The 261,895-nt window shown below is 38.2% G+C and overlaps 6 protein-coding genes across 9 annotated transcripts; 3 read left to right on the top strand and 3 right to left on the bottom strand.

The window, feature by feature from the left end:
* The first annotated feature begins 23,883 nt into the window (after positions 1-23,883).
* LOC127410375 (desmoglein-2-like) lies at positions 23,884-40,404 on the top strand. The gene is made up of 14 exons (XM_051645607.1): positions 23,884-24,124; positions 27,828-27,956; positions 28,403-28,564; positions 29,195-29,336; positions 29,737-29,900; positions 30,706-30,837; positions 30,938-31,123; positions 32,856-33,232; positions 33,340-33,482; positions 34,166-34,384; positions 34,797-35,036; positions 35,876-36,003; positions 36,196-36,489; positions 38,222-40,404. Exons 1-14 carry the CDS (start codon positions 24,071-24,073, stop codon positions 39,218-39,220), a joined length of 3,369 nt encoding a protein of 1,122 aa, XP_051501567.1. The 5' UTR covers positions 23,884-24,070; the 3' UTR covers positions 39,221-40,404.
* A 19,630-nt stretch (positions 40,405-60,034) lies between these two features.
* On the top strand, positions 60,035-81,113 carry si:ch73-74h11.1 (desmoglein-2). Its single transcript, XM_051645606.1, has 14 exons — positions 60,035-60,159; positions 61,709-61,816; positions 62,942-63,100; positions 63,668-63,806; positions 69,104-69,273; positions 69,803-69,937; positions 70,047-70,232; positions 70,348-71,027; positions 72,437-72,579; positions 73,854-74,075; positions 74,682-74,921; positions 75,068-75,186; positions 76,283-76,594; positions 77,280-81,113. Exons 1-14 carry the CDS (start codon positions 60,103-60,105, stop codon positions 78,180-78,182), a joined length of 3,573 nt encoding a protein of 1,190 aa, XP_051501566.1. The 5' UTR covers positions 60,035-60,102; the 3' UTR covers positions 78,183-81,113.
* A 4,995-nt stretch (positions 81,114-86,108) lies between these two features.
* On the top strand, positions 86,109-91,822 carry LOC127410418 (transthyretin-like). The gene is made up of 4 exons (XM_051645676.1): positions 86,109-86,214; positions 88,311-88,450; positions 88,938-89,073; positions 91,085-91,822. Exons 1-4 carry the CDS (start codon positions 86,152-86,154, stop codon positions 91,190-91,192), a joined length of 447 nt encoding a protein of 148 aa, XP_051501636.1. The 5' UTR covers positions 86,109-86,151; the 3' UTR covers positions 91,193-91,822.
* Positions 91,318-126,964, bottom strand: LOC127410394 (beta-1,4-galactosyltransferase 6-like). The gene is made up of 9 exons (XM_051645639.1): positions 126,254-126,964; positions 115,371-115,487; positions 115,115-115,228; positions 109,956-110,077; positions 107,722-107,838; positions 106,813-107,000; positions 101,146-101,268; positions 100,789-100,890; positions 91,318-96,106 (listed from the first exon to the last, which is right to left on the bottom strand). Exons 1-9 carry the CDS (start codon positions 126,402-126,404, stop codon positions 95,959-95,961), a joined length of 1,182 nt encoding a protein of 393 aa, XP_051501599.1. The 5' UTR covers positions 126,405-126,964; the 3' UTR covers positions 91,318-95,958.
* Positions 126,965-150,338: 23,374 nt separating this feature from the next.
* Positions 150,339-174,667, bottom strand: opn7a (opsin 7, group member a). The gene is made up of 6 exons (XM_051645636.1): positions 174,473-174,667; positions 163,750-163,834; positions 157,169-157,331; positions 155,102-155,229; positions 153,924-154,258; positions 150,339-151,214 (listed from the first exon to the last, which is right to left on the bottom strand). The coding sequence occupies exons 1-6, from the start codon at positions 174,473-174,475 to the stop codon at positions 150,576-150,578; spliced, it is 1,353 nt and encodes a 450-aa protein (XP_051501596.1). The 5' UTR covers positions 174,476-174,667; the 3' UTR covers positions 150,339-150,575.
* Positions 174,668-177,376: 2,709 nt separating this feature from the next.
* LOC127410371 (trafficking protein particle complex subunit 8-like) lies at positions 177,377-261,320 on the bottom strand. Of its 4 annotated transcripts, none has more exons than XM_051645591.1 (30): positions 261,028-261,320; positions 257,447-257,641; positions 250,821-250,904; positions 246,424-246,513; positions 245,542-245,716; positions 240,289-240,442; positions 236,303-236,384; positions 235,928-236,193; positions 235,136-235,251; positions 231,087-231,237; positions 230,151-230,251; positions 229,237-229,342; positions 226,630-226,761; positions 225,200-225,424; positions 219,786-219,894; positions 217,073-217,267; positions 213,397-213,563; positions 213,221-213,295; positions 204,361-204,454; positions 204,093-204,250; positions 199,744-200,177; positions 198,414-198,567; positions 193,626-193,722; positions 188,459-188,527; positions 188,256-188,314; positions 187,908-188,111; positions 186,198-186,299; positions 181,160-181,302; positions 178,845-178,934; positions 177,377-178,703 (listed from the first exon to the last, which is right to left on the bottom strand). In XM_051645591.1, exons 1-30 carry the CDS (start codon positions 261,182-261,184, stop codon positions 178,469-178,471), a joined length of 4,419 nt encoding a protein of 1,472 aa, XP_051501551.1. In that variant the 5' UTR covers positions 261,185-261,320; the 3' UTR covers positions 177,377-178,468. The 4 variants fall into 4 exon arrangements, with proteins under 4 accessions (XP_051501551.1, XP_051501552.1, XP_051501554.1 ...); XM_051645592.1 differs by having other exon boundaries at positions 235,928-236,181; XM_051645594.1 differs by lacking the exon at positions 226,630-226,761.
* Positions 261,321-261,895: the final 575 nt, after the last annotated feature.

The raw sequence follows: 261,895 nt of genomic DNA, 5'->3' as shown, positions 1-261,895 counted from the left end.
GTTTTACAAAAACTGTAGCATTTGACAGAAAATATGGGCACTATGGGACATTTTTGTAAAGGGAAGTTTAAACAACGTGATGACAAAAAATAGGATGAAAAAAGCAACAACAACAACAACAAAAAGACAAAAACGTAACTAGCTTTTATTTTTATTGTTTGAGGTGATTGTTTCTGTAATTTTATTTGCTTTATTATTTATTTGCAAGAGAGAGTGAGAAATGAGATGGTCAAAAACAAACAATGGACAAAGACAGGTAATGTTTTTCATAGAAAAGTTGTTTTTCTGGTTTCTAGAGGTCACTTGTCAGGTTTTGAGACTAATTTACTGAAATGTGTTACAGTGTGAAATTTTGGAACATAACAGCCTGGAGATGAACATGTTGCAATATGGTGGTGGTGTGTGTGTGTGTGTGCATGTGTGCGTGTGTGCGTGTGTGTGTGTGTGTGTGTGTGTGTGTGTGAGGGGGGGTGGAGAAAGGGTTAGGTGGAATGGAATTTGTCTGTATAATTCTGCATGCAACCAGAAGAACAGAGAGCTATTGGGTCGTAATTTATTACCTTCATTTTACTTCAGGGTATAGGACACACTGATACATGGATTTTTTTAGAAGTGCACTGAAATACTTGGATAAAGAGACAAAGAGTTTGTTGTCTAGATATAATATAATCAACAGCATTCATTCAACAGCATTTGTGGCATAATTTTGATAACTACAAAAAATGTATTCGACACTTCCCCTCAAAAAAAAAAACTCGAGCTTGCACTGATGCACTTACAATAGAAGTGAATGGGGCACATTTTTGAAGGGTTTAAAGACAAAAATGTGAAACTTACAGTGGTCATAATCATCCCTGACAACCATTATCAGCACTTTAAATTACTGTATATATACAGTATATCTTATACTCTTTAATGCAATTTGTTTTCTTCTTTTTTTTTCTTCTATTTTATATTGTTTAATTTCTGTAATTGGGCATAATCTCTTTTTTGCTTTTTGTTTAATGACTTTATCATTAAAATGCTTAATTTGTTCTTGATAGAAAATAATAATCCTGAATGAAACTGATGTTCTTGATATGGTCATAAACACTGTGTGCCTAGTGATGTTGAAAGCCCTGGTGCTACTCTTCATTCTGGGCATGTGTGTGTACCTGCCACACCTGGTGATGCCTCAACACCTTAGTGATAAATTAAAATGACATAGTTCTGCTTTTGTGGTTGAATAAGAAAATCTGTGTGAAACAAGATTGGGCAAAAAACAAAAATAAATCAGAATTTAGAATCCTTTTTATTACTTGGAATTTGTATTTAATTGGCCACACACCACAGGACGCTCAGTTGGAAATTGATCACAGGAAGAAGAACTTACTGAACTGTAATTCAAAGGAAATCAACTCAGATTTCAAAGCAGATATTAATTTCAAAACATATTTATGAGCTTTTGGTCCCCTTTCAGTGTTTCACGCCTCTGAAAACCTCTTTTTGACTAATTTTGAATAGTTTATATCAACAACTTTTCCTAAAATAAAGGAAGAAAACAAGTATTTTTAAAAACAATATAATAATGTGTTTATAAATTTTTCTTACAACCATGAATCAAAAGGCATTGGTTTCAGTTGCAATAAACATACATTTACAAATGGTCTGTACATTGTAAACTTGGGACTATTCTGAATTTGTGTTTGGCATGCACCACACTATCAGTAGTGCCACAGAAAAAGGTATACACATTTGAATTGTTGCTAAGATGTCTGATGGGCAGGGTTGTGAGGGTTACTTTTGAAATGTTTTCCACTACAGATTACAGAATACATGCTGTAAAATGTCATTTGTGACATATTTCATTAGATTACTCAAGGTCAGTAACGTATTCTAAATACTTTGGATTACTTCTTCAGCACTGGTAGATTTTTTAACTTGTTTTGACTATAAAAACTCTTCCAGTACAGTAAGACAAAATACACATGTTAAAAATACATTCTCTGAAAAACCTAAATATCTTATGCAGTGTTGTTTCTAAAACAAGATCAATCAAATTGATCATGTTTTAAAGAATCAGAATCAGAATCAGCTTTACTGCCAAGTATGCTTACACATACAAGGAATTTGTCTTGGTGACAGGAGCTTCCAGTGTACAACAATACAAAAACAGCAGCAAGACGTAGACAATAATAAAAAAATAAAACTGATTATACACATACGTACAGACACACACATACATTCATACACACATACACATGGGTAGTGCAAATCTAATATAATCTGTTGTGTACTGTGCAAATACAAATCTGTTATGTACAGTGCAAATGTTTTTTTTTTTTGTGTTTTTTTTTTCAGAGGAATGAAATGGCAGAAGAGGTTGGATGTGTTGGATAAATATAAAAAAGACTAAACTGTGTATTGCACATAGTTATTGCTCAATGGGGCAATTTAACTGTTCATGAGATGGATAGCCTGAGGGAAAAAACTGTTCCTGTGCCTGACGGTTCTGGTGCTCAGAGCTCTGAAGCGTCGGCCAGAAGGCAACAGTTCGAAAAGGTAGTGGGGTCCAGAGTGATCTTTCCAGCCTTTTTCCTCACTCTGGAAGTGTACAGTCCTTGAAGGGGGGCAGGGGGCAACCAGTAATCCTCTCAGCAGTCCGAACTGTCCTTTGTAGTCGTCTGAAGTCTGATTTCGTAGCTGAACCAAACCAGACAGTTACTGAAGTGCAGAGGACAGACTCAATGACTGCTGAGTAAAACTGTATCAGCAGCGCCTGTGGCAGGTTTAATTTCTCAGCTGGTGAAGGAAGTACAACCTCTGCTGCGCCTTTTTCACAATGGAGTCAATGTGGGTCTCCCACTTCAGGTCCTGTGAGATAGTAGAGCCCAGGAACCTGAATGACTCCACTGCTGCCACAGTGCTGTTTAGAATGGTGAGGGGGGTCAGTGTTGGGGTGTTTCTCCTAAAGTCCACAATGATCGCCACTGTTTTGAGTGTGTTCAGCTCAAGGTTGTTTTGACTGCACCAGACAGCCAGCTGTTCAACCTCCCTTATGTATGCAGACTCATCGTCATCTCAGATGAGGCCGATGGTGTCGTCTGCAAACTTCAGGAGCTTGACAGATGGGTCCTTGGCAATGCAGTCGTTGGTGTAGAGGGAGAAGAGTAGTGGGGAGAGCACACATCCCTGGGGGGCACCAGTACTGATTGTACAGGTGCTAGAAGTGAGTTTCCCCTGTCTCACAAGCTGCTGCCTGTCCGTCAGAAAGCTGATAATCCACTGACAGATAGACATGGGAACAGAGAGTTGGTGTAATTTATTCTGGAGTATAGCTGGGATGATGGTGTTGAAAGCTGAACTGAAGTCCACAAAAAGGATCCTGGCATATGTCCCTGGTCTGTCCAGATGTTGCAGGATATGATGCAATCCTATGTTGACTGCATCATCCACAGACCTGTTTGCTCAATAAGCAAATTGAAGGGGGTCTAGAAAGAGTCCAGTGTTGTTCTTCAGGTGGGCCAACACCAGTCTCTCAAATGATTTCATGACCACAGACGTCAGGGCGACAGGTCTGTAGTCATTAAGTCCTGTGATTTTTGGTTTCTTTGGGACAGGAATAATGATTGAGCATTTGAAGCAGCATGGGACTTGCTCCAGTGATCTATTGAAGATCTGTGTGAAGATGGGGGCCAGCTGGTTAGCACAGGATCAAAGACACGTAGGTGAGACGCAATCTGGGCCCGAAGCCTTCCTCGTCTTTTGTTTCCGAAAGACGTGGCTCACATCATCTTCACAGATCTTAAGTGCAGGTTGAGTAGCAGGAGGAGGGAGGAGGGTGGTTGCAGGAGGTGTTGGTGATTGTGTTAAGTGAAGGTCAGAGTGGGTGTGGGGTGTGAGATTGGGCCTTTCAAATCTGCAGTAGAACACATTCAGGTCATCAGCTAGTTGTTGGTTCCCTACAGGATTGGGGGCAGGAGTGCTGTAATTCGTAAATTGTTTCATGCCACTCCACACTGATGCAGGGTCGTTAGCTTAAAAACTTGTTTTTCAGCTTCTCAGAGTACCTCCTTTTAGCCACTCTGATTTCCCTGTTCAGTGTTTTCCTGGCCTGATTGTACAAGACTTTATCCCCACCCCTGTAAGCATCCTCTTTGGCCTGACGAAGCTGCCTGAGCTCTGCTGTAAACCACGGTTTGTTGTTGTTGAACTTTAAATAAGTCCTAGTAGGAATGCACATATCCTCGCAGAAACTGATATATGATGTAACAGTATCTGTGAGCTCCTAAAGAGCACCTATTATGGTTTTTCAAATATTATCTTTCATGTAGTGGGCTATATAGCTGTTTGTGAATGTTAAAAAAAAGTCTGCAAAGTTTCAAAAATCAAAGTGCACGACAAATGGAGATATTGACTCCCAAAAGAAAGAACCGATTCTGAACACTTGAAACGAGTCGTTAGTAATTCCACACTTACTTCCTGTTCTAATCTACAATCTGGTAACTAAAAACTCACCCCTGGTCTTCAATGGCTGCTTGCGAACAGCTTTGTCCCGCTCTCAAACACTACACTATGCGGTAGACCAATCACAACAGACTGGGACATCTGACCAATCAGAGCATAGTAGGCTCTCTTAAAGGAGGAGTTTAGAATGAATCCTTTAGAACGAAAAAAAAAAAGTAATGCTGCAATTTAAATTATGAGCAAATTAAAGTGTTTTTTGACCTTGGATGCATGTAAATCTATTGTATGAGACCTTTAAAACAAAATTAGGCACGTTTAAAAACCATAATAGGTGCTCTTTAAGGATTTTTAGATATTTTTAAAGGAAAACAATAAAAAATAATTATCAAGAATACGATTTTTGCCCTAATATCAATGGTCTTACTAGAAAAAAAGAAATTATGATCCAACTTGAATTTTCTTGATTAAAAAATATGACCGTGCCTGGTAACGTGCATGTAAAATGGCTAGAAATAGCATTTTAGCTTAACGTAAAGCTGACAGTTTACACAAGGTTTATTTCTATTTCTTCTGCTCCAAACTTACTTCAAACTTACTTCTCTGTCTGCTCGTATGAATGTTACACATCATAAGAAAGTGTTTCACCGCTGTTCAAATGCACTTTGGATCGCATCATTTATATTTATAAATGTTTTCCATCTGAAAGGACTAAATATTAAATGAAACAAATGACAATAAAATGCAAAGTAATCTGTTCAGTAATCAAAATACTTTTTAAATGTAACTGTATTCTAATTACCAATTATTTAAATTGTAACTGTAGTGGAATACAGTTACATTCCATTACTCCCCAACCCTGCTGATGGGGTATGGCACTTGACAGTAAATCGGCAGAATGGGGGCGATATCAGGGTGCTGGAGGGATCAACATGTTGACTTCCCATATGATCATGTTGATTGGAAAGGGAGAGGTTTTCAATTGAATTTATCAGTAAATAAATTCAATGAATGTAAAATTTCAAAAAGTAACTCGGTTATTATAGCTTTTTATTATTATTATTATTATTATTATTATTATAGCTTTTTATTATAATTTTTCCTAATATGATGGAAGGTAACTGGTTATGTGAAAACAACATAATAATGTGTTTACAAATACAGTAGGCCTACACTATTAAAAATAAATTGTACACCCATGAATCAAAAGGCATTGCTTTTAGATGCAATAAACACACATTTACAAATGATATGTACATTATGTGCACATGTAGCACATTGGAGGACTGAACATTGGGAACATTAGTATCACTGGTTTATTGTTGAATGTTTTTTTTTTTGTTTTTGTTTTTGCAAATACTGGGGGGATTGGGGTGGGGTGGAATAATAGGGTTCAAAACTGTGTTACTATGAATGCAAACTTTAATACAGTGAAAAAGACACTCTATTAGCATAACATAAATATATATAAATAAATAAAAATTTCCAACATTCTTTTGAATGTTCATGTACTAAAATAAAATATTTGATGCCATGAGTGTACCTTCATTTACTATTATTTTACATTAGGCAGACGCTTTTATCCAAAGCGACTTACAGTGCCCTTAATACAGGGACAATCCCCCTGGAGCAACCTGGAGTTAAGTGCCTTGCTCAAGGACACTGTGCACCACTGTGTGGTGGCTGTGGGGATTGAACCAACAACCTTCTGCTTATCAGTTCAGTGCTTTAGTCCACTACACCACCATCACTCCATCTTGAATGGCCATGGAAAATGAAGCAATGTGATAACAATTTTACCTGGTCGCAAAAAGTAGTCCGTTAATTTACCTGATGAACTTTCACCTTTTACTGACCCTTTATGCTTCGCAGAGCTAATGTGTGCTTCTAAATCACTTGCACCTTTATTAGCAACTGACCCATAAGTGCCAGCTTTTCATGTCATACATATGCTTTTTTAAGGTCTGAAAAAGAGGACATGTCCGGGAAAAAGAGGACGTATGGTCACACTAGCAAACCAAACTGTTACTGTCGTTCCCTTGGCAATGCGTGTGCATGAATTTGGGTGGCAGAGCTTCCAAAGGAGCACTGAAGGGAGGGGTGTGTTTGTTTTGGCAGTTGAGTTCGAATATCAGTAGTGTTTCTAAGGAATCACTGAGTGCACCTCTAATTTGCCCTTTCTTACAAGACTAAAAATATATTACTTAATGCCACTAACTTAATGCCACTAACACTAATGCGGCCACGTGCGTCTCTCTCTCTCTCTCTCTGTCTCTCTCGAACTGGTGTCTCCAGCTCCCATTTATCTCGCTCTTCCACTGATCATATGATTCAGTGATGGCCATGCACCCTCACGGCTCAGCCACGCCCTCCTCATCACACTCATTCCCCGCCTGATTCAGGCAGGGGTGCCACCGGTCTGACTTACTCCCTCCCGGTCCTCAACCGCTCCTCCGCCCTCTGGTGGACGACAGCTCACTCCTCCCCCGGCAGATGGCAGTGAGCCCTCCAACCCCTGGCAGACTGAACCGCTCCTCCCCTTCTCGACGGACGGCAGTGGTTCCTCCAGCTCTCGGCGGCTGGCAGCGACCCCTCCATCCCCAGGCATATGGCCATGACTGCTCCCCTGGTGGATGGCAGCGGCTCCGCAACAGCGCATCCCTCCTCCCTCCCTGGTTTCGGCACCACTGTAACAGTTGAAACGATGGGCAAGGAGTAGGTGGGAACCAGCTGAACAGTCAACATCAAGTTTAATATCAAACTCAACATAAAACAAAGATAAACAACACACATGACGCACTGCGTGTGTCTCTCTCTCTCGAACTGCCATCTCCGGCTCCCCTTTATCTCACTCTCCTGCTGATCATCTGATTCAGCACCAGCCGTGCACCCTCACGGCCTGGCCACGCCCTCCTCCTCATCACATAAATATAAAAAAATCATATAAATATCAAATGTCATGTTTTCTCCTAATACTTTGAATAAAAAGATTGGTCAGAAGGGACACAGTCAGTAGGCATGACATAAAGGTGCACAACCCAGCTGTGAAAGAGAGGGATGCATAAAAAGAGAGAGTGAGAGAAAGAGATACCAGTCACTAAACCAAATGTGAGATGGAATGCGATAACTACTGACAGTGACTGTACGGCTGCTATTGATATACATGACACCAAACATTCCAGCTGCCTTCAAACCTCAAGAATGTACCACAAACCACAAGTCACTTTTACTCCCAAACAGATTTATTTTAAACTCTCTAATGTTGTTTCATAAAGCCTTCAGTATTGTGTGACACACCTTTATTTGGGGTAATGTGTTCTGCCTGCACAAGCACTGATGCATGCAGGTAATTCTACACTTGTGAGGTACATGAGCTCACTTTGCTCTTTATTCAGTTCCTAAGCCCTGGTATGTGACTCTCTCTCTCTCTCTCTCTCTCTCTCTCTCTCTCTCATTTCCTCTTGCTCATCTTTGCTATTTTGTCTGGCTTCCATGATAATCCCTCTGTTCATGCAGAAATTAAACATAGGAGTATACTATCTAGGATGAGGAAAGCATTATCTTTGTTCTCACAACCAGTGTGTAATGGATTAAAAAGGCTGTTATTCAATTAACAATTTGAATCTAATTAATTACATCAGTGGTTCTCAACCCTATTCCTAGAGCCACCCCCCCCCAACACTACACATTTTGGATATCTCCCTAATCAAACACACCTGATTCAATTCATCAGCTCATTAGTGGAGACTCCAAGACCTGAAATAGGGCTCCAGGAACAGGGTTGAGAACCACTGAATTACCTGATATGCCAGTTAATTAATTGTATTAATCACATATCAGTATTTACTGAGAAAGACCCAAATAAAGATAATTTAGTATAAAGTAAATACAATTACTATAAATTTTAGTATATGATAAATATAATAATTCAGATTATTCAAATACATTAGCATTCATCATATTAATATATTGTGGCAGCAGACAAGTAAAGCATTTAAACAATACAAAAAGTGGCTTAAAAGTCAAAATATTTTTTGTTTTATTTCCATATCATTGAACATAAACCTATTATTGCCCTACTTTAATCTGTGCTATTTTTAATTGTTTGTCAATGTACTCGTGCATCAGATGGACAATTTTGGAGGGTCTTACTTCGGTTGCGTTGCATCTCACTAGTTTTCAGCATCTCTAGTCACACAAGCTGTGTTTTAAGCATGCTGAGTGAAGTTTGTCAAGCCTGCCATGTATGTGTCAGCACCGCCTATAGCAACGAGCACAAACGAGGAAGTGGAGTGTGTGGATCGGCTTAACCAGGCACACTTGCAGCAAATCAAGCCCATCAGCAAACATGTATTTAAACAGCATCTCACCAAGAGGTGGTTAAGCTGTAACTCCTCTAAGCAACTAACTTGATCTCTTCTCTCCTCATACAGAGTGCGAGTAAAGCCTGGAAAAGTCGTCCGCCATGCCATTCTGAATCACTCTCACACTTGTCATCACCTCCAGCCACCAGCTCTACCTTCCCCACAAAGGAGGCAACAAACTTAGATCTTCACGACTTCCACCATCACCAATTCACCATTTACACATCACTCTGTTCAATAAATGGGCCTCTTCAGGGTAAATTGTTGCGCTTACCTCTTTCTGTCTACATGCCTCACTCCTCGTGCCACAGTGGGGGAGAATGCGGGTAACAAATGGTTGAGCACAAGGGTAACATTAACATGTTTTTTTCTTTTCTAACCTCGACAGAAAGCCCTCTCCCCAAGATGGAAGACATGATACGCAACTAGGCCAAGCTGGTGACCCGGCAACAGCAGATTACAGAACAGCTCACTGTAGGCCAAGAACAGCTGGCTGGCAGTTAGGAACATACCATGTGTGAGTTTATTTAACTACGAGCCCACCAGCTACTGACAAAGCTCACTGAGTCGGATGATGTGGAGGCTTTTCTGCACACCTTTGAGGTGGTTGCTACTTGTGAGGGGTGGGACAGGGAAGACTGGGCTCACACAATCGCTCCCTTTCTCACTGGTGAAGCGCAGCGAGTATGTTATGCTCTCCCTGCTGCCTCAGTGAACAATTATGAGGCGTTAAAGAAGGAATCCTAGCATGGGTGGATTTGTCATCCGTGAGTGTTGCAAAGAGATTCCGTGAGTGGGGACATGACCCTATGGGGAAGCGTCTGAGCCAGCAGATGCTATACACACTGGGGTGAGGGTTACAATGTTTCCTCGAAGGGGCCCAACAGCACTATGACTGCCAGAGAGCACCCAGCGGGCGGAACGCCGTGCAGCGCTTACGGCTCCCAATGAAGAAATAATACAGAGGATCCAAATCTTCCAAAAGTCCGTGAGTGGGGGCATGATCCTCATGCCACGGACCAAGCCCAAGCCACCCAATTATTGCATTTGGCACAACTGTGGCTGCTACTTAAAGCTACGCTTTAAGTGGCTGAAAGATTTGTGATACATAAATTGGTTTATGCTCTACACCAGCACCAACGGAAAGCAGTGGGAATGACCAATCCCAACTCCCTGACCGATATGGGGGAAGTGGCTGAGCTGGCAGATGCTATACATGCTGGGGTGAGAAACATGCTCAATGTTTCGAAAGGGCCCAACAGAGTGAACGACTGGCGGAGAGCACCCAGCAGGTGGAACACAGTGCAGCGCTTACGGCTCCCCATGATGAAATTATGCCAACCAACCCAAATCTGTTGTTTCTGGTTCGGGGTATGTGTTTTACATCAAATAAAACTGACAAATGCTCCAGTAAGGGAGGTTCACATTATTGGAAGGCATACGCTAGCAATGATGGATGGTAGTGCAATCAGTCTGGCCCAGCCCAGTCTACTTGCATGGAAAAGTCCTGGGAAGTCAGTTATTCCGGTAACATGTATTCATGGTGACACAAGATATGTTTCTTCAGCTGTGATGACTATTTTTGCAGTCATCTGCAGGTAATGGGGCTACTCAAAGATCTCCCTGTCCGCTGCTGCTGGGCCAAGACTGGCTAAGACTGCCAGGGGTTTGACAGTCTAATAGCCTCCACAGCGCCATGAATATCATAGGGCCATTACCGAAGTCTGCCTAGGGTCATGAATACATTTCAGTTATAGTGGACAATGTCACCCACTTAAAGCTACACTTTAAGTGGGTAAAAGAGTTGTGATACATAAATTGGTCTATGCTCTACACCAGCCCCAATGGAAAGCAGTGGGAATGACCAATCCCAACTCCCTGACCGATAAAGTAAGATTGAAGAACATTGATGAGGAGCTGTTCACACTGGTCAGCCAGATGGGGATCCCAAAGGAGATACTTACTAACCAGGGCACCCCATTCATTTCTAAGCTGATGGCAGACCTGTGTAGACTCCTGCAAGTACACCACCTTCGAACCTTAGTTTATCAGATGGATAGGTCTAGTTGAGCACTTCAATCAACCCTTAAAATAATGCTCCACTGGGTGGTAGCTGAAGACAGACGTGACTGGGACCTCATGCTCCTGTATGTTCTGTTTGGCATCTGAGAAGTACCCCAGGCCTCTACAGGATTCACACATTGAACTGCTGGTCAGGCAACGGCTGCAAAATTCCCCTCAATGCTCCCTTATCAAACATGTACAGGACATGCGGGAGCGCATTGTCCGGGTCATGCCAATGGTGAAAGAACATCTGCAGGAGGCCAATGCGCCAACATGACGTTAACCTGGCAGATGCAGGACAGAACAAATATATCATATAAACCTCCTAAAGCAGTGCGTGGAGCCGAATCCTCAGTTGGTAGCCCTGGTCCAAGGACAGCCTCAAGTAGTGGGTATTGAAGAGCACTTTACTCCCTCCCAGAAAACAGATCTCAGGGCAGTGGCAAGAGATTTCTAAGATGTGTTATCTGAGACTAGGTAAGACACACATGGCCACCCATGACATTCGAACCTCATCTTGAATAGTCATCCAGCAATCGCCTTATTGAGTTCAAGATGCTCGCCGACAAGCTACTGAGGAAGAGGAATCCTGCAGCCTATGGTCCAGTCCAATAGTACCGGTTTCCTAACCTGATGGCACCTTCAATTTCTGTAATGACTTTCGGAAGCTCAAAGAGGTGTCCACCTTCGATGGGTACCCCATGCCCCAAGTGCTTTGACCATTGTGTGTGGATTTGTACTGTACCTGGCATTTGTAATTTTTTTCAGAACCTGTACAGTTGTGCACTGGACAAACAACCTGGCAAGTTTGGCAAATCTCTGCCTTTGACATTGACCCCGCATCACTACAAAGTTGGCCTTGTTTGGCCCAAGGGTAATCAGCAGGCTAAAGGCCATTGGCCGTTGGCCCCGAGAAAGACCTGAGGAGGCATGATGAAACCCCAGAAGTGACACTGGGAATGCAACTGGCCCTGGCCAGCACAAGCACGCCCTCATTTGACCCGATAATGGAAACGCGGCTAGTTATAGTGTGTTAGCAATTGATAAAAAGTGTAATAGCACTAAATTCGACAGCCCTAATTAAAAATGAATTGTGTACTCAGCCATGCCTGTATGACTTTTTCTATGGAACACAATCGGAGATGTAAAGCACAATGTTAGCCTCAGTCATGATTTACTTTCATTGTATGATAAAAAGATGCATTGAAAGTGAATGGTGACTAAGGCTAACATTCTGCTTAACCTCCTCTTGTGTTCCACAGAAGGAAGAAAAAAAGCCATTCGGGGTTTAAACAACATGAGGATGATAAAATTATGAAATACCATTGCTTTCTGCTTCAGGTGAACTATAACTTTAATGCAAAATATTGACCTTAACCAGAGACTATTTAACCCAAATCAGACCACTTGCAATATAATTAATTGGAGACATTGGAATGCCCATTATGGTGAATGTATAGAAATGGAAATCCAGCCTTACAGGTAAAAGAGTCAATCAACTTTTAGATACAGATTAGTGGACCAGACTGAAAAATATCGTTTTTTGTTTCATCCATGATCTGAGCTGCAAATTAGGAAACCACTGTTGTCAGATTTAACTGCTGATTTGAAACATGTTATTTGATTGTAATATTGACCAATTGTTTTGGAGATTTCAGTGTTTCCCCATTCAAGTAGATAGGAGCTGTACATGTTTGCTGACTGTATCCATAGAAAATAGCTTCAAGGCAGGGCATGGCTTGGGGGCTTTCAAAGTCATCATCAAATACTGTACGTCACTTGCACTCTGGGTGTGGCAGGTGCAGATATGTGATATGTCTTTGTCTTTAGGCATGTATGAGAAAACAATGCACTCAGTCACTGTTACATCACAAACACTCTCACTTGGATTCTTTTTTTATATTAACATTTTATTGATTCAAAAACAGGAGTTTTTTAGAATCCTATCTCACACTCCCTCCTCCAATACTAAGTTTAAATCTTTCTCCCATAATCTCTTGAGAGAAGTTGAAGCTCCGTCCCCCAGACTCTGAATTAGCAGGGAGTAATACACTGATGCCTCATGACCTTTTCCAAAAGAGTAATCACCACTCCCAAAGTATCTGCTGCTTTAGGGGGGTGTATGCTTCTCCCAAAAATAGTACAGAGCAGGTGGCACAGCTGTAAATACCTAAAGAATTGAGACCTGGGAATCCCAAAATGTTGAACCATATTTTCAAAGGACCTCAACATTCCACTCTCATACAGGTCACAGAGCGTATTAACCTCCCTCACAATCCACTCTGTCAAGCAGAAAGGGGACTTATTAATACATAATTTTGGGTTCAGCCATATGCTCGAAGCAACATTTAAATAAATGTCCGAATTAAACACTCTGGACACTTTTGTCCATACCGAGTGCAAATGCGAGATAACAGGGTGTAAATTAACTTCTCCGGTTAGTTTGATAGAAAGGCTTTGCGATGTTAATGCAATGTTGCAAGATTAACCTTCCCAGTCATAAATAAATGTAATGATGCCCATCTACCCACATTGCTCGAAAACCTTTTTATTAAATGGTCAAAATTAACTCTAACTAAATCACCCAAATTTGTTGGGAATAAAATACCCAAATACTTAATGCCCTGTTTGGGCCACTGGAAAAGCGCTGACAGCGTACTGCTGAAAAGCCGATACCGGGCAGTACGCTGTCAGAGGCAAAGTTTCAGATTTAGACCAATTAACTCTGTATCCTGAGAATTTAGAAAAGGAATTAATAATTCTGTGGAGGCAAGGCATAGATCTAGTAGGGTCGGAGACAAATAATAAAATATCATCTGCCTAAAGCAAAAGCTTATGTGCCACACTTCCCGCCACCACCCCTGGAAAATCATCCTCTTTCTTATTGTGGCTGCTAATGGTTCCAGGGCAATAATAAGGGGGAAGGAGGGCAACCCTCCCGGGTGCCCCTATCCAGAGTAAAATAATCTGAAATAAATCCATTCGTTTGAACCGCCGCTACCAGGTGTCTATAAAGTATCTTAATCCACCCAATAAAAGTATTACCTAACCTGTACATTTCCAAAATCTTAAAAAGATAATCCCATTCTACCATATCAAACTCATTTTCAGCGTCAAGTGAGATGGCAGCGACCAGAGTCTGATCGTTCACCACTGCCCACATTACATTAATGAAACGCCTAATGTTATCAGAAGAGTTACGGTCCGAATAAACCCCACCTGATCTATCTGTTTAAGAGATGTCATAACTTTACTTAATCGGTTAGCCAACATTTTTGACAATAATTTAACTTCCAGCTGGATCAGGGAAATTGGATGGTAACACTTATGCTCACTTGGATCTTTGTTCTTTTTAAGAATCAGACTGATCCGGGCTTGCATAATGGTTGGCGGAAGCTTTCCATTCTTTAATGATTCCATATAAACTTCTAGCAAAAGTGGAGTCAGTTCTGTAGCATAAGGTCTAAAAAATTCAGCGACAAAGCCATCTGGCCCCGGAGACTTGCCTGTAGACAAAGCCTTAATTACCTCGCCAAGCTTATTTCAGAATCAAGAGAATGTTTTTGCTCAGTCTTCAGTTTAAGAAGTTCTTATGGTTCCAAAACGTTTCTAATATCCTCATCAGTAGACGAAAACGTGGAGCTATAGAGATCAAGATAGAATTCTTTAAAAGCATTATTAATATCAGTGGCCGAGGTAAATATTTGTCCTGAAGGTGTGACACTCTACAAAATAAACTCCAGCCAATAGGCGGAATATGCACAAAGATCGTGTAGATTCATCCAGAAAACTGTCCTGAAGGTGTGTTACTCCACAAAATTAACTCTAACTGATAGGTGGACCAAGAACAAAGAGCATGTCTGAAAACTGTCCTGAAGGTGTGTTACTCTACAAAATAAACTCCAGCCGCTAGGCGAAACCAGCACAAAAAAAGCATGCAGACTCCTCAAACAGTCAAGCGAATGTTCAGTGAGCCGGTCCACTCGGCTACAATGTGAGTACAACAAGATGACTCACTCACTCCATTGACTTTATGAAGGACATTGCTTGCTGTGGGCATGTGAATGTTTTACAGCCATCCTTAGCCTCTATCTCAGTTTGGCCGGGAATATCAGTGCAAAAGCGACCTTCCATTGATGTAAAACTTTCTTGCATTCCTTGAATCGATCACGTACCTCTTGTCGAGTTTGCAAAGTCTGGAAACAAGAAAATGCTGTGGTTCTTCCAAGAAAGCCTTTCTTTACTCCTCGCCTTACGTAACACAAGATCTTTATTGGATGATCTCAGAAATTTGGCCAGAATTGATCGGGGCCTGTCTCCCTCCGTGGATCGCTGAGCAGGATCCCTGTGAGTTCGCTCGATTTCCAGTTTATGGCCTGCTATGTTGAGCAGATTCAGAAAGAGCCCATCCATGAATTTCACCATATCCTGTCCCTCTACTCCCTCCGGTACTCCTATGATATGGACGTTATTCCGCCGGCTATGGTTTTCCATGTCCTCCAACTTCTCCCAGACATGCTCCAAATCCACCTTGCTTGCTTGCGAATTAGCAGATAATTCCCTCTCCGATAACTCCAGGTAATTGATCCATTTCTCGACATCCCCCTATCTTGTAACCACATCACTGAACTTCGCCTCCATGGCGGTGATCGATCGACGTATCACAGCAAGATCCTCCAAGTCAGCAACAACCTTCGTCAGCATTGCCGACATGTTCAGCATCTCCCGCCGCATTTCCCACACCTCTCCGTCCAGCTTGAGCACATAAGTGTCTTTTAATGTCTCCAGAGACTGAGGATTTTGAATTCTTTGACATATTGTCCTCCTAGAACAGTTATGGAACAGAGTGTATCGAATCTCACTTATTTAGGTTTATGTCATAAAAAGTATTAAAACTAGCAAAGTGCGCAGAGCTCACCATTCACATGTCCGATCCTCGCATGGCGTCACGTGACTCTCTCACTTGGATTTTTTAATTCTATCTTTCTTTCTCTCTACACATAAATACACATGAACATTTTATCTATAGGACAAAGTTTTCTATCACTGAGTAAAATAATTTGTATGTATTACTGTAATGTAATGTTTCTGGCGATCTACAGCATCTCCCTAACACACTAACACCTCATTCAGAAATCAAAGTTCTGAGTTTTTCATTGAATCAGGTGTGTCGGACAGAGTTGGGAAGGTTACTTTTGAAATGTATTCCACTACAGATTACAGAATACATGCTGTAAAATGTCATTTGTAATGTATTTCATTAAATTACTCAAGGTCAGTAACATATTCTAAATATTTTGGATTACTTCTTCAGCACTGGTAGATTTTTTCACTTGTTTTGACTATAAAAACTCTGCCAGTACAGTAAGACAAAATACACATTAAAAATATATTCTCTGAAAAACCTAAATATCTTATGAAGAGTTATTTCTAAAACAAGATAAATCAAATCGATCTTGTTTTAAGGATTTTTAAATATTTTTAATCAAGAATACTATTTTTGCCCTTATATCAAAGGTCTTACTAGAAAAAAATTAATTGTGATCCAACGTGAATATTCTTGATAAAAAAAAATATGATCGTGCCTGATAATGTGCGTGTAAAATGGCTAGAAATAGCATTTTAGCTTAGCGTAAAGCTGACAATTTACACAAGGTTTATTTCTATTTCTTCTGCTCCAAACTTACTTCAAACTTACATCTCTGTCTGCTCGTATGAATGTAACACATCATAAGAAAGTGTTTCACCGCTGTTCAAATGCACTTTGGATCGCATCATTTATATGTATAATGTTTTCCATCTGAAAGGACTAAATACTAAATGAAACAAATGACAATAATATGCAAAGTAATCTGTTCAATAATCAAAATACTTTTGAATGTAACTGTATTCTAATTACCAATTATTTAAATTGCAACTGTAGTGGAATACAGTTACTTATATTTTGTATTTTATATACGTAATCCTGTTACATGTATTCCGTTACTCCCCAACCCTGGTGTCAGATTAGTGAGACACCTAAAATGTGCAATGCTGGGGGCCTCCAGGAGCAGGAATGAAACACACTGTACTGTTTTCACTGTTCGACTCCACCTAGATTTGTACAGTACAATAAAACTGAAACCATGTTCTGAAAAGGCATAAAAGAGGGCTTAAGATTTACATGTTATAGTCTTAAAATGATTGAATGGGATATGTAGTATGAATAATAGACAGTGGAGATTATAAAAATGGCAGGGGTGGGGGGGGGGGGGTAATAGGGTTCAAAACAGTGTTACTATGAATGCAAACTTTAATACAGTGAAAAAGACACTCTATTAGCATAACATAAATATATATAAATAAATAAAAATTTCCAACATTCTTTTGAATGTTCATGTACTAAAATAAAATATTTGATGCCATGAGTGTACCTTCATTTACTATTATTTTACATTCATGCAGACACTTTTATCCAAAGCAACTTGCCCTTAATACAGGGACAATCCCCCTGGAGCAACCTGGAGTTAAGTGCCTTGCTCAAGGACACTGTGCACCACTGTGTGGTGGCTGTGGGGATTGAACCAACAACCTTCTGCTTATCAGTTCAGTGCTTTAGTCCACTACACCACCACCACTCCATTTTGAATGGCCATGGAAAATGAAGCAATGTGATAACAATTTTACCTGGTCGCAAAAAGTAGTCCGTTAATTTACCTGATGAACTTTCACCTTTTACTGACCCTTTATGCTTCGCAGAGCTAATGTGTGCTTCTAAATCACTTGCACCTTTATTAGCAACTGACACATAAGTGCCAGCTTTTCATGTCATACATTCTGCTTCCCACAGATCTCGACCTGGACGAAAGAATGGGAATTTTTTGTGCAAATCTTCTGTAAATTTGCACTTTCGTTTGGGCATTGTTTCCACTCAGCTGTCATTTGCTGCTACTGTCAAGCAACTATTTGATGCCGAACACAACAGCGCTTCACACATTCGCAGAGAGATTGACAAGCAGGAATTTGGCCAATAGTTGCTGCAAGCCTCTTATAATCGACCAATTGGTGTGCGAGAAGGCGGGACTTACAAAGAGGAGTTAAAGCAGTGCAAATATGCGCGCACACACAGTGAAGTATTAGACCAGATGCACATCATAATGCAACTAAAGCTGAATCCCGGACATTTTCGCAAATTTAGAAATCCCAGCCGGACGCTTTTTTAAGGTCCGAAAAAGAGGACATGTCCGGGAAAAAGAGGATGTATGGTCACCCTACATTTTTTCTCCATTCTGATGGTTGATGGGAAAATTAACAGAAGCTCCTGGACCGTATCTGCATGATTTTATGCATTGCACTGCTGCCACATGATTGGCTGATTATATTATTGCATGAATAAGTAGGTGTAAAGGTGTTCTTAATAAAGTGATCATTGAGTGTAAATTTCAAGCACTTAAGCATAAGATTTTACATCAAAAGCTAATGAGAAACATAAATTTGTTCAAGTGTGGCTAAACTTTCACTGGTATTGAAGCATAACACAGCATAACTCCCCAGTAAATAGAAACAGTGGCTAAAGGTTGACAAAAAGTTTAAACATGCATGACTGTGTGCTGGGAAACTGTCTGCTTGCAACTAACTAGCCACGCCTCCTGACCCTGCCTTATATCAAGCTCAAGTTTCAGACCCAGCCGTTGCTATGGAGCTGTTTTCATTTGGATAGTGCTCTTAAAGAGACACAAAGACAGAAAATAAAGGAAAGAGTGCTCTCATACAAAGAGAAAGAGAAAGAGGTAGTCATGGAGGAATAGAAAGGGAGATTGTGGTACACTAAGAAAAAGAAGGAATACAACTGCAACATTATAAATATTTGTCAATGAACTGAATGTTATAATGAGACTACCTAAAGAGAGAGCTGGAGAGTGGAAGTGATAGAGTGAGAGAAGAAAAAGAGACAAATTACAGGGGTGAGATGAGAGAATGACAAAAAGTAAGACATAGGAATGCTAGTGAAACAGCACTCTGTCAGCAAGGGTGTATCAAAGGCCAAGTGTTCACATAAACACACAGACAAACATTCACAGCCAACACTCTATAGAAATATAGAAATGTCCCAGCACTCAAGACCTAACCCTTTTACACATCTTTACTACATGCTAATCTTTGTTTTAGGGGCCAGTATAGGGGATATCTGTTTAAAATTGAACAGAAACATTTTAAATACCAGGAAACATTACCAGGAACAGGATGTTTCGTGGATGTGAAGTGCTAAGTGCTGAGTGCAATGTATTTATGTCAACTGCAGGTATTATATTTGTTAAGTCATTTTTACCTCTGAAAGGAGGCACTAATATGCTCAGAATTCCATGCTGCTTGATTAAAGGGATAGTTCACCCAAAACTGAAATTGACTCTCATTCCATTCCAGATGTGGATGACTTTCTTTTTTCTGCTGAACAAAAATACAAATAGAAACGTTTTGAATATTTCAGTTCTATAGGTCCTTACAGTGCAAGTGAGTCTTGACCAGACATTTCAAGCTCCAAAAATCACATAAAGGGAGTATAAAACTGTTTTACTGTAAATCTACACTTTCACTTTCACATTATTTCCACATTCTGAAAGTGAAAGTGAAAGAGGAGATTTATAGTAAAAAGGATTGAAATATTGATCTGTTTCTCACACAAAGTGATTGCATCACTTCGGAAGACATATATTAAACGACTGGAGTCATATGGATTAAATTTATGCTGCCTTTATGTGATTTTCGGAGCTTGAAAGGTCTGGTCACCATTTACTTGCACTGTATAGACCTACAGAGCTGAAATATTCTTCTAAAAATCTTTGTCATACACATCTGGGATGGCATGAAAGTGAGAAAATGGTAAGAAAATTTTCCTTTTGGGGTGAACTATCACTTTAACTCATTTCCCCACAAACTAGTAATGTGTCCATAAATGTCAAGTTTTTATTTGTATAGCACTTTTCACAACACATATCGTTTCAAAGCAGCTTAACAGAAAATCATGCATTAACAGAAAATGAAAATGTAATATCTATAATGTCTTTAGAGTCATCATTGTGTAGTTTGATAAAATACGATTGTGAATTGTGTTCAAAAATAATTAAATAATAATTGTATATATAACCCCAGTGAGCAAGCCGAAGGCGACTGTGGCAAGGAACACAAAACTCCATAATATGTTGGTTAATGGAGAAAAATAAACTTGGGATAAACTAGGCTCACTGTGGGGGCCAGTTCCCCTCTGGCTAACGTCATGAATATAATGCCAATGTTACTTAATTATGTATAGTGCAAGTCATGGTTTAAAATGATTAAACTAAGTAAGTGTTAAGGGTCAGTGTTTATACAAAGATTTTGTAAGAACTGTAAGATTAATGACTAATGTCTTTGAAGTTCATCCTGGATTAACTGCAGAAGTTCAAATAGATGCATTGTCCTTTGTTAGTTGCCTGATGAAGGGTTTTGTTGGCAATTAATTGATAGACTATGTATTCTATTATAAGAGTGTAGTGCATCATTAGACAAAGGTGATGCAGGCAGAGATTAATGAGGTGCATCGCAGTTCAACCGGCAGGTCATTTCAGTGAGGTCTATCCTAAGTTCAAGGTTCAGGCAATGGCATATGATGTATCCCATGTCTTATGGTTGGAGTTGGCATCAGTTCATCCTCTGAAGTCCATAAACTTAATCATAACCCTAAATTTAAATCTAACCAGAGCCCTAGTCAACCCTACCCTAATGCCATGTCTAACCTGAAACTAACCCTAGCCTACCTTAAACAACGCTATTATCAGCTGAACCTCAATCGACACCAAACCCAATCTTTCTAGTTCCTTTGATGCACCATTTACTAAATAGAACCACTTAAATATTTTGGTCACATATCTGATTGGGTGTGAAACATTTCTTCCTCCACAGCCCCAAGATTTAAAAATGAGTGCCCTGTTATAAACTCTCTTCACTGTACATTGCACACGATTGTAATAGAGGATCCAATAGGAGAGCCATGTGAGCACTGAAGTATAGGGCGTTGTCTTCTGAATGATCACAACCCTACCCTCAGACACACCCTGTCTAAGCCAGCATGACACTCCCAAATGTCTCTCACTGTTCTTTCAGGCACTGATCTAACGATGAGTCATAAGCATATTGTGCACAGGTGACAAGTGTGTACATGTCTTTTTACCATCTAAACTCAGGGGAGTTTCCTGCACAACTGGTTTTCTTCTCACTATCCATCCAAAAACACTCTCAAACACTACAGACTTCAACTTTGTAAAGATCATTACAAACTTAACCAATAGGTCAAAATAGCTTTACATTTCCACAATTTTTTTTTTGTAGCTCTTATTTGGTGTGCACATATATTTAACATTTATTGTGTATATCTATCTATCTATCTATCTATCTGTATATATATATATATATATATATATATATATATATATATATATATATATATATATATATATATATATATTTTATCTAGCACACAGCAAATTTACATCTGCAATTCCACATACAATATTTATCTTGTTGCTGAATTGTTTGTATACAGTGCAGCATTCTTTTAGTTTCTTTTATTCAATTAGCTGGCAAAAAGCTGTTTTTTTGGAACATGGTTGCTGGTTATTAGTTATAGTTCAAGATTGACATTGGCTGGTCGTCCAACTATCATATTCCAAAAACCAGCTTGACCACTTTAAGCTTGTATGACCAGCTTGTAGCTAGTTTGTTGCTGGTCCAAGATGGTATACAGCTAATCACCAGCTTAGATTAACATATGATCAGCTTGAACCAATTAATGATCAGCTTTGACTAGCTAGAAAACCAGCAACCATGTTCCAAAAATCAGTTTTAAGGAATAGTTCACCCCCAAAAAATTACATTCTGTCATAGTTTACCCACCCTCATGTCATTCCATACCCATGTGACCCACTCTGTCTTCATCCAAATCTTCTGAAGGCATTCAAAGCCATACGTTTTGGTATAACACAACTTTGCAAAAACACAACTTTTTGTTGATATTTGTCTTAATTTTTTCCGATAGAAATGAAATGGTAAATATGGCAACAGGGATTTGTCTTCCCCAATGCTGGACCACAGGCAAGGGCAGACTGGGAAAGGGGGTTCTTGTGGCAATGTGTTTTGCTGTCCCCTTCTGCATATCGTGTCCCTTTTGGCATATTGCGGCACCGGTTAGCTTATCGCGGCCCCCTTCATCACACCGCGGCCTACTTTGGCATATCGTGGCCATGTTTCACGGACAGCCCACTGGGAAAAGTCCCGGTTCTCCCAGTGGCCAATCCGCCTCTGACAACAGGGACAGAGCTGCAGCTACTTTGTTGATAAATATAGTTTCCTCTTTGTCATTGTTATTTCTTTTCAGCTCTCTTTAAATAAAATTTCAAATGTCATTTACTATATTTTTTGTTTTTACTTCATCATCGTTCTCCACTTTGTAAAATGATGATATAGGGCATCTGATCTAGAGTGACCTGCAATTAATATAACAGAATATTTATTTTTCTTTCAATCTTTTTTCTCTAGTCACTTTCTCCCTTCCAAAAAAAATAAACATGCATGGCCAAATCTCTTATTTTCAGAACTAATCCTGTGTATATTCGCACGTCAATAATAATAATAATAATAATAAAAACAATAGAATACTATTTGCTAATTACTCTAGTTTTTTTTTTTTTTTTTTTTTGGGCAAGCCTCAGACACGTTTCAGCTGCCTTTATGACAAACATGGCATAACCTCATGCTAAGGTGTGTGTTACAGAGAAATCAATAGGCTTTCTAGGAGTGATCAATGAAGTCTAAACGCCTCCAAGAGTGTTGCCTCTGATCTTTCCTGCAAGATTAATGCAGCAGTTACTGGATCAGCTAAATAGATTTTCAACAAAACTATCAACTATCATACATGAACAGTACCAGCTCTATCCAAGTAGAGTTTATAGATATATACACATATATACACTACCGTTCAAAAGTTTGGGTTCACTTGCCTGAAATGTTTCTCATGATCTTAAAAATCTTTTGATCTGAAGGCATATGCTTAAATGTTTGAAATTAGTTTTGTAGACAAAAATATAATTGTGCCACCATTTTAATTGATTTAATTACAAAACTAAAATTTTATAGAAAAAAAAAAGTTTTTGAAATGGATGAATTAGACCGAATAATTAAGAAAAGCAGCCACGAAGTGCCCAACATAGATGGGAACTCCTTCAATACTGTTTAAAAAGCATCCCAGGGTGATACCTCAAGAAGTTGGTTGAGAAAATGTCAAGAGTACATGTCTGCAAATTCTAGGCAAAGTGTGGCCACTTTGAAGATGCTAAAATATGACACAGTTTTGATTTATTTTTAATTTTTTTAGTCACAACATAATTCCCATAGTTCCATTTCTATTATTCCATAGTTGTGATGACTTTATTATTATTCAAAAATGTGAAGAAAAAAAAGAAAGAAAGAATGAGTAAGTGACCCTAAATTTTTGAATGGTAGTTTATATATATATATATATATAAATAAATAACCAACAATCATCTCAGAGTGATCTCAGAATGAGTTTTATGTTAAGCACTGATGTGTATACACCAGTGTAATAACAATGCTAACAGTCACCAATGTAATTATTAAAGAATGTTGATACTACTACGAGCATGATGAGACATTGTGATTAATTTCCATCAAACAAAACAAAGTTGGTGTCAATAAGGTTAACGTGAGATGAAACAAAATCACATTAAAAAGGACTGTCAGTGAGAATGAGCAATAAAATGTGCATAATTATAGGTGCTGTTACTCATAAGGACTTGTTTGTTTACTTGGAAATGTATTAATATTTGTATGGGTGAGAACATCCACTCTTTTTGATACATGGAAAATTCCCCCCCCCCCCCCCCCCGTCACATACACACACCCATATCCCCCCCCCCCCCTCCCCCCCTCTCACACACCCATCTGTGTGACGTTAAATTCCTCTTTTAAACCCGCAAGGTAAGGGTGTGGGAGAAACATGATGAAGAAGTTTCTCTAAATTGTTCCGCATCGATCTAATGCTCCTTGTCTTCCACCATAAAGCATCGATAACACTCATCTTGCCCCATCTGGATATTAAAATTTTTATAAGCAGGGGGTGACAGAAGCAGATCTCAGGTGACCAGGAAATAAAGTGTGTTTCTCCGGCCATGGCCCGGCGTATATCGCCTGCTGTCGCTTTTCTGTTTTGTTTTGGATTATCGGTAAGTATTTGCATGTTTTAATATGTATCTGTAGACATGTGTTCGTAATATATGCCACTCCGTTTTTGTCTTTCGGCCTTTAATGTATTTGAAAGCATGATTTCGGGAACCGAAACTATTGTTATGCGTCCAGCGCAATATTGATACTGCTTGCTGTTGTATATGTTTCGCGGTTTGTTTTCTTTGTTTATTCTATTACATGGATAAGCGTAATAATAATCATGTTCGTAAAGATATTGTGAAAGTGAGTTGGGGAAGCGGAGGTCTGTCTGCCTGTAACCATTGAAATGCCGGAGGGGAAATCACCTCTATTGTCCAACCCCATATAAAATTTTACCATGGGAAGCATTAGTCACCACGTTATGCAATCTATAAGTTACTATAAATTCAATACCACTGTGGCTGCGTGGCCAACACTGTCAAAAAAATAATAATTAAAATGGTATTCTGAAAGTTTGTATACTGTTGAGATATACAATATTACAGTAATTTATGATGGATTTACACTTACAGTAGTAACTATGGTATATTTCTTGGCGAAACTATGATTACCATGGTAAGTTTGTTTAAAGTAATTTCAGAACAAGCTCTGTCTGGTGTAAACTACAGCAGTCAAGCTGGATCTGCAAGACTTAGCTTAGTAGTCTATTCATTTTTAGGTATGTTGAAATCCCCACCCTTTGTCACATCAATCAAAAGTTAATGGTTGTCATTTCTCTTGGCCACAATACTTAAAATCTTTCAATTCAGAGTTTTATTAACTGCAAAGGAAGTGTATTCTCTGAAAATCTCTTTACTTTGGATGCTGTATATTGGCAATAAGAATTAACAAAGAATTGAATCTCAGTAAAGGATTTCAATGTTTACTGCCTTATCACTATATATAGTGGGTAGAGATGTACTTAAAGAGCACTTCAAGCAGAGCACAGCAGTCTCTGTGAGTGCAGGCAATGTCTACACACTGTGTTCTTGTTCTAGACTAGAGGGCTTAGTTTTGCCTGTTTCTCAGTTGTGCCCTGTAGCAACACGCTTGTTCTTTTTTTATTATTATTATTAGTTTGATTGTTTTCACATTTGTTTTTGATATTTTGCAAACACGATGTTTGTGTAAACACTCCATACACATTGTGCGAGTATTAGAGAGTGTTTAAAGTATTATTCTGTATTCAATACAAGTTAAGGTCAATCAACAAGCATGTGTGTCATAATATTAATGACCACAAAACATTTATTTTGACTTGCCCCACCTTTTCTTTAGAAATCTGGGTTCCAGTGAGTCACTTACAAGTGAATGGGGCCAATCCATACATGTTAAAATGTTCACTGTCTCAAATGTGTAGCCACAGGACGTAAACAATATGTGTTAACATGATTGTAGTGTGATAAAAAAGGCTTACTAGTAAAGTTTTACTGTGTAAAGTTAAATCCATTTTTCCATGACGTCATAACACAGCAACCCTAAAAATGCAGATTTAAACTACTTTACAGCTCACATAATACACAAGTTTTAACAGAAGAATGAATGTGCTTTTTTAAAATGATAAGCTTCACATTTCTGGCTTTAAACCCCTTCAAAAATTGGCCCCTTTCACTTCCATTGTAAGTGCCTCACCCAGATTTGTGCTGTTTTTAAAGAAAAGGAGGGACAAGTCGAAGTAAATTTTTGTAGTAATCAATATTATGCCACAAATGCTGTCGATTGAGCTGAACTTGTGTTGAACCTGGAAAATTACTTGAAAGTATGGTGTAAAATAGGCAATTAGATGATAAAAAAGGCTAGTAGAATCTTCCACTTGGATTAAAATGTACAGAATTCAAAACTTGCCAATGAAAAAATACTCATTTACAATTACTGGAATATGCAACATTTTTTGCAGATATTTTTCTTATAAAGTATATAAAATGAAACTATTGATTTCTTTCTTACTGTTCACTGCCTAGTTTTAAGCACTTTGCATTTCTGCAGTACAGTATGTTACAAATTCAAAGGTTTGTTTTTCCTTTTAAAATTCTTCTATATGATATGTGGTGAATGGGCCTTTAGTCTTTTATTTGCCATCTTTTTGCAAACCAACTCAAGAGCACTGAAAAACAATTTTTTGTTGGTTTTACGCTAATCAATTATGGACATCATAATGAAATGAGTTTCCTTATTGTGAAATGAAAATGTAGGCTCTACTTAAATGTTTTGTGTTGCATAAACCCAAAGGAATTAAGTTAATCTCTCTTGTTCTCTTTTGTTCAGTATGACAAGGATTGTGCTGTTGTGGGTCTACTGATCCTCAATAAGTCTATATGCTGATCATTCTTCAGTCTTTGCTTCATGACTAAAATAATTTACACATATTGTTCAGCAAAGTGCAGTGTTGTAAATCACCCATCCTCGAACTAACCATTAGCTTCACTCTTCTCCACAATGGTAACCTCTGAAAAATAGCCACCATGACAGATACTTCTTTAAATTCCAACATAACAGAACATTAAACTCTAACAAGTATCCTACTTCTTTAATTTTGTGTAGAAATACATTAACATAACACTTAATTTCAAAATTTATTCTCCCAATCCAGTCTCATGCAAAGCATGCTGGGAAATGTAAATCCTCTGTCCCGTTTCAGAAATACTTTGATGCAATAAATCTTTTTCACATAGTCCCAACACAATTGGATTAAGTAAACATAGTTGGATTGTACAATTAAATTAAGTTGAGAACAAATGCTATAGAATTGTGTTGGATTAGCTCAGTTTAATTAAATAAATTGAGAAGGCAGTAAAAAAATTATGTCGAGTGAACACAGTATCCATTGGAAGTCTGAATCAATTTGATCATTTCATATTAATGTAATGATATCACTTTTTTATGACTATGTTGAATTTTACTTGGACTTTACAAAATATAATTATGTTCTCATCTCAAACATAAATGTATTAGGTTGATTTTAAGTGTATTGTTGTAGTATATTCAATAGCACTGCTTTCCATTTTTTTCAGTGAGGTATGCATGTACCAAACCTTATTTAATAACCCTTAATGTGATGTCTCCATAAATCACCATAAACACTTGTAGCAGATCTGTCAAACTACAGAAGCTCCACACATTAAAATGCATAAAATGCGTTTTTGAGATTGAAAACATTCAAATTACATACACATTATTAAAAATAGCATTCAAGAAAGGTATTTACTTAAATTTCCACAACTGTGTGTCTGCACATGCTTTATCTTAATTGTTTGTGTGGTCTGGTTAAGGTGATCTTAAGTTGAATGGAATGCATGATAGCTTGGGCTAAATATTTATTCATCTTTTTAGATTTTTGAAGTAGAAGTTTAACACAACATAACACATATTCTGACACCATGTTTAAAGTGAATTAAAGTGACGATTTCTTTACAGTTCTTTTTCTGCAGTTGCTAATCTTTTTAGGTTTATATAAATAACTTTTAACACACCGGATCGCTGTTTCACTGGCCACCTTAATTTAAAAAATGTTATGTGTCATTCTCTGTATCTGTTGATATGAAGCATTTTCACTAGGCAAACCAACAAATATAATGCAAGAGCAATGCTCTCTCTCTCTCTCTCTCTCTCTCTCTCTCTCTCTCTCTCTCTCTCTCTCTTCTCCCATTATGAAGGATAAAGCTGAGAAAACATAATATGTTGTATTTCTGTCTTCACAAAAGCTGCATTTCTGTTTCCCTGCAGCATGTGTTTGAGGTGGAAGGAAGATTTCAACCCTCTGTGGCCCTCCACAGGCAAAAGAGAGAATGGATCATCCCTCCCCAAATCCTAGAGGAGAATGTAGATTACACCAAGAAAGAATTCATTGCAAAAGTAAGCCTTTCTCAGCATTAAACATGTGTAGTTAAGAGATAGTTCACCCAACATAAAAATTCTGTCATAATTTTCTCACCCCCATGCTGTTCTAAACCCTTATGACTTTCTCAATTCTACTTAATCAACTATGGTAGATGTTAGGCAGAATGTTAGCCTCAGTCACAGTTGACTTTATTATACAAAAAAAAAAAAAAACGCCATGAAAGTAAATGGTGATTCAGGCTAACATTCTGCCTTTTTTGTTCCACAGAGGAAAGAAGGTCATGCAAGTCTGAATCGAGTAAATGATGACAGAATTTTTATTTTTGGATATATTAACCCTTTAATACTCTTAACATTGAACAATATATCATGAATGTAAAAAAATGACAAGAAATGAATCGCAGAGATACTTGCTGTGTTTGAATACATTATGTTAAGACATGCATTTCTAATTTATTTAGATTCGCTCAGATAAGGATGACTTCCAAGGGAAGAATGTGAGGTACTCACTAAAGGGCGTTGGAGCAGACCGGGAGCCATTCAATTTATTTGTGGTGAATCCTGAAACTGGATATGTGAGAATAACAGGGATCCTTGACAGAGAGCACATCCAACAATACAATGTAAGTAAAATGGGCACGATGATTATAATAATGATGTTGATGATGATCAGTGTTGGGTAAATTACTCAAAAAAAGTAATCCAGTCTCAATAAAGCTCATTTGTTATCTTTGGAGTGAGGGGTTTTGGAAAGAGGGGACATGGCTAATCCAACGGATTATTTTCATGTTTTCTACATAAATAATACATTATACATTAATAAGCATAAACCTTAATGTACTTAAAAGTAATTAAATTATTTGAAAGTCAGTAATTGTAATCGGATTACAAGAATACAATTTTTTATGAATTACGCTACTTTTTAAATTAAAAAAGTAACTAGATTACAGTAACAAATTATCACCCAACACTGGTTTTAAATTTATTTTACATAAATAATATTTTTTGAGAAATATGTGCAACCCTAGTAATGTACTTAAAAGTAATTTAATTGACTTCAAGTAACTGTAATCTGATTACAAGAATTTAAAATGTCACACTACTTTTTGACATAAAAAGTTGTTAGATTACAGTAATTAATTTCTTTGTAATCAGATTATACCCAATACTGATGATGATAAAGGTGGCTTTTACACTAATGCTTACTGATAATGGTAATTGATCATACAATTAACCTTTTTTAACTTTCATAGCTTTCAGGAATAGCCACTTTTTCAGATGGTACAGTTGCAGAGAATGAAATTGGTCTAAGGATAAAGGTGAAGGATCAGAATGATAGTCCTCCAGTTTTTGGTCCAGTGGTCATTGGTTCTGTAGATGAGCTTAGCCCTCAAGGTAACTGATTTGACACCATCCCTGAAACATAGCAACAGGCTCCATGAAGCATGAAAATACTCTCATCATTTACTTGCACTCATGTTGTTTCAAACCTGTATGACTTTCTTTCTTCAGTTGAGATGTTAGGTAAAATGTTATCCTAAGTCACCATTCACTGTCAATGAATGGAAAAAAGATGCAATGAAAATGAATAGTGGCATTCTGCCTAACATCTCCTTATGCATTTTACAGAAGAAATAAAGTCATTCAGGTTTAAAACAACATGAGGGTGAGTAGATGATGACAGAATTTTCATTTTATGGTGAGCTATACCTTTAAGAGAAATGTGACTTGAAGATTGAACAATACACATAATGGTAGGAGCAGCAGAAAATGCCTAAAATTGTTGAACTTACAGGTACACAAGTGATGACGATTGATTGCTCTGATGCTGATGAGCCAGGAAACCCCAACTCTCAAATCAAGTATGAGATTCTTGGCCAGCAACCAGAAGGGCAACAAATGTTTACAGTTGACAGTAAAGGGATAGTCCGTGTTAACAGTGCTAACCTGGATAGAGAGGTGAGAGGTCACAATCAGGTTTAGTTTATGCAAAAATGGAAATTCTGTCATCAACGTCAAATTGGTTTGGAACAACATAAGAGTGGGTAAATGATGACAGAATTTTCATTTTTGGGTCAACTTTAATGTAATTAAAATGTAATGTAAATGTAAATATAACTACATGTTAGCCAGTGTGTGTTTCTATTATGCAATGTGTAACATGATATTCCATAGTATATAGGGGTAGCTGACATGAAATACTTTTGGAAAGTTGACATATCCTGCAGTGTGACATGCTAAACTTTAAACAGCAGTTTGCTAATTTTTCTATAGGTACCAATGTATGCATGCATATTTTATGCACTCAAATTTAATGAAAGACTACAATGAATATTTGTATTTTTAAAATGAAAAAGTTATGGCAAAACAGCTATTCAAAATGTTGAAAAACATAAAAGAAATGGTGACAAGTTTCAGGACATAAGAGATACACTTTCCCTTATACATTCATATTAATTTTAACCTAAAATCTTGATGTTAATTAAAAGAAAGTCCTTTGACAAGTTATGCATTATTTACCCAGAGACACCACATGTCAGTGCTTTTAAATAGCTAACACTTCTTTATTTACAGCTGTTATCATGTACCAGTTTTTTATGTAGAGTCCAAATGTTCCACCCCATGTGGGTCTTTATTTTTTCAATGTTTACATGAACAATGCAGGGATGTGTACAGACACAATGACTGTTTTGTTGAGCAAATAGAGCAAATGGATTGCACAAATTATTCCACCTTTTTGTTTACACAATATCTCTCCCTGCAGAAAGTTGATCAGTATATTGTGATAGTCAAAGCCTCTGACCTAAATGGAGCTCCAGGTGGCAATGTTGCCACAGGGACAGTCACAATCAAGATCAATGACGTCAACGATAACGTGCCTACATTGGAAGGCCCTGTAAGTTAATATCTACAGAGTTTTAGTATGTTGTTGTTGCAGTAAAGTGAATGCTTGGAATCTGATGGTTTAAAATTATTCACTTTCCCCTTCTCCTTAGTTTGATGGCAGTATTGAAGAGAACACACAGAATGTGGAGGTGATGAGATTTAAAGCAACTGATTTTGATCTTCAGGACACAGACAACTGGGTGTCAAAGTGCAATATTGTTTCAGGCAATGAGGCAGGATACTTCAGCATTCACACTGACCCCAAGACCAATGAGGTCATCCTGATGCTTGACAAGGTTTGCAGTGTTTTTTTACTTTTGGATTTTTATTTTTCATTTCAAATTTTTTTTTGTATGGCACTTTTTACAATACGCACTGTTATATCATTTAAAAGAAATAGTTAACCCAAAAATTATAATTCTGTCATAATTTTCTCACCTTCATGTCGTTCCAAACCTGTATGACTTTCTTTCTTATGCAGATCACTGAAGGAGATGTCGTATGAATATCAAAGGCATTTTTTTTTGTTTTGTTTGTTTTTTGTTTTTTAAAACAATGGCAGCGAATGGTTAAAAAAGCGTAAAAAAGGACCCAAAAACCAAATCATAAAAGTTGTCCATGCATTGTGTCATATTACAAGTTTTTGGAAGACAGATGTAGTCAAGTCTTTATACAGTTTTGGTGAGAAACAACCAGAAATTTAAAGGGATAGTTCACCCAAAAATAAAAATTATCTCATCATTTTCTCACCCTCATGCCATCCCAGATGTGTATGACTTTCTTTCTTCTGCTAAACACTAACAAAGATTTTTAGAAGAATATCTCAGCTCAGTAGGCCCATACAATGCAAGTGAATGGTGATCAGGCCTGTGAAGCTCCAAAAAGGAGATAAAGTCAGCATAAAAGTAATCCATGACTCCTATTGTGAAGCGATCCAGTTGGTTTTGGGTGAGAATAGACCAAAATATAACTCCTATTTTCACTGTACATCTTCCCATTGCAGTCTCTTGGTTTCATGCTCGATTACACTTCCCAGTGATTGACACATGCACAGAGCACTAGATGGCACTGTAGGAAGTGTAATCGAGCTTGAAATCATGATTGCCAAGAAGACTGCTGTCAAGATGTACAATGAAAAAGTAGTTACATTTTCTTCTGTTCTCACTTAAAACAAACTGGATTGCATCAGAAGATATGGATCAAACTACTGGAGTCTGATGGATTATGTTTATGCTGACTTTATCTGCATTTTGGAGCTTCAGAGGCCTGATCACCATTCACTTGCATTGTATGGACCTACAGAGCAGAGATATTATTCTAAAAATATTCATTTGGGTTCTGCAGAAGAAAGAAAGTCATACACATTTTAAATGGCATGAGGAGTAAATGATGAGAGAATTTTCATTTTTGGGTGAACTATCCCTTTAAGTCATATGCAGGTTCACGCGAGAACTTTAGTTGTTTAACAACAAAACTTCTTGCAAGAACATGCGTGCCACTTTGAACGAGCTCCTCTAACAAATTCAAGATTTTCACTGAAAAATTTCTTAAATGTCGGATTGTTTATTTTATTTTATTTTGTTTTACCAAAACTTATCGTATGCCTTCAGAAGACTTTTAATTTGAACATTGTATTGTGTTCTGCATAAGAGAGAAAGTAATATGGGTTTAAAACAACATAAGGGTGAGGAAATTATGACAGAATTGATTATTTTTAAGGTGAACTATTTCTGCACCACTGGTGTCACCAAACAGAATAGCAAAAGTCATGATTTCAAACAGATTTCCCTATCACTCCCCCCATCTGCCATTGGTTACACATACAGATACAGACATACAGATACAAATAGTCCTGCCCCGAACTCATTATTTAGATTACAGGAAAAGGTTACTCATTATTTACAGGAAAAAGTACAGTATTTTAACATGGAAAAAAATTGCACACTTCAGCATTTTGAACATTTTGAATGAGAGTACACTCTCAGCCATTTACCTGAAGAAAGTGTCTAATGTCCATTCTTCTTGCAGCCTGTAGACTATGAGGATATAAAAGACTTAAACCTTGGCATCAGTGTAGAAAACAAAGCACCATTTCACTCATCTGTGACTGGAGGACAACAAGGAATAAACGTGAACCTTGGGGGCGGTGGTGGTGGAGGAGGAGGAGGAGGAGGAGGAGGAGGAGGAGGAGGAGGAGGTGGTGGTGGATCATTTACATGGTTGTCAGGCATTCCGATCTACAGTGTGAACGTAAAGGTGAAAAACCAGCCAGAGGGACCCAAGTTCATTCCCCAAACAAAGGCCATCCCCATCTCAGAGGATGGTAAGACATTTAACAAGAAAAATATCATCGCAACGTACCCGGCCACTGATACAGACACTGGAAAGGAAGCTACGAATGTACGGTGAGTTTACACAGAAACAGTTCTGTCCAAAAAAAGTAATTAAATGCAGATTTATTTTAATATCAGTGAGAGATAGTCTGAACCAGCTATGTTCTCTTTTCATTCAGGTATGCTAAAGGATATGACCCAGATAACTGGCTGACCATTGATGATAAGACTGGTGCCATTAGACTGAACAAAGTTCCTGACCGCGAGTCTAAGTATCTAGTCAACGGAACTTACATTGCCAAGATTTTCGGCATAACTAATGGCAAGTTTCATTCATGAAACAAGTAATGAGAGAAAAGTCATTGATTTAAAAAAAAAAAAAAAAAAAATAAAAAATGTAGGGCAGCATTTCTAAATGAACAAAAAAAAAAATCTGCTAGATCTGTAGTGACTTAGTAGTAGTTATTTTCACCACCTAAATGTGCGATTATTGATTGGATCGACTCTAAATTCTGATTTTAGGAGCCATAAAATGTTGATAAACACATACCTGGGCTACTTTACTTTGCAATTCTAAATAGCCTACAGGCTGAACTATATTACTTGGTGAAATAATTATTTATTCTGATTATTAATATTAATACATTTTTTTATTTATTGATCATTGATGTCTTTTATCATATTGCTGTAGCCGCCATTTAATGAAAGTGATTAGCCACTCAAGGCCATGCATGTTGACCATTGATTTATTTTCAAATTATCCTTTCAATGTGTGGCATTGTTCAATATTTGGTTTCAGAGTTAAATAATGTGACAACAGGCCATAGTAGGTACATAACCTGTCCTGAAGGTGGCGCCACCTTCACATTCAACAGTAGTTACTGAATAACACTAGGCCGATTGTGTATAAGCATTTGACCATCTGCTTATAATTTATTTTATATTATGTGGCGATATATATATTTCTCTTAAAGATATATTTTATTTTGTCATTTTTTTGTATAGATATGCCTTCTAAGACGGCAACAGGCACTATTGCCATCCAAGTAGAGGATTTTAATGACCACTGCCCCACTTTGTCAAGCGAAGTCCAGACTCTGTGCACTGACAAGGACGCTGTCTTTGTAACTGCAGTGGATGAAGATGCCCCACCCAATGGAGCTCCATTCACATTCAGTGTCCCAGAAGATACTAAGGGAAAGTGGACAGTTGAGCATTTCAATGGTATGTGTGTCCAGTTACTGTGTGATGACCCACACAACCAACCACCAAAGCTTTTTTGGTCCACAATAGACTTCACTGATCTGATCATTTAAGCAGGTTTTTGTTACAGGGTTGACTAAAATAAAATATCATTGATGAAGAAACAAAGTTTTAATTTATGCCCCCACAGCTATACCAGCACTATAAAAGCCTAAACCTGTTTGAACCAGCATGGATATTTTTGCTGGTCTAAGCAGGTCTTTTTAGCCATGTTGACTAAATAAAACATAACTTTTAAGTTTCGAAACTACTGTAGGCATTTTCCCATTTATCAAAATATGGTCAAAATATGAATAGTTACTAGTCAGAGATCTTTTAAACAGGATGTTACCACTGACTTTGTAGTTAAACTCTCTGTTCTTGTTCTCATCAGATACCACTGCTATCTTTAGGGCCCACGAAAAGCTGTGGCCTGGACAATACGAGCTTACAGTGGAGGTGAAGGACCAGCAAGGGCTTGCATGTCCAGAAAAACAGAAGCTGCCAGTGGAAGTGTGTACCTGTACAGGCCAGGGTGCTTGTTCCAGAACAGGAACAAATGGAGCTAGGAAGAGCTCCAGGTTTGGACCTGCTGGAATTGGCCTGCTCTTTCTGGGACTTCTTGCGCTGTTGCGTAAGTTATATGAAATTCATTAAGTATTCTCCAGTACCTTAAAGGGGTGATATCATTGTATTTATTATCAGATTGTTCCATGAGGTCCACCTATAATATTAGTATTAGTATAATGTTTTTTCTTGCACCAAAAACGGTCATCATTTAGTTTTCTATGGCCATTTTCCACCATCTTTCTGGCCCTTAGAATTCAATGGAGCTTTTTTTTTACTGCTGTACCTTTAAGAAACAACCCTTCACATGTGAAATGAGCAACAGTGCTGCTAAGACATGAGCTGTGGCTTTGCTGTCAAAAACGGTTAAAAGTCAGTCTGAGAAGTTCAGGGATCTTGTTAAAAATAAACTTCAGCCACACTTTCTTAACATTTGGAAAATAAGAGCATAAAGACTGATAAACTTTCTATCATTTTACTCTTATATCATAGGTTCTTCTGGTGTTTAGGAATAATAGTATCTATACTGCTTCCTCCGTATTACCTCACTGTGACTGGGTGGGCCAAGTTGTGGACACGTAAATGCGGGTGGTAGTTTGCATGAGTTCATAAAATTGTGGAAGTTCAGAATGAGTCATTTTTTCAGCTTAGTTTTAATAAGTGCACTTTTTGTGCTGGGGAGGATGTTTTGAGTTAATGTTAAAGTAAGTTTTCATGGTACATCTCTTTTATTTCAAAAGATCAAGATGATGTGGCCCCTCAGATATTTACTCATTACAAACCTCAGTAACAGTGTTGTTAATGTTTGCTTCTTAATAATCATTCATCAATCAAGCAATTATCAGACATATTATGTTGATTATTATAGTTTGGTGTTAAAATAAATGAATTTCTCCACTGTTACAGTCATCCCGCTTCTTCTGCTGCTCTGTCAGTGTGGAGCAGCTGGAATGGTAGGAGCATTCACAGAGATGCCCTTTGACACTAAAGAGCATCTCATCTCTTACCATACCGAGGGCCAGGGAGAGGACAGGGTAAGAACTTTAACTGTTTTACATAACATAATTCATCTTGTTTTTAAGATATTTAGACTTTTTCTGAAAAACAAGACAAACATACACAAAAATTATTGTTTTGTAGAACAGGCACAAAATATGATTAAGATGTTAGTATTGCCATTAGACTTTTAACTCATTATGAATAAATAAAACCCTTCTCTCTTACAGGACGTTCCATTGCTTGCCCCTGCAGCTGAGGTTGATGGACGGAATGGCTATAAGATAAAAGAGGGTGCAAGTGCTGTGCCGGGTGGTGGATCCATGAATGGTGGTGGTTTTATGTTTGGTGGAGCATCGGGCTTCCGGGAGTCCTCTTACACAATGGCTGGCCATAGCTACAATGAAATGGAAATGAACAATATGGAATTGATCAGGAATGGTACCCTTGTGTCAAGAGAAATGGGTGGCGATTTTGATGGGATGGCCATAGCTGATGTGTTCTTGGATGAATACTATTCACAGGTTTGTATATATCTATACATTGAAGTTATTTACATAAATATGTGTGTGTGTGTGTGTATATATACACAGTACTGTGCAAAAGTCTTAGGCACTTGTGAAAAATGTTGCATAGTGAGGGTGTCTTAAAAATATCATACAAATTCCAGTAAAGATAAAAAAGCTAAATCAATATTTGGTGTGGCCACCTTTGCCTTTAAAACAGCACCAATTCTCCTAGGTACACCTGGACACAGTTTTTCTTGGTTGTTGACAGATAGGATGTTCCAAGCTTCTTGGAGAATTCACCACAGTTTTTCTATCTATTTAGGCTGTCTCAGTTGCTTCTGTCTCTTCATGTAATCCCAGACTGACTCGATGTTCAGTGGGGGGCTCTGTGGGGCAATTCCATCTCTTGCAGAGTGCCTTGTTCTTCTATTCTAATCTTTTCTATTTGCAAAAGTAATGTTTGGGAGTCTAAAATGTATTTTTCCTATTGACACACTAAAGCTAAAGATATAAATAACCATCTTAAGACAAATGGTTTTGTGAAACATCTTAAGTGCCTAAAACTTTTGCACAGTACTGTGTGTGTGTATATATATATATATATATATATATATATATATATATATATATATATATATAATCACTGAGAACTTTATAAGGAGCACTATGGTCCTTATAAAGTGCCCGACATGGTCTTCTGCTGTTGTAGCCCATCCACCTCAAGGTTCAACATGTGCATTCTGAGATGCTATTCTGCTTACTACAATTGTACAATTGAGTCAGAGGTGATAAAAATGAGAAATCTTTAAAAAATCAAGTTTTAAACACGTCAAGTTCGTAGAAATGTAATCTTTGAGTCCATGTTGGTTTCACATTTTTTTTCAAAATCTTCATAGCTTTTTAAAAAAAAAAGCTTTAAGTGTCATGTGATGTAACCATCAAGTAAAGGGTATTAAAATACTTTCCTTGCTCCTTGAATACACGCAACATAATCATTCATTTCAAAAAAGTTTTCAAACCTATTTTTCGAGGTGATTTTGACAAATATTATATTTTTAACAAATATTATGAATTTTTAAATCACGAAAATCAAGAGGTTTTCTCAAGTTTACACCAAATGACCTGAACAACATGTGCCTTTTCATAAAATGAAAAAAAAAAAAATCATTTTTTAATAATATCTAAATCGAACAGTCTGGGTGGTCTAAAGGGGTGTACTCTGTTTTATTTTTTATTTGATTTTTTTGTCACATAACAACAAAATGGCTACCTACATGCTGGTTACACCACATGACATATTTGAAGTTTTTCAAATAAACATATTATAAAATAATAATAGGTTTCAATGCTTATTTTTTAAGAAATATTTATTTATTTATTTATTTTATTTTTATTTTTTGTCAAAAAAGAGCCACTCAGTGTGCTATTGATTTTCTTTTTTTTTTAATGATTTTTTTAAAATTTATATTGCAATATTATTATTTACATTTCAATTTTTGATGTGGAAATAAGCGAATATTCGAATACAGACCAATCTCTGGATATAGAATAATACATAACATAGACTATGTGTCCAGTCATTTCCTATTATTTGTGCATAATCTGATTAATCACCAGCACCTAAATAAAAACCACCACCACTTTATAAAACTAAATACACCCATATGAGTGTATATAGTCAACAATGCATACATGAAATTTATATTTGTTATATATGCTCATATGTATTGCTCAATGTGTGTTACAGAAAAGCCGGGGAATGGATGATGGATTTGCTAAGAATGATGCTCTGGTCTATGATTATGAGGGAAAGGGCTCTCCTGTTGGCTCTGTTGGCTGCTGCAGCTTGCTCGAAGATAACAATGACTTAGAGTTTCTCAATGACCTTGGGCCAAAGTTCAACACTCTTGCTAAAATATGTGGAGGTAAAAAGGTGACAACTGTGGAATCTGCTCCTCTTCCTCCCCCTCCAAAACCTGTTGTGGAGGTGATGACTACATCGACCAGTGGGAATTTCTCCACTAACAGAGTTGTTTCTTCAAACACAGTGAATATGGCTGCAAATGTTGCTTCATCATCATCTACTCATGTAGAGAACGTGCTTATCACAGAAAGCCGCCCTGCAATGACTGCCAGTGTGCAGCCAGCTCAAACACTCCTTGTTCAACAGCAGCCAATGTACTACATGATTGAGCCACAGCACAGCACTGTAGTCCTAGCTGAAGGGCCAACCATGGGACTCGGACAGAGCATGTATGTGCTAAACAATGGCAACATAGCAGCGAATACCCTGAATCGGGGTGAGAGAATGGTGGTTCTAGACAGGGTTGGATCTACTCAAGCTCTCAACCCTGGGGTGGTGCATACAAGTAATTTGTCTGGATCTCAAGTGGTGATGGTGGATGGGGGTTCACAGAGCAGTCAAGTCCTTCAAGGGACATTTCAGAGAGGGATCGTGGGATCTCAGGGCCTCATGGTCATGGAAGGACAAGGGGGCCAGGTGATTCAGGGGTCCCTTAGAAGAGGTGTATCCACTCATGGAGGATCTCAAGGTGTCCTTTATGTAGAGAATAAAGGAGGATCTGGAGTTGTCCAGGTATCTCCTCAGAAGGGTCTGGCCTCTACTGCAGGGTTAATTCATGGTAACATTGGGTCAAGTGGAGCATCTGTCCAACTTAACCAAAATGCATCACAAAAAGTTGTTGTCCAAGAGAGAAAAGTTGTAACATCGCAAAGTATCAAGTAACAACACAACACTAGTACAGTTGTAAAAGTGTTACAGAGATTTGAAAATTATAAATCAAGTCTTTTGAAAAACAATTATCTTCAAAATGTTAATTGTATTACTAATATTTGAGCTCATGCATGCAAATAGTTAGAGCATTTTCTTGTCAACACATGTTAGGTTATGGTGAATACGCAAATCGATGCTTGCAAAACTGGATTCCGATGCCCTTGAGCATTCCTCACTGTATGAGTAGTTCATATGTCCTATATATGATATCCATATATATATGGGGATGTTGTTTTTTGCATATAGGTTGTATGTGAGTGTGTGCGTTCAGTACTGTTATTTACAGGCAATATCTCCAACAGTTACAGTAGCCCTAAGGCTGTTCCAGTGAAGTTTATGCAAACTCAGTAATCTCAAAATCTATTTTAGTAATAAGCATACATGAGGATAGCTTATTAAGTGCATTAATATAAGCAGAAATCAAGTCAGATGCTTTATAGTATCCAGAAAATGTGTGATAAATGAAGATTCATAAATCTTTTTTTTGGTAAAAAAAAAATTACAATGTAGGTTTCGGCAAGGCATTATACTTTCTAAAAAGCATATGGCTTACATTTTTATATTGTAAGACTTAATTTGTTTCCTTTTGTTTTGTTCCACTGTGCGCAACACTTGTAAGACATTTTAAGAATAGGTCTGTTTGGAAGCTTGTGGTATTCTTTTGCACTGCTGTTGCCTTTAATTAAATACACAGACCAAACTCACATTCTAAGCAATAATGCTGATAAGTATGAAATAAGTTCTAAATTCTTTAGAGATGTGGTGTTGGGCTGAAAGATAACTTTTGTATTGACAGCTGTTCTTGTTTGATAATAATGGTTATTTTTCATTTATTTGTTTGTTAAAGGGGGTGGCGGGGTTCCAGCTTTAACAGAAATGGACTCATTAGCTGCAAGTACGGCATCACTTTTGAATGTGAAATATAAGAAGCTTTTTCAGGAGTCTTACTTTTTGTAACCACTTCATTTAATTTGTTGTGCACATTCACAAAAATAAACATATATTTTCTACTAAAATTATTGAAATATATTGTAAGGCAGCATAAGACTGTTCAATGTTCATTTTTGTAAATGTTTCATATGCTTCACTTGTGGGAAAAAAAATCTAATAGACAATAAAGTTTTTTTTTTAAATCATCTGTTTTAAATGATACATAATTTTAGCATATATGTCTGTGGATAAGTATCAACAAATACTGGAATCTGTGAGATTCACAAAGCAGTAATTGAAGGAAAGCCAGCTATTCCTGAAACTATTTACTGAATGCTAGCACACAGGTTTAGTTTCAGAGAAAGCCAATAGATGGTGAATATTTGGAAAAAAACATTTTTTTTGGTTTGTTTTTAACAACAACAAAAAGCTATATGAACATTATGAACATTATCAGTATTGCCCAGGAAAAAAGATACAGTTCATTGAACCCCCGTTGACCATTTGTGATAACATTCCCCAATAGCAGGGTACTTTGTCACATTAACTTGGTTAAGCTGACCATGGAACCTGCCATTAAACAGCTTATTATTGACATTTGAGCTAAATTTTAAATGTAAACAATTCCGGGAAAAAAAATCATAGAACATATATTTTTTTTTTTACAGCTGATATACAAAAATATCAAACTATATGTTTTGGCCAACAAATATTGTAATTCCTAAATTAAAATATTGAAAATGTATATTAATTGTGTTATGATTGTGTTCACATTCATATTTACCTAACAGCTATATAATTACAAAAATATTATATTGACTATCCTCCAAATTATTTAAGTTTGGAGGATTGAACTCACACAAAAAAAATTAACCCAACCCTAATATTTTAAATATTAGACTTAATATTATCTAAATATTACATTTTGAATAAGAAATTTAAAACCAACATGCAAAACCACTGCTAGAGAAATTTTTTTCTCATTTGACTTTTCATCAACTTTACAGTTAACCTTACAGTTACTGGTTCCCTGTTTGAAAACTAGCAGTATCCCCTACAATGTTATGAGCCTCCGTGTCAATTTCTAAAGCACAAAATGCCAAGTGGCTCTTCAGGTGGCTTATAGCTACTTTGTATTATGTTATCAGTTGCTTGCATCATTTGATCCAGTTCATTTTATAGATCTAAACATTTATGCATGACCAAAATAGTTACAGGTATATCATATACCACAAACAGTGGGGTTCAAAGTCTCAGTCCACTGGTAAAAGTGCAATACATACAGTACATTTCTTTCATTACAAATTATTTTATCAGCATAACAATTTGAGTGAAATGTTTTTTCCTTATATATGTTGCATGACCAACACCTCAAAATGTACGTTTAATTAAGGGTGTTTACTACAACTAATTTTCTAATTTATTTATTAACAGAAATTTCAGGATTTCTTAGTTTTTGGTATGCCCTCCATTTACTTTAATGACAGCAAATAGTGCAGAATCTTAAAAAAAAAAGTCCTAAAACCTTCTTAGGTTAAACATTTGATTTTGAATCACAAATAATTTGTAAACCCATTTGTGACGAGAGCAAAATGCTGCATATGTCGTCATTTTATTTGTATAGCGGTTTTCACAACACACATACACCATATGGCCAAAAGTTTGTGGACACCCCCTTCTAATTAATTAATTTGGTTACTCCATTCAATCCAGTAAAAAAAAAATCTTAATGTTTCTTTATGTAATGGCTTGGGCTTTATGTGCTTCTAAATTTGTGGCAACTGTTTGGGGATAGCTCTTTTCTGTTCCAGCATGACAATGCCCCTGTGAACAAAGTGAGGTCCGTAAAGAAATGGTTTACTGTGTCTGACGTGGAAGAAATTGACTGGCCTGCACAAAGCCCAGACCTGAACCCCACTGATCACTTTTGGGGTGAACTGGAACAGCAACTGTAAGTCAGGCCCCATCGACCAACATCAGTTCCTGACCTCACTGATAGCCTTGTGTCTGAATGAGAGCAAATTCCGGCAGCCATGTTACTACATACAGTATAGTGGAAAGCCTTCCCAAAAGAGTGGAAGTTGTTATTACAGCAAAGGGGGAAATTGATGCCTAAGGTTTTGAAATGAAATGTTCATCAAGCACATATGGTGTCCACAAACTTTTGGCCATATAGTGTAGTTTCAAAGTAACTTTACAGAAAATCATGCATAAAAAAAATGAAACTATAATATCTATAAAGTCTTACAGTGATCATTGTGTAGTTTGATAAAATACGATTGTGAATTGTGTATAAAAATAAATAATTAAATAATAATTGTATTTAGAAACCCAGTGAGCAAGCTGAAGGTGACTGTGGCAAGGAACACAAAACTCCATACGATGTTGGTTAATGGAGAAAAATAACCTTGGGGGAAACCAGGCTCACTGTGGAGGCCAGTTCCCCTCTAGCTAAACAGCATGAATTTAATGCCAATATTACTTAATTATGTATAGTGCAAGTCGTGGTTTAAAATGAGTAAACTAAGTAAGTGTTGAGGTCCAGTGTTTAAAAAAAAATAAATAAATATGAACTGTAAGATTAATGACTAATGTCTTTGAAGTCCATCCTGCATTAACTGCAGAAGTTCACATTGATGCATTGTCCTTTGTTATTTGGCTGATGAAGGCTTTTGTTGGCAGTTAAATGATAGTCTATGTATTCCATTTCAAGAGTGTAGTCCATCACTAGACAAAGGTGATGCAGGCAGAGATTAATGAGGTGCATCGCAGTTCAACCGGCAGGTCATTTCAGTGAGGTCTATCCTAAGTCCAAGGTTCAGGCAGTGGCATATGATGTATCCCATGTCTTACGGTTGGAGTTTGCATCAGTTCATCCTCAGAAGTCCATCGTAAAAGACTGCAGTGATGTCTGGCTAGCACCAGCTGCATTTTGTCGTTATCACTCAGAGACAAGTAGCAGTGGAGTCCAACACCAAGCAGGAACGGAGCTGGATCTGGCCGGCTCTGGTAACCTCAGGATATGAGACATGGAAACAAATAGAATAATATTAGCGTAGATGTCATTACATTTTATACAGAGTTATAGATCATGATAGATGTTTCTGGTTCCGGCAGACCTAACTAAAGCAGCCTAATTGTGAGTTGATGGATAAATTAGGTGTATGCCTGGCTAAATAGATGAGTCTTTAGTCTAGACTTAAACTGAGTGCATATAGCCAAGAACAAGAACTGGAACAAATTAGAAACCATTAACTTGTTACTCATTTATTAATAACAAAAAATTAAATCTAGAGAGCAAAATGCAAAAGGTTACCTGTTATTATCAAATAGCTTATTTAAATGCTCCCCTTTTTTGTCATCAAGTACAAGGTAATTCTAACCACTTAGAACTATATAGTCATGTTGCTCAACTTGCAGGGTGATGTTTCAAACAAACCTTTCTTTCATTTTCAATTAATTTTAATCTCCATCAAACTTTTTCAAATGAACAATGTTAAATTGTCAGGTAACATTTTACAAAAAAGTTCCATTTGTTAACATTAGTTAACATGAACAATATTTTTACAGCATTTACTAATCTTAGTTAATGTTAATTTCAACATATAGTACAATCAAAAGTTGTATTAGTTAACATTAGTTAATGCACTATGAACTAACATAAACTAACAATAAATAATTGTATTTTTAACTACTATTAACAAAGATTAATAAATGCTGTAAAAAATATATTGTTCATTTGTGTATGATACCTAAATAATTAACTAATGTTAACCAATGGAACCTTATTGTAAAGTGTTACCAAATCAGGGAAATCTTCCCAAAAATCTTTCTGCTCTCCTTTGTTTCACTTGAAGCAGGAATAGATTTACCCTATCAAAGACCTAAGTATTGTATGTCACTCCTCATATTACAGACATAAAAAAAGAGTAAGAGAGTCACATGATAAAACGTTTCATCTTGGGCGGACCAAAAGTTGATTAGCTTCTTATATTTATGGTGCAAAAACCGATGCACACACAGTTTGTTAATATCTGCAAATGAGAACACTCACTGAAAGGGCTTGTTTCAACACTCCTGGAAGATGCTTTGTCAATATTTGCTGGTTCTAGCCTTGTTTCTATTCTTCACTGCTCAGGTATGTAGAAGGGATAAGAATGCAGCCAAAAACTGCATCAAGCATTTAAAGATGGTACAGTTCATGAGTTGATAGTAGAAGTTTTGTGGATTGTGTTTGTGGTACTAATAATGCTAGGAGTGACTTGGGGAGTTTTCTCCAAATCTGACAATTCTGACCAATACAGTACATTGTGAAAGGTTGCCATATGCAATGTTTGTTAATTACATAGATATGAACAGTTAAAGCAAATTCTCTCTTAAACTTATATTTTTTAGAAATCTATTTTGGTCTCTGTTTGAGAGACACCAAGCCTGTTAAAATAGCTTAAAAAAATAATTAACACCAGGTTGATATTTGGTGTGTAGTTTAACTGAACTGATTAATTTTCTGTGGGGTCTTGGAGACTGGTGTATAAAACAGAAATCAAGCAATAAATATTCACAGTAAAACTCTCTGTTTAGATATGCTATAGCAGTACACTGCTGCCAGCTGTGTATTTGGATTTGTTTCATTCTATTTTTCAGTAATGCACTCTTTCTAGGGCCAAACTGACCCCAAACACAAATTGTGTAACTATTATGTATCACAGTCACCTTTCTGAAAAGTGTATACCAACTTTGTGGTTAAAACTTAATAAAGTTAAATAAATACTAATGGGTTTTAATTATATCAAAGGAAAATAATAGTGATTTGTTCTTTTTGCATATGCAACACTGAGGGATCTGGCACCCCAAACATAATAAAAAAGTAAGGAGTTTGGGGCTAGAGAGACTGAGATAAAGACAGAAAATGTCTATAGCCATAGTTTTATTATCACTTTTTATAAGATTAGAAAAAGTTGTTGAAGGAATATTCCGGGTTTAATAAAAGTTAAGCTTAATTGTTAGCATTTGTGGCATGATACCACAAAAATGTATTTTATTAATTACAAAAGCAAAAATCTAGGTTCCAGTGAGGCACTTACAATGGAAGTTAAAGGTGCCAATCTGTAAACTTTAAAATACTCACTGTTTCAAAAGAATAGCCACAAGACATATGCGTGTTAACATTTTTGTGATAAAATCACTTACTAAACTTTTCTGTGTAAAGATTTTTCCAATTTTACTTCGTTGCCATGATGACGTAACGGCGTAAACCCTGTAATCACGCAAAAACGATGATTTAAATAACTTTGCAGCTCAAATAAAACACAAGTTTTAACAGAAGAACTAAACGAATTGCTTTTATAAAAAAAATAAATAAACTTCACATTTTTGCCTTTAAACCCTCCAAAAATGGGCCCCATTCACTTTCATTGTAAGTGCACTTCCATTGTAAGAGGGACTAGTCAAAACTGTTTTTGTGTTAATCAACATTATGTCACAAATGCTGTCGATTGAGGCTGAGCTTAACTTGTATTGAACCCGCAATATTACTTGGCACACCTTTCAGACAAAGCTTTGTATAATTTAGTTAGAACTTTCTTGTTAGAACATGTGCATTCCTGCGATATACAACGGCGTGGCTCACTGCGACATTTTTTGAAAGTTATAAATGACTTAAGTGGGCTATTAATAAACATTTGACACTTAAAAACAAGCAAGAATTTTTTTTTTAGAAAGTCATGTCAAGATATATATTCCAAATGCTTACCTTCTGATTATTTCTGGAAATAAAGGTTGTCACAAAGTGTAGAATGATTAGGTATAATTATAAGCAAGTATGCAGGTATGAGGCACAACTGCAAAATCTGAAAACGTTTAAAAACTAAAATACATTGATTGGACTTTGACACAGAATGTTTGATAATTATTCAAATCTGGTATTTACTGAAGTGAGAATAACAAATTAAACATTTTATATAAAATGTTAACATTAGGTTTTAATACTATATATTTAAAAATAAAATGCATAAAAAGTTACATTTACTAGCAATGAAGTTGAAACAAAAACATGGTGTTATTACATGTATTACTATACTGGATATACAGTAACAAATTGAATTGAGCTGAAACCGAGCCCTAAATATACAATGAATGCATCTCAACTGCAAACTGCAAGTGCCAAAGCCTTTTAAGAAATAACATTGTGGGATATGTTAGAAAGCACTGTGGATTAAACAAAGTGGTGACTTATTCATGTGTTCCTGCCAATGCAAATTATGTCAGTGACTTTGCTTTTATAAGAAAGAAGAAATATATGTAAGCTATGTGCAAAATAAATAAGACTTACAACCAATAAACAACCATTGGCAATTCTTTATACTGTACACCAATTCAAATCTCAATTATTTACTATCACTGGCTGGTTGCCTACTCAAAATGATGTCAGACTCTGTGCCTACCAGTGCTGGGTAACGTTACATTTAAAAGTAACTCGTTAGAATATTGCGTTACTCCTTAAAAAAGTAACTTAATTAAATTCAATTATTAATATTATTAATTATTAATTGTTTTTGTGTTACTTTTTTCTCACAGCCACTTTCTCTTCTGCATTGCTATGCATTCCATTCAAATAAGCCATGCATTGCATACAAAAGACAGTACAGGTCATGCTAGCTACTGTACAACACTCATGTCAAAACAACATTGTAAACAAACAGATACAGTATTTAGAAAATAGGTCTTCACGTCATATTTATAATAAAGAATCAACAGCATGAATATGCATGATTTGTTTTTCCATCAACATGGCAGCCATATCATGAATAATGAAGAATAACACTGTCTTACCTAAAGCAGAAAAGTCCAACACTTGAACCTGCATATGTCATCATGTGCTGTCCCCATCGACAATGTCAGAGTCAACTTAAGATGTTTTTCAGAAGTCAGGATAAAATTCAGTGGGGAATACCAGCCTAACATGTTCAAGGAATGTGTCTGATAATAAAATAATATTTTCACTTAAGTCATCTCAGTGCACGCTTTTTTTTTATTTGATCCACGGTGCGTACAGACGCCACTGGTTGATCTCATACAACTTCAGAGGCGCATGTTGATACAACTTGAATGGAATAATTTTTAATGCTACCAAAATGTCATAAAAACTTGTTCTTTTTTTTTTCATAAATCAAACTACTTGTTTATTATAAAACAAAAATGTAGAATCTTTTTAGAAACTAAAATATTTTCTATGCGTACACAATCGATGGAGAACGTTGCTTGGAGCCACTGATCCAGAGTCAGCTTTTCTCATCCCATTCTCCCAGTTACAGGGAGCTGTAACACAGAGCAGTTAGGTTGCATAAGTGAGTATTTCACCCTGTGTATCATGTCGTGGCCAGTGGAAGACCATTCTTATAATCCCTCTGCCTAAACATGTTGTGGCAGACAAGCCTCTTGTTCATCGGGAAAGGAGGAACCAGGAACCGGATTAGCACTTAACAAGACTTTAATAATAACTTAAAACACTGAACTGCAACATAACAACAGGACGACACACACACACACACACACACACACACACACAATTGAATTTTACTTCTCTCTGAATTTTTTTTCTCTAAGCATTTTTTCCCTCTGAATAAATCAGTGATTTATGTTGAAAGTCTTTTTGATTTTTAGTATGATTCTTGCTGAACGAGAGGCTTGTCTGCCACACTGGTGCCAATACCCGGGACTGGAGGAAGACGTGCCATCAGAGAGCCCTCACCGCTGATGGAGGGTCACGACGCCAAGGAGAGGAGTGGTTCAATGGTACTGGAGCGGTCCGCCAGGAGACGGAGGAGACACTGCCATCCGCCAGGTGACGGAGGAACTGCTGCCGGCCGCCAGGAGGAGGCGGAATCCAGTACCATCGCCTGGTGTCATGGAGGATCGCTGGACAGCTGGCTGAGGACCAAATGGCGGCGTGGTCAGGAACCAGAGTTTTTTTATTTTCTTTTTTCTCTCTCTCTCCCTCTCTCTGTCTCTCCGGCTATCTTTCTCTCTCCCCTCATCCTACCCAGGTACCCAGGAGGCGGGGAAGACCAGCCGGTGACAGAATGGCCGAAGCGGAGTAAGTCAGACCCCAAAACCGATTCCTCGGTCCTGTGGACCTTTCAACCCACCGGTTTCTCCTAACTCTCTCTGCTCTCCCCCCAGGCTGGTGAATCCGTTGCCGCAGGTGTGGGCATGAAGTCTGGGCTGGTCTGCTGACGCTGGGGAGAACCTGGGCACTTCCAGGACCGATGCCCCACGATGGAGGTGGAGACATTGGTCCAGATTCCCCAATCGAGCAGGAGCCTACCAGATACCTGTGAGTATTTAGTGGGGTACATACCACGTATTGGTGGATTCAGGTTGTAACCAAACCTCCATTCACTAAAGCTTGGTTCAATCTGAGGCTTTGGATTCATGCTGGCGGGTGAAGGTAAGGTGTGTGCTCGGGGATGTCCAAAATTACCCTTTAGTGATGGTCATTATTTAATTTCAGGGACAAAATCATAGTGTCGAGGATGCGGTTAGTCCACGCCTCTCCCATCCACTAATCTTGGGTACAAATTGGCTGGAATTTACAACTTTATTGAGGGTAATATGTGTGGATGGGTCCTACAACAAAGTGTATCGGTGTGTAGTGTGCGATTCGCAGGCTGGGGGGGCGGCTTTCCCAGCCCTTAGAGGATTCCCTGTAGGGAATTCCCTCTGGAGCAGACGTTAGTCAAGACCCTTAGACATGCCTTCGACCAATTGAGAGTGATAGATGGTCAACGCCTCCAGCCAGACATTGCACTCTCATACCCGTATTTTTAGATTATCTTGTTATTAACATATTTATTGATTCATTCATAAAAAACCAATAGACACAACATAAAATACGGAATCAGATATATAAATTAAACTCTTCCCCCCGAACATCACCCCACCTGACACAAACACACATTACAGTGGTCTCTTACAATTATAGCAAAAAATTAGAAACAAACAACAACAAAAAAATATTTCAAAAAGCAAGAGTGCACATACACATCAAACTAAAAATTAAAAATCAAAAATCCCTCTCCACTGCCCCTCCCCGAGAACCCTCCAAAAAATCCAAATATCCACCCCACTTCCTATTAAACAAATCCCACTTTCCTAACCTTCTGAAGATTGCCTCCTCAAATGCCGCAACCTCGCTCATCTCCCCTCACCACTCCTGAAACGAGGGTGCCCAAGCCGTCTTCCACCCCTTGAGTATTATTCGCCTGGCCACCATAACTCAGGCCAGGACCCAACCTCTCAAGTGGCTATCCCCAAAATGTATGACTTCCCCATCACCCAAAATGCAGAGTCTGGGCCAAAATGAAAACCTTGTGTCCAACACATCACACATAAATCCCTGAATCTTTAATCAAAATTCCTGTATTTTAACACATACCCAAAAAACATGGGTTGTGACCCTGTCTTCTGATTGGCATCACCAGCAGGTGGGTGTGTCTTTAAGACCAAGTCTATACAATCTAGAGGGGGTCCAATATAATCGATTCAAAATCTTAAATTGCATCAGACGCACCCTTGCATCTCTAGATGTAGACTTGACATTTTTTAGAATCTTAGCCCACACTCCCTCCTCCAATACCAAATTTAAATCTCTCTCCCATAACATCTTGAGAGAAGTTGAAGCTCCATCCCCCAGACTATGAATTAACAGGGAGTAATACACTGATGCCTCATGACCTTTTCCAAAAGCAGTAATCACCACTTCTAGAGTATCTGCCCTTTTAGGGGGGTGTATGCTACTCCCAAAAATAGTACAAAGCAGGTGGCGCAGCTGTAAGTACCTGAAGAACTGAGATCTAGGAATCCTGAAATGTTGGACCAAATTTTAAAATGATCTCAACCCACCATTCTCATATAGGTAACCGAGTGTATTAACACCCCTCTCAATCCACTCCGACCAACAGAAAGGGGACTCACCAATATGCAACTTTGGGTTTAGCCATATGCTTGAGACAACATTTAAATAAATGTCTGAATTAAACACTCTGGACACTTTTGTCCATAGCGCGTGCAGATGCGAGATCATATTTTTAGATTATCAAGGATCGTTGTATCGAGGGATGCAGGACTCTCAGACAAAGGAGGATACAACCCAATTGTTTGTACCAAAGAGCTGTCCAGAAATGTTATTCCAGACTGCTCATTATAATCTGATAGAGGGTCACTTAGGGCAGGAAAAAACACTGAACCGTCTAATGGCCCATTTCTATTGGCCAGGCATTCACATGAATTGTGCAGGTGTTGTGCAGCATGCCGTGAATGTCAGCTGGTGAATCCACCGGCCACTCCAACAGTGGCATTGTGACCCCTTCCACTGATCGAGGTCCCCTTCAAAAGAATTGGTATGGGCCTCGCGGGGCCATTAGAGTGGATGGCATGCGGGCATCGCTTTGTGTTGGTTCTGGTGGACTACGCAATGTGATATCCAGAAGCAGTGCCTCTGCTCAACATTTCAGTGTGAAGTGTTGCGGAGGCACTCTTCAGTCGAACTCTTCGGTCGAACGAATCAGACCCTAGAGAATATGATTTGTAAGTTCGTGCACAAAGACGCTTGAAATTGGGACAAGTGGCTCGAGCCCCTGTTAATTGCAGTGCGAGAGGTCCCACAAGCCTCCATGGGGTTCTCCTCATTTGAATTATTGTATGGGCATTGGCCGCACAGTGTGCTCAACGTACTACGGGAAAATTAGGAATATTCAAACAGCAAAAATGAAATTTAATACGTTCTTGACCTGAGAGCAAAACTCCACGCACTGGGGCAATTAACACAGGAGAATTTGCTCCAAGCTCAAGAATGTCAAAGCCGGCTGTATAATAGGGGTACTCGACTACAGGAATTTACAACGGGAGATAAAGTCCTTGTATTGCTCCCCACAACGAGCTCTAAATTACTCGCCAAGTGGCAAGGCCCTTTGAGGTCACACGGTGAGCTTGGAAAATCGATTATGAGGTGAGAGGAATGGATAGAGGCGGAGCATGTCAGATTTACCACCTCAACCTCCTAAAACCATGGAGAGAGGCGGTTCCCATGACTCTGGCGAAGACTTTGGAGAGAGAGGCGCTCGGGCCGTAGGTGAGCTTAAAAGCCACCGATCGGGTCACCCCGGTCACTTGTGTAAACCACCTCTCACCATCCTAAGTCACGGAGGTTGCCAAGTTGCAAGGAGAGTTCTCCGACGTGTTCTCGCCTCTCCCCAGTCATACGAATCTCACAGAGCACCATATCGAAACGACCCCAGGGGTAGTGGTACACAGTCATCCCTACCATTTACCTGAACACAAAAAAGAAGTGGTACGGGAATTTGACGAAGGGATATTGGCAGAAACCCTTAGCTCCCATGTCCTGTGAAAAGATGGCATTTTCCACACTGTTCAGATTACACCATTTTGTGACGCTTCCATTCGGTTTGTTCAGGGCCCTGGCTATGTTCAGCGACTCATAGACAGAATCCTCAGAACGCATGCTGCTTACACCTGCTTACATCTGAAGGCTGTCCTGAGGTTGTTGAGATAGGCAGGACTCACGGCAAACCCAAAGAAGTGCACAACTGGGGGGGTGGAAGTATTGGATCTGGGCTTCCATTTGGGTCATGTGTAGGCGCGGCCACAAATTGATAAAACCGCAGTGATTGCAGCCTGCCCAAGACCTAAGACCAAAAAGGAGGTGAGACAGTTCCTGGGGCTTGCTGGCTATTATCGTAGGTTTGTGACTAACGTTATTGCATTCTCCTGACTTCACTCTCCCTTTTATCTTGCAGATGGACACATCGGACATGGGGGTGGGAGCGGTACTGTCCCAGATGGTGAAGGGGGAGGACCCCATGCTGTACATTAGTCACAAGCTCTCGCTGAGAGAGACAAAGTACAGCACAATTAAGGAGGAGTGTTTGGCCATCAAGTGGGCAGTCCTCAACCTCTGGTACTATCTGTCGGGGTGTGCTTTCACGCTCTGTTTGGACCACGCCCTGCTCCAATGGCTCCATCCGTTGCTATCTTTCTCTCCAGCCTTTTAAGTTTTAGGTGGTCCACAGGCCGGGGGCACAGATGGCTGTTGCAGATTTCCTCTCCAGAAATGAGGGGGGAGTAAGTGACAGATCGGATGGCTCCCCAGCCTGAGTTGGGCGAAAGGGGTATGTGGAGATGATGGTGTGGACGAGCGACATCTGTTTAGAGTGAGGCTGGGAGAGGAAGAGTGGGAAGGATTGACACCTGTGTTGCAGTGAGAGCTGGAGAGAGATAAAAGGGCAATCCAGACCCCCAGAGGAGAGAGAGAATGAATCACGAAGCAGTTTTGTGTGTGTTCAGTTGTTATGCTGAAAAGCAAACCGTGTGTGTTTACACTGAAAAGTGTTGGTAATAAAGTATTACATGGACTGTTCACCTGGCCCCAGCTTCCTCATTCACAAGAGAGCAAGGGATCTTTCACAATGGCATTAAAAATGATCAGATCAGATGTAGACTGTTACGAGAACCCGACCTAATGCTAAAAAAAGCTGTGGACATTTGCCACACCAGTGAGGTGAGCTAATGCCAACTGAAAACACTGCACAGTAAGAAGTGCCCGTGCATAAAATTCACAAGCAAAAATCTGTGGAAAAAAAGAAAAAGAAAGTATACAGTCAAAGAAAGACAAGTCACCAGCAGAATGCATGAGATGTGGGTATAAACACGAACCAAAAAGTGCCCTGCATACAGTCAAGTACACCAAACCTGTTACAAAAAGAACCATTATGCAAAGTAACGTATGAGTTGCACAGAAACAGAGAACCAACACAAAATACACGGAAACGAGTGTGCAACAGCAAGCGATGAGGAATTGTTCCTTGAAACAACAGATGAGAAAGAGACTGAACTGTACCAAGTTGATAAAAAGGCTGGAGTAAAAAAGAAAGAACTTCAAACTGGAAAAAACAATGAACTGGAACTCTCAAGGTAAACAAAAAACACAGAATGTAAAGTTAGACACAGGTGCAAAATGTAATGAAATTTCACTGGGAGATCTAGATGCTTTGAAACATGAAAGAAAAAAACTAGTTATGTATTATGGCCACAAGGTGTCCCCATTGGGTCAGCAATACCTTGAATGCCAATACAAACAAGCTTTACACTCTGGAATTTCAAGTCATAGAGCAAAATGCTTGTACAATACTGGGCAGAGCTTCATACATCGAGTTGGGTTTGGTGAAGAGGATTTTGTTAAATAAAAGAAAACACCACAACAGACATTCTGAGTGAATATGAAGATTTATTCACAGGACTGGGTTGTTTCTAGAGTTTATCACATTCAGACAAATCCTGAGGTTACACCAGGTGTTCATCCGCCCAGGAAAGTGCCAGTGGCCCTGAAAAAAGATGCTCTCTAAGTGCATGGAGGAGTTGGGTGTCATTAAAAAAAAAAAAACTTAGGGACTGGATTACAATATGGTGACAACAGTCAAGCCCAACAAGAGATGTCCTGTTCTGGCCTGTGATGGCAAAATAAATTGAGGACGTTGTCAGTAAATGTGACATCTGTAATAAGCACAAAAACAACAATCCCAGAGAACCCCTTGTTTCACTGACCCAGAAAGAGCCTGGTCAAAGGTAGGAGTGGATTTATTTCCCTACAGTGATGCAGAATATCTTGTGTGTGTGGACTACTATTCCAAGTACCCTGAAATTGCTAAGTGGTACTAAAAGCAAGCATGTAATCGCATTCTAAAATCAATGTTTGCCAGACATGGAGTACCTAAGTAACTCTTTTCAGATAACGTCAGACAGCTGGTGAGTGCTGAAATGCAAGAATTTGCAGCTAACTGGGAGTTCAAACATACAACCTCAAGCCATGGGTTTCCACGGTCAAATGGTCAAGCAAAGAGAGCAGTTCAAATGATAAAGAATCTGCTGAAAAAAAGCACAGGACAATTACAGAGACCCATATGTAGCTCTTTTATAGTACAGAAACACACCTGTGTATGAAGTAGGCCTTTTCCATGCACAATAACTTATGGGAAGGAGACTGAAATCAAAGATGCCAGTGTCAAAAAAACTATTATTGCCAAAAGTGTTCAAACAAGTGCGAAGTAGACTCCAAAATAGACAAACAAAACCAAAGCACTATTTTGACCATGTTACAAAGAAACTACCTGAATAAGCAAAGGAGAAAGAGTATTAATAAAACAAGACAACAAATGGCAACCTGCAGTGGTACTCAACAAACACAAACAACCAAGGTCTTACGCACATTGTTCAAACACCAGACAGTCACATCTTCAGAAAGAATAGGAGAGACTTGCTGAAAACAAAGGATATGTTGCTTCCTTCAACTCCAACAGAAACTGTTGAGGACTTACCTGTTGTTTCTTCACCTGTACCAGAGAGAGCTCTCACGGCCATCTCTGTAGCGGATGTAACACAATCCTTCCGACGGGTGAATATCCGTAATTCCACGGGTCCGGACGCCATTCCGGGCTGCGTCATAAGAGCATGCGCGAACCAACTGGCTGGTGTTTTTACGGACATTTTCAACCTTTCCCTTTCCTTGTCTGTGGTCTCCACATGCTTCAAAACGTCCACCATTGTGCCTGTACCAAAGCAATCCAAAATCACTTGCTTAAATGACTGGCATCCTGTTGCTCTGATCCCCATCATTAGCAAATGCTTTGAGAGACTAATCAGAGATTACATCTGCTCTGTGCTGCCTCCCTCACTGGACCCATTGCAGTTTGCTTATCACAACAACCGCTCCACTGATGATGCCATTGCATCTACACTACACACTGCTCTCTCCCACCTGGAAAAAAGGAACACTTATGTGAGAATGCTGTTTGTAGACTACAGCTCAGCATTCAACACCATAGTGCCCTCCAAGCTTGGTGTGAAACTCCGGGCTCTGGGCTTAAACAGCTCGCTGTGCAGCTGGATCCTGGACTTCCTGTCAAGCAGACGGCAGGTGGTTAGAATAGGCAGCAACATCTCCTCATCACTGATCCTCAACACTGGAGCCCCACAGGGCTGTGTTCTCAGCCCACTCCTGTATTCCCTGTACACACTTGACTGTGTGGCAACACATAGCTCCAGTGCCATCATTAAGTTTGCTGATGATACGACGGTGGTAGGTCTGATCACTGACAATGATGAAACAGCCTACAGAGAGGAGGTGCACACTCTGACATGCTGGTGTCAGGAGGACAACCTCTCCCTCAATGTCAGCAAGACCAAGGAGCTTGTGGTGGACTTCAGGAGAAAAGACAGAGAACACAGCCCCATCACCATCAATGGAATACCAGTGGAGAGAGTCAGCAGCTTCAAGTTCCTCTGTGTCCACATCACTGAGGAACTCACATGGTCTGTCCACACTGAGGCCATTGTGAATAAGGCTCATCAGCGCCTCTTCTTCCTGAGACAGCTGAGGAAGTTTGGAATGAACCGCCACATCCTCACACAGTTCTACACCAGCACTGTAGAGAGCATCCTGACTGGCTGCATCACCGCCTGGTACGGCAATATCACCGCCCACAACTGCAAAGCCCTGCAAATTGTGGTGCGAACTGCCAGACACATCATCGGAGGTGAGTTTCCCTCCCTCCAGGACATATATACCAGGTGGTGTGTGAAAAAAGCTCAGAGGATCATCAGACTCCAGCCACCTGAGCCACGGGCTGCTCTCACTGCTACCATCAGGCAGGTGTTATCGCAGCATCAGGACCCGCACCAGCCGACTTCATGACAGCTTCTTCCCCCAAGCAATCAGACTTTTGAACTCTTGATCTCTCACGATCAATATACATCAGCACTGCACTTTATTAATCTTATTATCTCACATTGGACTGTCATAAATTATATTCTCTCTTAACAACACACTGGCAACTGACTATCAACCGACAGCTTGAATGTCAATACAGTACAATACAACCTACTGTATATTTTATATATACTCTATATACTATTTTTATTGTATAATGTGTATTCTATATTGTGTGTAGGTGTATTCTATATTGTGTGTATTGTATACTGTACATTGTATATTATTATTTGTATATTGTGTAATTATGTGTATATTAGATATGTAAATTGTGTTGTGTAAATCTGATGTTTATTGTAAATTGGTATATGTCTCATCACTGTCATGACTGCTATGTTGCTCGGAACTGCACCCAAGACTTTCACCCATTATTGCACTTGTGCATATGGTTGTATGACAATAAAAGTGATTTTATTTTATTTTATTTTTCTCCGGTGTCCTAAATTCTGACTTTAGTGGTTATGACACCAAGATCCAGTTGACTTGTAACAAAACAGACAGTTGCACTTTTTCCTTTGTCTGATATATCAGTTGTCTTGGATAACTGACACTTTGTGGTATCCATGTATAGGAACTCCTCCTAGGAGTAACGATCTCTGAAGCCTGTATGGAATCACGCCAATCTATTGGCAGATGGCGGTTGATCATATTTTTGCGTGCATCTTAGCTGGCAAATAAACAGAAGCACAGCGTCATTTTGTCTGAATATTTTGACTGAAAGGAGAAGCCATCTCTCAGTCCCTAGACAGTGAAAAATCAGCAGCATGGCAAATCTATGCAGAATCTCGTTCCTAGGATATATGCAAAACTGAGACTTCCACTTTCAAGTTGGTCTCTTAACATTGTCAGTAGCTGATGCTATGGGAATCATATACCATAAGGCAGTGCTACTGATTCACACACACTAGAACAATACTCACTAGCCAAAAGGGCAATGAAAAATAATGAAAACGAACTCCCCTTCACTTTGAAAAATTGAAAGAGGAAGAAACGCTTAGGTTGTAAAACCTGGCAAAAACATTAACAGCAATGCCACTAGCCAGCCAGGGTAGTGAAACATTAAAAAACCAACCCTCCCTTGCAGTCAAAACTTGGGGAAAAAAGGGAGGAAACATAGGGGAAGGGGAAGCCCAGCCTGGGGCTAGACAGATGTTCTCAAAGGACACCCCTTTCGCCAAATTCCAGGAGGAAGCTATGCTCCTTGTAGAATGAGCTCTATCACCAACATTGGACACTGCTTGTCTTGTGAATCATAAGCGAACACAATGGCCTTAACCAACCAGTGTGAAATTCTGTGCGTGGAGACAGCCAAAACCTTTTGCATGGCTCCAAAGCAAACAAAGAGCTGCTCGGACAGCCTAAATTGACGCATGCGGTCAATATACATATGCAATGCCCTCACCGGACTAAGCATGTGCAGCCTTTTAGCCTAGTCCGACCTAAGTGCTTTAATCACCAGCACTAAGTACCAGACTAGGACAGTAATGGGGCAAGAGGACCTCAGCCGTCTAGCTCCACTTAAACATTTACTGACCAAAGGGTGTTTGCCTAGTAACAACCCACCCAAAAGGTCATGTCCTGCAGCAGGTTCTGCTGCTATGACTTTGAGCATGAAAGAAGAAAGCCCTGCATTCAGACACTCTTGTAAGAAGCAGAGCACACCTGCACAGGGCAACACACTGAGTCCTCGCCTTTGTAGGAACAACAGGTAGTGAAAAGGCACCATTTCAAAGCATAGAGCCACCTCGTAGAGGGATTGTGCCTTGAGCCTGCAAGAGCAGCTCTCTCCAAAAATGGAATCTTTCACAGAAGATCATCCAGCAGCTCTACCAGCTCTGGAAACCAAGGGTGGTTGGGACACTCCAGCGCAACCAACAACACAGTTTCCCTGTCTTCCTGAACCTTTCACAACACTTGGTGTAGACTAGTTCATCAAAGTACAGTATGTAGGTGAACAATTAGGTGAACTGGACAGGTGAAGTTGCTTCAGGAGAAGAGGAGAGACGCAAGGCCTGAGCTGGTGACAAATCATCTTCAACCTCTCTGAACTCTGTATCCCATCCTTGCTTCCCCTCCTTGTGTGGTCCCTCGGGAGCCGCAGAGGTTGGATATCGGGAGGAGAGGGTATCGACCTCAGCTTTCTGAAAGAAAGCAAGCCTATAGCAAAGCATTCTGAGATTAATTTGCTCGCAATGAACACAATCAGTCTCAAGGAGCGCAGTTTCTGCATCGGCTCGGCCCAGGCAAAGCAAACAGCACTTGTGCCCATCAGACAGAGGGATAAATTACTGGCATGGAGGAAAATGGCATCTTGAAAAAGATGTGCTAAGCAAATGGCTCTTTTAGTTTTTTAGCTAGAAGAAACACACAAAATAACAACACAATACACCACAGTGCAAAGGATACACTTATCATCATAGCACAACAGGGAGAAAATATTCCAACTCGCTGTCTAGATGTGAAGGTGAGTACGATGAAGTGATGAGTCATGTTTGCAGAGCACAAAAGATGTAATGGCGACCCTAAAGAGAAAAATTCTGATGAAACAGCACTGTGTAGACCATGTAAATAAAAGCACATTTTATTGGGCTGATATGGGTCATTTTAAACATAAGTTTTCCCCAGATCTTTACATAAGTTTGTTTTGTTTTGTTTTTTTGGCAGTAAATACCTTAATGATAGATAATTCAACAACTTATTTTACTCATTTGTATGATGCAGCATACTCTGATGTAGCATTTAAATTAATTTTATTTAACCCAGACAATTCATTCTTGTGTTTTAAAGTGTTGGGATTTGGGTTGGAGAACACTTTTATATTATTATTTTTATATATATATATATATATATATATATATATATATATATATATATATAAATGGTGTAAATACGGTGATTGTAAGTTGGTATTTTTGTGGTTTTCTATACACTGGTACATGTAGCTGTGCGTTGTGCAAATGAATTACCTTTTTTCAACTAAAAAACCAAAAACAAAAGATGCATGAAAACAGTTAATAATTGGATATTATTTCATTTATACTGTTAAATGTCAAAATCATTGTCAATGTTGAATAATTAACACAGCTTTACTGCACACTAAATATGTGTGATTGCATTGCTAATCTATGCATTTGGAAGCAGTCAACAGAGTTGTTACCACTGCACCATGAAAGTAATAAAGAACTGTGTTTCCTAGAGTGATATTTTGTGATTTGCACCATCTAGTGGTATGGAATAGCAGGTCTACTGAGATATTTATGTTTGTTTTGTTTTTTGTTGTTTTGTTTGTTACCAACGTTAATATATTGCTTTGGGCAAGCAGCATTTGGGTGAGAGCAGGTCCATAGCTAGTGGGGTGAAAAGTGGTAACGATTCTAGGGGCCCACTGGTCCAGGGAGGCCCCACAACAAATTCTAAACTGTATTGTTTTTTTTAATAGGAAAGGGGCCCAGAGCAATATACACTCAGGGGTCCCAAAAGACCTTGCTAAGGTGCTGGGTGAGAGTTAATGAAAAGTGTAACATAGTAACCACTGGGGTTCGATATGTTCATGGCCCGCTTGTGCCTCTTATAATTTTTTTCTGTGATACATGTCCATGCACAAAATTAAAAAGCACAATACATTTAACACGGTCGCAATGCTTTGAGTTTTTTCAGGTCAACTCTGGTTAACTCAGGTTTGCATTAGCTTCCTTTTTATAAATTGAAATGGTTATATTGATGGGATGAATTTAGTGCACACACTTTAAACAGAGGTGAAAAGAGAGAGAGAGAAAGTGAGTGAGTGAGTGAGTGAGTGAGTGAGTGAGTGAGTGATAGAAATGAGTAGTAGGGGGCTCCTCTACTGTGGCAAAAATTCTCAATACTGGGTGTGTTCAAGAGAAAGTGCAGGTTCAGATGCCCCACCCAAAAAAGTCATCAGGAACCTAGCCCCCTCCACCCACCCTCTTCTCAAACCCTCTACACAAGCACAAGTCTGATCAACAGGTCAGGACTGAGAGACGAAGAAGAAGGACAGGAGAATATAGAGAGTCAATGACTGGCCGCTTACTTCAGAAAACTCATGTCTCCCATTTGGTTTGGAAGAATATGTGTGGTCCTGCTGCTGTGCAGGATTGTGGTAAGTGACACTGAACCATCAAGTGTTTTTGACCGAAAACTGATTAAAGTTTCAGTTTAGTTTAGTTTAGTTCACAAATGCAGTGTCTCTTATATCTTTAAGAGTATAGCAATAAAATGACAACAGGTAATGATAAAGTACATTTATTTTTTTACACATTATACATCCTTTACATGCTTGCTGCTCTTGATGTAAAAATTGTATTCTTCACCAAAACCACTTTGACCTTTTTCAAAACTTTTATACATCAGATTATGCAGTGTTCAATTGATAAATTGGGTCTGATCATTTCTACAAAGATGCCATAGTATGTTTATATTGGTAAATCCTTAGCTTATTAATCAAGCAATTACCCCAAAACATAGTAAAGTGAGTGTCATAATAATCAAAGACAAATTGATGTGGCCTCTTGTTATCTAAAGCTTTGGCAGTGAGAAGTATCTGCCACTTATCACTATTAATACTGAAAAATGCCTGTGGGTAGCATGGTTTCAAGTTTAAACCTGTGCTCTGTGCTATAGTAGCAGGTTCTCACAGAAGAAAGATGTTTGAACACTTTACTCTAACCGTAGCACATACTTGGAACAATGTGTACTAGTACAGCTCATGATTATGAGACAAATTTAGACAATTTGCATTAGCTCTCTAGGCAAAATGAATTTAAAATAATACTAAGCAATGAACCAGTATGCATAATACTGTGCACTGAATAATCTCTAATATACACATAAATCTAACTGAATCAGTCAAAACAAATACATGTATTTGAAATGGCAAATTTAACATATTATTTTAAAGATTATTTTAATGAGGTGCATTATAAAAAAAAGAATTACAATTTTGGACCTTCATTAATAAGACTGATAGGTTTGGTTAATCGAAAGGGCAATTTTGATTTAGACACATACTGTAAATGTTTTACGAAGAAATTACTTTTAACTGTCTTCAATTCTGTTCATTCCTATGAACAAATACTGTGTACACACCTGGTGTAGTTTCACACAGATCATAAAGACTTCACAAAAGCATTTAAAGGCACAGAGAGCAAGTATGTACAAGAATAAGAAAAACTGCTTTCAAAGGACGCAACACTGACATAAGAATCTCTGTAAATTGTTGTTAGCTTTAGCACTCCGCACACTTGAAAAATGGCATGTGGAACTGTTCTCAGCAAACCATAAACAGTTATCAACCGTAAACAGTTGACATTGTACATAACATTGATGTGACAAGAGAAAATCTTAAAATGTATATTATAAATAATCAATATAAATATACATTTTAAAACTTTACATCTATTGTACAGTATGTTTTAAGTAGTTACTCTTTATTTATTTAATACATTTTCTCAGCTGTTTCATTTTGATTTTTGTTCACTACAGATTATTTAAATACAGATTAATTTTAAACAAAGGTCAAAATGTAAATGGGAAAAGAAGTATACTAATGTAATAAGATAAACATATATAATTATAAGTAATGTCATGGTCAAAGCATTACACATGTACTACTGTAATGTTGTAAATGTAAAGAAAATGTAATTGTTTAGGCATCGAGAACCCGTAGCAGATCTAGTCGAAGGAAACGTGAGTGGATTCTTCCACCAACAAGACTGTTTGAGAATGTTGACTACAGAAAAGAGGAGTATGTGGCAAAAGTAAGCATTTTAAGTCTCCATTGTCTCTCTTTTTTTTAAATTTTTTTTTTTTAATTGTGTGATACTATAATTATTTATATTAATTTTTATTAAATGTATTTATTTATTTTATTATTATTTATTCATTGGCTAAAAACTATACACAGTCCAAAAACATGTTTTGCTGATGCTTGCACTGGGTGGTCAAAACTTTTGCTGTTACTGTTGTCATCTCATAAATTTGAGATGACAACTGGATCTACTGGTTCTTAAAGATCTACTGTTTCCTGAAGTTCCTCACATTTTCACCTGTTTCATAAGCTGTCCTACAAACTGCACAATAAATCCTCCTGAGACCCTGCTGAAAAAGGCATTTACATTTGTTTATGTTTTTTAGTTTTATGATTAATTTAATTCTCTTGTAAGAATGGCATATATTATGTTTAGTCTTTTCCTCATCAGAGCTGTTTAGAATATCATGGCTGTCTGGCCTTATGAGATGTTTGACATTATCCATTGTGCATCAAATTAGCAGTTTAATTCAGCTTTTGTGGTCTGCGCAGCGCTGTTTAGTGTAATCTGCTCTGCACGCTCAAGTCAAGCCTAGTTTATGACGCATTATTATTAAGTCACCATGAGGCCACTTGAAGTTACTATGGTTATTAACAATTCATTTTAAAGTGAAAAGCAGACTTTATATTTCCAGAAGGTTAGTATATCAAGTTAATATTATTTAATAATATAAACGGCACTAAACCATAAAATAAACAGGCATCAAAATGACATCCCATAAAGCCTGAAACATGGTAACTGTATTGTTTTATGGTAAATTTCTGGCAACCACAGCTGCAGGTAGTTTATCATAAATTAAACAGATATTTCCTTTTTTTTATAGTGTAGTCAAAGAGTCAGAGATGCATGCCAAGCAATAAAGAGATACACAGCGATTCTGTGGACAGTTCTGGCTACTGATTCTTCCCTGGCTCTTTTGCCAGCCTTCTTTAAATGGACAAAAGTGGGACAAAAGTGAATGGCTGGGTCACAGGAGGATAAACTTATATGGGGAATTTAGCATGTTGCCTTACTCAAATTGAAATATATAAAGATATTCACAAGTATTCTTAACATTGTTTTGCTATTTTCTAGATCCGATCTGATAAAGATCTTCACGGCCAGATGGTGGAATATGGACTGTCGGGTCATGGTGCTGACAAGGCACCCTATAATTTGTTTGTTATCAATCCTGAGACTGGCTTTGTTAAAATCACTGGCTTGCTAGACAGAGAGAAAACAGCCTTATACAATGTGAGTTACACTACCCCGATCTCGTGAGACTTGTCACAATAGTTCAAGGTGGTGAATTTGTACCAATTTGTACCAGTTAATTTGTATGAAATCATATGAGTTACATACCCACCAATGAGAGATGCTACCCTCATGTCCTTGTAGTTCCCGATGTGGCGTTTGTTATGTGTTAACTGTTCTAACTGCTAACCAAAACCCCATCCCTAAACCTAACCATAGAGTGTAACACCTTACCCTACCCAGAGCATAAACATATTAATGTTAAAAGGCCTGATGTGTTATATGGAAGAAAGCACCACTCCCAGTTTCCAAACGTGGGTTCGTGAAGCATATGTGACTGGTTGATATATAAGTCGTATGTTTCACCTCATAGTATTGTAACAAATTCTCATGATGGATACACCTTCATTGCCCCCTAGAAATGTTTGAATGCCTATGTGACTTCAATTTCCAGTCCCAAAGAAGATACCACACTCATCATTTTAGACAAGGAATTAAATTATGTTTGATACAATGACTGAATTATGAGAATGTGATACAAACAGCTTTTATCGTTCTCTTTTTTAGCTGACTGGAATAGCAAGATTCCGTAATGGATCAATCGCAGAGGAAAAAATTGAGCTGAAGATTAAAGTTGATGATCAGAATGATAACCCACCAAAATTCAGATTACAAAAGGGAGCTGTGAAGGAAAGCAGCAAGACTGGTGTGTAAAATAGACCATTCACTTTAAAGAATTATTGAAGCATTTCAACAGACACTGTCTAGATACAAGATATCACAAAATTTAAAGACATTGGCAATATTTCTGGTTTTGAAATTGCCTATCCCAACTTTTTCCAAACATTTTGTCAATTTTTTTTCACCCTCATCATGTCGTTCCAAACTCATTTGTCTTTCTTTCTTATGTGGAACACAAAAGTTAATAATTGATAGAGATAGTGACTCATAGCTTAAAAAAAGCACCCAGAAGTATCATAAAAGAGGTTCATGCAGCTCGTGTGTCACATTCCATTGTTTTCTGAAGGCATACGATTGGTCTGATATAACCTGAAAAGTAAGTAATTTTTCAGAGAAAATCCTGATGTCTGTTGCATGTTAATGAAATCTATGAGAAAAGCTTAACTTACAGTAGCTCACGTGTTAAAGTGAGAACTTGTGCTGTTTTTAGCGCTAAACAATACAAGTGCTCACAATCCATTGTAAACAAACTTCTCTCTTAGCAATCATGAATGCGCATCAAATATTTTTCACAAAAAAAAAACACTAAAATTTCGGGTTGTTTCTCACCAAAACCTATAATTTTTTAGCTGGGACTTTTCGTTTTTCCGATCAATAGAAGATGGGGGACTGTTTGAGTAACCTATATGAAAACTAGTTGCGCTGAAATGCCACTAGTAATTCCAAAACCCAGTGCATCTGTTTTCATTTTAACCATCTTTCTGTGAATTAACTCTCTCTCTCTCATTCTCATGCTGTCTGTGTGTGTGCACTTTTTACAGTATTAACATGCATTATGGGCAATCCAATCACAAGTCGACAGGTGAGACACATGCCCCCCTCCCCCCGGAGTCATCTCAATGTGGTGTTCTATGAGGTTCGTACGACCGAGTAGAGACAAAAACACATCAGAAAAACGTTTGCAACCTGGCAACCTCATTGACTTGGGACGGTGAGAGGTGGTCTCCACAGGGAACTGGGGTGGTTTGATGGGCGGTTTTTGATTCCACTTCCGCCTTCTCTGGGATGACCTTCACCAAAGCCATGGGTACCACTTCTCTCCGTGGTTTTAGGAGATTCAGGTGGTAAATTTGCCGTGCTCTGCCTCTATCTGTTCATTTACCTCATGTGGGTAATAACACGAGGACCTTATCTCCCTGTGAGAATTCCCATAGCTGAGTGCCCCTGTTATACAGCCGGGACTGCTGTTCCTGGGTCTGGAGCAAATTCTCCTGTGTTAGTTGCCCCAATGTGTGGAGTTTTGCTCTCAGGTCCAGAACATACTGAATTTCATTCTTACTCTCTGAAAGTCCCTCCTCCCAATTTTCCCTCAGAACATCTAGGATGCCCCGTGGCTTGCGGCCGTAAAGTAATTCAAAGGGGGAAAATCCCGTGGAGGCTTGTGGGACCTCTCGTACTCAAAAAACAGGGGTTCTAGCCACTAATCCCAATTTTGCACGTCTTCATGTACAAACTTCCGAACCATATTTTTAAGGGTCCGATTAAATCGCTCGACCAGGCCATCTGTCTGAGGATGGTAAACACTGATGCAGATCGACTGAATCCCCAAAAGTTCATAAAGTCTGCGGAGTGTACATGACATAAACGAGGTGCCCTGACCAGTTAGGATTACCCTATTGCAGGACACATCCACACACATTCCCCTTAATAATGTCTGATATGCTGGCAAATTTGTACCCAAAATCAGTGGATGGGTGAGGCATGGACTAACTGCTGCCTCTATTCTATGTTTTTGTCCCTTGAATTGAACAGTAACAGGCACTAAAGGGTATCCGTTTATATCCCCATGCACACACCTCACCTTCACCTGGCGTGGTATACCCAAATCCTCACCTTGAACCAAGCTTTGGTGAATCGAAGTCTGATTACAACCTGAATAAACCAAGGCTTGATATGTACCCCCTTGGATACTTACTGGTATATGGTACTTCCCTGCTCAATCGGGGACGGCTTGTGACACGTCAGGAACCTGGGCCCAAGGCACCACATCCATCACCGGGCATTGAACTTGGATGTGTCCCGGTTCCCTGCAGTTCCAGCACACCATCCCAGACCTTACCTCCACACCTGTGGCCCCGGATTTACCAACCTGGCGGGGAGGGGAAACAGAAACAAAGGGGTTCAGAGCAATAGAAACCCCTCGGGTCCAGGAAGCCAGATCGTCACCAGGGTGTGAGGACAGGAACAGTATGGGATGGGGAAGGGGAAGAGAGAGAGGGAGAGGGAGAGAAAGAGAGTTGGAGAGAGAGAAAAAGATTCACCGTCTCCCAGATACGCCACAAAGTGGTCCTCTGCCAGCTTGACGGCCACTTCCAGCAATGCCGGACGGTGGCACTGGACTCACTCTGCCGTTCCCTTCAGCAGACGTTCGACGAACTGCTCCAGCACCCCCAGGTTGACGATTCTATCAGCGGCACGGTCCTCAGCCAGCAACCACCTCCGACAGACATCACGGAGCTGTTGGGCAAAGGCAAACAGGTGGCCGAACTCACCGAATGATAGCACTCGGAAGTGCTGATGGTGCTGTTCGGGGTTATGGCCAACCCCTTGCAGGATGGCTAGTTTCGGGTCCGAGTACTCCAGCAGACTTGAGACAGGTAGCTGTTGTGCCACAAACTGAGCCTCCCCCGACAACAGCGGCAACAGACGGACCGCCCACTGTGCACGGGACCACCCCAATCCCTCTGCAGCATGCTCTAAATGTTCTATGAAGGCTTCGGGGTCGTCCTGTGGTCCCATTTTCACCAGCGTGATCTGCGGCACAGCAGGCATGGTCGAGGTCACTGCTGGAGTACCCCCTGTGGCAGCAAGCTCCGGATCACCTGTCGGTCCTCCGCCTGAACTTGCATCAGGGTATGGAACCATTGTTCCTGTTCCGACAGCAGCTCCAAGAGGGCCTGATGTTCATCTGGTGGATGCCAGCAAGGGTTTTGACAATCTCGGCAAGCGGCGAGGACTCCTTGATGCCGATCTTCCTTGTTCCTGTGTTTCAGCACCACTTTAGCAAATCTCTTAGTTCCAAGGAATGAGGAACCAGGAGACGACGTACTCCGTTCAAAATAACACAGTCTTTATTAACACAGATCCTCAATTTTCAGCGGAACACTCCAAAATCACACACACACACACACACACACACAGTTTGAAGCTCGGCTCTCTCTTTCCTCTGGCACTGTCTCCTCCCCTTTATCCCCATGTCACAGCTCACTGGGAATACAAACAGGTGTTAGCACAGGTGTAAATCCTTAACCACTCAGCTTTCCCGGACCTTACTCTTCACAGATCGGTGCTCGATCACACCCCTGCCTTCACATTAAGTATATTTTATTTGTACTTTTTGCAGCTGTAAACTATTTACTGTCATGCAGATATAGAACAGTTTGTGGCTACAAACTCTTATAATGTACAGGAAACTCAACAGTTGTATTGGATGTTACGGCCCTGACTGTAGCCTTAGTAGGCCTACTTATGAAATTAAAATGAATATGAAGGATAAAAATAGACCATAACGGAAATTTTACAACTCAGTCCGACAGTGACAGATGAAAAAAAAATTCTATAAATATTTTTTCATTAAATACGTTTTAAACTAACAGTAATATTTTTATATTTTGAATATCAGTCAAAGCTCTATTAGCTGTACACATGCAAATGAACTGAACTGATGCATATGCTAGTGAGATAGTCTTATTGGCAAACAACAAGATACCTTTGTATAACAAAATACGTAAAGCTGACTTTTAACATTAATATTTCTATTTTTGAAAATTATATTACTATGTCAAAATATAAAATCATGTATTAAATAAAATAAATTAAAACTAAAATATATAAAATAATATTTTAGCATAATATTCAGTCAAATATTGTTTTAAATGATCAGATCCCCTGCAAATACACCACGGACCGCTAGGAGTTTGCAGACCCCCGGTTGAGAAACACTAGGCAACACCATAGAGCAATAGTCCTCAACTGGTTTTGCTTCAGAACCTAGATTTAACATTGGACATCTAGTGGTGACCCACCATAGTAAAAAACGTAACGTATCCTGTATTTAATGTAGCCTGGGACGCACTTTCTTTTATCTTGCATAGTTTTGTTCATGGTTTTCAAGTATAAGGGTATGCATCAAGTGACAATTTGTTTGTTGATGATGTCTTGGAGGTCCAGACTTTAAAGCCCTTTATGTACTTGCCCTTATATTTACAGAGCAATGCCATATAAGCACAAGTAAGACCAATGGATGGCTCCTCATTACCGTGGTTAGGTCAGTGTAGCCAGTTTTTCTAACAACTATAATAATTCATTATATTCCTTGTTATGAATAAATAGTAAACACATTAAAAAACTTAAACTACAACTACCACAGTTGGAAAAAAGTACAGTCTAAGAGATTCTACCTAATAGATTAGTAAAGATGATAATGTGTAATTTGTATAAACCTTTGTTTTGGTGCATGGCATAATTTTGTATCTTTTCCTCTTCAGTGCTGTCTAGAATGTTGGGGCTGGCTACTCTTTGAGAGGTTTGACTTCCTCTATAGCCATTTAAATTAGAAATTCTCACTAGAATTCAAATGAGTCACGTCGGTTTTGTGATCTGCGCTGTGACACTGAGGGAAGCCGTTGATTTGCGCATGCTCCAGAAATACAGTAGGTTTAGAGCAGAGCAGATTATCAGCGCGGGTGGTTCTGTACTGAAACCAGGCTTCAATCACACCACGAAAATATTGCATTGCATATGAGAAGCATACTAAGCATATATAAAGCCCCAGTAAAATTTCAGATGGAGTCATAACCCTGGCACTGTTCTTTCCCTGCTGTCCGTGACCCTATCCGAACAGCCCTGTGACCCACCAGTTGAGAAACACTGCCAAAGAGAACCTTAGTGGGCCCCCCTCATCCCCAAAGACAGCCCTGGCTCGGGGCTTACTCACTCTTCATTCATTCATTTTCAACGTAAAAGCCTAATGTGCATTGATGTGAGAAAATAGCCACAAGAGGAGATCAACTTCTGCAGTGACAAACATTCCAAAATGGAAACATAGCTGACACATACAAAAATGTGAAAACATATTTATTTACATAAATAAATGTGAATTCCTGTTCACAACCCCCCTAGTGATTAAGCCCCGAGGATGTAGCCCATTTTGCCATTGGGTTAACATGGACCTGTGTTATTGCCAATGTCATACTCTTTATACTTGATAAAAATTACAAATTTTTCTATCTACATTCAAAAAAATTTCTTATGAATCAATAGGAACACCTGTCATACAGATAACAGCTACTGATGCAGACGAGGAAGGCACTATCAATTCCAAAATAGCATACAGTATAGTAAAACAAACACCCATGGAATCTGGGCATAGTTTCTCCATCGATAAAGATACTGGGAAGGTCTATGTAAAGGAAAAAACCCTGGATCGAGAGGTAACTGAAATTAAATCTGACACTACACAACATTAACAATATCAAGTATCACAACCACGGTTACTGAAGTTCTGAGGTTTTATTTAATTTAATTTGTCCTTTAAATTCATTTTCTTTAGTTCCTACTCCACGATGGTTAATTTTAGTTTTCTAGTGTCAGTTTAGTCTACGTTTTTCAATACATTTACTTTTTAGTTTTAATTTTTAAAGTTTTTGGGCTGTCAAAGTTAATGTGTTAAATGATATCAGTTAGGTATTCATGCTTGATAAAGGCAAACTGTAAAGGCTTAAAATTGTATGTATCAAAAACTAAAATTTATTTGTGGTGTGTTTATTTTAGTTAGTTTTGGAGTCATGAAAATGTAATTTAATTTGGTTTGCCATTTTTCCAATCATCTTAGTATATCTATTTTATTTCTGTTATTGAAATTAATTAATTTTCATTTTAGTTTTAGTTAACAATGATAACACAACTGTAAAATGTAACTGAGCATTTAAATTCAGATTTTGGTAATATTTTCTTTCACAGAGACATGACACATATACTTTAATAGTTCAGGGGGTTGATATGAATGGGGCCCCATCTGGCAACACAGGGACAGGCACAGTTCAAATTCACATTTTGGACATAAATGACAATGTCCCCACTCTTGAGAAGGAGGAGGTAAGATGAAATGTTGAAATGTTGATCAGATCAACAAATAGTTTTTATATTTTAATTTTTTTATAACACATCACATGCTTATTATAGGCTGTTGTCTTTCTTCTGTCAGTATTTAGGCAGTGTTGATGAAGGTGTGGTTGATGTGGTCGTGATGAGAATAAAAGCGCAAGATAAGGACCTGGAATTCACTGATAACTGGCTGGCAGTTTTTGATATTCAAAAAGGAAATGAAGATGGTCTCTTCACCATTGAAACTGACCCTAAAACGAATGAAGGAATTCTAAAACTTGTCAAGGTAAATGCATTTGAATTTACTTACACTTATTGTGCATCTCCTGTTAAAATAAGCTACATTATGTAATCCTTTTGTCTTTTTTCCTTAACCATGCCTATTTGCTTACTGTCCGAAGCCTGTTGATTTTGAAAAGGTAACAGCATTGGACCTCAGCTTGGTTATAGCAAATGTAGCTCCTTTTATAAATGGAAGTGCTTTGGAGCTAGACGTTGGTCTAGACAGGGATGGACTAGGGGCTGGAGCAGGTATAGGGGCAGGGGCAGGGGCTGGGCTTGGGGCAGGGGCAGGAGTGGGGGTTGGGGTAGGGTTAGGGGTGGGAGTAGGTTTAGGAGTTGGAGTGGATCTTGGGATGGATGCTGGATTGGATTTGGATGCTGGAGTGGATCAGGGTGCTGGAGTGGATTTGGATGCTGGAGTGGATCCGGGTACTGGAGTGAATGTTGGAGTAGATGCAGGTGGTGGGGCTAAACCTGATATTGGGCTTAAACCCATCCCTGAAACTAAACCTGGAACCAAGCCTGGCCCCTCACCTGGTGTCAAACCTGGGACAAAACCAGGAACAAAACCTGGCTCCAAACCTTCTGGAAAACCTGGATCTGACCCAGATAAAAAACCAAGTGGGAAAGGTTACCCAGTAAGAATCAGTGTCAACAACTTACCTGATGGTCCTATCTTCTCACCTTCTGTGAAAGACTTCCCTGTGTCAGAGGATCCTGATAATGCAAAAATTCCAAAAGTGCTGGGCACATTTGCTGCTTTGGATGGTGATACTGGAGAACCAGCTGAAAATGTAAGGTGAGCTTTAATACCCAATACCCATACCAAGGGTATCACAAAGTATACAGCTAATCTTATTTAAAGGAGTCATGTCATGAGGAATCAAATTTTCCTTTATATTTTGACATATAAGACGTCATTCTACTATAAACATAGACTGTATTTTAGAACTCAAAACTTAATCACCAGTGCTATAAAAGCATTTGTTGAAACCAAGCTGCTAAAATACCTTGTTCCCTACTTATGCGACTTCTCTACGTCATTTGAGGGCCCTTTAATTCATGACCACCTCTACAGCGAAAGAACATCTACGCCTACTTTACGTCATTACATCCTTGGCCCCGCCCACTGGTGCTTCAGTTCATAAACTACGAGAGAGCAAGGCAGGCAGGCCTAGTGTGGCCTAACTATTCCTGAACACAATTAGTCCAGTTACATCTGGACTAATTGTGGTGGACATAAAGACTTTAATTGTGGTGTCAAGTTACAATTCTGAAGGGGAGATGCTTTTTTCTGTCATTCAGCTGCTGCCTCTTGCTGTTTTGAGCACACACTGCTCAACAACCTGTTCTTCTGCCCATCTGCACAATTTTTAGATGGACATCTTTGACCATTTTGATGCATTTCCAGTTATGTGATACTGTGCGTGCGTGTGTGTGCCTATTCACCATGCTTTGGACTATGTATGTACGTTTTTTTCGACTTATATCAGCGTGGATTGTTTGTGAACCAGTCATAATACGATTCAGACTTTGCAAAGGAACCATTATTGAAGGATAAGGTAGTTAAAAACACTTGGACCCGATCAAAAACACAAGTAAACCATTTAATTCATGAATATTTCAAATGTCATGACTGTTTGATCATTTATGGTCCTGAGATTTAATTAACAGTTGTGCTTGAGATGAACAGTGTAATATATTCGGATGCAATGTGTTGGATGTGCGTTATGTGTAAACCCTGAAATTTAGTTTTACAATGTTGAGGGGCTTGTTCATTCTCTTCCATTTGAGTTTCAAATGTGGCTGTATTGGCTGCAAGATGTCAGCCAATCATAACAGTGGCTACTTGCGTTGAATTTTAATGAGGTGCTTAGGCCAAAGCTAAGCATTTCAGACAGAGGGCCAGAGGCAGGGTGGAAAATTATCATATATTACTAAATTATGTTTTAATGAAAAATAAAAAAAAATAAAAAAAAAAATAAAACTTTACTTACATTATCAGTGGACCTCAGGGAAGATAATAAAACTATAAAAAAGAGCATTTCATGACCCCTTTAAATTAATATTCATGTCAGTTATTTATGCACATATAAAGACAATTTGATCATTGCCTAAAACTGTTTCTATAGGGACATAATATTAATAAATTCTGGTCATTTGGTCATCATTTATTGTTATTGTTTAAATCATGTATGGAACACCCAGGTATGCTAAAGGTCATGACCCTGATAACTGGATAACCATCGATGAGGAGAAAGCTGAGATTAAACTGGCAAAGGTTCCTGATCGGGAATCGAAGTTTCTGGTCAATGGAACTTACATTGCAAAGATTATCTGCATTACTCAAGGCAAGACTTTTGTTCATCAGTTATTAAATGACACCTTCCTAAGTAATTCACTGCATGCTAGTATTTGGACTTTTGAGGTGCAGAAAGTGTTTAGCACCTTAAAGGAATATTCTGGTTTAAATTAAGCTCAATCCACAGCATTTGTGGCATAAGGTTGAAAGTTCATTTCAACTTGTCCCTTTTTTTCTGGCAAAAACTTTAGGTATTTACTGCAGGCTATCTTTTTTGTTTTGTTTATGGTAATCAACATATTGCCACAAAAGCAGTTGATTGAGCTTAACTGGTATTGAACCTGGAGTATTCATTTAAAACTGACACCATTGCGGGGGGCCTGGGTAACTCAGTGTGTATTGACACTGTCTACCACACCTGGAGTCGCAAGTTCGAATCCAGGGTGTGCTGAGTGACTCCAGCAAGGTCTCCTAAGCAACCAAATTGGCCCAGTTGCTAGGGAAGGTAGAGTCACATGGAGTAACCTCCTCGTGGTCGCGATTAGTGTTTCTCACTCTCAGTGGGGCGTGTGGTAAGTTGTGCGTGGATCGCGGAGAGTAGCATGAGCCTCTACATGCTGGGAGTCTCTGCGGTGTCATGCACAATGAGCCATGTGATAAAATGAGCAGACTGACAGTCTCAGAAGCGGAGGCAACTGAGACTTGTCCTCCATCAACCAGATTGAGGTGATTAACCGCACCACCATGAGGACCTACTAAGCAGTGGGAATTGGGCATTCCAAATTGGGGAGAAAAGGGGATAAAAAAAACTAAAAAAAAACTGACAACATTGCATAGAATATGAAGTCTAACATTGTCAGAAGGCCAAATATTTACATTCAAAGAAAGCCGAGAGAACCTGTTGAACTACTTTCTAAAACATTATTTTTTGGAATGTGCAGGCTCGATGGTGTGGGGGTATATTTTCTGTAAATAATTTTCTGAAAATAACCCTAAAGTATATAATTCTAAATATTCTCTTTTTAATTTCTAATAAAATATTCAGATATTTAAACAATTAATTTTAGATTGGCTTAAATTCTCAGAATTCACCATCTTTAGCATTGTTTCATTTAAATAATCAAAATTTTGAAATGGTCTGGTCACTTAGCTAATTCTTCTTGTAAGTCACAAAAGCTTTTGTAAATTGTGTGTCACAGGTTCAACATTCTGACATAAAAAATGTCTTATATTCTTTTGACTGAGTTATTATTTAAGCAACATGGAATATAGGTCAATTTTCCCTTTTCATAATATCTGCTTAATTTCTCTCTACATTTTTAGATGTGCCAGCTAAGACTGCTACTGGGACAATAGTATTGAAGGTGGAGGATTCCAATGACCACTGCCCCACATTGACCAGCACCTATCAACAAGTCTGTGATGATACTAAAGTGATGAATGTCACAGCTTTCGATGAGGATGTTCATCCTAATGGCGCCCCTTTCCAGTTTGTTTTGATAGAGGAGGAAACTATGGGAAAATGGGAGATGGAACCTATAAATGGTAAAATAAAGCTGGGTTGTTTACTTTAAACACACAAATAAACACTCTAATTCATTAAATGAGAATCACCGGAGCGTAAGGGATGTAGTGTACATGGGTGGTGAACTTTGTGGAATAGTTCACCTAAAAATGAAAATTCATAATTTACTCGTTCCAAACATGTATTGCTTTCTTTCTTCAGTGGAGCGCAAAATATTTATGGGTCACTCTTTCCCATGCAATTACAATGAATGGGGAATTTGGGTGAATATTGACCACTATTATGATTCACTTTATGGTGCTTTTGCAGCTTGAAAGCTTGAAAGCTCTAGTCCCCATTTATTGTAATTGTGTGGAAATGAGCAACTAAGTATACATTCCTTAAAATGTCTCCTTTCGTGTTCCACTGGAAAAAAAGAAAGTAATTCAGGTTTGAAACAACATAAGGCTGGGTGAATGATGGCAGAATTATTATTTTGGGTGAACTAATACAACTAACTTCACTTTCCTTACAAAACGTGTGTCACACCCTTTTAATGTTACTGGGCATGCAAAGATATGGTAAACTGCACAAATTAGTGTAAGTAAACTACTCTAAACCTCTAAGTGTTCCTCTCTTATTTGTAGGAACATCAATGAGTTTTCATACACAGGAGTCTCTGTGGCCAGGCATCTATGAGCTGGCAGTGAAAATTTCTGATGTTCAGGGTCTGACCTGTACAGATATCCAAAAGCTGGAAGTAGAAGTTTGCAGCTGTAGGAATCATGGCTCCTGTGGGCCAAGGCTAGCTGCTCAGCATGGCTCTCCATTCAAAATCAGAGCACCAGCTCTTGGATTATTCCTCATCAGCCCATGTTTACTCCTGAGTGAGTTACATTATACACACAGTTACATTCAGATGAATGAATAACAAGAAATTGATATGGCTTGAAATCCATATATAAAGCCATTACAACTGTACAACTTTGATAGAGCTCTATTTACTTGTAACACAAATTCACTCAATGTGCAGTGATACCCTTCCTCCTGATCTTCTGCCGGTGTGGGACAGTGGTCGAGTTCACAGATTTGCCCTTTGACACTAAAGAACATCTCATCCCATATCACACTGAAGGAAAGGGGGAGGACAAGGTAAAAACATCTGTGTAAACAAACAGATAATGTCTCTAACAAAAAAGTGATTGGCTCTTTTAACTGTAAGATGGGACTTCCATACCTGTAGCTGCCATATTGACCGTTGCAATCAACATGATCACACTGAAAATTGATATGCTGCTTCCAAATGTACATGTACCCAGATATAGACCCCATTCTGGTGAATTACTATTACTAAATCAAATGTGTTCACTTTTTCCTGTGGCACTAATGATAGCCTGTTGCGCACACAGGGATTTCCTTTTCCAACAGAAAACAGGAAGTAATTGCATTCATTCTGAGACACGGGTTTTGGTCCCGTAGGAATCAGGAAGTATTTGCATTCACTCTGAGACACGGGTTCTGTGGAAACCAGGAAGTAATCTTTTTCACATAAACAATGCTGTGGGCATTTAAATGTTTTTAATTTTACTCCATTGATGGTTAGGTTTAGGGTTTGGGTTAAGGGAGCAGAGTTAATGAAATATGAATTCCTGTTGACTGTATTACATTATTTACAACTAAAACTACAAGTCGATTTTGGCACCATTCTGTGGACATTTTTACCTGAAACTGATCAACAACACTGGGGGCAGTGTTTTCAAATTTTGATTAGCACAGACAAATTTCAGCAGCAAAAACTTCGATTGCCTATCGCCAAATTCACAGTGAGATCACTCTGTTGCAGTGCCTCTATCAAAAGGCGATTGACTCCTGTAACTACAAAGCAGTGACTGCAGCCACCATATTTAACAGTATGATTTCGTCTGTTCATATGTATACAAGGGGCCATCTCATCCCTTATAATAGCTCTGGCCCAGCCAATCATGAGCTTGGCACAACCACCCCCTTACCCACACTCATACTGGTATGGCATATCCTGAGAATACAATGGCCCACCTTACATATTAGAGCTTGAACCGAGCCAGTCAGTCAAACTACTGTACATGCTATGAAGATATGCAAGGAGTCAGCATGAATGCAATTTATAGAACTCATACAGATCTGAATAAATCGAGCATCACAAAAATACTTTGTCTTCACAACGTGTAGCTATAATATGAACTTGATTTTGTATGTACTCTCACTGCAGGAGGTTCCTCTTCTCAGCAGTACTCTTCCTACAACAGACCAAAACAACAGACTGCTGTTGCAGAATGGCAAGGATTCCAACAAAGTATGCTCGATGCCTGTTTGTGCAATTGTTGCAAATGGCAGTAGAACATTGAACCAGGAAATAAATGGAGGGTTTTCAGAAACTGACAACAGGCTTTGGTACTGGCAAAACACCCTTGTAGCCAACCAGCACAGCAATTACTACTCTTCATCCCTAAGGAATGAAAAGAATGACATTTATGAGGAAATGGCACTGGCTGATGAGTTTCTGAATGAATACTACACTCAGGTTTGAAATATACCATGTTGCAAAGCATTTCATACACTATAAGGCCAAAGGTATGTGCACACCAATATACCCCAAATAACCCATAGTGCTTGTTGTGCATTTAATTTCAAACCCATTAACATTAGTAGGAAGTTGGTCCTCTGTTACAGCTTCCACTCTTCTGGAAAGGCTTTCTACTGTTATTTTAAACATGGCTACAGGGATTTGCTTTCATCGAGACACAAGCATTAGGGTGGCCAGTCACGGATGTTGGGCAATGGGGCCTGACTTGCAGTCAGTGTTCCAATGAATCCAAAAGTTGTTCAGTGGAGTTCAGGTCTGGGCTTTGTGCAGGCCAGTCACGTTTTTTATGGACCTTGCTTTGTGCACAGGGTCATTGTCATGCTGGAACAGAAAACTCCCCAAACTGTTGCTATGAAGTTGGAAGCACATTCTCTAGCATGTCATTGTATGCCATGACATTAAGATTTGTCTTCACTGGAATTAAATGGCCTAGCCAGATCCATTAATTAGAAGTGGGTGTACACATACTATTAGCCATGTGGTGTAAATTCATTTAATAATAATTGTGAAAGAAATATAAACTACTATGAAGATTTCTCTACATGTCTCAGAGTAGAATTTGTGAATAGTGGGGCACCCATATGATATTAAGGAACTAACAATTTAATATTCGTGATTGCAGAAAGCGAGTTGTGCTGCAGACAACCCTCCTCTGAAAGATGGTCCTCTGGTTTATGAGTATGAGGGTCGAGGAACCCCTGCTGGCTCTGTTGGCTGCTGCAGCCTCCTTGAGTCAGATGAAGACCTGGAGTTCCTGAACAACTTGGGTGCAAAGTTCCTTCCATTAGCAGACATATGCCATCCTCCAGAACCTTGCTCACCACCTCCCAAAATTGAGCAAAAAGTCAAATCAGTTGAAACCAGCTTGAAAAGCAAGAGCCCTGTCACAGCTAGTACTCCCCAGGTTACCAAAACCCCTCCACCTCCACAACAGGTACAGCAAAGCTCCATTACCAAAGTTAAGGAGACAGTCCACAAATCAGCCACCCTTCCAAGTGCCAAAGCAAGTCAGACCGTTATTATGCATCATCAGCCTGTATTCTATCTGATGGAGCAGCAAATACCAAGCACGGTTCTTCTAGCTGAAAGTCCCACACAGGGTTTGTACGTAATAAATGGAAACCCAGGAACGGAAGGTTTGGTACTCCAAAGCAAAAACATTTCACAGGCAACTCTGAGCAGAGGACAGCAGGCAATGTATGTGATCGATGGAGCCCCTGTATCTCCTAAGCAGCTAGTACAGGTAAAAACAGCAGTGCAGGGACAGGAATCTGAGCTAGGATTTAGCCCTGTCTCATCTCCCATTGGAGTGACTGGGGGTGTAGTGTTAATGCAGACCCAGATGAGCACAGAGAAGGTAATGCAGGGGGAGGTCAGCGGACCAAAAATGGTGCTTCATGATCCAACAGCACTGGGAAAAATATATAAAAAGAAGACACCATCTGAGTCACTGGTTACTAAGATAGAAAAGGCTGATCTAAAAGAAAAAAAACTGGTATCATATAAACAAGTATCAGAAGATTAAGTTAGACAAGCTTCTATACAGAGGGCCCAAAATGAACCTTTTGCCTCATCTGCCAATGAATGGTGAATTATTAGCTTTAAATATTCCTTACCAGCCATGAAACAGTGACTATGATTAAATGGACACCAGAAAGCAACTTTATTGCGAGAAAGTAGCATTCTCATTTACATGCACTGTATGTAACATCTGTAGGAACAAGGCGTGAGGAGGAACTAAGTGCAGGCTTTTATTTATAAAACTCAGAAAACTAAACACACATAACTCAACACATAACAGAGGCACAAACCAAACATCCATAAAAGTTTAACAACTGACAAAGACAGAGAGAATACGAGGGCAATATATACACAGACAAGCAAAACATATGACAAAGACAACCAATAACAAGACTAAACTAATAACAAGATAACAAGACTACTAAACAGAAACCAATAACAGAACAGAACTGATAACAACTTAACAAGACAATAAACCAAAGAGAACAAGACACATGAACATGAGGGAAACAGGATATCACAAGACTAGACAAGGAAAACACAGAACTATACACTAAAAGTCTTAAATCCACCTAGCGACCACTAGTGGCTGCTAGCACAAATGTCCAAAATGTAACAATGTATAAGCACCATACTCTTTACTCCTGTATACATGCAGCTCAGTCAGCAATCAGCTTTCTCCACAGTACTGTAATTTCCCCATGATGCTAGTGTAAATAACAAACATGTTATCCAAGGAAGACTTTTTATCACCCGTTGCTTCACTTTATTTCCAGAGAGTTGTTGCTGTGTTTGTTTCCTTAAATTTCTATTGCGACCTGCACTGGAATTGCGCTGCAATAGTGGGGTTTCCCTCTTACGTAAAATCTCCGGGATTCCCCCAATGTAAGAGCGCATTTACGCTAACGTGAGGGACAGTTTATATTTTACAGTGGTGTGCATATATGGGTGTAGTTTATAGTGTATTTTCTTTTCCCACTGTACTCCCAGAAATTTTACATTTTTTCCACTTTGTTGAATTGTTGTTTGGCTCCATTCTATGACGTTTGATATTCGGCCTGTTCACACACATGCGCACTCCTCAAAAACCTGTTAGAACGCAGCTTACTGTATGTGTTTACATGACCACATAAGCCGCATTTTCTGGGAGAAACCTGGGTGTGTTAAACTGCTTTCTCTTAATTCCTTAAATAGCTAAAGAAATCGGCGTTCTCTTTTACATGCTCTTTCAGAACACCGCTTACTGTAAAAACCCTTTAATAAACCGTTTTCTTAAGTGCATGTAAATGTGGTCAGTTTTTAACCTTATTTCACTAAAACTGTATATTGTTTGTTCCTTTGACAAAGGAAAAAGTGCAGAAAGTCCCGCACAGTATCATAGTTTAGCAACTCTGTGAAAATCCTGTCGCAAAAAGAGAACCATTGTGACCATAATTTAGTTTTGGTGGCTTATCACTAGGAATCTGTCACCACATGGAGATCTGGAGTTAGGACAATACAAGAAAATTTGTGTCCTAGCTAAACCTTTGATGATACATTTTCTGCTAAGGTAAAAGTTGTTAGAAAATGTGCAACAGTTACTGACATTAACTTGTTTATATCTCTTTGATTTGATCACGTTGCTAATGTCAGAGAGTTTGAGAGGCCGTTCACACTGAATGTGTCCTTGAGCTAAATAAGCTATATTATGTTGCAATTCCTAAAAAGGCATGTTTTATTTACTCACCAAAGCCAATTTATTCTTATTTGATGCTTGGCAAGTTAATTTTGGACCCTGTCTATACAGCTTGTTAAAACTGATAGATCTAAAACAACTACATACATTTTAGCAAAGTAAATGGCCGTGTCTCAAAAAGTAGTTAGCTGTCTACATAGGCAGCTTTTTATGGCGTCTTAGGTGTGCTCTTGATATTTCAGTTTAAAAAAGGTAACCTTCTAGCTATGATGGATTGCGACAAGCTTAGTGAAAAAAAAAATCCATTCAAGTTGTTGGATGGAGCTGAGGGAAATATTGACTATAAATTACTTAAAAGTATATTTTTGCTCATTACAGAAAAGCATCATTAAGAAATATTTCCATCAAATAAAAAAATTATTATTTCATCTAATATTTGAATGTATTGCATTTGCGATTATTACTTTGTGCTCATTTGCTTTTTTACATGCTAACGACAGAATGAACATTTAGTTCACGAGGAGCACAATTTGCTTTTGCTATCTATGAAAAGTACTTCAAATTAGTCACTTATAAGGTTCCATTTCAGCCCATGTAAGCATTAGACAGCAAGCCAGCTCACTAGGTTTTGAAAAAACAGCCAATATCTGTCGTTTTCAAGTAGTCAGTGCAACACAAAAAGAGAATTGACTTAAAAGTGATGGAATGTTTTTAATTTCTAAACAGACAGATACGATCATAGAGTTAGATCAAAGGCAATCAACTCTGAACCAAATGGGTGTCTGCTTCTTTCTCAGAGGGCATAAAGACAGAATCAGGAGGTGTCACATAATCACAGAAATACACTTTCAAATGCAGAGCAAACGCTTGAATCAAAACAGCAAAACTAAACCCAGGTGCTTTATCTATTGAAGCCACTGCTTGTTTGAATCCAACTAATGTTGTGACCCAATTCTGTCCACCTCTCCTTCTCACCATTGTTTTTTGTCATCTTTACACTTTTGCTGGCCAAGCAAAGGACCACACAAGCTATATTAAAAACAATACAAAATAAAAATGTAATCTAAATTCTTTAAATATTAATCAAATTGTTTCTCAATTTCTATTTTTATTTTTTATTAATAACTTTCAATTTTTTTACACACTGACATTTGCAAGCACTTTTACTGATACTGACAATTTTGACAATTATCTAGTGATTTCTTTTGCCTGTATTTATGGGATTTCTGATGACAACACTCTTTAATAAATTACTTTAACACTCCAGTTCTCCAGCATCTCTGTGAGTCATATACTGTCAGCTTGACAGCTTTCTCGTTAACCCTCAGGAACTTTTTCCAAAAATCACATTTTCTCTTTTCACCCTACCTGCTAAAACCTGCCTTACCAGCAGTTTTTTAATGCAGTCATATATTACAACTAGCTTTTAACTTGAGTGGACACCTTACTGCCACAGGGTATGAGCAAAAGAATGAAAAGTAGAACACACCTGAATTTTTCACAAAAAGACAGTATGACACTACTTATTTATAAACTGTCACATGGAGTCCAGTTTCCACACTTTTCCCAATTCAAATAGGATGATGTGAATCAGGATGATCATGGTGGCTTGATCAGCATGTTTCACAGCGGCACTTTTAGAAGTCATGTTCAAACATGATCTTGATGACTTGTTGTGACTGTATTGAGTGTAATTTAAATGAAATTCTTATATAAAAATGTATCTTCCTAAATAAGAACAACCAACATGATCACACGGGAAACCAACATGTTGTTTCCAATAGTTCATGTACGCAGAAAACTCCATACAGCCGAATTACTGACAAGCACCATCCCCCATCAGATATTTTTGCATCAATTCAGACATGTATCACGTTGCGTGAGCAACCTCTGAGAGAAAGGTTCTGATTGAGACAAATATGCCCCCTAAATTTAAAATGTGGGGGTAAAAATTGCCTTCGTAATTAATTCTGCTTTGTTTGTATCATCTGATATATTTTAATCTAGCCCTGGTTAAATGTATCACAAAAAGTTTATTGCTGATTTAATTTTATAAGTATTTTGCATAAAAAGATGACATAGAAAATCAATTCAAGGGGACAAATATTGCCCCTTAATAATAATAATAATAATAAAAAGTAAATTTCTGACCCTCATTGGTGTTTAGATTAGAATTTGCATTTCTGTTAAAGGGATTATTCGCCCAAAAATGACAGTTCTCTCATAATGTACTCACCCTCATGATAGGTGTGGGTGAGAAACAGATACATTTTTACATTTTTTTTTTTTTTTTTTACTATAAATCTCAACTTTCAAACAGCCATCCTAAGCACTCTTCTCTCCTAAGATTTCTTCTTCTTTTGCTTTTGGCAATTTGCATTCTTTGTGCATATCGCCACCTACAGGGCAGGGAGGAGAATTTATAGTAAAAATTTACTTAAAGGTTTAGCATGTAATTTCTGCACTACTAGTGGGGAAGGTAAACCCATGAATGGCGTACTTATAGTTGTCAATGAACAATAAACAGGGATAGTAGAAAATGTTTTGACAAAAAAGGTTACATAATTCACCATAAAATATTGACCTGTTTCTCACCCACACCTATTATATCACTTCTGAAGACATGTATTGAACCACTGGAGTCATATGGGTTGCTTTTATGCTGCCTTTATGTGCATTTTGGAGCTTCAAAGTTCTGGACGCTGTTGACTTGCATTGTGTGGACCTACAGAGCTGAGATATTCTTCTAAAAACCTTTGTTTGAGTTCAGCAGAAGAAAGAAAGTCAAATACATCTGGGATGGCATGAGGGTGAGTAAATGATGAGAGAACTTTCATTTTTGGGTGAACTATTCCTTTAACTGCACTCCAACATCATGTGCCAGCAGCATATGATCCTGCAGCTCTCACCTGGTTACCTACTGAAGATAAGCAGGGTTGAGCCTGAATAAAGGAGACCTCCTGGGGAAAACTATGGTTGCTGCTGGAAGAGTTGTTAATGAGGCCAGCAGGGGGTGCTCACCGTGCAGTCTATTTGGGTTCTAATGCACCCCTATAGTGACGGGGACACTATAATGTAAAAAGACACCATCTTTCGAATGAGACTTTAAAGGTAATTTGTGTCATCTTGGACCCACAATGACACCTAGTGGCGCGGATGCAGCATCATTCAAAATCAATAGTTTTATTTTCCGATGCCATAGTAGAAATTCACTATTCACTGTCAGCCATGATAATTTAATTCAAAAGGGAAAGTGTCCAGTATCAAGGCAGTTATTAAGCTCTTAAACTCTGTGGACCCACCGGCGGGTTTAAAAGGGGGCGCTAGATCGAGAAAAAAATGTACGCTTAAAATGCTCAAGTCCCCGTATAAATAAGGCAGGCATATGTGGTATCGTTTGAAAGCTTAGAATCTGAACTTTTCAAAGATAACCACCAATTCTGCATTTATGTTCCTTAAAATAACAGTATAAGGCCTTAAATCATCTGCGTCGCAAATAAGCACCACCAAGTGGTTATGTGGTAGAAATATTAATATGAATATAAAAGTCTTTAAAATAGCACTTCAATAGACAAATCATACATCAAGTGAAAGCACTCATTCTCAGGAACGGGATTGTACAGTTATTCTGTTGCAGTAATACCACAGTTTAAAAGATTTCCAAAAGAATCATAGAGTGAAATATGACATTTGTAAGCAATATACAAATGTCTCCGATAACTGCTGCTGTAAGCCCCAAATAGCTACAAACTTTATATCTGCTTTTACAATAGGAAGGACTCTAAAAATTAGCCATTAATTACTTGTCTGTGAGCTTGCTTGTGTGAATAATCCAATGTTATATCTTAGATGTCCAGAACAAAATGTGCAGTGCCATAGGAAAAGCATCTCAAATTATGAGAAATATATGTTATTGACTATTATAAAAAGTTATTTGTACATTATTGCAAAGAGGAGGGTCTTAACTTTCTAATGACACAAAGATTGAGCTTCAAGTCCACTCAGAGGCCGAGATATTCGATGAAAAAAGGGGGTGGTGCAAAAACTGAAAATTAGACTGAATGTCTATGGACGAGCACATCTGTGAGGGCTAAAATGCATTAGAGCGGCACCTAAATTTCTGGTGATAGAGGAAAAAATATTTTTTCTAGTACTTCCTGCCATCTAGTGGAATAAAATAAGACTATTTGAAGGGAGATGGGGTGAACAGAACCAAAATTACCTGCTTAAAATTATTATAATGGCTTCTGTTCATCATAAGACTGTAAAAATGTACAATATTAATTATGAATATTATGGTCTTATTTCTATTTTATTTGGAGAAAAAAAATTGACCAATTTTTGGCAGTTAGTCCACAGTATGTGTAAATGGTGTGCTTTTAAATTTGAATGTGAAACATTTTTAATAAAAAAAATTTAAATTAAAAGTTTTTAAAATTTGGCTGGTCATGGCAGCCCCCATGAGGAGACCCTGTCCATGTAGAATAAAACAGCTTTTATAAGGTTACTGATATGACTGGAGTCTTCAACTCATGTGATTGCTCATGATTTTATACCTATGTTTCAAAATTACTATTAGGAGTAAAACTTTTTTAATGAGGAAAAAATTACTTAGTGCACCTTTAAACTGAGTTCCTGACTCTCTTTGGTCATTATAAAAATCCCAGGGTAATTTTCGTTAAATAGTAGGGGTGTCCTGGCCAAATCTGTCCATTTGCCTCTATCCATTATGGCTTCCAAATAGTTCCCTATAAATGTGAATTGGCTACATCACTTTACTCTCCACCAATATACCAAATACTATGTAAAGTGCTTTGAGTGCCTAGAAAAGCTCTATATAAATGTAAGGAATTAATATTATTGTTATTATTATTACTAAAATACAGCTCGCTTTTGACCTGGACATTTCACCTGAAACTGAAGCTCACATATGGAGATGGAATTGTTTCATATTAACATACAGATGGAAAGAGATTCACAAATAGAAAGTTGGTTCACAAATAAATTGAATGAGATCCACAAATAAATGTAAGGAGTTTCACAAAAATGAAATCAATTTACAAATTAAAAGAATGAGATTTGATTCCATGCTCATGAGAGCTCTGTGACTCTGGTCCTGCCCTGATTGTACAACGAAGCATGATTGGTTGAAGATAGAATGTGCTGCGATTGGTCCGAGTAATGATCTGATTGGCTTGAGAAGACGATGGGTGGAGTCCACCTATTTGTAGATTTGTTTCAAAATCGACAAATGCGTGTAGCGATCCACAAATGCACATGAAGTGATCCACACATAAATGTGCTTGATTCACAAATGAATGCTGGACAGAGTTGTGTTTGTGAGTTAAAAATATATATTTGTAAATAATTTTTTTATTTGCAAATATCATTTTATTTATTTGTGAATTCACTTTATTTTTGTGAAACTCTTAACATATATTTATAAATCTCATTCCATTTATTTGTGAACCAACTTTCTAGTTGTGAATCTCTTTCCATTTGTATGTTAATATGAAACAATTCCATCGCCATACTCACATGTGCCTATATGTTAGGCAACACTTCCAGCTTCAGCCACTGGAGGGCAGTGATTAAAATTTGGTCAGACCGATTTCAGCAGCAAAACTTTCGATCTACTGTTGCCGAATTTACAACATGCAATTTAACAGAATATACGAAAATATCTGTATAGTTGGAATGTTTTTAATATGTCCCTACTAATGTTAAGACAAGACCTACATCCTTGCTATAAAGTCAGTACTGCACACAAGCAAAAAATACTGATGCTCTCCACTTAGTAATTCAATGCCTTTGGCGATACAGCTAGAACATAGAAATATGTGGAAAAAATAGTGTGTGCCCGCCTCTCAACAGTTAACCGTACACTTTTCTTTGAACTGTCAATAAGAGCTCAGGCCCTAAAATTTGTGCTGTCCAGAAATATTTCACTAGTGCGCCTGTCGATTAGGTTCTCCAGAAAGCAAACAGACAAGCAAAACAATCAATCAGATCTTACTACTGAGTGGGGGATCATTGGAAATTAACGTGTAGGAAGTACACAAATTTGGGTTGTGTTTAATAAAATAAAAAACAAAACAAAGAGATAAGGTATGTCCTTGATTGGTTAAACTGGATTAACAAAATCCATTCAGTCAAATTTGTATGGAGTTACTCATTCCCCTCTTTATTTACAATGTCAACAGGGAGCTGTAGATACCCCCCTTGAGTCACCTGACTGCAGGGTCAACAGCTGTATAAAGGGCATTATGAATGCTATCTCTTGCAGTCTTGCTCTAACATGGCTAAAGCAGTGATTTTTGTGCTTACATCTCTGTTCACCTTCTGTACTTCTGCTCCAGTGGTAAGTTAAATCACTCAGTGGTGTAGAATAGACCAATACCTTTGGATGTTAATCTATTTATATTGAGGTGTGAAATTAAAAGTTTGAATAACAAGTGAAGTAACTAGTTCAATGCTAAGTGAAATTTTAATTCTCTGCTTGCCTTCTCTCGTTGTATGTTGTTTACCAAACCTTACAAAGAGTTCTAATTAGATAGATTTTGTATGTTTAAAGTAAAAATAAATATACACTGTGCATATTTTTTCAGGACAACATTTTCATGATTAGAGTGATTAATTAAAAAAAAGACGTCTAAAAGATAAACTTTCTACCCTCTGTAGTGGTTTACAATTAAGGGTTATAAACCTCCTAGAATGAAGAACTTTGAAAATTTTAACCAATTACATGTACTATAACTGACTTTAATCTGACAGGTCTATCTATCTATATCTATATATTTATACTATCATATATACATATATATATATATATATATATATATATATATATATATATATATATATGAAATAGTTGTCCTAAAAAATCACATCTGTCAAAATAGAATAAGGGCTGGCCCACGCTTTTTTGTTTTGTTTTTTTAGCTGATGAGAAAACGAACCAATCAGAAATGCGTCATTTGTCATTTTGCACGTTTGGGATTGCTGACAAAAGGGCAGTGTTTAGGATAGAGGGTGTGTGGTTGAAGTCAGCAAAATGGCTGCATTCGCTTACAGCACCTTTAAGTAATATTTAACTTGGCAGAGACACAAAATCTATGAAATGTATATGATAGATAGATAAACTATCCACTTAGCTGGCACTTTCTGGGTGAAACAAGGTACTTTCAGTTGTTGGACAGGCTAACATATAGGTCACAAGGTTATGTACCCTCTGCCATACTACAAAGTGCTGCAGTAAACTCTATCTGTACCTGGAAAAAAACACTTATACACACTGTATGTCCAAGCGGTCACTTACCCCACAAACTGTCAGAGCTGATATACAGCTACTGCAATCCATTAAAAAGAAAAGTAATTTGACTTTACAGACCTAAACAAGCAAGACTCATCTGCCAAATGACACGATTGTGCTTAATCAACTGCATACTACAGCTGACAATTCACCACAGTGCTTAGAATGATCAAAGAACACTTAAAGGGGTAGTTTACACAAAAATCTCATCATTTACTCACCCTCATGCCATTTCTTCTGCTGAACACAAAGATTTTTAGAAGAATATCTTAGCTCTGTAGTGCCATACAAACAGGGTCCAAAACTTTGAAGCTCATATAAGCACAAAAAAGCAGCATAAAAGTAATCTTTATGACTTCAGTGGTTAAATCCATGTCTTCAGAAGTGATATGATAGGTGTGGGTGAGAAACATATCAATATTTAAGTCCTTTTTTACTATAAATAGAAATAGAAATAATTTTTACTATAAATTCTACTCTCTGCCTAGGTGGTGATATGCACAAAGAATGTGAATAGCCAAAAACAAAAGAAGAACTCTTAGGAGGGCTGTTTGAAAGTGGAGATTTAAAGTGGATTTAAAGACTTAAAAATGTGTCTGTTTCTCACCCACATCTATCATATCGCGTCTGAAGATATACAGTAGATTTAACCTGGAGTCGTATGGATTACCTTTATGCTGCCTTTATTTGCTTTTCGAGCTTCAACGTTTTATATCCTGTTGACTTGCATTGTTTGGACCAACAGAGCTGAGATATTCTTCTTAAAATCCTTGTTTGTGTTGAGCAGAAGAAAGAAAGTCATACACATCTGGGAGTAAATGATGAGAGAAGTTTCATTTTTGGGCTAACTACAACTCAAGCTGGGGGGAGCCCATCCAACTCCGACAGACACATAAATGCTCATTAAAGGGATAATGAACATTTATGTGCCTGCCGGTGTTGGATGGGCTCCCCCCAGCTTGAGTTTTGTTCCAACATTTTTGTAGGGAATTTTTACTTTCCACAGTCGCCTTTGGCGGATATTTGTTAGGCACTATTTTCAGTGATGCTGCTCTAAAAAAAATATGTATTCTGAAAAGCACTATACAAATAAGACTGACATTTGTATGCACACTGATTCCGAATGGCTTTGACTTGTGTCCCAGGGCTTTCATGGCGGTTCAGATGCTCACTGTCCTCTGACCGTAAAGATTCTGGATGCTGTGAAAGGCATTCCAGCTGGAAATGTGGCTCTTGATGTTTACCGCCAGGGTCAGGGTGAAACATGGGAAAAGATTGCCAGTGGGTAGGATCACATTAACCCACATGCTCTGACTAACATTTTCTTTGAGGTCACAGAGACCTTGTATTAGTAAACATAATTTTGAATTGTAACTTTCCTCTGACCTAAAGAAGGAAAGAAAATGCTTTGGGTTTATAGATGTTTATATTTTTATGGAGGATATTTATTAAGTTATCATGTTGAAATTGTGTTAATAAAAAAAACAACAATTGTCATTATTAACTTGATACTGTTTTTATGACCTATTAAAAAGGCGTATGGTTTCCTTGCAAAGAAATGATTTTAAACTTCAAAATATGACACAGGAATGATTTACTTAATAATGATAACTTGGTAAACTGTAAATAAAGAAATTTAAAGGAATTGTGCAATTGTCAGACATTCTGCATGTTTTCATTCCCTCACATATCAATCTTCCTTGTGGTTTCTTTTCCCTGTCCCTGTTATTATTATCTTATTACAATCAAGTATCTTTCTTGCTCTCACACAGGAAAGTAGATATGGCTGGTGAGGTGCACAACTTGATCACCGAGCAGGAATTCACTCCTGGTGTGTATCGGGTGGAGTTTGACACTAAAACCTACTGGAAGGCTGAGGGTCGTACTCCTTTCCACCAGATGGCTGATGTAAGTAGCACTGTGACAGCACTCTTATATTCATGAGCAATTGTTGGTTGCTAAGTGATGGATTATTCTTGTAATGAAACACCTGAAGAATTAATATTTAAGATAACTGATCTCTTGTGATCCTTTAGGTATAAATGCATAAAATACAAATGTTACTAAAAAATAATAATAATAATATCAAAAGAATCTGTTTGTTTAACTTATATAGCTCACAGAAACAGTCAGATTTTCTAATTATTATTATTTAAATGGACCTCACCTTTAAAGTGTTAGTTCACCCAAAACTTAAAATTATGTCATTTAAAGGGACAGTTCACCCAAAAATTAAAATTCTCTCATTATTACTCACCCTCATGCCACCCCATGTGTATGACTTTCTTCTCAACACAAAGATTTTTAGAAAAATATTTCAGCTCTGTAGGTCCTTCCAATGCAAGTGAATGGTGGCCAGAACTTTGAAGCTCCAAAAAGCATATAAAGGCAGCATAAAAGTAATCCATGAAGTGGTTTAATGTTTTCTGAAGTGATATAAGTGGTGGTGGGAAGCAGTTCAATCTCTTCTCAGTTCAAAGTCTTTTTTAAACAGTTTGAAGTAACATGAGGTTGAGTAAATGACTTTTTTTATGGGTTAACCATCACTTGTTATATAGATTAATACCCCATATTTGAAAGATCTTCCCGAATTTGCAGTGCTGTGTAAACTTGACTCCAGATACTTATTGAGGAACAACATCGGTAGATTAATAATACCCTGAATGATTGTCTTGGATGAGAACCAAGAGCTATATTAACTGTGGGGAGGTAAATATTTAAGAACCTACATCTTGTTTTCTATAGACACACAGTACATTTTAGATAAGAGAATGGCAGATCAATCAAGGACAACCCATACGTACAGACATGCATAGTACATAGGCTTTGTTCATGTAACGAGGTACTGACATCTACTATAAAAGGGAGTATTTTCACTTGGTCAATTCATACGTTTTACTGGTCGGATCCGCAATCCGTTCGAGGTGGTTAATGCCACATATTCTTACCAAGCAGGACCATGTCAGCATATATAAGTTTGGGAGCCTCACAATCAACATGCGAGGAAACAATCATGGAGACATACACTACCGGTCAAAAGTTTTGAAACACTTGACCGAAATGTTTCTCGTGATCTTAAAAATCTTTTGATCTGAAGGCGTATGCTTAAATGTTTGAAATTAGTTTTGTAGACAAAAATATAATTGTGCCACCATATTAATTTATTTCATTACAAAAATGAAATGTAATAAAAAAAAAATGTTTTTGAAATTGATTATTTGGACCAAATAATAAAGAAAAGCAGCCAATAAGTGCCCAACATAGATGGGAACTCCTTCAATACTGTTTAAAAAGCATCCCAGGGTGATACCTCAAGAAGTTGGTTGAGATAATGTCAAGAGTACATATCTGCAAATTCTAGGCAAAGGTTTGAAGATGCTAAAATATAACACAGTTTTGATTTATTTTGGATTTTGTTTAGTCACAACATAATTCCCATAGTTCCAATTATGTTATTCCATAGTTTTGATGACTTTACTATTATTCTAAAATGTGAAGAAAAAAAAAATTAACAAAGAATGAGTAAGTGTTTCAAAACTTTTGACTGGTAGTGTGTGTAAAAAAATTGCCACAGGAACTCTCTTAAACTTAGATACAAAACGATCTATGAAATCATAGCATAATTTTGCTGCCCAGCGTTAGCAGAATTGTCATCATGGAAGTGCACTCTTGTAATATTTGCATACAACTCTGGAATGGTAGACTGGATTTATATCTATTTATGTGGCCGTGAGTAAATGGAATGTGCGTACCCAATCAGATCCGATCAATTAAAACACATGAAAAGATCAAGATTAAATAGGCCCAAAGAGCCTGTGAGGTGACAAATGTACACATATATATGAAGACACCAATGTTTACCAGATGTGTTTGTGTTGAGATGGTTGGCAGGTGTTTTCAGTGTTTATTGTGTTTGCAGGTGGTGTTTGAGGCTCATGCCGAGGGCCATCGCCATTACACTCTGGCACTTCTACTGAGCCCCTTCTCATACACTACAACAGCTGTGGTCATCAAAGCACATGAGTGACAACACACATCCAACAGAACCACTGTAAGAGGGTCCATATCAACACCCCGTACATACAGAAATTACATGACACCCAACGACCCCACTCTCTCCAGCCACACCAATTAAAGAGATTAGACTCAGTGTAAGTTTTCAACTATAAAGTCTTTTAATGATCATTACAGAGCGTAACGTAGTGAACAGACCAGTCCAACAAAAGAAAAGTGAATCTGGAACCAGGATTGTACATATCAAAGCAGACATCATCAAGAGATTCTGCTTCTCACACTGGTTACAGTTAAAGTGGACCCTCAACAACAGAGAAACGCAAACACAGGGAAGGTCTTCATGTTTTTCAGTTCCGAATCAATGACAAGCAAACATTTCAGGTTTATCGACATAGCTCCAGATTCAAATAAAAACTCTGAATAAAATGTAAAAGAAAATGTAAATGCGCACCCAATTCTATTTTGAAACATCATCCACACGCACCCCACTGCACATCTCAACAAACAATGCGAAAATGAAAATGTAATTAAAAATAAATAAATAAAAAAAGACAATTCAAGGCACAAATATGAATACTGCAAAAATGTAACACTCTACATTACAGATTTGTAATGATGAATAATAAATCCTCTTTTAAAATTCTCTATTGTTTCTGGATATTTTCAAAAGACAGCTGGACAGGATGGGGCAGATATGAGAGGGAAGTTTGGGGTGGGAACTGAAATGAGATGAATCTAAACCAGACCAGAATTGAACAAATATTTTTCAAAAGCTACAACTAACCACCAGATCAAAACATAAACAATCACTCCAGAGCAGTCTCACTGATGCATTTAAACAGGAAACACGACTGGCATCAGCCAATTCTTCAAATCAGGGAAATATGGGCATGACACCACCAGAAGAATTAATGTGACATTCAATATTCATATATTGCAACTCACCTCAGTTTAAGAACAATTTGTGCAACTATCAGTCCCATTCTGTGTAACCCAAATAAAAGCGCAAAAATGTGCGCAAAAAGCTAATGATTAAAGTGACGGTTCACCCAAAAATTGCTCACTCATATGTCATTCAAAACCCCCTATGACTTTCTTCCATGGAATGCAAGAGAAAAAATTATGAAAAATGTTGATATAGCTCTTTTTTTCCATTCAATGAAAGTAAACGGGGACTGACTGTCTCAATCTTCTGCCTAATTTCTCCTTTTGTGTTCCACAGAGGAAAGTTCTGGTTTGGAACAACATGAGGGTTAGTAAATGACATAATTTTCATTTTTGTGTGAACTACCCCTTTAAAACAAGTCGCTAAAGGTCAATTAGTTCATTGGGGCGTAAGAAAAACTATTTTGTTACTATGTAAGTGCACAGTGCAATAATACTCGTTTACTTGAGCATACTGGAAACTAATGAGCTTAGATCAGATTGTGTAAAGTAAAAAACTAAATTTCCCCCCTTTGAAAGTCTGTATTGTTCCAAGACGCCTCTATTTCTACATTAAACAGTAAGTATAAGTGGTTATAAATGGATCTCACCCATTGCGTAATTCAATAGCTCACTGTGTCAACATCCCATCTTCGGCACCAAACTAGAAGCTATAAGATCTTGCACCTATATAATTTGCTTATGTAAATTTGTGGGCCATGTGCAGGGGAAAAGCGAGGGTTTCTCCTGCTGTGTTCCTGCAATCCTTTCACATAAGACTGCATACGAATGTGACCAATTTACTTTCAACATAAATGTAAACTCATATTAAACAGAAGCTAGACTGGACAGAACATTTAAGATTCCAGCTGATGTCCTAAAGAGCTAAGTTTCACCCTACAAAGCTTATGAAGAATGGTCAAAGCTTTTATGCAGAACGAGAGGAAAATCAGACTTTGGCAACAGTAACCTCAGTCTAAGTCCATTATATTTTGTTTCCACTCAGACAGGATTTTTCCATTCCATGTCACGGTTGGTCAAGTGGATTTCTGTAACCCGTAAACACAGTAACCGGGCCCAATTAGGCCCAGCCTTTAGGTCTGCCGGTTTAAGAAGTGACGTAAACAACAGACTGGGCACTGGAGGAAACGATCACATAAGGAAAAGTACATAAGGGACTGGAGTACAAAAGTTCTCAGAGTGTGCACTAGGGCCTAAGAGAGCATCCACACACAGAAAAAGACAAAGCAGATGTCCTCAGAGAAGCCATGGCTCAACTATGCCTCAAGGACATGCAGAGAGAAAGATTATACCCTATAACAGCTTTTGAAGCAGGTGAAATAAAGCGCTTTTCACAGATCTTGCTAGCTAGGATCTGAAGCTGTGAGTGTGTCTCAACTTCAAGTGTCAAGAGTTCAGTTAGTGTCACAAACCATGCTGCTGACATAATCTCGCTCATGGGGAACTGGTGTGTTATTCTCCGAGTAGACTGAAACAAACGCACACATTCACATACACTCTATATGAAAAAGGCTATGAAACAGCAGTTTTTAGGACATATATATAACTTAACAGACAAAATTAAAGCAACATATGGTACATCAACAACTCCAAAACAATAAAATGATAAACAAAGGCAAACATGTACCAACAAAAAGACTAGTCTAGGTGTCGTTTTCCTATGCTCAGTGATGCTCAAAACTTTAACAGAATAAAGTCATCATGGCCCAAGTGTACTTCAAATGCCATTCAAGAGCAACGCAGACGTCACTCTCTCATCTTGGCTCAACTCGCGGTCAGATCAGAGCACAATACCGCCCAGTACTTCACACTGAGAGCTACACACACAGACAGACAAAAAACACACAGGTTGAGAAGCACGCCAAACCCTGCAGAGGGCGTTTTGGCTTTAGCAGCTGTAAACCTGACCAGTCATCAGATCAGGACTTACTGCGAACGACCTGAGAGATGAACTCTCTCTCGTAAACAGCTTGTTATCGTTTCAGTCGAATCTTTACTTCATCTACTACATTGGAGTGCACTCCAAAACAGAGACAGGAGAATGACTGCTATTAAAAAAATAGTTCACCCTAAAAAATGAAAAAGAAAAAAAAAAATGGTCATAATTTACTCACTTCCATGTTGTTCCAAAAACCGTGCAACTTTCTTCTGAGGAACACAAAAGGAGATATTTTAAAGATGTTCCATTTGCTGAATTCAATGTAGTCACAGTTGATAGTGACTCAATTTAAAGCATACAAAAGTACCCAAAACTGTCATAAAAGTAGTCCATGTGACTCGTGCATCATAATCCAAGTCTACTGAAGGCATACACTTACTTTGTATAATGAACAGACTTGCTAATCAATATCAAATCACTGTAAACTGAGCTAAAATCCAATATAGCGACACGTCAATAGCATCAAATCTTTTTAGGTCTTGCTCTTCTAGTGACCAACATCATAATGTCATCATACAAGAACCAATGAGGTCTGATGTTATTAAAGTGTCGCTATATGTGATTTACACAGTTTATCAATGTCAAAACAAATGTGGTCTATTCATTGTACAAAGTGATCATATGTATTCAGAAGGCTTGAAATATGATACAGGCCACATCAACTACACTTTTAGGTGCTTTAAGTTTTAAAGTGAGTCACTTTCAACTGCTATTGTACTGAAATCAGCAAATGAAATCAGCAAATTGGAAATCTTTCAATATATATCATTTGTGTTCCACATAAGAAAGTCATATGAGTTTTGGAACTATATTAGAGTGAGTAAATAATGACTACATTTTCTTTTTTGGGTTGAACTATTCCTGTATCAAAAGCAAAGACAAAAATAAACATTCAATATCACAAAAAAAATAAAAATAAAAAATAATAATAAAAAAAAGTTATTTTTAAAGACAAAATAATCATGTAACAAAAAATAAAGGCATGCAGCTGGTACTGATATATGTTCTATGTTTTTGATTCATTTTCCTGCATTCTAATGGTCATCACTGATATTTTTTTGAGTCTATCAGTCAAAATAAATCCCACACCCATAAACATAAACAAAAAAAATAAAATAATAAAATAAAATTCATTATTAAATTAACAGAGGTCAAAACAACATTAGCTGCCAAAAGGAAGAGTGCTTCCAATGGAATTGCATGTGTTTTTAGGGGACAAAGCTAAAGCATTGTTTAAAAAGCCAGTTATTTACAGGGGAGTCTGGGTCATGCATGCACGTGTCACAGCTTTCTGTATAGCCATGGGATTGAAATAAAAAACCCTATAACACACCACTGGAGTGAAATGTATCTCTCAATAAAAGAAAATGTGTAACTAAAGCTGAATTTAAGATTTAAAATACATCCATTTAAACTGCATTGACTTCTAAACAAATTTTGTCTTTAAAAAAAGATATGTATAAAAAATTATACTAACAGAACAAGAAAAAATGTCTATTGGCATCAAGAGTGCTGTTGTAATGTAAAACAAAGCTTTCGACAATGTAAGCACAGATGACTGGATTTACAGAGTCTGATAGCCTATAAAATTCAATTAAGGCTTTGCAGTAAACATCTGATTTGTTGACGCTGGCACTCCCCACCTTTTTTTGAATGTGTTGTGATCTGATTCACTTAAGCCTGCATGGACACAGGAACGTGCAATTAAACGTACGCAGTCACGCTACACACCTTCACAGATATGATCCAGTGATCTAACATATACACACACACATAAACACATCACGCAATTAACTGTGCATTAGACCGGCCATTGCCCTCCTCACTCCTGTTTTTAAGGACATTTGGCATCGATACATCACGCTTTCCTCCACCCTGACCCCAGTGTCACAGTGTTAGTACTCTGTTATGGGGGCGAGCTCAGGACTCAGATTCACTGTGATGTTTTTATACAAGCTGCTCAGAGAGATTTCTGGAGAGTATTGAAGATTTTTCAAGCCGTCCAGATGCTGCCTCTCTTTTGAGTACCTTAGCAACTTGTACCTGAGAGAGAGAGAGAGAGAGAGAGAGATTGAACTCAGGCTATCATGTTTCCAGCATGTCATTGGGATAATCTACAATATGCAAAGATCGATAAAGTTATTACTGTAAATATGCTTTTGTCAAGCGTAGGTCAATCCACTCTGGGTTACATACCAACAGGCACATATGCATACAACCTTGGTTTGAGGTCAGGCCAAGTGTAAATAGGTCAGCGGTAAAGATCGAACAATGCAGTGGAAAGAAAACAAAATGTCACCCTCCAAATCTTAAAGGAATAATTCACCCAAAAATTGTAATTCTGTAATTATTTACTTTCTCTTCACTCTCAAGATTTTTAAATTCTTGCAATATTCAAATTTCTGAACAACATACTTTACCACAATAATAAAAAAATAAATAATAAAAATATTCCAAATGACTTCTAAAAGCATAAGATAACTTTTTTGTGAGGTACAGACCGAAATTTAAGTCGGTAATCTTCAACTCTGCAGAAGCCTGCATCCAGATTCCAAAACAGTGCGTCACTGACACCAAAACAGCATTGGTTGTCACTTGTGTAATAACCGAACTGGAGTCCATTTTTGAATTCTGGACATAAACGTGGCCTAGACGCGAGCTTTGGTGAAGGGGGAAGATTATCAGTGAATAACGATTTAAATTTTTATTTTCTTAAATTTTGTTGCTCACACAAACCTATTGTTTTGTTACTGAAGACTTGGATTACAGTGCTTGTATGTGTCAAATGGACTACTTTTAAAGACACTTTTACGATGCCCCCCCCCCCCCGCCATCATCAGACTGAATGGTTCAGAGTGCGGTGAGGAACGCTTCCAGTAGCATTTCTACTTTAGCACAGTTCAACACGGCACGATTACAAACCGTTCTCGGCCTGGATTTCTTGGGTGGAACGGGCTTTAGTATGTGCCGATTCATGATTGTCAATTTGCCAACACCAAGGTAACTCATTTGTTTTTAGGTAGCTGGCAAAATTCGCTATGGTGAGGTTAATAACATTTTATAAAAAAAAAAGTGTATGTTTGGTGCATCTTCATGATGGTTTAACTAGTATAGTACATTATTTTTGTACAAGGCTTTTTCGTCAGTGAGGTAGATTTCACTAACTCATTAAAAGTCATATAGTATATCATTATATCACTCGTATAATATTTAGTAAATACATTTCTTTTTTAGGAAGTCTAGGAACTGTGTGTGTTCCTGTCCAGTGGCATGTACAATCGCTCAGCAAATGATGGTAAAACTCTTGCCATTTTACGACATATGACATTTCTTTCCTGTGCTTTAAGCCAAAAGTATACTTCGCTCAGACGCCAAGCATCCATGTACAGTGCGCGAGCACTGAATGCGCGCAACCCGAATTTTCTATCCGTGCGTCTTTGAACATGCAGAATGCACATGGAGTTATTTGCACTAATTATTGGGTCCACAAGGTGGCAACACTTACATTTTGAGCCGTTGCTATCACAAAGAAGCGCTTGAAGATGTAATCGCTGCTAAACATCAGGAGATGAAGGTAAAGACAACAACAGTGGATGTGCAAGTCAAGAGAGCGTGTGTGAGGAGGTCAGGAGATACCTGCATTTGTATAACTCTAGTCTGAAGGAATATACTGTAGACATCTTTATGTGTCTAAACTCCTGAGGAGAAAGTCCTCTGTGTATGCGTGCGCAGTTATATTGAGTATACTTTGACAGGTTTGCATTTGACTGTACACAGACGCTGAGCGTTCACATCAAATTGGAAGTATACCCAGGGCTTAAGCAGAGTCAAAACCAGGGGAAAAAGCAGTCCAAAAAACTGGAATATGTGATCCTTCTTTATAATTCACTAAGTGTAAAAAGCAACAAAAAGCATCTTCTTTGCACTAAGTGCAAATAGCATTATATGCTATTTGCTCTCTAGTGCAAATAGTGGCAGATACTCTTACACCCGTTTAAATACTAGCATACAGTATAGTGGCATCACTGCAGCATTTTTATTGTGTTTCTTTGGAGTCCCACTGACACTCTACACCAACCCCTAAACCTAACCCCAACCTTCCCTTACAAAAATTAACCATGGTTTTACTACAGTAACCATACTATCACCATGTATTTTTCTAGTAAAATCATAGTAACCACAAAACTAAACATGGTTACTATTAACAACATGTACATCAGAACTATATACAGTTTAAGTCAGAAGTTTAGATGCACCTTAGCCAATTACATTTAAACTCAGTTTTTCACAATTCCTGACATTTAATCGTAGAAAACATTCCCTGTCTTAGGTCAGTTAGGATCACTTTTTTAAGAATGTGAAATGTAGAGAGAGAATGATTTATTTCAGCTGTTATTTCTTCCATCACATTCCAAGTGGGTCAGAATTTACATACTTTGTTAGCATTTGGTAGCATTGCCTTTAAACTGTTTAACTTGGGTAAAACGTTTTGGGTAGCCTTCCACAAGCTTCTCACAATAAGTTGCTGGAATTTTGGCCATTGCTCCAGACAGAACTGGTGTAACTGAGTAAGGTTTGTAGGCCTCCTTGCTGGTACACGCTTTTTCAGTTCTGCCCACAAATTGGACTGAGGTCAGGGCTTTGTGATGGCCACTCCAATACCTTGACTTTGTTGTCCTTAAGCCATTTTGCCACAACTCTGGGGGTATGCTTGGGGTCATTTTCCATTTGGAAGACCCATTTGCGACGAGCTTTAACTTTCTGGCTGATGATTGAGATGATGCTTCAATATATCCACATAATTTTCCTTCCTCATGATGCCATCTGTTTTGTAAAGATCACCAGTTCCTGCTGCAACAAAGCACCCCCACAACTTGATGCTGCCACCCCCATGCTTCACAGTTGGGATGGTGTTCTTTGGCTTGCAAGCCTCACCCTTTTTTCTCCAAACATAACATGTTTCATCAGACCAGAGGACATTTCTCCAAAAAGTACGATCTTTGTCCCCATGTGCACTTGCAAATTGTAGTGGCTTTATTATGGTGGTTTTGGAGCAGTGGCTTCTTCCTTGCTGAGCAGCCTTTCAGGTTATGTCGATACAGGAATCATTTTTACTGTGGATATAGATACTTGTCTACCCGTTTCCTCCAGCATCTTCACAAGGTCCTTTGCTGTTGTTCTGGGATTGATTTGCACTTTTCGCACCAAACTACGTTCATCTCTAGGAGACAGAATGCGTCTCCTTCCTGAGCGGTATGATGGCTGCATGGTCCCATGGTGTTTATACTTACATACTATTGTTTGTACAGATGAACGTTGTACCTTCAGGCGTTTGGAAATTGCCCCCAAGGATGAACCAGACTTGTGGAGGTCCACACATTTTTTTTTGCTTTTTTTTTTTTAGGTCTTGGCTGATTTCTTTTGATTTTCCCATGATGTCAAGCAAAGAGGCACTGAGTTTGAAGGTAGGCCTTAAAATACATCCACAGGTACACCTCCAATTGACTCAAATGAGCCAATTAACCTATCAGAAGCTAATTGGCTAATAACCTAAAGGCTTGACATGATTTTCTGGAATTTTCCAAGCTGCTTAAAGGCACAGTTAGCTTAGTGTATGTAAACTTCTGACCCACTGGAATTGTGATATAGTCAATTAAATGTGAAAATCTGTCTGTAAACAATTGTTGGAAATATTACTCGTGTCATGCACAAAGTAGATGTTCTAAACAACTTGCCAAAATTATAGTGTGCTAATATGAAATCTGAGGAGTGATTAAAAAATTAGGTTTAAATGACTAACCTAAGTGTATGTAAAATTATGACTTCAACTGTAGTTTCCACAAAAAGACATGGTTACTACAATATTAATACAGTAAAATCATGGTTAATTTTATCCGGATCAAATCCTTCTTTCAACTCCCCGACCTTCACAGTGACCAAATCACTGTGAGAAATCTCTTTTATTTATTACTATACTATAAGTAGTATTATAGGAAATATTAGGAGTAGAGACATGGGAAAAAGTATGTAAAGGGCTGGAATTCGAACCCGGATCTCCAGCGTGACAACACATACTGTCGTTACACCCAGAGCTACTACAGCTGCACATGGGGGCGCAGTTTGTCGTAAAATCCTGTGTTTCCTCCAGACAACTGGAGCGCAAACAGTCACTTAGTTATCCAGTCTCTTAATCCACTAAATGTCTAACCCGTTAACCAGTTTGATGTCTCTGCCCCATCGTGAAAAATTCAAATATTCCCGCCTTCATTTGATCAGCAGTTGACCCCAAATAAATCTGTCGTGGGTGTCTTGAGTTTGGTCTGAGCTGCTGATAATATTTATTATGAAAAAATAAAGTTATTAATTTGTTTTATTGCTATCTGAAAAATGTTTAATTGCTTAATGACTGTTTAAAATATTTTCAAATGTGCAATAGGTCTAACTTTACTTTTGGTTTTTAATCACTTTTCTATAAAAAGCATATTTAATGTGTAAAAAGTCTATCTAATTTAAATACATATTTTTATAAATACATAAATATTTCGATAGATTAAAAAGGCTAGTTGTAAACAGCAGAGTCTAGGTCAAGCCTGCACTTGTCAGTCTTCAGTATATATTAAAAAAAAAAACACACACACTGGAGTGAAAAGTAAATCCCAATAAAATAATTTGGAAGGACATTTAAATTTTTTTTTAAGTATGTGTATGTGTGTTTATGTACTAACCTCCCCAGGAACTGGACCTCTCCTCTGTGGTGATGGGGGATAGATTTGTATTTGCCAATATCTCCCTCTGGCCTGGTCACATTGAAACCTGCGTAATGAACCCTGAGAACAAGAAACACAAACACACAACATACGTTTCTGTGACATGTAAATCTAATTGTTTATGGTAACATGATACATACATCAGTTACAAACAGCATTATGATGCAATAACTGTTTGCTGGATATACTGGGCTGTTTATACACACTGGCCGTTACAACTAAACAGTGTGATATAAAACTAACTATACAGTTATAAAATCGCTTGTTATGCTGCTCTTATGATTATGCACATGCAACTGATTAAACAAAACTGACCTGTTCCAGAGGTCATCGTCCTCTCCACCCCAGCCCCAGAACGCATTGGGAAAGCCATTGATCTTACGGAATTGTTCGACAGTAAGTCCACTTACTCCACCGAAGAACTCATTGTAGGGAAGTCTGAAATAAATACATTTACACTTGGTAAACTAAAATACCTCTACTCCACCATCACTTGTAAAACATAAAAACAAGATGAGAAGGGAAAAATAAAAAAGAATGAAACAGAAACCTTACCATCAGGAATCACTTGAAAGCAATAGGTAACAAAGAACAAGCCTGTTTAAGAGTATAGATTGTGATGCCACTTCACAAGGAGATACAGTACACATTTACTTCTTTGCACCCCTTTGGTTTTACCCAGAATATGTCCAGAGGACAAAAAATAGCCTCATGCAGACAAATCTTCAACACAAGGTCTAAAAATCAGTCCATGGTGATGCTCAAAATACAGGTAAATTATTTAACTACACTAATCCAAACACTTCTGAGAGACAACTAGGGCTGCAATTACACCACAATGCACAAATTATACAATATGCATTACACAAATTACCCTAAAATCACCATGTCCCAGAAGCATTTTAGTTGTAACTTGCTTACAAACTAGGGATGTGCATGGTAACCGTTTGCAACGCTCTGTTACCCGCGAGGGTTCATGAATGGTTATTCGCCAGGAGTCGTGAATAAAGAACATTCCACCATGTGCCTGTGTGTCAAACATTATTTAAAATATCAGGGAATAAAGTGCACAGGATGCTATAAGCTTAAATAGCCAAATACATAGACGTTGCCATGACGATGTAGTCAAAAAACCCTAAAATGACTGTTAAAATTATGATTTTAACAACTTTACAGATCAAATAATACATGAGTTTTAACAGCAGAATTAATATAAGTGCTTTTATAAAATTAAAAGCTTCACATTTCTGCCTTTAACCCTCCAAAAATGGACCCCATTCACTTCCATTGTAAGTGCCTCACTGTAACTTAAATTATTTACTTTTTTATTTATTTATTTTTTTAAGGAAATAATTATTTGTGGTAATCAACATTATGCCACAAATGCTGTCAACTGAGCTTAACAAGTATTGAACCCAGAATTGTCCTTTAACTAATGGAAAATTAATAATTTAATTGCCAAAACTGATATGTGCACAGCCTGCTCAAGTTCACATTTCCATGAGGTAGCAAATTCTATTATTGTTATGTGCATGGAGTTGCATTGCTGAGGTTTAGTAGCCTCTTGATTTTTGCTTGCTTTGATTTTTAAATGGTTAAGCATTGAACTTGTCAAGTTATTGTAAGTACTGTAAGTATGCAAACCAGAGCAAAAGTTTAAAAACATTGGCTTACTGTTTATCATGTGCTGAAACATTGCTGGGTAAAAATCAATCTGAAATCATGTGTAACAATGTAACAGTCACATGAAATCCTCTCTGCAACCTGAACTATTCAGAACGTAGAATCTTTGCGACATCTGCGCAAAAAAGCTAGATGCAGCGCAACAAATGAAACAAAACACAGGTGTCTAGAGATGCGTTTATAAATATTAAAGTTCTTTTTAACTTGACACTGTGCCTAAAAATGCATGCGCTAGATGCTGAAAAAAAAAAAAAAAAAAAAAACATCAGCGAGATCCATGGCAATGGTCCTTCCAGTGAGTTTTCCCATAGAAAAACAATTGAAAACAGTGCAGACGCATGCAAAAACACGTGTGGACAGCCCCTAACTCGCCCAATATATAAAGAAACTGACCGGAATCTGCCCTGAAAACCCGGCGGTTTGTCTGTTCACATCGGGCATCGGGTTGCAGACCTCTACTGCATGTGTAGAATAACCGAACAGTGATTATGGTATTCGAATAGAGGTGCATCATCGAACAGTTAACCGTATGTCAACTATCTGTGCACTTCCCAACTACAAATCATTGTGAAAATGCTGAAAATTTAAGAAAAACCCTAAAGAAGAAGAATTAACTTTAGCCGTGCAAAAGGACCTTATCTCAACCATGGAATAGGTGCATGGAGGTGGCAGTGTCATCATTTGGGCAAATTCTGAGTTTGTGGTTATTAAGGGCACAAAAACTCCTAGACTGCAGGGTGTTCACCCGTGACCACAAGGGTCCTGACTCCTGGAGAATGCCAAGCTGCCAACAAAATTAAATGGCAGTACATTTAGGACAACTGCAACTTTAGGGCTGTGTTGTGGAAGGCCAATTGAAATTCTTTAGCATAATCCCTAACCCAACTGAAATCAAACTATTCCAGTAACTGAAGCAAAACAGCCCATAAATGACTTTACAAAAAGAAGCAGTCCCAAGATTATCAAATTAAAGTTGGACTACAGTTTATTAGAAACAAGTTAAACTTTCTCTCCACCTAGTCTCCCCCACAAGCTCGTCTTTTGAAGATGGAAGCGACAGCAACGTCTAAACACACACAAAAAGAAGCAGCTGTGGTTCAAAATGCTACACTATTGTTTTAGCACAACATTAGGTGGTATGCGGTTAAAAATATTTTGAAACTTGCCAGACTGGCTCTTCGACAATTTTGATTGTGAAGCAGTTTTTCCACATTTTATGAAGTTTTTGGTGAAGTGAATTTCAAAACTGTAGATTTTTCATTTCTGGTTCAGTGAAAAGAGCCCTGCAATCACCATTTCATCCTCAACTGGACAAAATCTCAAACACTAACAAACACTCCAACCAACTAACTAAACACTCACAAACACGCTGGGTATATCCCTTAAGATCTGCAAGGTTCTACAGGCGGTGGATGACAACACAACAGCCTGTACACTCACACACCCTTAAAGGGATAGTTCACCTAAAAATGAAAATTCTCTCATTTTCTCACCCTCATGCCATCCCAGATGTGTATGACTTTCTTTCTTCTGCTGAACGCAAACAAAGATTTTTTTGAACAATATTTCAGCTCTGTAGGTGCTATTAACGCAAGTGAATGGTGACCAGAACTTTGAAGGTCCAAAAAGCACATAAAGGCATCGTAAAAGTAATCCATATGACTCCAGTGGTTAAATCCATATCTTCAGAAGTGATATGATTCATGCATATTGCCACCTACTGGGCATGGTGGAGAATTTATAGTAAAAAAGGACTTAAATATTGTTCTGTTTCTCACTCACACCTATAATATAACTTCTGAAGATATGAATTTAACCACCGGAGTAGTGTTGATTACTTTTATTCTGGCTTTATGTGCTTTTTGATAATTCACAGCTCATTGTGGCCAATACCAATACCTATATTTAAAAAAAAAAAAAAATTTACATTTTTAATCCTTTAACCTGGAACTGCTAGCTAATTCAAAAGCTTCTCATTTGAAAAATATGTGTCATTTCAAAGTTTGTAAATTGGACTTGCTGCTATTTAAGGTTTGGCAGATGTAACATGAACCAGAAAATGACAATACACTTGCATAAATTGTAGGGTGACCATTTATATGAGTGTTTGCGGTAAACAAACAGCTGTGATAATGCATTAAACCAAAATGAGGCGATAAACAGCATGTGACGAACATTAAACAACAAAACACACAATGCAAACCCTAATCTCTGCATACATGATGTAATATTTACGATAGTAGCCAGACTGCGTGTGCAGTGGTTGTGTGTGTGATTGTTATGCATGTGTGCTTATGCGAGTCTCATTCGCAGATGCTTGTTTCAGCACTAACCTGTAACAGTTCCACTGCATAACTTATGAAATATGAACAACAATCATAATGGGAATAGGTAACATCATACAGATCGAATGGTCATGAGTAGACTTGCCACGATATCATAATTTTCACACAGGTGCAGTGTTCACGTTCAAACCAACTAACACCGTATTACCACTGGTTGGATGCTAAGTGGTACTATGGGGTAATTTTCGTTAAGCAATAGCCAACACAATAACGCAAGGCAGCTTGATTTCAAACTTTGAACTTCATTTTTTTATTTATTTTAACTAAAAATTCAAATGAAACTGAAAAAATTAAGTGCAATTAAAATGTGTGTTGTTCAATTTTTTGAAAGATGGCTTTTTAACATTTGTGAAGGGCAACATCTCTTTGGCAACTAAACTACTTCATCTGTGCATTCTCTCCATCATGGGCTACCGGTTGGGTATTTCATTGTACAGGCAAATCCATCACTTATTGTGGGTTGCTGCAGGTTTAATGTTGGTGTTTTATTACCTTTCAACCCAGGTCCCAGATTAGCTGCTTCAGAAGTGTAATGACTTTGAGCCTGTGTGAATAAATTTGTTTTGTTCCCTCCTAGGGCTGGGCGATATGCAAGAAATATGTTCATGATATTTTTATTATATACTATACTCTCATGCAAAAAAATTTCAGAAGGCTGAAACAAAACAAAAAAAAGAACCATTTACACACGACTGACACAGTGCGTCAGACATGCACATAGACGGCTTTTCTGTCATCTGTTCTTAAAAAAAATATTAATAAAGTGTGTTTCTTCAAGCACGTGTCTGTGTGTCTAACAGCATTTCTTGTGTCATTCCGAATCCGAGACGTCTGACAGTTACTCACCATGCACATTATATTCGCTACCTGCAGTTAAACATCGTCTGTCAATGCGCATACTTTGCTGCCTGTGTAATTTGATACGTTGGTAAAGAACATCTGGCTTTCAATGCATTATTTAGGTTCATTTGTCATGGGTCGCAAACTCTTCATTAGGCAACTATTCTTTATTTAAGGCTATTGTATTGATATTGGAATTTCCATTCATAATGTTTCCTCATTTTACCCGGTATAACATTTCACACCGGTGTTGTCCCTTGTGCCGAGTAAAACCGGTAACACCGTGGCAACCCTAGTCATGAGTCATAATGTTAGAAACTTCTCAACTCTTAAAATGCAACAAGCACATCTTTTCACTTGCAAACTAATGTTTTTAGCCATCTCAAGTCACTATGTAAAAATTTTGTCAAGATCTATGAACCGTATTAGGTTGTTTTGGGGCTTGTTTTAAAATCGCAGTACTGTGCTGCAAGTACCGATGTGCAATGTCCCACATTCTGTTTATGTTTCATTAAGTAATACGCGAAAATGTTCGCTCCCAAGTAACATAACATACATGTTTTTGTCACGTTTTCATTCATTGCCTAATGAAACAAACACAATATGGGAAATGGCATGTCGTTACTTACAGCAGATGATCCCGAATTAAAACCGCACCCAACACAACGTAACAAGGTGCAGAGATGTTGATATAATCCACACAGAGCAAGTTCTCATCTGCTCTCACTCACACAGACACGCTGTGCACACGTGCACTGTCGTTTGCAGCTGCCCGAGTCCCTGCCAGAAGGAAAGACGCCGCAGGCAGTCAGAGATTCTCAGCCTCATGCAAATAAACATACAAATTATCACCGAAAATATCGCAGTTAATTCCATTATCGGAGCAATAATAATATTTAGATTTTCCCAGTTATCGGCCAATAATATATCGGCCGCCAATATATTGTGCATCCCTAATCTAGAGCCAGGCTATAAAAAAAAAAAGGTTAAACAATAAGAAAAATATGATTATGCCATATATATAAAAGGAGAGAGGGGGGAACACAAAAGGAAGTAGTGAAAAAAATGAATAACTTTGGAAATCTAAATCAGTGCTTGCGGATGGCTCACTTACATGTACATGTACTTGTCGAGCTTCGCGGCAAAGTGTCGAGGCATCTGACCACAGCCGTAGTAATTACGGTCATTTTCCGGGATGTGATCGACATCATGAAACACCACACAGTCCCAGTCCAGGTCTTTCATTGCCTCTTTAAAGCCCACGTTAAACAGCATGGCACGGTTGAACGGCTGAGTACCCATCTAAAAGCATAATCACTAATTATTTAAAATGCATAGGAAATACAATCCTAAAGACAACATGCAATCACTATTCCTCACAATAACTTTAATAAATGTCACTGGTCTTGATTGATCGGTGCTTGTTATTAATAATCATGTTTTAACAATCCACCAAAATCCAAATTTCTCTGCTATACAAAACTAGGAACTGACACAAATAGAAGTATGGAAATTATGTAGTTAGCTGTGACAAAAAAAAAAAAAATCTTGACACGCTCTGCATTTTCTCAACCAATTAAACAAGGTGCCAACTTGGATGGTTTTTAAAACAGTATTAAGAGTTCCAATGTATGCTAACCACTGGTGGGCTGTTTTACCTTCACTATCCATTCCAATATCTGGTTTCAACCATTTCATTTGTTATAACATTTTTAGTTTTGAAAAGAAATTTCCACATATATAATATAAATATGTATACAAATTTAATTCCAATTTCTTGAAAAAAATCAGTAAAGTGTGTGCAATGTTTTGACTGGTAGTGTCATCACATGCTTTTCAAGTTGTCTTTAAACTATTAAAATACAGAGTCATTCAAAATGTATCATTTCATTATGAAAAAGAAACACAACATAAAAGAAATGCAAATACTACATTCAGGTTTTAAGCTGTGAGGGAGACACCTCTAATGTATACACCAGTGGATGGCAGTACAACGTTACAGTACAGAACTGCATATGCGCACCTGTTCAATGACATAGAAGGCGAACTGCAAGCGTTGGCGTTGAAGCATAGAAGCGAGGTGCTGAAAGAGAATGGGAAGATGCTCATGGCGATTCCTAAAAGGGATTAATATGGCCACCTGAGAAAGACACAAAACCAGTTATTATGATGGCCTGAATGAACATACAAATTATATAAATTGACAAATCTCGTTTGAAAAACAGTTTAAAAAAAACAAAAAAAAAAACAGTCTGTACATGTGGGAATATATCTACTAGTGATGATTTAATGAGCGTCGCAAGGCATGATCTTTATTGCACCAACTGTAATTCATTACTATCCATTGTTACTGAGTATTTGCACTTTTAAACGTGCACTCAGTAAAGACTCCTAAAGACATGGATTATAATTTTGCAATATATGTAGGAAATCATGACCACTCACATTAAAATGAAGACTCCAGTCATATCAGTAACCTTATAAAAGCTGATTTATTCTACATGGAGAGGGTCCACACATGGGGGCTGCCATGTTAAAATCAAACGACCAGCTGAATACTACTTGCTTAATCTCAGTAACCATCCTGTGATTTGACACTTTCACTCATGGATTAAAGTAATCATAGCTGACCGTGAATACTAAATTTCTACTAACTGAAAACTATTGATTTTAAATGATGCTGCATCCAAGCCGCTAGGTGTCAGTGTAAGTCCAGGATGAAACGATGAAAAAAAGTTACAGAGTGTACCTTTAAACATATCATTTTAAAATTGCATGTTCAATTTTGTATGTTCATTATCTTCATATCTTCGCTTCATTTTCTCAACTGCACGTGCTAAATTTCATTTACAGGCGGGTGAGAAAATAAAGTGACTAAGAGAGGAGATGGCCTTAACACTTTCTGGTGATGGCAACTGGTTGATTATAACCAGGGATCGAATTTTATTTTCAATTACGATTTCGGCTTCCAACGATAATGAAAACAAGATAATCGAGATAAAACGATTACTGTGCCGCATTTCGTTTCGCAATGAAACACTCCGGCGTTATATCTTTAAAGCATCATTTATTAAAGTTCAAATAATAAGGAATGCACACCATGGCGCAGGGACATTCGTCACTCGCGCGCATTTGCTACAGCTAGATTATAACGAGAAGGCTCGCGACGTAGTGAATCATGTGTGTCACGTTCATTGTGTGTATCTTATCATGAAGAAAATCTGCGACATTTTCATATTTGAGTACTACTCACGAACAACATCTCAGATGTAGATGCTAAATAGTTCGTTTCACTTCTCATATGCAGTTAGAACGGCACCGGAGGAGCATTTTACCAGAATTTGAATAAGAAGCAAATTAAACTACTGTGAATTAGCCTACATACAGACACTTACAGGACTTCCTGGAGTGTCCCGACTGTCAAAATAAAAGCCAGAGGGTATTAAAGTTAAAGGTGCACAACTGAAATATATTAATGTTGTATTTTAAAATTCTAAAAGTCAATAATATTAATAATAATTATTATTATTAAACTTTATTATTATTATCATTATTATTTGTTTACAAATAACAACATTTATGTTGAATGGGTTCCAAAAAATAACTGTGCGAATGAAAAGTGGACTGATATCCTATAACTAAATTGAAGAAAAAAATAAAAGAAATAAAAGAAACGAAAAAGTCCAGATACAAGTTGAAAAAATTGAAAACTGGCTTTTCTACTGAAGACTTAGGCTGGAATTACTGTTAATTTTGCTGCTACATTATCCAGTAGACTAGTTAACAATTCAGCTTTTCTTCATAGGCTATACGTTTATATTGAAATAATGTGTAGTTAGAGGTTTGTGTTTCTTTACATATTAAAGAGTACCATTAGTTCCACATAATGAGGTATTGATATTCTAAACTGAATAGGAAAAAACAACAACACTGGTATCGGATCGGAATTGGTATTGGCCGATACTGAGATTTCAGATATCGGATCCGAAGTGAGCTTGCTCGCTACATTTGCTGTGAGGACAGTGACCCCTCAGTGTGAGAGACAACGTTGATTCTGAAAACCAGACTAGGTGTGCACAGTAGAGATGAGACTTGATGATGGCAATGGTAAAGTTGTGCTGAAATTATGTGTAAAAGATGCAGAGCAATGTGTCATTTCTCAAAGTATCTCCATAAAGAAAAACATCTCTTGAAAAAAATGACAGCACCCAGGGTAAGACACAACATCTAAAATATTTAACTGCCACAGTGACGCACCTTCCAGCGTGGTTTGCAATCTTTGGGCTTCCAGTGGCCTCCGAATTGAACGCCCAGATGTTTAAGCCTTAGTTCAATCTCCTCCATAGGTACCTCAGTCATGTTAACTTCCATCTGACCCTCTGCAAAGGAAACACAGCAGCATTTCTCAACCAACCAGCTAAGCAAAGAAAAAACCCAATCTTATCTGCAATGCATCTAAAGTGCCCACATTTTTTGAGCATAAAACAGATCTGTTCCACATAACCACATTGAGAGGCAGCAAGAATTCTAAGCAAATTTGCATGAGAAATGTGTGATAGGTGTCCTGAGTGAGAGACGGAGTATGCGAAAATTGGACGTTGCGAAGAAGTTTTGAATCTTCAGCTAAGTCACTAGATCAAGGAGCTCTCTGGCTCTGTTTTAAACCCCTTCCTATTAAGGCAGTATTTTAAGGCATCATAGGCGCTCCAAACACTAAACGCTGTTCCAAAAGTTAGGAAGCATAATTATGCTGCCTTCCAAGAGAACAATCTTCTGCCTAAATTCTAGGGCAGCATTGCATGTATCCTTTGTGGAGAAGGCAATGCCATAATTCACTGCGACAAACTCAGTGTGGGAAAAAAAATCCATCTAAGATGATGGATAAAGCGAGAGAAATGTCAATTATAAATATAATTAATTTAATTATTACAAGTAAATATTCAATTAAAAATGCATTATTTTACCCAATATTTATGCAATATGTATTTTTATGCTTCAAATGCCACATCCACGCTAATAGGTTTACATTTGAAAATGCATCGATTTTGCTACATTTTCGTATCATTCACACTGGAACGGCATCTTCCTCTGCCAAAAAAAAAAAATGCTCTTCATTACCACATAGTTTGGAAAACGATGACGTTTGGAAACGAGTTTTAAAACGAAAACATATTAGTGTGGTTGTGGCATTAGAGTATTATATTGTTAGCTTATCAACATGCTAACACCTCTATACACAACTCTACTGAAATCAGTTATAAAATAAAATGTCAGGTTTTGTTGAGAAACAACCAAAACTAATTAATTTGCATGAGTGAAGCTCACTCGCAGTGGCACGCATTTTTTTTGAGCTAAACACAAGAGTGAAATTTTGGTTGTTTCCCACCAAAACTTATCGTATGCCTCCAGAAGACTTTAAATATGATGCACAAAATGCATGGACTACTTTTATTTTGTGTTCCACATAAGAAAGTATTTTCATTTTTGGATAAACTATTCCATTCAGCTCTCAACATCATTGAATTCAGTCTAGGAGGGTTACCACACACCTATACAACATGGAGCCATGGTGACTGCTGTAGCCAATAGTGATGCCAAATTAAATACCGGTACTTCGGTACTACGTCAATACTAAAATAAAAAATGATGTAACAATACCAGTGTTTCTACAGAAGCAGAAGTACCAAGCACCGACTCACTGACACACGACTGCTTTCAAATGCTCACATGCTCATTTGACACAGAAATGGATAATTAATCAAACTAAAATTGTGATATGTCCTAGTGTGATTATTAAACCGCAAATGTTAATAACATTTAATAACATTATTATTATGATTAAAAATGATTAGTGTGATTATTAAACTTCTGTCAACTAAAATTCTCTCATGCAGTCAGAGCAGATCAGTCTTGCGCTTCAAACAGACATTCGATCCCTAGCGCTGAAAAGGCGCGTCTCTCTCCCGCTCCTGGTTTCACTTTCAGTTTCCACAGTTTCAGCCATAAACTCATCTTACAACACCTGTGGCTGCTAGTCTGCAATCGTATTTTAGAGCTCCTTGTGTCCAATGAAGCAAATTCCATTTGTATGCCCGCGTTACGTTGGCTCAGGACGTTGCGCATATTGGATAGAACAGATGCTAAAATTATTGTACAAAATGTAAAAAACCGTCACATCTCGATGTGCATAGTTACATTTTTTAACCGCGATGAATCGTGCCACGATAAACCGTACACCCCTATTGCTAATGTTTATGCCCTTTCCCGCTCCGCACACGCTGCCTCTTTACCCTGCATGTTAGTAGGGATGAGCATTTTGGTCATTTTGTCTACTCGAGTACTCGGACTAATTACTCGAATACTCGTCGAGTACTTGAGGGGCAATGACATGTTCATAACTTTATATATAATAACATGTCTGACAAACGTCTATAGCTGCTGCATCGTATCTTGTTGTTCCAGTGTATCCTCTATTCATCATTATAGGCTGTTATAAAATAATCTGTTACAAAATGTACAAAAGATTGCATAATCAAAATATAATGCATCATATTTTGTCATTATGTGAAGATTCACTGCCCAGCTCGGAAAGAATGTGCACAAAGCGTGTCTGTCTGTTCTTCCTTCAGGTTACTGTAGTAATCTTTGTACGTGCGCACCAGTTTTTTTAGTGACTGTCTGAACCGTCTATTTTCAAATCGCATTTGGCTTATCAGGAGACACCATAACCATCGTGTTTTTAATATGCGTGTTAAGTTGAAGTTCAGTTTTGAAGACACTGCATTCTGTTCCATTTAGCTGCACTCTGTCAAAGTGTTTGAAACACTCGCCTGCTGTATATGCATTGCTTCAGCGCGTTGAGTCCACTGCCATACTGCCTGGTGTGTGTGTGTGCGTGCGTGTGCGTCCAAGTGTTCGCTCTTGTGGGGAAAGCCTCGATGCTCCGTATTGTGTTTGCTGTGATTCAAGAAGCATTCCATTCAACTCGGAGAGTCAGAATTTCCACCTTTCAACTGGGGAAAGTGCAATGGAATGACACATTATATCGGACATCTAACTTAGAAACTCGTGCGGAAATCTTCATTCATTTCGTCGAGATGCAGGTGTGTGTTACATCACGCAAACATGACGCCAACCAGGGCAGGGAGGTTTACAGTCAGTGACAAACATTCACTTTTATTAAATAATGTCAATTAACGATTTTCGTAACAATAGCATTGCAGCATCGTATATCAGTTTGGTTGCTATGAGACGTCTCTGATAATCAATGTACCCCTCATAATCACAATGTAATCAATCTCAAAATTAAAAATAAGCTTCCTCTTTGACACGTTTGTGTTTAGTTGTCAGGTAATTGTCACTGGATTTCGATTTAAGTGAAAAGTCACATCATGCATGATCACTATCGATCATCGTTTCATGATCGATCATTGCTGCCATGTCCGAGTACTCGTGCCCATCCCTAATGAGTAGACATGAAACGACGCATAAGTTAACGCGGTTCTAGAGCGCCTTTAGACCATAAAGTTTTTCCTTCTAAATGTAGCTTTTTTAATCAGCATGTTACAAGTCTTTAATAATAAACAAATAGATTTATGTTCTAATTTTGTGAAATTATTCAGATGTCATCACCTCAGGCATGGATGACAAGACAATAGTTTGTAGCCTAGTCTTTCTCACTTGAATGAAATTATAAAAATGGTCAATTCAGACTTACATTTTCAAAATTTTCTCTAAGGGGATACCCCTGAACCCCCATACAGTATCATTTCCCAGTCTCAAGGGCTTCTATGCCCCAATACTTGGGTTTCTCAATGTAACGAAATATACAAATATGCTGTCATTATGCTTCAAAACAAACAGATGATCTTTTAACATTCATATCCAACTGCACTCGGTTGATAAACTCTATAAAATATTTTAATATTTTGGTAGAAGATCCCACAGACACCACTGCTTTGGCTGTCTCTGGGCCCCCAATGCAGTTTTGTAGACTATTTTGCCTGTTTAGGTATTTTTTTCTTCTTTTCTTCTGCCAATTTCAAAAGTCAATTTGCAATGTGAAACTGTGGATGTATATCGTGATAAATATCGATATCAAACTATATGAAAAAGAATATCGTGATAATATTTTTGGCCATATCGCCCAGCCCTAATGATAGTCATGCTGTAAGATTGCTTCAAACAGAATTTCCAATAAAAATGCCTTAAAAGTTCCGAATAAACTTTACATTTGAGCCCCACACCTTTTAGCCATCCAAAGCTCTCACAGTTGATGGTAAAGTCTTTGAAAGGTAATAGGGCATAGGGATGATCACTCAAAGAAATGCACCCCTGGTCATATAACCAACATCTTATCTGGAAGTTTGAAACTACGGTCTAAATAACAGAACCAGAAACAACTTCACGTCAAAATAAAAGTTTGATTCAAATAAAAGCTTGACGAGTGAAATTTAAGAAATTGCGAAAAAAATATTACTATATTACAGTATTTTATTATTATTATTATTATTATTATTATGATGTTGAACTTATCTCTCAAGCAAGAGTGCTGTTGTACTGAATAGAGGTTTTCATTCATGTTTTCAATTATAATGTGATGCTCTGTGGTTCAGCACTATTGCTGACAAAAATATGACCAATGTTGTGTTTTAGATTATGTTGTTAGGATCTTTACTAAAGCACTTTACTTTTAAAAAATTATTTTTGTTTTTTTATTTTTTTAGTAATTGTTCTATTTTTATTTGATTAAAGTTTGGATTCATTTTATTAAACAATTTGGATGAAGAAATGTAATTAAACTTTAAAACATGGAATTCAGGAAAAAATTAGACAACTTGGAATTTGGGGGGAAACATTTATAGAATTTAGAGAAAAATAAAACTGATTTCATAGGGCCCTACTTAAACTTGTTTACTTAATTGAGAAACAACTGAAGGAAACATGCTATTGTTTTGTTTCTTATTGAAATGTAACATTTTAATAGGCTAAAAGAGTGTGTTCAATAGCATATTACCTATTTTTCTGTGGTATCAAAATTGGTATTGAGAATCGTGAAATTTTACTGGTATCGGTACATACTACTGAAATTTTGATATCATGACAACACTAGTAGCCAATAGCTGTGATTCACTTTTTAATAAGGGGAACATAGGGAAAACAGGCTTGTTTAACATAGATGCTCATTGACCCCACCCATGGGTCGGACTTTACTTTGCTTAAATGAGTTCACATTTACTATATTGTGTGCAGTTCAAAATTGTTCATAATGTTGACAAATTATACATCTTTATAATTTGTCAACATTATTAACTCTTTTTTGACTAGACTATATAGTAAATGTGAACTAATTTAAGCAAAGTGACATCAGTTCTTTGGGGGGGGGGGGATGCACATCAACAGGTTAAGGCACTTACTCATAGAAGGTAACCGCTCGGGGCAGGGCAGGTTCTGGGAATAGGTGAAGTTCTCAGGGAGGTATGTGGTTGGCTGAGCGATATACTCACTCGAATTATTCCCATCTGGATAATCTATCATAACAAACAAACAAACAGACTGATTAAATCAGAGAAACAGGATCTTTACCAGTAAGGTTGAGTTTAAATAGTAGTCTGGTTATTGTAGAGAGTTAATTTACTGTATGTATGCAGGCATGTGTGCTCTCTCTCTTACCTGTGCCGTTCAGAGTACTATTCTTATTGGTGTACAGCCTGATCATGTGACCAATGGTCCGCACATTGTCTCGTAACATGATACCCTGAGCCTGTACCATGAAGAAATATGTGTTGACTGCAAAAGAAAGAGATTTAATGATGTTAAGAGGACACAATAGTTGTGAATCATAACAACAGTAAAATGACCTCGTGAGTCATAACGTAGTCACTGAGTTGCCCGAAAAAAAAAAAAGAAAAAAAAGTCAAAATGTAAAGTTGCAAATGTGCAAATGTAAAACTAATCAGAGTAAAACTGAACACCTTGTTTTTTTGTTGTTCATTTTAATAAGTTATAAAAATGTCAAAATTTAAACATTTTTCTTCCTTTTACTAAGAACCTTTCAAAATCAGCATTATGAGAGAAGCATTCCAAGACATGTATTTGTAGGGACAATTGTATCATTAAGCCTTTAGTTTAGTAAAAATAACTCTGTTTGGTCAGAAAAAAAGGAATATACCCAACTTGCTATACTCAGAATCATACTATCATTAAGATACAATCTATTGAATAATAATAAAAATTGTCTAGACCTGTGTATCATCTACAGATAATACAGAACAAAGATAAAGGCTAAAGGAAACAGTCCTGTTTAAAGGTATAGTTCATCCAACAATGAAAATTCTGTCATCATGACTTTCTTTCATGAGATGTTAGGCAGTATGTTAATCTCAGTCACCATTCACTTTCATTGCATATATTTTTTAGATAATGAAAGTGAATGGTCATTCTGTCTAACATCTCTATTTGTGTACCACAGAAGAAAGTCACAGAAGTTTGGAATGACAATTGTAATCACTACAGTTTCTAAACAAATGTCCTTCAAATTCTGCATTGAATTTATGGGTTGCAATCATTTCAAGGATCGTTGGCTTCCCTAAACTGGTTACCCAATTTTTCTCAGTTTAATGTGGTTTTAACTTAACCACATCTCTCAGGGCGAGTCAGCATTCCCGAGTCCAACATTTTACTATTGACTGAAACCAGATATGCAAGAATTGAGATCAGCAGAATTTCAACTGTGGATTTTCTGCTGCAGGTCTGGACTGTTTAAGGGAAGCAGTTGGTTTCTAGTTTCACATCCTCAGGTAGGACAAACAATACAAGCATTGTATGAACCCACAATAAACCAATTCAAAGGAGTACATTTTTTTTTTCAGGGTTGCAAACACATGCATTTTTCCATTTTCCACACCACAACTGGGATGTTTGTTTAATAAGGCAACTGTCTGTAGTGATCAGTTAGCAGATATTTGTAACAGAGGTATTTTGGAACAATATATAAAAAAGATTAAATAAAAAAATAAAAAAAAAGGAATAAACATAAGGGCCAAAGATTGACTTTTACAACAATATACTGTCATCCTAGCCAGTGAATTCTAGTGATAGACTGATATATTTGGTTATTTTGGTTTAATCTGCATTAACCAGTAGCTGAGCCTGCTCGACCAACACCACCCATATATGCTTGCTAAACATTTACATTTCAAAACCATGCATATTAACAAGTTATTAGGTCCTTCATTTACTGATATAACAGCTTTCACTCTTCTGGGAGGGTTTTCCAATAGATGTTGGAAGATGGGTTGTGGGGTTTTGCTTTCATTCGAACAAAAGAGCACTGATGTTGGCCGATGGTACAGAAGATGGATCCAATTCATCCCAAAAGTGTTCATTGAGGTCTGGGTATTGTGCAGGCCAGTCAACGTTCTTTTACACAAGACTCAATAAACCATTTGTTATGCTGGAACAGAAAAAGGCCTCATTCTACTGTAAATGTTTGTCTAAGGACATTGCATTACTGTATGCTTGATTTAAATGCAACTTTTAAAAATGGGTGTAGACGAACTAGCCAGACTTTTTAATTTAAAGGGGTTTTCCACATAGTATTTACCATGTAATGGATATCTATCTGTTTTAAATCTGTTCTATGATATAGACATGGAATACAGTCATTATATCAGCTATAGTTGAATAGTTGGTGCTGAGGACAATAATATGTAATTAGGCTCCGTTTTGTACACGTGACCCAGATCAGGATATACAGAAGCTAAGAGCAGCACTTTAACATGGTAAAAAAAAAAAAAAAATGCATATTCAACAAATAAATAGGCTAAATAACTATAACATCTTATTGCACAAAACTGTCAAAGAAAGAAAAGTAAGAAACAAAACCTCACAAACAGAGTGGCACAAAGCCACTTTTGCCCATCCTGAATGCAGAATGACACGCTTCAACGTAACCGGAGAGCTAAACACCAATAGGGATGAACACATATTGGTTCTTCCTAACCGCCCAGGGCTGCGTTACCCAAAAGCATCATAAGCCTAAGTATATCGTAGAAACCATTGGCGCCAATGGTCTCTATGATCAACTCAAGCATGGAATGCTTTTGGGAAACCCAGCCTAGAGATCTTCATATAGTCCAGTGAACACCAGTCAAAAACAGTGAGAAAAAAACAAACATTCTTGGGCACTCATTATATAAACACAGCAAGAGACTTTGCTATTTGTTTCCTAGTGGCATGTGTTGGAGGGTTTCCTGGATTTGTACAAAATGGTTTTACCACAGGCACTGAAAGCAGGGACAGAAGCCTGATCTGTTTAATGTCATCCAGCTTTTTGAGTAGCACCATGGTCTATCAACACAAAACCTGATTCCCAAGAAGGCAGTGAAATACCTTCTTTATTCTAACTGCTATCAGGACAACAATGTTCAGTGAGCACTTAAACATTAGCAGTGGCTAACAGCACCATAAAAGTTTTGTAAACACACAGTAAAACAATTAAAGACAACAGTCGTGCACTGATCAGGAAATTCGAGGCCGATACCGATCACCGTTGTGCCCTTAGCCACACTTTTGCAAGTTATATTCATGCCCCACACAATAAATTTACATTCATTGTAAATTGCTAACATCTATTTGTATTGAAAACCGTTATTAATAGTTCTGTTGTCAATATCAAAGGTCACTGTGACATACTGGCAACCAGTAAAAACCATGAGGGCATCACACACAGCAGAAATATGTTCAAAAATAAGAAAGTTGTCTATTACTAGCTCCAAAACTGCTCCTGTGAGGAATCATTTGGCGTTTTGTTGTAAAACAAATCACGAATTATTAAGCTAATGCGTGAAGATGCAGTGCCATTATTTAAGGTTAAACAGTAATATTTGTTATTAGTGGTATTGTGACCAACATCAGTCTGATTTAAATTGGGATCCTCAATTAAATTGGGAATAGTGCTGATGGGTACAAAGATCTTACTATTTGGAGAATTGCCCTCTGGTCTGATGAAACAAAAATTGAACTGTTTGGCCATAATGACCATCGTTATGTTTGGAGGAAAAAGGGTGAGGCTTGCAAGCTGAAGAACACCATCCCAACCATGACGCATGGGGGTGGCAGCATCATGTTGTGGGGGTGCTTTGCTGCAGGAGGGACTGGGGCACTTTACAAAACAGATGGCATCATGAGGAGGGAAAATTATGTGGATATATTGAAGCAACATCTCAAGACATCAGCCAAGAAGTTAAAGCTTGGTCGCAAATGGGTCTTCCAAATGGACAATAACCCCAAGCATACCTCCAAAGTTGTGGCAAAATGGCTTAAGGACAACAAAGTCAAGGTATTGGAGTGGCCATCACAAAGCCCTGACCTCAATCCAATAGAAAATTTGTGGGCAGAACTGAAAAAGCATGTGTGAGCAAGGAAGTCTACAAACCTGACTCAGTTACACCAGTTCTGTCTGAAGGAATGGGCCAAAATTCCAGAAACTTATTGTGAGAAGCTTGTGGAAGGCTACCCAAAATGTTTGACCCAAGTTAAACTATTTAAATGGCAATGCTACCAAATACTAACAAAGGGTATGTAAACATCTTACCCACTGGGAATGTGATGAAAGAAATAAAAGCTGAAATAAGTCATTCTCTCTCTACATTTCACATTCTTCAAATAAAGTAGTGGTCCTAACTGACCTAAGACAGGGAATGTTTTCTACGATTAAATGTCAGGAATTATGAAAAATTGAGTTTAAATGTATTTGGTTAAGGTGTATGTAAACTTCTGACTTCAACTGTATATATATGTGTGTGTGTATATATATATATATATATATTACACACAGTACATAAATTGTTTTACAATATTGCCTTAGTCTTTTACTGTTACCAGATGGCCCAGACACAGAGACTACAAGAGTGCAAATTGAATGAAATCCCAGATGCAGTTTATTGTGCTACTCCAATCCCAATCAATAATTACCAGGAGGAAAAAAAATAGTGGTACACAATACGGGACTTTTAATTGTAAAGAAGCCCAAATATACATGGGAATCTTATTCAAAATATACATGGGCCTGCATTCCCAGTTGTGAGTTCACTGATGGCTAATTCGCTGAGAAAGTGAATCTGATTCAAACTGCTAACCTAAGCTCCTGAGTTCAAATCCTCAGTTCTTTTCGGGTGATTCATGAAAAATATCCGGTTCAAAAGAATCATTTGGTCAGACTCTCTCACGCTGGGTTTGTTGTTGTTGCGTGCGGGGCAGCGAGCTCGTCACCACAACAGACCAGGTCAAAAGCAGCGCGAGACACACTGATGGTGCGTGCCATTGGGAAGCGGTTGTGCAAATTATATGGGCTTGAAGTGGGAAAGTCCTTTATTGAAAAAGTTGCATCTCATGCGAGTGCTGTACATTTTACAACCTTTGCATGTTCCCATCGGCTGCCTTCATTTGGGCTTCGTGGAGGGAACAAAACAAATTTATTCACACATGATGTATTTTCCTGGACAACTAAATACCCGACTGGTAGAGAATGCATAGATGAAGTATGTTCTTTGCCAAAGAGATGTTGCCCTTCACAGATGATGAAATAAGAACTTTTGAAATCTTACAATCCTGAAGTACAACATTAGACTACATAACACAACTGTCTCTGGAATAAGGATGTGCGAGACTAGTCGACTAACCTGTTCTGATGCTGCTAGTCGACACTGGTCAATATTTTTCCCCATTAAATGGTTCAACATTTTTACACATTTATGTTTGGCTTTATATTTTTACAAAGGCTGCGCTTAAATTACTGTCATGTTAATGTTACATTTTAAATGTAATTAATACAATTATTAAAAAAAGCATATGGAGCAGGTGTACTGTATACAAAGTTTTATTACACCAAGGGACTGCGCGTGCTTCCTCCCTCTCTCACTCGTGGCACGTGCAGAAAAATTCTCTCACGGAAGACGAGTAAAGAATCTACAGAAATCCCTTTGATCATGGTGATGGTGCAGGAAGCGGATTTCCGAAACGCTGGTTTGCAAGTTGCTCTGGATGTTTTCACATTTAATTCTTCTTTAAATCTGTGCGTGCTTGCAAGTTATTTTCCCGCTGAGTTGGCTTTTTCAAGTGCAGGATAATCGCCTCAGGTGAGTCAGGTCCCATCTTTCACCGGATCATTTTGACATGTTCATTTTGCTAATCAAAATGAATGCTCTTAAGTAGCCTAGAAAATTACTATTTTAGGCTAGGTATGCAAATTATTTTTACCATGTTGATCAAGAAGGCTATTTTCAATTATGTACCATCTGCTTAACTACTATCTTTCATTCTGTGTCCACATTATGTTTAGAACAATACAAAGGGTTTATTGTACATTTTAAGAAGCCCCCTTCTACACTATTTTATTTTACATCATAACTGTTATTGGTTATATTCGATCACAGACTAATGCATGTTGTGAAATGCTCATCATTTATTCCCCTTTATGCCATTCCAGATGTGTGACTTTCTTTCCACAAAAATCCACTTAAGGATAGATCCTTTTCCTATTTGTCTCCTAAACTATGGAATGGTCTTCCGAAGATGATTCAGGACTCGGACACACTCTATCAGTTTAAGTCTAGACTCAGGGTTCTCACTCTTTTCAAGGCTCAATTTTCCAGGACATTTTATGTGCCCAACAAGGGTAATATTTAAGCAAAAACACATGCGTCCATTTAAATGGAGCTTTTATTTTGGCGTTTGTTTGTTTTTGATGGTAGTTTCTCACCTCCAGATAAGCAGTTTGCTCCATGGCCCTGTGTGAATTAATCCCTGTAAAGCTGTGATTCAATTAAATAAATACATAGTCTGTATTTGCTGCACACTTCAGAGTGCTCTCTGTCACTATCATTTCATACACAAGACCTGCACAACTGTGCATAATTAACTACAAAAATAAAGGCTATATTGGTGTGGCTTGCTTCCGTTTCATAAATTTGTTTGGTTTTATTAATTGACTAGTTTCGTGACCATGTCTGGAGATGCCACTAGATCATGACAAATGAGCATCTTATGTGCAATGAGCGGGTCACTGAATCATTTTGAGACAGGTCTCCAGACTGCGACTAAAATGGTTCTACTGTTTAAGCATTATAAGAACAAAGCAGATCTACTGTATCATTTTCCAAAAGCATTTAAACTGCTGAGCATGAATTTTTATCAGAAAAGACAACAATAATAGCCTAATAATACAAATTTTAAGTTTCAATAATATTCTTGCGTCATTTCAAAGCACATTTCACGTGAGTGGAGTCAAGGCGTCAACGCTCTGCTTAATTTATTTATCACACATTATACATTTGCACATATACAGTGAAATTCTTTTTTTCACATATCCCAGCTAAGCTGGGGTCAGAATGCAGGGTCAGCCATGATATGGTGCCCCTGGAGCAGATAGGATCAAGGGCCTTGCTCAAGAGCCCAACAAGGGTAGCCAAGCACCCGACTGGCAGTAGCTAAAACCAATCAAGCGATCTACCTTGGTTGGACCGCAACTGCCAAGCACACGATTGGCCGCTGTTGTAATCAATCACGAGGGTGTAAGCGTCCTTAACCGTTAACATTGTTACACAATGCGCAGACGCCGACAGTGACAAAATTATATGAATTTGTGTATTTGACTCCTATTCCGAGTCCTGATCGTTGCCATGATTTTGTAGATGTAATGAAAACCTTGCTAGCAACACAGTCAAACTATTTTATTATACCAAAATATTTTCCAGGACAAATAATTATTTTCCATGTCATTTACGTATTTTTCTCATTTTCCATGACTTTTCCATGACTGGAAAATTGCATTGCAAAATTCCAGGTTTTCCAGGCTTTCCAGGACACGTGGGAACCTTAAAACTAAAGACTCATCTTTTCACCCAGGCATACAACTAATTTATCCATCAACTCATAGTTATGCTGCATTAGTTAGGTCTGCTGGAACCGGAAACACTTCTCATATTCTATAATCCTGTTTTAAAGTGAATGACATCTACGCTAATATGATTCTATTTGTTTCCCCATCTTAACCTCGGGATACATATTCAGAGGTTACCAGAGCCTGCCAGATCCAGCTCTGGTCCTGCCTGATATCCGACACCCACTACTATGTGTTGCTGAGTAGGGCTGGGCGATACATCGAATATTAACAATATCATTTAGATCATTTTGCTGACGATGTAAAATTGACCAATATTGTCAATATCACGATAATTTTAATGTGCTTTAATTTGGCCATTAAGTTTCAAAAAGATCACATCAGTAGACTAATTTCATGATCCTTCAGGGCTGCACAATGAAACAAAATAACATCAAAATAGCAAGTTGGTCTTATGTGATTATTAATCCACAAAAGGCTGTGATTTAAAGACAGATAAACATGATCTGTGTGTGATTCAGAACAAACCAGCGACGCACTGATCTGTGTGCATCTTCTCCCATCTGACCTGCTTAATCCACCGCTCTCTATTTTTTTCTTTTTTTTTTTCTGGAAAGTCATTCAAATGTAATAGTGGATTTTTTCTTTTGGTCTTGGAGCAAATGGGTAAGTGAAAATAATATTTGCTGTGGTCTCCCATTCACCGTTGTCGAAGTTTACCCTGCAATTGTTTACTTCTGCGTTCCAAAACCCAGAGTGTGAAAAAGGTCTATTGCCTTTTCTGTGTCGAAATAAAAGCTCCTTGTGAAGTTGAAGTAAATACTGCAGCACTTTCAGTGTCAAAATAAAAGCCCCCAGGTGAAGATGTAGTAAACAGGACAGAAATACATTACTGTTGTATAACACAAATCTAATAATCAGAATAATAATAATTCAGCATTATATTATAATAATCAACCTGACATGTCCCACAGTAATTTAGTATTATGCAATATTCAACTGGGGTTTCAAAAATAAGTCAGTTAAGTAGCTATGCACACCTTGTTCATTCACAAAAAAGTATTAGTAAAAACATTAGAAGGTAAATAATGCTTTTTATTAACCTACAATGTATCATTGTGCATGAAATATAAAGTGCATATCAATGAAAATGACTGAATTTCATTCTCCCTTGTGTTATTTAATGAAAAATTAATTATACGATTTTTATTTAATGTCTTTAAAATATTTAATCTACTTGGCTACAATGGCTGTTTGGATGAAATGATGGTTCCTCTGATTAAAAAAAACAAAAAAACTTTTGAGCCATTTTAGAGCAAATACATAATTATCGAGATATATATTGAATATTGTCAGTAGGCTGAAAAATATTGAGACATAATTTTTAAGACATATTGCCCAGCCCTATTTCTTAGTGATGACAACTAACTGCAGCCTGTGCCAGCCAGATATCACTTCAGTCTACTACGATGGACTTCACAGAGGATGAACTGATGCCAGCACCAACTGTCAGACATGGGATACTTCACTGGACACTGCCTGAAACTTGGACTTAAGATGGACTTTGCAGGAAATTAATCTGCCACAAGCTTACAGTCGAACTGCAGTGCACCTCACTGATCTCTGTCTGCATCACCCTGGTCAAAGGATGGACTACACTCTTAAAATGGAATACATAGATAATAAATTAATTGCAGCCTTCGTCAGCCAAATAACAAAGGAAAATGCATCTGTGTGCACTTCCCCAGTTAATTCAGGATGTTAATTCTAAGTAATTAAAATTACAGTTCTTACAGTTAATACAAAATCTTTTTGTTTAAACATTGGCCCCTAACACTTACTTAGTTTACTCATTTTACCCGCAAAGTGAGCCTGGTTTCCCCCAAGATTATTTTTCTACACTAACCAACATCTTATAGAGTTTTGTGTTCCTTGCCCACTGGGTTTCTAAATATAAATATAAATAACTTATTTTTTTATTATTTAAAGACACAATTTACAATCATGTTTTTTTTTTATTATTAAACCGCACAATTATGACTCGAAGATATTACTATATTACAGCTTTTTCTGTTGAAGCATAATTTTCGGTAAAGCTACTTTGAAATGATGCGTGTTGTGAAATGCACTATACAAATAAAAATGACTTTCTTCTGCTGAACACAAAGATTTTTAGAAGAATATTTCAGCTCTGTAGGTCCATACAATGCAAGTGAATGATGACCAGACCTTTCAAGATCCAAAAATCACATAAAGGCAGCATAAAAGTAATCCATACGACTCCAGTGGTTTAATCCATGTCTTCTGAAGCGATGCAATCACTTTCGGTGATAAACAAATCAATATTTCAATCCTTTATTTTTTATTTTTTTTTTTTTTTTACAATAAATCTCCACTTTCACTTTCAGAATGTGAAAGTCAAAGTGAAAGTGGAGATTTATTGTTAAAAAAAAAAGACTTAAATATTAATCTGTTTCTCACCCACACTTATATCACTTCTGAAGATATGGATTTAACAATTAGAGTCATACGGATTACTTTTATATGATTTTTGGAGCTTCAAAGTTTTGGTCACCATTCACTTGCAATGTATGGACCAACACAGCTGAGATATTCTTCCTAAAATCTTTGTGTTCAGCATAAGAAAGAAAGTCAAACATCTGGGATGGCATGAGGGTGAGTAAATGATGAGAGAACTTTTATTTTTGGGTGAACTGTCCCTTTAAGGTCAATTTATTAAAACACAGTCTGAATGTATTAAAAAAATTACCTGAACTGAAAATATATTAAGAGGAAAATACCAATCCTCACATTTCTGCTATTTCTTTAAATTATATTTAAACAGCAGACATCGTTTGTTTTCCCATTCACCAGTAAGGATGACAGAAATTAAACTTTGAATAAACTAAGATCTAATTGAAGAAAACTATGCGCCTTGTATTTTTTGAGTTTCAAGCTGTTCACCACTTATAGTTTATTATTACTGATTTACTGATTTTCATTCACTAACGTTAACTATTGTCAAATAAGAAAGTTTCTTAAAATTGTCATATACAGTACTCAACCACGCTAATGAGAAAATATACATTGTTATATATGTAGTCACTATGGTCTTACAACAAATACCACAGATAAAGTTATTTTGCTAAACTATAATAAATAAGGCGGTTATAAGTCTTAAATAAATAAAAGGGCTTTATGATCTGAGCAGTTACAACAAGAGGCAATTGAGCTAAACATAAACAGATATAAACAGCCCATAATTCAAAACAACTCTTATGTTCAAATTTGTATGGACAGCATTAGCAATTCAAGAATGGAAAATTGTGTAGTGGATAATATTTAATTTACCCATTTAAGGGAATCTAACAAACTCGTTGTGCCTCAAAACCCAGTGAGCTGCCTACCTAGACAGCACATAAGGTCACCATGGAAGCGTGCGTGCAGCATGCCATACATGACAGCATTTCTGAGCATTATTCCGAGCCTGTGATGACCAAAAATGATGCCGATCTATGCAAACAGCCTGCTGATCAGTATCTGTGTTCAGTGATGAATGAAACGCGATTAACACAGAGACGAGTAACTAAACCCGCTGCAGTTTTGATCACATTACTCCCATTCCTCCTCATGATCAATACGGATTATTTACCTATTCCAGGAGCCACATAGATGAAGTAGAGGCAGGTCGTGGACATGGAGAAAAAAAAGACGAAGGCCATTAAGGAGCGGTTGGACAACCGCATCAGCCGTTTCCACTTCAACATTGTATCCTTGCTACGAGCTATCCCCGTCAATCCCATAAAAACACGTAGATCGAAGAAAAGCGACGCTGATCTGATGTGCTGTGGCGGTGAATCAGGGCGCTGGTAAAGTCCGCATCGTTCATTCAGCCGGCTGCACCGAATGCTAGGCCGCACTCTCCCAAAAAGTCAAGAAATGTCCAGATACAAAATAAATATTTATTAAAATGTGCAAGGGCCTACATCAAACGGCATCCGGGCTCGGTGCGCGGTCAATACGATGCATTTTTGTTCGCTTAATTTGGCAGCTGCTGTTGTTGCTGTTTCTTTGGTGTTCCGGTGTGTTTCTATCGCGGACGCCGAGTCGAGTGAGGGCAGACACGCCTCGTCGCGTTGATGAAGATGATGTTTTGGAATGATGAAGGGAGTGAAAGTGATGATGAAGGACTTGCCCTTCCTCCCCCTCTCGAGAGACCTCCGCTCCGGCAGCCAGACCCCCGCCCTAATGAAATCCGTCACAGAAGCGCTTGATCTGCGGGGGGGAAACACCGATAACCGGGATGGGAGTGACGGGGTTCCTTCTACATCGGTTCTGCTGTCGGTGCAGGTGCAGACTCCGTTTCCGGTAGGCGTAACCTACAAAATGTCTGTCGTTGAGTTGCGTCATAATTCACGTTTGAGATGTTTTTCAAAATAAAAGTCGACACGAACATGCAACTGGACGCCAATAAGTATGCAGGAAGATAAAATACAATAATAATAATCGACTTTTATTTTGGCTTTGAAAGTTTTATCATTATTAATTTTAATAATGAAAACCTAGGACAATTCTTTAAAATTGATTGTCATTTTCAGGTCCTTTACTGTGTTAAAAACAATATCTTTGAAAATTAAACTGACTAATTCACAGGCTGTGTCGCATTTGTCGGCCGCATACGTCATCGAGGCTATCTCGTTTCATTTCTATTTTTATTTTTTATTTATTATTATTATTATTATTATTATTTTATTATTGGGAATGCATATACATAAAAGCCATTGACAATAGATAAAAAAATAAGAAAAAGACAACAAAAAAAAAAAAAAAAAAAAGAAATGAAACGAGACAGCCTCTATGACGTATGCGGCCGACAAATGCTACATCCGGAGGACGCAGCCTTCCAAACGAGACAGCCATAGACTGTAAACTTTGACCTAATGCAGGATGACAGCTTAAATTGTTCAGACAAATCAAAATAAAATCCACTTATGTTGCACAAACAAACAACTGGTTTACAATTATCAAATACAAATATTTTCATCTACACTACTTTGGCATTTTTAATGCATTTAAGGAATATTCCAGGTTCAGGACAAGTTAAGCTCAATCGACATCATTTGTGGCATAATGTTGATTGTCGCACCATATTATGTTTATTGTGTGAATTTATAGTGACACACTGCATGACAAAAAGGTGAAAAGTGCTTCTATAAATTTGTTACAAGGTCAAACTTGCCTCTTGACCTCATGATGTGTTTTAGAGATGTTATCTATTCTTCCTGATTTAGCACATATTTCCATCTTTTGTTTTCCCTGTTGAGTTACACTATAGAGTACCTCACCGTATTTACTGTGACAAAATGTATTTGGCCACAGATAATCACTGTATAATGAATGGATTTCAGAATTTACAGTGTAGTTAAAATATGATCATGATTTAAACTTTAAATCTAGGAATTGTTTTCTTTTCATTTTAGGCTGAAACAAAGAAATGTATGTCTTGAACAGAAACACCCCATATAGGCATTGAGCATGATTCATTTAAAATTTTGGATATAAAAGTTTCAGTAATGATCCGCATACTAAACTATGTCTATACAGTATACAGTATATTTACTCCCCCCCCCCCCCCCCCCCGATATGAGGGCAGTTAATCATCTGACAGAAGCCCCAGTTTAAGAGAACTGACACAGAACCCATTTTTATCCAATGTCATTACAAGGTCCTGTGCACAAAAGGCTCTGGATTACCGGTACATATTTTCAGAAAAGAGGCTTTTAGGGTTGTTGAAAGAATGCCAGCCTGCAGAGTGCTTTTAACAGTGCCCGGAACACCAATAGAGATCAACGTGAAAAGGAAAACCAAAGGACACTGGGGAAATACAGTTATCTCCTTTTTTTTTTTTCCAACAAGCCTTTTATTGGGATATGACTTTTAATGTTTGCATTGCAATTGATAGGAAGGAAACACAATTAAATTGTGGCTATAATTTACCATTTGGAATAAGCTTTATTATCTAAGGCAGATTGAAGACCAAGTGAAAAGTCCCTGTAGAGTAATTGAGATTTATGTGTCTGACTGGGGAGAATATGATATAGCAGGGCTGCTATCAACCTCTGAAACGGTCCTGCTGGTTTAATCTTATAGTCACGATAAGAACTTTCAGTGATGTATGATTCTCTCCAGTCTTTACAGGGAAAGATTTTTTTTTTGTTCCAACTTTGCACAGAACTGGACTGCACATTGACCTCATATTGGTTTGCACTGTATGTTGCCAACTGCTACTGAACCTAAATAGACTAAATATGGTTAGTGCCAGGGGCCGGTTTATACTAGGGTACTGCATACCCCTAGGCGAACTTTTGTGTACATTATACAGTGTTGCCAAGGAAAGCTAGTGTTTTGTAGAAGACTTCTATGATGGTAACAAAATTCCTTGTGTTTTTTATTATTTTTAGTATTTGCTTTAAAATCAACATTTTTTGAAGCATTATATTCTTCTAATATGCAAATATTTTCAGCAAAGGAAAACTGTGTTGAGCACCCACCGTCGGCTATTTTGAGTAAAGTCATTCAGTGTCTTACTTTTCCAACAATACAATGCTAATTAGACTTAATTTAAAGTTAGACTTACTAAAGACAGCTGTGAGCTTAGGTGTGTCCCAAACCGCACACTTCTGCACTATTCTACATCATTTTGAGTAGTATATTAACACTGAAAATGCAACAAAAAGAAGTGGACTACGAGTATCAAGATGATGCACTTCTTCAACCATCAAAAGGAGTATGGAATGTAGGGCACTTCCTGCATTCGGCACTTGTGGCTTGCCGTATGTAGCGGAAGTGGCGGAGTTACCTAGCTGTGATGCTAGTCTGTCAAAACAACTGAAATTAATGGAGAATGTAGCAACTAGCCAAACTTCAGTAAAGACAGCACCTTACAAATGTAAGTTAAATGCTTTACTGTCACCCCACACTGTGTAAATATGTACGATGTTTGAGATACATGTGCTGAACTGAGGTTGGCTAATGCATTAGAGCTAGCGGCAACACATCACATGTGTTTGAAACGTCACTTCCGTCAGCAGTTAAAGGACAAATGTTTCTCTGTAGTAAAAACAAAACAAAAAAACATTAAGGGTTCTTTTTGGGATTCATACACTACATGGCTGAGTGCATAGTGTATATTGTAAGTGCATAGTGTAGGCTATAGTGCATCATTTGGGATACAGCTCTTGTTTTATGCAACAGTCTTTCTCTGGTGTCTTTAGTTAGTCAGACTAATTGTCAGACACAGTCTGAAATTAATGGCTATGTTTATGCAACTGGACCCAGATCTGGCCTCATTACTTGTTAATTGATAATTACTAATAAAAAAGATAATAACTCAGATAGCCAAGTTAGACCAAGTACAAGAAAATTAAACTGATTAAAGTTGATCAATGGTTTTGCTGCTATTAATGTAAAATATTAGTCATAAATGTTTTTAGGGTTACTTCAGCCATCTAACTGACTGATCAACGTTGCAACCAGTAAAATAGGTTTGCTGATCTTTTAATAAATGTATCCGCAGTATAGAGAGAGTATATCTAATTTGATTATATTGTAGGTGGAGTCTGGGGATTTCCTTTCTTAGAGAGTCCAAACAAAGGGTTTACAGGTGTGTAGGCCAAAATGATCCAAAAATGGCCTTACGCAAGGTCGTCACTGACCAAAACATTTGCCTGTATGAATACTGCTATTTACAAGTAAAATTCAATATCTCGCAACAAATGGCGTGTGCTTTTTTTTCTGCAACAATAGTGTGAAGGCTGTCTGACTATTTAATTACTAATGTCTAAACATGATTGAAAGAATCAAGAAAATAGAAACAAAACAACAAGTCTTCAATGAGGAAAGAGGAAGTGTTGGTTAAAACATAACACTGCATATTGGGTATGCACACTAATGGCAATATGGCAACTAACCTACAGTATGTTACAGTAATACCTGGTCTCCCCTACTGTTGCCTGTTTGCTCTCAGGAAGCCTGATAAACCACATCTAATAGCAGCCTTATTCACACTGCAGCTTCATTATCATGAAACAGCTACACCAACAGCTTTGTGCTATTAGAAGTGAGATAAGGATGTAGAATTTGACCGCGAGACAAGCATTAAATATGCAGAGTAACATACTGGCATATATACTGTATATGTACAGACTGCTTTAATTTTATATACATATATATATATATATATATATATATATATATATATATATATATATATATATATATATATATATATACATTTCTGTAAAGAAAAAATGTAATATATACAGTTATCTTTATGTTTAGATAAACACATTTATTTTAGAACAGAATGAAGAATAGAAATAAGTGAATAGAATATAAAGTATATAAAAATACACAATAAGACACAACATTTTTTTATTTATATACAAATACAATCTGTTATATACAGAAAGTGCAAGGGAATGTAATGTGCAGAAGAGGTAGGATATGTGAAATAAATATAATTGACTAAGCTTGTTATTGCACATAATTATTGCTCAATGGGGCAGTTTTAACTGTTCATGAGATGGATGGCTTGAGGGAAAAAGCTGTGATCAGTGCTCTGTAGCACCGGCCAGAAGGCAACAGTTCAAAGAGGTAGTGGGTTGGGTGAGTGGGGTCCAGAGTGATTTTTCCAGCCCTTTTCCTCAAACTGGATGTGGGAAGGGGAGAACCATTAATCCGCTCAGCAGTCTGAACTGTCCTTTGTAGTCTTCTGATGTCCGATTTGATAGCTGAATCAAACCAGGCAGTTACTGAAGTGTAGAGGACAGACTCAGTGACTGCTAAGTAGAACTGTATCAGCAGTGCCTGAGGCAGGTTGAACTTCTTAAACTGTCAAAGGAAATACAGCCTCTGCTGGGTCTTACTCACAATGGAGTCAATGTGGGTCTCCCACTTCAGGTCCTGTGAGATGGTAGAACCAGAATGACTCCACTGCTGCCACAGTGCTGTTCAGAATGGTGAGGGGGGTTAATGTTGGGGTGTTTCTCCTAAAGTCCACAATCATCTCCACTGTTTTCAGTGTGTTCAGCTCCAGGTTATTTTGGCTGCACCAGACAGCCAGCTGTTCAACCTCCCTTCGGTATGCAGACTCATCGGCATCTTGGATGAGGCAGATGACAGTAGTGTCGTCTGAAAACTATATCCATCTATATCTTCAGAAGCGATATAATAGGTGTGGGTGAGAATCAGATCAAAATTTAAGTCCTTTTTTTACTCGAAATCTCCACTTTAACTTTCACTTTCAGATGTGAAAATGAAAATAAACAGGCACCATGTGTGACTTTCAGATGTAAAAGTGAAAGTAAAAGTGGAGATCTAGAGAAAAAAATGGGATTTAAATTTTGATCTGTTTCTCACCCACACCTATCATATTGATTCTGAAGACATTGATTTAACCACTAGAGTCATATGGATAACTTTCATGTTTCCTTTATGTGATTTTTGGAGCTACAAGGGTCTGATCACCATTCACTTGCATTGCATGGACCTACAGAGCTCTAATATACTTCTAAAAATCTTTGTGTGTGTTCTGCTGAATAAATAAAGTCATACACATCTGGGATGGCATGAGGGTGAGTAAATGATGAGAGAATTTTTATTTTTGGGTGAACTATCCCTTTCAAGTTTGGCTGATTTGTTACGCAAATAATTAAAAATCTAAGTTTAATTCTTTTTTTATTTTCTTTCGGCTATTGACATGGTTTTCTAATCAAATTTAAAGCACGTGATATTACCAAATATACAAAGTAGCACACAGTGTAACCCTGCCACATCTCCTTACCTTAGCTATGTAATGATCTGAAATGTTTTAATTTTCACACTTTAGATTTTATCATTATGCTATACAGTTTCATGTGGTCAAAAGCTAAAGTCTGACCTTGCCTTTTTGATCGGAAAATCTGTTGGAAAATGTCGGTGCACTATTTAGTAAGCGAAACGTAATGCATTTTCTGACCTGTAGATGGAGACACTGCACACAAGTCATGACTTGTACTCCTCTACGACGTCAACTTTCTGTGCAACGACTTTTGAAACGACTTTTTTTTTTTTAAATAATTAATGCTGTCATCTCCCTTAAAATCTACCAGAAAATAATGGGGAAGCATATTTTTGGGTGAACTATCCCTTTAACAAAACCAGATTCTTCGTCCTCTCAACTGGTCCTCTTAGGAACGTCTCTCTGCTATTGTAATAGGCCTACATGTGCAGAAATGATTCCCCCCTACTAGGAGCACTTAGCAACCACATTGTGGTTGGCTCTTATGAAGAAAGAATTAACTGAATCAAAACTTTCTTACTCTCAGCAACACTGCACTTTGACCTCTAAGCTGAATCAATCAATGGCCTGGGATTGTGATTGAAGATATTGTAGTTGCCACAAAGAATCCACAAGCCGGCCTGACGCAGGATAAAATTTGTGCTTTTTTATTCCATTAGCTGATAAAGTTCTTTAACGGGTCGAAGCAAGGATGCTAGTTAAGTCGTGTGTAAGAGGTAATTCAGCGTATTGGCAGCACTTTACAATAGGTTGGATATGTTTACATTGGTTAATGCATTAGTTAACATGCAATTACAATGAATAATACTTTTGCTGCACTTGTTTATCTCGATTAATGTTAATTTTGACAAATGCTAGTAAATTTTTTATAATCAAAAGTTATATGTTAACACTAGGCATGTGTTATGAGGTTACATTACCTAACAATGAACAAGAGTAACATTAGTTACACGAGCAGTACAAATATTGCTCATGGTTAGCATGCATTAACTAATGTTATGGAACCTTATTGTAAAGTGTTACCACTGTATATTAAAATGTGTATTATTGATAGTAATGAAATTATTATTTATGTATAATTAATGTGAAGTAATTAGTTAGTAAAATTACACTATTTATTTATATGAATTAATGGTTTATTTGTTTATGTATATAGTTCTTAATATTTGTTTACAATTAAGTTGATTTAATATCCTAATGTGTTCTGTTTCTCCATTAGCCACACCTGTCAATTTAAATAAACAGGTATAAGCTGGTAAAGACATGCATAATTTCGAAATTACAACAATTGTGTGTTTTTAAGACGTATGAGAACCAAACAAGAGTAACTGGAGTCATACTTAATCAGCATTTGGAAGAGTATGCAACGAGACTTTCAGTGTATTTTTACATTTTTCTATGTAAATAGAAAGTTTAACTTGTTCACAGACATTTAGCCTTGCACATTGAATGACAGGGACTTCAGCTCTTGCCAAAAATAGTAAAAAGGGTAATTTTTGACCTTGTCACTACACCATGGTTGCAAACAACACTTTTTTATTTTATATTTAATCTTGGAGTCTTTAAAATGCAAGAATTACATTCCTACACCACCCACATCCACTGCCTAATGTTTAGGATGGGGCAGATCACTCTGTATTCATTACCTATTACCTTATTCACAGCAGCGCAATCTTTGACTGGAATGACAATGAGGCTGTGAGGGATAGATTTACTCTTCTGTCTCTTCATTGGGTTGTACAATTGTTTAAAGTGTTTTTGGATCGTTCTGCTGATGAAACATTGAAAAAATATCTTTCCTAGAAATTGAAGTAGACAAAAAACTCCAGACAACATGAGCTTTTTGATAGCTTGTCATTAAAGAGACGTTTATCCCTCACAGCCTCGTTTTCATTCCCGTCAAAAATCAAAGATGGCACTACTGTGAATAAGGTGTATAGCCTCAGGGCTGTATGTCGATTAGAATGGGAGCTGAACCTAATGCTTGAACTGTCAATGATTTCCTCACCCTTTACTGCAACCTGTCCAATTACTAATTTTACTTAAATCACTACCACTAAGAACAGCAGGAAACCATACTCCACATACAGATAGTTTCCACTCTTAATATACACAAACACAGACACTAATGTAAATGTGCTTCCCTATATATTAAAGGATGCATATTTGTCTTTGAACTTCATTGCTTGAAAGAGAATGAGGTAAAACAGCAATGTCTCACATAGGATTGTGCTGGATTACTGATTGAGTCAGAAAGCCCCAGCACAAATTCTGTTTCTGCCAAGGTTAATGTAAGCATCCAATACCAGCCATGGCTCTACTGGAAATTAAACATGTGGGAAACAACAACAGCAGCACTAGAAGACCATTGATCAACAAAGTCTTGGAGTCTAACTATATGATGGTGAAATGTTGGATTTTGAGAGAGTTAATAAAATGATTTCTTTTTAATTTGAGCATTGTACCTTCCCATTTTTGAGAAGTGAAGATATCAGGCAATGGGAAACAGTCACATTAAAATTTACAAGTGGAATTATTTGAAAAAATTTTATGACAATTTTCCTCCCTTATACTCTGACCCTTAGAATTAAACATGACGTTTATGCTGCAGTGCCTTTAAGACTTTCAGAATTGTGACAAAATCACAAAGCGATCTACACGGAAATGTGTCACACACACTGTGAAGTTCAGACTGAAACGGCCAGAGATCTTGTTTAAAGTTCAGCCACTCGTTTCTAACATTAGTATCCTTCAGAAGGATATGCAGAGTGGAAGGTGCTTCACCCAGCCAGGAACAACACAAGTTTTGAAAGAATTTCCGACATTTGTTTCTTCTCATTAGTTTTTCTGAGGTTTCAGAATAACCAGACTGATCTCAATGAAAGCACTGCCCCCAGTCGCCGAAGCGGGAAGTGTTTTTGATCATAAATGCATGTGTGAGCTCCAGTTTCTGGGCGAAATGTTCTCAGAAGGACACCAAAGGCGAGTTGTTGAGCATGATGTAACACAGTGAAGAGGAATGCATATTTTATTAACTCTGCCCCCTAAACCTAACCAACAGTGGAGTAAAAATGTTATATTGGAGGGAAAATGTAGCCTCCAAATTATTCTCATCACTGAATATGCAAATGTGGTTACTTCCTGACACAAGAACACAGGTCTCCCACACTGCAGACACAACACACTACTGGTCATGCCACAGGAGAAGGTAAACATATTTGAAGTTATGCAAAAATATCTTATGGGAGATGATGCTTGTCAGTAACTCAGAATGTGGCCGATGTCAGGGTACTGGAAAATTTGGGAGTAACATGCCAATTTGCTGTGTGATCATGCTGAAATAACAGGATCTGTCCTGCTTTCTTCTTATAACATCAAATACCAAACAGATCAGTTATGGGAAGTACGGAATGAGCTGAATGAGCTTAGTTTCAATAATTAGTTTTTTAATTCTTTGTAGAAAGCAGTATTTATAAAAAAACAAATTTTTGGGGAAAAGAAGAAACATTGTTTTTTTGAGCAATTACTTTTTTATTTGCTGTTGTTACTTCAAATGTTATTATCCTGCAGTAAAAATTTCTATAAACATTTTACAGTTTCTCGAGTGTGTGTTTGAGCTTTGATGGCCTCCACTCTCCTCTAATGACTGATCAAACACTGTTTGAAAGGCATGACAGCAACAGGCTAACTAGATTTGGCTATTTAAAAAAATAAAATAATAAAATAAAACGTACAGCGATTTTATTGCATTCAAAATTATACCAGAAAGTTTAATAAAAAAAAGCTAAAATAAGATTGTTTTGAATACAGGCAATTCAGCATCATAATTATGAGAGACTTATTACAGTTAAAATAAGGTAAAATAAATTATTACATCTAAATTAAGTAGTAAGTAAATACCGTCAGATGGGATTGTACCATCAGAAGTTCATCATCATTGTCGAACTGTTCAAGAAATCTAAAATGTTAGTTTTATGTTGTATTTCAGTGTAACATAGTCACTTTATAAGACTTTGAAAACCCCTGAAAAAAATAAAAAATAAAAAATAAAAAAATAAACTATTGTTAAGAGTTTGCAGGTTAACTGTTGTTGTCCTGTGCATAATATACAAGTGCCTATAGAAAGTCATCATAACTTGTCAAAATCTAATAATTTGTCACATTACACCCTGGAAATTTAAATAAATTAAATATTACCTTTTCCAGCTGTATTTACACATTACAATTACCTTCAACATCAAAGTGAAGATGACATGCAAACTAATTCTGAACAAATATGAAAAAGTAATTAGTAAAATACCTGGTTTAGATTAGCCCTCTAAGAGTAATCATTACTAACTTGCTCAGGTGCAACCAATCACCTTTCAGATTACTTGCTAATTGGAATCCACCTGACATCAATTGTAGTGGTTTTGATTACTTCAGAATAGAACCGGCTGTTCCATGAGGATTTCATTGGTAGTAGTGCATGGTAATGAATTTAACAATTCACCATTGTTGGAAAGGTGCTTTCAAAAGGGCTCTGGGATAAAATTGTGGAAAGTCACATGTTAGGGCAAGGGTGCAAAAAGATTTCAAAGGCTTGAACTATCCACCTGAGTACCGTTTAGAGCATTATTAAGAAGCAGAAAGTGCATGGCACCACCAAAATCTTGCCTAGATCGGGCTATCACTCCATGAGTCCATGATTGATAACAGGTGTGTGTGATTAGTAGTCCGGAGAGAGGGAGCGGAGAATGGAGGGAGGATGAGAGTCTGATGGAGGCATGACAGTACACCCCCCCGCACCCTTCGGGCCGCCACGGAGGCCCGGAGCCCCCGACGCCAAGGTTGACCACGTCTATGGGGCGCAGGACAATCAGGATACTCGCTGTGGAAGACGGTAAGCAGTAATGGGTCCAGTATGTCATCCCGAGGCACCCAAGATCTTTCTTCAGGGCCGTACCCCTCCCAATCGACCAGGTACTCGAGACGACCCCTCAGGCGCCAGGAGTCCAGGATGGCCCGAACAGCATACACCAGACCGTCCTCCAGGATCAACAATGGAGGGGGATCACAACCCTGACCAGACTTTGCAGAGGAAGGGGAGAGAGAAAGTACGTAATGTTTGAGGAGTGATACATGAAATGTAGGAGCAATACGATACTGAGGAGGGAGCTGGAGACAGTACATGACAGGATTTCTCTGCTGTGTAATAGAGAAGGGACCGATGTAGCGTGGACTTAATTTTCTGCATGTAAGGTGGAGCCGGATGTCTCTGGTGGATGTCTCATGGAGTTTCAGAGCGCTGGATATCTGCATGACTCTTCTGATGGCAGATGGCTCTTTGCAGGTGGATGTGAGTGCTGTTTCAAACCCTTTCACTTTCTCAGAACCACTGGTCCACAGCAGGGACATCAGAAGTTTCACCAGACCAGGGGAATAATGGAGGTTGGAAACAAAGAATACACTGGAACGGAGTCAGACCCGTATATGGCTGTGGGAGGGAGTTCTGGGCATATACGGCCCAAGGTAAGTAGTGGCTCCAGTCATGCTGATGGCGGTGGCAGTAGGTTCTCAGAAAGCGGCTGACCTCCTGGATCATTCTGTCTGTTTGTCCATTAGACTGGGGATGGTAGCCAGAGGAGAGGCTGACAAATACGCCTAAGAGCACAAAGAATGCCTTCCATACCTTTGATATGAATTGGGGACCATGGACAGACACTATGTCTTCCAGGAGGCCAAAGTTCCAGAAGACATTATGCAACAGCACCTCTGTGGTCTCTAACGCAGTGGGTAATCCTTTCAAAGAGACCAGGTGACAGGCTTTTGAGAAGCGGTCTACAGTGACTAGAACGCAGGTATGACCATTGGAGGGAGGAAGACCTGTGATGAAATCCACACCTAGGTGTGACCAAGCATGTTGAGGAACAGGCAAAGAAAGGAGTTTGCCAGCTGGGAGGTGGCAAGGAACCTTAGCCATGGCGCAATCTGGGCAGGAGCGCACAAGGCCCTATTGCAGCCATATCACCCTGCAGCTCTTGCCTGGTTGCCCACTATAGCTAAGCAGGGTTGAGCCTGGCCAGTACCTGGATGGGAGACCTCCTGGGTAAAACTAAGGTTGTTGCTGGAAGAGGTATTAGGGAGGCCAGCAGGGGGTGTTCACCCTGTGGTCTATGTGGGTCCTAATGCCCCAGTATAGTGACGGGGACACTTTACTCTAAAAAGGCACCGTCTTTCGGATGAGACGTTAAACTGTGGTCCTGACTCTCTGTGGTCATTAAAAATCCCAGGACACTTCTCGTAAAGAGTAGGGGTGTAACCCCAGTGTCCTGGATAATCCCCATCCATTAATTGACTCTATAACTCTACTCTCTCCTCTCCACCGATAGCTGGTGTGTGGTGAGTGTACTGGCGCAATATGGCTGCCGTCGCATCATCCAGGTGGATGCTGCACACTGGTGGTAGTTGAGGAGATTCCCTTTATACTATGTAAAGCACTTTGAGTGCCTAGAAAAGTGCTATATAAATGTAAGGAATTAAAGCATTGAATGTCTCATGACATGTGAGGCCACCAATACTGGTTGCGAATGAGCAAGAGGGTTTGAGCAGTTCCAGGATGGCCAGATCCTGGGGAAGAGTGAAGAGAATCCAGGAGCTGGCTGTGCAGGGCCGTTGAAAAGAAGGTATGCCCCTGTGGACATTCGGCAGGAGCAGGAGGTGGCTTGGGCTATTTGTTCATCCAGGTTCCACTGGATGGGACTGATGATGGCAGAGGGAGGAAGGATGGACTCTGGAATGAAGACAGAAGGCTCAGGAGCAAAAAGCCGGGAGAGAACATGCGTTTTAGTATTCTTGGATCCTGGACAGTATGTGACGGTGAAGGATAACCGGGTGAAGAACAGAGTCCACCGGGCTTTGCGAGGGTTCAGCCGCTTGGCATAATTCAGTTGGAGACCTGTATGGAGAGCTGGATGAATCATTCGAGTCCCATCACATCATTGTATCCAGCAAGCTGCAGTCTCAGAGCAGGATTGAGATCTTGTCGATACGATGTGAGGAGCGCAGCTTCGTTCCATCCACTGGCAGCAGCAAGGGTATGGAAGTTGAGTACAATCTGTAATGGATCATTTACCCTGTCGGAGTCAATGTAGCTGTTCACCAAAAACAGTGGGAATCGCTGGCAGGGCAGGTGAAGACTTCTCAAAAATGTGCCACAAAGGAATCAATGGATTGGGTTACCGAGCCTCCCTGTTCCCAGATGGTTGTGGCCCACTGTAACGCTCGCCCGGACAAAAAGGAAATGACAAAAGCTACCTTCGATTGCTCAGTAGGGAATTGATGGTGTTGCATCTCGATGGCCAGCGAGTATTGTAACAGGAAGCCGTGGCACTCCTCAGCCTAGCCAGAATAGGTAGCTGGAGTGGCTAGAGGACCGGATAAATGAAGGAATTCACCGAGGTGAAATTGGATGTACGAGATTCAGAATGATCTCCTTGGGCATGGCTTGTGGAGGCTGCAGGTGAAGTAATGAGCGATCGGCGGAGCTGCTGAACCAAGGCTTTGAAGGTATCTGTGGCGCATTGGAGTTCAGATCCCACTAGGTTCATGTTTTTGGGTCTAGTCTTCTGTCAGGAAGTGCACAACACCAATAGATGTTATGAACCCAAGAGCTGGGATCTTTATTGGAGATGGCAGCAGATAACAGGGTGAGTAACAGTAATGGACAATTGCAGGTAGCAGCAGACACACAGAGAATGTAGACACAGCAATGGATGAGCGTTTACACAATGGTATAACAAAGCGCAGCAATGGATGAGCGTCAATACAATGGTATAGTATACCACACAAGATGAAGATCTTGTACAAGAGAATATCCGATGAAGGAGAAACACTGCGGAAGGGCAACGCGGTTGTAACAGTCCTTGTTGAGACTAGACAATGATGGTGAGTATGAGGTGAGTATATATGGAGTCCATGATTGCCTAGATGAATGATAAGAGGTGTGTGTGATTAGTAGTCCGGAGAGAGGGAGCGGAGAGTGGAAGGAGGCTGAGAGTCTGATGGAGGCGTGACAATATGTATATATATATATATATATATATATGAATCAAGCAAGGAAAACAACTAAGGAGATTGCTGAAATCACTGGATTTGGATTAAGAACTGTCCAACGCATTATTAAAACCTGGAAGGATAGTGGTGAACTGTCAGCTTCACGGAAGAAATGTGTCAGAAAAAAATCGGAGATCACTAAAACACTTGGTGAAGTCACATCATAAAAAATGGACAGTGGAACTCACTGCTATGTTTAATAGTGAAAGTAAGAGCATTTCCACACACAATATGATGAAAATTTACAGGATTGGGACTAAACAGCTGTGTGGCCACAAGAAATCCACTTGTTACTGAGGCTAATCGGAAAAAACAACTTCAATTTGCTAGGGAATATAAAGATTGGACTGTGGAGCAATGGAAAAAGGTAATGTGAGTCCAGATTTACCCTATTCCAAAGCAATGGACGTGTCAGGGTAAGCAGGGAAGTGCATGAATCGATGCACCCATCATGCGTAATGCCCACTGTACAAGCCTCTGGAGGCAGTGTTATGATCAGAGGTTGCTTCAGTTGGTCTGGTCTAGGCTCAGCAACGTTATGTGCCAATAAAATGAAGTCAGCTGACTACCTGAATTTACTGAATGACTAGGTTATCCCATCAATGGATTTTTTCTTCCCTGACTGCACAGGCATATTCCAGGATGACAATGCCAAGATACATTGGGCTCAAATTTTGAAAGAGTTGTTCAGGGATCATGAGGAATCATTTTCACACATGAATTGACCACCACAGAGTACGGACCTTAACCCCTTTGAAAGTCTTTGGGATGTGCTGGAGAAGACTTTACTTTAGAAGAGTGCTTGCTATCATTACAAGATCTTGGCCAAAATGTATGTGTGCCATAATCTAAAGGCGGTCCAACGAAAAGTTTTTATTATTTTTTTTATTTTATCTTATTTTTTTTACAGGCAGCGTATTATTCTGATGCAACTGAAACTTTGTAATGCAGCACTTTTCGTACTATTTTCTCCTTAAGATGAATCGTTTATGATGTATTATTCCTCTTTTGTAAGTCGCTTTGGATAAAAGTGTCTGCCAAATAAATAACTTTTAAATGTAAATGTAAATATTCCCCAATCTAGGTGCACGAAGCAGAGACTGATGACTGTCATTTAAGCAAAAGTTAGCTCTACCAAGTATTAAATTCAGGGGTATGATCACTTTTCAAACCCTGTTATTCTATTTCATCTTTTATAAATCTTGAAACTTTTACCTCTTTGTCGTTATTTGAATGTTGTAAGACAAAATTTGTAAATAATATTTTTAATATTTTTAATGGGTTTAGATTTCAGGCTGTAAAACAAAAAGTGACTTCCAAAGGGGTATGGTGATTTTCTATTGGCACTGTATACCTATTATAACAAATGATACAAATCTTAGCTAAATCTTTTTATGCATTTTATACAGTGAAGCAATTTGCTGTGTGACTGTTTTGTGAAAGTCAGTGTGTATGTCTGTATGTGAGAAAGGGAGAGACAGAAAGAGACAGAGTGGTAGACAGTGTCTCTCTTACCACAGGATATAAATGAAGACCTTATTTTACCACTACGGTTAAAGCCAACTCACAATCACTCTGTTAAATGACTTATAAACAGCACAACACATTAAAAAAATCTGTATCTTATGTGACATATCTTGATTTGATGGTGTACTCTTCCATATTTCTAAGCTGTCTGCAGGTTCGCTGCTCAGTTCAACCCTGATGAACTTGTTTTAATGAATGAGTGTTTGCTGGAATGGGTTGGCTCTTGTGTGTGCACTGTTTTGTATTCTGTGCTGGTCTCTGTCACCAACATCCAATCTAAATTTAGCCTCACGTGCGGCAGAAGGAACAGGGGGGTAATGCTGCTCTAAAAATATCCCTCTGTTGTTTGCCATCTCTTCATCCTTCTCTACATCACCCTTTTCTATAGAACTTCTCTCATTTCTTTCATAATTTCTCAATCATTTATTTACTTTCTCCCGTATTCTTAAAATGATCTCTGTCGTTTTCTGTCGACTCATTGTTTGTATGTTTTCACATACAGGAAAACCATGAACATATTGTTTTTCCTTTCTCCAAACTATTCTTTTCCTTTTTTCCCCTCAGTGTATTTAGTCTCATTCTTACATGATTACCAATGCAAAAGTTGATCTGTAGATACACTATATTGCCAAAAGTATTCGCTCACCCATCCAAATAATTGAATTCAGGTGTTCCAATCACTTCCATGGCCACAGGTGTATAAAATGAAGCACCTAGGCATGCAGACTGCTTCTACAAACATTTGTGAAAGAATGGGCCGCTCTCAGGAGCTCAGTGAATTCCAGCGTGGTACTATGATAGGATGCCACCTGTGCAACAAGTCCAGTCGTGAAATTTCCTCGCTACTAAATATTCCACAGTCAACTGTCAGTGGTATTATAACAAAGTGGAAGCGATTGGGAATGACAGCAACTCAGCCACGAAGTGATAGGCCATGTAAAATGACAGAGCGGGGTCAGCGGATGCTGAAGCGCATAGTGCGCAGAGGTCGCCAACTTTCTGCAGAGTCAATCGCTACAGACCTCCAAAGTTCATGTGGCCTTCAGATTAGCTCAAGAACAGTGCGTAGAGAGCTTCATGGAATGGGTTTCCATGGCCGAGCAGCTGCATCCAAGCCATACATCACCAAGTGCAATGCAAAGCGTCGGATGCAGTGGTGTAAAGCACGCTGCCACTGGACTCTAGAGCAGTGGAGACGTGTTCTCTGGAGTGACGAATCACGCCTCTCCATCTGGCAATCTGATGGACAAGTCTGGGTTTGGCAGTTGCCAGGGGAACGGTACTTGTCTGACTGCATTGTGCCAGCTGTGAAGTTTGGTGGAGGGGGGATTATGGTGTGGGGTTGTTTTTCAGGAGCTGGGCTTGGCCCCTTAGTTCCAGTGAAAGGAACTCTGAATGCTTCAGCATACCAAGAGATTTTGGACAATTCCATGCTCTCAACTTTGTGGGAACAGTTTGGGGATGGCCCCTTCCTGTTCCAACATGACTGTGCACCAGTGCACAAAGCAAGGTCCATAAAGACATGGATGAGCGAGTTTGGTGTGGAAGAACTTGACTGGCCTGCACAGAGTCCTGACCTCAACCCGATAGAGCACCTTTGGGATGAATTAGAGCGAAGACTGCGAGCCAGGCCTTCTCGTCCAACATCAGTGTCTGACCTCACAAATGCGCTTCTGGAAGAATGGTCAAAAATTCCCATAAACACACTCCTAAACCTTGTGGAAAGCCTTCCCAGAAGAGTTGAAGCTGTTATAGCTGCAAAGGGTGGGCCGACGTCATATTAAACCCTATGGATTAAGAATGGGATGTCACTTAAGTTCATATGCGTCTAAAGGCAGATGAGCGAATACTTTTGGCAATATAGTGTACATTTAGTGCTGTACATGTGTTTATCTGTGTGGACTGTGTTTATTTCCTTGTTTTTCTCGGAACATTTTATTCTTGAGTTCTGTATATCTGTGCGCGTGTGCGTGCATGTGTATGTGTGGGTTGTTGCAGCACGTGCTGGTTGGTTGGGAGCACTTCCTCAATTGAGCCTATGATGCATATCTGTATTACAGTTGCCAACAAACAGACATTTCATTTATGCACACATCACAAATACACAAAAACTGGACCAGTAAACATTCTGTGCACACACTTCTGCTTTCTCAATCACCCACTCAATCTTTTGAAAGACTGGGTCACGCGTCTATATATATTGTCATTACAGTATAATTACATAGTAAATAATGAGTAATACTAATGAAAAGCTAATGTACTAAAGATGTCAATTTTTGTGGAGCTGCTTGTTATTTTGCTTGATTATGAGTGGTGTAATTTTTGGTATTATTGTTATTGTAATCAATTAACTGATTAATTAATTTATGTATAGAATGTGTAATACAGAAATATGATATATGGCAATATATGCAAGACACATACATGAAAAATATATTCATACAATACATGGTTTTAACTGAAATAAAAAGTCTGATACTTGTACATATATGCAGCATATATTTCATATATATAAAACATATATAAATATATATTTAGATATATTTTCCCAAATGGAATTTGAATATGTACATACCAGTATATGCTCAAATATATTAACTGTAATTATATATAAAGTCTATGTGCATATATATCCATATATTTCTGTACACTCATCATGTAAAGTGTTACTAAATTTTGCTGTGACCATATGTGATGTATTAACAAAGGTAATTGTTTGAAATTCAGATCTTCTCACAGGTACCTGTGACTCTGCTAAATGAAATAAGTCAAATAAGATATTATAGATCAGGATCAGTTTAAATTAGACTTTCTTTGTATTGGGTTTGGATTTAGGACTAAATCTGGATGTACATGGTCCTCCGGAGGTTTTTGTGTTTGTGTGTATGCTTGTCATTTCATCTCCTTACTGTGTTGGAAAGAAATGTCATACGAAGATAAACAGCTTGGTTGTCATGGCAATGATACCGTTAATCCACATGCATCAGTTTCTTTCGATGTTTGCATATTCAGATGTCTGCTTTGCACGCACACACAGAATCTGAATAGAAATGCAATTAAATGTCTTAACAGTTTATGAATTGCTGACTCATTCTAGAAGTTAACTGCTGACAGCTCTCACTCCACATTAAAGTTATGTACTGTCATATACAGGATGAAGTGGGTCAGCCTAAGAAATAAAATGCAGTGTCAGGAACTAACAGAGTATATCTGGGAGGATTAATAAATTACAAATTATAGCACTAGAACTTTACATTATATTGATTTTTTCATGATATTTTGCAGATTTGTAATATTACAAACTGGTTTGATTTGGAAGCTAATTGAAAGTGGTCTCACTTTTTAAACCTTAAACATGCAGGTACATCATGCATAAAACTAGCATATGTGAATTTATTTATCTGTTCATCTATGCATTTTAGGCTTACATAATTGGTGTTTGGTAAGTAATAGGCTAATATTTACAGAATCTAAAGGATTGTGAGTGTCTTTGAAAGCTTTTTATGATGGTGAAAATATATTCATTGCTCAATAAAGCGCTACTGGCCACATAACTTCCCACTCAACTGAAATTCGCTTACAAAAGTACTTCTGTCTGCTATCACAGGAATGTTGTCTGTCATTGCAACAAACATGGTAGATGAAATAAGTTTAAAAAAAGATGCGTTTCTCTTAGTTTCTCGTAAAGTGCACAAACCACATTTAAAACAAAGAAATCCATGTACAATAGAGGATCTGCTGTCAATAATTATTCGGTAACTTTATTGTTTACTGTAAACCCTAATAAGTTAGCAGGACTCAAAATAAAAATTGAGGCAATCTGTTACATCAAATTTGTTTAGTTAATAAACTCCTAGGTTTAAGTTAATAGGTAATTGCTTTTAACTTGAAATATTGAGTAAGCTAACTCAAACATTCTGATGGCACTTAACTTTAAATTTATCTCTGGCTGAACTTAAAATTAACGAGTAATCTCATTTTAAATGCTTCATGTAAAGGAAACCTAGCTAGTACTGGCTAAACTTAGCTGGCATAGTGAATGCTAGCATGCTAAAATCATGCTTATTGGCAGTGTTGGGTGTAATCCAATTACAAAGTAATTAGTTACAGTAATCAAATGAGTGTAATTTTTTAGGCAAAAAAAAAAAAGTAGTGTAATGCATTACATTTAAAATTCTTGTAATCAGATTACAGTTACTACAGTTAGTTTTTTTTTAAAGACCCCAGGAACTGGCTTGACAAGTGCAGTTTTCTTTCCTCTGTTGGCATATTTCTTATTGAAAAAGGAAGTTATGATGGGCCATAATGAAGGGTTTGTAGATAGGCAATTACGTTTAGTTTATATTATAGCCGTGAATCATCATTTACTAGTACTATTTACTAGTAATTGCTATTTTTAGTCATATGGAGGTGGTATTACGGGGAGGGACATTCACATTCTAGAAAGTATTTTATTTGACAGAAATCTGAAAAGATGAGTCATCAATATTTTTGGTCAATTTTCTCGAATATAAAAGATTATAAATTTGAAATGTTTATTTGCTAAAAGTCTGCACTAGCATACATATGGCCTCAATGCCAGCAGACATGGACTAAAAGCCACAAATGTTTTTAAAACTTCACATTTTTGTTTCATGGGGTCATATCAATAAGCAGGGCTCAGTGTGAAAACAGAAAACAGACTGATGCATTTAAGACATTATATAGTACTTATTTTATTTTATAACATTTGATTTTTAGATTAAAAAAACAATCAGAGTCTTCATTTTTTGCAACTGTAGTGAGGCTTTTTTTTTAAATGCCCAGTTTCAAATGTCCATCTTTTCATAAGCAGCACCACAAAAATGTGGTTGGTTAAAAATGAATGCAATGACAAACTCCCTTTTTCCAGTCATGCAATAAACTTCTCCTCTGCTTAAAACTATTTAGAGACAATAGCCACAGGTAAAGGGTTGAACATAAGTAATCTTTAAGACTATGATTGCTTTTTTTTTTTGTTTTTTTTTTTGTTGGAACAAATGTTAACATATAGCTTGGACTCAGTGATTCATCCAAACAGAGAAATAAATAAATAAATAAATAAATAAATAAATAAAAGGAGAAGAAAACTATGTAAAATTATAAAGTTTGTCAATAAATAGCCACCAAGGTTGATCAAAAAATAGCTACCAAAATACTTTTGATTGGAATAATGATAATGCCTTTGATAAATATGCCTTTTGACACAACATGGGTGTGCATTTATACGAACATGGGCATTGGTCTGAATAGACTAGATTCCTGTTCACTTTATAGTGGGTTTAGTAGCTCTGGTTTGGTAGCAGGTAACAGATGCTTGACACGAACCCAGTATATTGAATGCCACAATACATCCATCCATCTATTGGCACCAACATAATCTGAAAGTTTTGTTTATATAAATTGTAATGGAATACAAATTTGAAGCATAACGTTTTGTCACTTGAAGAGATGTGAAAGGATGCTTATCCAACAGACATACACCTTCACAATTACCGAAGTGACTTTCAAGAAAATGCCAACCTGGTGTCATAGAATCACATTACTATACCTACATTTTTGCAAAATGACTTTTGCATACTGTACGTATCGCGACCATGGTGAAATAAACAATATAGGCACTAAAACAATGACTTGTTTTCCCTTTCATACAAATCACAAGTAAAACGGCAGATTAACAGTTCATATACACTTACTTTTCACTCTATTCCTCATCCAGTGCTATTTAATGACATCAAAACACTCATACTATAGTGCATGACTTGCAGGGCGATACATTTTAGCATACATTTTAGCATTACATAACAACATTTACAAGCTTATTCAAGCATGATCATGTTGTGCGGTTGCACATGTGATGCAAAGGACCGGGGCATGAATCCAGAAGAGCATGCAAGTCGACATGTGAGGCAAAAGTGTCATAAGCCCTATTCAGACAGGATTAGTTTTCCGGACATACAGTATGTCTGTAAAGTAATTATTACTGCAGATGTCTGTAATATTTACTGTCAATTCGCACGGGATAAGCGATGTCTGTAAAAATGGGTGTGTCTACAGCATTTACAAATTGCTGTCACACGTAACTGACCTATTAGAAAATGCATACTGTGCTAATTAATTATGCAGGAAATATTAAACATGAGCATATACTGTATCTGTAATTATTAGAAGAATTGATTGGAATATCAGGATAAATACAACAGAACTGGTGACATTAACAAGTCTGAAAACTTATATTACACTCTTGAATTAAAAATATGGACAATCCCTACACATTATGTAATTTTATGTTCCAAAACGTGGGGCTCAACATAATTTCCTGCGCTCACTCTGCTCAAATCATAATAAAAAACTGCTTGTTTCTCTTTTACATGGGTAAAGAAACACTCAAAAGAATAAAAAGCTTGAGAAAAACATGCATCAGTCCAAATGCAACAGCAACTGTTATCTGAAGTTGTGAAACACATCTTAAATGTTCTGGCGTCTTTTCTAAACCCACATCCAGTTCAGACACTCGGAGAACTTAAGAGACAGCGATATTTAAAGGGCTCAAGTGCTGGAAAGTGCAGATTTACTGGCTTTTTATTAACATGTAATTTCGCACTGGATTAATATTACCAGGGGTTATTTTTACAGGCCATTTTATAGTAGGTAAAACACGTTGTAATTTTTACCAGCACGGGAATGCATAGTCCGGAAAAAGTCAGGAAAAATAACTGACATGACCGATTCGCATGGGATTAAAATGACTGATAAGCTCTGGTCATTATTACATTACCCCACGTCCCAATATAAAACTAATCCTGTCCGACTAGGGCTATAGAAGCACCACAAAATGACATGGTTGCTTAAGCTATTATTTTGTTTTTCATCTCACATTTGCTTTTTATGACACTATCGGTTAGGTTTAGGTTTAAGATTTAGGGTAGGGAGGTAGGCTTTGTTGATTTAAAACTTGATAGAGCTTTTACTTTAAAACCCTCACCTGTTGGGAGACCATTTAACTCACTTATGGCACCACACAGTGGACATTTCACCTCAGAACTGCCGTGATACTGTACATGTCATGAACCACATAATGTAATTTGGCAAAAATGCTGGCACAGTCACGTAATTTTCCTGAGATCAGGCTGAAAAATGCATATATTATGTTTGTATAAATTCCATCAGTAGGTAGGAAGTAAGATATTTTCAAGGACATGCATAACACTTTTTGTTTAAAAATTCTTTGTGCTAAAAAAACTAAAATAACCCAAAATATTGTTTCAGTTTTCTGTATGAAACCTCTGTTTTACAAAAACTAAACATTAAACACTATTTACCACATTTTAGAATAGTTAAGTCATCAAAACTATGAAACAACACAAATAGTGTATCTTATATTTTAGCTTATAAGTACCCATCCTTTTGCCTAGATGTCTGTTCTAAACACTCAGGGCATTCTCTCAACCAACTACGTGAGGTGCCACCTGACATGATTTTTAAACAGTAATGAAGCAAGTATGCTGGACACTTGTTGGCTGCTTCTCCTTCAGTATCCAGTCCATATCATCCATTTATAAAGTTTTGTATAGAAATTCAAACGTAGACACTATTTAAGTAAGATATTTTCAAGGACATGCATAACACTTTTTGTTTAAAAATTCTTTGTGCTAAAAAAACTAAAATAACCCAAAATATTGTTTCAGTTTTCTGTATGAAACCTCTGTTTTACAAAAACATAACATTAAAAAACAATCATTGAAATCTTTTACAGACACATCAACACACACACACACAATATTTTCTCTTAGTGGAGGCATATGTGAAAGTCTGTTTACTCCCTTCTCAGCTGGGGAAAGAGATAGAAAAAATGCAAGAAAGAAGTATGAGAAAGAGAGCAGCACTACTTATAGAAACTTTATGTGTACCAGTCAAAAGTTTGGACACATCTACTCATTCTATATTATTACTATTTACCACATTTTAGAATAGTTAAGTCATCAAAACTATGAAACAACACAAATAGTGTATCTTATATTTTAGCTTATAAGTACCCATCCTTTTGCCTAGATGTCTGTTCTAAACACTCAGGGCATTCTCTCAACCAACTACGTGAGGTGCCACCTGACATGATTTTTAAACAGTAATGAAGCAAGTATGCTGGACACTTGTTGGCTGCTTCTCCTTCAGTATCCAGTCCATATCATCCATTTATAAAGTTTTGTATAGAAATTCAAACGTAGACACTATTTAAGTAAGATATTTTCAAGGACATGCATAACACTTTTTGTTTAAAAATTCTTTGTGCTAAAAAAACTAAAATAACCCAAAATATTGTTTCAGTTTTCTGTATGAAACCTCTGTTTTACAAAAACATAACATTAAAAAACAATCATTGAAATCTTTTACAGACACATCAACACACACACACACAATATTTTCTCTTAGTGGAGGCATATGTGAAAGTCTGTTTACTCCCTTCTGAGACATATACCATGCATAGGCCCAGGTCTTAAGGTTTGGCGTTTTTGGCAGCTTTGCTCTGAGCAGGCACCGTTTCCAAGGTGATCTCCAGACTGTCAATCTCTGAGCATTTCCGACCCCTCACGATCACTCGCACAGATTTCTTCACCTCCATTAATTGGCTATTTGGTCTCCGTTCTTTCACCATTCTGCATCCTCGTTCTAGCTCGGGCTCTAATTCCGGCTCGGTGCTGTCCTGCAGAGACAACTGCACAGTGTTAACGTTGACCGGACAGAGGCGTGGGTAGTGTTTAAACTGCTCAAACGGGTCGTTGCACCTCTCACAAGGGCAGTGACATGGGCCTACAGGCCCCCCCATTGATTCGGAGATGGATTGGGCTCGTCGTTGCAGGGGTCGCAGACTGCAACGTGAAAAACATTTGCAAAGGCAGTGGTGCACACAAAACCCACGCAGAGAGCGCATGTCCTTGCAGAGGAGGTGGCGGAAATTGGGTTTTAACAAGAGGTAGATGAGCGGGTTATAAAGGGTGGAGGATTTGGCAAACATGGCAGGTACAGCGAAGGCCAGGGGTGGGATGTCATCGAAATGGCCAAACGCCGCCCACATAGAAACCAGTGCATACGGACTCCATGCAGTGAAGAAGCCTATACACACTGCCACACTCAGCTGGGGAAAGAGATAGAAAAAATGCAAGAAAGAAGTATGAGAAAGAGAGCAGCACTACTTATAGAAACTTTATGTGTACCAGTCAAAAGTTTGGACACATCTACTCATTCTATATTATTACTATTTACCACATTTTAGAATAGTTAAGTCATCAAAACTATGAAACAACACAAATAGTGTATCTTATATTTTAGCTTATAAGTACCCATCCTTTTGCCTAGATGTCTGTTCTAAACACTCAGGGCATTCTCTCAACCAACTACGTGAGGTGCCACCTGACATGATTTTTAAACAGTAATGAAGCAAGTATGCTGGACACTTGTTGGCTGCTTCTCCTTCAGTATCCAGTCCATATCATCCATTTATAAAGTTTTGTATAGAAATTCAAACGTAGACACTATTTATATTTGTCTACTGTGAATTTGCTTGACAAGCACAGTTTTCTAAGCCGCGTTGAAACTTTTACTACTGAAACAGGAAGTTTGAGTAGGATATACACTCACTGAGCATTTTATTAGGAACACTATAGTCCTAATAAAGTGCCCAACGTGGTCTTCTGCTGTTGTAGCCCATCTACATCAAGGTTCGATGTGTTGTGCATTCTGAGATACTATTCTGCTCACTACAATTTTACAGAGTGGTTATTTGAATTACCGTAGCCTTTTTGACCAGCCTGGCAATTCTCTGTTGACCTCTCTCATCAGCAAGGTGTTGCCTCCGCAGAACTGAGTTTTTTGTTTTTGGAACCATTCTGTTGGTAGACTGTTGTGCATGACAATCCCGGGAGATCAGCAGTTACAGAAATACTCAAACCAGCCCATCTGGCACCAACAATCATGCCACGGTTGAAATCAGAGAGATCAAATTTTTTCCCCATTCTGATGGTTGATGTGAACATTAACTGAAGCTCCTGACCCGTATCTGCTTGATTTTATGCATTGCACTGCTGCCACACAATTGGCTGGTTAGATAATCCCATGAATAAATAGGTCTTTAGGTGTTCCTTATATAGTGCTAAGTGAGTGTATATAGAGCTCAACCGATATATCGGTTTTACTGATTAATTGGTGCAGATAGTTTGTTTGTTTGTTTTATTCTTCCGTAGCCAGCACTGGATGCTTATACAGCTAGAACGTCTTGGTTCTACCATATAACAGTGTCATAGTGTGCTGTTAAAAAAATCACTAATGATTCATGCATATCTGATGAGATTTTATTTTCAGGGGTTGAAGGGGGTTGGATTGCCAACTTTCCACCACGTGAATACAGGACACTTCAGCATTTTCGCCATCCAGGGGTGTGTTTTCCAAAAGCATCGTTAGCCAACTATGGTCGCAAGTTCCATCGTTACCAACATAGTTTAACAATTTGGTGTTTCCCGAAACAGTAGTTCCAACTACAGCTCTCCACCTGTGGTTAGAAGCATTGTTTCCTGTTAGTTTGATGTGTGGACATCATTTCACTTCTATATGTTCACTTCATATTCACTTCTATATCTGTCATTCCATATATTTCTTTCATTCTGTCAAGACTTTGACCATGTTTATGTGCATTTAAGAAAAAAGCTTATTTCAAGGTTTTGCAGAAAGTGGCATTCTGAAATGTCACGTAGACATGAATGCAGATGTTTAAGGGATTAAAGGCTGTTAAGAGAAAACGCTTTTGCACACTTGGCTTCTGTCGGAGAACACGGCTTATGTGTCCATGTTAACACATAAAAGAAGTTCTTATATGTTTTTGAAGAGTGCGTATGTGATCTAGTGAGTTGGGGGAATCCCAAAGTCTGAGGTAAAGGGAAACACCACTATTGCAACACAATCATCTGTCGCATTTACATAGTGTACACAGCTTTTGTGTCTTCAGCAGCTTTCGTGCATTAAACAGCTTTCTGGAGTACGTGTAAATAAGCAATTATAATTTGATATCTGCAGAAGTTATTACTCCACCCCCTGCTTAGCATCATTAATGACAGCTTTATATTGTTGAACCAACATGGTTTGAACGATGGATGTGCGACATAGTTACTACGGTGTGGGGAAACATTCATGACTAGCTAGTTAATTTCTCCAACAATGCATCATACTATGGTGGTTAAGCAGTAAGTTACGTAGTTGTATGGGAAACGCACCCCAGGTTGGGTTTAGGATTAGGGGTAGGGTTAAGGTTAGTTTTAGATGTAGGGTTTCTGTGGGACTCTAATTAAACACAATAAGCATGGTGCAGTGATACCCCTATGCTACATGTTAGTATTTAACTTGGTGTGCAAATACTGTAGCATCTACCATTACTGGGACCAGTGTAAAAATAGCATCTGCCTTTTTGAAATAGTCAGTTGTCAGTAACGTCACAACAATGAACCATGATTTGCTACCTGCTAGTGGGTTAAAGGTAAAATTAGGGGGAGAGACATTCTCATTCTAGAGAACATTTGATTGGACAAAACCAATTAGTTTGTACAAGATGAGTCATCAATATTTTCTGTTTTCCCAGAAGAGAAAGACTGATAATTTAAAATGCATGTGTCTATCTGCTGAAAGTGAATTTTGTCAACGTGTAGGGGTACATAAGCATAGAGATATGTACCTCACAGCTTATAGACACTGACTAAAACCGCAAAACTCGAATTTTTGCTTTATGGGTTAAGCAAAACCTTAACATCAAAAGCTTTTTAAGATCATGACTGGTAGTACACATATGAACATTTCTCACCTTCACTATGATAGTCTGGATGTTGCCCATGCGTGTCTGTGCTGAGATGTGTTGCTCTACCGCTCTGCGGGACTCTCGGACCGTGAGCAGTATGCGTGTGTAGGAGACAATGATGATGCTGCAGGGCAGCAGGTAGCAGGCGATGAAGAGCACAGTGATGAAGGAGCGGGCTATGGAGTCGTGATTGGACCAGGCCCAGTCGATACAGCAGGCCGTGCCATAGGGCTCAGGACCGTACTGCCCCCAGTGAGCAAGGGGGGAGCAAGCAAACACGAGCGCATAGGCCCATGCGCATGCTATTAGCACACAACCGTGTTCATAACTGAACCTATTACCTAAAGACACATAAATAAACTTTTAACAAGTTAATTGGTGCAAATATAAGAGGTATCACTAACTAATAACTGAGTACAAGTGCTTTTATTTATATGTGCCAAAAGGTTCTCACACAAAATTTTCTTCAATTTTACATTCGTTCTAATTTCGAGGAATCTGGATTATTAGGGGCCAAGTACTGAAGATGCTGTGGCACCCATTGTTTTCGTTAGTATTATTATTATTAGGGGTTCAAGCCCGAAGGGCTAGAAACCCTATTGTTTTTGTTAGGATTCTTAGGGGGCCAAGCACAGAAGCTACTGGAACCCTATTGTATTTGTACTGATTTTTTTCTTATTCTTTTTTTTCTGCTCTAAAAATGTCTGGGCCTCAGAGATGCCTATTCCTCACTATGCAGAGTTTATTTGCATAGTGAGGATGTTTTTTTTGTTTGTTTTTTTTTAAAGCCATGAATAATTTTAATTTATCAATTAATTTAATATAAAGTGCGGTAACATAAAAAAATAATTAAACTAAATCAATATTTGCCGTGACCACCCAATGGCTTTAAAACAGCATCAATTCTAGGTACACTTGCGCACAGTTTTTCAAGGTTGTTGGCAGATAGGTTGTTCCAAGCATCTTAAAACTGTTGGAGAACAGTTGTATGTATTTATACTGTCTCAATTGTTTCTGTCTTTTCATTGCTCTGTGGGCGCTGTCCCATCAGATTATATGTGAAAACGTTTGCAGACAGATTTTATGCACAAATACATGGGTATGCGTGGATAATGAATGAGACCCAATGTGTGTGTGTATGTGTGTGTGTGTGTGTGTGTGTGTGTGTGTGTTTGTGTGCATACCGTGAAGTGGATAGCAGACTTTTAGACAGCAAACAATGCTGAGTATAGTAAGCGTGGTCAGAGAGCAGATCCCGAATAAAACTCCACAGAAGGCATAGATTACACACACTGTCCTCCCATAAAGCCACCTGCAAACACAAATAGTACTGTTCAAAATAAGTGTAATTGGTTCTTTACTGTATCTTACACAGTGTGTACACAGGAAGCAACAATGCATACAACACAAGCTTATCACTAAGGTTCCCTGGCCCCTCTTTTCCCTGGGTTATGGAGGCCTTCAAAGATATGTCCATTGCAGAACCATAATTCAGCCCTGTTCACGCATATGATACAGTATTTTTTTGTAAAATGAATAAATTAATTTAATTTTAGAAGAAAGGGTAAAATAAAGTGACTAGAAAAGTTGTTCAGTGCATCAAAAATAGGTACAGGTGTCAGTTCACTAAAGGAGCTGCAACAGAGCTTGCAAGCATCAAGATGAGCCGCTAGTGTCCAGTTTAGACCCAGTGTTAGGTTCAGCAAAGAACCCTCTTCTCATCAAGAATCACTTTTCTCTCTGGGTTTCTTAAGGTGGCTATATGGTTCTTGGGAGATTAAAAAAAAAAGGTCTTGATGTTACATATTAGACTCTGATACTCTTCAGATACAAGTATTGATGTCTAGGTTCTTTAAAGATCCACTACATATGATTTTCTAAAGAAATAGAGAAAAAAGTTAATTGTGGAACTTTAAAAGGTTAACTTTTTCTGTAAAGAAAGAAAGAAAGAAAGAAAGAAAGAAGAGAAGTCTGATTTATGGATGCAGTGTGAAGTAGCGCTGAAATGATTAGTCGACGTTATCGACAACATTGAAAATAAAAAAACTGTCAACAAAATTTTCGTTGTCGAATAGTCGTTTGATCTCATTTAACGTAACATGAGATCATATGAAACTAATGATGATGCACGAGAGTAGCACTGCAACTCGCGACTGATTGAGGAGAGGAAGAAAACACAGCTCACAGTCCAGATGCACTCTAAACTTTCACAGCTTCAGATGATGTAGATTGCAAAGTATGAGGGAATTATAATGCAAAAATCGAAATAAACTTATTAACGTACAACAGTTGAAATGTATGATATTACTTTTGTCATTTGGGTTTACTACTGAAATAATGTAAGTTGTATATCAATTTAGACTCAACAAGTGCCTGAGAAAATACACATAATATAATACATAAGCTACACATAAGTTACAAATACATTACACGTGTGTAGATTATGTGTTATGTGTAGCTCAATATGTGTTTGACAGCCAGTTGCATCACATGAAATTTCAGTGTGAAAATAATGAATCCTGTTCTTGATTTGTCCTGATTTGTTGCATTATCTCTTTATTTATGGAAAATAAAACATCAAAATATATCAAAAAACATTTTATTGTTTTCTACTTGTCTTGAAATTATTTTGAAAATTTGACACTATCTGGACATTTTGTACATCCATTTTTGATAGATATAGGTGCCGGGTCTCTAAAGACCCGAATATGTAAGAGTGTTTGGGAAAATGACCATGCATTTAAGGGTTAAACAACTTTAGTCTTATGGGTTACTTTTATGCTGCCTTTATGTGCTTTTCAAAGCTTGGTCCCCATTCACTTGCATTGTGAGAACCTACAGAGCTGAGATAATCTTCTAAAAATCTTTGTTTGTGTTCTGCAGAAGAAAGTAAGTCATACATGAGGGTGGCATGAGGGTGAGTAAATGTAATTGTAATTTTGGGGTAAACTATTCCTTTAAGTTGTACTTTTTTTTTTTTTTTTTGCCATTGTTGTTAGAAAGTCATAGGTCATATGGCAGATGTAGTTTGTCTGGGAATGTATTTATTACTACACACCTGCATACATACAGAACATACTTCATCAACAGTCGAGAAGTTCTTCATCAAATTTAGTACATGCTCTAAAAGCACAATAATTCGGATGCACATGTAACCACTCAGCTGTTCTAAAAAACATATTTACCCCTTTCCTGTCTTTTCAATACCTTATTACTTTACACTTTAATAATTTTTTCTCTCTTTGTAGTACCTGTGGGCGAGGCTAGAGGTGACAGCAAGGGGGAAGAGGCTGAGGGTCATGCCCAGATCACTGATAGCCAGGTTAATAATGAAGAACTCTGCTGGTTTTAAGAGGTGTTTCCTCTTGTAGGACACATACAGCAGCATACTGTTGCCACAGAGCGAACAAACACCTACAACACAGAAATTGTGGTATGAATATAGTCGAGTCCAACAATCTGAGACCACTATGAAAAACTCTCTTTTTTTTTTTTATTATTATAATTTTTTTATTTAAACCTGGAATTGAACACAAAGTTTAAGAATTTTGGACATTTGAAAACAAAGAAACCTTTTGACATAAAAGATTCCGCACAATTTCTCGATCATTAATCGAATGCAAGTTTGTGACACTGGCCATGTTAACTCATTGTGATACAGGTCATATTTCCTTGGTTTTACTGAAACACAAGATGCTCTTCGGGAACATTCTCAAACAAGCTGGGATAACATGGATCATGGTTAGGAAAGCATCCAGAGTGTGGGGAAATAAAGCAATTATGTAAGTCATTAATGTAATTAACAACTCATCATCCATCTATTGTGTACAGAGTGTGCATGCTATATCCCAACAAGTAAGATAATTATAGTGGCAAGAAAAAGTATGTGGAATTACCTGCATTTATGTATAAATTTGTCTTAAAATCTGGTTTGATCTTGATCTGTTACAATAATGAACAACCACAATCTGTTTTCACAAATAACACAAAAAAGTATTGTATTGTTCTTGAACATTTTGAATACATCATTCAAACATTCACAGTGCAGACTGGAAAAAGTATGTGATGGGGGTTATCTGACAATGAGAAAACATAAAACATGGCATGGTGTTCATGGTAGGACTCCATGAAGGAAGCCAGTGCTTTCCAAAAAAAAAAAAACATTGCAGTGCACCTGAAGTTTTCCAAAGACCACACTGACACCACAACACTACTGGGAAAATGTTTTGTGGACTGATGAAAATAAGGTTGAATTGTTTGGGGAAAACGCGCAGCACTACGTATGGCATAAAAAGGGCATCGCATACCAACATGAAAACATCATCCCAACAGTGAAGTACGGTGAAGGGAGCATCATGATTTGGAGCTGCTTTGCTGCTTCAGGGCCTGGACCGCTTGCCATCAGAGGGAAAAATCAGACTTCCCAAGTTTATCAAGATATCCTACAGGATAATATCAGGGTGGCTGTGCGCCAGCTGAAGCTCAGTAGAAGTTGGGTGATGCAGCAGGACAATGACCCTAAACATCAAAGTAAATCCGCAACAGAATAGCTTCAAAAAAAGAAAATCCACCTTTTGGTGTGTCCCAGTCAGAGCCCAGACTTTACCCCAATAGAGATGCAGTGGAGTGACCTCAAGAGAGCCGCTAACACCAGACATCAGTATGACTGAGCTGAAGCAGTTCTTTAAGGAAAATTCCTTCTGAATATTGTGCAGGTCTAATCTGCAGCATCAATCTGAAACACTTGGTTGAGGTTATTGCTGCCAAAGGAGGATCAACCAGTTTTTAAATTCAAGGGTTCACTTACTTTTTCCACAGTACATTTAATGGGATGTGTTCAATAAAGATATTGTGTGTTTTTAGCTAGAGCACATTGTGTTTGTCTATACTTGTGACTCTGATGAAGATGAGATCACATTTTATGACCAAAATTATGCAGAAAACCAGCTAATTCCACAGGGTTCACATACTTTTTCTTGCCACTGTATGTCTGAACCAGTTTGGTAGCATAATCACAGAACATGTTCAAGATATTTTGATAGAAATAATTCTGCAGTTAAAATCACATACAGTATACAAAGACATTCATTGTAAAAACACATGTGGGTAAACCAATAGCTATATATCCTGAGGAATGATGGATAATTGTACATATCATGTCTATAGTAATTATTCAATAATATCATTATCTTAATAATGATGTTATGTTCAACTTTGCTACAAACGTGTTATTACGAAATGCCCAGAAACAAGCAATTATAAATAGCTTAATATTAAAATTCAGACTGTTTTTTGTGTGTAAAATGTATTATACATTTACTAACATTGTTTTATAGATATTGCATCACAGATGTCCATAATTTACACTTGATTCAAGCCTCTAGAGTTGAGACTTTCACTTAGGAAACAATGATTTGGAGGACATTCCTTTCCTGTCAGATTTTATGATTATGGGATAACAACTCACCTGTCTCAACTTGTGAGACTACATCATAAAGGACTATCATAAATGCATTTTAGGTCTTTTAAGCAATCTGACAGAAATTTTACTTGGATCTCCTTCTAGAATGCAAACCATATATATTGCCAAGATGTCTCATCAAACTTACACCCATAGTGCCTAAACCTCAAAATGCTGTCTGATCCATACTTTAAAGGAAGGCACAGTGCACAGACTGCACACAAATTAAGCTTGTGACCTCGGTTTACCTCCCTAAGGTGATAAAATGGGTTAAGCTTTAATGCATGTAACATTGGCAAGAGTACCATCATCACTAAAGTTTCCCATGGCAAAGTTTCTATGAGGTGTTAGTCTCACACATAAAGAATGGTCTGATCATATTACATATTGTGGTATATATATTGTAAAAACGTTAGGAACAATTCTGTTGACTTATACCCACGGTTTTCATACTGGGAGTCACGCCTCCCCAGGGGAGCGCCAAAGCTTGTCAAGGGAGGTGCGGAGATTGATGATAAATTCATCAAGTAAAATCTGTTTAAGACTTTGAAAACCCCTGACTTATACTTAGTTATCAGTTATAATCGCTGCCAAATGTGGCTTCTCTATTTTTTAATTACTGTGATAAGTGTTTGCCTCGGATTTGAATAAGGATTTTTTTTTTAAAGAAAAACGTCAGATAAAACTGCTTAGCAATGTCACACTACATTGCAGCCCACGTAAGAATAACATCCATTCAATTTTAACCACTTCATGAGAACATTTTACTGAAAATTGAGCTTTGTTGAAATATCCAATTCCTTCTGTTCTGTAATCTGCTAGCCAAAATGGTCTTTTACGCGCATCCAGTAATTATGATTCTACAACAACCAATCTCGAAATATTTTAATCAAGCAGCAACGAGCTATGGAAGTAGCTTTCATGTACTGTAAGAAAATAAATAAATTAGACCTTGGAGGGTTGTAAGATGTTCTGTAGTGCTCCACAGACAGTTTGTTTCACATAAATTATCAATGAACTCTGGAGAGATCCACACTGCATTTTAAAGTAAAGACTATAATATTTGTGCTAGAGAAACATCACATCAAAACCAATCTGAGCATGGAATGGGCACGCTTGCACACACACACAAGCTTTGTGTATAGAAATAGGTGTAACCTTCATTTCAAGCACTCAATCATAAAGAAAGGACTTTTGAAAGGATGTGTAAAAAAAAGAGTGCACACCAGGGTAAGATCAAACACAAAAGGCCTCATTCATGAAACCCGAGCAGAACAAATTTTTGTGTAAATCATTCATAAAGCCGTTCTGAAGTAAATTCTCAGATTCATGGAAGTTTTTGTATTTTCTAAACGTTAGTTGGTACGAACAAAATTTACAATCGTGCGTAAGACATCTGAATGTGTTGTGTTCTTTCAGGCAAACTGCCATAACTACATTTTGATGGAATTAAATAAGTAGTATATTGTTTTACTTCTAAATAAATGAGTGAAATTAACCTTAAATGTTTTTTAAAACAAATAATAAGAATAAGAATAATTATTATTACATTTTATTTATTTTTTTATGAGCTCTATAATTTAGGTTTCATAATATACCAGTATAGGCATCAGTAAATCACGTTCAGCTGATGACGTATGGCCAATGCTATTGCTGTTAAACTAATAAATAAACATCGCGGGCTGAAGCGTATAAAAAACAACGGGAAAAATAGGAAAAGTCTGCACACTGTTATAGCTTGCAAATCTTTAGTGTCATACAGCGTTTCATCAAAGATCTTTTTTTAGAAAAGTTGCAAGTATATCACTGTTACCATCATGATTTACCAGAGCTGTTTCACAAATGATGCTGGCGATGCGCGGCAAACTGAACCAGAGAAGGTTAATGGTGGTGGACATCCTCCTCTCGGCATGAACTGAAAATGTTTTACATTCATGTCAAACCATTTGTATTGACTTCTTGCACTGTTTGATTCACAAAAGAGCCTCATATATCAGCAAAAACATGCAGTGACAGTAAGTCCTCACTTTCTTTGAGACGCTATTGTGCTTGCTAAATCAAAATTTTACGATGGGAATGCACTTCATTCATAAAAACGTTTTTATTACTGTTCCGCACAGATGTTAAAAGCATTTACTAGCGAGCGTTTTCATGGCCGTGGATTATGATAATTGTGAATGAACGTGCACACGCCCCCTCTTTACGAATGTTTGGAATTCACTAATACATGCACATTTTACTAACAAATCGTACGTAGTACGTAGAATTTGTGAATCCGGCGGAACGTTTTCGGGAAGATAAATTTTACGCGCAAATTACTCAGAATTTACTAATATATTTACGAGAGTTTCATGAATAAGGCCCAAAATACATAGCTACATTTATGTTACGCAGGGGCAAATTAACTTTAACGCATGTTATTTCAGCTAAAAACTAGGGATGGGCACGAGTACTCGAGTACCCGAGTACTCGGAAGTGACAGCAATGATTACATTGTGATTTTCAGTGGTACCTTGATTGTCAACAGAGACGTCCATAGCAGCCAAACTGATAAACGATGCTGCAATGCTAACGTTTGTTCTACAGGGTTACGATAATCAAAAGAAAGGTTAATCCACCGTGTTTTGAACATCTGTTTCTGCACACGTTTTCTTAACAGGTTTTATTGTCGTATCATGTAGAAATGTTGACTCATTAATGTATATTATTTAATAAAAGTGAAGGTTTATCATTGACTGTAAATCTACTTCGGTGCCGACATATTTGCGTGACACACCAGCATCTCAGCGAAATCAGAGTTGAAGATTTCCACACAAGTTGTAAGTCCAACATAAAGTGGCATTCCATTGCAGTTTTCCCAGTATGAAGTTTAAAATTCCAACTTAAATGGGAAGAAGCATGAATCATCACACCAACAAACTCCAACAGAGCACAGCGTGACTTTCTGTCCGGGGCAGAGATGGCACTCTACACTCTGGAGAAGCGCGCACACACACACAAGGCGAAATCTTACTTTCAAACATCTAGATGGAGCACAGCTGAATGTAACAAAATGCAGTGTCTTCAAAACTATTTTCAACATAACACTGCATTTTAAAAACGCGATGATTATGGCGTCACGTAAACAGCGGTTTGCAGATACACAGTTCAGAAACAGTGGTGCGCACTTACTAAGCTTATTACGGTAACCTAAAGGAAGAACGAAGACACACGTTCTGAGCATATTATGCATTATATTTTGATTATGCCCTCTTTTTTACTTATTGTAACAGACTACATTATAACAGCCTATGTTAACGAATTGACGTTGGAACAACGAGACACAATGCAGCAGCCAAAGATGTATGACATATATGTGCATATTGTATTTGTACATGTCTATGTTTGATGTGATGAGGTAACAAGAAAAATTGGTAAGTACACTGCAGCATTTAAAAATTAGCATTCATATGAACTCACAAGTGCTTGGCAGATATTCAGATGTTTTAAAAATTAAACATAAGATGCCAAATATACTAATTTATTCCATGAAGGTATTAAAGCATAATTTTCAAAAAATGAAATATATTTAATAAATATACACATGAATTAAAGAAATGTTTGCTCAGTGGGAACATTAAAAAAAACAACGGTTTACGAAGTTTAATAATTTTATATGCACTATTTATCAGAAATCTTTAAGGGGGATATTGTCTGTTCATTTTCTGAAATGAATGACCCACTTGAGCCCAATGGAGATTCTTTTTTTTTTTTTTATCACCACATAACAATCTTTCCTTTCTTTCTTCCCCACATGTACAGTACACACATGTGCATGTCTATGTATATGTGGCATTGTGTCCATTTATTCTTTTTTATCGCAAATTGCAATCAGATTGGACAGACAGTTTCAAATTTGAAGGCTTGTGTGGGATATTACCTGATTTGCATTCCTTGAGTGAATCGGGTGCTAAAACAACGCAGACAGCACATGGAAATCAAAATGATGCTATCAGAGTTGTTTTTTTTAGTGAAAACAGTTAGTATTGGCAGGCTCTGATCACAAACCCAATCTGTCTTATATGCATGTGCAAACAATCGCATTCATACTGACACGAAACCATGAAAAATAAAAAATACTCTATTAATTAACTCACTCATGTTAACATCGGAGCACACAGGATGCTAATACTCTCAGCTGTACCACCATAAGCATATAATTGCCTCTGCAATCTAACTCTTGCTCCCAATGGTAGACGTGTATTAGGATTAAATGGAAGCTCTGCACTGAAAAGGAAGACCTTTAATTCTGTTACGGCCTGTAAAACAAGCATGATGAGAATTCACAAAACACCAGATTAATCGGATAAATTAATTAATTTAATCTCTTACCAAACAGGGAGTAAAACACGCTCACTGTGATGTCAGCAGCCACTGGGATGCTGGACTGGAAGGTGCTGTTGTCCAGTCCTCGCATCTGTAACACACACACACACACACACACAAACATAGATCTCAGTGTAATGCCGGACTCATTTTGACAATTAGAGCCTGAATTAAAGAGTGGCACTAAGAGTGAGTTAAATGTTCTTGTGAAACATATGAGGTTAAGGTTAATGCTCTATCAAGTTTTAAATAAACAAAACCTGCTTCCTTACCCTTGTGGATGTAGCCTTCCGTGACATGCTGAAGACCTGTTTGACAACTATATATTATTACTATATAAATCCACCGTTAATCCAGATACTATATATATATATATATATATATATATATATATATATATATACAGTTGAAGTCAGAAGTTTACATACAGCTTAGTAAAAAAAATTTAAACTCAGTTTTTCACAATTCTTGATATTTAATCGTAGAAAACATTCCCTGTCTTAGGTCAGTTATGCTGCCCACACACTATACGACTTTCAAAGTCATTGAATTGCTGTTCTTTTCACACTACACAACTCTCTGTCTGTAATGGGGTATCTTAAAGTTGCTGTGGTTTGCACATTATACGAGGGATCGATGACAGGGGGTCACACATTACAAAACATTTCATTTGGAAGAATCCCCGACAATTCTGTCTGGTTTCCAATCTATGTTTCACAACAAAACGCACACGATAAGTGATACAGGACATGACGTAAGATCACGCGTGAGACTGGAGTTTTTCCCTCTAAACATTGTGGTCTTGCAATCCAAGTTGTTTGTGTGCTGATTTGCAGCAAAAAAAAAAGAAAGAAAGAAAAGAATATGGAGGAGAGAATAGTTGGGGAGATGCGGGCAGTAAGGATTGTTTGTTCTGCAGAGAGGTAAATAAATAATTTTGAAATGAACGCAGGTAGCTGCCTGCTGGTGTTGTGGCTCGACAAGGACATGTTTGTGCTATGTTTTTGTTTCAAATAATTGAAAAGCTTATGTGTATGCAAATTTATTCTAATAGGAACTCGATTTAAGCCAATTTATTCTGATAGAAACTATATTATTGTGCTCACTACACAAACAGATGCATGATAAGACTGGGTTCAGGGAGCTGCTGCGGATGACACATCAAAACACATTTCACACTGCAGGACTTGGAGTCGCAGACATGTCTAGATATATAAGCTGCTAAGCTATATAAGCTCGGGCATCTGCAACGTACCTTTGAAAATTCACACATAGTGATCATCACTCGCGTGAGCGAGCATCGATTTGCCTCTGATTTCGGGCTTTTGTCTGCAATCTCCATTAACTGTTGGCGAGTGGAAATTTAGGGCTAAAATCATGTAGTGTAAACTCGGCATTAGGATCACTACTTTATTTTAAGAACGTGATATGTCAGAATAATAGTAGAGAGAATGATTTATATCAGCTTTTATTTATTTCATCACATTCCCAGTGGGTCAAAAGTTTACATACACTTAATTAGTATTTGGTAGCGTTGCCTTTAAATTTTTTTACTTGGGTCAAACATTTTGGGTAGCCTTCCACAAGCTTCTCACAATAAGTTGCTGGAATTTTGGCCCATTCCTCCAGACAGAACTGGTGTATCTGAGTCAGGTTTGTAGGCCTTCTTGCTCGCACACACTTTTTCAGTTCTGCCCACAAATTTATTATCAGATTGAGGTGAGGGCTTTGTGATGGCCACTCCAATACCTTGACTTTGTTGTCCTTAAACCATTTTGCCACAACTTTGGAGGTATGCTTGGGGTCATTGTCCATTTGGAAGACCCATTTGCAACCGAGTTTTAACTTCCTGACTGATGTCTTGAGATGTTGCTTCAATATATCCACATAATTTTCCTTCCTCATGATGCCATCTATTTTGTGAAGAGCACCAGTCCCTCCAGCAGCAAAGCACCCCCACAACATGATGCTGCCACCCCCATGCTTCACGGTGTTCTTCGGCTTGCAAGCCTCACCCTTTTTCCTCCAAACATAATAATGGTCATTATGGCCAAACAGTTCAATATTTGTTTCATTAGACCAGAGGACATTTCTCCAAAAAGTAAGATCTTTGTCCCCATGTGCACTTGCAAACTGTAGTCTAGCTTTTTTATGGTGGTTTTGGAGCAGTGGCTTCTTCCTTGCTAAGCAGCCTTTCAGGTTATATTGATATAGGACTCGTTTTCCTGTAGATATAGATACATGTCTACCTGTTTCCTCCAGCATCTTCACAAGGTCTTTTGCTGTTGTTCTGGGATTGATTTGCACTTTTCGCACCAAACTACGTTCATCTCTAGGAGACAGAATGCGTCTCCTTCCTGAGCGGTATGATGGCTGTGTGGTCCCATGGTGTTTATACTTGCATACTATCGTTTGTACAGATGAACGTAGTACCTTCCGGCATTTGGAAATTGCTCCCAAAAATGAACTAGACTTGTGGAGGTCCTGGCTGATTTCTTTAGATTTTCAATCAGTCTGTAAACAATTGTTGGAAAAATTACTCATGTCATGCACAAAATAGATGTCCTAAATGACTTGCCAAATCTGTGGAGTGGTTAAAAAATGAGTTTTAATGACTTCAGCCTAAGTGTATGTAAACTTCTGACTTCAACTGTGTGTGTGTGTGTGTATATATATATATATATATATATATATATATATATATATATATATAGATATAGATATAGATATAAAACGTAAATGTCTCAGTGTTTATAAGTTTTCAGTAAAGTGTTGCTAGATATGATGCATTAATTCAGATTTGATGCTGCTGGGTTTTGACTGGAAACCAGATCTGTAGTTAGAATTAAATTATCCATACAGTTTATTTTTCATTTAGGCCTTACTTTGTGATAATATTTGGTTTCATATGACTTATTACAGCAAAAGAGCCAAGAGCAATGTGTGTGTGCTCCCTTCTGTTTTACCTCAATGTTGGTTATTAAGGCAGTATAAAGAGGATTTAGGACTTTATAAGCTCCAGAAAAACATGGTCTATGTGCTCTCTGTGGGTACACCAAGGTTTAAAAAATAAAAATAATTAAACCCGTATAAGGTGACGTTTAGTACAAACGCAGTGTGTGCGGGGATGCAGGAGACAGAGAGATTTAGGCTGTTAATTGATTTTAGATGGCCAGATGTATATTTGAAATATCTTGGGGAATATGTTTAATATTAAGAATACATTTATTGAAAAAACATTTTAGATAGGATGCTGTATACTATGCTTATTACAATTTCTATGATGACAGTTCCCCCTCATGGGAAAAAATGTAATTGCTTACTTTCACTTGTTTGTTTGAGTCCCTTATTTTTGAGTTTGTTTTTCCAGACCAGGTCGCTTGTTTCACTTGCGAGATCTGGCAACACTGAAACTGGTACATCATCCACCCTTTGTACAGAATACTGTCATTTTAAAACGGAACATTATTAACCGTTCTTTAATGTAGTTCTAACCATTAGCAAAGGTGGCTGCGGAACACTGAAACCAGAACTAAAAAATACTGTTACTGCTCAGAAAAAACTGAAATGAAGAACATATTATTTTAGTCCATGATGCAAATGTAAAAATGGATCACCTTACAAGTTCTTTTTACTATAATAAAAGTGTTTTGATTTCATGAGACAGCATTGTGTGAGGAACAGGGCGAAAAGTGTTTATGAACTGATAATCTGCTCTTTAACTTCTGATTTGTGTAAAAGGGAATAAAATCCATTGTTGTAGCATATTTAGTGCTCATTTCACCAGGAAACTGCCACAATACGTACAACGAGCCATGTAAAATTCATTTTGCAACATAAACACATTCTGTATGTACAGTATATTAGAGTCGACTAATCCTAAAAAAATGGAAAATCGACCATTATTTTGCATCTTTTGCTTTAATTGAAACTGAAATATCATGCTTTTACTGCTTATGTACTAAAATGCTTTTTACATGTCTAAGAACATACAGAATTTGTCAAGTTTCACAACAGTCGTTATCACTTCATTGTTTACACTGATATTGGCCAATCACAGCAAAAATCACAGTAGTTTGTTTTACAAATATTTTTCTTTGCACTAAGAATAAAAATATATATATATAATTTGAGATGTTGTGAAGATGGTCATAGCTTTTAGCTTTACAAATAAAGCAAATTGCTGACCACTCCAAGTTTCATGTGGATGAAAACTTTACCCAAACATAAAATACTTCATAACGAAATGAAGCCAATGGTTTTGCAATTATTGATGCCTCTTATTCATTACTCTACTAAAAGAATTGAACAAGGCTTACACGATCCAACATTCTCTCATCATTTACTCACCCTTGTACCATCCCGGATGTGTATGACTTTCTTCAGCAAAGCACAAATAAAGATTTTTAGAAGAATTTCTCAGCTCTTTTGGTCCTTACAATGCAAGTGAATGGGTGCCAAAATTTTGAAGCTCCAAGAATCACATAGGTCAGCATAAAAGTAATCCATATGACTAAAGTGGTTATCTCAATGTCTTCAGAAACGATTTAATAGGTGTGGGTGAGAAACAGATCAACATTTAAGTAAATTTTTGCTAGAAATTATTCTCTCTGACCAGTAGGGGTTGTATGCATGAAGAATGTGAATCACCAAAAACACAAGAAGAATGTGAAAGTTAAAATGGGGATTGACTGAGCAAGGACCGAGTCTGTCCAGTTTCCTGAGGCTGTCGACTAGCCTGTCCTGTTCCCTGTGGCCATCAACGAGCCTGTCCTGTTCCCTGTGGCCGTCGATGAGCCTGTTCAGTTCCTTAAGGCTGTCGACGAGCCTGTCCAGTTCCCCGTGGCCGCCGCCCTGCCTGATCTCCTACAGTTCCCAGCGTCCAGCTACCAGTCGGTCCAGGCCACCGCAGTGGTCACCCACCAGTTCGAACCTAGTCCAGAGGCCATCCATGGCCAGACAGACCCCTGTCCAAAGGCCGTCTACGGTCAGCCAAACCCCTGTCCAGCGGTAGTCCAGGATCAGCCTGACCCTTCGCCAGCGGCCGCCGCCCAGTCTGATCCCAGTCCTGTGGCTGCCGCCCAGTCTGATCCCAGTCCTGTGGCTGCCAGAGTCCATTCTTACCCCAGTCCTACTTTGTTAGCTTGCTAGTCTGTTCTCTGTTTCATGTCCCTAGTGTTTTTGGTCGTTCAAGTTTCTGTTTTGTTTTCAGTTATTTCATCTCCCTTGTGAGTGTTTTGTTTTTGATTTTGTATTTTGTTTAGTTAATAAAAGCCCTCTCTGCGTTTGGGTCCTCCCTTACTATCCCATGACAAGATTATGTTTGAAAAGCCAGACAAAACTCAGAACTAGGGTAATTAATGAAGATCTTAATAGACTGATGCAAATTAATGAATAATCAGAAGTTACTGGTAATGATTTTACTGACAATTCTGTTAAACTCTATGGACCCGCCAGTGATATATCGAGAAGTAACTTTACACTTAAAACATTAAAGTCCCCGGATACCTAAGTCAGGCATACGGGGTATTTGAATAATCTGACATTTTCATAGAAAACCATCCTTTTTGCATTTATGTTACATAAAATAACTAAATAAGGCCTGAAAACATCTGTGTCACAAATAAGCGCCACCTAGAGGTCATGTGGTAGATATAATAATATGAGTATAAAAAAATTTCACATAGCACTTAAATAGACAAATCATACATCAAATAAAAGCTCACATTCTCAGGAAGGACGACTGTACAGTTGTATTGCCCTAATAACACAGTCTGAAAGATCCTCAAAAGAATCACAAATTTAAGTATGATTTCAATATGACAAATGTCTCTTTTATGCACCGATCATTGCTGCTGTAGTCCCAGTTAGCCATACACTTTATATCTGCTCTTACCTTAGGCAGTTTTCTTCAAAATGAGCCATTTATAACTTGTCTGTGAGCTTGCTTGGGTAAATAATCCAAATCTTATCTCTTAGATGTCTAGAAAAACATATGCATGTAAAAATATGTTTTCAACTATTGAGAAAATCACAAAGGGGAGGATCTCAGCTTTCTAATGACACCTAGATTGAGCTCCTAGTCCACTCAGAGAACTGAAAATTAGCATGAACTGAAAAATAGACTGAATGTCTATGGACGAGCACATCTGTGAGAGGTGAGATGCGTTAGTGCGCCACCTACATTTTAGATCTGTTTATTGTGATGGAAGGTGATAGAGGAAAAAAAATGCCATCTAGAGAAATGAAATGAAAGAATTTTGCAGGGAAAAAGATTTAACAGAACCAGAATTTCATGCTTAAAAATTTAGGACAACAACAACAACAAATGCTTTCTGTTCATCATAAGATTGCAAATATTTATAATATTATTTATGAATCTTTTTTTAATCTTTTTTTATTTTTTTTAAATGAGACAATTTTTTTTAGCAATTAGTCTACAGTATGTTTGAATGGTGAGCTTTTAAATTTGAGTGTAAAAAATGTCAGGCGTCAGCCCAAAAATGCGTTTAAGGGGTTAAGCTGAAGAATGCTCGCACCTCGAACTAAAAAGTACTCGAGTCGACATGTGAGCTGAAATTGTCATAGAAGCACTACAGAATGACATGGTTGCTTCAGCAATTTTTTTCCATCTCACACTTGCTTTTCTGACACTATTGGTTACGTTTGGGTTTAAGGTTTAGGATAGAGAGTTATGTTTTGATGATTTAAAATTCGATGGAGCATTAACCTTAAAAACCTAATCTGTTTGGAAGAACATTTAGCTTGCTTTTTTTAAAGACATTTTACCTTAAAACAGCTGTGATACGTGTCATGAAACACATAATATAATTTAGCAAAAATGCAGCCACAGTCAAATAACTTTCATAACATCAGACTGTATTTAAAGGTAACTATGGAATTCTGGGCTCTCTGTCGACATCTGTGGTTGAAATATAACATTGCAATTTACTTGTGGAGGAATACTTTTTTTGTCATTATGCTTCAGCACTGCTTCTACACGGATGAATCTGATTGTGTTTATATCACCGCCTCCCACTGAAAGCGTTTACATGCACATTCTCCCGTGAACGTCGACGGGGCTGAATAGGGTGGCGGATGTAAATTCTAGAAATTCTCCGTAGTGTGCCTTTAAGCTTATTCTGGTGTGGCAAGTCACTAATTTAGGCCTTGTATTTTAAGACCAAGTTGCTTGTTTTTCTAGCAACATCTAGCACTGCTTCTTATTCACCTGCCATTCCATCACGGCCTTCCACTGTGAAAACCTCAGCAGAGAGATGAGGATCAGCCAACAAAACAGTCATCTACTGATTACACACACAAGGACACATAAATATACATATGAATGCAGTTCTTCATGCAAACATGCCAACCAACCCTCCCCACACATACATGCACAGCCATTCACAGGGGAAAGGTCTGGGGGTCTTAGCCTAGCTATCTTTGTTTTAATAAAGAAGGGACCACAATGCTCTCTCATTCAGATTAGTCTGGGCAAAGTCTTCACATCTCCACCGTCCTATCGGATATGCGTTCATAACTCAATCTTTATGTATACCAACCCACTCTCTACATATCAGTAAGCCCCACTGAATCTAAATCCATTTGCACTGAGGTCAGTTCCAAGAAGCAAGTGTGCTTTTCTCATTTGTGTTGTACTGTCATCTACAGACTGTCACATACATTACTCATTCCATCTTACTAATATAATGAGAAAACTCCACCTCACATCTCCATGAATTTAACATGAGATGATAGGAGACTGTTGTGTATAAACTGAGGATATTCTGCACACTCAGCTCTCAGTTTATGGTATTTAGTCCAAGTTTATTAGCTTTGAAGCTTAATCTGGTTAAAGGGATAGTTCACCGAAATCTGAAAATTCTCTCACCCTCATGCCATCCCAGATGTGTATGATTTTCTTTGTTCTGCTGAACACAAATGTAGATTTTTAGAAATATCTCAGCTCTGTAGGGCCATACAATGCATGAATGGGTACCACAATTTTTCAGCTCCAAAATGCACATAAAGGCAGCATAAAAGTAATCCATTCAACTCCATTGGTTTAATATATGTCTTCTGAATCAATGCAATCACTTTGGGTGAGAAACAGATCAATATTTAAGTCTTTATTTAATGTAATTCTCCTCCCTGCCCAGTATGTGGCGATATGCACGAAGAATGCAAATCGCCAAAAACAAAAGAAGAAAGTGAAAGTGGAGATTGATGGATTATTTTATGCTGCCTTTATGTCCTTTTGGAACTTCACAATTTTGGTACCTATTCACTTGCATTGTATGAACCTACAGAGCTAAAAATATTCTTCTAAAAATCTCTGTTTGTGTTCAGCAGAAGAAAGTCATATACATCTGGGATGGCATGAGGGTGACTAATGATGAAAGAATTTTCATTTGTGGGTGAAATATTCCTTCAAGGTTTATATTCTCAACTTTAGGAGTACACTAATAAATAGTTGACTTCAAAGCTAATATACATGGACCAAAAGCCAAACTACACATTTAAAATGCACAATAGTTTTCTTGGAAAACAGAACAAAAGTATTGATGACTTATCTCACACTACACAGATTCTTGCCCAATCAAATGCTCTCTAGAATGAGAAAGCCCCTCCCCCAAATACCACCTGCAACCGACTAACAAATAACAAATCATGGCTCATGGCTGTAACGAAATTAAAGCCTGTTGGCTGTTTATAAAAAGGGACGAGCCCTTCGATATGTCCCGCCTACACCTGTTTCAAAAGGAAATTCGTCAACACAGAAAGGTTCATGCTCATCATGCAATTTCATGGGATTTTTAACAAGGCCTTGTGGAACTAGTATCAGTATATATGCCAATGAAACATTTAGATAAATAGTCTATCAATATGGGGATTTCCATAGTTGATTCTTACACTATTACATTTGGTCCCAAAGAAACAGCCTAGACACGATGCCATAAACATGCCTGAATATAATCATCTACTTGTCTATTTTGGCACACCCCATTTTCAGACATACTCATATAAGCATCAATGAAATATAATCTTGAAATGCTGGGCTACACTGTAAGAGCTCTATAGGAATCTATGTCAATTTACTACATTATTGAAGGAGGGGCTGCAGTCAGGGATGGGTGAAGGAGGAAAAAAAAAAAATGCATTTACAGTAAGCATCCTTGCCAGACCTCTCCATCACCGGGTGCTGAGTCTGAGAATCCCCGCACAGCAGGGGCGGATTTAGGCATGGGCGACATGAGCAGCGCCTGGGGTGCCTGATTGCGCCAACCCGCAATCTTAAAATATGCAAAGTAATAACAAAATTGGTATAACCAAGCTATTTAAGTCAGGAGAAAGATGGACAGAAGGACAGAATGACAGATAAAGACTCGAAGAAAAGATCATAGTGTTTAAATAAATACATAAAATAATTATAATTAAAAAACTGCTTTAGGAACGAGTTTCATTAGAGCAGTATGCAAAGAGATGTGCAACACTGCTTCACTAAGTGCACAAGCCTTCGATTTCTTTCATTCACTAATATGACCAAAACCATGGGAAAATTATATCACATAAGTTGTGGGGCTAGATAACAATCCATCAACAAGTTTAAAGGGTATACACTGATCAGCCACAACATTAAAACCACCTGCCTAATATTGTGTAGGTCCCCCTCGTGCTGCCAAAACAGCGCCAACCCGCATCTCACAATAGCATTCTGAGCACCTATTCTTCTCACTACAATTGTACAGAGCGGTTATCTGAGTTACCGTAGACTTTGTCAGTTCGAACCAGTCTGGCCATTCTCTGTTGACCTCTCTCATCAACAAGGCATTTCTGTCCGCTGAACTGCCGCTCACTGGATGTTTTTTGTTTTTGGCACCATTTGGAGTAAATTCTAGAGACTGTTGTGTGTGAAAATCCCAGGACACAGAAATAACTCAAACCAGCCCATCTTGCACCAACAATCATCCATGCGATTATCTAATCAGCCAACAGTGTGGCAGCAGTGCAGTGTATGAAATCATGCAGATACGGGTCAGGGGCTTAAGTTAATCTTCACATCAACCATCAGAATGGGGAAAATGTGATCTCAGTGATTTGGAGCATGGCATGATTGTTGGTGCCAGATTGGCTGGTTTGAGTATTTCTGGAACTCCTAATCTCCTGGGATTTTCACACACAACAGTCTCTAGAATTTACTCCGAATGGTGCCAAAAACAAAAAATATCCAAATGCCTTGATGAGAGAGGTCAATAGAGAATGGCCAGACTGGTTCAAACTGACAAAGTCTATGGTAACTCTGATAACCACTCTGTACAGTTGTGGTGAGAAGAATATCATCTCAGAATGTTATTTTGAGATGCGGGTTGGCGCTGTTTAGGCGGCACGAAGGGGACTTATACAATATTAGGCAGGTGGTTTTAATGTTGTGGCTGATCGGTGTATGCATGGAGAACGCCAACGTGGGGCATCAAAATTGACAAGAAAAGCGCAAGAACCACGACAGACCCTCTGGTTTACGGCGCGCATTTTATCCATTGGCTTTGCTTCAGTGTCACGGCACCAAACTCTCGCCTCTACACCTGCCCCATTGCACGTTATTTATACACATGCTCAGAACACATTCAATTTAATTACTAGGAAAATTCCATCAATGCAAATTGGGTTCCAACAGCCTTGTTTGATATATCCTACTTAACATCTCCAAAAATCACCCCCACTCTCCTACCATTAAAGAAGCCGTCAGCCTCGCCTCTCCTCGGGAAGCCGAAGGGACACCGCTTGATCCGTGATGTTTCCTCGGTTCATTTGTCAACGCTCCGCAGTTCGGACCCACATCGCGGCGGAACGCGCAACCGAATGGATGCAAGTGGGAGACGAAAAGCGAGATCAGACCTTCCGGTGATCAGTCCGCGCGTAGTGAATTTTTACGCAAGAGTGTGCGCAAACGCATGGATACACAGCGAGTTGTGAATGACCCTCTACTCCTCTTTCTGTAAAGGAGCAGTTGTATTGAATGCCTGATGCGCCTCACGTGAGTTCAGTAAAACCCATATACATTTGACTACAGCGCGCGAGCACAGTTATTTCCATGCAGCCTCCCGTGCCTTTACACACACACACACACACATTACATTAGCTGTAGATTCCTCTTGAACGAGTTCAAATTTCCTGTAAGAGTAAATGATTTGACTCGAGTGATGAGGCTTTTTTTTTCTTTTTCAAAACTGAAGGTATGAATCTTTCAAATAAGCACATAACAGAAAGAAAAGGACAATAACACGCTCATTATAAAGATTCTTGTTAATTTCAACTTCTTCGCTTATATACTTTGAAGCAAACATGTGAGCAAAATCTAAAGGGAAGAGGATTTTTGGCATGTGGCTAATTAATACAATATTTTAGCCTTCAGGATAGCCAACTTTAATTATTCATAACAACAATCATGCTAACAAACGTTTTCAGTTTCTTTCCTCCAAACACAACTATGAGAGAAAGGCGTAAAAATCACATCCTGTTATGTCTGACAAATTCCTGGATAAAACATCACATCAATGTAGGTTAAGTTGGGGTAAAAAAAAAAAATACATAAAGACAATTGACATGAAAACCCAGAAAACTATTGAAAATCTGAAATGAATGTGTTATAATTGTGGTTCCTATTTGCTCAAGTATAACCACTCTGTGCTATTAAAAACTAGGATGTTGAAAGAACAAATTAAATTTTACATGAATTTATTTTCGTTACTCAAAAAAGGCGGCCAAAAAAAGACCTGTGAGAGTCACTCTTTTATTCCAAATGTAATGCCCAACTGCTCTGCGCACGAGCCTCAAACTGCCTGTGTCTCTGTTTCAATCTGAAGCGCGCGGAATAATCCATCTGTGGTAAATTGAGCGCGTGGAATTATCCAGTGGCGGGAATTCGTTTACGCAGAGATTAACAGGGCAACCGTTACAAAATAATACTTCAACGCTCCCTTGAGCAGAACTTTAAAATCCACAACCTACAAATGATAAGAGGATATTCCACCACGGTCCTAAGAAAATGCATTTGCAGCTAGGTATGTAAAAAGTCAGTTTACACCAGAAAAAGAAAACAGGTATGTCGGTTTATTTCAAATTCAAGACCTAATTCAGAGTAGCGCCATATTTAATTTTAACGGTAATGATATCGAGGCTGTGAGGGATAGATTGCAGTCTCTTCAATGGGTTGTACTGTTTTTGAAGTGGTGCTGATGAAACAGGTGAACTGTATCTTTCCCAAAAAAAAATTCAGACAGAAAACACGAGTTGTTATAATTAGATGTTATCTAGGAGCTCTATACAGTGCACGTCATTTACTACAGTAAAATGGAAAGACTATCAAGGAAAAGAGTGAAAAGGGGAATGACACGTTACATAGTTGAGGATCAAGTACCATTGTTGTATTATTTTCAAAGTGGGTAATTTTACTGGAAAGAAGCCAGGAACTAATAATCACTGAGTATAATAACCCTCTGTAGATAATTAAGTTAATTGAGATATTTAAAATTAATCAGAGAAAAGATTCATTTGCCTTAAAGCAAAGCACTGTATGGAGCAGGAAAACAATCAGTTGCTCATTCCTTTATCATCGTTGGTCATTGGATTCATGGAGCGTTACACCCCTAGCAAGCACTAGAACTTTTTTCTCTCTATCACATTCAATCACAATATGCCTATCTGAAATTTAGGTGGCGCGCTAACAAATTTTAGCCCTTGCAGATGTCCTCGTCCATAGACATTCAGTGTAATTTTCAGTTCATGCACCACCGCCATTGTTTCATTTAATATCTCAGCCTCTGAGTGGACTAGAAGCTCAATCTAGGTGTCATTAGAAAGCTGTGATCTTCCCCTTTGAAGATATATATATATAACTCTTTATCATCAATAGTCAAAAATATTTTTCTGATGATTTTTTTAGCATGCTCTTCCATGCTAAACAATTGCTAACTTTAAGAAAACTTACTAAGGGAAGGGCAGATGTAAAGTTTTTGGCTACTTGGGGCTCACAGCAGCAGTGATCGGTGCATAAAAGAGAGAGACGTTTGTATTAGATGACTTACAGAAATCATAATTCACTTTGTGATTCTTTTGAAAATCTTTCGAAATGTGGTATTAGATCAACAAAACTACATAAACTGAATTGTCACGTTCCTGAGAATAAGAGCTTTCATTTGATATATGACTTGTCCATTTAGGTGCTATGTGAAAGACTTTTATATTCATATACATTTTTCTAAACCCCATGACTTCTAAGGGGCGCTAATTTGTGACGTGAATGTTTTCAGGCCTTATTTTGTTATTTTATGTAATATAAATGCATTCAAATGATATCTCATATGCCTTCCTTATGTATAAAGGGACTTCAGCGTTTTAAATGTAAAACTTCGTGATATTAAAAAAAGATGCAAATAACTGAGGAAAAATATTCTATTAAAAACAAATCAACATACTCACATTTATCATTTAGCAAAGCATGTTCAGTTTCATGCTTCCCAGGAATGGCATATCACCAAATAACCTGGTATTTGATACTTTTCAAATAAATCATTACAGTTAACTGCATTTCAAAACCAAATGTTGATGCATAAGAAGGCAACAAGCAGTCAGGTTCTTGGTTATTGGTTACATTTTATTCTATGTACAGTAATTTGTTATAAATATAATACATAATTTTTTTTTCTTTCAGAAAAGCATTCATGTAGATACATTTAAATAACAGTTTGATCATAGGGGTGGAGACAACGACAGAGTGAGAGGTGAGGTGGCGTGAGAGGATGATTGGTTTGTAGAAAATTAAAAATTTCCAGTGAAAACTGCACAGTCCACCCACACAAAGACGCACAAACAAAAATACACCCCCAAACAGACAGTGACTTTTCCCCTCTTGGTGCCACAGTTCTCTGCTGTTTGATTGGGCAAACATGGATTCTGCTATTTCCTCGTAGGGTTACAAACATTAAGATGGCTCCTCATTGGATTACACTAATTCCACAGGCTTCAACTCTAAGGTTCAATTCCACTTAACTCTTCATTAACTTGGATTTTTGCATCCTCGCTGACTGAGGCAGAATATGTTGTCCTTTCAGCAGTTGAAATGACATCAACTGCAGGTTATCAGCTTACAGTCTTTAATTTTCTGGTTTTAAGATAGCATTGAAGAGATGTTTTTTGTTACTGTGGCAACAGAGCACAGTGGACAACCATGAGATTGCCAGCAGGGCAGTATGAGGAGGATGCATAGGCAATTAGATATACATTACAACATGTTTGAGATGTGTGAGTAAATCGATCAATATCTTGAAAATTTTTAGTTTTAAAAACAAAATTAATTTTTCATAAAACAAAAGAGAAAACATTCAATTATACATGTCGGACACGAGAGATAAACATGAAGAAAAAAGATCCAGTCACACTTCAAGTGGACGATTCTTTGCATTTAAGACAAAAATTCGAGAGTCTGTTTGTGTTAAACCTCACCAATGCAGACCCTTACAAGCACATCAGATGCAGTATTATGTTGAAATATTTGTATTCAAGTCTTTTTAATAACTTTTCTCGCTCAGTTAGTTTTTGTTTTTGCAAGAAATAGAAAAATCTTGGAGTCTGTCCTGTATTTCAAATATTTAGGTGGGCCAAGAGAAGACTTTAGAGAACGTTGAAGAAATGTTGGATTAAAGTTGGGGTAACATTGCAGAGTTACTCAAATGCTGTTGATGATAATGAGGGCAGGCATGGCGCTCTGCTGGCTGGTCTCACACATAGCGCTGGTCTGTGCCAACTTGGCAAAGACACGAGGTGTGCCCAAGTTATAAACTCCAGCCTGGAAGAAGCATGCTTTCAAGGAAAGCCTGTACACCTCTTGTGCCTGAAGTTGCAACTTATATTGGGTCTGCCCCAGCCAAGTAAAAGAACCATGCACTTCCAGTGACTCTGGGCTAAGAAATAAGAGAAGAGTGAACAGATATAACATGAACACAAATGCATAGACTTCTTATAAGTATAGATTTTTCCTATGTTTCACAAATTTAAAAATGTTGACTTTGGGCATCATTGTGCAAGGAAAAACTGAGATGTACCTGGTTGTTTTATGTCGCAGATCAATGATGACATCTACCTGAGCCAAAGAACAGTTGGACAACGTCAGGGTAACTGGTACCATGCATAAACTGGAGGAGAGAGCAAAAAAAGATGTTAAGGTTTCAGATAAAGGCCTGAGAGGCCGTTAAGATTGAACACGTTCTTGCAGCAAAAAAAAAATAAAAAAATAGATGCAGCAAAACAAATAGAACAGAACGCAGTTGTTTTTTTTTTTAGACAGGTTTTTAATTGCCATTCTTTTTAACCTGACACTGCATCTAAGGCTCTGTTTACAACTGGTATTAAGATGTGTCTCGGGTGATCTTTTCACAAGTGGACAAGCGAGACACATTATCACTTACACGTGGTCCTAACATGTGTCTCTTTTGACCACTTTTTTTTTGGATTTCGAGGTTAGGGTCACTGATTTCATGACGACATCGATCTTTACGCCAGAGTGTTACTGCATGATAAAGCACAAAAGTTAAAAATGAGAGCGCTAAAAAGGCGCACCGTTTCTCTGTCATTTCAGTGGATTACCTGTATTAACTGAGCTTCAGATGTGCATGCTTCTCATCTGTATCACTGCAAGTTGATATCAGGGACACTAAAAACGTTTTGTGAAGTTTTATTTCCTTTTAAAGCTGCACGTAAACGTTTAAGTTGTAAGTCTCTCTTTAAGCACAGCGGTTGATTGACAAATGAGTAGGCAGCACTTTACTGCAGTGTTTAAACAACTAGCTTAACGTGTTCACGCATTTTCGACCACTTTCGGAGGTGGTTAAAAGTGGTCGAAAATGCATGGGCAAATCTCAAAAGGTTTTGGACACTGTTTACCCCGTCTTTAGCGTCTTCCCATTTCTAATGGATCTCCCACAATGCATCTTAATACCAGGTGTAAATAGGGCTTAAAAAATGCAGCAATCCTACTTGAGACACAGAAAAACAGCAAGATCTTAACAATGGTCAAAAATGTCCGAATAGTGCATGTTTGCTTTAAAAAACAGCAGACAGAAGAAAACACACCTTTGGTGTGAATGACCCCTAAATCTTGAAATATTTGGAAGTGCTTTTTGTGCCCTACATAGAAGTAAACCTCTCAAAATCAAACACTTTATTCTTCAGTGGAAAGATGCACTATAAAACATCAGTTCGTATCCGATACTACCAAAGTCCTTCTAGCAAGTCAGTCCACTGTCGGCCTTCTTTGGAATGCTCCTGGGAGGCTATTTCCAGTCATGAAAGTGAAGCTCTTATTGACTTAAATGGGGAAAGAGCAAAATATCAAAAACATATTTCAAATCAGCAGTAAAATCTGGCAACACTGGTATCATAAATTGTGATTCTTTACCTCAGAATACAAAAAAAAAAAAAAAAAAAATCCTGGCTTGTATAGCTAATGCGCATGCGCATTCTTGAGTTGATTGACAGGCGATGTCTGTATTTAAAAGGTGATTGGCTCTTTTTTTTTTTTTTTTACCTGTAAGGAGGGACCTCCTTTCTAAATCCATTGACTGTTGGGTGTTCCAATTTCTCCCATTCATTTTAATAGAAATGTCCCTTCTCTGCTAAACAGTCTCTGATATTACTCACCAGCATACCTAAAGAATGTGCTTTTTAACGGCCAAAAAGTACATTCTTTATCAAATGCGGTACATACTTTGAAAGTACGCAAATTCGGACGCAGTAAAATTATCTTCGTCATTCGTTGAGGTCAGCTAGGACAAAGCCTCAGAACAAAATGAAAATGATAGCTTTTACAGCACAGCACCTGGTAAGGACACAGTGTTAAGGTCAATTAATTAGTTTCGGTTTAAACACAAGAACCATCCTGAACTGCCTCAGTATTGGTTGAGTGGGCTTTTAGGCTTTTCTTTTCTCAGACAGTGTTGCTTTCTTACATCAATGTTTACATGTTGAGTGTGTGCCTTTGAACAGTGATTCATTTCCATGCATTTGCTTCACATTTCGGTTGGTTTGCTCGCCACTAACAAAAGGCTGGTTCACAAAAAAAAAAACAAAACAAAAAAAAAAAAAACATACGGTTATGAATGATGGAACACTTAGCATCCGCATCACCCCGACCCAATCTCATTTATCTCCGTCTTTCACACTGTCACACAAACACACCTACTTTCCTTGCACCATTGCTTAACTAGGCCAGACAAGCGTTCCTGTGGGCGTGACAGTGCATGAGAACGTTAATGTATGTCTGTGTGAGTTTTATCACCTTGGAAACACAGTTGATGGATTTTGGCTTACCAATTCAGGTCTCTTTGAGGTTTACAAGAGTGTTTGTTTGTGCATTCTTTACCTCTTTTGTGGGAAGGGATGATCATAAGTCTCGGGGTAGTGGAGACAGGTCTTTATGAGGTGGGAAAGCTGTTCCAGAGAGGGCTTGCTTACAGGGGGTGGAACGTCAGGCTTAAACTTCAGAAGGACCATCTCCTGGGTTTCCTAATTGACAAAAAGCATCGGTTTCATTCAATGCGAAAGCCTCAGGGTAACATCTCAGCTCTAGCAGAGGAAACTGCTTTATTAACGAAAGCTTTTCACTTGCTGTATTTAGAGAGGTGTGCAGCGGTTTGAAGTGTAACTAAGTGTGCCGCAAAGAGAGAGGAACAGAGTGGATGAGACAGAGTAAGCGCAAAAGGAAGAAAAACACAAGCTCACGTGTTTCTATAAAAAGACTTTGAGATCAACATGTGTGACGTGATTCCCTCACGTGAGGGACTTGTCGTGAATGAGTGTTGCTATGCAACGGCGTGCAGACAGAGGTGTCAGACCGGATGGAATCGGGGCCCAACAGAGGGAGAGAGTCAGAAAATAAAATGAATGAATTACAGTGCAAATGAACAAACGAAAGCAAACTTTTAACTGTTCGGCAAAGTTGTTTACTTGCTATAATGTTTGGATATGTTTTCTGGTAAGGTTGTTGAAGCTTAAATTGGTAGTCATGCTTTAATAAACATTATTCTTGGGATACTGTTTATACCAGTGGTTCTCAACTGGTTTTGCTTTGGAGCCCAGATTTTACATTGGTGGGTCACCACTTCATGACCATAGTATAAAACGTAACCTTTTTAACGTAACCTTAAAAAACGAATTTAATGTAGCATGGGTTGCATTCTCTTTTATCGTGCATAGTTTTGTTCATGGTTTGAGTATAAGGGCATGTTTTAAGTGACATTATTTTTGTTGTTGATATCAACAACAAAAGATAAAGGAAGTTTTATCTCCCCCCCTTTGAAAAGTTGATGAGCCTTTTTATTTATATGAGCCTATTATATTTATCTTGTTTAATTCCTAATATGGAACATCATTCAAACAGAACATATATTACACATTGTCCATAATTTCTAAGTATTTATTTAATATGAAACTATTACATTTTTTGTCAAAATATCACACTGTTACTATTGTGAAATCATGATATATTTTAGTAAGGGTGATGATGTGATTTGAAAAACATTTGCCGCGTAACACACTGTTGCTCTTTTCCTCCTCAGTGCTGTGTATAATGTCAGGGCTGTCTACTGTTTGAGAGGTTTGACTTCCTCTAGAGTGCTTTAAGCTAGAAAATTTTCACTCAAATTCAGATGTGTCACATCAGTTTTGTGGTCTGCATCGTGATATCGAGGGAAGCCCAGTTGACGCGCATGCGCTCCAGAGCAGAGCAGCTGCGAAAACCAACACACGAAAACCAGGCTTTAATCTCACTGCGAAAATATCACATTTCAGATGAGAAGCATTTAGTGTGTATAAAACTCAGAATGTGAGATTATCATTAAATTTGTCCCAGCTGCATGAAGTCACTTGAGCTGCCGCCGAAAAAAATTAAATGAAGAGAGAACCGTGGAATTGTTATTTCTCTGCTGTCTGCAACCCTGTCCAAACAGACCTGCAACCCACCAGTTGAGAAACACTGGTTTATACTGATCTTGATGTAAGCAACGTTTTCCGGTAAAGTTACTGTAACAAAATGTTGAAAAAATGTATTCCCTCCCTGTCTTCTAAGGGGCTCTGTACAAATTTTTATTCACACTTCTGCAAACTAAGTGTTCGGTTATGAGAACCAATGGCATTTGGAGTCATTTACATTAAACTTAGTGTGATGTACCTTAATGTGCCTCATTTGAATATGTGCAAGTGGTAATGAGATTTAAGAGCTACGGCAGAGGACAATTTTAACTGTTAAATGACTTACATTTCTGTCTTTTCCACACACACACAGATGTCATATTGCTTCGGAAGACTTTATTGTGCATGAGTAATAAGCACAACTGGTCTAGTTTGGTCCTTTTTGGAGCTTGGCATTCTCTGGTATGCTTTCAATGTATAGAAAAGAAAGGCTTGGACATTCTAAAAAAACTTTTCATAATGAACGGCAAAATGGAACGTCAAATTATATTTTTGGGGCGAACTAACTTTTTAATGCACAATATCATGCATACCATTGAAAAAACATCCAATCACATCCATGCGCATCAAACACACACTTTTACATGTACAACTGCCAAACCATCAGCGAGCTGTCACTTTGTACAAAACACCCACACAGAATCCTCTGCTTCCTTCACCTTGCTAATATCACATATTAAATCTTTGTGAAACACAAACTCCCACGCAGTCCTGCTTTGTCTCTGCTTATTTTATAATTTATAATTCTGCACAGTAAACAAATCACAATATATATTACTTGCATGTATGTTAATGTACAGATTCAGAAAGAAGAGACTAGTTTGGAATGGCGGCAGAAAAAAAAAATGAAACACTCCAAGGTATGTCAATATGTGCTGTCTGGCTCTGTGACTGTTCAGGCACTTTTGGATGCATCCATCTTCATAAAGGGCAGGACTCACTTATAATGCTCTCAAAGTAACTTTGCCTTTCCACTGTCTTAGATTGTGAAAACTGAATGCCAAATTCATAGAGGAAAACGTGGGCTAGAGCCAGTGCAGAGATAATATGTGTTTCGAATGTTTTTAGTTTGTATTCAGGGGATGTAAGCACTGCTTTCTTAACACATTGAAGGGGTTTAGGGTATATTTATGTAAAATGTTGAGGGGCGTAATTCGACCTAATGTGCCGTACACAGAGAAGTAAACTTGTGCCAGAGACCACACAAGACACACTGTCCTGCTGTGAGAGAGAGAAAATTATAAAAACAGAGACAGAGAAAAACAAAATCCTAAAGGTGCTGTATTTTTTCAATCTTAAAAAAAAAAAAAAAACTTGCTGTGTTCATGGGAGAAGCTCCATTACACTTCCTATAAATATATTTATTCCTGTTCCGCAGAAGTAAGGAAGTCATACAAGATTGAGATGGCATTAGGTGTGAGCAAATTATTACAAAATTATACTTTTTGGGTGAACTATAACAGATTTCAACTTATATTTGTTATATGAAGATCACATTAAAACTAACTTGGAATCTTTTTACCAGGATTAGATTTTTTGTTTTAGCCTTATCCCAGACCCAGACTTTCAATATTAAACTATGAAAATCCAATATAAAAATACAAATTATTACATTTTTAAAACTACGACAATACAAACAGAGTGAAATAAACAAATTATTTCAATACTTACTGTGGGGAAAATTTTCTAGCAATATTTTAAAAATAACATCACACAATTGTGGCATAATTTCCACCATGCCAAACAATTTTGCCCCTAAAAAGTTAAACGTTTTTTTAAAAGTTAGTGCACTAGTTTACAAAGTCAACAAAAAGTGTCAGTGAAGAGGATGCTTGGGATTAAATAGACAAAAATGTTTAAAGAATTAGTGGTGGTTAACACTGAAGACATTAAAATAGGCTGCTGTGCCGCTAGTGGCACAGAAATTATACACTTTAGACAATAGACTCATTTATCATTGTGCGTGTGTGTGAGACAAGAGTTATACTTGTTAAGTGTTCACTTTTGTTAGGCAGATAACTGAAAAATTACATCCTCGATTGTTTCCAAATATGCAGTTCACTAGTTTTTTGGCCTCCGCAAAAAGTATCACACAATGATGAGCTTCAAGGTCCACCTCCTTTTTATCCTGTCTTGAACAGAGAGTGCCAAAGAATCTTCCCTCAAACCTTCACCTTCCTTATTGAAAACATGAGTTCCCCACATATCAAGGTCAAAAGATACAAATCATTTATTTTCTCACATTCTTCAAAATGCGTTTATAACAGTCAATGCCCTACAAAAGCATTAAGGCTCTGACACACACTATATATAAAGCACGTAAAAATGACTTGCAATTAGGGTGTAAACAAATGCCTCAACAATTCTGATGTCCATTACCTGAGCTACAATGAGAGTTGAACATAGACCAGACTTGATCTGTTCTTCACTATTTGACCTCTTTACCATGTGCGGGTCAGATCTCAGATGGACCAAATTGGTAAGGGATGCTTGGAAAAAAGCATGCCTTTAGTGGGTGGAGAGTTATTTTTCAAGTGTATTAGTGCTGATTGAGCTGATAGGAACTTTAATTCAGTGCTCAGTTAACTGTAAAGTTAACCATCTGCCAGAGCCCGTGTATAGGGATGTTACTTTAAAACTAACTTCAAGCTATGAGATTCGTATTATGGATTGGCATTTTGCTGCAAACAGCTGTCAGATGAATCGGAGAGCAAGGTACTACTAAAAAGCAATACTGCAACCAATCACAAATAAAAAATAAGGCCCTTTTTTGATGTTAGTTAATAATGAATAGTTGTTTTAGTTGTTAATTTCAATGTGTGAAATGTTTTCACATTTTGGGTTTGGGGGGGGTTCATGATCGATCACTGATGTAATCATACCCATCCCAACTATTCACAAATTAAAGTTCAGTAGCATAACCAAAGTTAAAGTAAAATCACAAAAAAACTTGTGCACAAATGACCTTTTTTTCTTATTTTTCTGATTTACACCATATATCTCAGGGTGTAAAAAAAAATTATTTTGTTTTGTTCCCAATCAAAAGTTATGGCATTACATAACATTGTCCTAGTGTCCAAAAAGTTTCCAAAAGCCTCAAACAAATAAATAAAACATAATAATTGTACATTAGAACTAATTACACATGCAAACACAACAATCTCTAAAGGTCTGCATAGTATGAGAATGAGTTTCACTCTGTGCCATTTGAGTCATTATTGAGTCTGTGTCATGTACTTGGCAACATCTGGTGGCCATATGTAATTAGAATGATTGATCACATGACTCTCTGCCCAAATATGGAGGAATTTCACCACTGGTTGGAGCAATCTGAACCCAGTCCAAATAGTTTAGTGCTCCATGATGCCACAGATTTCCTGAAAGAGGTAGATAGGATGAAATAATTGTGAGACACTGTGCATGTGTAGTACCTCTTTCTGTGAGAGTGAGCAGGCCTCTTTGCCAATGGTTTGCAGTGCAACGTGGAGTTGTCCCTCTAAAATGAGCTGCTTGTTATCCTCGACAACATATGCCTAAGACAACACATCATATGATTAAAAAGAGGCAGCATTTACCTCAAATAACAAAACAAGAATCAAAATGGTCATCAATCTAAAATACTTCACAGCTTAAAACTTGATGGCATTAATTACAAAACATTCCATTGAGATAAATGTGCAAAGGTTTTATTGAAATACGAAAATGTACAGGCTAGTTGGCTGGTAACCTTTTTAGTAAGTAGTAACTAGTGACCCTTACTACTGAAATGGTGTACAAAAGGAAACTTTTTTTTTCTTTTATTGTCTTGACCACCAACACAATATGCAGAGTAAAATCCCAATCAAAGTTTCTGTGACAAGTATTGTTTCACCAAGAGACCAAAGGGAATATGACACAATCAGTGCATTTACATGCGCAGTTATAATCAAGCAACAGCAAGTTTTTGCATTGACGAGCGGTCATCTGTTTGTCCAATATACTTGAAAAAATGCGTAGAAGGACAGAAGGAAGGACGTCAGCTGAGAAAGTGCCTCACTGTGAGTCACCTCTCTCTTTCGGAGCATAGGGAGAGGAAGAATTCCCACTCCTAACACTCAAGAGTTCTATCTGAAATGTAAGATGTAAACCAATCTAAGTCTGTGACATTAAAACCAACTTCACACCTAAGATGGTCTAGGAGGATAGTATGATTAGCTGTATCGAAAGCAGCACTAAGATCGAGCAACATTATAATTGCAGGTCTACCAGTATCCAAAGTGAGCAGTAAATCATGTGTCACCTTGTGTAGTGCAGACTCTGTGCTGTAACGAGCTCTAAAACCAGACTGAAATTTATCTAAAATGTTGTTTTCAGATAGGAATGAAGAGAGCTGAGACATTTTTTTTCTTCAGGATTTTTGATAAAAATGGCAGTTTAGAAATGGAGATATGAGAGTATTACGACATTACTGCCCATAGAATGTCAATGGGAATGCCGCGTTATGCTATTTTATGCTAAGCTTGTAGGCTAAGATTGATAGAAGGGCTCTAGCGCTGTTTGTTTGTGAAGTGTGCGTTAGTGTAATGACTCCGTGCGGTCACATTACAAAGTTTCTGTCCTTCACAGTGTTTATGCTGTATTAATGGTAAATGCGTTAATCACGATTAAGAAAAATTAACGCGTTAAACATTTTAAATTAATCGCATGCGTTAATGTGTTAATTCTGACAGCTCTAGTTTTGATCATTCGTGCATGTGTTGAGTGTGTGATTGCTTGATGTAACTGGCCCAACGAAAGATTACAACCTTGGCAAACAATCCTTCAAACAAAGCCCTTAACATTCGGAAGTGTTTAACCCACAACTGGTCTTAAAAGTGGGTCCTCACAATCCACAAGAACAGTTTTGAGCACAGGTATGCGGAGACTGGCAGCGTATGGGCAATCCCCAAAGCAAGGAGGTCATTCAGCTGCTCCATCATGAAAAGGCGGGCTCCCTCAAGATAATGTGCTGATGTTGTGAATGAAAAAACGCAACAATTCGTATTTTCTTAAGTCAAATTTTCAGAAATGTGCAAAACATTTCAATAGAAACCCAGCTATTGATAATCTCTACTTGAATAAAACAACGTTAACACCCACAAACATTTCAAACATTAGGCTACCTTCCAGAGGACGATGATGTCAAGCTCTACTTCACTGCATTTTCTGACTATACTCATCACAGCATCATCAGTCCCACTTTGTGGCGTGAGGCCTGGTCTCCGCATCTGACTAGCACTGCCCGAGGCCACACCACCTCTCCTGGGCTCAGAAGGCAGACTTCTCCGGAAGAAAAAGTCAGCACATGGCGTGGTAGAGCTGACAATCTAAAGAAAGAGAAATATGAGAAAGAAATATGTTGGGAATTGATCAGAAACCAAACAAAGACCACATACACAATGGTAATGCTTGTTTCCTAGTATCTGTGAATGAATCCATTCTTGATAGTTACGACACAAAGGCTTTCTTACTTGTTCGCTGCCAAGGTTGAGATCAGAGAAGGTGTATTTTTCTGCTTCACCCGAGGTAGCTAAAGCATTGAGAGAGAGAAAAAAATACTACCACAGCTGGCTATATCACGAAGCTACGTATGTGAAATACAGCAGTGATAAAGACACCTAACTGAGATATTATTTGATAAAGGGTTTGTGAAAGTGTGTATTGGAAGCCCCACCTTCCTCTGTTCTGCATCGTAAGACTCTGAAGCACAGCTTTCCCCTCTCCCTGCTAGCCAGCTTGGAGTCTGCAAACATGAGATGAAATGAGAGGATGAGTGACCATGTTTACATGCACTTAAGAAAACGGTTTATTCCAGGGTTTTTACAGAAAGTGGTGTTCTGAAACTTCATGTAAACGAGAATGCCAATTTCCTTACGCCGTTGAAGGGATTAAGAGAAAGCAGTTTAACACATCTGGGTTTCTTCCGGAGAACACTTATGTGGCCATGCAAACACATACGCAGTGTTCTTACAGGTTTTTGAAGAGTGCGCATGTGCGTGAACAAACCGGATAATAAACATCATATGATAAAGCCCAAAAACATGTCAACACAGTGTACAGAACTCAACATTTCTAGGAGTACAGTGGAAAAAAGCACATACACTCTAAACTATACCCATCAATGTAAAATATCGACTGTCCCTCGGGTTCGCATATATGCGCTCAGACATTGGGGGAATCCCGGACTTTTATGTAAGAGGCAAACCCCACTATTGCAGTGCAATTCCACTGCAGGTCATGATAGAAAGTTAAAGAAACAAACACAGCAACAACTCTGGAATATCTTGAAATAAAGCAAAGCAATGGAGAACAAAATAGCTAAGTCTTCCTCGGATGCCATATTTTTTATTTACATAAGCGGCACGGGGTGATTACGTTGCTGTGGAGAAAGCTGCTTACTGAGCAGCTTGTATACGGGAATAAAAAGTACGCCACTTATACAGTTCATGTAAAAGGGAACACCATTTTCTCGCAATAAGCCGCCTTCTGGTGTCCATGTAAACATAGTGAGTGTTCTTTGATTTATTTTCAGAAAAACTTTCTTTTTGTAAAGTTATGGTCTTCTAAAGAACCCTTCTGACTATTTTAAACACACGAGAGACATGAGTGTGTGCATGTGCACCCATAGTGTGGATGTCAAGGCCATTGATTTGGTTAACGAAATATTCCATGCCAGGTCAGAATTGCATTGCATCAAAGTGCATCAAAAGTAAACCGTAAGAAAGCAGAAATGAGCATTTTGCTATCTTTGCTCTATATTTCAGAATCTGTTTTCCATGATGTTGTTGTTTTTTTGCTTCAAAGTTCAAGTTTTAATTAGGCAGTAATAAATAGGATCAGGCTCACATCCTGAAAAACATTGTAATTTTTTAACATACATGTGAACCACTGGTCATTGACCTTGGTCCTCACATGTATTGTAGCCTATCATGACACACCAGTTTTGAATATGTGGACGTATGAATGAGATCTGAGTTGCGGCAGAAGGTACGATTTTCAGTCTATATATTCTAGACTTGGGATATAGCACAGAAGTCGCATGGATTACTTTCTAGAGGTAGACCGATATATCAGTTTTACTGATTGGTGCCGATAGTTGCTTTTAGGAACTATTGATTATCCGCAAAAATCTATGCAGATAGTTCATTTTATTCTTCTGTGTTTCTCCTCCGGAGGATTCTACAGTTAGAATGTCTTGATTCTGCAGTATAACAGCGGCCTGTAGAGGTGAAATTTAAAAACAAAACTAAAATGCTGAGATGATTTTCTGCATCTAAAACTTTTATCATTGACAATATTCATCTATATTTTTTTCCCCACTTCAATTAATATTTCGCTATATTGATTAGATAATTAAGTGTCTTAAATTAAAGGAAGGGCATCCAAACAAATACAACTATATGAAAACACGCGCCGTCAGCACATACGTTGTGTCTCCAACTCATACAAAACCTTATCTGGTGAAATATATATACACATGTACAAAATCCTTAATCTGGTGAATATTTAGGCAAAAAAAAAATCATAATTTGAGAAATACTTAAATATAGCACTGTATGTCAGTGTCTGTCATTTCAAATAAGAGCCCAGAAAGAAGTGTTTCTTTATAGTTTATAGTTAAAAGACCCACTTTATGCACAAATCTTCATTTTTACTGGTTTTTATTGGGATTTTGTGTGTACAATATACTGCATCTGAGATTTTATCCATTTTGGCCCTGTAGCCTCTATGTTGGTGCCTGTCATAGTAAGGAAAGACACATTTTTTTCAACATTCTATAAAATCAATTTTAAAAACTATCGGCCGATTAATCGGTTATCAGCCTTTTCATCATTTCATCAGTTATCGCATTGGCAAAATCATTTTCCAAAATTATTTTGTTGTAAGGACATTTGCAAGTGAACATTCTTCAAAATATCTTCTTTTGTGTTCCACGTGGCATGTCTGAAATCAATGTATCGGTTAACAGAGCTAAGCTGAAGCGAATAGAATAAATATTAATACTTTTATAGTTAATTAAAATCCTAGTAATTTTTGTAAAGAAAAAAAAAAATATATATATATATATATATATATATATATATATATAAATAAATTTCACACACACACACATATATATATATACATACATATATGTATGTATATATATATATGTGTGTGTGTGTGTGTGTGTATGTATGTGTATGTATGTATGTATATATATATATATATATATATATATATATATATATATATATATATACATATATATACATACATACATATATACACATACATACATATATACACATACATACACACACACACACACACACACACACACACATATATACATACATATATACAGGTGCTGGTCATATAATTAGAATATCATCAAAAAGTTGATTTATTTCACTAATTCCATTCAAAAAGTGAAACTTGTATATTATATTCATTCATTACACACAGACTGATATATTTCAAATGTTTATTTCTTTTAATTTTGATGATTATAACTGACAACTAAGGAAAATCCCAAATTCAGTATCTCAGAAAATTAGAATATTGTGAAAAGGTTCAATATTGAAGACACCTGGTGCCACACTCTAATCAGCTAATTAACTCAAAACACCTGCAAAGGCCTTTAAATGGTCTCTCAGTCTAGTTCTGTACGCTACACAATCATGGGGAAGGCTGCTGACTTGACAGTTGTCCAAAAGACGACCATTGACACGTTGCACAAGGAGGGCAAGACACAAAAGGTCATTGCAAAAGAGGCTGGCTGTTCACAGAGCTCTGTGTCCAAGCACATTAATAGAGAGGCGAAGGGAAGGAAAAGATGTGGTAGAAAAAAAGTGTACAAGCAATAGGGATAACCGCACCCTGGAGAGGATTGTGAAACAAAACCCATTCAAAAATGTGGGGGAGATTCACAAAGAGTGGACTGCAGCTGGAGTCAGTGCTTCAAGAACCACTACGCACAGACGTATGCAAGACATGGGTTTCAGCGTCTCGCCTGGGCTAAAGACAAAAAGGACTGGACTGCTGCTCAGTGGTCCAAAGTTATGTTCTCTGATGAAAGTAAATTTTGCATTTCCTTTGGAAATCAGGGTCCCAGAGTCTGGAGGAAGAGAGGAGAGGCACACAATCCACGTTGCTTGAGGTCCAGTGTAAAGTTTCCACAGTCAGTGATGGTTTGGGGTGCCATGTCATCTGCTGGTGTTGGTCCACTGTGTTTTCTGAGGTCCAAGGTCAACGCAGCCATATACCAGGAAGTTTTAGAGCACTTCATGCTTCCTGCTGCTGACCATTTTCCAACAGGACTTGGCACCTGCACACAGTGCCAAAGCAACCAGTATCTGGTTTAAGGACCATGGTATCCCTGTTCTTAATTGGCCAGCAAACTCGCCTGACCTTAATGCCATAGAAAATCTATGGGGTATTGTGAAGAGGAAGATGCGATATGCCAGACCCAACAATGCAGAAGAGCTGAAGGCCACTATCAGAGCAACCTGGGCTCTCATAACACCTGAGCAGTGCCACAGACTGATCGACTCCATGCCACGCCGCATTGCTGCAGTAATTCAGGCAAAAGGTGCCCCAACTAAGTATTGAGTGCTGTACATGCTCATACTTTTCAGTTGGCCAAGATTTCTAAAAATCCTTTCTTTGTATTGGTCTTAAGTAATATTCTAATTTTCTGAGATACTGAATTTGGGATTTTCCTTAGTTGTCAGTTATAATCATCTAAATTAAAAGAAATAAACATTTGAAATATATCAGTCTGTGTGTAATGAATGAATATAATATACAAGTTTCACTTTTTGAATGGAATTAGTGAAATAAATCAACTTTTTGATGATATTCTAATTATATGACCAGCACCTGTATATGAATGAGTGAAAATGTTTTTATATTTATATATTTTTTTCTTTACAAAAATTACTAGAATTTTAATTAACAACAATAGTAATAATATTTATTACATTTTTAACATATGTATATATTGGTGGGGCCAGTGAAAATTATCAATATAATTTCAAACCATTACATTTATTCACTCCATCTAAAGCTGACTTGGTCAGTTCGAGATGCTATGAGACGAATGCAGGCACGTGATTCACATTACATTTTAGTAATCCCCTAACTACGTGTGCCTGCATGTTTCAAACACTCAGCACAATTTCAAAGTGACCTAATTTCATCTGAGCATCATTCTGTGTGAGATGTGTAAGAGCATGCGTTGCTCTCTCTGAAAGTATCAGCATATTAAAGGACCCATTTAGATGACTCAACACAAATGCAATTTAACCCAATTTCAAAAGATCATCTAAGTGCCTTCCAGCTGCAGAGTGTATCATTGTGTCTGGGTGGATATATGCTTGTGGCTGTTACCAGCTAAATTTGATACTCTGTCTGACCTGCTGGCATCCGCTCAATCTACTCTCCGTCAATATTCTCAGGGCTGGTGCAAATTCAAAAGAACCGGCTCATAAGAGTCATTTGTTCAGAATCAGACTACTCTTGTCGCACCGTTGTTTCACACTGTAGATTCAAAATAAGCAGCTCATAAGAGTCATTGGTTTGGAAATCCCATTACACTGATCGTGCAGTGTATTTTGCGCTGTAGTTTAAAAAATATTTTTGGTGAACTATTCCTTTAAAGATCTGGGCTGGTACCAAAACAGCATAGATTCAAACTCTACAAGTGGAGATCCATGATTTATCAACCAATGTGTCCTTGTGTAAGACACTTAACCCCCATTTGTTCAGGGGGATTGACCATGTAATAAGTGTATTGCAAGTTGCTTTGGCTACAAGTGTCTACTAAGCAAATAAGCATGTTACCAAAACATTCATACCTTTATCTCCGACAGGGTTGATGCACTTGTGCAGCCTCCAATGCCTACTGCTGCTGGACACCTGCACTATGTGAAACTCACGAACTCCTGCTTCACTCTGAGAAGAGTGAGAGAGAGAGAGAGAGAGAGAGAGAGAGAGAGAGAGAGAGAGAGAGAGAGAGAGGATTATTTCAATCGCTAGAATCAGCACAAATCTTTTCTGCCAGGAATCCGATACAGTAGACAAACTGATTGACAGTGACAATAATAAGCATACAGTATATGACCCTGGTTAATTCCAGAGAAGCTCGGGTACAGAAGTGATAATCTGTATGTACGTAAAGTTCAGAAGAGATATGATTAAAGTGATCTCTGCAGAGAAATCAAATCAGCCAGATCACATCAGACGGTGGAAAGCCATAAGCTACACTCTTTGAGCCGTGCGTGGCATTTCTGTATCAAAAGATTGAGGTATCAGTGGTTGTGTGCACAATTAAATTTTACAGTAGAGGAAAATAACATTTTAATGCCAATAATGGGTGAAATGATGAAAATGTGTCAAACAGAAACAGACCATGATTGGATTATTTGATTCAGTACTTTTTTTCTACACTTTATCTTTCTAATAAGATTATGGTAACCACGGGTAAAACAAAGCATAGATCTTCACAACCATGGTTAGTAATATGATTTCTATAAAACGAAGTATAGCATTTTTGTAATGAAAAACAGTATCATAAACACATTTAAAAACTACAAATACAAAAATTTAGAAAATGCCAGTTGTAACAAAAATACATTTTATTCTCACTCCGCAAATCTAGTATATTTAATAGAACTATATCAATAATATGAAAATATAACGTGAATATATTTCTGCCTAAAATACTACAGTTAATACAGTTAGAGTTGCTACAGTAAATACATGATAATTTCTGGCATGATAAAAGTCTTCTAATGACTCTGTGCATCCATTTCAGTATTTTATCCTGTTCATCTCGTCAATGCCACTTAGAATGTCAGGGTGTTTAATATAGTTTTAAACTAGTTTACTCTGAGACACTGAGGGTTTTCATAGGTGTTTCCAACAGAAAATTCTGCGTCGAATTTAAATGTGTCCCTCGACTTGTGCTGCTTCAGTTGTTCTCACAGTGCTGTTTATAATGATCTGTGCTGTGCAGGTGAGACCGGGTCACAAGTAAACGCACCTGTTATGCACTCGCGCTGCTCTATTCATTTAGCCATGGTGATAATTGATCAGGGTTTCGTTCCACTTTTGCCATTGCTCATACGCAACAGAAAACGGCAGCGCATTATCATAGAGACAGAGAGTTGACCAACTCATTAGTTGCACCGGTGCCCCCTATAACAAAATTTAGTCGCACCGGTAGGAGTATGGAGCCCTGTAATTGGATCACAATTGAAACGCCGTTCTCAGAAATTGTACTTTAATACAACCTACTTCTTCATAATTAAACTGTTAGACATGGACAGTGTTGGGTATGTTTCTCAAAATAGTAATCCACTACAAATTAGGGTTGCACGGCATACCGGTGCTATGGTAGTATTGTGATAATAAAGCTTCAAAATACTGCTGGTGCCACAGTATTTTTTAGACGGTAGTACTGTCAAGACGGTAGTACCATAAGTTATGTTGTATGTGCGGTAGTAAATATTATTTTCGCCAAAACCTTCATTTGAATCAGACATCTGTCTGCAGTAACATTAAAAATTTAGTCTTTTCGAGTGGCGCCCTTTAAGAGCGCAAAATTCTGTTTCGATTTGGCCCCTTATATGGTATTGTTTATTTTTCAATGTGTAGTATTCCCATGCTTCAAACACACACGTCTGAATCCCAGCATGTTAATTTGGTGGTTGTGTCTCCTAATGGATAATACAGATTTAAATAAAACTTTGGAGAGTGAGAAGCTTTATAAAACACATTTCACGTAACGAGATTTGAATTATTTTGGGTTTTGCCAGATGAGACCAGGAAAACCCATCTACTGTGAATGTCTACAGAGATTTCAAGTCAAAGGGGGAAACACCAGAAACCTTCTGACACATCCCACTGCTTCTGCAGAACACACATGGGTCAGTGCCACTTCGTTTAACCAAAATGCTTTAATCTTAACATTAACAGATTTACCGATTCTCTAAAAAAATCTAAGGTGTTGCACTCATTTAATTTTTTCCAATTACAAATGCATGGTGGTGGTAACTTTGCACTTAAGATTAGACCGATTCGATCATGTCCCTGAGCTGTGTGATCAAACCGGTGTTTGTGTAATCTGCATTTGTGCTGCGGTTTACCAGGAGAGAGGGGCAGAAGTGGTTGTAATAATGAAATGTCTTTTCAACGTTACAATATCTTTATTTATATGTTACCAACATCAAATAGTCACAGAAATAATGGAACAAAAGTTTAAAGCCGTTGCCGTTTGAACTGGCTGTTTTGATGCGGCAAAGGATTTTATTTTTTACATCAAACTAAGAATGTATTAGGTAACAAGTTAGTCCATCTGAGCCTTCTCTATGTTAATCCATCAGTTATTTTCACCACTTCCAGAGCAACAAGTGGAATGGCTAGTTTAAGGCCCTGTCCCAAATGGCAACCTCCGCCCTTGCGGTCTTCCTCTGAGTGGAGACTTTAGTGACGTACGTGAGTGCAGACCAATGTGGCGCTAGTCAGCAAGTCCATGAGGGTGAATGATTGATAAAAGTGTGCATTTGGGCCAGACTTCAAGACTTCAATCAGGTGACCCATTTTTTACATTGTTTTTAAATACATGCAGTTTTACAAATTATTATTTGAAAAATTCATGGCATTGATAGATAGGGTAAATGAACAAACTTTAAACTCATTATTTAATATTTGTTTTTATTAAATAATTTCAAGCAACACACTAACAATAAAACATTAGATCATTTAATCAAGAAAAACCAAGCACACATGTAACTACACAAACAAATCCCCATCGTTTGAAATCTTAAAGCAAATAAACATGATTCAGACACATGAATGGTTACAGGCAGGTGCATAGAACACAGTAAAATGTATAGAAAGAACATACTAACATAATAAATATCAGCAATAGCAAAATTGTAACGCTATGTTGCTTTTATGAATGTAAAACTTCCCCAAGAAAAACTATGAGTAATTCCAAATCTCTGGAAAATTAAATAAAACTAAGTTTTGAACCATTTCTACACATCAGAGTTAAAAGTGATACTATATACACATGATAAGCAAGTGATCCGCTACTGACAATCAATAAATAACTATTATTAAAATAAATTGTTAATCCTAGATTGATCATCGACTTGTCCGCCATGTTTTTCCTCAAACTCCAGTGCACTGTGATTGGTGGAGAGGATCAGTAAAGGTGACTGTTGGGTAATAGTCCGCTGCGGAGCCTGCACTGATGCGGGCTCAGCAAAAGGACGCATTGAGGTTGCAAAGGGGTGCTCGCGAGCACTCCTCGAAGTGCAAAAATGTCAAATGGGACACCCTACGGCCTCGTGGACTTCGCGGGAACGCGCAAATGAAGGCACCGAGACCACAAGTCCACATCAAGTGTGCCATTTGGGACAGGGCCTAAGAACCACCTTTGCTATAACAAACAGCGTTATGAATTAACATAGTGTGGTATCATGATACTTTAGCTGGTATAGCATCGTAAGATATGATTATGCTATCATGACAACCCTACTACAAATTACTAACTACTTATCTGAAATTGTAATCAAATTACTTTTATGTTTACTCAATGGCAAAAGTAATCACATTACAAATTAATTTACTTTCTAAAACAATTTTCACATAAGATTTGTTTTTCCGCTCAAAATCAAAATAATGTTTAGATTTTCTATTTGTTCATTATCCCTGTCCTTTCAGCTGTCACAGAAAAACAGACGTGCATATGCACATAATTCATGTTTTAAATGTATTATACGTAAATAGTATTATTTTAGAAACATGAAATGTACTTTAAAAGTAATAAACTAGATTGAAAGTCAGTAACTGTAATCTGATTACGATAATTACAATTATGTGTTACACTACTTTTTGATTTTAAAAGTAATTAGATTACATCAAATAATACTTTGTAATCAGATTACACCAACACTGAACATGAATACACAAACAGATGAATACAAATGACGATACATGGATCAAAAGTATCAATAAAATATTGTTAGAAGTACTGTGATATATTGATATATGATTATATCGTCACAGCCCTACCTTCAACAGCATGTTTTTATTAAAACATACCGTTTTTATTTGTTACTATTGACGATATAATAAAACACTTTCATCAATGACCATTTTCATCAGTCATTTTGTTGACAAGATTAACAAGCATGTCAAGACCAATAAATCCGTGTTGAACTGTACAAAAAGAACATGTTATTGAGAAAATTCAGAATGTGTATGCATGCTTAAATGTGTAATTGCAACTAGCAGCACCAAACAGAATTACAAAAATTACGCTGTCAAAAATGTTCCCAAACATTCCTTCCACCCCACTCCAGTCTGCCATTGGTCAATAAAATAGTCCACAAACTCACCATTGGTTGAGGCAATTTCGCTATGTCAAACTGGTCAGGGTACTCAAACAGTTTGTTCTGACTGTGCCACAGAGCCACAGTGTTTACACTTTTGAGAGAAACAACCTATGAATGGCTTAATTATAGTTGTATCTGCACTAAAATGGGATAGGAGAAAGTATTTTAACACTGGACAAAATTACAGAAAGCAGCTTTCAAGCAGCTTTTTTTCTGCATGTATGGGAAAGAGCTCACCGTGTGAATGTTCTCCACGTCTACAAAGACCAACATGTCACCGTTCTTCTCCTCCCTCTCTCTACTATGTAGCGTGTTACTCCGGCAGGCCGTGGCTCTGACACTGAGAGAGCGGCTTGCGCAGATGAAAACCGTGTGACGAAGGACCCTGTGACTTAATGTTTCAGAGAGAACAAAGATGAGTCATTTAAAGTCATGTAGTAATTTTTAAACTCCTAATAATGCTACAAGCCAATTAGCCCTCTTTAAACACCAAACAGCGCATGAAAGGACATGTGATTATCTTTGATATTCAGCCACAAAGCGCAAAACTACTTCTTAGAATCACAGCCTCTTAAAGAGAATGAAAATAATTTTTATAATTAAAAACTATGAATAAAACACTCTTTTATACTATCATATTTATGCAGACAATGCAGTAGTTCAAATAATTCTTCACAGGGGCTATATGTGAGGCAGTTGTGTCCTTGTTTTTCAGGGTCACAATTTCACAGTTTATCATTGTTCTGAAGAGGATTTTGTAAAACACAACACTAAAACAACACCATGTCTTCTGTAACACATTACAATAAGGTTATTTTTGATTTCTAAATGCATATAGTATGATTTAAAAAAAAAAAGAGAACTTTTTATTTATTTATTTATATACAGTATTTACTAATCTTGGTTAATGTTAATTTATCAGAATCAATTGCTTATTGTTTGTTCATGTGAGTTCAGAATGCATTAAAATGTTAAAATATTAAACTTTTAATTTATACAAATGTATTACTGTATTTTAAAATTAACATTAACCAAAAGATTAATAAGTGTAAAAACATTTATCATCGTTGTTCATTAATTTTGTTCCTAAGCAAATCAACTGATCAGCGATAAAGGTCGATTTCACTCTGCAGGTGTGCATGGTGCATGGTACCCTTATTAAAGGTAAAAGTGTGTCTCAAATTATTAGTCTGCCACACAAAGTATTTTGGGAAACTAGTTTAATTTCTGCTCAACCAACCTTCCCTCATATTTGTGTAATTGGATTGAAGCAACAAACATTAGGACTGCTACCACCGCATGTACAAGTGTAGTCTTTAGTTTGTATTTAATTTATCCACTAAAATGCTAAATGAAAAGAAAAGATCCTTCTTTAATTAATCCTTCCAATTTAACAAAGCTCCTCAAAAAATAAATAAAGCTACGCAACATTTTCCAAACTTATAATTAACTGAATGCACTCAAGGACACTACCCTTACACGAAGAAACCTTTTCAAGCATAACTTAGTAATTCTATTTTCCATTGAAGTTTTCTATTATTCCTAGGTCCAAACAAATGGCATGTACCTGAGTTTGGTCCTCTTCTCCGTGCTTTCATAGTAGAACAGGAAGTTGATCTCATGGACCCCCTCTCGGTCAGGCCCCCTAAGCCACAGAGGAATCTGTAACGCCTCCCCAGGTCCCAACACGCCACCCGTTAAGGGAATGTCTGCAACCGCCGCTCTGTCGCCGCTGGTGACCCCAAATGCCGCGGGTGACACAAGTGTCACTGCTGCCACAGAGGGGGGTGTGGCCACAGTCTTGTAGGCGGAGCAGTGCTCTGCTGCTGTGGGGGTCACTGGGGTGAGGTCAGAGGTGGCACTGCCAAATGTGAAGAACTCCGGGTGCGTGGATGCCACACGAAGGCCAGTGAGAGGGACTGCACTCACGTTCACAAATTCTACCCACGCCTTTCGAATCTCACCACACAGCAAACCAGTGGGGAAGTTAATGAAAAACACCTGGGTGGAAGAAGGAAAAAGATGGTAAATTTCACAGAATTCCAGCTTGTTCTGTCCAAGACCATCCAATTAAGAAGAGGCCATCTGACATGTAAAGTGACAAAACATAGTTTGCTTTCTAACACCCATTCAGCACCTCACTATGGGAAATGCCTCGGGCATGACCGATCATGGAAGCAATTAACACCACGTCTTTCCAATGACAGACAAGTCACAGTAATGACCAGGATGCCCTGCCTTCCTGATACAAGTCACTGTCGCTCTCTTTCTTGTAAAGGTTTGTGGAAGCATTCCTCAGCAGCTCTTGTATTTTTATCTCTTTTAACAGTTTCACATACGAGCCGTAAAAGGGAAGTTACAATACCTGATGATAAGATCCAGGAATTATACTTTTGAGTCCGAGAGGTAATACCAGCTCATTAAAGCGTATATTTTGACACAGTTCTATTACTTGGATTTTCTATTGTAATTCACTTTGCAATAAGAGGAATACTGAATCATGACTGCCAAAGGACACGCACCCCCTGTGCATCAAGGTACCCTTAAGCTTCTCCCCTCCACCCATGGGATCAAAGCTAAGGGGAGAGAAAAGCTGTAAAAGCATATGCATGTTGAAAAAAAAAAATCCTTCTGTGGATCCAGTGTACGAACTGAGAGCACAGCGGAGTGGAGAGCTGGTGTGCATACACAGTTCACCCCTGGGTATTGTGGCGGAACGAACCTCCCCTCCCTCTCGTCATCATCACCCCGATTCTAAGGGCCGTCCTTTAGCCAGGCTCACAATGGGAGTGGACAGGACACAGGAGAGGTGCAATTTAATAAGCCTTATTTTGGTAGCGGACAATGGAGTGGACAAATTAGATGCGGCACCAGGGATTCGAGCCCTAGGGAAGCCGCCGCCCCTCGCGCCACAGACCATGGAGGGGAGCGCGTTGTGGCCGGCGGACCCCGCCCACATCCTGGACCATTCCTATGGACACTCCCTATCCTGCACTGCGCCCCATTTCACCACGAGGATGCCAGATTCCCCTTTATTTCTGACACTTTGCTCATTAAGACTTTAATTCCCCCTTTTGGACATTTTTATGTTTATTATTTCAAAATAATAATTGTTTAAAATAAATGTCTCTCCGAGGCTTGATGCCTCACACTGTGTCCGTCTCTTGCTCACCCCACCAGAGTTATCTATGATAACACTGGGTTATCAACTGCAATACACTGTGAAAACACCACATTTAAAACCGGTTAACTGCGATTGTTTCTCAGACAGTAATCTAACCGTCAAAAACTCACACTGCGGCATCACTACCCAGTACCATCATCATCCCCGAAAAAGGGGAGGTCTCAGCCCTTTATTCTTGATTTGCAGAACCTCAAAAATGTGTCTTTGGATATTGGGGTTAATGGTCTTGACAATTTTGGTCATTCCCTTGGGAATGCTGTGAATGAGAGAGATAAAGCACTGGATAGCAGCACAGCGTTTGTTTCCCCGGCAGAACCTCAACTGCAGAATGAGAATCAGAGGGGATGCACGCTCTTCGTCATTTGCAGAATACCCGCTTTCACGGGGGAACCTCTTTTTAGGTGGTCTCTCTGAGCAAAGTTGTGATGACAGACAAGTCACTAACAGGCAGGAGTGCAGTGTGCAAAGACAAAATAGTGAATGGGGTTTGGCCTTCGTCACTACAAGGCATGCACATAAACTTTCTGGATTTACTGACTGTTTTTATAGCATTCAAACACTTGGTACATTTCCTTTAAGGTCACCATGTCCTAGTCAGATCGGATAACACAGTAGTAACAGTGGAAATTCTACCCACAGGTGGTGAAAGAGGTGTGGGAAAGATTTGGGCAGAGTGCAGAAAACACCCATTGTCCTCTGTTCTTCTCTCTGGTAAGTGAAGATGCACATATGGGTGTGGATGCGCTGGCAAACCCATGGCCAAAATCGGCCCAAGCCCTGGCCTATTCCCCTGTGCAGGGATCTCCTCTCACATGCACACAGGGAGATTTTTCACCCTCACCCAGACCGGGTTGCTCTTTGGGCTTGGCCCATGAAAGGATGAATTTAAATGCCACTGGGTTGCCTCAGAGGGTGACTGAAATGATTCAGAGCATGAGAACCGCCTCGACGCGCTCACTAGTGTTGTGCACAGACACATATCATCCCCTTCTTATGTTCAGACGTGCTGTGCTTTCTGCAAGACCTTCTGAATGAGGGCAGAGCATTCTTTACCATTAAGGTTTATCTTGCAGCAATATTGGCATATCATGTGGGGCTTGACATAGGAAACGGGTCAACACCCAGTGACCTGTAAGTTTTGAAAGGTGCTTGGAGGTTACATCCGGTTTCAAAACCACTGATTCTGCCATGGGATCTGTCTGTGGTTCTGAATACGCTCTTTCAGTCCCCTTTTGAACCCACAGAGAGCTTTTATATGAAGCATCCTTCACTAAAGACTGCTTTATTTTTAGCTCTCTTAACTGCGAAGCGTGTGAGTGGACTACATGCTCTGTCGGTTCATCAATCTTCTATGCGTTTCGCTTTGGGTTTTCAAGAGTGATCCTCAAGACAAATGCAACATCTGTGCCAAAGTTGAGAGATTCAGTGTTCAATGTTCAATCAATTGACTTATTGGCTTTTCACCCGCTGCCTTTTTCCTCATTAGAGGAAGAAAGGCTTCATTGTTTGACCCTGTGCATGCCTTGCGTGTGTACATGGACAAGACGCTGGCGCTGAGAACGATTAATCAGCTCTTTTTATCTTGGGCTGACTCATATAAGGATAAACCTGTATCACGCCAGCGTTTTTACTCAATGGGTGGTGGAGGGTACTATATTAAGTTATAATAGTGTTGGTCTGCAGCCTCCATAGGGCTTGAGAGCTCATTCCACTAAAGTCATGGGCACTACATGGGTACCGTTTAAGGGCATTGCAGTCCAGGACATTTGTTCTGTGGCAGGCTGGGCATAGCCTCACATGTCTGTGAAATTTTACAGACTGCACGTAACCAAATCTTCACTGGCCGACCAGGTCCTTAGCCTAAATAGGTCTGATAATGATGTACTGTATAAGCACACACATAGAGGCTTAATCAAGTTTATTAGATTTCGTTCCATAACAATTACCTGGTAATGATAAAGTTTGGAGCTATTGTCATACTGTAACCCTGAGCCAGTGGTCTGCTTTGGACAGCATATTTGAAATACGGTAGTTTTCAACATCCCACAGTGAGATACCAAACGGATGTTAAAAAGAGAACATTAGATTACTTATGTAACTCTGGTTCTCTGATAACAGGAGTGAGGTATCTCATCAAACTTTCCTCCTTGCAGCAGCATGGGGAAGAGATATGCTGAGAAGGATGTAAAGGCAGGTGCCAGCAACTTGTATCAGGAAGGCAGGGCTTTCTGGCCACTGCGGTGACTTGTCTGTCATTAGATAGATGTGGTGTTATTAACTGATTTTGATTATTTAATGGACATTACTAATTCACAAATCATTTTGTCCATCTTGTTTACTTGAAAATCTTTCAGGGATTCAATGCTTTGCAACCTTCGCCAAACTCACCTCAAAAGTGTTAACTGCATCCTGGTATCTTATAAACAAAACTTTAAAGGTAAAGTGTGTCATTTCTGCGACACTAGCATTACCTAACAGAATTGCAAAACATAATTAAGACGGTTTTCAAACACACTTCCAAAACATTTCTGCTTCCACTTCCACTGTTCAGACAAACAGAAAAAGGACTGATAAAACCTATGCACATTGAATTTATCTAACTCTTGCCATCTGAGAGCAGAGTATGCATTATATGGTTCATTAATGTTTTGTGGGTGGTCTGGCTTGCTGTCTGAGGTTATGTATAACCATTCCAAAACTTAAAATTCAAGGTTTGATTTGCACAAACACACCTCCAGTAAGGGCATAGGAGGAGTGACAATGGGGTCCAGACGGCGGTCTGGTCCATATCTGATGGAGGTCTTTTCTTCTTTGGTCATGTTGAGTCTGGGCCCCTGTATCTCCAGATTTTGTTGTCCATGCACACACATCAGATCACTCGCCAGTGAGCCTGCAGCACAGATTAAACACATCTATAACTAATAATCACAATATCAAAACACATGAACTGTTGGTTTAATTGTTTAAAGGTGTGACAAAGAAAGTGTGTTTAGGTCACACCTTCACTGTTGCCCACATCTCCAGTGCCCAGGTTGTACACCACACCAAGAACATGTAACTCTCCTGTCTTATGAGGAAGCAACTTTAAACGGGCCTGGGAAAGCGAGAGAAACAGACAGAAAGAGAAAACAAGAAATAACAACCAATCAAATTAGACTATTTCTAGGCATAAACAGAATAAAAGCAAGGTATAGAAACAGTAAAATAGAGAGTTTGGCTGGAAAGGGATAAACTACAAATTTCCAAAATTGAATAATAGGTGGGTTGACTGAACGACAAGTCACCTAATCGGTCTAAAGGAAACGCTAAATAATTAGGCTGGTTCTGGATTCACCTGACCCAGATCAGATGCGTTTCTTCGGTGGTGTTTACACAAGACGCATTCTTGCATTCAAATACAGCTAGCTAAAAACCGTGCAACATAATAGAACAGAACACAGGGGTCTTGAGACACGTTTTTTAAAGTTGGAATTTTTTTTAACATGACATGCCACCATAAAAATGCCACAATCATGGAGGGATGCTCAAAAAAACAGCGCAAGACTCACCCCATTCGTCAAAGATGTTTCTTTAAAGACACAACTTTTTTCTGTCAGCATACTAATGATCCCTCTAAAGCCTGACATTTGAATAGTCAAAAAATTTCTTTGTAAATGGAGCTGTTTTTTTTTTCTTCCTATATACAAAATACAAAAATAATAATCATAATGAAAAAAAAATTGTGTGTTTTTTTTTTTTTATATCATTGTGACAATGTCTCAGACTTTGAGTTCTTTCTGGAGGAAGCAGGAGCCGGGTGAACAATCCAACGTGAGTTTTATTTTTACACTTTTCAGCGTCAACCAAACAAACTGCTTTTCAGCACAACATAAAATGAATGAGCACAAAGTCAGCGTCATGCATATCTCTCTCTCCCCGGCAGTCTGGACACCATTTTTATCCCCCTCCAGCTCTCACTGAAACACAGAACAGCTGCTAGAGATAACTTTCCACAGGTGTCAATCCTTACCATTCTCCTCCTCCCAGCCTCACTCTCCACAGACATCGTTCGGCCCCGCCCACATCACCACATACCCCAACGCCCGACTCAGGCCGGGAAGCTATCCGGCCTGTGACTTGGTGTCCCCCCCCCCACTTCTAGAGAGGAAATCTGCCACAGCCATCTGCGCCCCCAGCCTGTGGGCCACCTTGAACTTAAAAGGCTGGAGAGCCAGATACCAACAGGTGATCCACACGTTAGCATCCTTCATGCGAAGGAGCCATTGGAGCGGGGCATGGTCTGAAAAGAGGGTGAAGGCCCTCCCAAGCAGGTAGTACTGGAGGGGGAGGACCGCCCATTTGATGGCCAGGCACTCCTCCTCAATCGTGCTGTACTTCATCTCTCACACCGAGAGCTTACTATTGATGTACAGCACGGGGCACTCCTCCACTACCTGAGATAATACCGCCCCCAACCCCCTGTCCGACGCGTCCATCTGCAATCAAAAAGGGAAAGAGAAGTCAGGGAAATGCAAGAGCGGCCCGCCGCAAAGTTCAGCTTTCTCTGGCATAAATGCCTGCTGACACGGCTCCGTCCACTGGACCAGATCTGGTGCCCCCTTTTAAGTGAGATCAGTCAGCAGGCTGGTGACGGTCAAATAATTAGGCACAAACTTACGATAAAAGCCAGCCCTAGGAACTATCTCACCTCCTTTTTGGTCTTAGGTCTTGGACAGACTGCAATCACTGTGGTTTTATCAATTTAGGGCCGCACCTGCCCATGGTCCAAGTGGAAGCCCAGATACTGTACTTCCACCCATCCAAGTGAGTCCCGCTCGTCTCAACGACCTCAAGAAAGCCATCAGATGCTGTAGGTGTCGCTGCCAATTAGTACTGTAAATAATGATATCATTCAGATAGGCAGCGGCGCATGCAGCATCTGAGGGCTGTCTTGAGGTCATTGAGACGAGCGGAACTCACTTGGACGGGTGGAATGATATCATCCAGATAGGCAGCGGCGCATGCAGCATGAAATGTAGCCGGGGCCCGGAACAAAATGAATGGAAGCATCATGAATTGGTGTAATCTGAATGGTGTGGAAAATGGCATCTTTTTACGGAACATGGGAGTTAAGGGGATCTGCCAATATGCCTTTGTTAAATTCAGTGTCGAATAAAACCGATCAAGCAGTTCATAAATCCGAGGCATTAGGTGCGCATCAAATCTAGATGACTTCTATAATCCACACAGAGAATTCTCTTTGTAACCTGGCAACCTCCATGACTTGTGACGGTGAGAGGTGGCCTCCGCAAGTGACCAGGGTGACTCGATCGGTGGCTTTTAATTTCACCTCCAGTCCAAGCTCCTCCCTCTCCGGAACCACCATAGCAAAAGTCACGGAGACCACCTCTCTCCATGGTTATAGGAGATTGAGTAAATCTGACGTGCTCCACCTCGATCCATTCATTTAACCCCATAATCGATTTCCCTGACTCACCGTGTGACTTCAAGGGCCCTTGCCACGTGGTGAGATGTTGCGCAGAGGCACTGCTTCTGGATATCGTGTTGTGTAGTCCACCAGAAACAACACAAAGCAATGCCCGTGTGCCGTCCGCTCTAATGGCCCAACAAGGCCCATGCCAATTATTTCGAAGGGGACCTCGATCAATGGAAGGGGATGCAATGGCGCTCCTGGCGTGGCCGGAGGATTCACCAGCTGACATTCACGGCATGCCACACACCACCTGCGAACATCCCTGAGAATGCCCGGCCAATAGAAATGGGCCGTTAGATGGTTTAGTGTTTTTCTTGCCGTCAGTGACCCGCCATCGGATTATGATGTGCCGGGCTCTTCGGTAATAACAATTGGGTTGTATCCTCCTTTGTCTGAGTGTCCTGCGTCACTCGATACAACCAATCCTTATTAATAAAAAAATACGGGTATGAGAGTGCAATGTATGGCTGGAGGCACTGACCAATCACTTTCACTTGGTCAAAGGCGTGCCTAAGTGTATAGTCTCAAATCTGCTCCAGAGGGAAATCCCCGGCAGGGAATCCCCTTGCATCATCCTGACGTGGAGCTGACGTAGACGACCCCTGTTACAGGACCCATCCACACCAATTCCCCTCAATGAAGTTGTAAATTCCGGCCAATTCGTACCTAAAATTAGTGGATGGGTGAGGTGGGCAGTAACCACCGCCTCTATTCTATGCTTTCGCACTTTGAATTGAATAGTGATGGGAACTAAGGGGTAATCGTGAATATCCCCATGCACACACCTTACCTTCAACCGCCGGCTTGTGTCCCAAGCCTCAGATTGAACCAAGCTTTGGTGAATGGAGGTTTGATTACAACCTGAATCCACCAAGGCTTGATACAGTTGTGCTCAAAAGTTTGCATACCCTGGCAGAAATTGTGAAATTTTGGCATTGATTTTGAAAATATGACTGATCATGCAAAAAACTGCCTTTAATTTAAGGATAGTGATCATATGAAGCCATTTATTATCACATAGTTGTTTGGCTCCTTTTTAAATCATAATGGTAACAGAAATCACCCAAATGGACCTGATCAAAAGTTTACATACCCTTGAATGTTTGGCCTTGTTACAGACACTCAAGGTGACACACACAGGTTTAAATGGCAATTAAAGGTTAATTTCCCACACCTGTAGCTTTTTAAATTGCAATTAGTGTCTGTGTGTAAATAGTCAATGAGTTTGTTAGCTCTCACGTGGATGCACTGAGCAGGCTAGATACTGAGCCATGGGGAGCAGAAAAGAACTCGATCGGGGGCGGCCTGTGGGGCGTCAGGGACCCGGACCAATGTCTTCACATCAGTCCTGGAAATGCCCAGGTTCCCCGCTGCTCCAGCAGACCGGCCCAGACTTCACACCCATGGCAGTGGATTCACCAGCCTGTGGGGAAGAGCAGAGGGGATTAGGGGAAACTGGCGGGATGAACGGCCCATGGGACCAGGGAACCGGTTTTGGGGTAGGATATCCCCGTTTCCAGGGAACAGGATGAGGGGAAGGAGAGAGAGAGAGAGAGAGAGAGAGAGAGAGAGAGAAGAAGAAGAGGGCTTGCCGGCCCTCGAATGTGCCACTATATGGTCCTCAGCCAACTGTATCACCCCATCCAGCGACACCGGTCAGTGGCACTGGACCCACTCCACTGTCCTTTCGGTAGCCGGGTGATGAACTGCTCTAGTACAACCAGATCAAGTAGCTCCTCTGCATCGTGATCTTCAGCTAGCATCCCCCTTCGGCAGGCGTCACAGAGCTGTCAGGAGAAGGTGAACGGGCAGCCGTGCTCACTAAGCATCAGTGACCAGAAGCATTGGCGATGCTGCTCCGGACTACGACTGCTGCAATATGGCTCTTTTCAGATCCTCGTACACTAGGAGGTTGCTAACCGGAAGTTGATGTGTCACGAGTTTGGTCTTAGTCGGCAGCGGCAGTAGGCGGACCACTCACTGGGAGTTTGGCCACTTCCACGCCTCTGCCGTCCGCTCGAACAGCTCGATGTAAGCCTCCGGGTCACCTTGCGGTCTCATCTTAGTGAGTGTGGTTGTAGTCATGGCTGGAGTCACGGTGGAAGATCCCTCCTGGAGTACTAAGCTCCATAACATCTGCCGGTCCTCTGCTTGAGCCTGGACTAGCTGCTGGAATCAAGTCAAGTCATTTTTATTTGTATAGCGCTTTTCACAACACACATCGTTTCAAAGCAGCTTTACAAAATCATGCATTAACAGAAAATGAAACTGTAATATCTATAAAGTCTTAGAGTCATTATTGTGTAGTTTGAATCGTTGCTCCTCTTCCCAACATAGCTCAAGCAGGGCCTGATGTTGAGCCTGGTGGATGCCGGCGAGGGTCTTGAAGATTTCGGCCAGTGGCAAGGACTCCATGACGACGTATCCTTCCTCCAAACAATCCAGGGTTTCAGCACCACTGTGACAAAGTCTCTGACTTTGAGTTCTCTCTGAAGGAGGAAGTGGGAGCCGGTTGAACAACCCAATGTGAGTTTTATGTTTACACTTTTCAGCGTCAACCAAACAAACTGCTTTTCAGCACAACATAAAATGAATAAGCACACAGTCAGCATTGTGCGTCTCTCTCTCTCTCCCTTCCGACAGTCTGGACACCCTTTTTATCACGCTCCAGCGCTCACTGAAACACAGAACAACTGTTAGGAGATAATTTCCCACAGCTGTCAATCCTTACCGTTCTCCTTCTCCTGGCCTCACTCTCTACAGATGACACTCGGCCCACCCACATCACCAAAATCATATTTTAATACATAAGACTTTAAAGGAGATTATCCTCTTGAAACCAAGCAATTCATTTTTGTATAGGACTTTTGTTAAAGTTTCTCTTAACATATACATAAAACAGTATTACTTGGGGTATCTTAAAAGGACTTCCTGTTTTTTTTTTGTTTTTTTAAATATCCCAAATGTTTGGGAGTTTGGCCATGACAACTTCCTTTCCTTGGTCTATAGAAATGTAAGACATTCCAATTCAGCTCATCAAATCAAATACGAATAAACTAAATATACATGATGAGTCAAAACATTATGACCACTCACAGGTGAAGAGAATAACGTTGATCATCTTCTAACAAGGCCACATGTCAAGGTCTGGGTAGATTAGATGGTAAGCGAACAATCAGTTCTCGTAATCAACGTGTTGAATGCAGGAGAAATGGGCAGGAGTAAAGACCTGAGTGACTTTGACAAGGGCCAAATTGTTATGGCCAGACGACTGGGTCAGAGCCTTTCTGAAACCACAAAGCTTGTGGGGTGCTCCAGGTCAGCAGTGGTGAGTACCTACCGACAGTGGTCCGAGGAGGGACAAACCACAAACTGGCAACAGGGTGTTGGGCACCCAAGGCTCATTGATGCACGAGGGCAACAAAGGAAATCCTGTCTAAATTTTAACTATGGTTATGGGAGGATTGTGTCACAACACACATTGCATCACACCCTGCTGCGTATGGCGCTACGTAGCCGTAGACCGGTCAGAGTGCCCATGATGACCCCTGTCAGCCAACACGGGCATCAGAACTGGACCTTGGAGCAGTGAAAGAAGGTCGCCTGGTCTGATGAATCCCGTTTTCTTTTACATCACGTGGACGGCCTTGTACGTGTGCGCTCTTTACATGGGGAAGTGATGGCACCAGGATGCACTGTGGGAAGACGACAAGCCGGTGGAGTTCAAGGTGTTGCCCTGACCTCCAAATTTCCCAGATCTCAAACCGATTGAGCATCTGTGGGATGTGCTGGACCAACAATTCTGATCCACAGCGGCTGCACCTTGCAACTTACAGGACTTGAAGGATCTGCTAGTAATGTCTTGGTGCCAGATACCACAGGACACCTTCAGGGTTCTTGTAGAGTCCATGCCTCGGCGGGTCAGCGCTGTTTTGGCGGCATGTGGAGGACCATCAGCATATTAGCCAGGTGGTCATAATGTTTTGGCTCATCAGTGTATATATATTGCGATGTCAAATCAAATAAAAATCACTTTTATTGTCACACAACCATATGCACAAGTGCAACAGTGGGTGAAAGTCTTGGGTGCAGTTCCGAGCAACACAGCAGTCATGACAGTGATGAGACATATACCAATTTACAATAAACATCAGATTTACACAACACAGTTTACATATCTAATATACACATAATTACACAACACAATAATAATATACAATGTACAGTATACAATACACACAGTACAGAATACACATACACAATATAGAATACACATACAATAAAAAAAATAGTATATAAAGTATATATAAAATATACAGTAGGTTGTATTGTACTGTATTGACATTCAGGCTGTCGGTTGTTAGTCAGTTGCCAGTGTGTTGTTAAGAGAGAATATAATTTATGACAGTCCGGTGTGAGATAAGATTAATAAAGTGCAGTGCTGATGTATATTGATCATGAGAGATAGAGAGTTCAAAAGTCTGACTGCTTGGGGGAAGAAACTGTCATGGAGTCGGCTGGTGCGGGTCTTGATGCTGCAATACCGCCTGCCTGATGGTAGCAGTGAGAGCAGCCCATGGCTTGGGTGGCTGGAGTCTCTGATGATCCTCTGAGCTTTTTTCACACACAGCCTGGTATATATGTCCTGGAGGGAGGGAAACTCACCTCCGATGATGTGTCTGGCAGTTCGTACCACCCTTTGCAGGGCTTTGCGGTTGTGGGCGGTGCTATTGCCGTACCAGGCAGTGATGCAGCCAGTCAGGATGCTCTCTACAGAGCTGGTGTAGAACCATGTGAGGACATGGTGGTTCATTCCAAACTTCCTCAGCCGTCTCAGGAAGAAGAGGCGCTGATGAGCCTTCTTCACAACGGCCTCAGTGTGGACGGATCATGTGAGTTCCTCTGTGATGTGGACACCGAGGAACTTGAAGCTGCTAACTCTCTCCACCGGTGCTCCATTGATGGTGATGGGGCTGTGTTCTCTGTCTTTTCTCCTGAAGTCCATCACAAGCTCCTTGGTCTTGCTGACATTGAGGGAGAGGTTGTGCTCCTGACACCAGTGTGTCAGAGTGTGCACCTCCTCTCTGTAGGCTGTTTCATCATTGTCAGCGATCAGACCTACCACCGTCATATCATCAGCAAACTTAATGATGGCATTGGAGCTGTGTTAACACAGTCATGTGTGTACAAGGAATACAAGAGTGGGCTGAGAACACAGCCCTGCGGGGCTCCAGTGTTGAGGGTCAGTGATGAGGAGATGTTGCTGCCCATTCTAATCACCTGGCGTCTGCTTGACAGGAAGTCCAGGATCCAGCTGCACAGCGAGCTGTTTAAGCCCAGAGCCCGGAGTTTCTCATCTAGCTTGAAGGGCATTATGGTGTTGAATGCTGAGCTGGAATCTACAAACAGCACTCTCACATAAGTGTTCTTTTTTTCCAGGTGGGAGAGAGCAGTGTGTAGTGTAGATGCAATGGCATCATCAGTGGAGCAGTTGTTGCAGTAAGCAAATTGCAATGGGTCCAGTGAGGCAGGCAACACAGAGCAGATGTAATCTATGATTAGCCTCTCAAAGCATTTGCTGATGATGGGGGTCAGAGCAACAGGACGGCAGTCATTTAAGCAAGTGATTTTGGTTTGCTCTGGTACAGGCACAATGGTGGATGTTTTAAAGCATGTGGGGACCACAGACAAGGAGAGGGAAAGGTTGAAAATGTCTGTAAAAACACCAGCCAGTTGGTTCGCGCATGCTCTGATGACGCGGCCCGGAATGCCGTCTGGACCCGTGGCTTTACGGATATTCACCCGTCTGAAGGATCGTGTTACATCCGCTACAGAGACGGAGAGTGAACTAACCTCTGTAGCTTCAGCCGCGAGAGCTCTCTCCGCGATGGCGGTGTTATTTCCGTATATAAACGAACATAAAAGTATTTTGCTCATCCGGGAGAGAGGCAGCGATGTTCACGGTGGAGTTTTTATTCCCTTTGTAGTCTGTGATGATATTAATTCCCTGCCACATGCTTCTAGAGTCGGTGGTGTTGAACTGTCCTTCAATCTTTTTCTTCACTAAAATCATGTTAAAACACACACACCGTTTAAGTCTTATGGCTATACTTTTGAAACGATCTGTATTTGAGCGTTTATGGACTGGCCCCATAAACTTCCATTGTAAGTATTACACTGTAATTGTATTTTTTGAGTCTTTTTTTTTTTTTATAAACGAGGTGCGAGTCAAAAATATTTTTTTTGGTACTTAAAACTATGCCAAAAATGCTAATCACTAATCAACTAGTCAGCTGTTAGACAACCAATCCCTAGACTGAAAGGGGAGAAAGATGAAATTTTTGTAAGACAAAATAAGAGGAGAAAAATAAAGTGAGAAGTGCTTACTACTTTGGTCTCCTCTGGACTCATGGTGAACTCTGGAATGACTTGTGTATCAATGATGTCATTAAGGGCCGTGTTCTGAAACATATTAAAAAGCAGAGAAGTTAATCAAAACAGATGAAAGACTTAAACCATGACGCACCAGGCATCATGAACAGAGAGATGGTTGGGGGTCTTACTTCTTTTGATGATGCAGCCTCTTTCTCATTGGAGATGGTTTCTAGGATTGTGCCACCATGAGGGCCTGAAAAGTCTTTGAGAGTAAACTTCCACAGCAGAGACAGAGCCGACAGTGCCAAAGGAACTTTCAAGGGGTTACGGAACACCACCTCCACGATGATGGGTTCTGTGATGTCAATTCAGAAAGACAAAGGGGGAACACATTTTCAATGACACAGGCCAGATTCAGACCCACATCACCCACATAAGCACCATAGCTTAATTTGTCTGGAGTTCAAGTGTGAACTGTTAAACATGAGATCTGAAAAAGACAGACAAGGGCCACATTTATGGAACAACAAAATAACTATTTGAACTTCCGCATAGTTGAGAGCAGAGGTTGCGCAAAATAAAATCTTTATCCCTCACTCTGACGGACTAAGATGTACAATTTCACCAATGGTATTTTTTATTCTTTATTCTTGTTTTTGTTTCTTAAATACTAGAGCTACATTCAGAAACTTAGCATCCATTCAGTGTTAATCTCATCAACGAAATTACTAGTGATCAACCTATATGGGATTTTTTTAATGGCCGATGCTGATATCCAGAAAGCAGGGTGGCCAAAAGGCCGATACAATGCTGATATATCACACAATTTAATAAAGTAAATAACAGTGGCAGAAATTGTGAAATTTTGGCATTGATTTTGAAAATATGACTGATCATGCAAAAAAACAGTCTTTTAAGGATAGTGATCATATGAAGCCATTTATTATCACATAGTTGTTTGGCTCCTTTTTAAATCATAATGGTAACAGAAATCACCCATACGGCCCTGATCAAAAGTTTACATACCCTTGAATGTTTGGCCTTGTTACAGACACACAAGGTGACACACACAGGTTTAAATGGCAATTAAAGCTTAATTTCCCACACCTGTGGCTTTTTAAATTGCAATTAGTGTCTGTGTATAAATAGTCAGTGAGTTTGTTAACTCTTACGTGGATGCACTGAGCAGGCTAGATACTGAGCCATGGGGAGCAGAAAAGAACTGTCAAAAGACCTACGTAACAAGGTAATGGAACTTTATAAAGATGGAAAAGGATATAAAAAGATATCCAAAGCCTTGAAAATGCCAGTCAGTACTGTTCAATCACTTATTAAGAAGTGGAACATTTGGGGATCTCCTGATACCAAGCCAAGGTCAGGTAGACCAAGAAAGATTTCAGCCACAACTGCCAGAAGAATTGTTCGGGATACAAAGAAAAACCCACAGGTAACCTCAGGAGAAATACAGGCTGCTCTGGAAAAAGACGGTGTGGTTGTTTGAAGGAGCACAATATGACGATACTTGAACAAAAATGAGCTGCATGGTCGAGTTGCCAGAAAGAAGCCAATGCCACAAAAAAGCCTGGTTACAATATGCCCGACAACACCTTGACACACCTCACAGCTTCTGGCACACTGTAATTTGGAGTGACGAGACCAAAATAGAGCTTTATGGTCACAACCATAAGCGCTATGTTTGGAGAGGGGTCAACAAGTATTGTGCTCCTTGAAACAATTGTTTTACTTCAATTAAAAATGTTAGATTTTTGTAAATTTTTTGAATGAAACAAAGATTTCACAGCCTTCTTTGCTCATATTTACCATGGGTGCCAATATTTTTGGCCACTACTGTGTGAGTGTGAGTGTGTGTGTGTGTGTGTGTGTGTGTGTGTGTGTGTGTGTGCATATGTATATGTATATGTATATGGATATGTATATGCATATGTATATATATATATATATATATATATATATATATATATATATATATATATATATATATATATATATAAGTTGTAAAATTTTAAATAATACCAAGCTATAGAAAGTCAGACTTTTTTCATCAAATAGTTTGTTTCCAGGAGTGTTGGTTATTCACGTTTTTGCGACGCAACAGACATTACAGCTGATTTTCTGTAAAGCTGCATAAACAGTTCTGATTCAAAGCATCATCCAATCACTGGCAACCATGTTAAAATAAAATGTAGCATTATATCTATGTAATGATTACCATTGTCCCACATCTGCCAAACATGTTAAGTGGTCCAAACATCATCTGCAACCTGAAACTGAACTTTTGTTCAGATTTTAGGAGTGAATAAACTGCTACATAGAGAATTATAGGATGCTCCCTTGCTCACTATTTAGTGAATGACTTAACCTCCAGTATGCTGTCTGTCTGCACTGGTCTCAGAACAGTTGAAAATGCAACTTATTTTCATCCTAACTCCGTATAAAGCCCCTGATAGCGAAATTTTCAGCTTTTGGATGAACCCACTGATTCTCAATGTGAAAATGCACAGTAAATATATAGGAATGCATTTACTTATGCTAATGAATAGAACCGAATTGTACAGTGATAAAATAAAATAAAACTTATATTAAAATGAAGTGAAATGACCCACAGATGTTAATGTTGAAAGTTATTCAAAATAACAAAAGTTTTCAACTTTTGATGGAATAATGTCCCAAATTCCACATATGTGGACATCATGTTTATCAGCACACTGACACACAAAAAATGAATTATTTTTTTAAAGCAGCATATCAAACATGGGGTTAAAGCATGGAATTCAGAAAACAGCAGGCTAACTTAAAGAGTAGCTAACAGGCAACTTCAGTACATTCATTATTTGCTATTGTTTCAGGAGCTCAGTTTTTCACAACAAGGACAGTTGTACAGTATTTTGTATGTAGCCTTTTATATATTTTATATACTATGACTAAAACAAACAAACCAAAAAGAAACTGTAAAAATGAACACTGCATCCATTATAATGGCTTTTTTTTTTTTTGTTTACTTCAAGCACAAGTCTGGTGTAACCAAGGAGTAAGGAACGACATAAGGGTGAGTTAAGGATGAACTATCCCTTTAATGCTCAAATAAGTTTGTCATGGGGCTTTTTAAAAATAACTATCTGCAATTGGATTCGTTTTGGCTGATTAAATCTAAAATATCTGAATGAGCCTCAGATATCCTATTTGGCGGACCGCAACTGTTTAGAAATAAAGCGTTTGCATTATGTGATGTGTACTGCTGCTAAAATATTTACAGAGGGAAAAATAAATAAGGACAAACATGGTAACATAGCCAAAGGGCATTTGCAGGTTCTTCCTGTTTTTCCTTCTTTCTCTTCCATTCTCGCCACAGGGTGAATGTTCAGCCATTATAATAACATTCATTTCCACAATCAATACTAGTCTCTCTTGCACCACTTAATAAGCGAGCAGCCAATGAGACAAATCAAACACACACGCAAACATAAACAGGGTCAAAGCCAGGTAAAGACTGCTCTACCTAATTGGTTCTCTCTTTGGAACAGACTGTTTTTACAGATTTCACAAATAAAGAGGAAAGCAAATAGTGAATAATTCATTTTGGTCCAATTAAAAAAAATACACTAATAACCCAAAAACACTGCCTCGCAAGACATCAAACGCAATGATGAAGCCTCTTTAATACCCCTAAACCTCAACAGAAATCAAGAGTCTATGCCAACAGAATAGTCGATGGGAAAGAGATGAGATGTCTTCCAAAATTTGATTTGGAAGACAGGAAGGTGGAGATATGGAACAAATAAAAAGGTTGAAATAGATGGTGTATTCAGGATGGACAATGGGGGAAAAAGAAATCAGAAAGCTTACCCTCCATGACAGCAAGGGGGTTTCTGAGGTTGTCCGTCTGGCTGTTCAGGCAGCACTGGGAAGGCTGGAAGGTGATGGGTACTACCCCTCTGTTTGCCAGAGCAACCAACCGCTCTTCCAACTCCCTCCATAGATGGGAAAGGTCACGGTCAAACTCCTGCTCCAGAGAGACATGCGTGGCCGCTTGCTTCTCGCCTAGAATCCATAAGAGACGATAATCATGTCAGTCATTACAAATGATGCAACTGACAAATGCCAGTCAGCCCAACCACTTACAAATGGGTATTTGATAAATAAAATGGCCATGAAAATCAAGAACTTATATTTTACACGAATATAGTGTACAAATTAAAGTTTATATTTTAAGGGCCCTCAATAGCCACCATTTCTTTTAAGTTATTCACTCTTTTTAATCACCTCTAGCTTTCACTAATTCATTTAAATTGTCTGGAGGTGTGACAAATGAATTTTTAAACAAGTATTTCAAGTAGCCTCTCAGTCATAAAAGCTGCATGCATAATAATTATAGAAGAAACTGAACCCCCCCGCTTATCACGTGGCTTGTTGAGCGCGTTACCGCGGAGACCTAGCGCATGTGGAGGCTCAAGCTATTCTCCATGGCATCCACGCACAACTCACCACGCGCCTCACCGAGAGCGAGAACCACATATAGCGACCATGAGGAGGTTAACCCAATGTGACTCTACCCACCCTAGCAACCAGGCCAATTGGTTGCTTAGGAAACCTGACTGGAGTCACTCAGTACGCCCTGGATTTGAACTTGCGACTCCAGGTGTGGTAGTCAGCGACTTTACTTGCCGAGCTACCCAGGCACCCTATTTGATGATTTTATCATTTTGAGGTAATTTTGATTTGAGGTATGATGAGAACATACCGCACTTTCAAACAACATTGAATCTATTTTTCTCTAGGAGAACTGCTATGAAAATGTATAAACCCTTCCACTCTCCATGGAAGAATCTCCAAGATGACTTTCCTCAGGGATACATACACTCCTCCTTTCCTCACAAAAAAAACATTACAGAAAAAGCTTGATAAATCATAGGAATGGAAAGGGAAATATTCAGGAAGTCAAAAACAATGTTTATATGCTCATTACAACTCAAACAAAAGCTGCCTTGCATCTAATCTCAAAGGACATTTGGGATTCAGACCCTAAGGCAAGAGGAGTATTGGAATGGACAACATGTTTGGTTACAATTCAACACATACTGCTCTGTCCCATTCTGGTTTCCGTGTGAGATCTAGGTGAATGCTTGAACTAAAAGTTCACACCTCCTCTGGCCTGTCCTCTTCACTCGGTCATTTACTGGTATTTTTAAAACACATCTGAGTTCCTTGATATTCCTGAAATTAGCGCCTATTTGTTTGCTTCTCTTTAACCGATGTGGTGTTTTTGCAGATATCAAAACGTGGAGGTCCATTTTCTTTTGCTTATATTAAATGCAATTTATTCATTTAAAGAGCAGCTACTCAGCACTGCTCATCTCTTTTGAGTCTCATTTGAAGTTTTTGCTGGAAATTACTTTTTTTTTTATCCGAGTACATAAAAGGTGCTGTGCTCATCTTCATTTCACTGTGGACGTGATGGATGAAAGTTCATGTCATTTGGCCTGAAAATGCCTTTAAGTAGACTGTGGATGGGCCTCAGCATGGGAGCACAATTGTGTGCGTTATAATCAAAGTCTTCTATTGCCATACAATGTGCAAATAACGATTTTTTTTTTTTTTTATGGCTTTAGAAGACTATATAGCGCATGAGTCGTATGGACTAAATTGGAGTTTGACATTCACAGCCCCCTATTCGCTTAAACAGACAGTGTACTAGATCAGTGGTTCTTGGTTGGTTTTGCTTCAGGACTTACATTTTAAATTGGGCATTTATATCGCTTTCTAAGTCATGGATTAAACTACTCGAGGTGTATGGATTACTTTTATGCTGCCTTTGTGTCCTTTTTGGATCACGAAAGTGATCGACCCGATTGCCTTACATTGAATGGACAAAAACACCTTATACATCCTTCTAAAAATCTATGTGCGTATTCCGCAGAAAAGAGAAAGTCATCAAATCTATGATGGCATAACTTGGGTGAGTAAATGATGTGAGAATTATAATGTTTGGGTGAACTATCACTTTAAATGTAGCCGGAGTCGTATTTTCTTTTACCATGGGTAGTTTTGTTCATGTTTTCAAGGAATGTTGGCATTTGCCTAAATTGGCTAGCTGGGTTAAGATGACAGATGAATTGCGCCAAATACCACAGAGTTTGATTAGACGTACAGCCTTTGAGACCAACAACAAAATGGTAAGCGTTTTCTCCACTCTTTTTTAAATGTTGATTAGCCTGTTTATTTTGCTATTTTGTTAGTTGAATTCTATTATTTGGATTTGGCATAGTTATTTCCCCTACAGTCTGTGACTATCAGAACACACCTGCTACTCATTTTGGGTCGCAACCCACTAGAACCTCTACACTAGATAACTCCTTTGGGGAAAAATATCTTGATGTTAATGAACACACAAGGCTGAGTAAAAGTGAAAGACAATTTAGATTTTTGGGAGAACTATCCATTTAATACCAGTGTGTGTGTGTGTGTGTGTGTGTGTGTGTGTGTGTGTGTGTGTGTGTGTGTGTGTATGAGAAAGACAGACAGACAGAGGGAGAGGGAGAAAGATAATGTGTGATCTTACCCTCAGCGAGTCTGCGTTCATGGCCGAAGAACACGCGTGTCTGTGAGCTGTGCAGGCATGGCAGAGGCAGCTGAGGGAGGGGACTCTCGCCAGACAACTGGGTCATGCTCTGAAGACAAAAGGTCAAATATTAATTGAACATCTCAATATTGAGATATACAGGTGCATCTCAATAACTTAGAATGTCGTGGAAAAGTTGAACTCAAATTGTGAAACTTGTGTATTAAATAAATTCAATGCACACAGACTGAAGTAGTTTAAGTCTTTGGTTCTTTTGATTGTGATGATTTTGGCTCACATTTAACAAATACCCACCAATTCACTACCTCAACAAATTAGAATATGGTGACATGCCAATCAGCTAATCAACTCAAAACACCTGCAAAGGTTTCCTGAGCCTTCAAAATGGTCTCTCAGTTTGGTTCACTAGGCTACACAATCATGGGGAAGACTGCTGATCTGACAGTTGTCCAGAAGACAATAATTGACACTCTTCACAAGGAGGGTAAGCCACAAACATTCATTGCCAAAGAAGCTGGCTGTTCACAGAGTGCTGTATCCAAGCATGTTAACAGAAAGCTGAGTGGAAGGAAAAAATGTGGAAGAAAAAGATGCACAACCAACCGAGAGAACCGCAGCCTTATGAGGATTGTCAAGCAAAATCGATTCAAGAATTTGGGTGAACTTCACAAGGAATGGACTGAGGCTGGGGTCAAGGCATCAAGAGCCACCACACACAGACGTGTCAAGGAATTTGGCTACAGTTGTCGTATTCCTCTTGTTAAGCCACTCCTGAACCACAGACAACGTCAGAGGCATCTTACCTGGGCTAAGGAGAAGAAGAACTGGACTGTTGCCCAGTGGTCCAAAGTCCTCTTTTCGGATGAGAGCAAGTTTTGTATTTCATTTGGAAACCAAGGTCCTAGAGTCTGGAGGAAGGGTGGAGAAGCTCATAGCCCAAGTTGCTTGAAGTCCAGTGTTAAGTTTCCACAGTCTGTGATGATTTGGGGTGCAATGTCATCTGCTGGTGTTGGTCCATTGTGTTTTTTGAAAACCAAAGTCACTGCACCCGTTTACCAAGAAATTTTGGAGCACTTCATGCTTCCTTCTGCTGACTTCATTTTCCAGCAGGATTTGGCACCTGCCCACACTGCCAAAAGCACCAAAAGTTGGTTAAATGACCATGGTGTTGGTGTGCTTGACTGGCCAGCAAACTCATCAGACCTGAACCCCATAGAGACTCTATGGGGTATTGTCAAGAGGAAAATGAGAAACAAGACCAAAAAATGCAGATGAGCTGAAGGCCACTGTCAAAGAAACCTGGGCTTCCATACCACCTCAGCAGTGCCACAAACTGATCACCTCCATGCCACGCCGAATTGAGGCAGTAATTAAAGCAAAAGGAGCCCCTACCAAGTATTGAGTACATATACAGTAAATGAACATAATTTCCAGAAGGCCAACAATTCACTAAAAATGTTTTTTTTTATTGGTCTTATGATGTATTCTAATTTTTTGAGATAGTGAATTGGTGGGTTTTTGTTAAATGTGAGCCAAAATCATCACAATTAAAAGAACCAAAGACTTAAACTACTTCAGTCTGTGTGCATTGAATTTATTTAATACACGAGTTTCACAATTTGAGTTGAATTACTGAAATAAATGAACTTTTCCACGACATTCTAATTTATTGAGATGCACCTGTATGTATGTATATATATATATATATATAAAACGTCTTAGCTAGCATCTTCTTTATAAAGGGGTTTCTAATCAAAAAAGCTATATATACTGTCCATTATAGCATTGGTGTTTTTTTTATTATTATTTAAACTTTATAGTAGGCAGATCCATACAGCTTTTAAAAATGTCAGTACTAATAGAGCAGTTTGACTCAACAGTGCACAGACATTTCACAGCAAACCAATTCTCTCCGATCGTAATATATTCTCTGCTGCCTCAGAGTGAAATGAATGGTCAAGTATCTATGCTGCAAACAGAAAGGCTGCTGAGTCAGTTCCAAGTAAGTGTGACCTCACGATCAGAGCGTTACGGAAATCACAATGGCTCTTAATTCCTCTGCCCTTGAGCGAGATAATTAAATTCTGATTGCTCTAGGTAGAATTTCTACTATGAGGTAAAAAGCATCTGCTAAATAAAAACTAAAAGGCCCATTCACTGTAAGAATTTTTGGCACGAAAAATACACGACTAGAATTTAACGAAACAATGGATCTCCATGAGTCTAAAATATTTTAGTGCCATGATCCATGTTTTTATGCAAAGGCTATGTGGATTTTTTAAAAGGTTCAGATGCCAAACATTTCATTCATTGTTTTTTGTTTTTTTTAGGAGAATGACAAAAATCTTGCATCAGACTCAGATTATGAATTGTTTTGGAGTGAAAAAAAATTGTATGTATATATTTTATACTTTTACGTTGTTTATTTGCATCAGACTTGATGTGAACTAACCTTAAAGGAAAATGTTGTCATCTTTTTATCCTTTTTGGAGCTTAACAGACAGTCACTATGAACTTGCGTATGTCATTTTATGGAAAGAGCTAATTAAAGATTCTTCAAAAATGTATAGTTTTGAGTAAACAAACAAAAAAAAAAATAACGGACGGATGGATGGATATAGGGTTGGAATAGGGATGGAGTGGATTCACTTTCATTGCATTGTTTTTTCAAACAACATCCAACATCATCTTTTGTGATCCACAAAAGAAAACAAAGTCATGAGAGCTTGGTTTTCATTTTTGATTTAACTATCCCTTTAATATTGGTCATTGCTCATAATATAAGTCACACAACTGTTCTTGGAATTGGTAGATGGGCACCATAAAACTCCCATTAAGAAACAAAGCAAGGTAAAATGATGTCACTTCCACTTATTATGTTTTGCTCATAGGTGATGGAGTTTTATGGACCAGAACAACCTTGGGAACAGAGCGCTGATGAACCAGATTCAACCAAATGATGACGAAAGAGCAGTCTTGCTCAGTCAAATCAGGGCTAAGGTCTGATTGTAGCAGAAAAAACTGGGTCAGTGGTTTGAATGTGACATATCATCAGCGGCTGGATGCACTCTGGCACTCACACACACAGAGCAACATAAGAAAAGGAAATGCAGTCTGGTTCAATATGTAAATTCTCTCTCTTGCTCTTATCTTATGACTCACAGTGAAATTAACCAAGTTAAATGGTAATATTCAAAATTGTGTCATCCATTCATGAGCACTATGAAAGAAGATCTTTATTTTTATTAAACTGTTGGATCTTTAGTGATCGACTGATATGGGTTTTTTAATGGCCGATGCCGATATCCAGACAACAGGGTGACCGATAGGCCGATACAATGCCGATATATCACACAATTTTATATAGTTAATAACAAACATAAAAAAAAAAAAAATGAATAAACTTATTTTATTTACTCAATTTCACTCTAAACTTTAACTTTGTAGAAAAGAATCTAAAAAAAAAATATTGTATTTTAAATGGTAGATAACAGTTTCTTCTGATTTCTGTTTAATCATCAAATTGTAGTAATTTATTTGAATAAATTGATAATATATTAGGAAGAAGGAAATAAGTGCACACAGTAGTCTAGCAAACATGGATGGCATATGTCCATGTTAGCAATCACATTTTCTCAAAAAATACCAAATCAAACCAATTGTACATACAGTGCACAGTGAATAAGATATTTACTCATAGCACACATGAAGCACTTTTACTTTGAAGTTGCACTCATGCGGATCCAGTGCGAGCAGTAATCTCCTGACAGTTTAAACGGCCTGGATCACCTGCTTGGATTCTCACGGACTGACCGTCATGATTTGTGAATCAGAGGAACTTTTGATCCTGAAGATTTGATTCTGGCTGATAGAACACGCACTTCAGAGGAAGATATTAGATGAGCAGTCGACGGGAAGAAAACGCTGGATTTTCGTGAGATTCGTGAATTATATCCATTTAAACAAGATATCTGCATATTTGCAGTCGGTATATAATAGACGTTTTACTGATATATGCCTTTTATCATTAGAAAAGAAAGTTAATGTTGACAGGGAACTGCTGAGGAGAGGCTGATAGAATATGTGCTTTAGAGGTAAATAAATGAGCGTTCCACAAGATGCTGGATCTGCTCAAATTGTGTGAGGTTGGTTTATTACATCTGTTTAAACGAGATATGCGAATATTTGCAGACGTTATATGATATTAGTTTTATTGATATTTGCCTTTTTATCATTAGACAAGACAGTTAAAAGTTACAGGGAACTGTTAAGGAGAGAGCGGAAGAATGAAACAGGCGAGCACTTTAACATTATGAGCTCGAACACGTGTTGCCCACCGGTCTATTACTGTATTAACATGATGGCACGTAACAACAAAACGAACTGTGACTGGTCATTTACGTGTCTCAGTCGCTTAACATGCAAGCAAGACTCAAGAAACAAATCGGCCAAAGGGGGAAAATGTATCAGCCAATGCCGATAATTAAATTCTGAATATCGGCCAATTTATCGGCCTCTGCAATATATCAGTCGACCACTATGGATCTTTTTTTAATTTTTAAACTGAATCCTTTTCAACTGCCATTGTATTGAAAAGCTGGACCGGAATATTTATTAAAACGTCTCTTTTTGTGTTCTGCATAAGAAAGTAAGTCATAAGGGTTTAGAACAACATGGGGATGTGTAAATTATGACAGAATTTTTATTTTTGGGTGAACGTTCCCTTTAATATTTAAACTAGATATATAAAAAAAAGAAAGAAAATATGTGTATTTTTGTGTATTTGGGCAAACGTTCCTGTATACTATAATTGAAAACAACATCAAACAGCATTTACTACACATTTTACTTCCGTAATATTAAGCAGTTCTGTGTGAAACATATTTAACATGAAAAAATATTTTAAACTGATTGGATCTTGAAAAGTTCCAGACCTGATTGAGACTACTCCCAATCACTGATAATCTTCCCTCCAGTGAGATCTTCACAATCTGATTTGTGATCAAATCATTCAGACCAGTTCTGTGAATACTGTAAAGATCCAACTCAAAAGAACAATTCGTTCACAAACCTGACATTGCTACATTTCTCATTAAGCGCTGAAGATAAATGACAAGATTTTCGGTAAATAATGAATGACATTTGGTCTGTCTCACACAAAGCGACTATATGGTTTCAGAAGTCTAGGAATACGGCACACAAGTCATATGGACTACTTCTATGACACTTTTAAGGTGCTTTTTTTAAATTTTGGAGCTTGACAGCCCCAGTCCTCATTCACTTTGATATGAAAAAGAGTGGCCAGGATATTCTTTAAAAATTCACGTTTTATGCTCCACCATTTTAGGGCATACTATGACTTTAAGGGATTAATTGGCATTCCAGTTACTGACCTTGTACACATAAAGGTATTCCCTGAGGAAAGCAGCCTGCTGTACAGCAGACTGTGTGCTGTCATTGATGAAAATGTGTCGGAAGGCGGCCACCGCGTTCTCTGGCTGCCGAAGAGTGAAGGACTGACGGCCAATGGTAAAGTTGATGTGATCTTCAGCCAGCGACCAACCTTTGCCTTTATACACCTGCAAGGCTTGGCAATAACACCTCAATGCATGCCTCTTCTATAGAAACAAAGAAAGAAAGACAGAGACAGAGACAGAGAGTGAATTGCCACATTAAAAGAATTAACTTGCATCTGTGAAAGCCCTTCTCCCGGTTGTGACGCTCAATAGAAAACACAGCTGTTAAAATAGCATCGGCTTCCAGATGAAAATTGCGGGACCGACTTCATGTGACCCCAGTAAACACAGTCTTTCTCAAAGGCCACTTCGCAGCAGATGCCGTTTTAGACCCTGTAAGCTCTTGTTTTATTCATGGCAATAAGCAGCAAGCATATGAGTCAATCACTCTCTCATTCTCATTACGGTTTGATACTCAGAGTGAGGCCTGGCATAATGCTCATTTGGCAAAGCTGGGGAAGTATGCCAATAAAAACTTGTATCCACTCAGGAGAAGAACTTCCTTTGGCATAAACTCAATAAAAATGAGTCATGAAAGCCCCCTTTTTAGCACGGGTCAGTTCTCACTTGAATTTGAAAAATTTTAAACAGTGTGAAAAGCTGTGTAGAAAAGGAGAGAACAACAGCTGTTTGCGTTCAAGACCCTTTAATGGATTTATTAGTATTAAAATACTCCCCTGTGTGCAGCAATTCACAACTGCATGCAATAAAATTCTTCAGCATCTTATACGGTTTTGTAAGCTCAAAATGCACTCCTCAAACACACATTGGTCATTTTGTATCTGTAATTAAAATGTAAAATAAAAGCCAAAATGACATTTGATTTTGCACTGTATTGAAAATATACAGTATGTGTATGCGTTTTGGCATATGCCATACATTTTGAGACTGTTATTCCACTTTAATTGTTAATTGTTTAATATAATCCGATCACTAATTGCTCAATAAAAGTCTGACCTAAGTCAGCTTTGTGGGTAGAAAACATGCAATTTCCATGGGACTTTCTTGTGAATAATAAAGAGAGACTGCTGACGAATGCTCAAATATATCTACATCAGATCCACATGACACTGACTCAACGTTAATTTAAAAAAGATAGCCCAAAAAATTTAATTAATCATTCTTATACATAGCAGGTCTCATTTATATTTTAAATTACTTTATTTTTAATGAATTAAAATATACATTTTTATTTAATAGAATTATATTTTAATTATCTCAACACTTAATATATTTAAGGTAACCATGGAAACAAGGACTGATATTTCCATTTTAGAAATGCATGTTTCTTGTGTGTATGGTTCTACCTGTCCAGCTTTGCTGAAACGATGACCAGCCAGTATCATGTGGAAGGCAAACTTCCTCACCATGGGGCTGTGCATGTTAATAAAGCAGTGAGCAGCCTGCTCCAATAAGAGTGCACTCCGTAGATCAGAGTCCTACCAGACAGGGAAAAATGTATATGCACATTTATACACAACATTCTTACATTTGATTTAAAGACACAGAGTGTAATTTCTGTGCCACTTACAGCAACAAATGAAAATGCAATTTGTTCAAGTGGTGCAACAACAATGAATTTGGGGAAAGACAACCTGTTTGCCTATACAATGGCATCTGGGAAATATGTTTGAAAACAGTCAGTCATTATGCTGGCTCGATGAAGCCAACATACTGTTATTCTACAATTATTATTATTATTTTTATTTTTTTTCCAAAATCCCTAAACCGAGAACAAAATTATAACAATAACTATTTCTAATGCTTTCAAGCTACATTCACAAAACTCGGCACAGATCTTAAAGGTGCTGTAAAGGCCACTTTATACTTCTGCACTGAACCAAAGCACTACGCGTAGCTACGGCGGTTATGGCACAGCCTACGGTGTAGCCTGAAGTGCACCTCTCCAAAAATGTAACTGCGTGTCACGTCGACGCAGACGACAACAGCTGTGATTGGTACGATGTGACCGCCCCGAGCATGAAAAGAACTTGTGTTAGCATTGCATTTTCTCCAAGATTATTTTATTAATGCACCTATATCCACTGATCAGTGATCTTGTCACATCTGCTGTTTTTATAGTCTGTTTTATATAAACAAGTGATAACGTGACAAAAGACACATCTGTTTACATCTAAACACATTTAATAAACTCTGTTTTCTTTCTCGGGTCTTTTACTCTCTATGTCAGGTAGGCTATAAGAGTGAAACAATATTTGTCATATTCTACTCGAGAACTTTCCAATCTGTATGATGTTTTGACCATATGTTTGACAGTATGGTGTACAGTAAATAATCATATTTCATAAGTTATGAAAATGGAACACTTCTAGTTTGTCAGCAGATTTTAAAAAAGCACATGTTAAGAGTTGGTTATTTTGCCTAAATGCATAGTAAAGATTTTAAGCTTTAAAACTAAACCCATTGTGTGTTTGTCAAGCAAGCAGTTTTTGATTAATTTGATTCATTTTTTTCCAGCATGGAGCGTCAAAGTATGCCACATTATTTGTTTAGTATTATTATTTAAGCGAGTCAAAAGCAATCATACAGATGAACTCGTTTTTAATGTTTCAACTATGTTTAAATTTAATAAATACTTTTGAATAAATGAATACCATTGCATTGCCTTCGTTAATTTATTAAACATACAGTTATTTCAGAAATTAAGGCATTTTCGTCTCAATACAATTGCATTTTGGCTGTGTACTCACAAAACGATGCAGACACACCAACGCAGAACTATAAATGCAAACCAACGCGTTGGCCACTACGTGGAGCATACACCATAGGTTCGACGCAGAATTATAAATCAGCCTTAAGCAATTTTTTCATGAAAAGGTATGCAAATATGCTTCTACTCCCTGAAAAATATTAATGAAACAAGTGTCGTGAGATATCGCACTTGTCTCTGTAAGCAACAAATAAAAATGTGTGTGTGGACCGCATTCTCAGACGCTTTCTGCCTGTCACTCATTTTGCGCATTCTCATTTTGTTGTAGTTGCAGCAAATTATTGAGGCTTAATGCCATTTTTATGCCATGTTGTTCATAACAGTTGTCAGTTGAGGGCGCTATTTTTCTGCTGTTGTTTTTGACAACCACTTCTGCTCAGTGTTGGTCTCAATAAAGCTTATTAGATACCTTTGGAGTGCAGGGTTTTGGAAAGAGGGGGCGTAGCTAATCCAAACAGAAAGGCTCAAATTGCTTCCAAAACTGTCTTGCTTTGTCTTTTCTAACTGATCCGACTTAAGCTTTTTTGCACAGCAGACGATGAAAATCCGTAAAAATCTCATAGACTTACATTGACAGAATGTTCAAATGGGCCAACAGAATGCTCATTAATTTAAACTCAAACTGTCAAAAATGTAAACAAACCCACACAAGGCCTTTAATCGGCTTTAAGTTGCACTCTCACTCTCTTTTATGATGGTTTATCTGTCTATACATGTGACAGTCTGTCTGTCTATCTATCTCTCTCTCTGTAGCTATCAAGCCTTACTGTAATGTCTGTATAATCATCAAACATAAAAGTTCTGAAACTAGTTTAAACTGTCCAGACAAGGCTTTGTCAATCCAAAATCAAAGTTTGTCTTGAGGTTTCTAATCAGTGGGTGTTTTCAAACCAATATGGGCATTTTCCAACTGCTTCACTTGATTTGCCAAAATTGAATGGTCGGTTCCCAATGCCTTTCTCACCTCAATGAAGACTGATCTAACACAGAAGTGAAATTCCCTAATTAGAAGGTTGAAAAACACCTATCCCGGTTTTAAAATGACCACTGATTGGGAAACCCCCATTTTTGTTCCATAGAGACATATACTTCATTCTGTTTGATGACTATAGTGGAGCAGACGTTTAAACACTGCGCTTTACAAAATCTGGTACACTCAGATGCAGCAGGGACTTGTGCTCACCTCACTAGTCATCTTGATGAGAAGCGTGGCAGCATCTGAGTATTTGGCCTGACTCTTCAGTATCTCAGCACTTAAAAGACAACATCGCTCAGCCAAGAGCATGTTTCTGAGAAACACACACACACACACAAATCAATTACTTACATTATATGCATGCAACAGACAGATTTACAAAAAAAAAATTACATTACCAGGACACACCAAATAATTCTTTATTATGAATATTTTCCACATTTTAGAATAACAGTAAAGTCATCAAGACTATGAATTAACACTAGCATGGGAATTTTATTGTGATCAGAAAGTGCTATCCATCTTATGTTTTATCTTCTTTAAAACATCCACCCTTTATCTTGATTTCAGCACAGCACACTCTGGACATTCTTTCAACCAACTTCATGAGGTGCCACCTGGGATGATTTTAAACAGCACTGAACAAGTTCCCATGTGAGCTTGGCACTTTTGTCCAACTCATCCATTAAAAAGATTTGTAAAGAAATGCATAAATAGGAACATTTTATGTTTGTCTACAAAACTAATTTCAAGCCTTCAAGCCTAAGCTTTCAGATCAAAAGGTCTTTAAGATCCTGAGAAGAGGGTGCAAACTTTTAAATGGTTGTGTATATAATCCCTCACTGAAGTACTTCAAAATAATAGTTAACTCAAAAGTGCTTTTGCATCCTTTTTAAAGCTTGAAAGCTCCAATCTTCATTCTTTGCAATTGCATGAAAAAAAAAAACAAACTCCTTTTTTTCTCCAAAAATTTCTCCTTTTGTTTTACGCAGAAGTCAGTTAAACAAGTTTGGAATGACATTAGGGTGAATAAATGAAGACAGAAATTCCATTTTTGGGTGAACTGCTCTACTTTCAACCACACAAACATGTTACAAATGAAACCATGTGTGTGCTCTTACTTGCACACGTCTCTGTAGGTCTGTATGGCTGTGTCCATGTAGTGTGCTGGGTATGGCCTTGGAGCCCCGCTCTGCAGAAAGGCAGAAACAGCAGCCATTTCCTGTGCAGACAGAGATACAAGGCAGCCAGTGTAAGTTAAGCTCGCTCTACACTAGCAGACTCAAAACAACTCGTTTTGTCCGAGGGTGTCACACATGCAGACCGTTTTGCTGAGATCTCACTCTCTTCAGTCAGAGGTATGACACTTGGCGATTAAAAATGGTGGAGGGGTGACACATATAACGACTCACCACAACTATCTCTCTCTGAAAAAATAACAAGAGTAAAACTGCAATTGCAATAGTGTGATCTGGGGCATTTTCAGACCTGTAGCTTGCTTGATTGTTCCAAAACAGGGGCTAAAATAGTTACAATGTTGCATTTTCTTCATGATTAATTTGGCTTTCACAAGATTAGATTTTAAAATGCTCCAAAACTGTAAAATGGCTATCAAGGTTATTTGTATCAGTTCTTAGTTGCTTTTGCATTATTTCTGCAGAATGACAGAATCACTATGGATTTTAATCAGCTTTGTGATGATATGCAGCTGAGAGTGATTGAAGATTAGCTTGTCATCTTGTCAGTTCTTCTCAGTTACAGAATGATCTTTTCAAACTAAACATATATGTTTTTTCAGTGTTTGAAGCTGTTTACTCAGCAGGGAGTCCCGATGGTCAAGTGATTAACACCTCTCGCTGAAAGGTGCTAATGTGCACTCTGTCTCCCTCTGTCTGGCCGGTGATTATGTTAATGCACCTAACACCTGAAAATCATTGGAAAAATCAGCTAGTGTAGCTAGCTTATGTGTATTATTCTGAAAACCCACAGAGTTAGTGTTCCTCTCTGTGCAGCTTATTTCAAACAGAAGCCACGTTGTGGCTAGATATGTGTCTCACCAGCGCTCCTGCAGCATAAAGCATGGCTTGGTCAGAGAGAAAGTCCTTCTTGGCAGTGTGGTAGCAGTTGTAGGCCAGTTCATAGTGCTGAACCAGAAAGCAGAGGTCGGCCATCTTCCTTATCTGAAGTTCTGGGGCCTCTGAGGGATAGCTGATATTAAAGAGGTCCAGAATCAGACAAATTGTATAAAACAACAAATATAAAAAAAATATTAATTTGCATTTTAAGGAAAATTCTGTCATCATATACACATCATCATGTTGTTCCAAACCCATGACTGTTTTTTTTCCACTGTAGAACACAAAAGTAGAAATTATGAAGAACGTAATGGTCGCTCTTTTCTAGGGTTGGGTATTAATACAGATTTCCCGATTAGATTCCGATTCACAAGCTCTCGATTCAAATCCAATTCGATTAGATATCGATACAAATGGGTATATTACAGATTTAATGTCCCTTTTGCATACATTTGAAAGAAATTCCATCCCAGCTAATGTTGTTAATTATACAGGGGACCTTCATTGTATATATTGATCATTTTGGTCACATTTTAGCTTTTTAAAAATGAACCAATCCATGAATTAAATCAATAAATATGACATTATACTGCATTTATTATTTTTTGTTGTTCCATTTTTAAAAAATTGTTTTTTGGTTTAACTGCATAATTTGACCTATTTACAGGTATTTACGTTGTTTTGTGCTAAAAACCGGTTCTGTTTCTTTAAGAAAGCAGGCATTTCTGCAAAGAGCTTCTATAGCGCATGTTAACGAGAGAGACTCGAACGGCTTTATCTCATCTGTGCTATGCATGATTAGAATTAAATGTTTAATTTTAGTTGTTTTTGATTAACAACTAACTGTAGAGAACAGAAAGGGTATTAAAAGAGACTTTATTCAATGACAAATTGGTCACGTGGATCTCGTCTTTGGACACACACATTACACGGAACTACTTTTACCCTGAATACTCCACCACTGTACTTCACAGTTACTGGTGAGTGAAATCTAAACATTTACCAGCCAGTTGCCAAATATATACATTTTAGACGCATAGCATGAAATTTGGTTGCAAATGCAAGTGATTTCGTCTCATTGTAGTGAAGGATTTGCGCATAGAGTAAAAGATCCATCTTGGGATTTAAGAATCGATATCCAGATCGTTCAAATGAAAATCACGATGCATTGGGAAATTTGTACCCACCTTTACTCTTTTCCTTTTGATTACATTGAATGGGAATGGAGCATTCAAGCTATCAAAAAGAAGTGAAGGCACTATAAAAGTATCATAAAAAGTAGTCCATATGACTCATGCACTACATTCCAAGTCGTCTGAAGGCAAACTATAGCTTTGTGTGAGGAACAGACTGAAATTGGCTGTGACTGGACAGAAAAAGTACGTTGAGAACTAGAGAACCGGATCATCCAATTTATTTGGAATATAGCATATTAGCTGTACGGACCACTTTTTTGACTCTTATTTTGCATTTGCATCTTTTTTGAAACTTGAAAGCTCACGTCAGCATTCATTGTAATTGCATGGAAAAGAGGGACCAGGGGCCGGATTCACGAAAATGTTCTTAAGTAAAAAATTAAGAAAGTTCTTAGGATAAATTATAAGAAGTTCGTAAGAACGTTCCTAAGTGCAATTCTTGAAAAATTCTAAGTTCTCAAATATTTTCTTACGAACATGTTAATTTTTTTCTTAAGAGTAAAAAGACATTGTCTGATCAGCCTGCTCATGGAGTTGCCTTGTCTAATAGCCTACAACAAATTCAATACTTCAGCACTGCTAAATCGTAATGATACATTTATCTATTAACCTTTTTTTTTTTTTTTTTAAAGTAGCAAGCACCTCGCGCTAATTTTTTGGAATGTAGTGTGTGAGATGTGTTAGTTTAATGACATTAACCGTCATGGGATAATTTACTTACTGCTAACCATTTGATAACTTTTAATTTGACACGGAGGAAAAGAAAAGAAATAAAAACTTCCGTAGACAAGAGCTGAGGAAATCATTGCAAGGAAAAAGTTCTCCTTGGGAAGCTTGAAAATTATATCACGTCAGAAAGTACGAGGCGGGTAAATGGGAAAGGGTGGTGGAGGCTGTCTCTGCTGTGCCCAACTCTGGTAGGGATGTGGATGGGGGTGAAAAAGAAAATCTCCGCTTTCTAATGTTATAATTATGTTCCTTTAAACTTAAGATCGCAGAGAGCGCTACATGCAGTGCATCCGTTTGAATAAGCATGATTGGTTACCACGTTAAGAAGCTTCAAAACAACATGTCTTGTTTGAATTTGGTGATAACATTTACATGGTTTACAAGCTGAAAATAAAAGTATAATTAAACAAAACAGTATAAATTTTTTTTTTTTTTTTAAAATCACATTTCTACGTAAACATCCCATTGCGACTTCAGACATGAAAAATGAAAAATCCAGTACATTCATTAAACATTTTACATTTTAGGATTTAAGACAACTGTGAGGTTATCCTAACTTTAAGATCTTATTTACAATGATTTTTTACGAAACATTTTTTTTTCGAGAACTTGAATGCTTCTTAAGTTTTTTCTTGAGAACAATCTTAAGAAAAAAAGATAAGAATTTTCTTAAGAAGTTTTTTCGGGAATACAAAATATTCTTAACTATTTTCTTAAAGAGGACCAATTATGCAAAATTCACTTTTACATGGTGTTTGAACATAAATCTGAGTCGGCAGTGTGTGTACACAACCACCCTACACAATGTTAAAAATCCACCCACTCCTCTTTCTTATATTTCTATTAATCAAAAACAGTGTCTCAAAATGACTGGTTTTCATATCCGCTCTAAAGTGACATCACTTTAGAGCAGGCCACACCCACGACTGGTGACGGACTCCACCCTATTGTCATAGATCCTCCCCTGAGTGATCCACACAGTCTGCCATTTTTTTCCACGCTGGAGCAGCTACGGTGAGAAGAATAATGTCTCAACTTTGTAAGCATCATAAGTGTTCTGTTGTTGGCTGTAAAAGTGAACATAAGAGTCTTCATGTACTCCCGGCATCAGAACCACTGAAGACGCAGTGGTCAAGTTTTGTTTTTGAAGAAAATGTGCCCCAAAACATACCAAAATTTGTGTATGATTGTGCAAATCATTTTACACCAGACTGCTTCGTGAATGAGGGTCAATATAAAGCAGGATTTTCAAAAAATCTGACTCTCAAGCATGGATCAGTACCAACTGTTCATGTTCCAGCTTTATATCCTTCAGATGTAAGTATTGCACTTTATATTTTGTGAATGTTTGCAAATCGCCTTTCCGAATGTGCTTGTTAGCTGATTCCACGGCTAATGCAGCTAAAGTTACCATTGTCTCTGACTGTATTCATGGAGACCAGAGCTATGTCGTTATAGCTTGTTTGCACATGACGTCACGTCACTTCGTTGCTGTGGCGTGAAATGCAGATGGAGGGCAGGAAGTGATTTTCTACATAAGAAGCACTATTGCAAACTCAAAATGCCTATGTTTTGCGTCGTTTACGGTTGCTCATACATATATGGCTGAACTCCGGTATTTATGGTGTCAGTCATATTGGTTCTGATTTGTTGTTGCTATAGTATCCGAAGCACCAGCTGTAAAGGCACAGCCCTCTTCCGGAAAGGGGGCGGGGAGCAGCAGCTCATTTGCATTTAAAGAGACACACACGAAAACAGCGTGTTTTTGATTCCACCCAAAAAGAGGCATTTACAACATGGTATAATAAACGATCCGTGGGGTATTTTGAGCTGAAACTTCACAGACACATTCTGAGGACACCTGAGACTTATATTACATCTTGTAAAAAGGGGCATAATAGGTCTCCTTTAAGTTAGAAATTAAGAAGAAAATGGTAGTTAAGAAGAAAAGTTTCGTGAATCCGGCCCCAGTACATTTCATCAAAATATCTCCTTTTATGTTCCAAAGAACAAAGTAAATCATACAGGTTTGGAACAACATAAGGATGAGTTAAATGATGACAGAATCTCCATATCTGAGTGAACTGTTCCTTCAAATTCACTTACAGTAGCCCCGCAGTGTTCTTTAGTTCAGCGATTGTCTTTTCTGGAACCTTCCCTCCACCAAACAGCTTCTTAGTGGCGGAGAACAGAGATCGGCTCAGACCCTTTCTTGACACGAGCTAGAATGAGAGAAAACAAGAGATGAAAGAAGAAAAGGAAAGAAAAGAGAAACTCTTAAGGGTAAAAGAGGAAAATAGTTTACTTCAAGAAGTTCAAAGCTGTGAAGATGATGCAGAAATAGTGCATACATTTGGGAATGTAAAAAAGTAGAAATATGTATGTATTACTGTCAACGGTTACAAGGAAATAAATATTACTGAACTCTTGACTTGCACTGCTGGTTAATTTAAGTATATTAGGCGAGGTTGATTTTGAAAGTTCGTGAGCTGCTTCAATACCATTGACAGCAGCGAAGATATACAATGATAAAAATTGGAAAACAGCAAATGAACCTGAGCTATTATATGATGAATATGAACCATTATCATACAGGAGCTTAGAACTAATAATTCCTAATGCAACAAGCCGATCAGAGAAATATTATGCGATACTGTATGGAAGACGATATAAGTAAAATTGTTCTTTTTTTCTATTTTTGCATTTTTTTTCTCTGAATGACAAAGATAAATAAACTTTTATATTCTTTTATCTAAAAATCAGTCAGTCAATCGTAAATCCTACTGTTTTTATCCAAATAAAAGTTTAAAAGTAGTCAACTACCTTAATAGAAGACAAAAGAATTTCAATCAATGCACAGATTTGAGATTAATTTGATGTAATAAATTGTTTGTGTACCTGGTCATTTAGCTGCCGTATGTTTTTCTCGATGTGCGGCAGTAATCCCCTGAAGGTGAACTCCTGGATAAACTGCCGGATGCGGTCGTGGTCATTTAGGGTCAGGCAGGTTCCACGAGGGGTCGCAGTGGTGTGAGGGGTCACGCTGGCCTGTTTTTGAGGTCCCGTCATTTCTGCGCTGTTTACAGACTGAATAGGCTTGTTGCCAGGGTAACCAGCATCAGTGGGCTGGTCCAGCTGCAGAGGATGCGTCTCTGAGAGACCATCTGCAAACATGAGCGGAACATCCAATTAACATTAGATAAACATTTCACATCAATATGAGGTTTATAAATTAAATTGCTGATAATGAGGATAAGACGGGGCTGGACTGACCTCTGGCAGCTGGATCAAAACCATCTTCCTCTGTGCCTATGTTGTCAACAGCATTATTCACTGCAGACTCTTCATCCAGTTCCTGTAACACAACAGACGTTTTAACCTCCTGAGACCTGAACGTGACTGCTGTGTGCATTTCCAATTTCCCTTTTTGATTTGTAACTAGTAGGACCTAATATACATGCAAATTTTATTTATTTATTTTTTTTCTTTTTCTTTTTAAGAGCAAATCGTTTTCTCAAAAATGTATGGCAACATATGTGGACAGAGGAACTAATGGTGTGTTAACGTCATGTCGGAATTACTGTAATTACGAGATTCCAACTTGTAAAAAGCGTTCACGTCTTCGTAGAGCTCGTAATTACAAGTTGTAAACTTGGAATTCTATGAAAGCTCAAACATGACACTCATGACGTCAAGTGAAAAGAACCAATATGGCAGCGGCCTCAACTGTTAAAGGTAGTGAACACATATTTCTGTTGCTATCTTTTTATGCAAACGTTACCAGGAGCGTTTTCTTTGTTCTTAAACATTTTCCAACGACATATCAAGGTGAATTAATGAATTAATATTGATAAATATTTTGCTGTTATCAATTACAAAGCCGTTTTGGCGTTATAAGTGTTGCCATAGAAACAAATAACTTCCGGGTTCCCAGGGCGTGAACGTCTCCGAGTACAACCTCCAAGTTGCCATCTCATAATTACAGTAATTCCAACACGACGTGAACACAGCATTAGTTGTAAATTTTAAATAATACCAAGCTATAGAAAGTCAGGGTTTTTTTAATCAAATTGTTTATGTTTCCAGGAGTGTTGGTTATTCATGTTTTTGAGACGTTACAGAGATTACTTCAAATAAACTAATTCTGATTCAAAATAATGCCCAGCATCATCCAATCACTGCCAACCATGTTAAAATAAAATTATACATTACAAATTCTGAATCTATGTACTGATTACCATTGTCCCATGTCTGCCAAACATGTTGATTGGCCTAAATATCATCTGCAGCCTAAAACTTTTGGTCGAATTTTAGGAGTGAATGCACTTAGCCTCATAGAGAGCAATGGGATGCTTCCTTGCTCCCTATTTAGTGAATGACTTAACATCCAGTGTTCTGTCCATCTGCACTGGTCTCAGAACAGTACGAAATGTACCTTATTTTCATCCTAACTCCATATAAAGCCTCTGAAAGCAGCTTTTTTGTCAGCTTTTTGATGAACCCATTGATTTTTTCTATGGAAAAAATGCACTAAAGTACACATTAGTGTACATTGTGTTTAGCAGCTTGGCATTTCGCGATAAACCGCTAAACTTTTAAAAATGGCATATCTGACGAAACTAGAGACTCTAATCTTTTGACTCAAACAGGTTTCAATGTAAAAACTTAATTAGGTTTCTTACTAGGTGTAGTTTTGTTGGCGTTTCTCCCAAAGACAAACTCCGCTGTGATCGGCGCCATGTTGTTTTGTCACACGACTCTAGGGTTGCCCCTGACCAAAGATTTTCTTAGTCGACTAGTAGGCGTTAATTTAAGCCATTAGTCGACTTAGTCGCATGTTTATGATATTAATTTAATAACTTAAATATATATATTTTGGGGGGGCATCAGAAAATGGTTTGAGTTCCAGGGCTGAGAAAGAATGTTATAAGTAACATTAATAACACTGTTCTACATTACAGAGAATTACTAAACCGTTATAATGAGCCTTTAAAATATACATTTTACAAGCGCACGAACGAAGCGAGCCACAGCGCAAAAGCGGTAATGATTCTGAATGTGTCGGAAAAACCAGCAAGGAGACTGTCTGAACATTTTGTTAATTTATAGAGAGAAATGCACATTAGGGTTGTGTCAACAGATGATGATCTCGGGGATCAACGATCGCCAATAGCTGATGCCTTTGACGATGTCAAGATGATATTTGGCTCATTTTCCCATGTATTAAATTATTATTATTATTATTTATTAGGCTATTATTATTATCAAATTAATATTACTTGAAGAAACACACTTTATTATATTTTTAAGAACAGATGACAGAAAAGCCGTCTATGCTCATGTATGATTGCACGGAGGCGTGCAGTCTCGCGGAACACGCACACCTAAAAGGTTCTCACTCTTTCTTTGTTTCAGTCTTCTGAAAATGTTTTTTCAAGAACAGTATCGTCTATGAGTGCTGCAAATGACCTCAGACATCTCAGCTCATGAGGTGCTTTGAATTCAGTTCACTTTATTTCCACAGAGCAGTTCATTGTGACCAACTCTGCAGCCTATAGCCTACATCTGTGATTAAAACATAAAATAACACAAAAACATGTTCACCTCTAACCATGATTTATACTTCAGTGATTATTATCATCATTATAATTATTATTTTTACATTTATAATTTTTTGTATGTCTTCATTTGTGTAAGTAATTTTCTGCCTGCATGTTCAGACGGAAACTTGCCTGACGTTAAATGGAAAGGTGTGTATATATATATATATATATATATTATTCGTTTATCACATTATTTTATTTGCTTTTTCATTTAATTTGGAGTGCAGTTTGAATTTAGAAATGTATTTAAGTTTTTCGTTTTTTTAATATTTTAATTTAATGCAAAATCTCTAAAGTGAGAATATTCACCGATCCCTCAGCCCAGGGGTTGCCGATGTATTTAGATATTGCTCTATATATATATATATATATATATATATATATATATATATATATATATATTTATTTATTTATTATCTTGAAGGAGGGAACAAGACGAAATTATTCACACACGTGATGCATTTTCCCGGACAACGAAATACCTGACCGGTAGAGAATGCATGGATGAAGTAGGTTCTTTGCCAGAGAGATGTTGACAACTGTTGTAAAACCATCTTTCAAAAACTTGAACAACACACATTTTAATTGCACTTATTTTTTTCCCAGTTTCATTTGAATGTTTAGTTAAAATAAATAAAAAAATAAAGTTCAAAGTTTGAAATCAAGGTGTCTTGCTTTATTAGGCTTAACGCTAACTCTGCTTAACGAAAATTACCCCATAGTACCACCTAGCGTCCAACAAGCAGTAATACCAGTGTTCGTCGTTTTTCTGTGACCAATCAAAACTTGGTCGACCAAGACTCTTCTCATCAACTAACCTTTGGTCGACTATCAGGGGGCAGCCCTACACCACGCAATACGTCGAAAGTTTAACCCTTTACTGACAGCCCAGAATCTTCTGAACTGAAATCAGCTGGTTTAAATTGATCTAAATTATGGATTGTGTATAGTGAAGCCAAAATACCATGTCCACACGTGTATGCGGGGTTGCACAAGGTTAAAGATAAGGATATTACAGTGGTTTCCAAAGGTGAGACCATATTGAAAATCTGGTATTTTTTTAAATAACATTGTAAATAAGCAATAAGCTTTGAAATTTAAACAATTCTAAACTAAGAAAAGTTATGACATTAAATAAATAGATATATTTAATATTCTGCACTTTTCAGGGTTCCAATACTTATTGGCCAGTGAATTTCCATGACTTTTCCAGGCATCTGTGATTACTGGATTGAGATTTTTTATAAGTAATTTTGATTCAGTCTGATTTGCAAATGAATCCTGTAGTTAGATCTGTGAACCGTTTTGCCTAATTTATTGAAAAGAACTGACGCAGAATAACGGCTCCCTGATAAATCAGACGTCACTATGGCTTGTAAGCAAATCTTACTCTACACAAGACCAATATCAAACTCGTAATTTTTTTGAGCAGAGAACAACTTGAAAAATACAAGTTTACGGCATGAGTTTATTTTTAGGTGATCTATTCCTTTAACAAATCATGGTTGATCGCTTTACATGTCAGTTAGGTGGTCTCATCTTATTGGATGGTTCTTGGCCAGAATAAGCTGCAATAAGGACCAGATTTGATGCTGATAGTCAAAAGTCTCAGACTAGTTGCATGTCGAATGCCTGCATTGAAGACATGGCACTCACTGGGTTGTGTATGCTGGTCTTATTCAAGTATTGACTCCAGGGGTCGGGCATCTGTTCATTCGCACTGGTGGCATCACTCCTGGAGTTTATCTTCAGCAGATAGCAGCCCTGAGTACCATATCGCTGTTTTATAACCTCATACACAGATTCCACACTGAGAGAGAGACAGAAAGAGACAGACATCAATATTTGTCCTATACCATCATTAATTTATATGATGACAGCCTAATCTTTCTCCCCAGTAATGCAATCTCCTATTCATCCGACTTGGAGGCTTTAGGCAGCACACGATTAGAATGACTGTTAACTTATTTACATGCAGAATTCTCAGAGGAAGGAAGACGAAAGTGGGCAAGTCTGACGGGCAATGTTCCAGAGCAAAAAGCAAAATCCACTGTGTTTATGATGAGTCACTTAGATGAATGGCATCATAAATTCATTTTCTGCTGTGTGAGTCCAGTACACTAGTGCTGTAAGGTTTGAATAAATCAAATCCATGTATCATGCATTTAAAGGAACAGTTCACCCACAAATGAAAATTTGTCATTTAATCACCTTTTATCATTCCAAAACCAAATAACTTTCATTGTATTGACAAGTTGCTCTTGAACCAGGGACAGCTATGGTCACCCTTCACTTTCATTGTATGAAAATAAAAAAAAACAGCTTGGACATTTTGTTAGATTACCCCTTTTGCATTGCCCTGAATAACTTAATTCATGAAATCCCAGCCTATTGTATTTTCAGCTGAACGTTATTTTACTCAAAAAGTATCACAATACAGATCAGTTGCATTGCGTATGCCCCTCATGTTGTAAAGTTTAAATACATTACTATTCTACACATAATAATGCTTTGCCTAATTAAAAGCAATTACACAAAGAAAGCAGAAGTCTTTTCTCTTGACATCACTGAGGCAGATTTAGAGAGCTGTTTCTACTGTTAATCAACTCCAATCAATTTCATAAATAGAACAAGTAATGCAAACAAATATTTATCTGTGTTCAGTGGGAATATTAAAGGCTTTTAACAGCATATGTAACAATGAACCTTTACAAGTTCACTCTGCGCTGGTCATTGGCAGTTCAAGAAAATACAATCACATAATGGCTGTCTGCATATCAGGTGATATCTCAAAGTGGTTTAACCCCTTAAACTTTTCCACACTCAAATTTAAAAGCTCACCTTTCACGCATACTATGGACTAATTGCAAAAAATTGGTCAAATTTTTCACCTGCCGCATTTTCTACCTGGGTTTGGTTCATTTAGGCATATATGAACATGGCAGTTGCACTCGGATCCACACCAAAACAATCAATCCGAGACCTCCTGAACGAGCGGTTTGCTTGTGGTGAGAATGCTGACCCAACGGACCAACGCACCAAATAATATCCCTATAAAAATCATGAACATACCTGATGGATCTGTGGAGAACAAATCTGTAGGTCAGCACGTCGCTGTAGTTCATAATCAAAACGTGGATAGAGCCTTTTGGCGACTATATTAGGCATAATTGCATGTTTAAAATAGCAGTTACTTTATAATTCCAGAGGTAAATAGTACAATCGCTTCTTTCTTTGAAGTGGCAGCAAAACAAACACAGGTAGGACAACGTTAGCAACTACAGTGCATCCGGAAAGTATTCACAGCGCTTCACTTTTTCCACATTTTGTTATGTTACAGCCTTATTCCAAAATGGATTAAATTCATTATTTTCCTCAAAATTCTACAAACAATACCCCATAATGACAACGTGAAAGAAGTTTGTTTGAAATCTTTGCAAATTTATTAAAAACAAAAAATGAAAAAAAATCACGTACATAAGTATTCACAGCCTGTGCTCAATACTTTGTTGAAGCACCTTTGGTACCAATTACAGCCTCAAGTCTTCTTGAGTATGATGCTACAAGCTTGGCACACCTATTTTTGGGCAGATTCTCCCATTCTTCTTTGCAGGACCTCTCAAGCTCCATCAGGTTGGATGGGGAGCGTCGGTGCACAGCCATTTTCAGATCTCTCCAGAGATGTTCAATCGGGTTAAAGTCTGGGCTCTGGCTGGGCCACTCAAGGACATTCACAGAGTTGTCCCGTAGCCACTCCTTTGTTATCTTGGCTGTGTACTTAGGGTCGTTGTCCTGTTGGAAGATGAACCTTCGCCCCAGTCTGAGGTCCAGAGCGCTCTGGAGCAGGTTTTCATCGAGAATGTCTCTGTACATTGCTGCATTCATCTTTCCCTCGATCCTGACTAGTCTCCCAGTTCCTGCCACTGAAAAACATCCCCACAGCATGATGCTGCCACCACCATGCTTCACTGTAGGGATGGTATTGGCCAGGTGATGAGCGGTGCCTGGTTTCCTCCAGACATGACGCTAGCCATTCAGGCCAAGAGTTCAATCTTTGTTTCATCAGACCAGAGAATTTTGTTTCTCATGGTCTGAGAGTCCTTCAGGCGGGCTGTCATGTTCCTTTTACTGAGGAGTGGCTTCCGTCTGGCCAATCTACAATACAGGCCTGATTGGTGGAGTGCTGCAGAGATGGTTGTTCTTCTGGAAGGTTCTCCTCTCTCCACAGAGAAATGCTGGAGCTCTGTCAGAGTGACCATCGGGTTCTTGTTCACCTCCCTGACTAAGGCCCTTCTCGCCCGATCACTCAGTTTGGCCAGGCGGCCAGCTCTAGGAAAAGTCCTGGTGGTTCCAAACTTCTTCCATTTACGGATGGAGGCCACTGTGCTCACTGGGACCTTCAATGCTGCAGAAATGTTTCTGTACACTTCCCCAGATCTGTGCCTCGACACAATCCTGTCTCGGAGGTCTACAGACAATTCCTTGGACTTCATGGCTTGGTTTGTGCTCTGACATGCACTGTTAACTGTGGGACCTTATATAGACAGGTGTGTGCCTTTCCAAATCATGTCCAATCAACTGAATTTACCACAGGTTGACTCCAATCAAGTTGTAGAAACATCTCAAGGATAATCAGTGGAAACAGGATGCACCTGAGCTCAATTTTGAGTGTCATGGCAAAGGCTGTGAATACTTATGTACATGTGATTTTTTATTTATTTATTTATTTTTTTTTTTTTTTATAAATTTGCAAAGATTTCAAACAAACTTCTTTCACGTTGTCATTATGGGGTATTGTTTGTAGAATTTTGAGGAAAATAATGAATTTAATCCATTTTGGAATAAGGCTGTAACATAACAAAATGTGGAAAAAGTGAAGTGCTGTGAATACTTTCCGGATGCACTGAATATGACAGATGTAAAACATCTTTACTGTACGTAGCTTCACTCTTTCTGATGTGTGTTTTTGTGTGTGTGGAGAGAGAGAGAGAGAGAGAGAGAGAGAGAGAGAGAGAGAGAGAGAGAGAGAGAGAGAGCGAGCTCTGTGTCCATGAGAACAGGCACTTTTCAATACAGAAATAATGCGGATTTTATTTGCAGTGCAACCACTGACTGGAGCGCACATTTTGTGCCATGCGGAATCTTTTTGCATAACCGTGACATAAACAGAAGTCAAACATTTGTAACAGTTGACAAATTTATGCAGGTATATCATTTTAACCGGTATTTGGATGTAAGAGCTAAATACCTGAACAGCACGCAAACTTTGACCAATAAGAGGACAGTTTGCTCACATGTGACATTTATTAACACAGGTCCGTTTTGAAATGTTGCCTTGTGAAAGTGAACCGAACCAAGACAAAAATGCAACATTGTAACAATTTAGCCTCTGTTTCAGAACAATATAAATGAGCTACAGGTCTGAAAACAGCCTAAATTTCAATCGCATCTGGGAGAAACAGCATGCCGTTTTTTTTTTTTCATGCTTTCTTTGTCTATTCTTATTTTGTTGTGCTTTAATATCATGCAGTAACACAGTGACATTGTGATTGATGTATTTCATCATGAAACAGAATCCGAACACAAGTGGTCACAGGAGACGCATTTAAATCGGATCACCCGAAACATATCTTAATACCAGGTGGAAACGGGGCCTATGATATAACATTGGATTATTCAGCCAAGCAAGCTCACAGACAAGTAAAAATGGCTCGGTTTTTAGAGAACTCCCTAAGGTAAATGCAGATATAAAGTTTTTGGCTACTTGGGGCTTACAGCAGCAGTTATTGGAGCATAAATGAGACATCTGTATTTGATGACTTACAGAAATCATATTTCACTGCAATTCTTTTGAAAATCTTTTGAACTGTGGTATTAGGGGAACAAAATTACAGTCACAATCCTGAGAATGAGAGCTTTCATTAGATATATGATTGCCCATTTAGGTGCTATGTGAAAGACTTTTATTTTTATTTAAATATTTCTACTCCATTACCTCTAGGGGGTGCTAATTTTCAATGCGAATGTTTTGAGGCCTTATTTTGTTGTTTTAAGTAACAAATCACATTCTAAGCATTCAACTGATACCTCATATGCCTGAATAATGTATACAGACACTTAAACGTTTTAAGCGTAAACTTTTTTCGCGATATAGCACCCCCCTTCGGACCTGCCGGCTAGAGGTCTGCAACCCGACCCGGGCCCGATGGGACCCGAGAACCGGGTTCGGGTACGTTTTTCAAGTAGGACTTCGGGTTCGGGTCAGGTTTGTAATTAATGAAAAAATTACAAAAAGTAGGCGCTATCGCGTTTTACATCTGTGTAAATCATTGTATATTATGCGGTGCTTCACACAGACACATGTTATTCATATCATATGATAGACCTCTTTCTGAAATACTTTGCCTCAAGAACGATTGGTGTCGTTCAAATTGTTCATAAAATATTTGTGATTATTTAAAAAAAAAAAACTACTTTTCTGCACTAGTTCTAGGTTTTTCCATTCAACAACAACAAACCCTGTACAGAAAGAATCTGTGGACAGCATAGATCAATAATCATAAAAAAAATTGTTTACTTTTTATTGGCATGGCTATAACAGCGTAATTTAAAAATATGGCCGTGGCGTAGTTTACCCAAAAGCCTATAACTCCAAAACGATCAAATTTAGTACATATGCGCTATGAAGGTAAGTAATTTTAAAAAGGCCATATCTCTGTGGACCTAAACCTGATGGTTCTGAAAATGATGGCAATTTTTCTCTATTTTAGGTGCAAACGGACATATGTACTTAAAATATCTTAAATGCATGAACGCTGTTAGTTGCTGCTTGCAGCTTTATTTTAATTTATTTCAGCATTATGTCTGGAGAAACAACTTGATCCGACAGAGAGCAAGAGACACACATACCTCTGCTCATCTCCATCACTGATGTCGTGAAGCAGGACGTAATATTTGAGCGTGTTGGGAATGAACCATTTGGGGTGGGTGTATTCTCCACTGTGCTGGATTCGGTGCTGTTCTTGTGAAAGCTTGAGAAACTGCTCTGTTGGCACCGCCTCACGAGATGACACCACTAACATACCTGTAACCAAGTTCAGGAGATTTCACTCAAGATAGGGGGGAAACAATACAGAGCAAGTCTGAGAGAGAAAGTGTTGAGAGAACAGGAGACAGGAGGGTTATAAAAAATTAATATTCTTAACCAAAAACAAACAAAAATCTAGACTGGGGCCATTTTTTTTTTTTCCTACTAATTTTAGATTTACATTTTTTTTAAATTAATTTAAAACAGGAATGGGTAGCTAGATCTTGAAATATCTATACTTCTGTTTTTTATGTTGTATCATGAGAACTGATACACTAATATAGTGACAAGTAACACTGAAGCTAAATGCTGCATTTATTATAATAGGTTGTTTTTTTGTTGATGTTGAGGTCTCATAATGTGCTGTTTATTCATTGTTAATGATCATGCCTTTTAAATATAATGTTAAATGATTTATCCAAACAAATAAAACATTTTCAGTTCTGTTCTAAATGTGAACTATCAGTACTGTTATTGATATCTGCAATACTGGCCTTGATAGTACTTGGTATTATTATATTTCACATTAAATAATTTAAACTTATTAAAATACATTTTAAATGGCCGAAATGTTTGGCATCCCTAGTGGTAAACACAAATAAAGTGGGCATTATGAGAATGAGAAAAGAGAGAGGTAGAGGAAGTTGGATAGGGAGAGGGCAAAAAAAAATAAAAATAAACGTTTTTTCTGTTTTGAAGGATACAGGCCAAGTAGTGATTGAGGAACTCGTGCTCTGATGCTGGCATGGACTGCAGGAAGTTCTCCCTGTATGTCTCAAACCATGGTGTTGTTGCTACAAGATTAACACACACAAAGAAATATTGTCTTGTTTCAGAGACAAGATTATTAGAGGCCGCATGACCAGCCCTCAGGGTAGAAAACAAGAGAAGCAAATTATGAAAGGCAAGGAGGACAGAAAAAAAAAAACATTCAAACTACTACATATCTGATATACACTAGAAAGTGTAACAGTCAGATCACATAAAAGACAGAGTAAACCATAGATCAGCGTCACATCGCTCTGAAATACCTTGATGATCTATTCAAGACAGAGGTAGAATGTTCAAAGCAGGTTTTGATCACGATAAATTTCAGCCTTAACTAAATTAGTTCAGCCTTAAATAAATTCATAAAATAAGTAGAAGATGAGAAGAACTTATGGACTGATTTTTACCTTGAAGCTTTATTAGTTGAGCTCCTTGACATTTCATCTCAAACAATGGGCCTCTAAGAATCATTCATGAAAATAGACATGGCATGATACACTTCACTCCGGCAGCCTAACAATTCTTTATCTGAATCTTCATAAAGACCTTGAAGGAAGCGTGGTAGAATTTGAACAGATGTCAGCACTGTACGTGATGTGATAATTCTATATTGCTGCCATCATAATCAACAACACATCACATGCTTGCAGTGTAGCTCTGTTGATTATAATGGCAGCATTCTAGTCACATCACACAACTACAATGTGCTGCAAATGGACACAAATAATACTAGGGATGGGACAGGATGGAAAACTATTTCAACAGTAGTTAGGGATGCAAACTCATGAAAGGTGAAAAGGGTGAGAAATTCAAAGCAGGTGTTCCAGGTGTATATTTTCAGTGGACTTTTTGTTGTATTTAAAGCTGTTGTTTAAGCATAAAGTGAACCTTCCAATGATTTTTATATGTACAAATGTAAACAAATATTTACCAGATATTTGGCAGCAAAGTAGCTTAAAAAAAGGTGACTTTAGCCAAAAGGTGAGTAGTTTGCATCCCTTAGTGAGGTCAAATAGACAATTTATTTAAATTTTTCTCCTTAGCATTTATTTTTTTATTTAATATTTTTCAATTAACGTAGTTTTATGTATTTGTTTCATAATTACTAGAGGTCGACAATATATATTTCCTGCCAATTAATCTGTCAGTAGCTACGATCTGTTATTGGCAAAAATTACAACATATTGAAACATTTTTCTTCCACATGGGCAGCATTAAAGGGCTCTGGAGTGAAACTGCTAGAGTTGACAACCGTCCCATATTAGCCGGAACGTCCCGCTTTCAGCACCAACTCTGCATTTTATTGTAAAAATGTATTCTATTTTGGTTACATAATAAAATGCATCTGGGATTTCATTTAATTTGTACTTTTGTAGCCTCTATGTCTATGCCCTTTATGGTAAAGGAAAAACTTCATAAAAATAGTGTTTGAACGAGAACACGTTCAATGTTTGTTTGTTTGTTTTTAACGCCATTCCATGGCGAGAAATGTGTAAGGAATTCTATAAAAAGGTTTTTAAAATCTGTTTTTCCTAAAAACTCTAAAATTGCGTTCGGTTTGACTGTGTTACAAATTTCTTCCAGAGTGCTGACTGAATAAAAAAGGTTTCTCACGGGGTTAAGACCAGTACAGTCTAATAAAACATGTTTCAGGGATAATTGATTCTGGCAGAAGGTACACGTTGGTGAATCTTCTCCCAATATTAAAAACTTGTGTCATCCTGGAGTGACCTATTCGTGTTGACGATCTGGTCCCAGCGATTTGAAAACAGAGAGGAATTTCTTTTGCCAACAATAGGGCTGATTTCATGGAGTTTGTTCATGGTGCATTGTCCCACTCAGTTTGCCATTTGTTTTTAACACGTTCAATAGATCAGATTAAAAAAAACTATCTACCAATTAATTGGTTGTCGGAGTTTTCCATCACCTCAGTTTTCAGAATGACTAAATTCCAAAACCTTAAGGAACTTACTATAGGGTCATTCCGTTTCAACTCAACCAGAGGTCCCTTGCTCAATTGTGTTTTTAATCATTTTTGCTTATGACAAATTTATTCTGAACCAGAATCTAAAAGCATATTAAGATAAATGTGATATGTCTGGAGTTATAGACACTTAAACTTTAAAAACACAAAAAATAAAATCGTATAACTTTTTTGGACATAAATTTGGCATATAATGCAACAAGGGGTGCTGAAGTCAACTGATTTTAGCAATAGATCTAGACCTAATAGTAACAGACCCACCTTAATACCTTAATGTGTAAAAATAAAATGACACTGCCACATTTTTTTTTTTACTAAAAAAGCATAGTTGAAAATTATTTTGACCACCCTCCAAGAAAAAAAATACAAATGAATTACTCAGTAAGTATTGATTCATGTAGGGCTGCAACTAACGATTATTTCGATAATCGATTAATCTTAGATTATTTCTATGATTAATCGATAAATCAGATAAAAATAACATTTTATTTCCTGTATTTTATTAAAATATGATAAAAAAATAAATAAATAATGACAAAGGGTGTAAGGATTTGGTTTGATTTGCATTACTGAATTCATGAATCTACACTCTCACAAAACTTTGAACAAAGCCTGAATCATCAAAAGTTAAGTTTGGATTTATTATTATTATTACTTTCAGGACATACGCGAAACAGTTCCTTTACTTGTAAAACTTAACAAAACATGCTCATCGTTAAAGAGTAAAATGATCCATAGGGCATGGAGCGGGGCAAATAAAATCAGCCCAGCAGATGGCAAGAGTGACACAAGAACAGAAATATTAATAATTCTGCCAAGCTGAAAAATACACAATTATATTAGATACATATGCTTGTACACTGTCACTGATTACATACATTAATGTATTTTAATATTATAGCTTTTAAAATAGTATTTTCACTGATACATGTTTCTAAACAATTCTTTTCAAACAATTGTTTCATAATGCAACACATTCTCCACTTGGCTGTGAAGTGACATCACTGACAGGGCTTCTCCGTGCTTACCACAAATATCCAACTAATCGATAATGACATTTTTTGTCGATGATTTCCATTATCGATAATTATCGATTAGTTGTTGCAGCCCTTGATTCATGACATTTCATTTTTTGGCTTTAATCGTCATCATTTGTGTTTACGTTTCTTCAACTGGGAAAGTTTCTGAAATTTCGTTGATTTGACATGGACTATTCCTATAATTTATCATAATAACTAAATTGTGTGGATAGGCAAATCGCGTGTCGCTGGAAACTGGTTAAAACATGGTGCAAGACTGACTAGTAAACAAGTCGATCAGACAACCCACCAACTACTTGATTTTGAAATTGTGAGATCTTGCACATTCCCAATAAATACACAAAATAAACAGAAATTCAACCAAGATAGCACATGTACATCTCTGAGATGTCTGTTAAGATCTTTTCATCTGGAAAGCATCACAGTCTAAATAACACCTGCTAAACATCTTAAAAAGATCAAATTTACAAACATTCTTAATCATAAATGTCTTATCGACATGCGAGAGGATAACATCTTATAAAAGTATTGCAGATGAGTAAATCAGATTAAAAAAAATACGTCTTCCAGATGTAAACACACACATCTGGGTGATGTATGTGTGCTATCAGGGAACAGTTTAACATTAGACCCAACAAACCGTTTTCCCCCACAGAGCATAGTATATTAATATGGCAAGAAAGAAACCTATACAGTAAATCAAACTGATTAAATGAGTCACGATTTAATCTGTTTGGATTTCAGATATTTAAATGGCTAGAGTGTGTGTACAGTTAATCTCTACTTCACAATGACTAGACTGGTGAATCCTCAGTGAGAAGGAAACTCTAACTACAAAGAAAGAAATGTTTTTGACTCATCAGGTAAAATGACTCATTGAAGTGAAAACCTAAAATAAAACTGAACCCAAAGTTCTTTGAAGGAACAAATAACACTTGAATATTGATCAAAATTATTGCTAACCATCATCTAACTCTCCATTGGGGAACACACTGGTCTTAACTGAAGAGATTAAGATTCTAAATGACACAATGTTTTTACAAATGGAGCCAGAAATGAAATCATACTGTATAGACCTGTGGGAGCTTCAGCACAATGAGTCATTTCCCATTTCTCTCTCTCTCACACTCTCACACACACACAAAGTTTAAGGACCACCACCAACACCCAGAGAAAAGCTGGACTGGACAAAGGAAAGGAGGTTTAGCAACAATTCTGCTACTGAGCAAGCTGGACCAGGAAATGACGAGGAGAAGGTGAACGAGGAAACCCCTCGCACACACTCCCAGCACGGGCAGGAAGGGAATACCTGTGTAGTGCTTGGATGAGCTCAGCTGGGTGAGTGTTTCTTTCCAGTCAGAGTACCAGGGAACGCTCGCTTTGACCATGCGGTCTGAGAGAAGAAGAGAGAGGCAAAGTAGAGCCAGACTGGTTAAAACCCACTTACAGGGACCATATAAGCATTACGCAGCCAAAACCAACCCACCCCACCCCAAACCCAGCAGTAGCTATAGGCACAGACAATATGTCAAGACCAACTGTTTTCTGTCTGTCAACAAAGTTTGTCTTCTGAACAAAGTGTTAAACTTGAGTTAAAATCCTGATTAGTTTAGACACTGATATGTTTTGTTGTCATCTCCTGTTGTGAGAAAAGGCAATTTATTAAATGAATCACAGGAGATAATAAAGCACATTACAAAGATTGAACAAGCCATACATTAATTTGCCTTTGAGATGCATATAGGACACAAACTATTGGTACTGGAGAGGGCATTATGATCAAAACCTTATATCACAATATGAGTGATGTTATATCAGGCTAATGGTGTACACTGAATACAATGATTTTGTGGTGAAGTAAATATAGCAGAAAAGATGAAGTACTTTCTACAATGAACAGGTTAGTTTAAGTGCGAACTTGAAAATATTAAGTGCATTCTACATTTGTACTCAATTCAAGCATGTAAAAATGAATGCTCTAGCTTATAAGTAAATATTATTTATGATTGTTTGTTGTCTTTGAGTCATCATGCATCAGTCCTAAAGTAAAAAACCTTGTCATATTTATTCGCTAATTGGAGTCAATTTAAATGGTTACTACAATGAGTAAATTTTACTTAACTTTTCGAAATTGGTGTTCCCAGCATGCACCGGGATTGAATGAGCTTACATGGTTTCACTGTTTGCAAGTTTATTTACAGGTTTATTGTTGATTTTTGTTATGTTGGGTAACTTCTTGTTTTGTGAAGTCTGAAGTTCATTTTTTTTACTCAAAATTAGCAGTTCATGATCAAAAAAATTGTTGATCGTTACCGTCATCCTGTTTTGTGCACCGAGTGTCAAGGTCTGCGTGGAAGGCTTCCGTATGTCATGTGGTACATGATTAAACATGTTTTTAAGTAAAGTTCAAAATGTAAACATTCAAGTTTAAGTACCATGTACATCAGATTTGTAAGTAAAAGTTACTCTATTAACTGAAATGTGTAAGGTAAATTTACTCACTCATTTTAATCAATATTATGTTGTGAAATTAAGAAGATTTTACTTAATTTTATACCATTAAAATGTACTTGCAAATGTAAAAAATGTGTAAAAACTTGCAAAATTAAAATTATGTAAATCTTACTAGTCATATTTTCCATGTATATATCACAATGTATTACATAGCTCACTGGTATACTTGATTCTGATTGGTCATTTGCAGTAATCTGTGTTCAAATATTCTTGTATAATAACCACTAAACTATATTTGACCATTGTCCCTTGCAACCAAATCTCCTACACTGTGCTAGTTTCTTGTAGCTTTCCGTGGTCTGTTTCTTCTAACAAAAAAAAAAGAAAAAAAAAAAAAGAAAATAACCTTAAAAGAAAGGAAATAAATGTAATAATTTTGTAAATCATCATAACATTCATCTCCATTTATTTATTTCGCTTCGCACTGGATAACCCTGTTGTTTATTTTTGCGATGACGACATGCTGACTGTACATTATCCTTCTAAGTCATTAATGCTGAAAATTCAATCCAAAATGTTTTATATATTGCATAACCATGTAATAATGCCTATTTTTTGATAATCAAGTGAATTATAAAATTTACAAATGCACTTCCCTGTATTGAAAAAAGCAGCTCTTCAAAACAGCCAAGTTCCACAAAAGAACGAAAGTCCTTCGGGTTTGGAACGCTATGAGGGTGAGTACATGATGACAGAAAGTTCACTTTTATGTAAGCTATCCCTTTAACCTAAAGAATATTCATTTGAACGCTGTACATGTACATTGGTATTTAAGAGTCAAATCAGCGGTGTTAATGAGCAGTTTTGATCGCAGCGGTAGCTTGAGTCATCACGGCTGTGTTTTCACAGTAATGCCCTGAATTTGACACCAACATTACCTGAGGAGCTACAGTGTCTAAGAGCAAAGGGATTGGATTGTCAAATGTAATTCATAGCAGCAAGATCTGGGCGTGTTTCCTGATAAAGGAGCTTGGCATGAGAGGTATAACACATCAAGTTTTCAATGCACCTTAGCTTTGTATCCAAACCAACCAACTATGGAATTTACATATGCAAGCACGCTGTCTCTATACATTGCATCCTGATTCTGTTCTCATATTTGGGTGCAAGTCAGGACTCTGGAGTATGGCTTCTTTGTCAGAACACAGGAGAATCTGGCTGGTGTGGATTTGTATGTTAGTGTCTAGCCTCAGGCGTGAAGGGTGCAGCAGAAGGGAAAGGGCTCTGTGACCTAGGGACAGGCTCTACTGCTAGCCTATGATCTGAAAGGGAGCCAAATATTTTACACCCATTCTTCAAAGGATTAACAGCACAGCACAAACCTTTGTGACCCGGCATACACACACCAGGGAAATGTGTGTATGAGGGTCAGAGCTCTTACCAAGAGTTCATCATTAATGTTAAAAATGAAATCAAGATCAGAAATGATAGAACATAAATGTGCAATGCAAAACAAACCCTTTAATTTTAATGGCAGTGACAATTACATTATTTGATTTTCACCCTCACAATTTAAGGTTTTGCTGCCCTCATCAGGTGGAGAGATGAGAAACTACTCTGAAACTCTTCAAAATATAGATATTTAGAGCAGATATTATTAAATATGCTGAGACAAGAAATTAATATTGCATACAACAAAGATGAAGGATCTAAAATACTATATAGACCTGGAAATAAACAAAGGAATGATGTAAAATAAATGAATAATATTTAAGATTCGGCTCTATTTCTAAGTCACTACGCTTCCTTGCAAATGCAAAAGTGGTAATAAGACATTGTCAAAACTGAGTTATGCCTAAAATAGGGTCTCTTAGACTATGTAATATCAGTCCTGTGACAAACAGGTTTGGCTCAACTATGTTCAGATTCAGAGAAAATGAAGTGTGAAATTTGCAGTCACTACATATTGTAACAAACACTAAAATGAAGTAACTTCGAAGCTGATGGAAATGCCTTGTTGATGAGAAAGGTCAACAGAGAATGGCCAGACTGGTTCAAACTGACAAAGTCTACGGTAACTCAGATAACCACTCTGTACAACTGTGGTGAGAAGAATAGCATCTCAGAATGCTATTCTGAGAGTTGGTGCTGTTTTGGTGGCACAAGGGGTACTTACACAATATTAGGCAGGTGGTTTTAATGTTGTGGCTGATCGGTGTATTGCATGAAGTCAAACACTGGTGGCCAAAAGTTTGGAATAATGTACAGATTTTACTCTTATGGAAAGAAATTGGTACTTTTATTCACCAAAGTGGCATTCAACTGATCACAATGTATAGTCAGGACATTAATAACGTGAAAAATTACTATTACAATTTGAAACAAATGTTCAGAACTTCTTAAACTACTTCAAAGAGTTCTCATCACAAAATCCTCCACGTGCAGCAATGACAGCTTTGCAGATCCTTGGTATTCTAGCTGTCAGTTTTTCCAGATACTCAGGTTACATTTCACCCCACGCTTCCTGTAGCACTTGCCATAGATGTGGCTGTCTTGTCGGGCACTTCTCACGCACCTTTAAGTCTAGCTGATCCCACAAAAGCTCAATGGGGTTAAGATCCATAACACTCTTTTCCAGTTATCTGTTGTTCAATGTCTGCGTTTCTTTCCCCACTCCAAAATTTTCTTTTTGTTTTTCTGTTTCTGTTTTGCAATTCTTCCCATAAGGCCTGCATCCCCGAGTCTTCTCTTTACTGTTGTACCAAATAGCTTTCAACTGTGTTTGATATAATGGCAAGTGATTTTCTAGGACCAAATTAGCAATTTAGCATGATTACTCAAGGATAAGGTGTTGGAGTGATGGCTGCTGGTAATGGGGGCATGTCTAGATTTGATCAAAAATGACTTTTTTCAAATAGTGATGGTGCTGTTTTTTTACATCAGTAATGTCCTGACTATGTGATCAGTTCAATGCCACTTTGGTGAATTGAAACAGCAAAATCTGTACATTATTCAAAATTTTTGGCCGCCAGTGTATATTAAGAGGCCCCCTCTCGGTTTGCTTAATATCTTTTTCAGTTGCATTTATGGCTGGGCGATAAAACGGTCTCGATATTTAATCACGATAAACTCCATGATATCGATGATAATCTTTTGAGTAATTTTCGATATTTAGCCTGTGCTCTACATCTAGACGTAGAAGATCAGGTGCATGTGGCTATCTTATCGTATGTTTCCACTAGCGCGTGGTGAGCGAAGGTGAGCGAGCACTTTCAATTCCTTCCTATGGAAGCCAAGCGCCACGCTCGTGAGGTGGATTGTAGAATTGACAGCAGTGCGGGGTAAGCTGTTCCCTAAACTTGGGAGTGGCTTTGAGCGTATTTCTTCCACGACATGGAAACGCAGCCTCAGACTATATGAAGTAGCTTATGTCCCCGCTACGCCAGTCACTGTGTTCCAGGTCCGGACCCTGGATTGATTCCATCCAGACTGCAAGACATCATTACGACGGTTGCGCCCTCTCATCGTCTCTAGTGAGCAGCGCAACAAAACATCAGTGCTGGTTACATCATATCTGATCTTTCTGCGCTGTATTCTTGAATATTTTTCTCTAGCACTGAACACATATTTTTCTCTTGCCCTGTCCCGCTCTGCACGAGTTTCTTCTTTTCCCCGCATGCGAGTAAACATGAGGCGCGTGTTTCCAGAGCGCCTTTAGACCATAACATTTTTTCTTTCTATATTTAGTTCTATTAATCAGCATGTTACAAGCCTTTAATAATAAACAAATAGATTTATGTTCTAATTTTGTGAAATTATTTTTACAAGGATAAAAAACAATAAAATTATTAGTATGTAGTCTAGTCTTTCTCACTTTAATGAAAATATAAAAATGGTCCATTCAGACTTTTACATTTTCTTTTTTTTGGGGGGGGGGGGGTTCCCCCTTTTTCTCCCAATTTGGAATGCCCAATTCCCAATGCGCTCTAAGTCCTCGTGGGCGCATAGTGATTCGCCTCAGTCCGGGTGGCAGAAGACAAATCCCAGTTGCCTCCGCGTCTGAGACAGTCAACCCGCGCATCTTATCACGTGGCTTTGAGCGCGTTACCACGGAGACATAGCGCGTGTGGAGGCTTCACGCCATCCACCGCGGCAACCACGCTCAATTCACCATTTGCCCCACCGAGAACAAACCACATTATAGCGACCACGAGGAGGTTACCCCATGTGACTCTAACCTCCCTAGCAACCGGGCCAATTTGGTTGCTTAGGAGACCTGGCTGGAGTCACTCAGCACGCCCTGGGATTTGAACTCCAGGGGTGGTAGCCAGCGTATTTTACCACTGAGCTACCCGGGCCCCCAGACTTTTACATTTTCTAAATTTTCTCTCAGGGGATACCCCTGAACCCCCATACAGTATCATTCCTCAGTCACAAGGGCTTCTATGCACCAATACTTGGGTATCTGAATGTAAAGATATATACATACTGTTATTATGATTCAAAATGAACGAATCATCTTTTAACATTCATATCCATCTGCTCTCGATTGATAAACTCTATAAAATATTGTAATATTTTAATAGAAGATCCCTCAGACACCACTGCTTTGGCTGTCTCTGGGCTCCCAATGCAGTTTTGTAGACTATTTTGGATATTTTTTTCTCCTCTTCTTCTGCCAACTTGGAAATTCAAAAAAAAAATGTGGAATGTGCAAATGTAAATGAATATCATGATAAATATCAATACCGAATGATATGAAAAAGAATATTGTAATAATATTTTTTGCCATATCGACCAGCCCTAGTTGCATTACGCTTACATGTCGTCAAAAGTCTGGTGAGTAAAAACAAAAATGTACTAGCCAATGGCGATTCTTTCTCGAACATGACCGTACAGGGTTGACAGTGTAGGCTCTTTGTTTATTAAATCTCAGCCTTTTGTAGTTTAATCATCACACAAGGACATTTAACGATTTTAATTAGATTATTTGTGCATTTATACATGAATTTCATCCCAAATATGTCAAATTCCATGACATTACACGTTTTATAGTTAATTCCGTTTTTATGACATGATTCCGCAATTCTGCCACATGGAAATAATAGGGCCCTAAAATAGACATAACATTTTAACTCTTGTTTTCAGATAAATCTAACAACATTTAGTAAGGTTTATTCTTAAAATAAGAAAAACTATTTGCCAATGGGGTAAGAAAAATCTACTTAATTTAAAGGGAAAACAAGTTTGTTTGTTTTTTTTACCCCATTGACAGATTTTTTTCTAGTTTTAGACCAAGTTTACAAAATTTTGTTAGATTTCTCTGAAAACAAGACTCATTATCTCATCTCATTTTGCTTGTGAAGTAAATGTATTTTTACTGTAAGGATGTTTAGATAGTTTTATTGGAAAACAAGACAAACATACTGAAAATGATTTTTTGCAGTGAACGCAGAAAACTCTTATTCAGCAGGCAATTACCACTTATGTTGAGGTCGTAGTCTCCTGCGGTGATGACATTGGCGGGCGACCCTTCAGGAGGCTGGCAGACAGAGACCACCTGGCTGAGAAGTTTGTGCAGGTCGGTGGTCTTGGGAGGCCTCGTGTTGATCCCCGTCACACTGATCCGGAGACCTTTCACCACTACCACCTGGTTATTGGGGTCACGCAGGTGACCTGCAGTATGGTAACACCAAAAGAGGAAAAGGAGCAAAAAGAGGAGGGAGAGTGAGAAAGTACACCTTGCTACATTCGGTAACTAGGCTAACTGTTGTTTGTAAAACTTTGGTGATGAAAACATTATCCCGCCCTCCACCCCCCGACATAATCGGTTCCTGTATAAAGACCAGCAAGCTTTTGGGGCCAGTGCGGAACCAGATTTTCCACCCCAGAACGGCCTTTACAGCAGTGGAAATGTGCGGAACAGAGAAATCACAATGGCCCAGGAAACCACCCCCAAACCATGTTGGTGGAAAAGAGCTAACAGTAGAGGATTTAATGTGACAGTGATCGTCTTAAAATGTTTTGTTAATGCGCCGCTTTGCTGTAAAAAAAAACAAAAAAAAAAAAACAGCACATAAAAAGACTAAAGATCAAAGTATACTTCGGGTGTCCATCTTGCAGATCGCTCCGCGCACATTACGTGTGAGGCAAATTGCGTCATCAGTAGGGCTGCAACTAACGATTATTTTGATAATCGAATAATCTAACTATTATTAGAACGATTATTTGACTATTCGGGCGATTATTGCAACGATTAATCATTAGCTCTTAACCAACTATTTAGTTTGTACACCGACTTAAAAGGTTGTATTAAACGTGCTTGCTAACAATAAAGATGACAACATTTTTTTTTTAAATACCTCTAAAGGACATTTGCTTAAAATATTTATATTTTTAACATTATATTCAATGGGGGCCTGGGTAGCTCAGTGGTAAAAGACTCTGACTACCATCCCTGGAGTTCGCTATCTCGCTAGTTCGAATCAAGGGCGTGCTGAGTGACTCCAGCCAGGTCTCCTAAGCAACCAAATTGGCCCGGTTGCTAGGGAAGGTAGAGTCACATGGGGTAACCTCCTCGTGGTCGCTATAATGTGGTTCGTTCTCGGTGGGGCGCGTGGTGAGTTGAGCGTGGATGCCGCGGTGGATGGCGTGAAGCCTCCACACGTGCTATGTCTCCGTGGCAACACGCTCATCAAGCCACGTAATAAGATGCGCGGGTTGATGGTCTCAAATGCGGAGACAACTGGGATTCATCCTCCGCCACCCGGATTGAGGCGAATCACTACGCAACCACGAGGACTTCAAAGCGCACTGGGAATTGGGCATTCCAAATTGGGTGAAAAAGGAAAAAAAAAAAAAAAAAAAAAACATTATATTCAACATTCTCAGATACAGTTGTGCTCAAAAGTTTGCATAACCTGGCAGAAATTGTGAAATTTTGGCATTGATTTTGAAAATATGACTGATCATGCAAAAAAACTGTCTTTTATTTAAGGATAGTGATCATATGAAGCCATTTATTATCACATAGTTGTTTGACTCCTTTTTAAATCATAATGATAACAGAAATCACCCAAATGGCCCTGATCAAAAGTTTACACACCCTTGAATGTTTGGCCTTGTTACAGACACACAAGGTGACACACACAGGTTTAAATGGCAATTAAAGGTTAATTTCCCACACCTGTGGCTTTTTAAATTGCAATTAGTGTCTGTGTATAAATAATCAATGAGTTTGTTAGCTCTCACGTGGATGCACTGAGCAGGCTAGATACTGAGCCATGGGGAGCAGAAAAGAACTGTCAAAAGACCTGCGTAACAAGGTAATGGAACTTTATAAAGATGGAAAAGAATATAAAAAGATATCCAAAGCCATGAAAATGCCTGTCAGTACTGTTCAATCACTTATTAAGAAGTGAAAAATTTGGGGATCTCTTGATACCAAGCCAAGGTCAGGTAGACCAAGAAAGATTTCAGCCACAACTGCCAGAAGAATTGTTCAGGATACAAAGAAAAACCCACAGGTAACCTCAGGAGAAATACAGGCTGCTCTGGAAAAAGACGGTGTGGTTGTTTCAAGGAAATCTCCCGTTAAAAGCACCACCACTAAAAATATATGTTAGTAGTCGACCGCACTAATCAATCAGTCAGTTGTTGGACAACTAGTCGATTAGTCAAGCACCCTGGAACCTCCCTAATGTTTACACAGCTGACTACAGTACAAGCATTGTATCTCTTGTGCTGCGAGAAAAAAAAATATATATGCACAAATATTTTCTCACAAAAGCATGATTCCTCAATAGCCCATATTGTTGATAGTAGCTATAATCATGTGCGATTCTAGGATTTCTGCCCCTTCTCTGAACCTGATATGTTTTGGCTCTATTTAAAAAAATAAATACATGTATTTGAAGACCACTTTTGCTTTAAGCAAGATTTTAACTCACAACCCTTTGCACTTTGACTTATTTTTTAGCAAACTAATTAAAATGTTATCTGTTTGTCAGTATATGCACATCAATAACAGTAGCGTATTTGGTTGCACAATTTTTTTGTTATTTCACTGGAAAATATAGCATATGCCTGCATCTGACACTTACTAGAGGGAAGTATAGCAACATATAAAAACTTTAAAAGTTTATTAAGGACTTATAAGGGGAGGATTTTGAGTGAAATAGCCACTGTTTTCAGTAAACATGAATATATATATATTTACAGATTTTAAGGGTGCTGAGTTAATCATAGATTTATAGTGGGCGTGAGAGACAAACAGGTTCTAAAAACACCTTTATGGCAGTAACATACACATTTTAAAGAGATCTAGCTGTCATTATATTAGTCTAAAGTTATGGAAAGTGTATATATGTAAATGATAAGAACTACTACCCTGTCAAGCCATGTTTGTAGTAACATGGATGTCCTATTACATAATGTATTTTTCAGAGCTTTTTTGCAAATCTGACACAGCACAACTTCTTGCAGATCCTTCCCTGCTCATCAGTGGCTCAATCTAGTATATGGATGTAAACAAGTTGGGTATTGGTAAGGTGATCCAGTTGATCTGACTGCCTGTTTCCCTAGGATAATCCTGTACATCTTGCTACATATAGGCTGGTGATTAACAGCACAGGCCCAACATGGCCTGCAGCCAGAGGCTTCTCTTGTGGATGGGGCCATTATTTCAGTAGCAATTAAAACCTCATTAATACAAAACATCCGATCTGTGCTGTCTGTCTGTGACAATGGTCACTAAATGGTCAGGTGAGCAGAAATCAGGTCACATTTCACTGACGGTCATATTCTGATGAACATGGGTTGTTACGGTTTCTGTCATCTGACTTTGTGTTTCTAAACCCAGTGAGCTGCCTACCTAGACAGCAGTTTTGAGCGGTCAAATGTTCGATTCGAAAGTAGACAGCAGTTTCGAGTCTAGACAGGCAGCTATCACTAGGTTTTTAAACAGAGCATGTGTATATGTGGAAGGAAACTGTCTTGCTCGGTAGCATAAGTGGTCAGTCATGAGCTGTTCTACTTTGATGTCTGATCATAAGGGCTCTTACCCTCGGACGTAAGGCGGCAGAAAGGCCGCAGCAGCTCGGGGAAGCTCAGGTTGTTTTTGCGGGTCACTCTCTCCGCATCCTCGCTGCACAGGACGGCCACCATCGGCACGAACGAGTCCTGGATGAACTCTTGCACGGATTGCACGCACTGAGCCATGAGCGCGCGCTCCTCGACGGGTCTGCTGTCGCGTGTTTGTCACCGAGTGCACAGATCTGTTGCCGATTGAGCACAAACAACTCCTTCACTGACAGCCAACGGCAGACATGTTGAATTCTACTGCTGCCTGCTGATCGGTTCCTCCCAAACAGCTTTGCGGCGGTCACGTGATTTGACTTCCGCGAATAAATAAAACCCCTGTGATTGTTTTTCATAATAAAAGCCCTCGCACGCGCTCTATTTAGATAGATAGATAGATAGATAGATTCACACCATCTTTCTCTGCCATCCTTGCCAAAAATAGAAAGTAAAACAAACAAATAAATCATATAGATTCTCATATTTTGATTTGTCAAGTTTGTTTTCTTAAATGCATTTAAGCAACATTGTGTCAAAAAGTATAGATTATACTAAATGCATGTGAAATCAAGTAAACAAGAGTTAGGTCTGAGGTAATCCAAAAGTAATCCTAAAATAGATTTAGGAAATTAGATTTCCTAAAAATATATAATCCAAGAGATTACTTTACTGTTTGCAATTTTAGTCGTGTAATTTGTAATCAGTACCGGATTGCAATTCTGAAGTAATCTACTCAGCATAGTAGATAGATGGATGGATGGATGGATGGATGGATGAATGGATGGATGGACGGATGGACGGACAGACGGACAGATGGATGGATAGATGGAAGGATGGAGGGATGGACGATGG

Source organism: Myxocyprinus asiaticus, chromosome 19 (assembly GCF_019703515.2).
Source record: "Myxocyprinus asiaticus isolate MX2 ecotype Aquarium Trade chromosome 19, UBuf_Myxa_2, whole genome shotgun sequence".
Taxonomy (NCBI): Eukaryota; Metazoa; Chordata; class Actinopteri; order Cypriniformes; family Catostomidae; genus Myxocyprinus; species Myxocyprinus asiaticus.
The sequence above is the reverse complement of the archived record's forward strand: the minus strand, read 5'-3'. Positions and strand labels throughout refer to the sequence as shown.

Bases quoted from the DNA above. Each gene is read 5' to 3' on its own strand.
- LOC127410371 (XM_051645591.1), bottom strand. From the start codon at position 261,184: ATGGCTCAGTGCGTGCAATCCGTGCAAGAGTTCATCCAGGACTCGTTC. The intron at 236,385-240,288 runs GTGAGTGCCATG...GTTGTGTTACAG, and splicing joins AGACCAGCATACACAACCCA to GAACTGGATGAAGAGTCTGC. The intron at 213,296-213,396 runs GTAAGACCCCCA...AATATGTTTCAG, and splicing joins AGGCTGCATCATCAAAAGAA to AACACGGCCCTTAATGACAT.
- LOC127410418 (XM_051645676.1), top strand. From the start codon at position 86,152: ATGGCTAAAGCAGTGATTTTTGTGCTTACATCTCTGTTCACCTTCTGT. The intron at 86,215-88,310 runs GTAAGTTAAATC...CTTGTGTCCCAG, and splicing joins TCTGTACTTCTGCTCCAGTG to GGCTTTCATGGCGGTTCAGA. The intron at 89,074-91,084 runs GTAAGTAGCACT...TTGTGTTTGCAG, and splicing joins CTTTCCACCAGATGGCTGAT to GTGGTGTTTGAGGCTCATGC.
- LOC127410375 (XM_051645607.1), top strand. From the start codon at position 24,071: ATGGCCCGGCGTATATCGCCTGCTGTCGCTTTTCTGTTTTGTTTTGGA. The intron at 33,483-34,165 runs GCAAGTTTCATT...TTTTTTGTATAG, and splicing joins GATTTTCGGCATAACTAATG to ATATGCCTTCTAAGACGGCA. The intron at 36,004-36,195 runs GTAAGAACTTTA...TCTCTCTTACAG, and splicing joins AGGGCCAGGGAGAGGACAGG to GACGTTCCATTGCTTGCCCC.
- LOC127410394 (XM_051645639.1), bottom strand. From the start codon at position 126,404: ATGGGATTGACGGGGATAGCTCGTAGCAAGGATACAATGTTGAAGTGG. The intron at 107,839-109,955 runs GTGCGTCACTGT...TGTCTTTCTCAG, and splicing joins ATTGCAAACCACGCTGGAAG to GTGGCCATATTAATCCCTTT. The intron at 101,269-106,812 runs GTAAGTGAGCCA...TATTTATTTCAG, and splicing joins CTCGACAAGTACATGTACAT to ACTTCCCTACAATGAGTTCT.
- opn7a (XM_051645636.1), bottom strand. The intron at 155,230-157,168 runs GTACTACAAAGA...TTGTGTTTGCAG, and splicing joins ACCTCTAGCCTCGCCCACAG to GTGGCTTTATGGGAGGACAG. The intron at 154,259-155,101 runs GTATGCACACAA...ATGTGTCTTTAG, and splicing joins AGTCTGCTATCCACTTCACG to GTAATAGGTTCAGTTATGAA.
- si:ch73-74h11.1 (XM_051645606.1), top strand. From the start codon at position 60,103: ATGTCTCCCATTTGGTTTGGAAGAATATGTGTGGTCCTGCTGCTGTGC. The intron at 63,807-69,103 runs GTGTGTAAAATA...ATGAATCAATAG, and splicing joins GAAGGAAAGCAGCAAGACTG to GAACACCTGTCATACAGATA. The intron at 74,076-74,681 runs GTAAAATAAAGC...TCTTATTTGTAG, and splicing joins GGAGATGGAACCTATAAATG to GAACATCAATGAGTTTTCAT.